Source organism: Hylobates moloch, unplaced genomic scaffold, assembly GCF_009828535.3.
Source record: "Hylobates moloch isolate HMO894 unplaced genomic scaffold, HMol_V3 SCAFFOLD_12, whole genome shotgun sequence".
Lineage (NCBI taxonomy): Eukaryota > Metazoa > Chordata > Mammalia > Primates > Hylobatidae > Hylobates > Hylobates moloch.
This window is the reverse complement of record NW_026652287.1, coordinates 45,205,007-45,486,865: the sequence shown is the minus strand read 5'-3', so window position 1 is coordinate 45,486,865 and position 281,859 is coordinate 45,205,007. Positions and strand designations below refer to the sequence as shown.

The 281,859-nt window shown below is 43.9% G+C and overlaps 7 protein-coding genes, 1 long non-coding RNA gene and 3 pseudogenes across 13 annotated transcripts in view; 6 read left to right on the top strand and 5 right to left on the bottom strand.

Annotated features, from left to right (window-relative positions):
- Nucleotides 1-24,340: 24,340 nt before the first annotated feature.
- Nucleotides 24,341-35,341, top strand: LOC116478500 (zinc finger protein 443). Of its 2 annotated transcripts, XM_032169775.2 has the most exons (4): nucleotides 24,341-24,860; nucleotides 31,032-31,158; nucleotides 31,788-31,848; nucleotides 33,165-35,341. In XM_032169775.2, exons 1-4 carry the CDS (start codon nucleotides 24,858-24,860, stop codon nucleotides 34,888-34,890), a joined length of 1,917 nt encoding a protein of 638 aa, XP_032025666.1. In that variant the 5' UTR covers nucleotides 24,341-24,857; the 3' UTR covers nucleotides 34,891-35,341. The 2 variants fall into 2 exon arrangements, with proteins under 2 accessions (XP_032025666.1, XP_032025665.1); XM_032169774.2 differs by lacking the exon at nucleotides 24,341-24,860 and having other exon boundaries at nucleotides 29,668-31,158.
- A 6,495-nt stretch (nucleotides 35,342-41,836) lies between these two features.
- LOC116478507 (zinc finger protein 799-like) lies at nucleotides 41,837-46,049 on the top strand (annotated as a pseudogene).
- Nucleotides 46,050-61,584: 15,535 nt separating this feature from the next.
- On the top strand, nucleotides 61,585-74,838 carry LOC116478502 (zinc finger protein 442). Its single transcript, XM_058425198.1, is given in 5 exon segments — nucleotides 61,585-61,694; nucleotides 72,463-72,589; nucleotides 73,504-73,564; nucleotides 74,255-74,625; nucleotides 74,744-74,838. Coding segments are annotated over 5 exon segments (738 nt in total). The 5' UTR covers nucleotides 61,585-61,610.
- On the top strand, nucleotides 74,757-170,974 carry LOC116478503 (zinc finger protein 44). Of its 3 annotated transcripts, XM_058425195.1 has the most exons (5): nucleotides 144,641-144,796; nucleotides 146,115-146,228; nucleotides 163,817-163,943; nucleotides 164,867-164,927; nucleotides 166,149-170,974. In XM_058425195.1, exons 1-5 carry the CDS (start codon nucleotides 144,794-144,796, stop codon nucleotides 167,803-167,805), a joined length of 1,962 nt encoding a protein of 653 aa, XP_058281178.1. In that variant the 5' UTR covers nucleotides 144,641-144,793; the 3' UTR covers nucleotides 167,806-170,974. The 3 variants fall into 3 exon arrangements, with proteins under 3 accessions (XP_032025669.2, XP_032025670.1, XP_058281178.1); XM_032169778.2 differs by lacking the exons at nucleotides 144,641-144,796; nucleotides 146,115-146,228 and adding an exon at nucleotides 74,757-74,961; XM_032169779.2 differs by lacking the exon at nucleotides 146,115-146,228 and having other exon boundaries at nucleotides 144,605-144,796.
- On the top strand, nucleotides 75,681-108,427 carry LOC116478512 (zinc finger protein 563). The gene is given in 5 exon segments (XM_058425197.1): nucleotides 75,681-75,798; nucleotides 104,158-104,284; nucleotides 105,531-105,591; nucleotides 107,029-107,552; nucleotides 107,555-108,427. Coding segments are annotated over 5 exon segments (1,518 nt in total). The 5' UTR covers nucleotides 75,681-75,708; the 3' UTR covers nucleotides 108,271-108,427.
- LOC116478518 (calcineurin B homologous protein 1-like) lies at nucleotides 119,038-142,135 on the bottom strand. Its single transcript, XM_032762038.2, has 4 exons — nucleotides 141,924-142,135; nucleotides 132,417-132,530; nucleotides 131,976-132,094; nucleotides 119,038-120,752 (listed from the first exon to the last, which is right to left on the bottom strand). The coding sequence occupies exons 1-4, from the start codon at nucleotides 142,133-142,135 to the stop codon at nucleotides 120,157-120,159; spliced, it is 1,041 nt and encodes a 346-aa protein (XP_032617929.2). The 3' UTR covers nucleotides 119,038-120,156.
- LOC116478513 (small ribosomal subunit protein uS5-like) lies at nucleotides 154,309-155,302 on the bottom strand (annotated as a pseudogene).
- Nucleotides 170,975-174,075: 3,101 nt separating the features above from the next.
- On the top strand, nucleotides 174,076-203,289 carry LOC116478510 (zinc finger protein 709-like). Its single transcript, XM_058425196.1, has 4 exons — nucleotides 174,076-174,225; nucleotides 196,164-196,290; nucleotides 196,492-196,552; nucleotides 198,120-203,289. Exons 1-4 carry the CDS (start codon nucleotides 174,196-174,198, stop codon nucleotides 199,519-199,521), a joined length of 1,620 nt encoding a protein of 539 aa, XP_058281179.1. The 5' UTR covers nucleotides 174,076-174,195; the 3' UTR covers nucleotides 199,522-203,289.
- On the bottom strand, nucleotides 174,597-181,373 carry LOC116478514 (large ribosomal subunit protein eL28-like; annotated as a pseudogene).
- A 149-nt stretch (nucleotides 203,290-203,438) lies between the features above and the next one.
- Nucleotides 203,439-245,060, bottom strand: LOC131380770 (uncharacterized). Of its 2 annotated transcripts, XR_009208949.1 has the most exons (5): nucleotides 244,942-245,060; nucleotides 224,656-224,737; nucleotides 212,233-212,344; nucleotides 209,654-209,980; nucleotides 203,439-208,950 (listed from the first exon to the last, which is right to left on the bottom strand). It is a non-coding gene; the product is annotated as an uncharacterized LOC131380770 (long non-coding RNA). The 2 variants fall into 2 exon arrangements; XR_009208948.1 differs by having other exon boundaries at nucleotides 203,439-209,980.
- Nucleotides 245,061-248,480: 3,420 nt separating this feature from the next.
- Nucleotides 248,481-281,859, bottom strand: part of LOC116478506 (zinc finger protein 136) — a 370,760-nt gene continuing 337,381 nt past the window's right edge. The window contains exons 1-4 of one of the 2 annotated variants that reach the window (XM_032169785.2): nucleotides 279,475-279,599; nucleotides 254,597-254,723; nucleotides 254,336-254,396; nucleotides 248,481-253,944 (exon numbers count right to left, since the gene is read on the bottom strand). In XM_032169785.2, the coding sequence (XP_032025676.1) occupies nucleotides 252,513-253,944; nucleotides 254,336-254,396; nucleotides 254,597-254,723; nucleotides 279,475-279,477 (1,623 nt within the window). In that variant the 5' untranslated portion in view covers nucleotides 279,478-279,599 and the 3' untranslated portion in view covers nucleotides 248,481-252,512. Of the gene's footprint in view, nucleotides 253,945-254,335; nucleotides 254,397-254,596; nucleotides 254,724-279,474; nucleotides 279,600-281,859 lie in introns of those variants that run through there. The other variant, XM_058425459.1, reaches the window with a different exon arrangement.

Below are 281,859 nucleotides of genomic sequence, written 5' to 3'. Positions count from 1 at the left end.
AAAGAAAAATTTAGCTAGGCTTGGTGGTATATGCCTGTAGTCATAGCTACTAGGGAGGCTGAGGTCACCAGATCACTTGAGCCTAGGAGTTCGAGGCTGCAGTGATCTAGGTCATGCCACTGCACTCCAGCCTGGGCTGGAGACAGAGCGAGACCCTGTCTCTGAAACAAACTAAAATATATGTAAAAAGAGAATTGAGGTTAATGTTATTACAGAATGGAGAAAAGTCGATTCTTCTTATAAAGTGGCAGAGAACTTGGTGTATCGTGGTCCTGTGCTAGTTTTGTGGAAAGTAGAACTAGGAAGTGATGAAATTGGATATTGAGTTGACAACATTTCTAAGAAGTGTTGAAAAAGGCAGCTTGGTTCTTCTTGACTGCATATACTAATGTGAGGAAGGACTTGACTGGAGATGGAATTATTAAGACGGAACTGAAACAAAAAGATTTGGAAAATTCTCAGTCTATCCACATTACAAAGATGAAAAATCATCTTGGGAAGAGAAAACTCTAAGGGTGTGTCCAAGGACCATTTGATAGGAATAGTAGTTTAGAGGACTTAGCCACCCCAGTAGTAAAACAGCCAGTTTGGTTTTTGTTTGTTTGGTTTTTATTTTGTTTTGCTTTGTTTTTGAGATGGAATCTCATTCTCTCACCCAGGCTGGAGTACAATGGCATGATCTCGTGGCTCACTGCTTCCTCCACCTCCTGGGTTCAAGTGATTCCCCTGCCTCAGCGTCCCGAATAGCTAGGATTACAGGCACCCGCCACCACACCCAGCTAATTTTTGTATGTTTAGTAGAGATGGGATCTCACCATGTTTGTCAGGCTGGTCTCGAACTCCCAACTTCAGGTGATCTGCCTGCTTCGACCTCCCAAAGTGCTGGGATTACAGGAGTGAGCCACACACCCAGCACATTTTTCTTTTTTTACGGATTCAGTGATCTGGACAGGCACATGCTACCATGCCATTTTAATTTTTTTGTAGAGATGGAGTCTTGCTGTGTTGCTCAGGCTGGTCTTGAACTCCTGGACTCAAGCAATTCTCCCGCCTCGGCCTCCCAAAGTGTTGCGATTACAGGCGTGAGCCACTGCACCCAGCTGGACCTTTATTTTTTTGAGATGGAGTCTCACTCTGTCGCCAAGGCTGGAGTGCAGTGGCATGATCTTGGCTCACTGCATCCTCCGCCTCCTGAATTCAAGTGATTCTTCTGCCTCAGCCTCCTGAGTAGCTGGGACTACAGGTATGCGCCACCACGCCTAGATAATTTTTGTGATTATAGTAGAGGTGGGGTTTCACCGTGTTGGCCAGACTGGTCTTGAAATCCTGACCTCAGGTGATCAACCCACCTCAGCCTATCAAAATGCTCAGGTTACAGGCATGAGCCACCACACTCGGCTGTACCTTTCTTAATGAGCCAATATGCTGATTGCAAACACATTTATTATGACTAAATAAAGTATTTTCCATTCATTTGGAAAGATATTATTTGCTCAGTATAAGATTCTTTGTTGATACCCTTGTTCTTTTAGTTCTTTAAGGATGTTACTCCATTGTCTTCCGGTTTGCATTGTTTCTGATAATCAGAATGTAATCAATGTTACACATTTGGTTGTCTGTTAAGGTGTCTATTTTCTCTGGTTTCTTTAAAGAATTTTTTATTATACCTGGTTTTCAGCAATTTGATGCTGTGTCTTGGTGTAGATTTGTTGATCTATATGTGCCTGTGGTTTGTTGAGCATTTTGCATCTCTAGGTTCATAATTTTTATCTGTTTTGGAAAATATGTGACAAATATTTGTTTTGAGACAGGGTCTCACTCTCTTACCCAGGCTGGAGTACAGTGGCACGAACATGGCTCAGTGCAGCCTCGTCCTCCAAGGCTCAAGTGATCCTTCCACCTCAGCCTCCTGAGTAGATGGGACTACTGGTGTGAGCCACCATGCCTGGCTAATTTTTTTTCTTTTTTTTTTTTTTTTGCAACGCAGTCTTGCTCTGTCGCCCAGGCTGGAGTGCAGTGGCGCGATCTCGGCTCAATGCAAGCTCCACCTCCCGGGTTCTCACCATTCTCCTGCCTCAGCCTCCTGAGTAGCTGGGACTACAGGGGCCTGCCACCAAGCCCAGCTCATTTTTTCATATTTTTAGTAGAGATGGGGTTTCACCGTGTTAGCCAGGATGGTCTCGATTTCCTGACCTCGTGATCTGCCCGCCTCAGCCTCCCAAAGTGCTGGGATTACAGGCGTGAGCCACTGCGCCCGGCAACCTGGCTAATTTTTAATTTTTTTTTGTAGAGATGGGGTCTCACCATGTTGCCCAGGCGGGTCTCAAACTCCTGTGTAAAACATATTGTTACTGCTAGTTTTGTTGTTGTTGTTGTTTTGTTGTTTTTTTGTTCGAGATGGAGTCTTGCTCTGTTGCCAGGCTGGAGTGCAGTGGCACAATCTTGTCTCACTGAAACCTCCACCTCCCAGGTTCAAATGATTCTTCTGCCTCAGCCTCCTGAGTAGCTGGGACTACAGGCGCATGCCACCACGCCCAGCTAATTTTTGTATTTTTAGTAGAGACAGGGTTTCACCATGTTGGCCAGGATGGTCTCAATCTCTTGACCTCATGATCTGCCTGTCTCAGCCTTTTAAAGTGCTGGGATTACAGCAAATATTTTCCAAATTAGATAAAAACTATAAACCTAGAGATCCAAAAAGCTCAACAAACCCCTGAGCCATTGTGCTCGGCCTGAAATATTTATGGAAATATTTTTTGTTTGTTCTGTTTTTACTCCTGGCTTTCAAGGAGTCCTTGTACAATTGTCCCATTACACAGCTCACTGAGGTTCTGTTCATTTTTTTGTCATTTTTTTTCCTGAGTGCTATAGTTTAAATTGGTTATACTCCTAGTTTTTGAGGTTCACTTATCTTGATTTCAGCAATATCTCCTCTGCTGTTTTTTCGGTTTAGTGCATTATTATTATTATTATTATCATTATTATTATTTTTTAAGAGACAGGGTCTCACTAGTTGCCCCTGTTGGGCTTGAATTCCTGAGTTCAAGCGATCCTTCCACCTCAGGCTCTGAGTAGCTGGGACTAGAGGCATATGCCACCACACCAACCTCCATCCAGCACTTCTATATATATATTTTTTTTTATTAATTTTTTTTTGCACACAAAACAAACATTTTCTAAAAATACATACAAACAAAAAGATGCATATCAAACATATTAGGAAGGTTGCACATGGGAAGTTGGGGAATAAAAATGGGGGGTGGGAATTAAAATAAATGAGAGAGGGACTTTATATGGATCAGTGATAATAGCTCAATCCTCTATTTGACAAAGAAGAAGGAGAAGGAAGAGGAAGAAAAAGAAAGTGGGATAAAGGATCAGAAAGGGAGGAAAATAGAAAAACTTAGAGTATGACTCCAGGGTAGACCTGTTCTATTGTCACTGAGTTGGTTGGTTGGTTTGTCTGTTGTATTTTTCATATGTTTCATATGTTTCGCCATGTTGGCCAGGCTGGTCTCGAACTCCCAGCCTGAAGTGATCAACCCGCCTCAGCCCCCCAGAGTGCTGGGACCACAGGCGTGAGCCACCACGTCCAGCCCCAACATTGCTTCTGGCCTCCGTGGTTGACCTCGCAGACGGGGCGGTTGGGCAGAGGCGCTCCCCACATCCCAGACGGGGCGGTCGGGCAGAGGCGCTCCTCACTTCCCAGACGGGGCGGCCGGGCAGAGGCGATCCTCACCTCTTCCCGGACGGGGCGGCCGGGCATAGGTGCTCCTCACTTCCCAGACGATGAGTCGCCAGGCAGAGGCGCTCCTCACCTCCCAGACGATGGGTGGCCGGGCAGAGGCTCTCCTCACTTCCCAGATTGGGAGGCTGGGCAGAGGGGCGGCCGAGCAGAGACGCTCCCCACCTCCCAGACGGGGCGGCGGCCCGGCAGGGGCTGCAATCCCAGCACCCTGGTAGGCCAAGGCAGGCGGCTGGGAGGCAGAGGCTGCCGCGAGCCAAGACCACGCCACCTCACTCAGCCCGGGCAACAGCGAGCACCGAGCGAGCGAGACTCCGTCTGCAGTCCCAGCACCCTCGGAGGCCGTGGCGGGCAGAGCACTCGGGGCTAGGAGCTGGAGAGCAGCGTGGCCAACATGGCGAAACGGCGCCTGCAGCCAATGGCGAAAAGGCAGGCAGCGGCGGTGGCGCGCGCCGGCAGTCCCAGGCAACGCGCGGTGCGGGGTAGCAGCAGTGAGCCGAGTAGATTGCAGGTCGGGCCAGAGAGGGGAAAGAAAGAAAGAGAGAGGGAGGGAGGGAGGGAGGAAGGAAGGAAGGAAGGACAGCACTTCTAGATATTGTTGTGTTCATGTATAGTAGCTTGAATTGTGTCTTTTCTTTTGTTCATAAATTGTCTTGAAGTAACATGTACTAACATAAGATTTCCACTTTAATGATTTTTAAGTGTGTCATTCAGGAGCATTAAATACATTTACAGTGTGTTATAGCCATTACAGCTAGTTATCTCTAGATTTTCATCACTCCACACAGAAACTCAGTAGCCATTAAAAAACAACTTCCCTTCTCTACACTCAATGCCTGATCATGTCTAGTCTACTCTCTTGCTCTGTGAATTTGATTAAGTGGAGCATCTAGGTCTGGGCGTGGTGGCTTATGCCTGTAATCCCAGCACTTTGGGAGGCTGAGGCAGGTGGATCACAAGGTCGGGAGTTTGAGACCAGCATGGCCAATATGGTGAAACCCCGTCTCTACTGAAAATACAAAAATTAACCTGGTGTGGTGGTGCACGCCTGTAGTCCCAGCTACTCAGGAGGCTGAGGCAGAAGAATCGCTTGAACCAGGGAAGCAGAGGTTGCAGTGAGCTGAGATCGCACCACTGCATTCCAGCCTGGGTGACAGAGTGAGACTGTCTCAAAAAAACGAACCAAAAAAAATACATAAATAAGTGGAGCATATAATATTTGTCCTTCTGTGTCTGGCTTATTTCACTTAGCATGTTTTCAAGTTTCCAACATGTGGTAGCATATGTCAGTAATTCATTGCTTTTTTTGTGCCTGAATAATATTCTTTTGTTGTTGTTGTTGTTTTCTGAAGACACAGTTTCACTCTGTCGCTCAGGCTGGAGAGGAGTGGTGCAATCTCGGCTCACTCAACCTCTGCTTCCCAGGTTCAAGTGGTTCTCATGTCTCAGACTCCCGAGTAGCTGGGATTATAGGTGTCCGCCACCACGCCCAGCTAATATTTGTATTTTTAAGTAGAGATGGGGTTTAATGTTGGCCAGGCTGGTCTCAAACTCCCAACCTTGAATGATCCACCTGCCTCAGCCTCCCAATGTGTTGGGATTACAGGCGCGAGCCACTGTGCCTGGCCTATTTTTATTTTTTTATAGACAAGGTCTCAGTCTGTTGCCCAGGCTGCATTGCACTGGCATGATCAGCTCCCTGCAGCCTTGAAACTCTGGGATCATGTGATACTCCTGCCTCTGTCTCCTGAGTAGCTAGGTCTACTGAGACATACCTCCACATTCAGCTAATTTTTCTTTCTTTTTTTTAACAGAGACAGGGCCTTGCTATGTTGCCCATACTGGTCTCGAACCCCTGGACTGAAGTTATCCTCCCACCTTGGCCTCCCAAATGGCTGGGAGTACAGGCCTGAGCCACCACGCCTGGAAATACCTCATCTTTTGGTCAAAAGTGATGACAAGGCTTGTCAGTCAGCAGTGGGCATTTTTTTTTTAACCTGTTGATGACATGCTCCAAATATACTAGTTAGTTGTTTTTTTTCTTTTTTTTTTTTTTTGATAGAGTCTTACTGTGTCGCCCAGGCTGGAGTGCAGTGGCATGATCTCAGCTCACTGCATCCTCCTGCCTCCCGGGTTCAAGCGATTCTCCTGCCTCAGCCTCCCGAGTATTTGGGATTACAGGCGCCCACCACCATGCCTGGCCAACTTTTTCATATTTTTAGTAGAGACAGGGTTTCACCATGTTGGCCAGACTGGTTTTGAACTCCTAACCTCAAGCGATCCGCCTGCCTTGGCCTCCCAAAGTGCTAGGATTACAGGCATGAGCCACCATGCCTGGCCACTAGTTAGTTCTTATATGTAGCTAGTCATAGCATCATATTGTTCACTTCATTCCCAAGAATATTTACTCAATCCAGGAATATAAAGTTTAGATATACCAGTAGCTACAGTGCAACCAAAACCCAAAAACTACAGAAAAGGAGGTAATCCATGTCTACTGTTGGTAGTATTTCAGATTTTTATAAGGGCCAGGGCTAATGCTTCTGGCCATTGAAGTCCAGTGTTTTGACAGCTATTTCTGTAAAGTCCTTTTTATGTTTAGATTTTTGTATTCCCTTTGCTCTGATGGTTAAGGATGTTATGTATTTTAATACGTCTTCTGTAGTTTTTGCAAGAATGTGGTTTATATCAGCTATAAAATTACCTCCTTGGTTGTGCTCGCTTCAGCAGCACATATAAAATTAACTCCTCGGTTTTGTTCTGTCCACAAAAGAATACTAAAACCAGGAATAATTTCAATGATTAATTACTTTACCACTCATGGCATCATCATGTCTAGCTGTACAGCATTGCGCCCATCCACTAAACATGGAGACAATCACTAAACAATGAGAATTGACTAAAGTTGTAGATAAACCATCCATTTGGAGTGCTGGGAGGGTCAGTGTGGGTGTTGGAGGATTCTGTGAAATTTGTGAGCTTCATTCAGAAATTGGGTGAGTTACAAGTAATGCACTGAGAAATAATTGGATCAGTAATTTTGTAGATGCCAGGCCAGAGTCAGTTGTGTTTTGTTTTCTTAACTCTTTTCCATCTGCCTCTATGTCCAACTTGGTGAGAGATTTGTGTAAGGGAAAAGATTGAAGGAAAGTATTAATAGCACAGGAAGTGTGACTGGCCTAATGTATAATCTCTACAATACTATTTTTCCCTTTTGTATCTATAGATCTTCTCAGATTATGGGACATTTACTTGATAATATCAGTAAAGGCAGTTTTGCAAACTGGATTGGGAAAGAACAAGGTACCATTTCTGGCTTCCTATTTAGCAATCTTTTGAGCCCTATCATTCCCTAGAGATATAGTATAAATCTCCGTAGTATGGACTAGATAGTGAACAGTGGCCATTTTAATAGGGAGGCAAATCATCTGTAATAGTACGCCAGTTATGGGCTGGGCACGGTGGCTCACCTCTGTAATCCCAGCACTTTGGGAGGCCGAGGTGGGCGAATCACGAGGTCAGGAGTTCGAGACCAGCCTGGCCCACATGGTGAAACCCCGTCTCTACTAAAAATACAAAAATAAATTAGCTGATCGTAGTGGTGGGCACCTGTAATCCCAGCTACTCGGGAGGCTGAGGCAGGAGAATCACTTGAACCTGGAAGGCAGAGGTTGCAGTGAGCCAAGATCGCACCACTGCACTCCAGCCCCAGCGACAGAGTAAGACTCCATTTCAAAAAAAAAAAAAAAAAAAAAAAATAGCCCAGTTATGTGTCTATCGGCAGTGGGTATACCAGAACAAGTTGTGAATCCACAGATTTTTCAAATTGTGCCAGTTGCATAAGGAATTCCAAAAGCATATCTGGAGTCTGTGTCAGTAGAGGCAGTTTACCTGTTTGTCAGCGTGCAAGATGTAGTAAGAGCTATGAGCTCTAGGCTCATACTGATTTTACAGTGAGTGAAGAGTATGCCTCAAGTGTTTCATGTAGAGAAAATATTGCCTAGGGCAGGCGTGATGGCTCATGCCTGTAATCCCAACACTTTGGGATATCGAGGTAGGAGAATCACTTGAGGCCAGGAATTTGAGACCAGCCTGGGCAATAGCGTGAGACCTTGTTGCTATCAAAAGTTAAAAAATTAGCTGAGTGTGGTGGTGCATGCCTGTCGTCCCAATTACTCGGAAGCCTGAAGTGAGAGGATTGCTTGAGTAGGGGGACAGAGGCTGTAGTGAGCCAATATCACACCACTGTACTCCAGCCTGGGCGACAGAGTGAGACACTGTCTCAAAAAACAAAGAAAGAAAATATTGCGTAACCCATTGTTATGTTTTCCTTAACAATTCATTTACAGGAGCTATCCCAAAATAGAAGTAAGTCTATGTTGTCTAAGGGCATGTCAAGGAGATCTTCTGGCGGCTTTAGGACCATTTCTATCCTTTCGTGACAATCATGTGGAATGGAGTGGGGCTCTCCATCATCAGGTCAAGGACTATAGCAGCCAGACCTACTGGAAAAATGTCTGATACACATCAATAGGACAGAACTGAGAGTCCAGAAATCATCCCCTTTGCCGTGGTTTGAATGCTTATTTCCCCTCCAAAATTCGTAAGTTAGAATTTAATCCCCAGTGAAACAGTTTTGGGAGGCAGGCCTTTGGCCTTTTGGCAAAGCCCTCATGAATAAACTAATGCCACTACAAGGGCTTGCCCTCTCTTGCCCTTCTGTCTTCTGCCCTGTGAGGATGCAGGCATTTCTTCCCTCCAGAAGATCCAAGAGGAAGGCCCTCACCAGATGCTAGTACCTTTATCTTGGAATTCCCAGTATCCAGGACTGTGAAAAATAAATTTCTGTTCCTTTCTTTTTTTTTTTTTTTTGAGACGGAGTTTCGCTCTTGTCCAGGCTGGACTGTAATGGCGCAATGTTGGCTCACCACATACTCTGCCTCCTGGGTTCAAGTGATTCTCCTGCCTCAGCCTTCTGAGTAGCTGGGATTACAGGCATGCGCCACGACGCCCGGCTAATTTTGTATTTTTAGTAGAGACAGGGTTTCTCAATGTTGGTCAGGCTGGTCTCGAACTCCTGACCTCAGGTGATCCACCTACCTCAGCCTCCCAAAGTGCTGGGATTACAGGCATGAGTCACTGCACCCGGCCAATTTCTGTTCCTTATAAGTTACCCCGTCTATAGTATTTCATTATATCAGCAGAAACAGACAAAGATACCCTTTATTGACAGTTAACAGATTTGCAGCAAATAGGCCAAGATACATGAATGGGGAAAGTCTTTTACAAGGTGCTAGGAAAATTGGATATTTATTGGGGGAACCAGCCCCCAATATTTCAATGTAGGTTCTTTTCTATTTTCCCTAAATGTCAGCCAGTCTGAGAAATAAAGAGAAAGAGTACAAAGAGAGGAATTTTACAGCTGGGCCTCCAAGGGTGACATCACATATTGGTAGGACTGTGATGATGACCCTGGGCCACAAAACCAGCAAGTTTTTGTTAGGGATTTTAAAAGGGGAGGGGGTGTATGAACAGGGAGTAAGTCACAAAGATCACATGCTCCAAAGGGCAATAAAGATCACGAGCAAAGGCAAAATTAGAATTACTGATGAGGGTCTATGTCCCACTGTGCTGATGAGGGTCTCTGTCCCACTGTGCACATATTGTCTTGATAAACATCTTAACAGGAAACAGGGTTTGAGAGCAGAGAACCGGTCTGATCAAAATTTACCAGGCTGGAATTTCTCAATCCTAGTAAGCCTAGGGGTACTGCAGGAGACCAGGGTGTATTTCAGTCTTTATCTCAACCGCGTAAGACAGACACTCCCAGGGTGGCTGTTTATAGACCTCCCCCCAGGAAAGCATTCCTTACCCAGGGTATTGCTTGCTGGGAAAATAATTCAGTGATATCTCTCCTACCCACACATCTGTTTATAGGCTCCCTGCAAGAAGAAAAATATGGCTCTATTCTGCCCGACCCCGCAGGCAGTCAGACCATATGGTTATCTTCCCTTGTTCCCTGAAAATTGCTGTTATTCTGTTCTTTTTTAAGGTGCACTGATTTCATGTTTTATAATCAATTTGTATAATAGTGATCCTGAGGTGACGTACATTCTCAGCTTATGAAGATAATGGGATTAAGAGATTCAAGTAAAGACAGGCATAAGAAATTATAAGAGGCCAGGCGCGGTGGCTCACGCTTGTAATCCCAGCACTTGGGGAGGCCGAGGCGGGCAGATCACGAGGTCAGGAGATCGAGACCATCCTGGCTAACACAGTGAAACCCCGTCTCTACTAAAAATACAAAAAAAAATTAGCCGGGCGAGGTGGCGGGCGCCTGTACTCCCAGCTACTGGGGAGGCTGAGGCAGGAGAATGGCGTGAACCCCGGGGGGCGGAGCCTGCAGTGAGCCGAGATCGCGCCACTGCACTCCAGCCTGGGCGACAGCGAGACTCTGTCTCAAAAAAAAAAAAAAAAAAAAAAAAGAAATTATAAGAATATCATTTGGGAAGTGATAAATGTCCATGAAATCTTCACAATTTATGTTCAGACATTGCAGTGAAGACAGGTGTAAGAAATTATAAAAGTATTAATTTTGGGAACTGATGAATGTCCATGAAATCTTCACAATTTATGTTCTTCTGTCACGGTTCCAGCCGGTCCCTCCATTCGGTGTCCCTGACTTCCCACAACAGATATTGACCTGCAGAGAAGAGCAACTGAGACCCTTATAACAGCATGCATTAAAATGAAGTCACACTGAAATGGTGAAAATATAAATATGTTTAGTAGCACATTTAGGAAGATATCTCTATGAATGAGAAAGATTTACAGTTGTGGGGAAAGATTTATAGTTTTCTTTTCTTTTCTTTTTTTTTTTTTTTTGACGTGGAGTCTCGCTCTGTTGCCCAGGCTGGAGTGCAGTGGCGCAATCTCAGCTCACTGCAAGCTCTGCCTCCTGGGTTCATGCCATTCTCTTGCCTCAGCCTCCCAAGTATGGGACTACAGGTGCCCACCACCACAACCAGCTAATTTTTTGTATTTTTAGTAGAGATGGGGTTTCACCATGTTAGCCAGGATGGTCTCTATCTCCTGACCTCGTGATCCGCCCAACTCGGCCTCCCAAAGTGCTGGGATTACAGGCGTGAGCCACTACGCCCAGCCTACAGTTTTCTTTTTTAAAAGAAAACCAAAAAGAAACACCCTACCTAAAAAAAAAACCATCGTGTTGCCACAGAGGTAACTGAAGAATGTAACTGCAGTGTTTCCTGTAGTATATTTAAACTGCTACATATAAATTTTGGTATTTTCCATGAGTGACCTTTTCTACCAAAATGTGTTCTCTCAGGGATCACCTCCAGCCATTTACTATAGACTTCCTAGCTTCTCTTAGGATAAAAAAAAATTGTTTTTCAGAGGAATCGAGGAGTAACCATTCCTGAGTTTTTCATCATGGTAACGTGAACATTTATTTTTGTCCTAGAGCTTTTGTAAGAATCAACACAGTAGGCTGGGCATGGTGGCTCATGCCTGTAATCTCAGTACTTTGGGAGGCCAAGGCAGGTGGATCACTTGAGGTCAGGAGTTAGAGACCAGCCTGGCCAATGTGGCGAAACCCCGTCTTTACTAAAAACAAAAAACAATTAGCCGGGAGTGGTGATGCATGCCTGTAACCCCAGCTACTTGGGAGACTGAAGCAGGGGAATTGCTTGAACCTGGGAGGCGGAGGTTGCAGTGAACTGAAATTGCACCACTGCACTCTAGCCTGGGCAACAGAGTGAGACTCTGTCTAAAAACAAACAAAAAACAAAAACAACATAAATCAACTACTTAATTGGTGCAGTTTGTAAAAATATACAAAATCTGTACATAAACCCCTAACAATCATGTAGTTTGACACACTGAACCCTCTTTTTATACCTGTTTTGGAACAAATAAATATAATATGCTAGCAGCAGTTAATGTGAGGAGTGAAGGGTGGAGCATCTTGCAGAGCAGTAGTTTATCCTTCAAGGAGGGAACAGAATCCTGTGATAATAGACTGTGTGTGTGTATGTCTGTCATTTTTTAAGACATGAAAATTATTTGTTGATGAGTTATAATCAGACATCATTTATTTCTTATTTGCCAAACGTGCCCATTTTCCCTGTAGGAAAAGCTACAGTTTTTAAAAATAGAAGATTTCATTTAATCTGATGACACCTCATGTTTGGTTCCCTTCTTTTAGCAATGGGTTCCAGCTTCCAGTTGATGATGCTTTTTTTTTTTTTTTTTTTTTTTTTTGAGGTGGAGTCTCGCTTTGTCACCAGGCTGGAGTGCAATGGCACAGTCTCGGCTCACTTTAGCCTCCACCTCCCAGATTCCAGCAATTCTCCTGCCTCAGCCTCCCCGGAAGCTGGGATTACAGGTACGTGCCACCACACCCGGCTAATTTTTATATTTTTAGTAGAGACAGGGTTTCACCATGTTGGCTAGGCTGGTCTCGAACTCCTGACTTCAGCTGATCCACCTGTCTCAGCCTCCCATAGTGCTAGGTAGGATTACAGGCATGAGCCACTGCGCCCACCCTCACAATGCTTTTATGTCTGGTACTTAAAAACATGGCAAAACTCATGTTTTCAGATTCGAAGTCTAATGTCTCAGGTTTTGATTGGAGCGTTTAATTCGTTAATATTTAAAGTGTTGAAGAAAGGAGCGTTTCCACAGTGTGCAAGCAGGATAGGAGGGCGAGTTGAGTGCCAAAAGTTAAATCCTTCCATGTCCCTGCCTCATCACTGGATTGTTTCAGAAGTCAGAGTTTGGCTCCTAAGCTTGGGAATCTGTTTGACCTCCTGAAAGGGAGTTTGCTTGTGAACTGTGGGTTCAGCAGGCTGCTTCTTTGAGCTAGTTCATGTGTTTTCCTTTCTTCTCTTTTCATTCCTTTATAGAAGACTGTTGCCTTATAATTCCAGTTTTTCCATGCATGTAACTGTTTTATTTCATTGTTGATGTGCTTTTATTTTTTGAGCTGAAAATGAGTAGATTGAGAGATAAGGTGGGAGAAAGGCTTGGCCGTATCGCCAGCAGCCTCATCCCAAATTCCTGATCCCTGGAGAATATCAGGCCCTCCCTCCTGCTGCAGTGTGGCCTGTGTGGCCTGGGCTCCCCTCCTGCTCTGAGGCTAGGGGATGGCTCCACTGGACAGTGGTCTGGGATTCCTAGCACAGACTTGTGATCTGTCCAGGGGAAGAGGTAATAACAGCTCATTGAGTACAGGCAGGAAATTCTGCCTACATGCAAATGTCCCCTGGGGCAGGATAAGGTCACAGCACTGGGAAACACTGGGCAAGAAGATCGCTCTGTGAGAGTCTGGGTCTGGAACCTGTTTTTCCGCCTCCATTCAGCACCAAGAGATATCTTCTTCTGTCACTGAGTTCCCCAGGGGGCAGGACATGGTACAATACTCAATCAGGGACCTGGGGTGGGGTCGTGAGAACCGTGAATAAGGGAGCTGCCGTGAGGAGGGTGCGAGGTTCCAAGAGCCCAGGGCATCTTCTCCACTCCTTGCGCTTGGTTCCCGGCTCTGTTGCTAAGAGACGCCCTGAAAGTTCTGTGGCAGCCTCTGGCACACTGGGACCCACACAGGCCGCAGGAGCCGTAGAGAGGACCCCGGAACACCGTGGAAGCCAGGAAATGGTGCGTGTGCGGGGCCTGGGGGTCCGGAGACGGGAGGAGGGGTTGGTTGGAACCAGCCGTTACCAGCTGGGGCGGGACCCAGACTTCCCTGCGGGCAACTACTGGGTCTGCGGACGCTTCCCCTGGACAGCAGAGTCTGAAGTCCACCATCCTGTAATCCACCGTCCTGTCTCCTCAGCCTAACTCTTTATAGGGGTCACAGTAAGTCCCTTGGTTTCCAGAGCCTTCCCCAGGGGGTAACTTTCTCTCCTCAATATTCCCACTACTGGTCGTAGATTATGGATGAATTTAAGTTTTCTAGGAAATGGCATGTGTACATTACCTGTCTGACCGTGTACGCATGTGTGTTTTATTCCTTACAAAGATTTATCTTTTATTTATCTCCATATGAGTATATATTGGTTTTTACTGATTAGCATTGGTGCGGAACATTTTTCCCTTGTGGGCTTTCATTTTCTGAAATTGTGCCTCTCTGAGAGCCTTCTGTTGATCTAAATTAAGGCTATTGAGGTAGAAATCATTTTATGTAGGTTTACTGGCCAAATTTGAGGATTGACTCAGGAAGACACACCAACAAACTTGGATGTGTTCCAACCTCCATTACAAATCGGACACTTTCCTAAGAACCTTTAGGAGAAGGGAGGGGGACTCCTTATTGGTGAATTGTCGTTTTCATTGGAGGGTACAATTCAGAGGTTATAAACATTGGTTACACATGACAACATACAGGCTAAAAGGTTCTACATGGAAGACAATCAGCAAAACTTCATGATTTGGAAACAAGTCAGGATCCTTTTTGATGTCAGTAGCTTACATATTAATGAGAATATCAGCAGTTTGAAGAACTCGCAATATGATTTGAGGGACTCGGGATAAGATTTTTTTTTTTTTGAGACGGAGTCTCGCTCTGTGGCCCATGCTGGAGTGCAATGGTGTAATCTCAGCTCACCATAACCTCCGCTCACCGTCACCTCTGCCTCCCGGGTTCAAGCAATTCTCCTGCCTCAGCCTCCCGAGTAGGCAGGCACACACCACCACGCCTGGCTAATTTTGTATTTTTAGTAGAGATAGGGTTTCTCCATGTCGGTCAGGCTGGTCTCAAACTCCCGGCCTCAGGTGATCCGCCTGCCTCGGCCTCCCAAAGTGCTGGGATTACAGGCGTGAACCACCACCCCCGGCCCAGGATAAGATTGTTTACTCAGGGACAGGATGTGGGCCGTGGATCAGAAGACCTCCCCCAGGTGGATTAATTTGGAAGCCAACCAAATGTGACCCTTTAGGTTTTTCTTTTTCCTGGTTGGGGCCTAATAATGCCTAAATGTCAGACTAGTGACCAAGTGTTCCTCTTCAAGAACACTTGTTTTTGCTGACATTTTGTAGGTTTTTTTTTTTTCTGACCAATTTTTATTTTATTTCTACCAAGACAGCCACAGCCAAGACAATCCTACCAAGAGCGCTTTGACCTGGGTAGAACTTAGGTTCAGATGTGTTGGTCAGGTGCGACATAGAAGAGGCAACTCAACAAAATACAGGAAATAATAGAAACAGTGCATTTACGTAGACATCCTAGAGAGAAGAGATTAGCATGCCTCGAAGACCAAGAGTTACTGGTCTTGAGTTACATGGACACGACCAGTATGTGCGGAACAAGAGAGGGAGGGGGACTCATGAGCTGAAGCCTTTATTGGGGCCCAGGGGTTACCCAACCAGGTTTCTCTTGGGGAGTTCTAATTGGTGTGTTTAAAAGGAAGTATGCACAAGTTCCCCAGAGTCAGGCTTTGACTGAGAGGTGGTCACTGCTACACATGTCTGCAGTCCATGTGGGCTGTGGGGGGTGAGTTGGGCAAGTTGTATTTAGCTGTCCCATGGGGACATGGTGACAGAAAGATGGTTATGTAAGGGAGATATCTGGATCAACCACATTGAGGAAGGAGGAGGAGGTAGAGGACAAGAAAGTGTATCTGAGATTACAAACCCATTTTCTGCTTGGAGAGTGTTCAAAGCAAATTCAAAATGGAAGCTGGGCCGGGCACAGTGGCTCACACCTGTAATCTTAGCACTTTGGGAGGCCGAGGCTGGCAGATCACTTGAGGCCAGGAGTTCGATACCAGCCTGACCAACATGGTAAAACCCTGTCTCTACTAAAAATACAAAAATTAGCTGGGTGTGGTGGTGCACTTCTGTAGTCCCAGCTACTCAGGAGGCTGAGGCAGGAAAATTGCTTGAACCTGGGAGGTGGAGTTTGCAGTGAGCTGAGATTGAGCCACTGCACTCCAGCCTGGACAACAGAGTGAGTGAGACTCTGTCTCAAGAAAAAAAAAACAAAAATGAAAAACCAAAATGGATACTGGGGCAATATCAAGTGAATAAGAATTCACAAAACAGGCAGGTGTATAGTTAGTTGATTATTATATGTGAAGATGATGAGCAGAAAATGGATTTTTTTCTTGAAGATAACCATTTGTCCCTGTCTTTTGTGTTGAAGTGTCTCCCATTTATATCATTGCCTGCTAATACCTGCGTGTCATAGGTTCTTGTGTCTTAAATTGGTGATCTTGTTTTAGAATTGGCTATTTTCCATTGGTTTCTCTTTTAGTCATTCTGGTTAATACCATACACTCCTCATTACTATAGACTTCAAAGCCTTGATGTATGGTCACTTCAAGCTGTTATAACAGATTACCATGGGCTGCATACCATAAACAACAAACATTTCTCAAAGATGTAGAGGCTGGGTTTCCAAGTTCAAGCAAATGAAGTCTCTAGTAAGGGCCTGCTTCTTGGTTTGCAGATAGCAGTCTTCCTTTTATATTCTTACATGGCGGAGATATGTCTGTAACATCTATCTAGTTGCAGTGTAAGGGCAATGTTTGCCTTATAATATGATTTTCCTCTGCTTCTGTTTTTCAGAAAAGATTGTAGAAAATTGATGTCATTTCTTCCATAAGTGTTTGCCAGAGTTCACCAGTGAAACCATCCTGGTCTGGTTCCTTTTTCTTGGGACATTTGTTATTTAGTGATTCAAATTTTTAAATAGATTATGCCTGTTTGTGTTACATGGGTCTAGTTTTGTGAGTTTTAGTAGATTTTGTCTTTCAGGGAATTGGCCCATTCATGTAATTAAACAAATCTGTAGACATGCAATTGCTCTGAATAGTCCCTTATGGTCACTTTAATATGCATAGGAATAGTAGTGATGGCCCCCTTTTTTTTCTGAGTTGGCTTGGCTGTGGGTTTAGCAATGTTCTTGGTCTTTTTAAAGAACTAGCTCTTGATTTTATTGATGTTTTTAATTGATATCTTATTTGCAATTTCATTAATATATTCTCATTGTAATTTTCCTCTAAGTGATTTATCTTGGAGTTCTTTCTTTAGTTTCTCAAAATTGAACTTAGAGCACTGATTTTAGATCTTTATTTTCCAGAGTTTGCATTCAGTTCTTTGAATTTCCCTCTAAACACTGCCTTTGCTACATTTGAAACATTTTGCTAAGGCTGGGCATTATGGTTCATGCTTGTAATCCCAACACTTTGGGAGGCCAAGGTGGTAGGATCACTTGAGCCCAGGAATTTGAGACCAACCTGGGGAATATAGATCTCATCTCTATGAAAAGTGTTTTTTACTAAAATACATATATATACACACACACTGATATATGCACAGACACATATATATATGTACGTGTATATATATGTATGTATGTATGTATGTATGTGTATATATATTTGTTTGTTTTTTGAGACACAGTCTCACTCTGTTGCCCAGGGTGGAGTGCAGTGACATGATTTCAGCTCACTGCAACTTCCACCTCCCGGGTTTAAGCAATTCTCCTGCCTCAGCTTCCCGAGTATCTAGGACTACAGGTGTGCACCACCATGCCCAGCTAATTTTTTGTGTTTTTAGTAGAGACGGGGTTTTGCTATGTTGGCCAGGCTGGTCTCCAACTCCTGACCTCAAGTGATTCACCCACCTTGGCCTTCTAAAGTGCTGGGATTATAGGCGTGAGCCACTGTGCCTGGCCCTAAGATATAGTTTTCTCATCAACTTCAGAATATTTAAATTTCTCTTGACAGTTTGGTTTGACCTTCATGTATTTTGGATGTTTGTTGTTCAGATGTTGACTTTCTGGAAGATTTTCAACTGTGTTTCTATTACTGGTTTCTAGATTAATTCTAATACGGTTAGATTGCATACTTTATAGAATATCTATGTTAAATTTGTTAAGGTAGGTTTTATGGCTCAGAATATAGTCCATCCTGGTGAATATATTATGTAGTTTGGAGAAGAATGTGTACTCTGGTGTTGAGTGAAGTATTCTATAAATACATATGAATTAAATCCAGTTGATTAATGATGCTGTTGAGTTCAGCTATGTCCTTAGTGATTCTTCTACTGAATTGATCAATTATTGATAGAGGGGAATTGTTCTCCTTCAACTATAATTACGGATTTGTGTATTTGCCTTGCAGTTTTATAAATTTATGCCTTATGCCAGGAGTTGCCAACCTCCAGGCTGTGGACGACTGCTGGTCTGTAGCTGGTTGGGAACCGGGTGGCACAGCAGGAGATGAGCGGCAGGCAGTAAGCATTACTGCCTGTGCATCCTGTCAAACCAGAGGTGGTATCAGATTCTCATAGGAGCACGAACCCTATTGTGAACTGCACATGCAAGGAATCTAGGTTGCGCGCTCCTTATGAGAATCTAATGCCTGATGATGTGAGGTGAAACAGTTTCATCAGAAACCATTCCCCTACAGCGCAATTCCATGGGAAAATTGTCTTCCACAAAACCGGTCCCTGGCACTAAAAAGGTTGGGGACCGCTGCCTTATGCATTTTTTTTTTTTTTTTGAGGTGGAGTTTTGCAATTATTGCCCAGGCTGGAGGGCAATGGCGTGATCTCGGCTCACTGCAACCTCTGCCTCCTGAGTGCAAGTGATTCTCCTGCCTCAGCCTCCCGAGTAGCTGGGATTACAGGTACCTGCCACCACGCCCGGCTACTTTTTTGTATTTTTAGTAGAGATGGGGTTTCACTATGTTGGCCATGCTGGTCTCGAACTCCTGACCTCAGGTGATCCACCCACCTCGGCCTCCCATAGTGCTGGGATGACAGGCATGAGCCACCGCACCCAGCCACCTTTGCATTTTGATGCTCTATTTTCTGGACATACATATCAAGGATTATTATGTCTTTAGTATTGAGCACTTTATCATTATGAAATATCTCTATCTCTTGTAATTTTCCTTGATCTACAACCTGATTTATCTGAATCTAATGTAGCCTGTTCCATATTCCTTTTGATTAGGGCTAAAATGGCATATATTTCTTTATACCATTGTATTTAATGTATCTGTGTCTTTCTATTTAAAATAGTTTTCTTTATATATTCATGGGTCTTGTTTTTTCCTTCTACTCTATCAATCTTTGTTTTATATTGATATCTATAGATAATACATGTTTAAATGGCAATTGATATAGTTGGATTACTACATACATATGTAATTGTGTTATGTTTGTCTGTTTTTTCAACTTCTTTTTTTCTGCCTCCTTTTCTTCCAACTGAGCATTTAATGATTCCATTTTCTTTCTTTCTTCTATTAGTATAGTAAGTCTATTACTATGTCAAATGAAATTTTATGAAAATGGAAGTAGAGTAAGTAGACTTACTATACTATACTACTTGTTTCATTTTCTTTTCTTTTTTTTTGAGACAGAGTCTTTTTGTTTTTGAGACAGGGTCTATCATACATGCTGGAGTGCAGTGGCACAATCATAGCTGACTGTGATCTCAAACTCCTGGGCTCAAGATCCCACTGCCTCAGCCTCCTGGTACAGTATGTGCCACCATGCCCAAGATATTTTTAAATTTTTTATAGAGACAGGGTTTCACTATGTTGCTGATGCTGGTCTTGAACTCCTGGGCTCAACTCCCACCTTGGCCTCCTAAAAGTCCTGGGATTACAGACATGAGCTACCCAACTAGCTATTGTTTCTTAAATTTTATCAGTAAATTCCCTAGAGTTTGAGTATTCCATTCACAATGAACGGACCTTTGGTTTTACATAACACCATACTGGCTTCTGGTATAGTGCCTGTATAACAGAGTGTTCCAGATTCTTCCCTCGTATCCCAGATAACATCACTGTCATTCATTGGCCCAATACATTGTTGATATTATTAGTTTGAACAAACATCTATTACATCAGATAGGAACTAGAAAAGGAAAGAGTTTTCTTGTGCCTTCATTTAATTTTTTTCATATATTTTATGTAGTTCGCATATGTATGTTTGTATGTATTGTGTATATATGTTTGTATGTGTGTGACCAGAATTTGTTCTAGTTCTGTTTTTTCTTTCTCTCTTTTTTTTTTAGATAGGGTCTTGCTTTGTTACTCAGGCTGGAGTACAGTGACGAGAATACAGCTAACTGCAGCCTCCATCTCCTGGGCTGAAGTTAACCTCCTGTCTTAGCCTTCCAAGTAGCCTGTATCACAGATGTGCGCCACCATGCCTGGCTAATTTTTTATTTTTTATAGAGTTGGAGTGTCACCATGTTGCCCAGGCTGGCCTTGAACTCCTGGGCTCCAGTGATCCTACCATTTGGGTCTTCCAAAGTGCTGGAATTATAGGCATGAGCCACTGAGCCAGCCCAAATTTCTAACTTGTATCCTTTTTCTTCACTCTGATGAACTTCTTTTGACATTACTGGCAAGGCAGGTATACCAGTCACACATTCTCTCATCCTTGTTCCTTTTTTCCCCTCTCAGACTGGGTAATTTCAGTTGTTTTGTCTTCATTTTAGATGATGTTTTTCTTTGGTCAGTCACAACTGTTGAACACCTGTAGTGATGTTTTCATTTCAGTTGTCGTACCTTGCACCTGCATAAATGCTATATGGCTCAATTTCTACTTTTTTTTTTTTTTTTTTTTGAGACAGAGTCCAACTCTGTCACCAGACATTAGTGCAGTGGCGTAATCTTGGCTCACTGCAACCTCTGCTTCCCGGGTTCAAGCGATTCTCCTGCCTCAGCCTCCCAAGTGGCTGGGTCTACAGGCGCATGCCACTACACCCAGCTAATTTTTGTATTTTTAGTAGAAAAGGGGTTTCACCGTGTTGGCCAGGATGATCTCAATCGCTTGACCTTGTGATCTGCCCCCCTCGGCCTCCCAAAGTGCTGGGATTACAGGCATGAGCCATCGCACCCGGCCCTAAAGTTTTAATTCAGTAAGTCCAGTGTCAGGTTTCTCAGAGATGACCTATCTCAATTAAACTTTTTCCATCAGTGAGCCACATTTTCATGTTTCTCTGGATTCTTCACAATTTTGTTTGTATCGAAACAAAATTATGCTTACTGTTTACTATTTATGTTTGTTGAAGGCTGTAATTTGTTTAGTAACATTTTCAAACTGTGTTTGAAGAGACTGTAGTCCCTATTCATTGTAGACACTGACGTCTCTTCCTCTGTGTTCATTCAGTGTTCTGAGAGATTTCTGGAATGTTAGAAGCTAAAAGTAAAAAAGAAGATGAAACAAACAAAAACCTTACCTCTTTCAGTCTTTTTCGATGGCTCTGTGTTGGGGCATTCCTTGAAAACCCAGTCAGGCTGTTTAAAACCCTACTTTAGCATTTATTTTCTGTTTAATTAAACCTAGGGATCAGCTAGAGCTGAAAATGAGGGTTTTATCATGTGTTTTGTGAAAATGTGTTCTTTCCTGTGCATGCATGGGGCTTTCTCAATTCCCCAGTATACCTGAGTGCTTTTGAATACCCTAGGTTCTAGAGGAAATTTTCTCTCCAACTTTTTTCCCCCAGGATTTAGATGGTGTATTAGTCAGGGTTCTCTGGAGGGACAGAACTAACAGGATAAATATATATATGTATATATATATATATATAAAGGGGAGTTTATGAAGTATTAACTTAGATGATCACAAGGTCCCACAATAAGCTGTCTGCAAGCTGAGGAGCAAGGAGAGCCAGTCCAAGTCCCAAAACTGAAGAACTTGGAGTCTGATGTTCGAGGGCAGGAAGCATCCAGCACGGGAGAAAGATGTAGGCTGAGAGGCTAGGCCAGTCTCTCCTTTTCATGTTTTTCTGCCTGCTTTATATTCGCTGGCAGCTGATTAGATTGTGCCCACTAGATTAAGGGTGGATCTGCCTTCCCCAGCCCAGGGACTCAAATGTTAATCTCTTTTGGCAGCACCCTCACAGAGGCACCCAGGATCAGTACTTTGTATCCTTCAATCCAATCAAGTTGACACTCAGTATTAACCATCAGAGATGGTATGTCATAATCATAATCTGTTTTACCAGGTGGTTGCAGGCTTTTGGTGTATTTTGCAACAGTTTTAGGCAATTCCTGCCAAATTTGACCGGGACTGAGTTATTGTAGATGATATAGAACAGAGAGCCTTGTTTCAGACCTTTGGAAACTCCCCATACCAATTGGAAAATATAAAGGTGATAACTGAGTGAGTAGGATTTTATACTGGGATCTCAGGCTGCTGTCTTTAAGACTGGCACTGAGGGCCGGGCATGGTGGCTCACGCCTGTAATCCTAGCAGGCAGGAGAACTGCTTGAACCTGGGAGGTGGAGGAGGCTGCAGTAAGCCAAGATTGCAACATTGCACTCCAGCATGGGCAGCAAGAGCGAAACTCTGCCTCAAAAAAAAAAAAATAAATAAAAATAAAAATAAAAATAAAAAATAGAGAGACCAATACAATAATAGCTGGAGATTTTAACACCCCACTTTCAGCACAGGACAGATCTTCCAGACAGTAAATCGACAAAGATTATCTCAATATATATTGAAAAATCAGACAAAAGAAAGATTAAATGGGATTTAATCTACACTATAGATCAAATGGATCTAATAGATATTTACAGAATATTTTATCCAACAGCTACAGAATACACATATTTTTCCTGAGCACATGCATCATTCTCAAGGATAGACCATATGTTAGGTCAAAAAGCATGTCTTAAAACACTCCAAAAAAATTGAAATAATTTAAATTGTGTCAGACAGTACATGGAATAAACTAGAAATCAATGACAAGAGGAATTCTGGAAACCATACAAACATATGGAAATTAAACAATATGCTTCTGAATGACCAGTGGGTCAGTGAAGAAATTAAGAAGGAAATTGTAAAGTTGTTTGAAACAAATGATAATGAAAATGCAACATACCAAAACCTATGGAATACAGCAAAAGCAGTACTAAGAGGGAAGTTTATAGATATAAGCACCTACATCAAAAAAGAAGAAGACCTTCAGGCTGGGTGCGGTGGCTCACACCTGTAATGCTAGCACTTTGGGAGGCTGAGGTGAGTGGATCACCTGAGGTTAGGAGTTCAAGACCACCCTGGCCAACATGGTGGAACCCTGTCTACTAAAAAATACAAAAAATTAGCCAGACATGGTGGTGGGTGCCTGTAATCCCAGCTACTTGGGAGGCTGAGGCAGGAGAATTGCTTGAACCCAGAACCCAGTGGCTTCAGTGCTGAATTCTACCAACATTTAAAAAAGAACTAATACCGATCCTACTCAAACTATTCCAAAACACAGAGGAGAAGGCAATACGTCCAAACTTATTTTACAAAGCCAATATTACTTTGACACCAAAACCAGACAAAGACGTGAGCAAAAGAAAACTATAGGCCAGTGTCACTGATGAATATTGATGCAAAAATCCTCAACTCAATACTAGCAAACTGAATTTAACAATACACCAAAAAGATCATTCACCATGACCAAGTGGGATTTATCCCTGGGATGCAAGGATGGTTCAATATATGCAAATCAATCAATGTGGTGTATCATTTCAACAGAATAAAAAGCAAACACCATATAATCATTTCAATATGTACTGAAAAATCTTGTGATAATATTTAACGTCCCTTCATGATAAAAACCCTAAAAAAAAACTGTGTATAGAAGGAGCATACCTTAACATAATAAAAGCCATATATGGCAGACCAAAGCTAGTACGATAATGAATGGGGAAAAACTGAAAGCCTTTCCTGTAAGATCTGGAACACAATAAGAATGCCCACTTTCACCACTATCGTTCAACACAGTACTTGAAGTCCCAGCTACAGCAATAAGACAAAAATAAATAAATAAATAAATAAATAAAGGGCATCCATATTGGGAAGGAAGAAGTCAAATTATCCTTGTTTGCATATAATATGATCTTATATCTGGAAATACATAAAGACTCCACCAAAAAAGTATTAAAACTGAGAAATAAATTTAGTGAAGTTGCAGGATACAATATCAACATACAAAAATCAATAACATTTTTCTATGCCAACAGTGAACAATCTGAAGCTACTTGAGAGGCTGAGGCGGGAGGATTGCTTGAGCTTGGGAGGTAGAGGTTGCAGTGAGCCATGATGGCCCCACTGCACTCCAGCCTAGGCAACAGAGCAAGACTCGTCTCAAACAACCAAAAACGTGTAGAAGGATGGTTACCAGAGGCTGGGAGAAGTAGTAGTGAGGAGAAGGTATGGGGGAAGTGGGGATGGTTAATAGGTATAAAAAGTAGTTACAAAGAATGAATAAGACCTAGTATTTGGTAGCACAACAGAGTGACTATAGTAAAAAATAATTTAATTGTACATTGAAAAATCTTGAAACATTTCATTGAAAAAGAGTATAATTGGAGCCAGGCGCAGTCGCTCAGGCCTCTAATCCCAGAACTTTGGGAGGCCAAGGCGGGCGGATCACGAGGTCAGGAGTTTGAGACCAGGCTGGCCAACATGGTGAAACCCAGCCTCTACTAAAATATACAAAAATTAGCCCGGTGTGGTGGCGCGTGCCTGTAATCCTAGCTACTCAGGAGGCTGAGGCAGGAGAATTGCTTGAACCCACCCAGAAGGCGGAGGTTGCAGTGAGCCTCGAACCATTGCACTCCAGCCGGGGCGACAGAGCAAGACTCCCTCTCGAGAAAAAAAAAAAAAAAGTATAATTGGTTTGTCAGTCCGTGTCCAGGAGGAAGAAGCAGGAGGTCCTATTGAGTACAGGCAGGAAATTCCGCTTAAGTGCAGATATCCCCCGGGAGGATTCAGATCAAAGTGCAGGGAGGAAGCCCGCCCTGCCAAGGGCTGTGTCAGGAACTTGCTCATCCGGCTCCACTCAGCTGTGCAAGATCGCTTCTTCTGTCAATCAGTCCCCAGGGGGCGGGACCTGACGCCCTATCGAATCAGGGCCGTGGGGCGGGTTCGTGGGAACTGTCAATCAGGAGCGCTGCCCAGAGAAGTGTGTGTGGTTGGAAAAAGCCCGCGGCGTCTTCTCCACCCACCTGCGCTCGGCGCTCGGCTCTGTAGCTGAGAGACGACCTGGAAGTTCTGTGGCAGGCTTTGTCCGGCTGGAACCCGCATTGGCAGCGGGAGCCGTCGGGAGGACCCGGGACACCGCGGAAGTCGGGAAATGGTGCGTGTGCGGGGCCGGCGTCCCGAGGCGGGGGAGGGGCTGGGAGGAACCGGCCGTGATCGGCTGTGGCTGGACCCGGGCCTCCCCGCGGGCGACTCCGGGATCTACAGACCCGGGTCCCTCTGTCGTAGGTTGGCCCTCGGCCGCAGGGTGGGGCTGGGCCTGCAGCCGGGACCCCCGGCGTCCTGACCTGTTCCTGCGCGGCGACTGCGGCCCCGGCGCCCTCTCTGGGCAGCTCCGCGCCCGCAGCCCCGCGTCTCCCCAGATTGTGAGGCTGTAACCAACACAGGTTCGCGGCCCTAGTCACTGTATCGAGACGCTGAGGGCTGCAGCAGAAACAGTTTAATAGGAGGAGAGGGAAGGACACCCCAGATCCGCCTCCCTGAGGGATTTGGGGTCTGGACAGGGGCGGCCGGGTGTGGGGTCATTGGTTGGTGGGGAAGTGAGGGGTGAATCCTGGGACAGGAGGTGAAGAAACTGCATTCTGCTGAGTGGGCTCCCTCGTGGCGACTTCAACCTGGTTGGCGCCAGCCTTTCCGCTGGGATTCGGGATCTGAGACAGAACTCCGGCGACTCTTGAGCAGCTCTCAGAGATCTTATCCCCAGGCACAATGGGGAAGCCGGCGGTCAGCGTCTGCTGTGACCTGACTCTCAGGGAGGCGGCCCCGTGAGGCAGCGGGGCTGAGGGCACCTGGTTAATATCTAACTGCAATCTCGCCTCCAGCCTGGCTCGCAGTTCCTGTGAACACGGTAAGGAGGCTGCATGGTGACGACGAGTCACCAGGCGGAATCCAGACTTGTGTGGGGTTTGTGTGTGGGAGGAGCTGTGGTCTCTGTGGTCCTCAGTCCCTTCTTTCTTTCCAAAGGCGACTGTTTCCCCTCTGAGTCTTCCAAAGATGTGGGCAGCAGGGTCTCAAATCCACCACCGTGTTGTCTCATCCTAACTCCTAGGGCTGGCAGCAAATCTCTTGGTTTCCAGAGATTTCCGCAGGCTAACTTTCTGTCCTTAATTCACAGCAACAGTATGAACTCTTTGGCCCCCAGGCGATATTTCACTAGTTTGTCACCTTGTTTTCAGCTAGCAATGTATGGCTTTTTCTCGAAAGAATTGTTTTGCGTTCCTGAACACGGTGGGTCATTCCTGTAATTCCAGCACCTTGGGAGGCTAAGGCAGAGGTGTTACTTGATCCCAGTAGTTCCAGACCAGCCTGGGCAACATGGCAAGACCTTGTCTCTAGTATAAATTATAATAATAAAATTAGCTGGGCTTGGTAGCTGGCACCTGTAGTCGCAGCTACTGAGGCTGAGGTGGGATGATGGCTTGAGCCCAGGAGTTTGAAGTTGCAGTGAGCTGTGATCGTGCCTCTGCATCCCAGCCTGGGCAACAGAGGCCGACCCTGTCTCAAAAAAAATGCACGTCCACAGCTGCCAAGTGTCTTGGAGGGTCCAGTGAATATTATCCCCTGGGTCATTCCTCCCAGGGGACAGCCTGAGATGGAGGATGGGGCCCCCTGGGGAGCAACTGGATCCACTGGGATGGGAGGAATCTTGTGGTGTATAATTCCTGTAAAAAGCTAACCCTTGGGACACTCACCTTTTCTTCCCAACTCTAGTTTCCATTCCTTGGAGACACATGACTGAACAGCCAATTTCATGGTCATATTCCACAGGAAAAAAACCAGAAATGATTTCTGCCTTCTGGACTCTCTCAGACTTAAAAGGTAGAAAGTTATATCTAAGGACTGGAGAACCTGCCCGTTGAGGTAGTCAAGATCCTGAAAAGCACACAAGGCAGTGTCTCCTGGGAGGGTGGTGACCAGAATAGGGTTAAGGGATGTCCCAGGTGATAGGATGACCCGCCCTGATTCTTGCATCTGTTGAACACTTGTGATGATGTCTTCATTTTAGTTGTACCTTGCAGCTGCATAAATTCTATATGGCTAAATTTCTACCCCTTTTTTTTTTGAGACAGAGGTTTGCTCTTGTTGCCCAGGCTGAAGTGCAGTGGCACGATCTCGGCTCACTGCAACCTCCACCTCCTGGGTTCAAGCGATTCTTCTGCCTCAGCCTCCCAAGTAGCTGGGATTACAGGTGTGCACCACCATGCCCAGCTACGTTTGTATTTTTAGTAGAGATAGGGTTTCACCACATTGGCCAGGCTGGTCTCAAACTCCTGACCTCAGGTGATCCACACACCTCAGCCTCCCAAAGTGCTGGGATTACAGGCGTGAGCCACCATGCCCAGTTTATTTTTACTTTTTTTTGTTGTTGTTTTTTATTTTTTATTTTTTTATTTTTATTTTTGCACACAAAACAATAAACATTTTCTAAAAGTACATACAAACAAAAAGATGCATATCAAACATATTAGGAAGGTTGCACATGGGAAGATGGGGAATAGAAATGGGGGATGGGGATTAAAGAAAATAAATGAGAGAGGGACTTTTTATGGATCAATGATAATAACTCAATCCTCTATTTGACAAAGAAGAAGGAGAAGGAAGAGGAAGAAAAAGAAAGTGGGATAAAGGATCAGAAAGGGAGGAAAATAGAAAAAATTAGAGTATGACTCCAGGGTAGACCTGTTTTGTTGTCGCTTGGTTGGTTGGTTGGTTTTTCAGTTGTATTTTTCATATGTTTCGCCATGTTGGCCAGGCTGGTCTCGAACTCCTAGCCTCAAGTGATCAACCCGCCTTGGCCTCCCAGAGTACTGGGGCTACAGGCGTGAGCAACCACGTCCAGCCCCCACATTGTTTCTGGCCTCTGTGGTAGACCTCCCAGACGGGGCGGCCGGGCAGAGGCGCTCCCCACATCCCAGATGGGGCGGCCAGGTAGAGATGCTCCTCACTTCCCAGACGGGGCGGCCGGGCAGAGACGCTCCTCACTTCCTAGACGGGTTGCCGGCCGGGCAGAGGGGCTCCTCACTTCCCGGACGGGGCGGCCGGGCAGAGGTGCTCCTCACATCCCAGACAATGGGTGGCCGGGCAGAGGCGCTCCTCACTTCCCAGACGGGGCGGCCGGGCAGAGGCGCTCCTCACTTCTTCCCAGACGGGGCGGCCCAGCAGAGACGCTCCTCACCTCCCGGATGGGGTGGCAGCCGGGCAGAGGCGCTCCTCACTTCTTCCCAGACGGGGCGGCCGGGCAGAGACACTCCTCACTTCCCGGATGGGGTGGCGGCCGGGCAGAGGGGCTCCTCACTTCCCGGACTATTTTACTTTTTAATAGATATTATTTTATCTCTACATCTATATTCTGTTTTTCTTTTAGTTATTTGTTCATCATTGCCTTTACTTCATTGAACATATTTAAGATAGTTGCTTTAACGTTTTTATTCAGTGAGTGGTGTCTGAGGTTTCTCAGAGATGGCTTATCTCAATTATATTTTTTCCAGTTGATGAAGCATATTTTCATGTTTTTCTGTATTCATAATTTTGTGTTGAAAAGTAGACATCTGAATGTTATAATGGGATAATTCTGAAAATTGGATTCTTCTTTCCTCACTGTTTTCTATTTATGTTTGTTGAAGACTGTAATTGTTCATTTGTTTAATAACATTTTCAAAATATGTTTGCACAGACTGTATTCCTTATTTGTTGTAGAAACTGACATCTCTGTTCTTTAGTGTGTGTTCATCCAGTGTTCTGGCAGAGATTTCCTGAATGCTAGAAGCTAGTAAAAAAGATAAAGCATATAAAAGCCTGACCTCTTCCAGTCTTTGTGGATGGCTCTGTGCCTGGGGCATCCCTTGAACTCTTAGCCAGGCTGTTTAATACTCTACTTTAGCCTTTATGTTCTGCTTACCTAAACCTACAGATCGGCCAGAAGCGAAAATGAGGGTTTCTTCTCAGGTGTCTTTTGTGAAAATGTGTTCTTTCCTGTGCATGCATGGGGCTTTCTCAATTCCCCAGGATACCTGGGTGCTTTTGAGTACCCTGATATCTGGAGGACATTTTCTCTTCAGCTCTTTTTCTCCATGACTCAGGTGGTCTACTGTATGTCTTAATCATAGTCTGTTCTTCCAGTTGGTTACAGGCTTTTTGTGTATTTTGCAACATTTTCATGCAGTTCCTGCCAAATTTGACCCTGATTGTGTTGTACTGTAGATAAAGTAGAAGAGAGAGCCTTGGCTGGGCGCGGTGGCTCACACCTGTAATCCTAGGACTTTAGGAGGCTAAGGCAGGCGGATCATTTGAGGTCAGGAGTTTGAGACCAGTCTGGCCAACAGGGTGAAACCCCGTCTCTAGTAAAAATACAAATTGTCCAAATGTGTTGGAGCACGCCTGTACTCCCAGCTACTTGGGAGGCTGAGGCAGGAGAATTGCTTGAACCCGGGAGTCAGAGGTTGTAGTGAGCCGAGGTTGTGTGGCTGTACTCCAGTCTGGGTGACAGAGCAAGACTCTGTCTCAAAAAAAAAAAGACAGCCATGTTTCAGACCTTTGTATAGTGCTTAATACAGATTGGAAAATACAAGGCAATGATTTGCAAATAAGATCTGATCTGCTGTCTCTAGAATTAGTGTCCAGGGTTCTATACTGGGAACTCGGGCTGCTGTGTTCAAGAGTGGCATTGATAAGGGGAGAGATTGGGCCAAGGACAAATAAAAACTCTACGAGACTTTTCTACCAGTTTTCATTTTTCTTCATATATATATATATATGTGTATGTATATATTTATCTCTCTGTTAATAGTATGGGGAGCCAAATATTATAGTTTCAAAATTCTTTGTCTGTTTTTGGAAAGCTGCACTTTCTTGGTGAGAAAGTTTTCAGCATTTTTTAGATACTGTGAGTTCTGTTAGACTTGGTAATGTAATTTTTGTTGACTACTAAAAGATCTGTTTTAGTTATTTAGGAAGTATTATAAATATTCATGAGAGATGACATTGAGTTCTTTCCAAGAATATATGCAGTCTTTCCCCTTCTTTCCTTCTCCTTTTGGCATTACTCAAGAAAATGTTTAAAATCTTTCCATTGAGATGGTGAAATATCTTTTATCAGTCTCTTGTCATACTTCATTACATTTGATCTAAAGGAAACTAGTTGCCAGCTTCCAAATATTCTCCATAAGTATAATCACATAGGATGGGCTAAATCCCCCAAATAACAAGTTGCAACAAAACATGTGAAATGTTATCTACCCAGAAAGTTCATTATAGACCCAATGCCCAGAGTGTTTCTTTGTAGTTGTCTTAGCCTGTTTCTTGTTATTCATAACAGAATTACTGAACCTCAGTAATTTATAAGAAACCGTATTTAATTTTTACATTTCTGGAGGCCGAGAAGTCCAAGGTTAAGGCTGGGCATCTGGTGAGAAACCTTCTTGCTGGTCGGGACTCTGCAGAGTCCCTAGGTGGCATAGAGTATCACATGGTGAGAGAGCTGAGTGTCTAGCTCAGACCACTTTCTCTTCTCAGAAGGACATGAGATAGCTCATTTATTCATTCACCCATTATGGATTAATCTATTCATGAGGTCCAAACCCTCAGGACTAAATCACCTCCTAAAGCCCCACCTTTTTTTTTCTTTTTTTTTTTCTGCCAGTTTGGAGATTAACATTCAGTGTGCATTTTGGAGGGGACAACCATTCAAACCTAGCAGTGGCTGATCAGTGCACTCCCTCTGCTGAGTATGTAACAAAATTCCAAACTCTCAGAAGGAAGATGGGAATTAATAAAATACTATATTTTTTTCATGAACAATTTAGGCACACTCTACCCCTGTTATTATGCTCATAGGGCCCTCCCCTAAATACATTGTCTAGACACCATGAAAGGCCCAACTTGGTGAACAAGCATTTGTAAGGACACGCAGTCTGAGCACTGCTAATGGTAACTCCCTTTTGCACAATAAGTAGTAGGACTTTATTGTGCCAAGGACTGCAGACCCACCGTGGAAATAGACATTGGGGTGATCCAGGCTATGTGATTCACTCACCTAGTTCGCCAACAAGTGGCATGTTTCTATTCCACTGTTAATTTACCAAACATGTTTAACTGTAGCTTCAGAGTTACTGTGTAGGAGAAAGTGAGTGTAGACAGAGAATAAGAGTGGGTTTACCATGTTATTGAATAAAATGGTTGGAAACCACAGCATCATGTGAAATTTATGGAGTATAGATTCTCAGTACTGTGATTTTCACCCTTCCTCCTCTGTACATGTGGGATGGATCAGTCCTCAGTGGCTTTAGAGGACGTGGCTGTGAACTTCACCCGAGAAGAGTGGGCTTTGCTGGGTCCTTGTCAGAAGAATCTCTACAAAGATGTGATGCAGGAAACCATCAGGAACTTGGATTGTGTAGGTAAGGATGACGTCGCATTTCCACTTATTTAATTGGAGACATTTGTTTCTTGGTCATTCATGCTGTTCAAAGATTTGAAATATGGAAAGGGGATATGGTTGGCCCTGGAAAAAAAAAAACAGAGTTTAGGGGTGCCAGCTCCTGTAGCAGTTGTACATCTTCATATAAGTTTTTGTCCACATCTTAGCCTACTATTGATGGGCAGCATTATCAGTCACATAAGCAGTGATTAATACATATATTTTATATCGTATTATTACATCCTTTATTCTCACAGTAAAGTAAGCTAGAAACAGAAAATGTTAAAAAAAATCATAAGGAAGAGAAACTATATTTACTGTTCATTAAGTGGAAGGGCATCCTTAGAAAGGTTTTCATCCTCGTTGTCTTCACATTGAGTAGGCTGAGTAAGAGGAGGGGCTGGTCCTAGTGTCTTGGGTAGCAGAGACTGAAGAACATTCATATATATATGTATATACAAATGGACTTGTGCAGTTCAAACCTGTTTTCCAAGAGTCAGCTGTACTTCAGTGAATGCATTTTTCATGATTGCAGTGTACATCAAAATCTTACTGTTTGTCTATAATTTTGTAAACATTTATAATGATTTTTCTGGGTATACCTTTTAGGAATGAAATGGAAAGACCAGAACATTGAAGATCAATACAGATATCCCAGGAAAAATCTAAGGTAATTTGCACTCACAAGAGAAAGATATGTCCCTGGAGCCGTCCTGAGAATGACATGAAAATTTAAAAACAAGCAAAGAAAATGAACAAGCCTAGCTTAAATTTATTTATTCTTAGAAAATTTTCTCTAAAACATATACTTAAATGTTTCATAGCTGTTCAGTGTTTGTAAAATAGTTCCCATGGCAACAATATTATGAATCCACATATGAACGTGATTGTCTTGAGAACACCTGGGGTCGAGTTACTTTGCACAGCATTCCATCCATTCACGTTCAAGCAGGACACAAAGCCTACACTTTGCATGATAGTGTTAAAAGTGTACATCCAGGAGGAGCGCCTCTGCCCGGCCGCCCCATCTGGGAAGTGAGGAGCACCTCTGCCCGACCACCCACCGTCTGGGAAGTGAGGAGCGCCTCTGCCCGACCACCCACCGTCTGGGAGGTGAGGAGCGCCTCTGCCCGGCCACCCATTGTCTGGGAGGTGAGGAGCGCCTCTGCCCGGCCACCCATTGTCTGGGAGGTGAGGAGCGCCTCTGCCCGGCCACCCATCGTCTGGGAAGTGAGGAGCACCTCTGCCCGGCCACCCATCGTCTGGGAAGTGAGGAGCGCCTCTGCCCGGCCACCCATCGTCTGGGAAGTGAGGAGCGCCTCTGCCCAGCCACCTATCGTCTGGGAAGAAGTGAGGAGCGTCTCTGCCTGGCCACCCCGTCTGGGAAGTGAGGAGCGCCTCTGCCCGGCCGCTCCATCTCGGAGGTCTACCACGGAGGCCAGAAGCAATGTGGGGGCTGGACGTGGTGGCTCACGCCTGTGGTCCCGGCACTCTGGGGGGTGAGGCGGGTTGATCACTTCGGGCTAGGAGTTCGAGACCAGTCTGGCCAACATGGCGAAACATGAAAAATACAACAGACAAACTAACCAACCAACTCAGTGACAACAAAACAGGTCTACCCTGGAGTCATACTCTAATTTTTCCTATTTTCCTCCCTTTCTGATCCTTTATCCCACTTTCTTTTTCTTCCTCTTCCTTCTCCCTCTTCTTTGTCAAATAGAGGATTGAGTTATTATCACTGATCCATATAAAGTCCCTCTCTCATTTATTTTAACTCCCACCCCCCATTTCTATTCCCCGACTTCCCATGTGCAACCTTCCTAATATGTTTGATACACATCTTTTTGTTTGTATGTATTATTAGAAAATGTTTATTGTTTTTGTGTGCAAAAAAAATTAATAAAAAAAAGTACATCCAATACTTATTAATACCTATAAAATGATTTATAGACTGACCTTTAGTGATATATTTCCCATTTTTTACAGATGTCATATGTTAGAGAGATTTGTTGAAAGTAAAGATGGAAGTCAATGTGGAGAAACATCTAGCCAGATTCAAGATAGTATTGTGACCAAGAACATTCTTCCTGGAGTAGGCCCATGTGAAAGCAGTATGAGTGGAGAAATCATCATGGGTCATTCATCCCTTAATTGTTACATCAGAGTTGGTGCTGGGCACAAACCACATGAGTATCATGAATGTGGAGAGAAGCCAGATACGTATAAACAATGTGGGAAAGCCTTCAGTTACCACAACTCATTTCAAACACATGAAAGGCTTCACACTGGAAAGAAACCATATGATTGTAAAGAATGTGGGAAGTCCTTCAGTTCTTTGGGAAACCTTCGAAGACACATGGCGGTGCAGCGTGGAGATGGACCTTATAAATGTAAGTTGTGTGGGAAAGCGTTTTTTTGGCCCAGTTTATTACAGATGCATGAAAGAACGCACACTGGAGAGAAACCATATGAATGTAAGCAGTGTTCTAAAGCCTTTTCTTTTTACAGTTCCTATCTAAGACATGAAAGAACACATACGGGGGAGAAACCGTATGAATGTAAGCAGTGTTCTAAAGCCTTTCGTTTTTACAGTTCCTATCTAAGACATGAAAGAACACATACTGGGGAGAAACCGTATGAATGTAAGCAGTGTTCTAAAGCCTTCCCTGATTACAGTTCTTGTCTAAGACATGAAAGAACTCACACTGGAGAGAAACCCTATACATGTAAACAATGTGGGAAAGCCTTCAGTGATTCCGCTTCCGTTCGAAGACATGAAACAACTCACACTGAAGAGAAACCCTATGCATGTCAGCAGTGTGGGAAAGCGTTTCATCATCTGGGAAGCTTTCAAAGACACATGATAAGGCACACTGGAAATGGATCTCATAAATGTAAGATATGTGGGAAAGGCTTTGATTGTCCTAGTTCACTGCAAAGTCATGAAAGAACTCACACTGGAGAGAAACCCTATGAATGCAAGCAGTGTGGGAAAGCGTTATCTCATCGCTCAAGCTTTCGAAGTCATATGATAATGCACACTGGAGATGGACCTCACAAATGCAAGATATGTGGGAAAGCCTTCGTTTATCCCAGTGTATTTCAAAGACATGAAAGGACTCACACTGCAGAGAAACCCTATAAATGTAAACAGTGTGGCAAAGCCTACCGTATTTCCAGTTCCCTTCGAAGGCATGAAACAACTCATACTGGAGAGAAACCCTATAAATGCAAACGTGGAAAAGCCTTTATTGATTTCTATTCCTTTCAAAATCACAAAACAAATCACACTGGAGAGAAGCCATATGAGTGTCAGGAATGTGGGAAAGCATTCAGTCGTTTCAAATACCTTTCTCGACATAAAAGGACCCACACAGGAGAGAAACCTTATGAGTGTAAAACATGTAGGAAAGCCTTCGGTCATTATGATAACTTAAAGGTACATGAAAGAATTCACTCTGGAGAGAAGCCCTATGAATGTAAGGAATGTGGGAAAGCGTTCTCTTGGCTCACTTGTTTTCTACGACATGAAAGAATTCACAGGAGAGCGAAATCCTATGAATGTCAACAATGTGGTAAAGCCTTCACTCATTCCCGTTTCCTTCAAGGACATGAAAAAACTCATACCGGAGAGAACCCGTATGAGTGTAAGGAATGTGGGAAAGCATTTGCTTCTCTCAGTTCCTTGCATAGACATAAAAAGACTCACTAGAATTCTCTCTCAATGTATGGAATGTGGGAAAGCATTTATTAATTTTATTTCATTTCAGAAACTTGTAAGAAACATATTGGAGATAAACTCTGTGAATGTAAGCACTTGGTAAAGCCTTAAATAATTTCAGTTTCTTTCCAGTACAGTCATCTCTTGATACATGCTGGGTATTGGTTCCAGCACTCTGTGAGCCATGTCAAGTCCCTTTTATAAAATGACATATTTGTATGTAACTTACCCACATGCTCTTGTGTAGTCTCAGTTATGTCTAGATTACTTAAAATACCTCCTACATTGTAAAAGCTATGCAAATAGTTGTTCTATTGTATCATTTAGGGAATCATGATAAGGAAAAGAGTCTATGTATTTTCAGTATAGATGCAGTAATTGTGAGCCTATCAACATAGTATATGTCAGCCAGAACATTAAAGTTTCTTTGTTTCAGCTGTCACATACTGCTTTTGTTTAATATGTTAACACTTACCAAAACCCTGGGTCGTCTTCTCTCTTGATAACCCAAGTATAGTGATTATAACAATGATGATGATTCTGTGGCACCCAATGTTTTGATGTGTTGAGATGACTAGATATATGGCATTGTGGGTAAGTATTGAGACTTCAGGTTAACTTGAATCTTGACAGGCCATCAAGACTATCATCTATGTTGGAAGAACCAACTTGTGATTATAGATGTGGACTCATTTGAGGAGGCTGTGTGATACTAATGTTAGGATCTGTTTGGCTTGAAGGCTGAAGATCTGTAACCATTGAATGTTCCATCTTCTTTGCAGATGCTTAGTTGCAGGAAGCTAGTTCTTCTTTTCCTTTGCTTCATTAAAAAAAAAATCTTGCAGTGCTTATAGGCATGTTGTTGTTTCTTGGGTGGAGTGAAAGCTTTGTTCCATCATAGGATCTTTGAGGATTATCCCTCTTTTTCACCTTTGCCTGCTGAAAAACTGTGGCAAACTTTTCAAGTGTCCAAATCAATGGCTTTGTGTCTTCAAAATTTTCTAGCTCATCATCATCATCTGTAGTGGATTTCAGCAGACTTGGAAGTTCCTAGTTGGTAAGGATTTCTCTTTAACGTCATACTCAGTCATTTCAGACAGCGTTGCCCACCAACTTTTTTTTGCAACATTTCACTATTCTTAATAACTGCATTAATAGTGGGGAAGCCCTTGAAATCATTGACTCCCTTACTCCATGATGGCTTGTAACATGCATTGGCTGTCCTGGGCTTTAGGGCATCTGTAGCCTTCCCAATAAGTGCAATTATATTTGTAATTGTGAAGCTCTTCAATAAAACCACTGTGGTACATTCAAGGTTAGCATCAAGACTCCGTGAATTCACCCAAGGTCAGTTGGATGTAAGTCACTTGAATGCACTTGATGATGCCTTGATCTAGTGATGCAGCAGTGATATAGTTTTAGGAGGCAGAAATATCACTTGCATGTTCTTTTAGGCAAAACAAAGGGATTGGAGAGATGGCCTGGAGTGTTGTCAGTTCTGAGGAAGACCTTGAGTGGCAGTCCCTTCTCTTTGAGGTATTCCATCACATCAGGTGTGAAGCATTGGTAGAAGAAAGCCTTCTTATGTTCTTGCCAGGACACAGGCCAGCAAATTTTGCTTTTGTCCTAAAGAAGCTGGTGATTGCTCAGTAGACGAAGCCTTGCTTGTTCTCATGAACTGATGCATGGCCTGACAGCACCAGAATAAGGTGGTCTTTCCAGGCCTCGGACCCAGTACCTGCACTCATGATGGAAGGTACCATTCGGCATCTTCTAGAACATGCCTGATTCATGACAATAGAAGATTTACTCTGGAAGGTAGTGTCTTTTTTCTGTTTTATGAGCTCTTCTAGGAATGCTGTTGTACCCCTGGCATCAGCCGATGCCAATTCTCCTGTGGTCTTTAAGTTCTTGGGCTGCACTGTGTTGCATAGTTAGCCTAGCCAGAACTTACTGGCTTCAAACTCCTTCCTCTTGCTCTCCTCAACCCCCTCACAGTGATGCTCATAGAGGCTAAGTGTTTTTTCTTTTCTTTTCTTTCTTTCTTTTTTTTTTTTGAGACGGAGTGTTGCTCTATCGCCCAGGCTGGAGTACTCTGACATGATCTTGGCTCACTGCAACCCCCACCTCCCGGGTTCAAGTGATTCTCCTGCCTCAGCCTTCTGAGTAGCTGGGACTACATGTGCACGCCACCACGCCCAGCTATATTTTGAGTAGGGACTGGGTTTCATCATGTTGGTCAGGCTGATCTCAAATTCCTGACCTCGTGATCCACCCACCTTGGCCTCCCAAAGTGCTGGGATTACAGGAGTGAGCCACTGTGCTTGGCCTGCTAAGTGTTTTTTCAAGTATGGTGTTACCATCAGCAGGGCTGTGGTTCTGTAACGTGTCCTCTAGCCACACACTTAATGCTTATCCTTAGTTTATCATGAACCAGAGGGATCATTTTTGCCACTGTAGGGGCCGCTCTAACACTTTGAGGAACTTCAGCTTCTCTCTGCTTTAGTGTGTGATTTCTTGGTTTGTTCTTTTTTTTTTTTTCTTTTTTTTTTTTTTTTTGAGACAGAGTCTCACTCTGTCGCCCAGGCTGGAGTGCAGTGGCGTGATCTTGGCTCACTGCAAGCTCTGCCTCCCGGGTTCCTGCCATTCTCCTGCCTTAGCCTCTCCAAGTAGCTGGGACTACAGGCGCCCGCCACCACGCCCGGCTAATTTTTTGTATTTTTAGTAGAGATGGGGTTTCACCGTGTTAGCCAGGATGGCCTCAATCTCCTGACCTCATGATCCGCCCACCTCGGCCTCCCAAAGTGCTGGGATTACAGGCATGAGCCACCGCGCCCGGCCAGGTTTGTTCTTACCTTATGACGAACTTTCCAAGGTGATAATGCCACTTTTCAAAACATCTTAGGTTTGTATTTTCTTATTGGGAGACACCACTTTTTGTCCCCTGCTAGCCTTTTAGGGATAGGTTTGACCACTCGATTCCTTCTTAGGAGCCATTTTTTAACATGTTTTAGTTTTTTATATATGACATCTCAAGGGTCTCTGAATGAACAAAACAGTCTTCAAAAGCCAGAACAGTGGCCAGATGTGGTGGCTCACGTCTGTAATCCCAGCACTTTGGGAGGCTGAGGCAGGTGGATCACGAGGTCAGGAGTTGGAGACTAGCCTGACCAACATGGTGAAATCACATCTCTACTAAAAATACAAAAATTAGTCGGGCGTGGTGGTGCCTACCTGTAATCCCAGCTACTCAGGAGGCTGAGGCAGGGGAATCACTTGAGCTTGAGAGGTGGAGGTTTCAGTGAGCTGAGATCCTGCCAGTGCACTCCAGCCTGGGCAACAGAGCGAGACTCTGTCTCAAAAAAAAAAAAAAAAAAGCCAGAACAAAGTTGGTGAACTCACACTTCCTGATTTCAAAACTTATTACAAATCCATACTAATAAAAACTGTTTGGTACTAGCGTAATAACGCAGAAATAGACAACGCAACAAGATAGCACAGAAAGTCTAATAAAGTCTAATGATTTACATAAAGTCTAACAATTTCTGAAAAGTCTCCTCTGACTATTCAATGGGGGATAGCTTAGTGTTTCTGTAGCATGATGCTGTTGGGCAATGCACATCCACATGCAACAGGATGACGTTGTACCCATACCTAACATGTACAGAAATTAAAATAAATGAAATACCTGAGTGTCCATCTTAGATCTATAACTATGAGATGAAAATACATGGCAAAAGCTGTATTACAGTGAATTTGGCAACGATTTCCTAGATTTGGCACCAAAAGCATGACCCACAAGGGAAAAAATAATTTGGACTTTGTGGACCTTTGGCATCAAAAGGCAATATTAACAGAGTAAATGGGTAACCCATAGAATGGGAGAAACCATTTCCAAATTATATATCTGATAAGGGATTAACATGAAGAGTATTCAGAAAATGATAAAAAGCTACTAATAAATCACATTATGGAATAAATGTTTGTGTCCTTATAAAATTTTATTTTTCCACTTCCCTGATGTGGCAGTATTAGGCAATGGTTTCTTTGAGATATGATAAGGATTAGGTTAGATTATGAGAGTGGAGCCTCAAAAATGAAAGTGAGCTGTGCATGGTCACTCATGCCTGTTATGGCAGCACTTTGAATGGCGAAGGTGGGAGGATCGCTTGAGGCTTGGATTTTCCCCCTTCCCCTTCCCCTTCCTTTTCCCCTTCCCCTTCCCCTTCCCCTTTCCCTTCCCTTCTCTTCTCTTCCTCCCCTCCCCTCCTCTCCTTTCCCTTCCTTCCTGGAAATGGGGGTCTCAATTTGTTGCCCAGGCTGGAGTGCAGTGGCGTGATTATCGCTCATTGCCACCTCCGACTCCTAAGCTCAACAGATCCTCCTGCCTCAGCCTCCCAAGTAGCTGGGACTTCAGGTGTGTGCCACCATGCCCAACCGAGGCCTGGATTTCAAGACCAGTCTGGCAACATGGTGAGACCTCATCTATGCAAAAAAAAAAGAAAACAGGAAAATTTAGCTAGGCTTGGTGGTATATGCCTGTAGTCATAGCTACTAGGGAGGCTGAGATCACCAGATTACTTGAGCCCAGGAGTTCGAGGCTGTAGTGAGCTAGGTCATGCCACTGCACTCCAGCCTGGGCTGGAGACAGAGCGAGACCCTGTCTCTGAAACAAACTAAAATATATGTAAATAAAGAATTGAGGTTAATGGCTGGGCGCAGTGAGTCATGCCTGTAATCCCAGCACTTTGGGAGGCCAAGGCAGTCGGATCACAAGGTCAGGAGATTGAGACCATCCTGGCTAATACAGTGAAACCCCATCTCTACTAAAAATACAAAAAATTAGCCAGGGGTGGTGGCGGGCGCCTGTAGTCCCAGCTACTGGGGAGGCTGAGGCAGGAGAATTGCGTGAACCTGGGAGACAGAGCTTGCAGTGAGTCGAGATTGTGCCACTGCACTCCAGTCTGGGCAACAGAGCAAGACTCTGTCTCCAAAAAATATATATATATAATATATATATGTGTATATATATATATACACATATATATATATGTATATATATATAGGCTGGCACTGAGGTGGGGAGGGATTGGGCCTAGGACAAACAGAAACTCTACAAGGCTTTCCTTCCGTTTTCACTTTTATTTTTATTTATCTTTCTGTTAATCGTATGGGGTGCTGAATATGATAACTTAAGAATCCTTTATCTGTTTTTATAATGCTGTCACTTTCTTAATGAGGAAGTTTAAAGCATTTTTAGACATTTTTGGCTTTTGGATTTGGTAATGTCATTTTTGTTGACTACTAAAGGTCTACTTTAGGGATTTATGGAATATTATACATATTCATAAGAGATGACTTTGAGTTATTTCTAAGAACCTGTGCAATCCACCCTTTCTTTCCTTCTCTTTTGACATTACCTAATAATAAGTTTAAGATTTTTTCCTTGGGATTGTGAAGTATATTTTATTAGTCTTTTGTCATACTTCACTGCATTTGATCTAGTGGAAGCCAGTTGCCAGCTTCCAAATATTCTCTTATTGTAATCGCACATAGGCTGGGCCAGATCCCCCTAATCACAAGTTGCAACAAAGAACATGAAATGTAATCCAGCAGGGTTGTTCATTAGACTCAGTGCCCAGAGTGTTTCCTCATGGCTGTCTTTCTCTTGTTTTTTGTTGCTTATAACAGAATAAGTGAACCTGGGCAATTGATAGGAAATCATACTTAGTTTTTACAGTTCTGGAGACTGTGAAGTCTCAGGTCAAGGCTGGGAATCTGGTGAGAACCTTCCTGCTGGTGGAGACTGTACAGAGTCCCTAGGTAGCACAGAGTATCACACAGTTAGGGGATTGAGCGTCTAGCTCAGATCTTTTCTTCCTCTCATGACATAACCACAGTGTCACTCCTGAGATAACCCATTTATTCACTCAGCCATTATGGATTAATCAATTTGTGAAGTCCAAACCCTCAGGACCCAATCACCTCTTAAAGCCCCACCTTTTATTACTTTCACATTGGAGATTAACTTTCAACATGTGTTTTGGAGGGAGGGGACAGACATTCAAACCTAGCAGTGGCTGATCAGGTGCACTTCCTCTGCTGAGCATGAAACAGAATTCCAATTCTCAGAGGAATATAGGAACTAAGCAAATGCCTTATTATTTTGCATAAATAGTTTAGGTACACTCAGTCCCTTTTACTAGCCACGTTGGTGGGGACCCTCCCTAAATCCAGTGCGTAGACACCATAAAAGGTCCAACATTGTAAACAAGCATTTGTAAGGATATGTAGTCTCAGGACTGCTAATGTTAACTCTTTTGCACAATAAAGAGTAGGACTTTGTCGTGATAAGAACTGCAGATCCACTGTAGAAATAGCCGTTAAGGTCCATGCAATAATACTGACTTCACTTACCAACAGGAGACCTGTTCCAATTCAACTGTTACCTTAGCAAACACATTCAATTCTAGCATCAGAATTGCCATGTGGGAGACAAGTGAGTGCAGACAGAAAATGAAAGTGGATTTACCATGTCATGCTTAGAAACCACACACCCTGGCCGGGTGCGGTGGCTCACACCTGTAATCCCAGCACTTTGGGAGGCCGAGGTAGGTGGATCATGAAGTCAGGAGATCGAGACCATCCTGGCTAACATGGTGAAACCCTGTCTCTACTAAAAATACAAAAAATTAGCTGGGCGTGGTGGCAGGCCCTGTAGTCCCAGCTACTTGAAAGGCTGAGGCAGGAGAATGGCATGAACCCGGGAGGCAGAGCTTGCAGTGAGCCGAGATAGCACCACTGCACTCCAGCCTGGGCGACAGAGTGAGACTCCGCCTAAAAAAAAAAAAAAGAAACCACGCATTCTGGAAATTTAAGAGGTAAGTATAGATTCTCAGTATTGTCAGTCTCTGCTTTCCTCATCTACATATGTGGGATGTTTCAGGACTCAGTTGCCTTTGAGGATGTGGCTGTGAACTTCATCCAGGAAGAGTGGGCTTTGCTGGGTCCTTGCCAGAAGAATCTCTACAAAGATGTGATGCAGGAAACCATCAGGAACCTGGACTGTGTAGGTAAGGATGATATCGTATCTCCACTTAGTCAATTAGAGACATTTGCTTCTTGATCTGCAGTGCTGTTCAAAGATTTGGAATATGGAAAGGGGGTATGGTTGACCATGGAATAACAAAGAGTTTAGGGGTGCCAGCCTCCCAAGCAATTGTACATCCTGATATAACTTTTTTCTGCCACAGCTTAACCTAATGTTCACTGGCACCCTTATCGGTCACATAAGCAGTTGATTAATACATATATTGTATGTCATACATGTTATATATTTCTCACAATGACATAAGCTAAAGAAAGAAAATGGCAATATGGGCCAGGCGTGGTGGCTTATGCCTGTAATCCCAGCACTTTGGGAGGCTGAGGTGGGTGGATCACTTGAGGCCAGGAGTTCAAGACCAGCCCAGCCAGCATGGCGAAACCCTGTCTCTACTAAAAATACAAAAAAATAAGCCGGGCGTGGTGGCACATGCCTGTAATCTCAGCTACTTGGGAGGCTGAGGCACAATAATTTGTTTAACCTGGTAGGTGGAGTTTGCAGTGAGCCAAGATCGCACCACTGCACTCCAGCCTGGGTGACAGAGTGAGACTCCATCTCAAAAAAAAAAAAAAAAAGGATAAATAATAAAAAAAAAATAAAATGGTGATATTAAAATCATAAGGAAGAGAAACTATAGTTACTATTCATTAAGTGGAAGTAGATGCTCATAAAGGTTCTCATCCTTATTGTCTTCACATTGAGTAGGCTGAGTAAGAGGAGAGATTGGTCTTGCTATCTCAGGGATAGCAGAAACTGAAGAAATTTTGTATCTAAATGGACTTGAGCAATTCAAAACAATTTTCAAGAGTCCACTGTAGTTTGGTAAATGAATCCTGCATGATTGCACTATGTATAATATCTTACAGTTTTTCTATAATTATGTAAAAATTTTGTCTGGGTCTACCTTTTAGGAATGAAATGAGAAGACCAGATCATTGAAGATCAATATGAAAGTCCCAGGATAAATGTAAGGTAATTTGCAATCAAGAGAAAGATATGCCTCTAGAGTCATTCTTCAAATGATAAGAAATTTTATAAAGAAGCAAAGAAAACGAACAAACCCAGCTTAAATTTATTTATTCTTAGAAAATTTTCTCCAAAAGCATATACTTAACTGTTTCATAGCTATTCAAGTGTTTGTATAATAATTTCCATGGAAGCAATGTTAAGAATCCCCATATGAATATCATCATTGGGAAAGTACCTGGCGTTGAGTTATCTTGCACAATATTCAGTCCATTCACGTTCAAGCAGGCTTCATGTGAAGCCTATGCTTTGCATGATAATGTTAAAAATGTACATCTAATACCTATTCATACATGTAAAATCATTTGTAAATAAACCTTTAGGCCAGGCACGGTGGCTCATGCCTGTAATTCCAGCACTTTGGGAGGCTGAGGTGGGCAGATCACGAGGTCAAGAGATTGAGACCAGCCTGGCCAACATGGTGAAACCCTGTTTCTGCTAAAAACACAAAAAATAGCTGGGTGTGGTGGCATGCACCTGTAGTCGCAGCTACTTGGGAGGCTGAGGCAGGAGAATCGTTTGAACCTGGGAGGCAGAGGTAGCCATGAGCAGAGATGGCGCCACTGCACTCCAGCCTGGGCGATACAGCGAGACTCCGTCTCAAAAAAAAAGAATCCCCATATGAATATGGTCATTGAGAAAGCACCTGGAGTCAAGTTATCTTGCACAACATTCAGTGCATTCACATTTAAGCAGGCATCACATGAAGCCTGTGCTTCGCATGATAATGTTAAAAATGTACATCTAGGCTGGGCATGGTGGCTCACGCCTATAATCCCAGCACTCTGGGAGGCCGAGGTGGGCAGATCACCTGAGGTCAGGAGTTCGAGACCAGCCTGACCAACATGGAGAAACCCCATCTTTACTAAAAATACAAAATTAGCCTGGCATGATGGCACATAACTGTAATCCCATCTACTTGGGAGTCTGAGGCAGGACAATTGCTTGAACCTGGGAGGCGGAGGTTGCGGTGAGCCAAGATTGCACCATTGCACTCCAGTCAGGGCAACAAGAGTGAAACTCCGTCTCAAAAAAAAAAAAAAAAAGTACATCTAATACCTATTAATACATATAAAATCATTTATAAACAAATCTTTAGTAATATACTTCCCGTTTTTTACAGATGTGATATGGTAGAGCGCTTCGGTGAAAGTAAAGACAGTAGTCGTTGTGGAGAAACATCTAACCAGATTGGAGATACTGCTGTGAACAAGCACACTCCTCCTGGAGTAGGTCCATGTGAAAACAGAATGAGTGGAGAAGTCGTCACAGGTCTTTCATCCCTTCATTGCCACATCAGAGTTGATGCTGGGCACAAACCACATGAGTATCAGGAATATGGAGAGAAGCATAATACACGTAAACAATTTGGGAAAGCCTTCAGTTATCACCACTCGTTTCAAATACATAAAATTTCTCACACGGGACACAAACCATATGATTGTAAGGAATGTGGGAAGTCCTTCAGTTCTTTGGGAAACCTTCAAAGACACATGGCAGTGCAGCGTGGAGATGGACCTTATAAATGTAAGTTGTGTGGGAAAGCCTTTTTCTGGCCCAGTTTATTTCGTATGCATGAAATAACTCACTCTGGAGAGAAACCACATGAATGTAAGCAGTGTTCTAAAGCCTTTCGTTTTTACAGTTCCTATCTAAGACATGAAAGAACACATATTGGGGAGAAACCGTATGAATGTAAGCAGTGTTCTAAAGCCTTCCCTGATTAGAGTTCTTGACTAAGACACGAAAGAACTCACACTGGAGAGAAACCCTATACATGTAAACAATGTGGGAAAGCCTTCAGTGCTTCCACTTCCCTTCAAAGACATGAAACCACTCACAGTGCAGAGAAACCCCATGAATATAAGCAATGTGGGAAAGCATTTCATCATCTGGGAAGCTTTCAAAGACACATGATAAGGCACACTAGAGATGGACCTCATAAATGTAAGATATGTGGGAAAGGCTTTGATTGTCCCAGTACACTGCAAAGTCATGAAAGAACTCACACTGGGGAGAAACTCTATGAATACAAGCAGTGTGGGAAAGCGTTATCTCATAGCTCAAGCTTTCGAAGACACATGATAACGCACACTGGAGATGGACCTCACAAATGCAAGGTATGTGGGAAAGCCTTTATTTCAGTGGATTTGAAAGACATGGAAGGACTCACACTGGGGAGAAAATCTATAAATGTAAATGTGGGAAAGCCTTTAGTGATCTTTATTCCCTCCAAAATCATGAGACAACTCACATGGGAGAGAAGCCATATGAATGTAAAAAATGTGGGAAAGCATTTGGTTGTTTCCAGTACCTTTCTCTTCATAAAAAAATCACACAGCAGAAAAAACTTATGAGTGTCAAACATGTAGAAAAGCCTTCAGTCATTTTGGTCACTTAAAGCAACATGAAAGGATTCACACTGGAGAGAAGCCATATGAATGAAAGGAATGCAGGAAAGCGTTCTCTTGGCTCACTTGCCTTCTACGACATGAAAGAATTCACACTCGAGAGAAACCTTATGAAGGTAAACAATGTGGTAAAGCCTTCACTCATTCCCGTTTCCTTCAAGGACATGAAAGAACTCATACCGCAAAGAAGCTATGTGAATGTAAGGAATGTGGAAAAGCATTGAGTTCTCTCAGCTCCTTGCACAGACACAAAAGGACTCATTGGAAAGATACTCTATAAATGTATGGAATGTGGGAAAGCATTCATTAATTTTATTTTACCTGAGAAAATTAAACAAATCACATTAGAAATAAACTCTATGGCTCGGGCGCGGTGGCTCATGCCTGTAATCCCTAACACTTTGGGAGGCCAAGGTGGGCAGATCACGAGGTCAGGAGATCGAGACAATCCTGGCCAACATGGCGAAACCCTGTCTCTACTAAAATACAAAAACTTAGCCAGGCATGGTGGTGCGCACCTGTAGTCCCAGCTACTCTGGAGGCTGAGGCAGGGGAATGGCTCGAACACAGGAGACAGAGATTGCGTGAGCTGAGATTGTGCCACTGCACTCCGGCCTGGCAAAAGAGTGAGACTCCATTTCAAAAAAAAAAAAAAAAAAGAAAAAGAAGTAAACTCTATGAATGTAAACCATGTGGTGAAGCCTTAAGTGATTTCAGTTTATTTCAAATACAGTTTTCCCCTGACATATGCAGGGGATTAATTCCAGCACTCCCTGAGCATACCTAAATCCACACATGCCAAGTTTCTTTTATAAAACTACATATTTGCATGTTATCTACCCACATCTCCCTGTATACTCTAAGTCATCTCTGGATTAAATACCTTATGCATTGTAAAAACTATGTAAATAGTTGTTTTATTGTATTATTTAGGGAATCATGATAGAAGTCTATACATGTTCTGGATAGACCCAACCATTGTAGGCCTACCTGCATAGTATATGTCACCTATAACATTACAGTTTGTTGTTGTTGTTGTTTAGCACTGGCAGATTGCTTTTGTTTGATTTTCTTCAAGAGCATGTTAATACTCACCAAAATTCTAATCCTTCTTGATTACCCAAGTATAATGATTATGATAATGCTGATTGCTGTATGGTGACTAATATTACGTGGAGAGGTGACTAGATGTGTGGCATAATAGATAAGCAGTGAGTCATCAGGCTAACTTGAATCTTGACAGGATGTCTGGACAATCATTTGTGTTGGAAGAACCAGGTTCTGATTGCAGATGTTGACGCTTGGAGGAGGCTAAATAATACTAATGTCAGGATCTGTTCAATTGGAGGGCCAAAGATCTGTAAGCATGGAAGGGTCTGTGTTCATATTTGCAGATATTTAGTTAGAAACAGTGTTGTAGAAAGCCGGTTCTTCTTTTCCTTTAAATCATCAAAAAATCCTTGCAGTGTTTGTTGGCATATTATCCCTCAGGTGAAATGGAGGCTTTCTTCCATGGAAGGATCTGACTTGAGGATGGTAATCTTTAATACTTGCACCTTGCAGAGGCTGTAGATGCCCCAAAAACTGCTGCAAACTTTTCAAGTGTCCACATCTCTGGACAGCCTCTTCTAAATCTTCTGCATCATCATCATCCGTATCTGTAGAGGATTTCAGCATATCTTTGAGTTCCTTGTTAGTAAGGATTTCTGTATGCTCTTCTATGCTTTCCTGAACATTGTCTTCAGTCCAGTCAGAGATAATCTTCCCCACCAACTTGCCTTGTAACATTTGGGATATTCCTGACTACCATATCAATACTCGAGAAGACCCTGAAATCGTTGACCCCCACACTCCATAATGGCTTCCAGCATGCTTTGGCTGTCTTGACCTTTAGGACATCTACACCCTCTGTCATATGCACAATGGCATCTGCAGTTGTGAAGCTCTTCCATAAATCCACTGTGATACAGTCATGGGTAGCATCAGGACAACATGAGTTTGGGCCAGGCACAGTGGCTTGCCCCTGTAATCCCAGTGCTTTGGGAGGCCAAGGCAGGAGAATCTCTTGAGCCCAGGAGTTTGAGACCAGCCTGAGCAACATAGATTCCATCTCTAAAAAAATAAAAAAACAACATGAATCCTCCTACAGATGAGAAAGGTGAAAGTCACCTTAATCTTCCTGATGCCTTGATTAAGTGGTTGTAGCAGTGATGTAGTTTTAGGAGGCAGGAACATCACTTCCACATTTTTTATCAGCATAAAGAGATGGCCAGGAGCATTGTCAATTATGAGGAGGTTCTTGAGTGGCATCCCCTTTTCTTCAAGGTAGTTTTCCACTTCAGGAATGAAGCATTGGTAGATTCAAGCCTTCTTGTGTTCTTGCTGGCACACAGGCAACAAAGTTTTGCTTTTGTTTTAGAGAATCTAGTGATTGTTTGCTCAGTAGATAAGGCTAGCTTATTCTTGTGACCCCATCCATTGCCACATAGCACCAGAGTAAGGTGATCTTTCTTGGTCTTGAACCCAAGGGATTGCTTGACACTGTTCGTTTGTTTTTTGAGACGGAGTCTTGCTCTGTCACCCAGGCTGGAGTGCAATGGTACAATCTCGGCTCACTGCAACTTCCACCTCCCGGGTTCAAGGGATTCTTCCACCTCAGCCTACCGAGTAGCTGGGATTACAGGCACCTGCCACCATGCCTGGCTAATTTTTGTATTTTTGTAGAGATGGAGTTTCACCATGTTGGCCAGGCTGGTCTTGAACTCCTGACCTCAGGTGATCTACCCACCTCGGCCTCCCAAAGTGCTGAGATTATAGCATGAGCCACCACACCCTGGTTGACACTCTTTTGGATGAAGGGACTATTGGGCATCGTCTTTCAGAACATGCCTGATTCATCATGATGGAGGACTTGCTCTGGAAGGTAATCTGTTTTTTATGAGTTTCATGAACTCTTGTGGGATTTTTTTTTTTTTTTTTGAGATAGAGTCTTGCTCTGTCGCCCAGGCTGCAGTGCAGTGGCGCGATCTCGGCTTACTGCAACCTCCGCCTCCTGGGTTCGCGCCATTCTCCTGCCTCAGCCTCCCGAGTAGCTGGGACTACAGGCTCCCGCCACCATGCCCGGCTAATTTTTTTTTGTATTTTTAGTAGAGACGGGGTTTCACCGTGTTAGGCAGGATGGTCTCGATCTCCTGACCTCATGATCCACCCGCCTTGGCCTCCCAAAGTGCTGGGATTACAGGTGTGAGCCACCGTACCCCGCCTTGGGATTTTTTTTTTTTTTTTAAAGAGACATGATCCCGCTCTGTTGCCAAGGCTGGAGTGTAGTGGCATGATCATGGCTCACTGCAGCCTCAACTCTTCAGGTCAAGCAGTCCTCCTACCTCAATCTCCTGAGTAGCTAGGACTACAGGTGCATATCACCACACCCAGCCAATTTTTAAATTTTTTGTAGAGATGGAGTCTTGCTGTTACCCAGGCTGGTCTTGAACTCTTGGGCTCAAGAGATCCTCCCACCTTGTCACCCCCCAGCATCGATTCTCCTGTGGTCCTTAAGTTCTTGTGTCTGTAGTGCTTTACCTAGCTGACCCAGCTAGACTTCACGGGCCTGAAACTCCTTCCTCTCGCTCTTCTCAACTGTCTCACAGTGGTGCTTATAGAAGCTAATTTTTTTCATGTATCATTTTACTATCAATAGAGATGTGGTTCTGTGACATGTCCTCTAGCCACGCTCTTAATGCTTTCTCATTCCTTATACTCAGTTTATCATGATCCAGAAGGGTCATTTTCACCATTATAGGGGCAGCTCTAACACTTCCAGGAAGTTCATTTTCTTTCTGTTTTTCTGTTTTTGTGTGTGAATGCTTAGTTTGTTCTTACTGAGCCTACTTTCCAAAGTTAAATGCCCCTTTTCTAAGAATCTAAGATTTTCACTTCTCATTGAATAATAGCACTTTTTATGCTCTGCTATCCTTTTAGTTATAGTTTTGACCTCTTGATTTATTTCTAGGAACCATTTTTCCCCATTTTTTCATTTTTTACATTTGGCATCTCAAGGGCCTCTGAATAGACAAAACAGTCTTGAAAAACAAGAACTAGGTTAGTAGGCTCTAACTTCTGGATTTCAAAACATAACTGCAAATCTATGCTAATAAAAAGTTTGGGCCAGGCACGGTGGCTCATGCCTGTAATCCCAGCATTTTGGGAAACTGAGGCGGGTGAATCATGAGGTCAGGAGATCGAGACCATCCTGGCCAACATGGTGAAACCCTGTCTCTACTAAAAATACAAAAATTAGCTGGACATGGTGGCACATGCCTACAATCCCAGCTACTCAGGAGGCTGAGGCAAGAGAATCACTTGAACCCGGGAGGTGGAGGTTGCAGTGAGCCGAGATTGTGCCACTGTACTCCAGGTGACAAAGCGAGACTCGGTCTCAAAAAAAAAAAAAAAAAGTTTGGTACTAACATAATGACACAGAAGTAGAACAGTGCAGCAAAATAAACAGCACAGAAATGTGTCTTTGCAATTCAAGTCCAGTAATTTTTGACAAGTGTGCTAGGGCCATTCAATGGGGGTCTAGATTAATATTTATATTAGTATTTTGTTTTAGTAGCCCAAGCTGTGTAAAACACAACCCCATTAAAAGATAGTCGAGGACTTACTCTAATGAGCATATACAAATAGACAATAGTTACATAAAGATCTTTAGCATCACTCATCATGAGGGACATGCAAATCAAAACCACAATGACAGCCAGGCGCAGTGGCTCACGCCTGTAATCCCAGCACTTTGGGAGGCAGAGGCAGGTGGATCACGAGGTCAAGAGATTGAGACCATCCTGGCCAACATGGTGAAACACCATCTCTACTAAAAATACAAAAGTTAGCTGGGTGTGGTGGCGCACGCCTGTAGTCCCAGCTACTCAGGAGGCTGAGGCAGAAGAATCACTTGAACTTGGGAGGCAGAGGTTGCGGTGAGCTGAGATTACGCCACTGCACTCCAGCCTGGTGACAGAGTGAGACTCGGTCTCAAAACAAACAAAAAAACCCACAATGACACACTCATTAGATTGTACACTGTGGGAATGCAAAATAGTACAACCGCTGTTGAAAACTGTATGATAGAACATCAAGAAATCCAAAATTGAAACAGCATATGATCCGGCATTTCTGCTTTCTGGAATCTACCCAAAATTATTAAAAGAAGGGTCTCAAAGAGGTAGGACGGGTTTTATGTGCCAGGTGTGCGTAGGGCTCTTTCTTTCTGGCCTTCCCTGAAGCCTGGTGGGCCCTAATCAGAGAGGGTTGGTGGCAGGCAGAAGATCTCAAATGTTTTTCCAAGCGGGACAAACGGACTGAGCCATGTAAAGAAATACTTTTACAAGAAGGGTCTCGAAGGTAAGCCCATATTTATAGTAGCATAATTTGCTAACAGGTAAACTGTGAAAGCAACCGTCATGTTTATTGACAGATGGTACTATATGCAAACAATGGAACACTGGTCAGTCTTCAAGGAAGGAAAATGTGACGTATGCTACAGTGTGGGTGAACCTTGCAGATATTGTGCTAAGTGAAATGGGCCATTCATATAAAGAAAAATATAAAGTCAGCTCACCTAATTCCTCCCACTTTCTTCCAGATATGGACTCTTTGAAATATAGAAAATTGAGAAAATACAATGAAAAATTAGAGATGATTGACTTCTAATTCTGTTCCTGGGCTGCAAGTTCAAGAAATGGATGGAAAGAGATCATGACCTGTACAAGAAATAATTTTCTGATTTTAATAGCAGAGTCAGTGTTGAAAAAGAGATATGTGGCTGGGCGCGGTAGCTCATGCCTGTAATCCCAGCACTTTGGGAGGCTGAGGTGGGCAGATCACCTGAAGTCAGGAGTTCAAGACCAGCCTGGCCAACATGGTGAAACCTCATCTCTACTAAAAATTCAGAAATTAACCGGGCGTGGTGGCAGATGTCTGTAATCTCAGCTACTTGGGAGGCTGAGGCAGGAGAATCGCTTGAACCTGGGAGGCAGAGGTTGCAGTGAGCCGAGATCACACCATTGCACTCCAGCCTGGGCGACAAGAGCAAGACTTCGTCTCAAAAAAGAAAAAAAAGAAAAGAAAATAAATAAGTGATACAACATGGAAATTTCCAAGTTGGATGAATGCAGGAAACCTTGAGGCTATAATCTTATGGAATGGATGTAGAGTCAATGTTTAATTAAGGAAGGACAGTAAATTCTGGTTTCACCTAATATGTCTTTGCAGTGTAGGGGATGATCTATTTTTTGTTATACTTGTTTTGAGATTTTGTAGTGATTATTCGAGTGTTTATCATGTAAATGGTAATATCACAATCAGGGGCAATTTGCCAGTGATTTATGGATAAATTCCATTGATGTAAAAAACATATTTATCCACTGGACACGGTGGCTCATGCCTGTAATCCCAGCACTTTGGGAGGCTGAGGTGGGTGGATCATCTGAGGTCAGAAGTTCGAGACCAGCCTGACCAACATGGTAAAACCCCATCTCTACTAAAAATACAAAAATTAGCTGGGTGTGGTGGTGCATGCCTGTAATCCCAGCTACTTGGGAGGCTGAGGCAGGAGAATTGCTTGAACCCAGGAGGCAGAGGTTACAGTGAGCTGAGATCGCACCATTGCACTCCAGCCTGAGAAACGAGCGAAACTCCATCTCAAAGAAAAGAAAAACAAAAACATATTTATCCTGTATAGCTCTATCATATTTTTGCCTTTCTGGGGTGTTTCGTTTCATGTGTAACAACTCTTAGGGTTGCACATCCAACAGTACTTTCTTATAATTATTGCTTTCCCCTTGGTAGTCATTTAGTTAGCTCAGGTTTTTACAGTGTTATTTGTAAATATAAAACATACATTACATTTTATGTGTTTTAGGCCCAAGAATTCACCAACTAGTTATTATTTTACACAGTTGCTTTGTAAATCCATGAGGAGAAGAAAGGTGAGGAAATATACATTTAGTCTGGATTTTATATTCATATAATCATCTTTAATGGTGCTCTCTCTTTTCTTGCGGATTTTGCCATCCTTTGGTTTCAGACATAAGGACTTTCTTTCATCTTTCTTGTAGGTCTGCTGTGGTAGGAACAAATTGTCTCAATGTATGTTTTTATTCTTGAAAAAGTCTTTGTTTTGTCTTTCATTTTAAACCTGAGCTTTGCTTGATGTAAGATTCTTGGTTAAGGAATGTTTCAGAGCACAGCATGATGAGAAACTGTTGTGTGACAGGCTTCCCACTGAAAGGAGGATCATAAGCTAACAAAAGCAAACATAGCCAGGCACAGTGGCTCATGCCTGTAATCCCAGCACCTTGGAAGGCCAAAGCAGGGTGATGACTTGAGCCCAGGAATTCAAGACCAGCCTAGGCAACATAGTGACACCCCGTCTCTAGAAAAAAATTTAAAATTAACTAGACATGGTGTTTTTAACCTGTAATCCCAACTACCCGGGTGGCTGAGGCGGGAGGATTACTTGAGCCCAGGAGGTCAAGGCTATAGTGAGTCATGATTGCAACACTTTACTACAACCTGGGCAACAGAGTGAGACCATGTCTCAAAATAAATAAATAAATAAATAAAATGGTTCTATTTCATTCCTCTCACCATTACAGTAGTCTCTAAAACTTATTGTCAAAAATCAATAAACAATATAAAAACTAGGATGGAAAAAAAATTATTGTGTTTAGAGATGTGATAGCCATATTTGGTTGGGAAACTAAAAACAAAACATTTAAAAGTATTAGAAAACTATTAAAACTTGGGAAGGAGTGAATTTCCTACTTATGGAGTAAACATACTGCATTTACAATAACATGTACTGTATGCTGTTGAATTAAAATCACATTTCTTGCAAAAATATATAAATTTCTGAGGAATAGGGCTAATGTTTTTTTTAAAGGTTTTTAAAAAATGTTTATTTTATATACAAAGAACTATCTTGGTTTTTCGTTGGGTAGATGCCTTGGATAATCCTTTGAAGGAAGGTCATTTAGTCCAACTTAATGAAGCCTTATATCCTTCGCATACTTACAGAAACACTGGCGGCACATATTGAGACCATATTTCCGGATCAGACCATGCTGGTTTGAACAGACGTGACAAGAGAACCCTTGTTCAGTACAGCTGGTGACCCATCTTGTGCTCTTTCTTTTATTTTTAAAGACAGAGTCTTACTCTGTCACCCAGGCTGGAGTGTAATTGGGGGATCACAGCTCACTGCAACCTCCGCCTCCCAGGCTCAAGCGATCCTCCCACCTCAGCCTCCCAAGTGGCCGGGACTATAGGTGTGCACCACCATGCCTGGCTAATTTTTTTTTGTTTTTGGTAAAGGCAGGGTTTTGCCATGTTGCCCAGGCTGGTTTCCAACTCCTTAACTCAAGCAATCCACCCACTGTGACCTCCCAAAGTGCTGGGATTACAGGCGTGAGCCACTCACTGCGTCCAGCCTAGGGCTAATTTCATGTGCAGCATCTGTCTATGTTTCCTGATGAAATGATGTAAGTGTCGATTGACGTAAGTGTCACCTCCATGGATATATATATTAATACAACTTTGGTAGATTGACGATTCCTTATCATAACTCACACTGGCTAGATATGCTATAAATGTAATTTAGAAAACTCAGATCCATCCGGGTGCGGTGGCTGACGCCTGTAATCCCAGCACTTTGGGAGGCCAAGGTGGGCAGATCACGAGGTCAGGAGATCAAGACCATCCTGGCCAACATGGTGAAACCCTGTCTCTACTAAAAATACAAAAATTAGCTGGGCATGGTGGCATGTGCCTATAGTCCCAGCTACTCAGGAGGCTGAGGCAGAAGAATTGCTTGAACCCCGGAGGCAGAGGTTGCACCACTGCACTCTATCCTAGGCAACAGAGCGAGACTCCATCTCCAAAAAAAAAAAAAAAAAGAAAAGAAAACTCAGATCCAAATTCACTCATGCAAAATGTGCCAGAAAATTTGGAACATCAAAGAATTGTCGTAAAAGATATAACTCTATTGTCTTTATCAGTGCCTCCTGCTTAAAGTGGGTCTGGACTATGGATTCCTACATCTTACTTTCAGAAAAAAGCACATCGAGATGAGATAATTCTGTAAATAAGTTCTCTTGACACATAAATTCATGAGTTGAATAGGTAGTGTTTTTTGATGAAATCAGTTAATAAAAATTTGTCTTTTATTTTATATTCCTCTAGATAATTGCATTGATTGAAGTGTATTTCTTTTTTCTCTCTTTTTTTGAGATAGAGTCTCGCTCTTGTCACCTAGGCTGGAGTGCAGTGGCGCTATCTGGGCTCACTGCAACCTCCACCTCCTAGGTTCAAGCGATTCTCCTGCCTCAGCCTCCCAAGTAGCTGGGATTACAGGTGCCCGCCATCATGCCTGGCTAATTTTTTTGTATTTTTAGTAGAGATGGGGTTTCACCATGTTGGCCAGGCTGGTCTCAAACTCCTGACCTCAGGTGATCCGCCCACCTTGGCCTCCCAAAGTGCTGGGATTACAGGTGTGAGCCTCCACCCCCGGCCTCTGCATGTATGTCTTCTTTGGAAAAATGTCTATTCATGTCCTTTGACTATTTTTTAATGGTGTTGTTTGTTTTTCTCTTGTAAATTTGTTTCTTATAGGTGGTAGATATTAGACCTTTGTCAGATGCATAGTTTGAAGATGTTTTCTCCCATTTTGTAGGTTGTCTGTTTACTCTGTTGATAGTTCCTGTTGCTGTGCAGAAGCTCTTAAATTTAATTAGATCCCACTTGTCAAGTTTTTCTTTTGTTGCAATTGCTTTTGTTGTCTTTGCCATGAAATCTTTGCCTGTTCCTGTGTACAGGATGGTATTGCCTAGGTTTTCTTCCAGGGTGTTTATAGTTTGAGGTTTTACATTGAAGTCTTTATCCATCCTAAGTTGATTTTTTGTATATGGTGTAAGGAAGGGATCCAGCTTCAGTCTTCTGCCTATGGCTAGCCAGTTAACCCAGAACCATTTATTGAATAGGGAGTCTTTTCCCCATTGCTTGTTTTTGTCAGCTTTGTCCAAGATCAGGTGGTCATAGGTGTGTGGCCTTATTTCTGGACTCTATTCTATTCTGAATTTTTTCCTCATGGTTATGTGAGTGTTTATTTTTGTCTGGAAGCTTTTGTAAGAATTTAAATCAACACAGTAAAGAACTAGTTAACTGCCGCAATTTGTAAAAATATGCACAATCTGTACATAAACCCCTGACACCACCTTTGACCCACTGCACCCTGTTTTCACAACTGTCTAGGAAAAAGTAAGTATATAATATTACTCCAAAGGCAGTTAATGTGAAAGGTTGATGAAGCATCTTACAGAAAGATAGTTGATCCTTCAGAGAGAGAACAGAGTCTTGTGATAATAGATTGTGAGTGTGTGTGTGCATGTGTGTGTAATTTTTAAAGGCATGAATATCATTTATTCATTAGTTATAATCAGACATCATTTTTTTTCTTGTTTTTCAAACTTGCCCATTTGTCTTGTCAGGAAACACCACAATTTTCACAAGTTGATTCAAGATTTTGTTTCATTGAATTACACTTGATGTTTGGCTTCTTTCTTTTTAGCCGTGGGTTCCAGCTTCCAGTTCATGATGCTTTTATATCTGGTACTTTTGTTACTGGGCCAGTCCTGGAAAAATAGCTGAGAAAGCAAAACAGCTGAAATGGCTAATTATTTTCTTTTTCTTTTCTTTCCTTCTTTTTTTTTTTTTTTGAGACGGAGTCTCACTCCGTTGCCCAGGCTGGAGTGCAATGGTGCGGTCTTAGCTCACTGCAACCTCTGCCTTCCGGGTTCAAGTGATTCTCCTGCCTCAGCCTCCCGAGTAGCTGGGATTACAGGCGCCCACCACCACACCCAGATAATTTTTGTATTTTTAGTAGAGACGGGGTCTCACCGTGTTGGCCAGGCTGATCTCGAACTCCTGACCTTGTGATTCACCCGCCTCGGCCTCCCAAGGTGCTGGGATTACAGGCGTGAGCCACCATGCCCAGCTGCTAATTATTTTCTGAAAAAGTGGATAACATTTTTTTTTCCTAGTCTGTTTATCTTTAGGTATGCTAGCTTACTAGGACTCTAGATGGCCTGGGAGCTTCAGGACCCTTTGCCAATTATCAGAATAAGATAATTATTATAATAAGATAATCTTAATAATAAGATAAATAAGATATTAACTCTGCTCAAAACCAGAGTAAACCAGAACCAGTGACCCCTTGTTGCCTTTAGATCAGGGATCCCCAATCCCTGGGCCGTGGATCGGTACCAGACTGTGGCCTGTTAGGAGCTAGGCCACACAGCAGAAGGTGAGCAGCGGGTAAGTGAGCAAAACTTTACCTGTATTTACAGCCTCTTCACATTACTACCTGAGCTCTGCCTTCTGTCAGATCAGAGGCAACATTAGATTCTCATAGGAGCACGAACCCTATTGTGAGCTGCGCACATGAGGGATCCAGGTTGCATGCACCTTGTGAGATTCTGGAAGATCTGTCACTGTCTCCCATCACCCCCAGATGGGACCATCTAGTTGCAGGAAAACAAGCTCAGGGCTCCCACTGATTCTATATTATGGCGAGCTGTACAATTACGTCATTATATATTACAATGTAATAATATTTAAGTGCACAATAAATGTAATGTACTTGAATCACCCCAAAACCATCCCCACTCCAGTACATGGAAAAATTATCTTCTAAGAAACTAGTCCCTGTGCCAAAAAGGTTAGGAACTGCTGGTTTAGATCATTGATACCTTATTGTAAGATGAAAATCCCCACCCATAGAAGAAAGTCACGGCAGCTTTCTCATTGCGTTTTTTTTTTTTTTTTTTTTTTTTAGATGGCGTCTAGCTTTGTCGCTAGGCTGGAGTGCAGTGACACGATCTCAGCTCACTACAACTTCTGCCTCCTGGGTTCAAGCGATTCTTCTGCCTCAGCCTCCCGAGTAGCTGGGATTACAGGCATGTGCCACCACGCCCAGCTAATTTGTATTTTATTTTATTTTTTTAGTAGAGACAGGGTTTCACTATTACCCAGAATGGTCTCGATCTCCTGACCTCATGATCTGCCCACCTCAGCCTCCCAACGCGCTGGGACTACAGGTGTAAGCCACCGTGCCTGGCCCGTTGTTTGGTTTTGAGATGGAGTTTCGCTCTTGTTGTCCAGGCTGGAGTGCTCACTGCAACCCCTGCCTCCCGGGTTCAAGTGATTCTCTTGCCTCAGCCTCCCGAGTAGCTGGGATTATAGGCATGCGCCACCACGCCTGGCTAATTTCGTATTTTTAGTAGAGATGGGGTTTCTCCATGTTGGTCAGGCTGGTTTCAAACTCCCGACCTCAGGTGATCCACCCGCCTTGGCCTCCCAAAGTCCTAGGATTACAGGCGTGAGCCACTGCACCCGGCTGGCCTTTTGAACATGTGTGGTATAAAGAGACATGTTTATGATTTGTGCCTACACATCTGAAGTTCCTTTCTGCCCATATTACAGATGTCCCCATCCCATATCTAGCTGCTTAAAATTCCCCAGCTTCCCACAGCTCTAGGAGGAGGAAGTGTCTTCGGAGCAAGAGCTGACTCTGACCCCTTCTCCTTCTCTGGCCAGAAAATAAATCCTGCTTGCCTTTTTTTTGTTCCATTAGGTATTCTTTCTTTGTGACTCATACAAACTAGAGAAAGAACTCAGTTTATCAGTGACACTTGTATTTCATATAAATATGGGAAATCTTTATATTTTCAAATTCTAATACCTTGGCTTTTGATTGGAGCATTTCATTCATTAATATTTAAAGTCTTGAAGGAGAGAGCAGAAACACTGTGCAGAGGACACAGGAGGGCAAGTTGAGCTCCCTCATCCCTAAATCCTTCAGTGCCCCTGCCCCATCACCAGGTGCTGATCCCACTTGTAACTGGCAAAAGGGTCTGGCTTCTCGCCGCTTGTGGAAAGAAGTCAAAATAATAACGAGTTGTGATAAGAGGCAATGAGATTTCTTTATTATCTGTCCTAGCAGAGGAAGAGCAGAAAGCAATTCCACTGTTCAACTTGTGGAGAGAACCCAGGGATTTTTAAAGAAAGGTTTTGGAATGCAGAAGAGGCAAGCGGGGCTAGAGGTACCAGGTGGCGTGACTTGCTCTGGTTGCCCCTCTTGAATTATTGTCCCATTTGGTGAAGGGACTACTCCTTCATGGATCCTGCCAAGTTATAAATTAGTCGCAGTCAATCTTGTAGTCTGTTGTGGGAAGTAAGGGACCCTGAACGGAGGGACCGGCTGAAGCCACGGCAGAAGAACATAAATTGTGAAGATTTCATGGCCATTTATCAGTTCCCAAAATTAATACTTTTATAATTTCTTATGCCTGTCTTTACTGCAGTCTCTGAACATAAATTGTGAAGATTTCATGGACATTTATCAGTTCCCAAAATTAATAGTTTTATAATTTCTTATGCCTGTCTTACTTTAATCTCTTAATCCTGTCATCTTTGTAAGCTAAGGATGTATGTCACCTCAGGACCCCGTGATGATTGCATTAACTGTACAAATTTTTTGTAAAACATGTGTATTTGAATGATATGAAATCAGTGCACCCTGAAAAAGATGAGAATAACAGCGATTTTCTGGGAACAAGGAAAGATAACCATAAGGTCTGACTGCCTGTGGGGTCGGGCAGAATAAAGCCATATTTTTCTTCTTCAGAGAGCCTGTAGATGGACGTATGAGTAGGAGAGATATCGTTGAATTCTTTTCCCAGCAAGGAATATTAATAATTGAGACCCTGCCAGGCGCGGTGGCTCACGCCTGTAATCCCAGCACTTTGGGAGGCCGAGGCAGGTGGATCACAATGTCAGGAGATCAAGACTCTCCTGGCTAACATGATGAAACCCCGTCTCTACTAAAAATACAAAAAATTAGCCGGATGTGGTGGCACGTGCCTATAGTCCCAGCTACTTGGGAGACTGAGGCAGGAGAATAGCGTGAACCCAGGAGGCAGAGGTTGCAGTGGGCCGAGATCGTGCCACTGCACTCTAGCCTGGGGGACACAGCATGAGACGCTGTCTCAAAAAAAAAAAAAAATAATAATAATTGAGACCCTGGGGAAGGAATGCATTCCTGGGGGTAGGTCTATAGACAGCCACTCTGGGAGTATCTGTCTTAATGCAGTTGAGATAAGGACTGAAATACGCCCTGGTCTCCTGCAGTGCCCTCAGGCTTACTAGGATTGGGAAGTTCCAGCCTGGTAAATTCTAGTCAGACTGGTTGTCTGCTCTCGAACCCTGTTTCCTGTTAAGATGTTTATCAAGACAATGCGTGCACAGCAGGACACAGACCCTCATCAGTAATTCTAATTTTGCCTTTGCCTTGTGATCTTTTGTTGCCCTTTGAGGCATGTGATCTTTGTGACTTACTCCCTGTTCGTACACCCCCTCCCCTTTTAGAATCCCTAATAAAAACTTGCTGGTTTTGCGGCCCAGGTGGGCATCATGGAACCTGCCGATATGTGATGTCACCCCCGGAGGCCCAGCTGTAAAATTCTTCTCTTTGTACTCTTTCTCTTTATTTCTCAGATGGGCCGACACTTTGGGAAAATAGAACCTACGTTGAAGTATTGGGGGCTGGTTCCCCCGATAGTAGTCACTCTTCAGCTGGGTGTGGTTTCCGTCTTTGAAGTAATCTTTTGTTGGAGAGAGAATTCCAGAGGTGCCTGGTACCTATCAAGATCCAACCCCTGAAGCTTCTAAGGAAATATATGACCAAATAAGAGAGCATGGTGTGTGCTTAATACGTATTTAGGTCAATAAATGTGCATAGGCCAGGCGTAGTGGCTCACGCCTGTAATCCTAACACTTTGGGAGGCCAAGGCGGGTGGATTGCCTGAGCTCAGGAGTTCACGACCAGCCTGGGCAACATGGTGAAACCCTATCTCTACTAAAATACAAAAAAATTACCTGGGCATGGCAGCGTGCACCTGTAGTCCAGCGTGCTACTCGGGAGGCTGAGGCAGGAGAATTGCTTCAACTTGGGAGGCGGAGGTTGCAGTGAGCCGAGATTGTGCCACTACAGTCTGTCCTGGGTGACAGAGTGAGACTCTGTCTCCAAAAAAATAAAATAAAAATAAATGTGCATAAGGCATAGCAGTGTAGTATGGGAAAGGAAAGGGAGTGGAGGTTCACAGCACATTCTGAGGCTGTATTTTAAGATGAGAGTTAACATCTATGCAGTTTATCTCGAAGTTATTATCTTGAGATCAAGAGGGGAAAGAGGAAAAGGGAAAGAAGAAGAAAAAAGGTTTAAAACGTGGTTTGAGACTCAGCTGCTAAGCTGCTGGTTACACACTCTGGGACTCAATTTCAGGAGTCAGAATCTGCCTTCTAAGCTTGAAAGTATGTTTAACCTCCTGAAAGGGGGTTTCCTGCTGAACTGTGGCTGAAATTTCTCTGAACTAATTCAGGTTTTTTCTTTTCCCTTCTTTTGATTCCTTTATAGAAGATTACTGCCATATACTTCCAGATTTTCCATGCATTTAACAATTTTATTTCATTGTTGATGTGTTTTTATTTTCTGGTCTGAGAATGAGTAGATTGAGAGATAAGGTGGGAGAAAGGCTTGACCATGGAGCCAGCAGCCTCATCCTAAATTCCTGATCCCTGGAGGACACCAGGCCTTCCCTCCTGCTTCAGTGTGGTTTGTGTGGCCTCGGGCTCCCCTGCCGCTCTGAGGCCAGGGGATGGCTCCACTGGGCAGTGAGTCTCGAATTCCCAGCACACACTTGTGGGTCCCCGTCCAGGAAGAAGGAGCAGGAAGAGCCCACTGAGTACAGGCAGGAAATTCCGCTTAAATGCAAATGTCCCCTGGGAGGGGTCAGGTCACAGCGAAGGGAGGAAGCCCACCCTATCAAGGGCTGTGTCTGGAACCGCTTTATCTCGCTCCACTCAGCTGTGTAAGATCCTTCTTTTGTCAATCAGTTCCCTGGGGGGGCGGAACTTGGAGCTCTACCCAATCAGTGTTGGGGGCGAGATCTTGGGAACTGCCAATCAGGCGCGCTGCCGGGAGGAGGGTGGAGCTTTCTACACCCCTCTGAGCTCCCGCTCCTGGCTCTGTAGCTGAGAGAAGCCCTGGGAGGTCAATGGGAGGCACTGTCACACTGAGTCCTATGCTGGCAGCAGGGAGCCTTGGGGAGAACCCGGGACACCGCGGAAGCCGGGAAATGGTGAGTGTGCGGGGCCTGGCGTCCTGAGGCAGGGCGAAGGACTGGTTGGAACCGGCCAGAACCGGCTGTGGCGGAACCCGGGCGTCCCCGCGGCGACTGCGGGGTCTGCGGACCTAAGTTCCCCTGGTCCAGCCGGCCCTCAGTCCCCTCAGCCGCAGGGTGGGAGGTGGGGGCCAGGCCAGCAGCCGGGACCCCGGGCGTCCTGTCCCGTTTCTGCGCAGCAACTGCGGCCCCGGCTCCGACGCCCTCTCTGGGGCAGCTCCACGCCCGCAGCTCCGCGTCTCCCCAGATTGTGCGGCTGTAACCGGCACAGGTTCGCGGCCCGAGTCACTGCACCGAGACTCCAAGGCCTGCAGCAGAAACAGTTTAATAGGGGGAGGGGGTAGAATACCCCAGTCCCGCCTCCATGAGAGGTTTGGGGATGAGAGTGTTTAGGGGTCTGGACAGGGGCGGCTGAGGTGTGGGGTCGCTGGTTGGCGGGGAAGTGACGGGCGAATCCTGGGACGGGAGGTGAAGAAACCACATTCTCCTGCTGAGTGGGTTCCCTCGTAGGGTTTTCAGCCTGCTTGGCGCCAGCCTTTCCGTTGAAATTCAAGATCTGAGAAAGAACTTGGGCAACTCGAGCAGCTCTCCGAGATCTTATCCCTAGGCACAATGGGGAAGCCGGCGGTCAGCGTCTTCTGTGACCTGACTCTCAGGGAGGCGGCCCCCGAGAGGCAGTGGGGCTCAGGGTACCTGGTTAATATCTAACTGCAATCAGAATCCAGATTCTTGCGTGGGGTTTGTGCACGGGAGGAGCTGTGGTCTGCGGGGTCCCCAGTCCCTTCTTCCCAGGGTGACTGATTCCTCTTCGAGTTTTTCAGAGATGAGGGTAGCAGGGCCTCAAATCCACTACCCTATTCCCTCATTCTAACTCCTCCTAGGGGTGGTAGTAACTCCCTTGGTTTCCAGAGCCTTATGCAGGCTAACTTTCCCTCCTCAATTCACAGCAACATCATGAACTCCTCCCTCCACCGCCCCACCGGTGCTAAATTTCAGTCCCAGTATTTTAATTTTCATTTTGTTTTCAGAGAGCAATGGATGGCTTCTTTTTTTCTTTCTTTCTTTCTTTTTTTTTTTTTTGAGATGGAATTTTGCTCTTGTTGCCCAGGCTGGAGTGCAATGGTGCGATGTCAGCTCACCATAACCTCTGCCTCTCGGGTTCAAGAGGTTCTCCTGTCTCACCCTCCCGAGTAGCTGGAATTACAGGCACCCACCACCACACCCGGCTAATTTTTTGTATTTTTAGTAGAGACGAAGTTTCACCATGTTGGCCAGGCTCGTCTCGAACTCTTGACCTCAGGTGATCCGCCCGACTCGGCCTCCCAAAGTGCTGGGAATACAGGTGTGACCACCGCGCCCAGCCGGCTTCTTAAAAGATTTGTGTTCCTGAACATTTCACATGTGAGGAAGCAGAGAATAACCTGACATTCCACTGTAAAAAACAAACAAACAAACAAAAAAACCTTTGAGCCTCTCCTTCTTTTCTTTCCCCTGGGTACGGATACCTTCTCAACATTGAGAGTCCCCTTTGGAAACTTTACGGGGTGATGTGTTCTCAGCCCACTCTCTGTCTTTTCCTGGTTCTGTTTCAGAACTGCCTGGGGTTGACCCAAGATACACACAGCTGCTCTGTCTCTGGGAGGGTCTAGTGAATATCAGCCCCTGAGTCATTTCTCCCAGTGAGCAGCCTGAGGTGTTGGGGTGAGGCCTCACAGAGAACAGCTGGACGCCCTTGGTAGGATGGGAGGAATCTTCTGGTATATCATTTTTGTAAAAAGCTAACCCTTGGGACAGTCACCTTTTTCCTCCCCAACCCCAGTTTCCATTCCTTGGGGACACAAGGCTGGTCAGCCAATTGAATGATCCTATTTGGGGGAGAAGACAGAAATGATTTCTTCCTTCCTGACTCTCAGACTAGTGAAGAGAGAAAACAATATGTAAGCACTGGAGAACCCACTCATTCCAGTTGTGCAAGAACCTCCCATTCAGGTCAGGTGTGCACGAGCCTGAAAAGCACACAGTGCAGTATCTCCTGGGGCAGTGGGGGGTGGTCACTGAGCACTTTACTGAGCAGATGGGGGGACTAATGTCCCAGGAGATAGGATGACCTGACACCTGAGTTAGACTTGTTTGTGTTCCAGTCAGCACTGCCCATCCCTGAGGCTGTCACATTGAAAAGAGGTATTCACTCTTTTCAGCTTCAACGTTTTATTAACTATAAGATGCATCCTATCATTAGAGATTGATAGAGAAAGTATTTCCAGAGGCCAGAAATAGTTAGATTTCAGAAAACAGGTCATATATGTAGCTATCTATTCCTTTTTTTTTTTTTTTTTTTTTTTTTTGAGATGGAGCCTCGCACTGTCGCCCAGGCTGGAATGCAGTGTCGCGATCTCGGCTCACTGCAACCTCTGCCTTCTGGGTTCAAACGATCCTCCCACCTCAGCCTCCTGAGTAGCTGGGATTACAGGCCTGCACCACCACGCCTGGCTAATTTTTTTTTTTTTGTATTTTTAGTAGAGACGGGGTTTCACTATGTTGGCCACGCTCGTCTTGAACTCCTGACCTCAAGTGATCTGCCGCCTCCGCCTCCAATTTTTGTGAAAAACAAAACAAAACAAAACAAAACAAAAAAAATCCCTTCATTTACTTTTTTTTCCCCCAGAGCCTGTCAGGTAAGTTTCTCTGATTGTTCAAATGGAATTTCAGGGCTTAGCAGTGACAGTATGACTAAGGAAAAATGTTTGGTTGTACTTTCTTTATGGCTGCAGAAAAAGTGAACACATAATAACAGAAAATGTGGTAGTTATTTGATTGAATTATAAAGATTTACCAAAACTTTAGTTTCTTTCCTTTTTAGGGTGGGGAATTTAGGACAGTGGATAACTGTTCTATTCCTGTTATGTATACTTGACAGATTAATGCTAAATTCTGTGGCACAGGACTTTCCAACAGCTAAAGAACTCAAATATTATTAATTTACTAAATGCTTTATTATTATGAAAGTAGTAATTAAATGGTATTTGCTGTCTGAAATGGATAGATACTTGTGCTTTTCCTATTTAGCTTTATTTTTTATTTTTTTGAGACAGAGTTTCACTCTTGTTGCCCAGGCTGGAGTGCAATGGCGCAATCTCGGCTCACTGCAACCTCTGCCTCCCAGTTTCAAATGATTCTCCTGCCTCAGCCTCCCGAGTAGGTGGGATTATAGGCATGCACCACCATGCCCGGGTAATTTTGTATTTTTAGTAGAGATGGGGTTTCTCCATGTTGATCAGGCTGGTCTTGAACTCCCAACCTCAAATGATCCTCCCACCTCGGCCTCCCAAAGTGCTGGGATTACAGGCTTGAACCACCGCTCCCAGCCTACCTTTATTTTTTATTTATTTATTTTTTTGAGATGGAACCTCTCTCTGTTGCCTAGACTGGAGTGCAATGGCACAATCTTGGCTTACTGCAAGCATCACCTCTCAGGTTTAAGTGATTCTCATGCCTCAGTCTCCTGATTAACTGAGATTACAGGTGCCCACCACCACCATGGGCATGGTGGCCCACACCTGTAGTCCCAGCTACTTGGGAGGCTGAGGCAGGAGAACCACTTGAACCTGGAAAGTGTGGGTTGCAGTGAGCCGAGATCGCACCATTGCACTCCAGTCTGGGTGACAGCGTGAGACTTCATCTCTAAATAAATAAATACTAACTAAACTAACTAATAAATAAATACTAACTAAACCAAGTAACTATCCATGTAAGGCATGGGAGGGAAGTGAGTGGGGTGGAGAGGCCTGAGGCTGGTGACTCCCAGTTGAGGCCAATCTTGAGCCTGCAAAGGGAGGTTATTGAAGGCCTCCTTAAACTGGTTCTTCCTGGGAGCCTCCTGATCACTCCAGCCATGGGAGAAGCCTTTTATACTTAGAGACGCTGCAGAGCATTAGAAAGCAGAGGCTGTTGGGGTGATTCCCTGTTTGAGATTGTATTTGTTACTGTTGTGGGGCTGTCGCTAGACATTCTCAAGTAAAATAAATCTGGATTTAGCTAAGTGACTTCATTCTAAAGGAGTACTGCAAAAGGGGAAAGCATCAAGTATAAGATCTGAGGCATCCCATCCCAGCCGGGCGCGGTGGCTTACAAGAGTGAAACGCGGTCTCAAAAAAAAAAAAAAAAAAAAGATCTGAGGCATCTCTAAGGTTGGGCAGAAAAGTTTTTTTCTTGCTAAGGGTAGAGCAACCAAGATTAGAAGGAAGATGCGAAGGGGAGGGCAAGGATAGAGGGTGAGAATCAGATTCTTTTTTTTTTTTTTTTTTTTTTTTTTTTTGAGATGAAGTCTCGAGAGCTCTGTTGCCCATGCTGGAGTGCGGTGGCGTGATCTCAGCTCACTGCAACCTCTGCCTCCTGGGTTTAAGTGATTCTACTGCCTCAGCCTCCTGAGTAGCTGAGACTACAGGCGTGTGCCACTACGCCCGGCTAAGTTTTTGTATTTTTGTAGAGGTGAGGTTTCACCATGTTAGCCAGGATGGTCTTGATCTCCTGACCTCATGATCCGCCTGCCTCGGCCTCCCAAAGTGCTGGGATTACAGGCGTGAGCCACCATGCCCGGCCGAGAATCAGATTCTAGATCAGAGGCTGTTTTACTCTGACCTAAGTCTGTTCTTAAGATGGGTTATGAAAGAGGGGTTTTGTGCTGACTCAGGCTGAGGATGGGTGAAAGTTCACGGTCCTGGATCAAGGAGAGAAACTTAAGCAAAGTTTTCTTTAGATGTATTTTGTTCAGTATGATCAGTGAAGACAAAACTGCTCAGCTAATCATAAGATAAAAAATGGGAATTTGGAGGTTCTTTTTTTTTTTTTTTTTTTTTTTTTGAGACGGAGTCTGGCTCTGTCGCCCAGGCTAGAGTGCAGTGGCGCAATCTCGGCTCACTGCAAGCTCCGCCTCCCGGGTTCACGCCATTCTCCTGCCTCAGCCTCTCCGAGTAGCTGGGACTACAGGCAATTTGGAGGTTCTTTATCTGGCCGAGTTATAGTTTAGAAAACGGGGGAGGGGCATAATCTATGTAAGCAAAGGGTGCTTTTATTTTGTTTTGTTTTACGGCTGCTTGTCCAGAACACAAAGAACTGGGCTTGGGGAGTTGAGGTGATTTTCTGTCATCTTACTTATTTACTAGAATTACAGGGCTTGGGTAAAATTCAACATTATCAGCAGCCTGGTTTTGCATTCACTCAGTTGGTATAATCAGAGTACAAATTAAAAAGTCTGTCACAGCTGATTTAGAGAAAGACACCATTTGATTCTGCCTGATGGAAAAAGGGTTTATGAATCTGAGAATTTATCTGGGTCTGTGATATAATAAAAAATGTATTTGGATGTGCTGGGTGGATAATGTCAGCCCAGAGGGGAAGGTTTGCCAATCCCTCCCCTTCCTTTGCTGTGCCTCTCTCTTTTTGGCTATTCTTGAGATATCCTTTGTAACAAACTGATAACCTTAAGCAGAGTGACTTGCTGAGTTCTGTGGGTTGGCTTTGCACATTATTGACCCTGAGGAGGGAGTCATTGGTTTTATACACATTTGATTAAAAGGATGGTCTCTGGGGCTTGCCACTGGCATCTGCCTGGCAGCTGATGGGTTGTGATACTCAACCCTCAACTTGTGGGGTCTGTACTAATGTTGAGTGGATACCAGTTTTTGTTGGAGAATTGGTGTTCAGCAAATGCCATACGTTTGTTGTCAGAAATTGTGTGAGGTAAGACACTACAGGTCAGAAGCATAACTGACCTAGAGTTTGTATTTTGTTTTTCATTATAAATTCAGTGTGTGTTTATCTAGAAGCATAGTTTTGCCTCTTTTCAGTTAGTTAATATTACCATTAATATACCCTCAGTATTATGCTGAAAAGGCAATCCTGCTACTGGGTATCTATCCAAAGGAAAAGAAATCAATACATCAAAAAGATACCTGCACTCGTCTGCATATTGCAGCACTATTTACGAAGCAAAGATACGGAATCGACCTAAGTGGAGGATTGGATAAATAAAATGTGGTGTGTATACTCATTAGGATACTATTCAGCCATGAAAAAGAATGAAATCACGTCCTTTGTGACAACAAGGATGGATTGGGAGGCAGTTATCTTAAGCAAAACAATTCAGACACAGAAAGACAAATACCACATGTATTCACTTAAAAGTGGGCGAATAGGCTGGGTGGGTGGCTCACGCCTGTAATCCCAGCACTTTGAGAGGCCGAGGCGGGTGGATCATGAGGTCAGGAGTTCAAGACCAGCCTGACCAAGATGGTGAAACCCCATCTCTACTAAAAATACAAAAATATTTAGCCGGGCATGGTGGTGGGTGCCTGTAATTCCAGCTACTTGGTAGGCTGAAGCAGAGAATTGCTTAAACCCGGGAGGCGGAAGATGCAGTGAGCCTAGATTGCACCACTGCACTCCAGCCTGGGCGACAGAGCGAAACTCCTTCTCAAAACAAAAAAACAAAAAAACAAAAAAAAAGTGGGCAAATATACCTCCCACGTGTAAATAATGTGTACACGTGGAAGCAGATTGTGGAATGATGGTCAGTGGAGACTCTAGGAGGGTGGAGGATGGTGGATGATAGGCGGTTGCTTCGTGGGTACATGTGCCTTGCTGCAGTGATGGATGCACCGAAGGCTCTGACTTCATTCACCACAATGCACTATATCATTGTGGCAACATTACATCTGTACCCCGTGAATATGTACAAACAACATCAAAATTTAAAACAGAATGCACATTTCAGGATTGTACTCTAGTCCTACTGAATTAGAAATTCTGGGGGTAGGGCCAGGTGTGGTGGCTCACACCTGTAATGCCAGCACTTTGGGAGGCCAAGGCGGGTAGATCACCTGAAGTCAGGAGTTCGAGGCCAGCCTGGCCAACATGGCAAAACCCCATCTCTACTAAAAATACACAAAATTAGCTGGGCATGGTGATGGGCACCTGTAATCCCAGCTACGTGGGAGGCTGAGGCAAGAGAATTGCTTGAACCCGGGAGGTGGAGGTTGCAGTGAGCCAAGATTGCGCCATTGCACTCCAGCCTGGGCGACAGAGCGAGACTCTGTCAAAAAAAAAAAAAAAGACTAAAAAGAAATTCTGGGGATAGGATCCAATAATCTGTGTTAAGTCCTCCAGATGCTTGTAATGCAAATAAAGTATGAGAACCGCTTCCCGGGAGCAGCTTGTTAAAATGTAATGCAAAAAAATAGAACTAAAATGCAAAGAAAATAAACAAATTGGAATAATGAAAAATATTTAATTGACTCCAAAGACATGAAGAGATGAAAGGAGAGGGGAGAAAATACGATGAAAAGATTTTTGATTTGTTTATTTGCTTCAATCTGTTTGACATATGCTGTTGTCTGAGGCTGTGGGTCACCAAGTCCTCACACATTTCACTGTTCGTGGGACTTGAGTTCTTTCAGGTTAACCTTATGATGTTGTTGAAAATATTCTTTTTTTGTCCCTAAGTGCTAACACTTCGTGAATTTTTAACTCATTGGGATACTATTCATTGGGAAAAAAATTGTATTGTAGATTATGGATAGTTTAAATTTATGAGGAAATCCTAATAGCAGGTGTAGATCAACTCTCAGACCATGTATGTGTGGGTGTTTATGCCTTGTAAAGATTTATGTTTTATGTATCTCCATTGGTTTTTGCTGATTAGCATTGGTATTGAGCATTTTTTTCTTTGTGATCTTTCATCTTCTGTGAAATAATTTTCAGTCTTTTTTCATGTTTAATTTATTTGGATATTATTGCCTTGTTTCTCTTTTTTTTTTTTTTTTTTTTTGAGATGGAGTTTCACTCTTGTTGCCCAGGCTGGAGTGCAATGGAGCGATCTCAGCTCACTACAACCTCTGCCTCCTGGGCTCAAGCGATTCTCCTGCCTCAGCCTCCTGAGTAGCTGGGATTACAGGCATCCGCCACCATGCCCAGCTAATTTTGTATTTTTAGTAGAGACAGGGTTTTGCCATGTTGCTCAGGCTGTTTTTGAACTCCCAACCTCAAGTGATCTGCCCTCCTCAGCCTCCCAAAGTGCTACAATTACAGGCATGAGCCACTGTGCCTGGCCTTTCTTTTTGTTTTTAGGCATACTGTACATACTAACCAGTTTTCACATGGAGGGATTGCTAGTATTTCTTTCCAGATGGCAGTTTATCTTTTTATTTCATTCTACAGTTTGATGGACTTTTTCTTTGAGACAGAATCTTGCTCCGTGACCCCAGGCTAGAGTGCAGTGGCGCCATCACAGCTCACTGCAGCCCCAAACTCCTGGGCTCAAGGGATCCTCCCACCTCAGCCTCTCAAAATGCTGGAATTTAAGGTGTGAGCCACTATGCCTAATTTTAATAGAGTTGAATTTGGAAGACTCCTCATTTGGGACCAACTTTCTTTTCTTCGTTTTGGGAGGTTGAGGGGAGACAGGGTTTCATTCTGTTGCCCAGGCTAGAGTACAGTGGTGTCATCCAGACTCTCTGCAGCCTCTACTTCCCTGGGTTCAGGTGATCCTCCCACCTCAGCCTCCCAGGTAGCTGGGACTACAGGCATGCACCCCGACACCTGGACTAATTTTTGTATTTTTTGTAGTGATCACGTTTCACCATATTGCCCGGGCTGGTCTTGAACTGCTGGGCTCAAGAGATCCACTTGCCTTGGCCTCTCAAAATGCTGGAAATATAGGTGTGAGCCACTGTGCTCAGCCTTTATTTTCTTACTTAAGAAAATTCTCATCTCATTAAATCTGAAAAAGACCTTGTTACTGTTTAAAAGACTAATTTTGTCTTTCATACAATTTTTTTTCTCATTTAATCTTGAGGTCTGTACATATTCATATAACTTTTTGTTCACCACAACTAACCTTCAGTTGACTGGCAGCCTTATAGGTCACAAAAACAATTGGTTAATACATATATTGTCTGTCACATGTATTGCATACTATATTCTCACAGTAAAGTAAGCTAGACAAAATAAATGTTAATAAAATCATAAAGAAGAGAAACTATATTTACTGTGCATTAAGTTGAAATGAATCATCATAAATGTTTTAGCTGGGTGTGCTGGCACACCCCTGTAATCCCAGCTACTCGGGAGGCTGAGGCAGGAGAATTGCTTGAGCCTGGGAGACAGAGACTGCAGTGAGCTGAGATCATGCCACTGCACTCCAGCCTGGGCAACAGAGCAAGACTCTGTCTCCAAAAAAAAAAAAAAAAAAAAAAAAAAAAAAAAAAAAAAAAAAAATTCTTTATCTGTTCTTGTAAAGCTGTCACTTTGTTGGTGAGAAAGTTTTTAGCATTTTTATACATTTGTGACTTCTATTAGTTTTGGGGATATCTTTTTTTGTTGACTACTAAAGGTCTGATTTAGCTATTTAGGGAATATTATCGATATTCATGAGAGGTAATGTTGAGTTCTTTCTAAGAACATGTGCAATCTGTCCCCATTGTTCTCCTTTGACATTACCTAATAAAAAGTTTAAAATTCTTGCATTGGGATGGTGAAGTATATTTTATTAGTCTTTTGTCTTGCTTTGCTACATTTGATCTAGAGGAAACCTATTGCCAGCTTCTAAATGTTCTGTCTTAGCGTAATCACATAGGATGGGCTGCATCCCCAAGTAACATGTTGCAATAAACATTTTGAACAGTTATTTATGGATGTCATTCATTAGAGACTCAGTGCCCAGAGTGTTTCCTTGTGTCTACCTTAGTGTGTTTTTTGTTGCTTATGACAGAACACCTGAAGCTAGATGATTTAAATGAAACAATATATGTATTTTGTAGTTCTGGAGGCTGGGAAGTCCAAGGTCAAGGCTGGACATCTGGTGAGAACCTCCTTGCTGGTGGAGACTGTTGAGTCCCTATGTGACACAGGGCATCACGTGATGAGGGAGCTGAGTGTCTAGCTCAGGTCTCTTTCTCTTCTCACAGGGACATAAGTCCAACTCCGTCACTACCCATTTATTCTTCAAGCCATTAATCCAAGAATAGATTAATCTTGATTTTCTTGAGATCCAAATCCTCAAGACCCAATAACCTCTTCAAGCCCCACCTTTCATTACTGTCGCATTGGGGATTAAGTTTCAGCATGCATTTTGGTGGGGACAAACATTCAAACCTAGCATTGGCTGATCAGCTATGCTCCCACTGCTGAGCATGTAACAAAATTCCAAGCTCCCCAAGAGAAGATAAGAGTTAAGCAAATACTATACTTTCTCCATAAACAGTTTATGCACACTCAGCGCCTGTTATTAGTTATGTTGGTGGAGACCCTCTATAAACCCAGCGCCTAGAGTACACGAAGGATCCAATTTTGTTAACCAGCGTTTGTAAATATATACAATCTCAGGACTCCTATTCTTGCACAGTAAGTAGTAGGACTTTGTCACGACAGGAATTACAGACCCACTATAAAGTAGACATTAGGAATGATCCTGGCAATAAAATTCACTCGCTTAAGTAATCAAAAAGAGACTTGTTCCTATTTGACTATTATTTGTACAACAGCATTCAATTCTAGCATCAGAATTGCTGTGTTGGAGAAAGTGAGTGTAGATAGAGAATAAGGGTGGATTTACCATGTCATTGAATCATTGCTTAGAAACAATAGTATCATGCAGAGTTTATGAAGTGGGTGTACATTTTTGGTACTATCAGTCTCAACTTTCCCCCTTTGTACATATGGGATGTTTCAGGATTCAGTAGCCTTTGAGGATGTGGCCGTGAACTTCACCCGGGAAGAGTGGGCTTTGCTGGGTCCATCACAGAAGAGTCTGTACAGAGATGTGATGTGGGAAACCATTAGGAACCTGGACTGTATAGGTAAAAATGACATTATGTCTTCACTTAGTCAATTAGAGACATTTTTTTCTTGGTCATCAATGCTGTGGAATGATTTGAAATATGGAAAGGGGATATAGTTGACCCTTCAACAACACAGGGTTAAAGGGTGCCGAGTCCCCAACCAGTTGTACATATTCATATAACTTTTTGTTCACTACAACTTAACCTTCAGTTGACTGGCAGCCTTATTGGTCACAAAAACAATTGATTAACACATATATTGTCTGTCATATATATTGCATACTATATTCTCACAATAATGTAAGCTAGAGAAAATAAATGTTAAGAAAATCTTAAAGGAGATAAACTTTATTTACTCTGCATTAAGTTGAAATGGATCATCATAAAGGTTTTCATCCTCATTGTCTTCTCATTGAGTAGGCTGAGTAAGAGGAGGAATTGGTCTTGGTGTCCCAGGGGTAGCAGAGACTGAAGAAAATTCATATATAAGTGGACTTGTGAGCCAGGTGGGTGGCTCACGCCTGTAATCCCAGCACTTTGGGAGGCCAAGGCGGGCAGATCACTTGAGGTCTGGAGTTCGAAACCTGCCTGACACCCCATCTCTACTAAAAATCCAGAAATTATCTGGGTGTGGTGGTGCACACCTGTAGTCCCAGCTACTTGGGAGGCTGAGGCAGGAGAATGGCTTGAACCTGGGAGGCGGAGGTTGTAGTGAGCCAAGATTGCACCATTGCACTCCAGCCTGGGTGACAGAGTGAGACTCCATCTTAAAAAAAATAAAATAAGTGGACTTGTGAGGTACAAACCTATGTTGTTCAAGAGTCAACTATAATTCAGTGAATGAATCACGCATGATTCCATTGTACATAAAATCTTGTAGATTTTAGAATTTTATAATAATCTACAGTGTTTTTTCTGTGTCCACCTTTTAGGAATGAAATGGGAAGACACAAACATTGAAGATCAGCACAAAAATCCCAGGAGGAGCCTAAGGTAATTTGCACTTATAAGAGAAAGACATATCTGTGGAGTAGTTCTTAGGATGACAGGAAATTATACAACTAGGCAAAGAAAATGAACAAGCCCAGTATAAACTTATTTATTCCTATAAAATTTTCTCCAGAAACATATACTTAAATGTGACATAACTATTCAGTGTTTGCAAAAATAGTTCCCTTAGAAACAATATTAAGAATTCGGCCAGGCGCGATGGCTCATGACTGTAATCCCAGCACTTTGGAAGGCCAAGGCAAGCGATCACAAGGTCAAGAGATCAAGACCATCCTGGCCAACATGGTGAAACCCCATTTCTACTAAAAATACAAAAATTAGCTGGGCGTGGTGGCACATGCCTGTAGTCCCAGTTACTCGGGAGGCTGAGGCAGGAGAAACACTTGAACCTGGGAGGCAGAGGTTGCAGTGAGCTGAGATCATGCCACTGCACTCCAGCCTGGCAACAGAGCGAGACTCTGTCTCAAAAAAAAAGAATTCCATGTGTTTATCATTGTCAAGAAAACAGCTGGGGTCAAGTTATCTTGTACAACATTCAGTCCTTTCGCGTTCGAGCAGTGCATGAAGCCTACACGTTGCATGATGATGTAAAAATGTAAATCCAGTACCTACTAATAAATATAAAGTCATTTATAAATAAACCTTTATTAATATACTTCTCATGTTTTACAGATGTCATATCATAGAGAGATTCAGTGAAAGTAGCCAGATTCCAGATAATACTGTGAATGAAAAAACTCCTGGAGTAGATCCATGTAAAAGTAGTATGCATGGAGAAGTCATCATGGGTTGTTCATTCCTTAATTGCTATATCACATTTGATGCTGGACACAAACCAGATGAGCATCAGGAATATGGAGAGAAGCCACATACACATAAACAATGTGGGACAGCCTTCAATTATCACCACTCCTTTCAAACACAGGAAAGACCTCACACTGGAAAGAAACGCTATGATTGTAAGGAGTGTGGGAAAACCTTCAGTTCTTCGGGAAACCTTCGAAGACACATAATAGTACAACGTGGAGGTGGACCTTATATATGTAAGTTGTGTGGGAAATCCTTTTTTTGGCCTAGTTTATTTCGTATGCATGAAAGAACTCACACTGGTGAGAAACCGTATGAATGTAAGCAGTGTTCTAAAGCCTTCCCTATTTACAGTTCCTATCTAAGACATGAAAGAACACATACAGGGGAGAAACCATATGAATGCAAGCAGTGTTCTAAAGCCTTCCCTGATTATAGTTCCTATGTAAGACATGAAAGAACTCACACTGGAGAAAAACCCTATAAATGTAAACAATGTGGAAGAGCCTTCACTGTTTCCAGTTCCCTTCGAATACATGAAAGAACTCACACTGGAGAGAAGCCCTATGAATGTAAGCAATGTGGGAAAGCGTTTCATCATCTGGGAAGCTTTCAAAGACACATGATAGTGCACACTGGAGATGGACCTCATAAATGTAAGATATGTGGGAAAGGCTTCGATTGTCCTAGTTCACTGCAAAGTCATGAAAGAACTCACACTGGAGAGAAACCCTATGAATGCAAGCAGTGTGGGAAGGCGTTATCTCATCGCTCAAGCTTTCGAAGTCATATGATAATGCACACTGGAGATGGACCTCATAAATGCAAGGTATGTGGGAAAGCCTTCATTTATCCCAGTGTATTTCAAAGACATGAAAGGACTCATACTGGTGAGAAACCTTATGAATGTAAAGAATGTGGTAAAGCCTTCCGTATTTCTAGTTCCCTTCGAAGACATGAAACAACCCATACTGGAGAGAAACCCTACAAATGTAAATGTGGGAAAGCCTTTATTGATTTCTATTCCTTTCAAAATCACGAAACAACTCACACTGGAGAGAAGCCATATGAGTGTAAGGAATGTGGGAAAGCATTCAGTTGTTTCACATACCTTTCTCAACATAAAAGGACTCACACAGCTGAAAAACCTTACGAGTGTAAAACATGTAAGAAAGCCTTCAGTCATTTTGGTAACTTAAAAGTCCATGAAAGGATTCACACTGGAGAGAAGCCGTATGAATGTAAGGAATGCAGGAAAGCATTCTCTTGGCTCACTTGTCTTCTACGACATGAAAGAATTCACACTGGAAAGAAATCTTATGAATGTCAACAGTGTGGTAAAGCCTTCACTCGTTCTCGTTTCCTTCGAGGACATGAAAGGATTCACACTGGAGAGAAGATGCATGAATGTAAGGAATGTGGGAAGGCACTGAGTTCTCTCAGTTCCTTGCATAGACATGAAAGGACTCACTGGAGAGACACTCTATAAATGTGGGAAAGCATTCATTAATTTTATTTCATTTCAAAAACGTGAAAGAAATCACATAGGAGATAAGCCTCATGAATGCAAACACATGGTAAAGCCTTAAGATGTTTCTTTTGAATATGGTTATCCCCTAACCATATGCAGGGGATTGGTTCCAGACCCCGTAAGCATACCTACATCCACAGATGCTGTGTCCCTTTTATAAAATGACATTTGCATGTAACCTATCCACATCCTCCTGCATCCCGTAAATCATGCCTAGATTACTTAATTTTTCACCAACCCAAAGCTTTTGTAAAAGTAAAAATAAAAAGTAGGTTACTAAAATACCTCATGTGTTGTAAAAGCTATGTAAATAGTCATTTTATTGTATTTTTTTTAGAGAATCATGATATGAAAATAATCCTATAATGTTGAGAACAGACCCAACTATCACAGGCCTGCTTACATAGTACATGTCACCTAGAATGTTACAGTTTCTTTTTCTTTTTTTTTTTCTTAAGACAGAGTTTCACTCTTGTTGCCCAGGCTGGAGTGCAATGGCACGATCTCAGCTCACTGCATCCTCTGCCTCCCTGGTTCAAGCAATTCTCCTGTCTCAGCCTCCCGAGTAGCTGGGATTACAGGTGCATGCCACCACGCCCAGCTAATTTTTTTTTTGTATTTTTAGTAGAGACGGGGTTTCATCATATTGGTCAGGCTGGTCTTGAACTCCTGACCTCAGATGATCTGCCTGCCTTGGTCTCCCAAAGTGCTGGGATTACAGGCATGAGCCTGTAATCTACAGTTTCTTTTTTTTCCAACAATCGTAGATCGCTTTTATTTAATGACCTGGAATCGTGTGTTAACACTTAACGAAAATCCTGTTCCTTCTTGCTTGATAACCCAAGGATGATGATGATTACAGTATGGTGCCTAATATGATTCACTGAGGTGACTAGATGGGTGGCACTGTAGATAAGCAGTGAGACATCAGGCTCACATGAATCTTGACAGGATGTCAGGATGATCATCTGTGTTGGATGAACCAGGTTCTGATTGCAGATGCTGAGTTTGGAAGAGACTAAATAATACTAATGTCAGGATCTGTTCAGCATGAGGGCTGAAGATGTGTACACACTGAAGGATCTTGTCTTCATACTTGCAGATATTTAGTTAGAAACATTGTTGTAGGAAGCTGGTTCTTTTTCTTTAAATATCCTTGCAGTGTGTGTTGGCATGTTATCCCTCGGGTGACACACAGGTTTTGTTCCATTGAAGGATCTTACTTGAGGATGGCAATCTTTATTTTATTTTTATTTTTATTTATTTATTTATTTATTTATTATTTGAGACTGAGTTTCGTTCTTACTGCCCAGTCTGGAATGCAGTGGCGCGATCTCGACTTACTGCAACCTCCACCTCCCAGGTTCAAGCGATTCTCCTGCCTCAGCCTCCAGAGTAGCTGGGATTACAGGCACCCACCACCATGCCTGGCTAATTTTTATTTATTTATTTTTTTTGAGACGGAGTCTCGCTCTGTCGCCCAGGCTGGAGTGCGGTGGCGCAATCTCGGCTCACTGCAAGCTCCGCCTCCCGGGTTCACGCCATTCTCCTGCCTCAGCCTCTCCAAGTAGCTGGGACTACAGGCACCCGCCGCCACGCCCGGCTAATTTTTTGTATTTTTAGTAGAGACGGGGTTTCACCGTGGTCTCGATCTCCTGACCTCGTGATCCGCCCGCCTCGGCCTCCCAAAGTGCTGGGATTACAAGCGTGAGCCACCGCGCCCAGCCTAATTTTTATTTTTAGTAGAGACAGGGTTTCACCATGTTGGTCAGGTTGGTCTCGAACTCCTGACCTCAGGTGATCCACCTACCTCGGCCTCCCAAAGTGCTGAGATTATAGGCATGAGCCACAGCGCCCTGCAAGGATTGTAATCTTTAATACTTTCACCTTGCAAAGGCTGTAGATGCCCCAAAAACTGCTGCAAATTTTTCAAGTGTCACATCTTTGATATTACCTCTTCTAAGTCTTCTGCATCATCATTATCATCATTATCTGTAGAGAATTTCAGTATATCTTCGAGTTCCTTGTTAGTAAGTATTTATGCTCTCTTATATGTGTTGGGATAGAAAGATTAAGGAAAGGAGAGATGAGAAGGTGGCTCAACAGTTGAGACAGGTTTATTGAGAGTAAACCTGAGAAGGGCTTCCAGCGGCAGGGCCAGGTGCAAACTTCTCTTACAGCCTGAGGCTTTTTTAAAGGGCCCAGTGGAGAAGTGTGCTTTGAAACAAAATTCTATTAGGGAGGGGTTGGGGAAGTTCTGGCTGTTCTGTTACAGTTAGGGCCGTTATGCTCTGTTGAAGTTATGGGCGGGGCTGACATTTTCAGTTTTGGCCAGGTGGCCAAATAGAAATTTAAAGCTTAGGATGGCAGGGTGTTATAAAGGTGGCGGTGCTCTTGTCCTGTCAATGTGTTCCTCAATAAAGTCTTCAAGCATGTCATAGATTGTCTTCCCCACCAAGGCTCCCTTGCAGCATTTGAGGTATTCCTGATACTGCATCAATAGTGGAGAAGCTCCTGAAATCATTGACTTCCTCACTCCATAATGGTTTCCAACACCCAGTGAAGTAGTAGGAGGAAAACATGGGTGTCCTCTCCTGGAAGCCTCCAGAAGAAGGTATTTCAATATGGGGACAGTGGTCAGCTGTGTCACAGGTCACTGAGAATTTGAATAAGGCAAGGAAAAAGGGTTGACTGTAGATTTTGGCAAGTATTTGGTCACTGGGGGCCTTGATAAGAGCTGTTTCGTTGGAGTATTCATGGGAATAACTTGTAGTGAAATATATCTCAAATAGACCTCCACGACGTTGCCTAGAGGGCAGTGTTACCCTTTGAACTACCAACATTAACCACTGGAACTGCCCATCTGGAAGTCTCTTTTACAGTGCTGGTACAAACTAGACTATACACAGGAAGGGATCATTTTATACATGTTACTGTGCTACTTGCTATATCTACTTAGTGTTCCATATATATAATTACCTATTCCATCCTACCCCAAAGTACTGATAATCTCCATTCTACTTTCTCTGTCTGTGAATTTGACTATTCATAGAGAGAGATATATGTGGAAGTATGCGTGTGTCCTTCGATGTCTGGCTTATTTCACTTAGCAGAATGTTTTCAAGGTTTATCCATGTGGTAGCATGTATCAGGAACTCATTGGCTTTGTGTCTGAATAAATTTCCACTGTATGGTTAAAGCATACCTTGTTTATCCATTTTTATGTTGATAAATGTGAGTTGTTTCCACAGTAATAATTTGGCTGCTGACAATAAGGCCACTGTGGATATGGTATGTACATGTCTGTGTGAGTCCCTGCTTTCAGTTCTTTTGGATATATCCCTAGGAGTGGAATTGCTGGTTCACAGAATAATTGGTGTAAACCTTTTTCAGGAACAGGTATATTGCTTTACAAAGTGGCTACAATGTTTTACATTCTCTCCAGCAATGCATAAGGGTTTCTGTTTTCCACATTGTCACATCTACTGGTTATGTCGTATTTTTTTTCATAATAGCCAATTAATGGTTCTGTACTGGTTTTTCATTGTGGTTTTGATTTGCATTTCCCTAATGACCAATAATAATGAACATTGGTTTTTGTTTTTGTTGGTTGTTTATATATTTTTTGAACCAGTTTGTTTTAAAATCCTTTGCTCATATTAAAATTTAGTCATTTGTGTTTTGTTGTTGAGTTATCGAAATTCTTATTTAAAATTTTAAATTTATAATATTTAGAAAATTTCTTTTTTTTTTCAGCTCCCAAGTGCTTGGAAGAGAGTTGTAGGAATTCTTTATGCACTGTAGATATTAAGCCCTTATTTGATATGTGATATGCAGATGTGTTCTCCCTTTCTGTAGGTTTTCTTTTCATCTTGAGATTGTCCTTTGGTGCACAAAAGTTTTTAATTTCAATGTAGTCCAGTTTATCTTTTATTGGTTGCCTGTGCCTTAGATGTCATATCCAATAAATCATTGCCAAATTTAACGAAATTTCCCCCTATGTTTTCTGCTAAGTAATTTCCCTCTGTCACCCAGGCTGGAGTGTAGGGGCATGATCTTGGCTCACTGCAACTTCCACCTCCCAGGTTCAAGCGATTCTCGTGCCTCAGCCTCCCAAGTAGCCAAGTAGCTGGGATTACAGGCACCCACCACCATTCCTGTCTAAATTTTGTATTTTTAGTAGAGACAAGGTTTCACCATGTTGGCCAGGCTGGTCTCCAACTCCTGTCCTCAAGTGATCTGCTCGGCCTCCCAGAGTGCTGGGATTACAGCCATGAGCCACTGCACCCAGCCTCTTCTAAGTATTTTATAGTTTAAGCTTTTAAGTATAGGTCTTTGATTAAATATAAGTTAGTGTTTATACATGATGTAATGTGATGGTTTACTTTTATTATTTGCATGTAGATATCCAGTTTTCCCAACACCATTTTTTGAAAGATTGTCCTTCTACCAAAGAATGATCTTGGCACTGTTGTCAAAAATCATTTCACCATGTAGATGAGCATTTATTTCTAGGCTGTGTATTCTATTCCATTGGCCTATTTGTTTGTCCTTATGCCAGTACCATACTGTTTTGATCACTGTAGCTTTGTAGTAAGTTTTGAAATAAGGCAGTGTGAATTACTCAACATTTTTTTTTCAAGATTATTTTGCTATTAGAGATCCCTAGAGATTTGAAATGAATTTTAGAATAGGCTTTTCTATTTCTGTATAAAAGGCTGTTAGGATTTTGACAGGGATCACATTGACTTTGTAGATTGATTTTGGTAGTATTTTAACTTAACATATAATGTTGGAACATGAAAGTGCAGTGGCACGATCTCGGCTCACTGCAAGCTCTGCCTCCCAGGTTCACGCCATTCTCCTGCCTCAGCCTCCCGCATAGCTGGGACTACAGGCGCCCACCATCACGCCTGGCTAATTTTTTTTGAATTTTTTTTAGTAGAGATGGGGTTTCACCATGTTAGCCAGGATGGTCTCGATCTCCTGACCTTGTGATCCGCCCGCTTCGGCCTCCCAAAGTGCGGGGATTACAGGCTTGAGCCACCGCGCCTGGCCTTCTTGGTTTCATTTATTTTTAAGTGTTTTACTTTTTTTGATGCTTTTATAACTAAAATTATTTTCTTAATTTTATTTCTTTTTTTTTTTTTGAGACGGAGTCTTGCTGTCGCCCAGGCTGGAGTGCAGTGGCGCGATCTCGGCTCACTGCAGGCCCCGCCCCCCAGGTTCACGCCATTCTCCTGCCTCAGCCTCCCGAGTAGCTGGAACTACAGGTGCCCGCCACCTCGCCCGGCTAATTTTTTGTATTTTTAGTAGAGATGGGGTTTCACCGTGTTAGCCAAGATGGTCTTGATCTCCTGACCTCATGATCCACCCGCCTCGGCCTCCCGAAGTGCTGGGATTACAGGCATGAGCCACTGCGCCTGGCCTTATTTTCTTAATTTTCTTTTTGGATTGTTTATTCATTGTTAGTCTACAGAAAGGCAGCTGATTTTTGTGTATTGATTTTATATTCTGCAACATTGCTGCATTTGTTTTATAAGCTCTAAAATTTTATTTTTCCCTTCTGGAGTCTTCAGTGTTTTCTCCATATAGAATCATGTAATCTGTAAACACAGATAATTTTACTTCTTTCTCTCCAATTTGGATTCCTTTTATTTCTTTTTCTTACCTTATTTCTCTAGCTATAACTTCCATTAGTATATTGGATAGAGCTGTTGAAAGTGGGCATCCTGTCTTCTTGATATTAGAGGGAAGGCTTTCAGTCTTTCAAATTGACCATGTTACCTATAGGTTTTTCATATATGACTTTTTTCCTATTAAGGAAGTTTCTTTCCATTTCTGGTTTATCAAATGTATTTTTTAAAAGGAACATAAGGTATTTAATTTTGTCAAATTATTTTTCTGTATCATTTGAGATGATAAATTTTTTTTTTTGCCTTTTCTTCATAATGTGGTACATTACATTGATTGCTATATATTGAGCCACTTTTGCATTCTGGGAATAAATCTCACTTTTTTTTTTTTTTTTTTTTTTGAGACAATGTCTCACTCTGTTGCCCAGGCTGGAATGAAGTGGTGCAGGCTCAGGTGATACTCCTGCCTCAGCCTCCCAGGTAGCTGGGACCACAGGCACATGCTGCCACACCCAACTAATTTTTGTATTTTTTGTAGAGACAGGGTTTTGCCATGTTGCCTAGGCTGGTCTCAAATTCCTGGGCTCAAGCACTCCACCCACCTCAGCCTCTGAAAGTGCTGGGATTACAGGCATGAGCCATTGTTGCTGGCCAACAGATTCCATATTTGTAATCCTTTAAATATGCTGCTGAAGTTCATTTGCCAGTATTTTGTTAAGAATTTATGCCTCAATAGGCCGGGCGCCGTGGCTCACACCTGTCATTCTAGCACTTTGGGAGGCCGAGATGGGCGGATCATGAGATCAGGAGATCGAGACCATCCTGGCTAACACGGTGAAACCCCGTCTCTACTAAAAATACAAAAAATTAGCCGGGCTTAGTGGCGGGTGCCTGTAGTCCTAGATACACGGGAGGCTGAGGCAGGAGAATGGCATGAACCCGGGAGGCGGAGCTTGCAGTGAGCCGAGATCGCGTCACTGTACTCCAGCCTGGGTGACAGAGCAAGACTGCGTCTCAAAAAAAAAAAAGAATTTATGCTTCAATATTCATAAAAGATATTCTGTAGTCTTTTTCTGTTCTTGTAATGTCTTGGCTTTCATCTCAAAGTGAGGCTGGCCTCACAAAATGAATTAGAACTTGTTTCTTCTTCCATTTTGTTTCTACAAACCAACTTTTGGTGTCAGTAATATTGTCTGTTGTTTTTATATTCTCTATTTGATTTATCTCTGCTCTAATCTTTATTATTTACTGCTTTGTAGTGCCTTTTAAAAAATATTAAAGACAGGGTCCTGCTATGTTGCTTAGGCTAGAGTGTAGTGGCTATTCACAGGCATGATTATGGTGCACTATAGCCTAGAATTCCTGGGTTCAAGCAATGCTCCTCCCTCAGCCTCCTGAGCAGCTGGGACTATAGGAATGTACCACCACACCCAGTTGTCTACTACCTTTTTAAAGAAGTTTGCTCTTCCTTTTCTAGTTCCTTAAACTGAAGAATTAGAATACTTATTGGAGTTCTTTCTTCATTTTCAGTGAATGCTTTTTTTTTTCCTTTTTTTTTTTTTTTTTTTTTTTTTGAGACGGAGTCTCGCTCTGTCGCCCAGGCTGGAGTGCAGTGGCGCAATCTCGGCTCACTGCAAGCTCCGCCTCCCAGGTTCGCGCCATTCTCCTGCCTCAGCCTCTCCGAGTAGCTGGGACTACAGGCGCCCGCCACCACGCCTGGCTAATTTTTTGTATTTTTAGTAGAGACGGAGTTTCACCGTGGTCTCGATCTCCTGACCTCGTGATCCGCCCGCCTCGGCCTCCCAAAGTGCTGGGATTACAAGCGCGAGGCACCGCACCTGGCCTTTTTTTTCCTTTTGAGACGGAGTCTCGCTCTGTCACTCAGGCTGGAGGGCAGTGACGCGATCTCAGCTCACTGCAACCTCCGCCTCCTCGGTTCAAGCGATTCTCCTGCCTCAGCCTCTCAAGTAGCTGAGATTACAGGTGCCTGCCACCACACCTGGATAAGTTTTTGTATTTTTAGTAGAGACAGGGTTTCACCATGTTGGCCAGGCTGGTCTTGCACTCCTGACCTCGTGATCCACCCGCCTCAGCCTCCCAAAGTGCTAGGATTACAGGTGTAAGCCACCATGCCCAGGCAATGAATGCATTTAAAGCTATAAAATTTTCTCTTAGCACTGCCATTGCTGCATCTCGTAAGTTCTGATATGTTAGATTTTTGTTTTCAGTGGTCTCAAGGTATTTTCTCTTTTTCTTTTCTTTTTTTTTTTTTTTTTTTAATTTTTGAGACATGATCTCACTCTGTCATTCAGGCTGAAGTGCAGTGGCCTAATCAGGGCTTACTGCAGCCTCCAACTCCTGGGCTCAAGTGACCCTCTTGCCACAGCCTCCCAAGTAATTGGGGCTATAGGTGCATGTGCATGTCTGGCTAATTTTTATTTCTATTTTTTGTAGAGATAGAGTCTTACTATGTTGCCCAGGCTGGTGTCAAACTCCTGGTCTCAAGCAATCCTCCCATCTTGGCCTCTCAAACTTTTGGGATTACAAGTTTGAGGCACCACCCCCAACCTTTTTTTTTTTTTTTTTTTGAGACAGAGTCTCATGGTCTTAAGATATTTTCTATTGCAATTTCTCATTTGACCCATTGGTTGTTGAAGAGTGAATTAATTTACACTTATTTGTGTATTTTTTTTCCAATGATCTGTAGGTTTATTTCACTGTATTTGAAAAATATACATTTGAGACCAGATAGGGTGGCTCACGCCAGTAATCCCAACACTTTGGGACGCCAAGGTAGGAGGATTGCTTGAGCCCAGGAGGTCAAGACCAGCCTGGGCAACATAGTAAGACCTCATCTCTACAAAATTTGAAAAAATTAGCCAGGTGTGATGGCATGCACTCCAGCCTGTGGTCCCAAATACTTAGGAGGCTGAGGTGGGAGGATTATTTAAGCCTGGGAAATCAAGGCTGCAGTGAACTGTGGTCATGCCACTGTACTCCAACTTAGGCGACAGAGCAAGACCCTGTCTCAAAAAGAAAAAGATACATCTTATTATCTCAGTTTTTAGAATTGTATGAAGTGCTTTCGTGTTTTATGTACTAATTATGGTCTGTCTAGAGAGCGTTCCATGTGCACTTGACCAGAATGTGTATTCTACTGTCATTGGGTGGAGTATGCTTTATATGTCATTATGTCTCTCTGTTTTGTTTATTGTGTTGTTGAAGTTATTTATTTATTGATCTTCTATCTGATTGTTCTATCCATTCTTGAAAATGTAGTGTGAAGTCTCAAACTCTTACTGTGGAACTCTCCATTTCTTCTTCATTTCTGTTAATGTTTACTTCATTTATTTTGGGCCTCTGTTGTTTAGTGCAAGTATGTTAATAATTGTTGTATATTCTATATGTATTGACTCTTTTATAAATAGTGTTCTTCTTTGTCTCCTTTAACAGTTTTTGGCTTAAATTCTATTTTGTATGATAGTGGTGTAGCCACCCCTGTTCTATTTGGATTACATTTGCATGGAATATTTTTCTGCATGCCCTCCCTTTCAACCTATTTGTGTCTTGAGATCTAAAATGAGTTTCTAGTAGGCAGAATACAGTTGGATCATATTTTTCACCCATTCTGCCTATCTCTGCCTTTTTATTGGTGAGTTTAATTCATTTTCATATAAAGTAATCAATGATAAGAAAGCCCTTAAGGCTGGGCACAGTGGCTTATGCCTGTAATCCAAGCACTTTGGGAGGCTGAGGCAGGTGGATCATTTGAGGTCAGGAGTTTAAGACCAGCCTGGGCAACATGGCAAAACCGCAGATCTACTAAAAATACAAAAAATTAGCTAGGCCTGGTGGCATGCACCTGTAATCCCAGCTACTCAGGAGGCTGAAGTGGGAGAATCACCTGAACCCAGGAGGTTGAGGCTATGGTGAGCCAAAATTGTGCCACTGCACTGCATCTTGGGCAATGGAAGTGAGACCTTATCCCAAATAAATAAATAAAAATACTAGCTTTTATAATTGTCCATGTATTTCTTTTTACCAAGATCTTTATTTCCACCTGCACCTTCCAGATACCGTCCAGTGTTCCTTTTTTTTTTTCCCAGTGTTCTTTTATTTCAAACTGCAAAATACTCTGCATTTCTCACAGAGCACATCTAATAATAATTTTTAAAACTACCTCAGTTTTTTCATGTGGGCATGTCTTAATTATTTTCTCACTTTTGAAAAACAGTATTGACAGATATTGGATTCTTAGTTGACTTTTTTTTTTTTGAGATGGAGTCTTACTCTGTCGCCCAGACTGGAGTTCAGTGGTGCAATCTTGGCTCACTGCAACCTCCTCCTCTCAGATTCCAGTGATTCTCTTGTCTCAGCCTCCCGAGTAGCTGGGACTACAGGCTTGCCCACCACGCCTGGCTAATTTTTGTATTTTTTTCAGTAGAGACAGGGTTTCACCACGTTGGCCAGGATGGTCTTGAACTCCTGACCTCAAAAGATCTGCCTGCCTTGTCCTCCCAAAGTGCTGGGATTACAGGCATGAGCCACCATGTCCAGCTGACTGTTTTTGTTTTTATGTTTGACATAGGGTCTCACTATATTGCCCAAGCTGATCTTGAACTCCTAAGCCGAAGTGATCCTACCTCATTCTCCTGAGTAGCTGTGACTATATGCCTGGTTACATTTTCTTATCTTTTCTTCTTCTTTTTTTCTTTTTGAGACAGAGTCTCACTCTGTTGCCCAGGCTGGAATGCAGTAGCATGATCTCGGCTCACTGCAACCTCCGCCTCATGGGTTCAAGCGATCCTTCTGCCTCAGCTTCCTGGATAGCTAGGATTACAGGCATATGCCACCATTCCTGGCTAATTTTTGTATTTTCTGTAGAGACGGGTTTTGCCATGTTGGCCTGGCTGACCTGAAACTCCTTACCTCAAGGTATCTGCCCGTGTCGGCCTCCCAAAGTGCTGGGATTACAGATGTGAGCCACCACACCTGGCCACATTTTTTTTTTTTTTTTTTGAGACAGAATCTCACTCTTTTGCTCAGGCCGGAGTGCAGTGGCGCTATCTCGGCTCACTGCAAGCTCCGCCTCCCGGGTTCACGCCATTTTCCTGCCTCAGCCTCCCGAGTAGCTGGGACTACAGGCGCCCGCCACCATGCCCGGCTAATTTTTTGTATTTTTTTAGTAGAGACGGAGTTTCACCATGTTAGCCAGGATGGTCTCGATCTCCTGACCTCATGACCTGCCCGCCTCGGCCTTCCAAAGTGCTGGGATTACAGGTGTGAGCCACTGCGCCCGGCCAATTTTTTTTTTTTTTTCTTTTAGCACTTTGATTAACATCTGCCCACTATTTTCTGGTCTCCAACATTTCTCATGAGAAATCTACTGATCTTATGGAGGATCATTTATATGTGATGAATCACTTCTTTTTTGCTGCTTTCAAGATTCTCTTTGTGTCCTTGGCTTTTGACAGCTTTAGTATAATGTGCATTTACACATGTTTCTCTTTGCATTCATCCTACTTAGAGTTCGTTGAGCTTCGTGGATGTCTACATCCATGGCTTTCACTTAATTTAGAATGTGTTCTTCCATTATTTCTCAAAATATTCTCCCTTCACCTTCTCTCTCTCCTCCTTCTGAAACTCCTACAATGCATATATTGGCCTGCTCAATGCCCTCCTACATGTCTCACCTGACTGCTACACTTAATTCCAACTTATTTCCAGGTCAAGGCTCTGTATAGAGTGGCTATTTTGATAGAAATTAACTAGATGCTGGCCAGGCACGGTGGCTCATGCCTGTAATCCCAGCAATTTGGGAGGCCGAGGCGGGTGGATCACCTGAGGTCAGGAGTTTGAGACCAGCCTGACTAACATGGTAAAACCCTGCCTCTACTAAAAATACAAAAATTAGCTAGGCGTAGTGGCGGGTGCCTGTAATCCCAGCTACTTGGGAGGCTGAGGCAGGAGAATCGCTTGAACCCAGGAGACAGAGGTTGCAGTGAGCTGAGATCACGCCATTGCACTCCAGCCAGGGTGACAGAGTGAGACTCCATCTCAAAAAAGAAAAATTAACTGGATGCAGGGCAGGCAAGAGCCACAAGGACATCGACCAGTATAACCAAGTTTCCTGTGAGGGACACCTGGTCACTGATTGACATTTAAACATTAGGCCCTTCACCAGAATGAAGTGTCCCATGGAAAGCACACTGCAAACATCACAACGAGATGTCCTGGAGCCCCATCATGGCAGCACTAGAGTTCATAGCCACACTCCTGAGAGACCCCAGTGCCACATTGGAGGAAAATACATGTGCATGGCTGCCTGCAACAGAGGTAGTGGGGAGAAGGCCAGCTGGTCCTATGCTGAATGTTGAAATGGTCACAATTAACCACAGTTTACCATTCAAATCATTGTCTGGAATTTTCAAGGCTTCAATAGACTGTAGTGTGTTGTGTTGTTTTGTTTGAGATGGAGTCTCACTCTTGTTGCCCAGGCTGGAGTGCAATGGCGTGATCTCGGCTCACCGCAACCTCCACCTCCCAGGTTCAAGCGATTCTCCTGACTCAGCCTCCCGAGTAGCTGGGATTACAGGCATGCACCACCACGCCTGGCTAATTTTGTATTTTTATAGAGACAGGGTTTCTCCATGTTGGTCAGGCTGGTCTCAAACTCCTGACCTCAGGTGATCCTCCCACCTCAGCCTCCCAAAGTGCTGGGATTACAGGCATGAGCCACTGCACTCAGCCGACTGTAGTGTTTTAAAATAGCTCCATCAAGCCGGGCATGGTGCCTCACACCTGCGATCCCAGCTCTTTCCGAGGCAGGTAGATCGCTTGAGTTCAGGAGTCCAAGACCAGCCTGGCCAACATAACGAAACCCCATCTCTACTAAAAATGCAAAAAATTAACTGGGTATGGTGGCACACACCTGTAATCCCAGCTACTCAGGAGGCTGAGGCACAAGAATCACTTGAGCCCAGGAGGTGGAGGTTGCAGTGAGCTGAGATCGTGCCACTGCTCTCCAGCCTGGGCGTCAGAGCAAGACTCTGTCTCAAAAAATAAAAATAAATAAAATAGCTCCATCAGACAGATTCTGCCAGTAAAACTGTTGTCTAGGTGGGGAGACAGCTCCTTTATGCTTGGTACCCTGCCATCTACCCTGAATCCTCTGCCCTGAGGGGATTTTTTTGTTTGTTTTCTTTCCTTTCTTTCTTTTTCAGACAGTGTCTCACTCTGTTGCCGAAGCTGGAGTGCAGCGGTGTGATCATAGCTCACTCCAGTCTTGACCTCCTAGACTCAAGTGATCCTCCTGCCTCAGCCTCCTGAATAGCTAGGAATACAGGTCTATGCCACCATGCTCAGCTCATTTTTATTTATTTATTTATTTATTGGTAGACGTGGTGGTTTTACTCTGTTCCCCAGGCTGGTCTTGAACTTCTAGCCTTGGCCTCTCAAAGGGCAGAGCTAACAGGCATGAACCACTGCACCTGGCTTTGCCCTAAGTTTTTACACTAATATATTATTTCATGTCTCACATTAAATGTCACCTTCTCAGGGTTCTTCATACCACCTCAGTGACTCTTACATGTTTTTATTTATAGAATTTTTTTCCTTGCACTTTTTAGATTCAGGGAGATCCAATTAAGGTTGACAGAATGTTTTGATTTCTTAACTGTTGAAAAGTTAAAACATAAATGAAACCAAATTGAATGGTGTTATGTTTACTTATATAATCTGTATTGCTATATATGAAAGTACCCCAGAAAACCGGAAAACCATTTTTAAAGGCCTTTTTCCAGAAAGGAAAATAAAATGGCCAGACAGCGTGGCTCACACCTGTAATCCCAGCAGTCTGGGAGGTCAAGGTGGGTGGGTCATCTGAGTCTAAGAGTTTAGACCAGCCTGGCCAACATGGTGAAACCCTATCTTTACAAAAAAATACAAAAATTAGCCAGGCGTGGTGGGACATGCCTGCAGTCCCAGCCTCTTGAGAGGCTGAGGTAGGAGGATTGCTTGAGCCCAGGAGGTTGAGGCTGCAGTGAGCCATGATGGCGCTACTGCATTCCAGTGTAGGTGATAGAACGAGAGCCTGTCTCAAAAAAAAAAAAAAAAAAAAATAAGAAAAAGAAAAATAAGCTAACTGTTGTGGTAAGGGGTGGCATTAATATTCACACATCCCTTCTCTGGTGCGGATTTCTCAGGGTTGTGCTGAGACCTCCAGTATTTACAGCAGTATTCTAATAGTCACTTAGAATATTCTGTCTGTGCCCTCACTGAGCAGATAGTGACATAGGTTAAGAAGAACAGAAGCAAATAAAATGGATGTGTCCTCACCCAAGACATTACTATCTGGGAAGACTGTTTCAAATGAATAAATGAAACTGTGGGCATGAGAACCACAGGTGAATTCAACCTGGGCCAGTTTGCTTGAAAGGAAAAAGTATTTATACAATGCTTAGGATTTAGATACAGATATGATTGTGTGGGTCAATGGTGTGGGCTGGGGTTGAGAGGGGGTTTCAGATGGATACATGGGACGTGTCCATCCCCAGGCACAGAGCACATGATGTCAACCCTGAACTGTGAAGGTCAGGGAGTGACTGAAGCCAAGGAGAGAGGAGAGCTCACATTTAATTAGTTGTTTTACACCACAGTTTGCTAAGGTAAAAATAATGTTTGTTAGCATGTTTGTTTCTCAAAGGAATAATTATTTACCATTTGGTTTTGTTTATTTGTTTGTTTTTGAGATGGAGCCTCGCTCTGTTGCCCAAGCTGGAGTGCAATGGTGCAATCTTGGCTCACCGCAACCTCCACCTCCCAGGTTCAAGCAATTCTCCTGCCTCAGCCTCCTGAGTAGCTGGGATTACAGGCACGCACCACCATGCCCAGCTAATTTTTAGTATTTTTAGTAGAGACAGGGTTTCACCGTGTTGGTCAGGCTGGTCTTGAACTCCTGATGTTGTGATCTGCCCGCCTTGGCCTCCCAAAGTGTTGGGATTGCAGGTGTGAGCCACCGCACCCAGCCTTGTTTTGTTTTTGAGGAAACAGGATCTCCCTGTGTTGCCCAGACTGGTCTCCAATTCCTGGGCTCAAGCAATCCTCCTGCCCCTGCCTCCCAAAGTGCTGGGATTGCAGGCCCAAGGCAACATGCCCAGTCTATTTACCAGTTTCCAAATCCCTATTAAATATCTTATATATATATTTGCCTCTAGTTTATATATAAACACAGGAAGAAACCCAAGACTCTGCCAATTTTTTATTCAAACAGAGGAATTGAGGGTCTTTGTCTCAGTTAACTCATCAGTGCTGGTGAGAAGCAAGTGAAGACTCTTACAGAGACCATGGGGAACATTCCCTTTTGCCCTCTGATGTTTTGCTGAATTAATTGGAGAGAATGCAGATTAATTGGAGGAAAAGCATACAAATTTTATTTAACGCGTATATCCGGGAAGCTTCAGAATGAAGACCCAGAGATACAAAGGAAATTGTTCATTTTTATGCTTAGGCTTAATGTATGGACAGCTGTGTAGAAATGTGATTAGATTGAAAGAGTATAATCCAATGGTAACAGACTGAGTGGGGAAACCCAACAAGGCCTGTGTCTAGATTGTTCTTGGCCTTTCTGAGCATGCATTCCTTCCTTCTGGGTATGAGCAGGACCCACTCTGAAATGGAGGGTCTTATGACCTATAGCAAGCTTGTCCAACCCATGGCCCAGGAAGGCTTTGGATGCAGCCCAACACAAATTCATGATCTTTCTTAAAACATTAGGAATTTTTGTTTTTCCTATATTTTTTTAAGCTCATCAGCTATTGTTAGTGTATTTTATATGTGGCCCAAGATGATTCATCTTCTTCCAATGTGGCCCAGGGAAGCCCCAGGGCCACCCCGACCTGCAATCAAACAAAGTTGGACAGTTAATTTGCTTATGGCCAGTTTTTACACAGAAAGGACAATGGAAAGTTAGAGTAATATGTTTTGATTTTATGCTGGATTTAGAGGAAAAGGGTTCTGGACTCTATGACCCACTTTGGAGAAGAGAGATTCTAGTTTCTAAGGCTAGCCTTGGATAGAAGAATAAGACTTGGATAGAGTAAGAGTAAGCCTTGGATAGAAGAGTCCCAAGAATGGGACTAAGTTTTTCCTCTGCCCTCTGTGGAGAAAAAACTTTTGCTTCTGAGGCTTCTTCCAAGGTCTTCTTTTTGGGGTATTGTTTTCTGAGCCCCAGCCACCTGGAGTGGGCAGCAGAGTTTGAACCAGTGACTACACCGAGCCCATTCTGAAGGCTGCAAAGGGAGGGAAATGGAGCCCCCTTTGGTTCTTCCTCAGCAGCCTGCGCTCACCTGCATGTAGCACGAAGCTGCACATAGAATCAGAATTTACCATTTATGTGTTAGGAAAATCTGGGTAAAGGGTTTATGAATTTGACAGTTTATGTAGGTCAGTACCTTAAAGTAACCTTTTTTTTTTTTTTTGAGACCAGGTCTCACTCTGTCACCCAGGCTGGAATGCTGTGGCGCGATCTCGGCTCACTGCAACCTCTGCTTCCCAGGTTCAAGTGATTCTCCTGCCTCAGCCTCCTGAGTAGCTGGGACTACAGGCGCCCGCCACCACGCCCAGCTAATTTTTGTATTTTTAGTAGAGATGGGGTTTCACCATGTTGGCCAGGCTGGTCTCCAACTGGTGACCTCAGGTGATTCACCCGCCTCGGCCTCCCAAAGTGCTGGGATTACAGGCGTGAGCCACCGCCCCGGGCCCTTAAACTAACTTGACATGAAACTTTCCTGTTGGTGAAAATGCACGTCTTGACGGTGGGGGCATTTCCACACTCTGCAGAGGGCACAGGGAAGTATGTTGAGCTCCCAGAGTCAAATCCTTCAGTGTCCCAGTCTCATCACCAGGTTTTGGTTCACTCTGGGGTTCCATTTCAACAGTTAAGAGTCTGGCTGCCAAGTCTGGGCATATGTTTAGCCTCCTGAATGGGACGTTTGCTTGTGAAGTATGAGGGCAGCAGGCTGCTTATCTGCACTAGTTCAAGTTTTTGCTTTTTTTTTTTTTCTGTTTTGATTCATTTTTGTTTTGATTCATGCATTCATTTGTTGCTGCCGTGTGATTTCAGTTCTTCCACACATTTGATATTTTAATACCGTTCTTAACTTGTTTTTATTTCCTTGGCTGAAAATGAGTAGATTGAGAGGCAAGGTGAGAGAGGAAGGCTTGACCTTGCCGCCAAGAGTCTCATCCTCAAATCCTGATGCCACACTCCTGCTGCAGTGTGGCCTGTGTGGCCTTGGGCTCCCCTCTGCTCTGAGGCCAGCGGAATGGCTCCACTGGACCGTGGGTCTGGGATTCCCTGCAAAACACTTGTGACTCCTCCAGGAGGAAAAGGCAGTAAGGGCCTGCTGAGTACGGGCAGGTAATTCTGCATAAATGCAGATGTTCCCTGGGAGGGATCAGGACAGCCCAGGGAGGAAGCTTGCCCTGTCAAGGGCTGTGCCTGGAACTCTTTCATCCCGCTCTACGCAGCACTGCGTGATCGCTTCTTCTGTCACTCAGTGCCCAGGGGGCGGGACCTGGAGCCCTATCCAATCAGAGCTATGGGGCGGGGTCGTGGGAACTGTCAATCAGGCGCGCGGCTGGGAGTAGGGTGCGAGGTTCAAAGAGCCCGCGGCGTCTTCATGCCCCTGCGCTCAACTCTAGCCTCAGTCGCTGAGAGACGCCTTGGAACGTCTGTGTAGCCTTAGTCGCTGAGAGACGCCCTGGAACGTCTGTGGCAGCCTCTGTCACAGTGGGACCTGCACTGGCAGCGGGAGGCAGAGGGAGGACCCTGGAACATCCCGGAAGCTGGGAAATGGTGCGTGTGCAGGGTCAGGCGTCCCAAAAGTGGGAAAGGGCTGGTTGGAACTGTCCAGAACCGGCCGCGACGAACGTGGGCCTCCCCCGCCGTCAGCTCCGGGGTCTGGGACCCGAGTTCCCCTGGCGCAGCTCGGCCCTCGGTCCCCTCAGCCGCAGAGTGAGGCTGGGCTGACAGCCGGGACCCCGGGCGTCCTGTCCGGTCCCTGCGCGGCGACTGCGGTCCCGGCCTCGGAGCCCTCTCAGGACAGCTCCGCGCCCGCAGCCCCGCGTCTCCCCAGGATTGAGGGAGGGTCACGGAAGGGTCATGGGGGGAATCCCCACTCGTGTGTGGGGTTCGTGTGCGGGGGGAGCTGTGATCTGTGGGATCCTCAGTCTCTGTTTTCTTCCCAAAGGGGACCGGTGTCCCTCTGAGTCTTCAAAGGTTTGGGAAGGCAGGTGTCTAGTGCCTTATCTTGTCCCCTCACCCTAACTCCTGGGGCTGGCAGTAAATCCCTAGATTTCCAGATTTTGCCCTGCATTTCATAAAGCTGACTTCCTCTCTGTCACAGGGGAACGACTGCTATCTGGGCCGGTAACGCCGGGGTAAAAGAATTTTTACTAAGACAGTTGTAGGTAAAGTTACTAGCAAAAGTAGGAAAATCTGTCACAAGGGAGGCCATGGGAAGCCTGCAGGAGAGAAGCAGAGGCTTGCGGGCGATTTTATAGAATGGAACTTGGGCTGATTGATAGTGCCAAGGCAGCACGGTGCCAAGGCAGCAAGGAGCTTAACTTGCATTCCTCTGTCAGCCCCGGTGTTTGATAAATTGATAAATTGAGGCGTTTGATGGTGAGCAGGAAGTCTGTGAATTAAGTGCGTTATCTGGGCAAGAAGGCCATGTCTTGGGCCATAAAGAAAGTTAGACACGTACAGGAGTTCCAGACCAGCCTGGCCAAGATGGCGAAACCCCTTCTCTACTAAAAATACAAAAATTAGCCAGACGTAGTGTCACATGCCTGTAATCTCAGCTACTCAAGAGGCTGAGGCAGGAAAATCGCTTGAACCCATGAGGCGGAGGTTGCAGTGAACTGAGATCGCGCCACTGCACTCCAGTCTGGGCGACAGAGCGAGACTCTGTCTCAAAAAAAAAAAAAAAAGAAAAAAAGAAAAAAAGAAAAAAAACAAAGTTAGACCCGTAACTTACCTGCATTCTCTTTTGTTTAAATTCTCTGTACATGAAGATAGGCAGATTTGTTGCTTTTTTGCTTTATCTTTCTGCTTTCCCCTGTTCCCTTTAGCCTTTCCCTAATTAAGACTTTAATTTAACAGCTTTTTCCCCTGTTCCCCTTAGCCTTTTCCCTAATTAAGACTCCACACAGTCCTCAGTTCGCAGCAACATAATGAACTCTTTGTCCCCCAGGCTGTATTTCAAACAAATGCAGTATTTTAACTGTCATTTTTTTCCCCAGGTAGCAATATATGATTCTTTTTTTGGAAGATATGATTTTTGTTTGTGAATATTTAATATGTGAGGATGCAGAGAATAACCACCTGTCAGGTGGTTTAACCTCTCTGCTGCAAAAACCAACAAGAAAAATGTCTGCACCTCTTCTCCTTTTATCTTCCCTGGGCACAGGCACCTTATCTGAAAGTGTTTGGGTTGAGGTTCCCCTTTGGAAACCACCGGCTGATGAATCCTGAGCCCACACTATCTTTTCCTGCTGCTGGCTTTGATAACTGCCTGGGACTGGCACCAAGTGGATACAGCAGCCTTGTCTTGGAGGGTAGTGAATATCAGCCCCTGGGCCACTCCTCCCAGAGGACAGCCTGAGAGGCAGGGCTGGGGCCTCCCAGGGGAAGAGCTGGATACCCTGTGGTGGGAGGATTCCTCTGGTATCCTCTCGTAAAAAGTTAAGCCCTGGGATACTCGGTTTTCTCACCCCAAGCCCAGTTTTCATTTCTTGGAGACATGGCTGGTCAGCCACTCAGGTGCCGGTATTAAGGGGGTAAAATAGAAGTGATTCCCATCCTTTGAATTCTGTTAGACTAGTGAAGCAAGAAAAACTATCTGAAAGGTCAAAGATAACTTACCCCAGTGAGGTGGTGCAAGAGCCTGAAAGTACACAGTGCGGTATCTGGTGGTTGGGAGTGGGGAGTGGTTACTGAGCACTTCAGTGAGCAGCATGGGGGTGGGGGATGTCCCAGGTGACAGGAGGACCTGACCTGACCCTTGAATGAGACTTGTCTGTGTTCCAGTCAGCACTGCCCCTCCCTGGGGTTGTCAACCTTGAAAAGATTTGTTCACTCATTTCTGTTCAGTTTTTTCTTAGCCGTAAAATGCATTCTATCATTAGAGATTGATAGAGAAGATAAGATGTTTCTAAAGGGACAAGAAAGAGTTGGATTTCAGAAAACAAATTATATATATCTAGTCCTATATGCCTTTAAAAAATTCTTGTTTACTTTTCTTTTCTGTCGTACTACACAGAGCCTGTGTAGTAAGTTTTCCAGGTCTGTTTTTTTGTTGTTGCTGTTGTTTTGTTTTTAATTGGATTATCTCAATAGAATTTCAGGGCTTAGCAGAGAAAATGCCATCAGGGAAAATAAATTGGAAAAAACTTTCTTCCATGATGACTACAGAAAAATGAATACTGTCTCAAGGCTCTTAAAATACTTTCTCTGGTATGAGAAAGGTAGAACCACATTCAAAATGGAAGCTGAGGTAATAGAGTGAATAAAAATTCATGAAAACAGGCAGGTCTGTAATTAGTTGATTATTGTATAAGGAGGTGTTAGGCAGAAGATTGATTATTCTCCTGGAGATAACAGTTTGTCCCTGTTCTTTGGGTTGAAGTGGCTGTCATTTGTATCACTGCCTGGCAATACTTGCTGTGCCATAGTTTCTCATACCTTAAATAGATGCTTTTGTTCCAGAATTTACTGTTTTCCATTGGACTTTGTACCCATCACTTTGTTAACACCATACTCTCCTGATTACTGTAGACTTCAAAGCCTTGATGTGTGGTAGAGAAAGAGCTTCCCTGTCTTAATTATGTAGGATTGCTATACCAGATTGCCATAAACTACATGCCTTAAACAACATTTGTTCATTTCTCAGTAGAGGCTGGGAATCCAAGTTCAAGTAGGTCAGATCTCTGGTAAGGGCCTGCTTCCAGATTTAAAGATGGCAGTCTTCCCCTTATGTCCTCAATGGTGGAGATATGTTTGCAATGTCTGTCTATTTTTGGTACTAGGGCAATGTTGGCCTATAACATCAATTAGAAAGTATTACCTCTGCACCAGGTGCAGTGGCTCACGCCTGTTATCCTAGCACTTTGGGAGGCTGAGGTGTGTGGATCGCCTGAGGTCAGGAGTTCAAGACCAGCCTGGCCAACATGGGGAAGCCCTTCCCTACCAAGAATACAAAAATTAGCTGGGCATAGCGACAGGCGCCTGTAATCCCAGCTAATTGGGAGGCTGAGGCAGGAGAATTGCTTGAACCTGGGAGGCAGAGGTTGCAGTGAGCCAAGATTGTGCCATTGCACTCCAGCCTGGGCAACAAGAGCAAAACTCCATCTCAAAAAAAAAAAAAAAAAAGAAAAGAAAGTATTACCTACCTACCTACTTCTGTTTTCTGGAAGATATTGTAGAGAATTGGTATCATTTCTTCCATAAGTATTTGCCATAAATCACCAGTGAAATCATCCTTGTCTGTTCCTTTTTCTTGGGATATTTATCATTTATTGATTCAATTTATTCGATAGATATAAGGCCTATTCATATAACTTGGTGTTACTTTTATGAGTTTTGGTAGACTGTGTCTTTTATGAAATTGGTCCATCCCATGTAATTTATCAAATATGTGGGCATTCAGTTGTTCCTAATATTCTTTCATGGCACTCTTAATGTCCATAGGGTTAGTAGTGATGGCCTCTCTTTTTTCTGTGTTAACTATGCTGTGGGCTTAATCAGTTTTACAGATCTTTGCAGAGAATCATCTGTTGGTTTGTTGATGTTTTCTTTTATTTATTTTTTTTTTTGAGATGGAGTCTTGCTCTGTCGCCCAGGCTGGAGTGCAGTGGCGTGATCTTGGCTCACTGCAACCTGCACTTCCCAGGTTCAAGTGATTCTCCTGCCTCAGGCTCCCAAGTAGCTGGGATTACAGGCACGTGCCAGCACACTCAGCTAATTTTTGTATTTTTAGTAGAGGCGGGGTCTCACCATGTTGGCCAAGCTGGTCTCCAACTCCTGATCTCGTGATCCGCCCGCCTTGGCCTTCCAAAGTGCTGGGATTACAGGCGTGAGCCAACACGCCCAGCCTGTTGATGTTTTCTATTGATGTCTTGATTGCTATTTCATTAATATCTCTTCCCATTGTTATTTTCCTCTGCTTGATTTACATTAATCTTGCTATTCTTTCTCTAGTTTCCTAAGATGGAAAGTTAGGGCACTGATTTTAGAATTTTACTTTCTAGAGAATGCATTCAATTCTTTAAGTTTCCCTCAGAGCACTGCCTTTTCTGCATTCCAGAGATTTTGCTAAAATACATCCTTTTTCATCAACACCACAATATTTGCATTTCATGTGACAAGTTTCTTTGATGTCTGTGTAGTTGAGAAGTTTGTGGCTTAAATCTCCACTTTTTTGAGACTTTTCAACTATATTTAAGTTATTGGTTTATAATCTGATTACGTATTTTATATAATTTATTTATTTATTTATTATTTATTTTGGGACGGAGTTTCACTCTTGTTGCCCAGTCTGGAGTGCAGTGGCACAATCTCGGCTCACCGCAACCTCTGCCTCCTGGGTTCAAGTGATTCTCCTGCCTCAGCCTCCTGAGTAGCTGGGATTACAGGCATGTGCCACCATGCCCGGCTATTTGTATTTTTAGTAGACACGGGGTTTCTCCATGTTGGTCAGGCTGGTCTCGAACTCCCGACCTCAGGTGATCTGCCCTCCTTGGCCTCCCAAAGTGCTGGGATTACAGGCATGAGCCACCGCACCCAGCTCTTTTCTCTGTTTTAAGAGACAGGGTGGTGGTCTGTCACACAGGCTGGAGTGTGGAGTGCCATGATCATAGCTCAATGCAGCCTCCAACTCCTAGGCTCAAGCAATCTTCTTGCCTCAGGTTTCAGATTATCTGGGTGCATGCCACCACTCTTGGCTAATGTTTAAACTCTTATAGAGACAAGGTCTCACTATGTTGCTCAGTCTGGCCTCAAGCAATCCTTCCACTTTGGCCTCCCAAAGTGGTGGGATTACAGGTGTGAGCCACCATGCCTGGCCTAGAATTTCTTTTAAAACATTTTTTCTAGTGTGTGTTATGGCTCAGAGTTTTGTGCATCTTGGTGAATATTTCATGTGGGCTTGAGAAGAATATATACCCTGCTGGTGTTGAATGAAGGATTCTATAAACACGTGTCAATGAAATCCAGCTGATTAATAGTGCTATTGATTTCAGCTATATCATTAGTGATTTTCTGACAAACTGATCTGTGAATATTGATAGAGATGAGTTGTTTCCCTCCAACTATAATTGTAGATGTGTGTATTTTGCTTTGTGGTTTTTGTAATTTTTTGCTTTATGTATTTTGATCCTATATTTTATGGGCATAAATATTAAGGATTATTATGTCTTCTTGTAGGATTGACTTTCCTTATCATTCTGAAATCACTATCCATGCCTTATAATTTTCCTTAATCTAAAACCCGATTTGTCTGAATGTAATAGAGCTGTCTCATATTTCTTTTGATTAGGGCTAGAATGGCATGTATTTCTCTACTTAATATATCTCTGTCTTTCTGTTTAAAATCGTTTTTATGTACACATTGCTAGGCTTTGTATTTTTATTCTACTCTGCCACTCCTTGTCTTTTTTGCTGGTAAATATAGATAATACACGTTTAATGTAGTAATTGACATAATTGAATTAATATGTATATGTATATTACTGTTTTCTATTTGTTGCACTTGTCTGTTTTTTCAACTATCTCTTTTTTTCTTTTTCTTTCTTTTTTTTTGAGATGGAGTCTCACTCTGTCGCCCAGGCTGGAATACAGTGGTACGATCTTGGCTTACTGCAATCTCCGTCTCCTGGGTTCAAGCGATTCTCCTGCCTCAGCCTCCTGAGTAGCTGGGACTACAGATGCCTGCCACCATGCCCAGCTAATTTTTATATTTTTAGTAAAGACGAGGTTTCACCATGTTGGCCAGGCTGGTCTTGAACCCCAGACCTTGTGATCCTCCTGCCTCAGCCTCCCAAAGTACTGGGATTACAGGCGTGAGCTACCACACCTGGCTCAACTACCTCTCTATTTCCGTCTTTCATTTTAGTTGAGCAGAATATGATTTTCTTATCCTATTAGTGTAGTATGTCTACTTGGTTCTTAATTTTTTTAGTGAATTCCATAGGGTACATATTACACCATTCACAACTAATGGACCTGCAGTTTCAATAAACACTATACTGGCTTCAGGGGTAGTGCTGGTATAATAAACTGTTTGAAACTTCTTCCTTTCATTCCATAAATCATCACTGTCATTCATTTGCACAATTGTGACCTATAACACCCAATACATTGTTGATACTATTATTTTGAGCAAACCTATATCTATTAGATCAAGTAAGTATAAGAAAAGTAAATCTTTTTTATGTCTTCATTTAATGTGATGTGAATTTCTAACCTGTATCATTTCTCTTTTCTCTAATAAACTCCTTTTAACGTTACTGGCAAGGCAGGTATACCAGTCACACATTTTTTCCATTTCATCCCCTGACCTTTCCTGCGTCTCTGAATGGGTAGATTCAATTGTTTTATCTTGATTTTAGCTGATTTTTTTTTTTTTTTGAGACAGAGTCTCACTCAGTCGCCCATGCTGGAGTGCAGTGGCACAATCTTGGCTCACTGCAACCTCCACCTCCCAGGTTCAAGCGATTCTCCTGCCTCAGCCTCCTGAGTAGCTGGGATTACAGGCATGCACCACCACACCTAGCTAATTTGTGTATGTTTAGTAGAGACGAGGTTTCACCATGTTGGCCAGGCTGGTCTCGAACTCCCGACCTCAAGTGATCCGCTCCCCTCGGCCTCCCAAAGTGCTGGGATTACAGGTGTGAGCTGCTGCACCTGGCGTCTGATTTTTTCTTTGGTTGTTCACATCTGTGGAACATCTATAGTGAAGTCTTCCTTTTGGTTGTTGTACTTTGCAGCTGCATTAGTTCTATATGCTCAATTTCTAATTTTTATTGATTTTTTTAAATTTATTTTCTGGTTTTCTTTTAGTTTTTTCTTCATTATTGCCTCATCTCATTGAACATATTTAAGACAGTTGCTTTAAAGTTTGTATTCATTCAAGAAGTCCAGTGTTTGAGGTTTCTTAGAGATGGTTTATCTCAGTTCAGGTTTTTCCATTGATGACCCATATTTTCATGTTTCTCTCTATTTTTCCTAATTTGGTGTGCATTGAAAAGTAGACATTTGCATCTGGAAATCAGATTCTGTCCCCTTCATTGTTTGCTGTTCTTGTTTGATGAAGGCTGTAACTATTCATTTGTTTAGAAACATTTTCAAAGTGTGTTTGCAGAGACTCTATTCCCTATCTGATGTACACACTGAAGTCTCTGTTCTTTAGCTTGTGTTTATTTGTATTCTGATAGAGATTTCCTGAATGCTACAAGCTAAAAGTAAAAAGGAAGATGAAACATACAAAAACCTGACCTCTTCCAGTCTTTGTGGATGGCTCTTGTGGAACAATTCCTTGAACACTTAGCAAGGCTGTTTAAAACTCTGCTGTAGCATTTACTTTCTGTTTTACTAAACCTAGATGCATGCCAGAGCTGAAAATAAGGGTCTCCTCACATCTTCTATGAAAATATGTTCTTTCCTGTGAGTGCATGGGGCTCTCTCAGTTCCCCAATATAATGGGTGCTTTTGAATACCCTAATTCCTGAAGGAAATTTTCTCTCCAGTTTTTTCCTTTTAGACTTAGGTGGGCTAATATATGTCTTTTTTTTTTTTTTTTGAGACGGAGTCTTGCTCTGTTGCCCAGGCTGGAGTGCAGTGGCACAATCTCGACTCACCACAACCTCTGCCTCCCAGGTTCAAGCGATTCTCCTGCCTCAGCTACTCGGTTACAGGCATGTGTCACCAAGCGTGGCTAATTTTTATATTTTTAGTAGAGACGGGGTTTCACTATGTTGGCCAGACTGGTCTCAAACTCCTGACCTCATGATCTGCCCGCCTTGGCCTCCCAAAGTGCTGGGATTACAGGCATGAGCCACCGCGCCTGGCCTTAATGTATGTCTTAACTACAATCTGTTGTCCCAAGTAGTTGCAGGCTATTTGTATATTTTGCACCATTTTTCAGCATTTCTTATGTTTGACCCTAACTGGATTCCATTGTAGATGAAATAGAAAAGAGAGCCTTGTTTCACACCTTCCGATCATCCCCAGAATGATTGGAAAATACAAAGGCAATAATTTGTGAATAACATCTGATCTGCTTTCTCTCGAATTAGTGACCAGAGTTCCACACTGGGATCTCAGGCTGCTGTCTTCAAGACTGGCACAGAGGTGGGGTGTGATTGGGCCAAGGACAAATAAAAGCTCCACAAGGGTTTTCTACCATTTTTTCACTTTTATTTATCTATTTGTTTATCTCTTTATTAATGGTATGGGGTGCTGAATATTATAATTTCAATATCCTTTATCTGTTTTTGCAAAGCTGTCACTTTGTTGGTGAGAGGGTTTTTTGGTTTTTTTTTGAGATGGAGTTTCACTCTTGTCAACCAAGCTGGAGTGCGATAGCGCAATCTCGGCTCACCGCAACCTCTGCCTCCTGGGTTCAAGCAATTCTCCCGCCTCAGCCTCCCGAGTAGCTGGGATTACAGGCATGCGCCATCACGCCTGGATAATTTTGTATTTTTAGTAAAGATGGGGTTTAGTAAAGATGTTGGTCAGGCTGGTCTTGAACTCCCGAGTTCAGGTGATCCGCCCACCTTGGCCACCCAAAATGCTGGGATTACAGGTGTGAGCCACCGCGCCCATCCAGTGAGAAGGTTTTTTAGCATTTTTAGACATTTGTGACTTCTATTAGATTTGATAATTTAATTTTATTTATTTTTTTGAGACAGAGTCTCACAATATCGCCCATGCTGGAATGCAGTGGCTCAATAATGGTTCACTACGGTCTTCACGTCCTGGGCTCAGGTGATCCTCCCACCTCAGCCTCCCCATTAGCTGGGACTACAGGCACACTACCATGCCCAGCTAATTTTTTTGTATTTTTTGCGGAGAGAGGGTTTCGCCATTTTGCCCAGGCTGGTCTCAAACTCCTGGGCTCAAATGGTCCATCTGCCCTGGCCTCTCAAAGTACTGAGATTACAGGCATGAGCCATGGTGCCCAGCTGGCAGTGTAATTTTTGGTTATTTAAGTCTATTTTAGTTATTTAGGGAATTTTATAAATATTCATAAGAGATAACATTGAGTTCTTTTCTAATAATACATTATCTCATTGCTCTTCTTTCCTTCTCCTTTGACATTACCCAATAAGATGTTCAAAAATTTTCCATTGGGATGGTGAAATATCTTTTATTATTTATTTGTCATGCTTAACTACATTTGATCTAGAGGAAACCAGTTACCAGCTTCCAGATTTTCTGTTAGCGTAATCCCAGAGGATGTGCCGAATCCTCCAACTAATGAGTTGCAAAAAAACATGTGAAATTTTTATCTACCAGGCTCTCTCATTAAAGACCCAGTGCCTATAGTGTTTTTTGGTGGCTGGCTTGGTCTGTTTTTTGTTGCTTAAGAATAATCTGAACCTGGATAATTTATAAGGAACAATATTTGTTTTTTACTGTTCTGGAGGCTGGGAAGTCCAAGGTTAAGGCTGGGCATCTGATGAGAACCTTCTTGCTGGTGGGGACTCTTAAGATGGCAAAAAGCATTACATGGCAAGGGCCGGAGTGCCTAACTCGGGTCTCTTCCATCTTATAAGGACACCAGTCCCCTTCCTGAGATAACTTATGTATTCATTAAGCCATTGATCCATGAATACATTAATCTATTCATGAGGTCTGAACCTTCAAGACTCAATCACCTTTTCAATCCCCACCTTTTATTACTCCCACTTTGCAGATTTACTTTCAACATGTGTTTTGGAGGGGACAACCATCAAACTCAGCAGTGGCTGATCACATACACTCCCTCTGCTGAGTTTGTAAGATTCTAAACTCTCAGAACATAGGAGTTAAGAAAAATAATATACTTTTTGCACAAACAGTTTAGATACAATCAAGCTCTGTTATTAGTTACGTTGGTGGGGCACTCCCTAAATCCAGTTCCTGGACACCATAAAAGGTCCAACTTTCAGAATAAGAATCTGTAAGGACATGTAGTCTCAGGACTGCTAATGGTAGCTCTCTTCTGCACAATAGGTAGTAGGACTTTGTCAGTAGGACTTTGACAAGAACTACAACCCACTGCAGAGGTAGACATTAGGGTGATGCAGGCAATAAGACTCATTTAACTCACCAAGAAGAGACCTGTTCCTATTCAACTGTAACTTTACCAAACATGTTGAATTCTACCATCAAAATGGCTGTGTGAGAGAAACTAAGTGTAGAGAGAATACGAGAGAGTTTACTATGTCATTGAATAAATGCTTGGAAAGCACAGCATCATATGAAGTTTATGAATTGAGTATAGGTTTTTCAGTACTGTCATTCAACCTTTCTCCTCTCTCTATGTGGAATGTTTCAGGATGCAGTGGACTTCGAGGATGTAGCTGTGAACTTCACCCAGGAGGAATGGGCTTTGCTGGGTCCATCACAGAAGAATTTGTATAGATATGTGATGCAAGAAACCATCAGGAACCTGGACTGTATAAGTAAGGATGATATTATGTCTTCACTTAATCAATTACAGACATTTGTTTCATGGTCATCAGTGCTGTTCAATGATTCGAAATATGGAAAGGGCATATGATGGACTCTTGAACAACACAGAATTCAGAGGTGACAGCCCTGAAAGAAGTTGTACATCCTCATCTAACTTTTTGTCCACCATAGCTTAAGCAGCCATTGACCAGCAGCCTTACTGGTAACATAAACAGTTGATTGGCTGGGTATGGTGGCTCACACCTGTAATCCCAGCACGTTGGGAGGCCAAGGTGGGCGGGATCATGAGGTCAGGAGTTCGAGACCAGCCTGACCAACGTGGTGAAAGCCTGTCTCTACTAAAAATACAAAAATTAGCCAGGCGTGGTGGCACATGCCTGCAATCCCAGCTACTCAGGAGGCTGAGGCAGCGGAATCACTTGAGCCCAGGAGGCAGAGGTCGCAGTGAGCTGAGATCACGCCACTGCAGTCCAGCCTGGGTGACAGAGCGAGAATCCATCTCAAAAAAATAAAATAATAAAATAAAAATAATAAAAAGTTGATTAATCCATATATTGTAAGTCATGTATTACATACTATATTCTCACAATAAAGTGAGCTAGAGAAAGAAAATATTGATAAGAAAATCATAAAGAAGAGAAACTATATTTACTATTCATTAAGTGGAGGTGGATGATTAAAAGGTCTTTATCCTCGTCTTTACATTGAGAAGGCTAAGAGGAGGGATTGATCTTGGCGTCTTAGGGGTAGCAGAGACTGAAGAAAATTCATATATAGGTGGAGCTGTGCAGTTCAAACATGTGTTGTTCAAGAATCAACTGTAAGGCTGGGTATGGTGGCTCATGCCTGTAATCCCAACATTTTGGGAGGCCAAGGTGGGCAGATCACTTGAGGTCAGGAGTTCGAGACCAGCCTGGCCAACATGGTGAAACCCCATCTCCAATAAAAATACAAAAATTAGCTGGTTGTGGTGGCACACATCTGTAGTCCCAGCTACTCAGGAGGCTGAGGCAGGAGAGTTGCTTGAACCCGGGAAGTGGAGGTTGCTGTGAGCCGAGATCATGCCACTGCACTCCAGCCTGGGCAACAGAGTGAGACTCTGCCTCCACCCCCAAACTGTACAGAATTAACTGTAGTTTGATGAATGAATCATGTATGATTGCAGTATACATAAAATCTTACTGTTTTATATAATTTTCTAATAATTTATAGTGATTTTCTGGGTCTACCTTTTAGGAATGATATGGGAAGACCAGAATACTGAAGATCAATACAAAAATCCTAGGAGAAATCTAAGGTAATTTGCACTCACAGGAGAAAGTTATGTTTCTGAAGTGATTCTCAGAATAAAAGGAAATTTTAAAAACAAACAATATGAACAAGCCCAGCTTAAATTTATTTTTTCATATTTTAAATTATCATTTTTTTTTTTTTTAGTCAGGGCCTTGCTCTGTTGCCCAGGCTGGAGTGCAGTGGCATGATCTTGGCTTACTGCAGCCTCGACCTCCCAGGTTCATGCGACCCTCACACCAGAGCCTCCTGAGTAGCCAGAACTACACGTGCACGCCACCACACCTGGTTAATTTTTGTATTTTTTGTAGAGACAGGGTTTTGACATGTTTCCCAGGCTGGTCTTGAATTCCTGGGCTCAAGCAATCTGCCTGCCTTGGCCTTCCCAAATGCTGGGATTACAGGTGTGAGTCACTGCACCAGCCTAAATTTATTTATTCTTAAAAAATTTCCTCCTAAAACATATTCTAAGAATTTACATATGAGGCTGGACGTGGTGGCCCACACCTGTAATCCCAGCACTTTGGGAGGCCAAGGCGGGGGGATTACTTGAGGTCAGGAGTTTGAGAACAGCCTGGCCAACAGAGTGAAACCCTGTCTCTACAAAAGTACAAAAGTTAGCTGGGCATGGGGGTGTGCACCTGTAACCCCAACTGCTTGGGAGGCCGAGGCAGGAGAATTGCATGAACCCAGGAGGCGAAGGTTGCAGTGAGCCAAGATCATGCTACTGCACTCCAGCCTGGCAACAGAGCAAGACTCCATCTCAAAAAAAAAAAAAAAAAATTAACCAAGTGTGTTGGTGCACACCTATAGTTCCAGCTACTCATGAGGCTGAAGTAGGTAGATCACTTGAGTTCAGGAGGTCAAGGTTGCATGAACCATCATTCTGCTACTGCAGTCCGGCCTGGGTGACAGATCAAAATCCTGTTTCAAAAAATTAATTAATTAAAAATAAAAGAAAAAAACCCCCAAAACCCAGCTGGTGTTGGGTTGTCTTGCATAGCATTCAGTTAATTCATGTTCAAACAGGGCATGAAGCCTACACTTTGCATGGTAATGTTAAAAAGGTATATCTGGCCAGGTGCAGTGACTCACATCTGTAATCCCAGCACTTTGGGAGGCCAAAGGGGGTGGATCATGAGGTCAGGAGTTCGAGAACAGCCTGGCCAACATGGCGAAACCCTGTCTCTACTAAAAGTACAAAATTAGCTGGGCATGGTGGTGTGTGCCTCTAATCCCGGCTACTTGGGAGGCTGAGGCAGGACAATCGCTTGAACCCCGGAGGGAGAGATTGCAGTGAGCCCAGACTGTGCCACTGCACTCTAGCCTGGGTGACAGAGCAAGATTCCATCTCAGGAAAAAAAAAAAAGTACATCCGATACTTATTAATACCCATAAGAAATCATTTAGAAACAACTAGTAACATACTTCTCACTTTTTATAGATGTCATATGGTAGAGAGATTCAGTGAAAGTAAAGACAGTAGTCAATGTGGAGAAACATTTAGCCTCATTCGAGATGGTATTATGAACAACAGCATTTGTCCTGGAGAAGATCCATGTCAAAGCGCCGAGTGTGAAGAAGTCATAATGGGTCATTTATCCCTTAATAGCCACATCAGAGTTGATTCTGGACACAAACCACGTGAGTATCAGGAATATGGAGAGAAGCCACATACACATAAACAACGTGGGAAGGCCTTCAGTTACCATCACTCCTTGCAGTCGCGTGGAAGGCCTCACACTGGAAAGAAACGCTATGAGTGTAAGGAATGTGGAAAAACCTTCAGTTCTCGTAGAAACCTTCGAAGACACATGGTAGTGCAAGGTGGAAATAGACCTTATAAATGTAAGTTGTGTGAGAAAGCTTTTTTTTGGCCCAGTTTATTATGTATGCATGAAAGAACTCACACTGGAGAGAAACCATATGAATGTAAGCACTGTTCTAAAGCCTTTTGTTTTTACAGTTCCTAAGACATGAGAGAATGCACACTGGGGAGAAACCGTATGAATGTAAGCAGTGTTCTAAAGCCTTGCCTGATTCCAGTTCCTATATAAGACATGAAAGAACTCATACTGGAGAGAAACCCTATACATGTAAACAGTGTGAGAAAGCCTTCAGTGTTTCCAGTTCCCTTCGAAGACATGAAACCACTCACAGTGCAGAGAAACCCTATGAGTGTAAGCAATGCGGGAAAACATTTCATCATCTTGGAAGCTTTCAGATACACATGAAAAGGCACACTGGAGATCGACCTCATAAATGTAAGATATGTGGGAAAGGCTTTGATCGTCCCAGTTTAGTTCGATATCATGAACGAATTCACACTGGAGAGAAACCCTATGAATGCAAGCAGTGTGGGAAAGCGTTATCTCGTAGCTCAAGCTTTCGAAGACACATGATAATGCACACTGGAGGTGGACCTCATAAATGCAAGATATGTGGGAAAGCTTTTGTTTATCCCAGTGTATGTCAAAGACACGAAAAGTCTCACAGTGGAGAGAAGCCCTATGAATGCAAGCAGTGTGGGAAAGCGTTATCTCATAGCTCAAGCTTTTGAAGACATATGGTAATGCATACGGGAGATGGGCCGAATAAATGCAAGGTATGTGGGAAAGCCTTTGTTTATCCCAGTGTATGTCAAAGACATGAAAAGACTCACTGGAGAGAAACAATATGGATGTAAACAATTATAAAGCCTTCTATATTTCCAGTTCCCTTTGATATCATGAATAAACTTACACGGGACAGAAACCCTATAAATGTAAATGTGGGAAAGCCTTTCATAATTTTTATTCCTTTCAAAATCATGAAATAACTCACACTGGAGAGATGCTATAGAATGTAAGGAATGTGGGAAAGCGATCAATTTTTTTTTAAATACCATTGTCAACATAAAACAACTCACAGAGCAGAAAAACTCTGTGAGTGTAAAATATGTAGGGAAGCCTTCAGTCATTTTGGTAACTTAAAAGTACATGAGGCTGGGCACAGTGGCTCACGCCTGTAATCCCAGCACTTAGGGTGGGCAGATCGTGACCTCAGGAATTTGAGGCCTGCCTGGGCAAAATGGTGAAACCATGTCTCTACAAAAAATAGAAAAATTAGCAGGTGTGGTGGTATGCCCCTGTAGTCCCAGCTACTTGGGAGGCTGAGGTGGGAAGATCTCTTGAGCCCAAGGGGTGGGGGTTGCAGTGAGCCAAGATGCACTGTACTCCAGCCTGGGCGACAGAGCCAGACCCTGTCAAAAAAAAAAAAAAAAAAGGACATGAAAGGATTCACTCTGGAGAGAAGTCATATGAATGTAAGAAATGTAGAAAAGCATTGAGTTCTCTCAGGTCCTTGCATAGACATAAAAGGACTATACTCTATAAATGTGTGAAGTGTAGGGAAATATTCTTTAATGTTATTTCATTTCAGATAGAAATAATTATCATTGGAGATAAACCCTATGAATGTAAACACATAGTAAAGCCTTAATCAGCCTCAGTTTCTTTCAAATACAGTTATCCTCTAATATGTGCAGGAGATTGGTTCCACCACCCCCCGGGCATACATAAATCGACACATGCCAAGTCCTTTTTTAAAAATGACATATTTGGCACAAAATTACCCTGGCGTGATGGCACATGCCTGTAATCCCAGCTACTCAGGAGGCTGAGGCAGGATAATCACTTAAATCTGGGAGGCGGAGGTTATGGTGAGCAGAGATCGCGCCACTGCACTCCAGCCTGGGCAACAAGAACAAAACCTCTGTCACACACCCTCCCCCCCCCAAAAAAAAAAGAAAAAGAAAGAAAGAAAAGACATATTTGGGTTAGACACAGTTGCTCACGTCTGTAATCCTAGCACCTTAGGAGCCCAAGACAGGTGGATCACTTGAGCCCAGGAGTTAGAAGCCAGCCTGGGTAATGTGGCAAAACTCTGTCTCTACAGAAGATATACAAATTAGCCAGGTGTGGTGACATGTACCTGTAGTCCCAGCTACTAGGGAAGCTGAGGTGGGAGGATTGCTTGAGCCTGGGAGGTTGAGGTTGCGGTGAGTCAAAATCACATCACTGCACTCTAGCATGGGCAACAGAATGAGACCCTGTCTCAAAAAAAAAAACAAAAAAAACAAAAGATATTTGCATGTAACCTACCCACATCCTCCTGTATACTCTAAATCATCTGTAGATTAGTTAAAATACATCGTGCATCATAGAAGCTATGTAAATAGTTGTTTTATTATATTGTTTAGTGAATCATGATATGAGAAAGACCCTACACATACTCAGTACAGACCCACCCACATAATACATGTCACCTAGAGCATTATAAATCCTTTCTTTCAACACTCATAGATTGCTTTTGTTTAATGACCTGAAAGTGTGTTAACATTCACCCAACAAAAGTATAATGATGATTATTGCAATGTCGTGCCTAATGTTGTGATGTGTTGAGTCAGCTAGATGTGTGACACCATAGATAAGCAGTGAGACCTCAGGCTAACTTGAATCTTGACAGGATGTCAACATGATCAACTACATTGGAAGAACCAGATTCTGACTGCAGATACTGACTTTTTGGAGCAGTCTAAATAATACTAATGTCAGAATCTGTTCAGCTTGAGGACTGAAGATCTTTAAGCATTGAAGGGTCTGTCTTCATATTTGCAGATATTTAATTAGAAACATTGTAGGAAGCTAGTTTTTTTTTTTTTTTTTTTAAACTTTGCAATGTTTGTGAGCATGTAATCTCTGGGGTGACATGGAGGCTTTGTTCCATGGAAGGATCTTAACTGAGTATGATAATCTTTAACACTTGCACCTTGCAGAAGCTGTAGGTGCCCTAAAACTGCTTCCAATTTTTCTTTTTCTTTTTCTTTTTTTTTGAGACAAGGTCTCACTGTGTCACCTAGAGTGCATGGCTCACTGCAGCCTCAACTTCCTGAGCTCAAGTGATCTTCCTACCTCAGCCTCCCAAGTAGCTGGGATTACAGGCACACATCACCATGCCTGGCTACTTTTTGTGTTTTTTGTGGAGACAAGGTTTCACCATGTTTCCCAGGCAGGTCTTGAACTCCTGGACTCAAGAGATCTGCTTGCCTTGGCCTCCCAAATTACTAGGATTACAGGCATGAGCCACCACACCCAGCCTTCAGATTTTTCAAGTATCAAAATCTATAGCACTGCTGCTTCTTTTTTTTTTTTTTTTTTTCTGTCGGCGAGGCTGAAGAGCAGTGGTGCAATCTCAGCTCACTGCAGCCTCCACCTCCCAGGTTTAAGTGATCCTCCTGCCTCAGCCACCCAAGTAGCTGGAATTACAGGCGTGCACCACCACGCCCAGCTAATTTTTGTATTTTTAGTAGAGACAGGGTTTCGCCATGTTTGCCAAGCTGGTTTTGAACTCCCTGTGACTTCAAGTGCTCCACCTGCCTTGGCCTCTCAGAATGATGGGATTACAGGCATGAGTCACCACTTATGGCACTGCCTCTTCTATTTATTTATTTATTGAGACTGAGTCTCACTGCGGCCCAGGCTGGAGTGCAGTCGCATGATCTCGGCTCACTGCAAACTCTGCCTCCTGGGTTCAAGCGATTCTCGTGCCTCAGCCTCCCAAGTAGCTGGGATTACAGGTGCCCGCCACCACACCCAGCTAATTTTTGTATTTTTAGTAGAGACAGGGTTTCACCATGTTGGCCAGGCTGGTCTCGAACTACTGACCTCAGATGATCCACCTGCTTTGGCCTCCCAAAGTGTTAGAATTACAGGGGTGAGCCACCGCGCCTGGCGGCACTGCCTCTTGTAAATCTATATCATCATCATCATCATCATCATCATCATCATCATCATCATCATCATCATCATCATCATCATCTATAGAGGATTTCAGCATATCTTCTAGTTCCTTGTTAGTAAGGGTTTCTTCTTTGCTCTTCTGTGTGTTCCTCAACATTGTCTTCACTCATGTCAGAGATAGCCTTCCCCACCAACTTCCCTTACAACATTTAAGATATTTCTGACTATCATATCAATAGTGGAGAAGTGCCTGAAATCATTGACTTTCTCACTCCATAATGGCTTCCAACACACTTTGGCTGTCTTGAGCTGTAGGGCATCTACAGCCTCCGCAATAAACACAATCGTGTCTGCAGTTGGGAAGCTCTTCCATAAATCCTGTGTGATATGGTGAGGGTTATTATCAAGACAGCATATATCCTTCCAAAAGTCCAGTGGGTGTAAGATGCCTTGAGGCACTTGATGATGCTTTAACTTAGTTGTAGCAGTGATGTAGTTTTAGGGGGCAGGAACATCACCTCCCCATTTTTGTCAGCATAACAGAGAGATGAGAGATGCCAGGAGTGTTGTCAATTAGGAGGAGGGCCTTGAGTGGCAGCCCCTTCTTTTCAAGGTATTCATTCACATCACGAATGAAGCAGTGGTAGAACCAAGTCTTCATGTGTTTTTGTCAGGACACGGGCAGGCAAGTTGTGCTTTTGTTTTCAAAGACCCAGGGATTGTTTACTTAGTAGAGGAGTTTTGTTTGATCTTATGACCTGCTGCATTGCCACGTAGCACCACAGTAAGGCAATCTTTCCAAGTCATGAACCCCAAGGCTTTCTTTATACGCTTATGATGAAGGTACCATTGGGCATCCTCTTCCAGAACATGCCTGATTCATTACAATGGAGGATTTGCTCTGGAAGTTAGCCCCCTTTTTTTTTTATGAGTTTCATGAGCTTTTCTAGGAATGCTGATATTTCCTTTGCATCAGCCATGGCCAGTTCCCCCATGTTCTTCAAGTTCTTGAAGCTCTAATGCATCGTGTAGCTAGCTAAGCCAGACCTTGCTGGCCTGAAACTCCTTCCTGTAAATTTTTTTTTTTTTTGAGATGGAGTTTCACTCTTGTTGCCCAGGCTGGAGTGCAATGGCGCTATCTTGGCTCACCGCAATCTCTGCCTCCCAGGTTCAAGTGATTTCTCCTTCCTCAGCCTCCCAAGTAGCCGGGATTACAAGCATGTGCCACCACGCCCGGCTAATTTTGTATTTTTAGTAGAGACAGGGTTTCTCCACATTGGTCAGGTTGGTCTCGAACCCCAGTGATCCTCCTGCCTTGGCCTCCCAAAGTGCTGGGATTACAGGTGTGAGCCACCATGCCCAGCTAAGGTAAATTCTATCTTATGTGAATTTTGGCACCATGAGAAAATGGGGGAAAGCCACAGAAGTGGGCTGGGCACGGTGGCTCATGCCTGTAATTCCAGCACTTTGAGAGGCCGAGGCGGGCGGATCACGAGGTCAGGAGATCGAGACCATCCTGGCTAACACGGTGAAACCCGTCTCTACTAAAAGAATACAAAAAATTAGCTGGGTGTGGTGGTTGGTGCCTGTAATCCCAGCTACTTGGGAGGCTGAGGCAGGAGAATGGTGTGAACCCAGGAGGTGGAGTTTGCAGTGAGCCGAGATCCTGCCACTGCACTCCAGCCTGGGCAACAGGAGCGAGACTCCATCTCAAAAAAAGCCACAGAAGTGCAAAGACTCCCTTGGACCATGAACTTACCAAGCAGCGCTGGGTCACATTCCTCCTTGTCTGCAGCATTAAGTTTGTTCATTTTCCTGTGTTCATGGAAGACCTGTTCCTACGCAGTCCCTGTTTCTCTCAGGCAACCTTTAGATTTGATCCCAGGCTTAGGTCAGCTACTGCCACACAGCTTTGTTCCCAATCTGAACCTTACTCACTTTGGACCCATGTGGTACACTAACACCTTCCTGTTTATTTGAAGGGGTAATATTAATTTCCACTTCACAACATTCATAAACATAATTGAGGCCAGGCGTGGTGGCCCACGCCTGTAATCCCAGCACTTTGGGAGGCCAAGCCAGGTGGATCGCTTGAGTTCATGAATTCAACACCAGCCTGGGCAACATGGTGAAAACCTGTCTCTACCAAAAAAAAAAAAAAATGGCTAGGCACAGTGGCTCACACCTGTAATCCCAGCACTTTGGGAAGCTGAGGCAGGCAGATCACGAGGTCAGGAGTTCGAGACCAGCCTGGCCAACATGGCGAAACCCTGTCTCTACTAAAAATCCAAAAATTAGCCAGGTGTGGTGGCGGGTGCCTGTAATCCCAGCTACTCAGGAGGCTGAGGCAGGAGAATCCCTTGAACCCGGGAGGTGGAGCTTGCAGTGAGCTGAGATCGCGCCACTGCACTCCACTCTGGGTGACAGAGCGAGACTCTGTCTCAAAAAAAAAAAAAAAAGGCCGGGTGTGGTGTCTCACGCCTGTAATCCCAGCACTTTGGGAGGCCGAGGTGGGCAGATCACGAGGTCAGGAGATCGAGACCATCCTGGCCAACACGGTGAAACCCCGTCTCTACTAAAAAAAATACAAAAAGTTAGCCGGGCATGGTGGTGGGCACCTGTAGTCCCAGCTACTCAGGAGGCTGAGGCAAGAGAATGGCGTGAACCTGGGAGGCAGAGCTTGCAGTGAGCTGAGATCGTGCCACTGCACTCCAGCCTGGGCGACAGAGTGAGACTCTGTCTCAAACAAACAAACAAAAAAAGCGGGGTGTGGTGGCGCATGCCTGTGGTCCCAGCTGCTCAGGAGGCTAAGGCATGAGAATCGTTTGAGCCCAGGGGGCGGAGGCTGCAGTGAGCTGAGATTGTTTCACTGCACTCCAGCCTGGGTGAGAGAGTGAGACCCTGTTTCAAAAACAAACAAACAAAAACAAAACCAACACATAATTGAGCCACTAAAAAGTTTTGTTCCTGACTAAATCTTCCAAAATATGAGAAAGTTAAGTAGCACAAACTAAAAATAATAAAGTGGAAAAGATCTCCCTAATAATGGAAAATTGAGAAAACGCAATGCAGAAAAAGAGATGATTAACCTGTAATTCTGTACCTGTGTTAGAGGTTGAAGAAATGGATAGAAAGAGATCATGACATGCACAATAATTTCCTGATTTTAGTAGTAGAGTCAAGGTTGAAGTGGAAATGTATGATATAACATGGAAATTTCCACATTAGATGAATGAGGGAAATCTTCTCCCCATATGTTATGGAATGAATGTACCTGTGTTGGAGGTTTTACCTGTGTTAGAGTTTAGAAGGAATGAATGTAGAGTCAATTTTTTGTTTGTTTGTTTTTGAAATGGAGTTTAACTCTCGTTGCCCAGGCTGGAGTGCAGTGGCGTGATCTCGACTCACTGCAACCTCTGCCTCTTGGGTTCAAGCATTTCTCCTGCCTCAGCCTCCTGAGTAGCTGGGATTACAGGCGCGTGCCACCACGCCCAGCTAATTTTTGTATTTTTTTAGTAGAGACAGGGTTTCACCATGTTGGCTAAGCTGGTCTCAAACTCCTGACCTGAGATGATCCGCCCACCTTGGCCTCCCAAAGTGCTGGGATTACAGGCGTGAGCCACTGCGCCTGGCCCAAGTCAATTTTTAATTAAGGAAGCACAGTAAATTCTGCCTTCACCCAGTATATCTTTCCAAAGTAGGATGATTTATTTTTCATTACATTTGTTCTAAGATTTTGTAGTGATTACTCTAGTGTTTGTCATGCAAATGTTAGTTATCAAAATCAGGCTCAGTTCTCCAGTAATATGTGGTTAAATTTCAGTGATGTACACACATATTTATCCTCTATAGCTCTATTTTTGCCTTTCTGGGGTACTTTGTTGCATATGTAACAACTCAGTGTTCCACATTCAACAATATATTCTTATAATTATTACTTTTCCATCAGTAGTCATTTAGTTGAGTTTCTATGGTGTTATTTATAACTATAATACATGTATGTTATATTTGTCTATGTTGTAGGCCTAACAATCCATTACTACTTACTGTTTTACACAATTGCCTTGTAAATCCATAACAAGGAGAAAGGTGAAGAAACACATATTGTTTGTCTTTTCCACTTATATAGTCTTGCATGGTGCTCTCTGCTTTTTCCTGTGGATTTTGACAGACTCAGTAATTTTTTTTTTTTTTTTTTTGAGATGGAGTCTTCCTCTATTGTCCCAGGCTGGAGTGCAGTGGCTTGATCTCGACCCACTGCAACCTCCACCTCCCGGGTTCAAATGATTGTCCTGTCTCAGCCCCCCAAGTATCTGGGACTACAGGCGTGTGCCACCACACCCAGCTAATTTTTGTATTTTTTTTTTTTTGCCATGTTTGCCAGGCTGCTCTCAAACTCCTGACCTCTGGTGATCCGCCAGCCTTGGCCTCCCAAAGTGCTGAGATTACAGACGTGAGCCACTGCACCTGGCAACTTTGGTCTTGTAGGGCTGGTGTGCCAGGAAAAATTCTCTCAATGTTCATATTTTTAAGCTAGGAAAATATTTGTTTTGTCTTTCATTTTGAACATGAACATTGTTGGATTCTGGTTAAGGTGTGTTTTGGAGCAGAGCATGATGAGGGACGGGGTGAGGGGCTTCCCAGTGAAAGCAGGAACAGAACCTAGCAAAAGCAAATATGTCTGTTTCACTCCAATCACTTATTACAATAGCCTCTATTACTTAATATCAAAAAAAAAGCAATGATCAATATGTTGAAAGGGATAGAAGAAGCAAATATGGTGTTTGACCGTGATAGCATTCATTGCCTGGGAAACTAAAGACAAAACAACTGGAAAACTATTAACACTGTTGGCCAGGTGTGGTGGCTCATGCCTGTCATCCCAGCACTTTGGGAGGCTGAGGTGGATGGATTGCTTGAGCCCAGGAGTTCGAGACCAGCCTGGGCAACATGGCAAAACCGCATCTCTACAAAAAATACAAAAAATTACCCAGGCTTGGTGGTGTGTTCCTGTAGTCCCAGCTACTCAGGAGGCTGACATGGGAGGATTGCTTGAGCCTGGGAAGTCGATGCTGCAGTGAGCCAAGATTGCACCACTGCACTCTAGCCTGAGTGACAGAGTGAGACCCTGTCTGAAAAAAAAAAAACAGAAACAAAAACACAAAACTCCAAAACTATTAACACTGTTAGTGGATTCTATTTCCTGCCTAGAGATGAAACATATACTGTATTCACAGTAATATGCACTATTGAATTAAAATCATATAACTTTCCAAGGACTAGGGCTAATTCCGTGTGCAGTATCTATCTGCAGACAACTTTAAGAGTTTCCTAATGGGCCAGGCACGGTGGCTAACGCCTGTAATCTCAACACTTTGGGAGGCCGAGGTGGGTAGATCATGAAGTCAGGAGTTTGAGTCCAGCCTGGCCAACATGGTGAAACCCCATCTCTACTAAAAATACAAAAATTAGCTGGGGGGAGTAGTGGGTGCCTGTACTCGGGAGGTTACTCGGGAGGCTGAGGCAGGAGAATTGCTTGAACCCGGGAGGTGGAGGTTGTGGTGAGCCGAGATAGTGCCACTGCACTCTAGCGGGGGGGAAAAAAACAAGTCCCTTTAAAAAAAAAAAAAAAAAAAAAAAAGAGTTTCCTAATGAAATGACTTAAATGTCACCTCCACGAATGTATATATACAAACTTTGGTGGATTGAAGTTTCTTCGACCCAACCCCTGCTGTCTACAAATGCTATAAATATAAGTAATTTAGGAAAATTTGATTAAAATTAAGACATGTATAATGCTCCAGAGAATTTGCAATAGGAAAGAAATGAAAACGTATAACTCTATTCTCTTTCTCTTTACCAGTGCCTCATTCTTAACATGAATCTACACTATGAATTCCTACTTCTTACTTTCATACAAAAATTGATGTGAGATATTTTTGCAAGTTTGCTTCACATAAAGGTTCATAAGTTGAATAGTGTTTTTTTTTGTTTCAACCACAAGTATTTATTGATGGATCGAAGATACAATTTTAATGGAACAATAAGGCACAACCATGGATTAAAACACTTTGCTATACAGCCAAAAGGGGGGAAAAGCCATAACCTTACGAACTCTATGCCAATCAATAAGCCTCTAAAGTATCTCTCTAATAGATCAGTATCAGACATTCTTCCCTTTTACATAATTCCTGTATTACATCACTTAATCATAAAGTCTGACTGATACTTCATAAAGAATTCCTCATTCATGGCCGGGCACGGTGGCTCACGCCTGTAATCCTAGCACTTTGGGAGGTCAGGAGTTCAAGACCATCCTGGCTAACACAGTGAAACCTCATCTCTACTAAAAATACAAAAAATTAGCCAGGCATGGTGGTGGGTGCCTGTAGTCCCAGCTACTCGGGAGGCTGAGGCAGGAGAACAGCGTGAACCCGGGAGGTAGAGCTTGCAGTGAGCTGAGATTGCGCCACTGCACTCCAGCCTGGGCGACAGGAGCGAGACTCCATCTCAAAAAAAAAAAAGGAATTCCTCATTCATTTATATTTGAGCCATCCGGCCTGTCTACTCCCCTGTTCTCTACCCCTTTCTACCACTTTGCAGTGGTATTTTTTAGCAATCCCCTTCCTAAAGAATTACCTACACACATCTTTAATAGTTTTCCAAAGCAAGCAAACAAGCAAGCAAGCAATGAGTCAGAAAGTCAGCCAAAGGCAGATGTGTGGATAAATACACTCACAGAGACATACATTAGGATAGCAATAGCCTGATTCACTGAAGTCTAAACTAAGCTGACTTGGCAGAAAAGTTGCTGTGGCTTGCTCAAAGACCTGTAATGCCACCTTAGGTTGTGCTCCTAGTGCCAGACCTCTTGTTTTTAAGGGATTAGCAGTGGTCTAAACGAGGAGCCAGGGAGCTAATATAACCAGGCAGCTAATGATACAACAGTCAATGCTTTGGACGTGTATTAGGAGCAGACTATGGCTTCCATCATGAACATTTGCCAAGTGTAAAATTCATAAAGAATTTTGTGGCTGAGCACGGTGGCTCGTGCCTGTAATCCCAGCACTCTGGGAGGCCGAGACAAGAGGATCACCTGAGGTCAGGAGTTCAAGACCAACCTGGCCAACATGGTGAAACTCCCTGTCTACTAAAAATGCAAAAATTACCCGGTTATGGTGGCACATGTCTGTAATCCCAGCTACTTGGGATGCTGAGATGGGAGAATTGCTTGAACCCAGGAGGCAGAGGTTGCAGTGAGCCAAGATCACACCACTGCACTCCAGCCTGGGCGACAGAGTGAGACTCTGTCTCAAAAAAAGGAATTTTGTGCAAAACTTCAAGACACTAAGGAAACAAACAATCTTTAAATATTTTGGACTGGGGCCAGCCGTGGTGGCTCATACCTGTAATCCCAGCACTTTGGGAGGCTGAGGTGGGCGGATCACGAGGTCAGGAGTTCGAGACCAGCCTGGCCAACGTGGTGAAACCCTGTTTCCACTAAAAATACAAAAAATTAGCCGGGCATGGTGGTGCGCACCTGTAATCCCAGCTACTTGGGAGGCTGAGGCAGGAGAATCGCTTAAACCCAGGAGGCTGAGGTTGCAGTGAGCAATTGCACCATTGGACTCCAGCCTGGGTGACAGAGCAAGACTCCGTCTCAAAAAAAAAAAAAAATTTGGACTGGGATATTAGGCACTTCTGTAACACTAATCTTTCTACTTGGAAATGTGAAGTGGAAAACATTCCAGTGCACATAACACTGAGGCATAAACCATGCTGCAAAGGTGTGAATGCACGAGGCTTTATAGGGTGCCAAGCCTCCTTGTTAAAAAAAGCCATGAGAAAGTCCCTAGGCATATTGTCAGAGCAGCCATTCTGGTGGTAACGGTGTCCCCAAACTAAGCAAACCTGTAAGCATACTGCTGTTTTTTGAACAGTCAACATTGCTCTAACAAGAGGAGCCACATAGGTACAAAGTTGAGAATCAGAGGCCAGAGGTAGAGTGATGTGGGCAAGCAACCTAGAAGACTTGACTCCATACCTCTCACCAAGGCCACCTTTCAAAAAGGGTATCTCCACTCAGCAGCCTTTGATGACAGAGCAGAGTGCAGAGGATGGTCTCATACTTCTGAGAGAAGTGTTGGTTACCAAAAAGCTCCTGGAGAGGCAACATCCCAGAGGCCCATTTAATAATGAAGGTAAATAAAAACTGTCAGACCCCTGAACTATCCTGCCAAGTCAGAAATACATATATAGGGCATAGCTTGTGGTGCCAAGTAGAACAGAGGAGATTTTGAGGCTTAATGAAAAGCAGAAAGACTGCCAGAGTAAGTGAACAGTATGTTGGATGACAGGGAAGTAGGAAGCAAAGAACATATAAAAAGGATGAAGAAGCATGCTGGCAGACTCGCTGGAGGGAAGGCAGCAGGGCTACAGTCTACATCTGGTGAAAGAGCTTTGCTGGCTTGTTCTTGGCATGATTGCCTCTCTCACTTTCTCAGACTGGATGGATGTGTGGCATTCAGCAGCAGAATGGGGAAGATGATATTTATAAATGAAGAACTAGTGAATGGATACTGAATAGAAATACATAGGGTGTACCATTCTGTAATGCCCTGTTTATACACCAAAGGCAGGTTTGTGTTGACAGAACATATTTGGGGTTGTCATGCAACAGCAGTAGTACTTTGGGAGAAGGGGAATGAGGGGGTGGAGGTGGAGTTGGTGGAAGGAGGACTTTCAAGTTCCAGTTCTTAAATACTAGACCGCAAGGAACAGTTTGGTTTCCTTTAGTGAAGAAATCGGATGCTCATTTTCTGTTCTACATCCACCTTCTCCAAAACCTTAACAAATTCTGTGAAAGATATGGCACTGTCCCCATCCTGATCAGCCTCCTGAATGGTCCTGTCTGTGATGCTGCCCAGCTGCTCATCTGAGATATTTACTCCGACCATCATGCGTAGCACCTGTAATAGCTCATCACGGGAGATCTTTTCATCTGTATCCAAATCATATAGTCGAAAAGCAAAGTGCAGTTTGTTGCTTCGGCTGTTGAGTGGTTCAGGTCCATTCACTTCTTTGCTCTTTTCATTATCCTCAATGGGGCGGAAATGAGCCAAAGTTCGCATGAATCCACGGAAGTTTACCTGGTTCTCTCCCTCTGGAAAGAAGGCATTGATCCGGTCCCCCAGTGGGTTGATGGCAAGTTCTGGAATCCTCTGGAAATCTTCCCAGCTGAGAGTCCCATTCTCTCCTTTGTCCAGGCTGGTGAACCGGCTGTAGAGGTGAGTGATTTGACTGTGGGAAAAGCCGGTCTCCTTCTTGATCTCCTCGAGCTCTTCGTCCCTCACTCTGTCGCCCAGGCTGGAGTGCAGTGGCGCAATCTCAGCTCACTGTAACCTCTGCCTCCCGGGTTCAAGCGATTCTCCTGCCTCAGCCTACCTGGGATTACAGGTACCCGCCACCATGCCCAGCTAATTTTTGTATTTTTAGTAGAGATAAGATTTCACCATGTTGGCCAGGCTGGTCTTAAACTCGTGACCTCAGGTGATCCACCTGCCTCGGCCTCCCAAACTGTTGGGATTACAGGCGTGAGCCACTGTGCCCAGCATTAAAGTGTATTTCTAATAGACACGTACGTTTAATTGCCTCTTCGTTTATTTTTCTGTTTAGAGATAGGGTCTCATTTTGTCTCACCAGGATGAGTACAGTGGCATGATCATAGCTCACTGTAACCTCGAACCTGGGCTCAGGGCATCCTCTTGCCTCCCACGTAACTGGAACTAGAGGCACACCCTGCCATGCCTTGCTAATATATATATATATATATATATATATATTTTTTTTTTTTTTTTTTTTTTAGAGATGAGGGTCTCACTTTGTTGCCCAGGCTGGCCTCTAGCTCCTGGCCTCAAGTGATCCTCCAACCTAAGCCTCTGAAAGTGCTGGGATTGCAAGCGTAGGCCACTGTGCCCAAAAATATGTTTAATTCTTAGATGGTTTTAAAATTGCTGTATAACTAAAGAGCTTATGAAACATGACATTTTGGTATTTGTTGTGACTTTTCCACTGGCCTCTTGGAGCAACGAAAACTCTTCTTCTGCATCACTTTCAGCCCATCCCTGAGCAGTATGGGTTGGCTGACAAGGAGGACCCACATATTTTTGCTGCCTGCTGGTGCACACGCTTCCCTGAATCCTAGACTGAGCACATCGGTTGCCATGTGCAAGTGCTGCAGACTCAGCACAGTGCTGACCACACATGCATCCTCCTGATCAGTTCCCGTGAGTGGCCATTCCTGCACTTCAAGAGCAATGCGCCAGGACATAGCAGTGCTGGGAAGGCGGCCTCGCCCTCACCACATCATCTTCTTAAGGATATCTCACTCGTCTCCTCTCCCAGTTCCAGCCCCAGCCCCTTGCTGCCCCCACCTGAGATGTTCTGTTAATTCAAATACCCCAGTGGTGAGGAATATGCAATACCCTTATGGCTGGGTCAGGTTAAGGGGGAAACTTGTAAGACGCACTTCTGAAATTTCACAGGGAACTATGGATCTTCAAATTCAGCTTCTGGTTCAGCAGGTTAGGGACAGAGTGTGAGAGTCCACATTTCTAACTCACTCCCACGTGTCATCGTGTTGGTCCATGGAACATAGAGTGCTCAGGTAATAAAAGACGTGGTTAGATAGGCAGTAAAGTTACACTTTTATAGGATAAGTTACGCTTTTAAAGATAGGTTACACTTTTGTAGTTTTTTTGTTTTGTTTTGTTTTTTGGGACAGAGTCTTGCTCTGTGGTCCAGGCTGGAGTACAATGGCACGATCTCGGCTCACTGCAACCTCCGCCTCTCGGGTTCAAGTGATTGTCCTGCTTCAGCTTCCCGAGTAGCTGGGACTACAGGTGCCTGCCACCATGCCCGGCTAATTTTTGTATTTTTAGTAGAGACGGGGTTTTACCATATTGGCCAGGCTGGTCTCAAACTCCTGACCTTGTGATCCACCCACCTCGGCCTCCTAAAGTGCTGGGATTATAGGCGTGAGCCATCGCGCCCGGTCTTTTATAGGATTTTGAGCAGAGAAGTGATGTTTGGTTTGTGTTTGAAGAAGCTTACTCCTGCTGGTGGGCAGAGAATAGATGGTAGAGGGGACCTGGGAGACCAGCTTAAAAGCCATAGCTGTAGTTTGAAGAGAGGTTGTGCTGGCGTGGGTTTGGGTAATGTTAGTGGATATCGACAGAAGGTTATGTATTGAGAAGTCTAGTTATGAACCCAAGCTGTGTTTTTGGAGCCGGGTTCCAGGATGGGGAAAGGCCCCATCAATCCCACTGTTTAGCAGTTCTGGACATAAACAAAGGATCAGTGGTGATCATCTTCAGTGCAGTAGAAAAGAGTGTGTGGCTCTAAAATATGATGGTAGAGAGGGTTCTCACACTAGTCTGAGAGGTTAAGGGAGGCTTCCCCAGTGACACTAATTCTCAAAGCCTGAAGGTGGCTGGGTGCAGTGGCTCACGCCTGTAATTCCAACACTTCTGGAGGCTGAGGTGGGCTGATCACTTGAGGTCAGGAATTCCAGACCAACCTGGCCAACGTGGTGAAACCCTGTCTTTACTAAAAAATACAAAAATTAGCCAGGTGTGCTGGCACATGCTTGTAATCCCATCTACATGGGAGGCTGAGGCAGGAGAATGGCGTGAACACGGAGGTCAGAGCTTGCAGTGAGCGGAGATCGCTCCACTGCACTCCAGCCTGGGCAACAGAGCGAGACTAGTCTCAAAAAAAAAAAAAAAAAAATCCTGAAGGTTGACTAGGAGTTACACAGGCAGGGGCAGCTCCCGTAGGGTTTCTGATGGAGTGAAGGAGAGAAGAGAGGCAAGGATGAGTCCTATTTTCAGAGCCCCTGGGTGCTGCCCCTCACTCAGAGGAGCAAGGCCAGGGGAGATGATTGGACAAGAAATGAAGGGTTATGTTTTGTAATCACTCATGGCATGTTTGAGTCAAACAAGCGAAGTGTTGACCAGGGTATTGGATCTGGAGCCTGAGAGAAAGATCTAAATGAAATTTGGAGAACATTATCATATGGATGCTATTTGATGCCCTGGGTCCAGCAGAGGCCACCTTGTTTCGGGGTAAGGGGCAAAGTATAGCAGAAGACAAGTGCTCAGGGGGAGACCAATGGCTGTTCACCTCTGAGGTTAGCAGGAGGAGCAGTCTGCAAGAGACTGGGCAGGCCAGTGACTTAGGAGGAGAATGAATTGGGTGTCCCTTCCTGGAATCCTCCAGGAGAAGGTATTTAAAGATGGGAGAGTGGTCACCTATGTCACAGGCCACAGAGAGTTTGAATGAAACAAAACTGGATTGCCGGGCGCAGTGGCTCACGCCTGTAATCCCGGCACTTTGTGAGGCCGAGGCGGGCGGATCACTTGTGGTCAGGAGTTCGAAACCAGCCTGGCCAACATGGTGAAACCCCATCTCTACTAAAATATACAAAAATTAGCCAGGCGTGGTGGCAGGCGACTTAATCCCAGTTACTTGGGAGGCAGAGGCAGGAGAATCGTTTGAACCCAGGAGACAGAGGTTGCAGTGAGCCAAGATCGAGCTATTGCACTCAAACCTGCGGGGGATAAGAGTGAGACTTCTCTCAAAAAAAAAGAAAAAAGGAAAAAAAAACCAGATGAATGGTAGCTTTTGGCAAGCATTTGTTCACTTTAGGCCTTGATAAGAGCTGACTCTTTATTCAGGGGAATAACTTGTATTGAAATGTATTTCAGGCTGGGCACGGTGCCTCACACCTGTAGTCCCAGCACTTTGGGAGGCTGAGGTGGGCAGATCACTTGAGGCCAGGAGTTTGAGACCAGCCTGGCCAACGTGGCAAAACCTCATCTCTTCTAAAAATGCAAAAAATTAGCCGGTGTGGTGGCACGTGCCTGTAATCCCAGCTACTCAAGAGGCTGAGGTGGGAGAATCTCTTGAACCCAGGAGGCAGAGGGTGCAATGAGCTGAGATCCCACCACTACACTCCAGCCTGGGCAACACAGCAAGACTCTGTCTCAAAAAGAAAAAAGACAAGAAGTGTATTTCAAATAGATCTTCAAGATGTTGCCTAGGGCAGGGGTCCCTAACCCCTGGGCAACGGATTGGTAAAAGGTCCATGGCCTGTTAGGAACTGGGCCACTCACGTTACTGCCTGAACTCTGCCTCCTGTCAGATCAGCAGTAGCATTAGATTCTCATAGGAGCATGAACCCTGTTGTGAACTGTGCATGTGAGGGATTTAGGTTGCATGCCCCTTATGAGAATCTAATGCCTAATGATCTGTCAGTGTCTCCTGTCACCTCCAGATGAGACCATCTAGTTGTAGGAAAACAAGCTCAGGGCTCTCACTGATTCTACATTATGGTGAGTTGTATAATTATTTCGTTATATATTACAATATAATAATAATAGAAATAAAGTGCACAATAGATTTAATGCACCTGAATCCTCCCAAAACCGCACCCCTCCCCCACAGTCCATGGAAAAGTTGTCTTCCATGAAACCGGTCCCTGGTACCAAAAAGGTTGGGGACCACTATCCTAGGGGGCAATGATACCCTTGGAGCTGCCAAGTTTAAGCACTGGATTTCTTTTCTAGTTTCACAGAGGAATCACTATTACTGACTTTTTTTCATCATGGTAATGTGAACGTCTATTTTTGTCTGAAAGTTTTTATATGTATTTAAATCAACACAGTAATTGATGACTTAATTGCTGCAGTTTGTAAAAATATACAAAGTCTGTAAGTGAACCCCTGACACCCACTTAGTTCGGCACACTGCACCCCCTTCTTTTTCTTTTTTCTTTTTGAGACAGAGTCTTGCTCTGTCGCTCAGGCTTGAGTGCCATGGTGCGATCTCGGCTCACTGCAACCTCCGCCCCTTGGGTTCAAGCGATTCTCCTGCCTCAGCCTCCCGAGTAGCTGGGATTACAGGTATGCACCACTGCGCCCAGCAAATTTTTGTCTTTTTAGTAGAGATGGGGTTTCTCCATGTTGGCCAGGCTGGTCTTGAACTCCTAACCTCGTGATCTGCCTGCCTTGGCCTCCCAAAGTGCTGGGATTATAGGCATGAGCCACCACACCCGGCCTGAGACGGAGTCTCACTCTGTCACCAGGCTGGAGTGCAATGGCACAATCTCGGCTCACTGCAGCCTCTGCCTCCCAGGTTCAAGCAATTCTCCTGCCTTAGCCTTCTGAGTAGCTGGGACTACAGGCATGCCCCACCACGCCCAGGTAATTTTTGTATTTTTAGTAGAGATGGGGTTTCACCATGTCTCGATCTCTTGATCTTGTGATCCACCCACCTTGGCCTCCCAAAGTGCTGGGATTACAGGGGTGAGCCACTGCGCCCGGCCCTACACCCTCCTTTTTTTTTTTTTTTTTTTTTGAGATGGAGTCTCGCTCTGTTGCCCAGGCTAGAGTGCAGTGGTGCCATCCTGGCTCACTGCACGCTCCACTTCCTGGGTTCATGCCATTCTCCTGCCTCAGCCTCCCGAGTAGCTGGGACTACAGGTGCCCCCGCCACCACGCCCGGCTAATTTTTTGTAATTTTAGTAGAGACAGAGTTTCACCATGTTAGCCAGGATGGTCTCGATCTCCTGACCTCGTGATCTGCCCGCCTCGGCCTCCCAAAGTGCTTGGATTACAGGCATGAGCCACCGCGCCCGGCCCCCTACACCCTCTTTTAATGCCTATCTGCAAACAACAAAATATGACATTGTTCCAGGAGCAGTTAATGTGAGGAGTGAGGAGTGGAGCATCTTACAGAGCAGTAGTTTATTTTTCAGGGAAGGAATAACGCCCTGTGATCTTAGACTCTGCGTGTGTGTGTGTGTGTGTGTGTGTGTGTGTGTGTGTGTGTGTGTGTCTGCGTGTAGTTCCCTAAGGAAATAGTATCATTTATTCATTAGTTATACTCAGACATCATTTTTTTTTTCTTATTTTCCTAACATGCCCACATGTCGCGGCAGAAAACATTACAGTTTTTACAAGTTGACTAAAGATTTTGTTTCATCTAATGACATCTGATGTTTGGCTCCTTTCTTCTTAGCCTTGGGTTCCGGCTTCCAGTTCATAATGCTTTTATATCTGGTACTTCTACTTTATAAAAATATGGGGAAATCCTCATGTTTTCAAATTAAAAGTCAGATGTCTTATCTTTTGATTGAAGAGTTTAACGCATTAACATTTAAAGTAATTTCTGATAAGGAGGATCTTCCGGCATTCTGCTGTTTGTTTTCTGTATTCCTTATACCTTTTTTGTCCCTCATTTCCTGTATTACTGTGTTCTTTTGCTTTTAGTTGCTTTTTGTAGTGAAACATTTAAATTTCCTTCTCATTTTGTTTTGTGTGTATGCTCTTGTTCTATTGTTTATAATTGCCATGGAGATTACATTTACTATCCTAAAGTTACAACACTCTAAACTGATGCCAATTTAACTTCAATAACATACCAAAATGCTACACCATTATAGGTTCATTCACACCTCTTTTAAGTTGATGTCATAAATTTGCATCCTTCTACTTTGTGTGTCAAAAAAAGGATATTTTTAATGCATTCGTCTCTTTTTTCTTTTTTTGGGATGGAGTCCTGCTCTGTCACCCAGACTGGAGTGCAGTGGTGCGATCTTGGCTCACTGCCACCTCTGCCTCCTGGGTTCAAGCAATTCTTCTGCCTCAGCCTCCCAAGTAGCTGGGATTACAGGCACCTACCACCACGCCCAGCTAATTTTTGTATTTTTAATACAGACAGGGTTTCACCATATTGGTCAGGCTGGTCTCGAATTTGTGACCTCAGGTGATCCACCTGCCTCAGTCTCCCAAAGTGCTAGGATTACAGGCATGAGCTACCACGCCCGGCCATGTCTCTTGAACTATATAAAAAATATGGAGTTCCAAGTCCAACTTACAATAATACTCGCTTTTAGACAAATATATTTTATATACATTAGGCTCTTAAATTACATAGAAAACAAAACCTGAAGTTCAAAATTATTGTACAATAATACTAGCTTTTATCATTGTCCATGTATTTGTTTTTAGTGAGATCTTTATTTTCACATAAGGCCTCCCAATACTGTCTAGTGTACTTCAATTTCAACCTCCAGGGCACCCTTTGCATTTCATGCAGAACACCTCTAATGATTGAAAAAACAAAACAAAACAAAACAAAAAAACAAAAAAAAAACTACTTCAGTTTTTGTTTATGTGAAAATTTCTTAATTTCTTCCTCACTGGTGTTTTTTTTTTTTTTTTCCCTGAAATGGAGTCTCCCTTTGTCACCCAGGCTGAAGTACAGTGGCGTGATCTCAGCTCACAGAAACCCCTGCCTTCCGGGTTCAAGCGATTTTCTTGCCTCAGCCCCCTGAGTAGCTGAGAATACAGGTGTGCGCCACCATGCCTGCCTAATTTTTGTATTTTTAGTAGAGATGGGGTTTCACCATGGTGGCCATGCTGGTTTCAAACTCCTGAACTCAGGTGATCCGCCAGCCTCGGCCTCCCAAAGTGTTGGGATTACAGCTGCCTCTTCCTCACTTTTGAAAGACACTGTTGCCAGATATCGAGTTCTTGGTTGACTATTTTTGTTTTTGTTTTGAGACCGTTTCTGGCTCTGTTGCCCAGGATGGAGTGCAGTGGCCTGATGATGGTTCACTGCAGCCTTGACTTTCTGGGTGCAAACATTCTAACCACCTTAGCCTCCTGATCTGTGACTATCATGCCCAGGCTTGTGTTGCTTTGCCTAGCTAATTTTTTCATTATTTTGTAGAGAAGTGGTCTTGCTATGTTACCCAGGGTGGTTTCAAACTCCTGGCCTCCAGTGATCCTCCTGTCTCAGCATCTCAAAGTGCTGGGATTACAGGTGTGAGCCACCCTCCCCGGCTGTGCCCTGAGTTTTTACACTAATATACATTTCAGGTCTCACATTAAATGTCACCTTCTCAAGGAGACTTCTTCGTACCACTTAAATTACTCCTACGTCTTTCCATTTGTAGAATTTATTTCTTGCACTTTTCATATTCAGGGAAATCCATTTAAGGTTTACAGAGTTTATTGCTTTCTTAACCTAGGAAAAGTTAAATTATATAAATGAAACCAAACTGAGTTTCCTTTACTTCTATCTATATTCTTCTGTATAAAAGTCCTCCAGCTGTTTGGGAGGCTGAGTTGGGAAAAATCACTTGAGCCCAGGAGTTTCAGGTTACGGTAAGCTATGATCACACCACTGCACTCCAGCCTGGGCCACAGAGTGAGACCCCAACTCTTTAAAAATAAAAAAAAGTCCTCCAATAAACTGTTTTTAGCCATTTTCCAGTAAGAAAAATAAAAAGTTCCATGTTGTGGTAAGGGTGGCATTAACATTCACACATTCTTTCTAGGGTGTGGATTTCTCAGGGTTGTGCTGAGACCTCCAGTATTTTATTTTATTTTATTTTATTTTATTTTATTTTATTTTATTGTATTTATTTTATTTTACTCGGGAGGCTGAGGCAGGAGAATGGCGTGAACCCGGGAGGCGGAGCTTGCAGTGAGCTGAGATCGTGCCACTGCACTCCAGCCTGGGCGACAGAGTGAGAGTCTGTCTCAGAAAAAAAAAGAAAAGAAAAGAAACCATCTTCCAGGCTGGGCGTGGTGGTTCACGCCTGTAATCCCAGCGCTTTGGGAGGCTGAGATAGGTGGATCCCTTGAGTCCAGGAGTTCGAGACCAGCCTGGGTAACATGGCGAAATCCCGGCTCTACAAAAAATATAAAAAGTAGCTGGGTGTGGTGACAGGCACCTGTAGTCCCAGCTACTCAGGAAGCTGAAGTGGGAGGATCACCTGTGCTCCAGAGGTCAAGGCTGCAGTGAGCCAGGATCATACCACTGCACTCCAGCCTAGGTGTGGGAATGAGACCCTGTCTCAAAAAAAAAAAAAGAGAAAAAAAGAAACCACCATTTTCCAGCATAAGGCTGTGATATCATGGGTAAGTTCCGCATCCACTTTTATTTTTTTCTGTCCTCCCTAACCTGTCACACTACCTGCTTATTGAGAATATAGACAGATTTTTTTTTTTTTTTTTGAGACAGAGTTTCGCTCTTGTTGCCCAGGCTGGAGTGCAATGGTGCAATCTTAGTTCACCGCAACCTCCGCCTCCCAGGTTCAAGCGATTCTCCTGCCTCAGCCTCCTGAGTATCTGGGATTACAGGCATGTGCCACCACAACTGGCTAATTTTGTATTTTTAGTAGAGATGAGGTTTCTCCATGTTGGTCAGCCTGGTCTCAAACTCCTAATCTCAGGTGATCCGCCAGCCTAGACCTTCCAAAGTGCTAGGATTACAGGCATGAGCCACCACATCTGGCCAGACAGAATATTTTTCTTTTTTGAGACGGAGTCTTGCTCTGTCACCCAGGCTGCAGTGCAGTGGCATGATCTCGGCTCACTGCAAGCTCCACCTCCTGGGTTCACACCATTCTCCTGCCTCAGCCTCCCGAGTAGTTAGAACTACAGGTGCCCACCACAATGCCCGGCTAATTTTTTGTATTTTTAGTAGAGACAGGGTTTCACCATGTTAGCCAGGATGGTCTTGATCTCCTGACCTTGTGATCCGTCTGCCTCGGCCTCCCAAAGTGCTGGGATTACAGGTGTGAGCCACCGCGCCCGGCCCAGACAGAATATTTTAACCTGACCATATTTTGTAAATACGGGAGGTCTCAGCATGCTCAGGTGTGTTGGTTTGGGCATGCACAGAGTCACTGGAGTCAGACTGTAATTTGTACATATCAGGAAAATCTGTGAAGGTCAGACTTTGACAAAGACCCATTGGATTGCCTCGTGAAGAAAGAGGTTATGAATTTGACAGTTTATGTAGGTCAGTATCTTAAACTGACTTTAGGTGAGTTTCCTGCTGGTGGAAATGAAGATCTTGAAGGAGAGAGTGTTTCCACACCCTGGAAGAGAAAACAGGAGGGCATGGTGAGCTCCCAGCATTAAACCTTTAAGTGCCCCTGTCTCATCAGCAGGTTCTGATCCACTCGGAGTCTCCATTACAGTAGTCAGAGTCTGACTTTCTGTGAAAGGAAAACAGAGTCTCAGGACCCAAACATCATTATGCCAAAGGGAAAGTTAAGCTTGGGAAATGAGTTACACAGAAACTACCTTTCTTCTTCCCAGATAGATATAATTTCACATGCTGACTTTAATCTTATGTAAAAAGTAAATGTGAGCATGTGATGAATGCAAAAGTGACTCCTCCTCCATCTCTTTCTTTCCACATGTACAATGTAGATCCACAGAGCACCCTACAGAGCTTCAGAAGAATGTGACCAATTGCCTACCCCCACCTTTTTTTTTTTTTTGAGACGGAGTCTTGCTCTGTTGCAAGACTGGAGTGCAGTGGTGCGATCTCGGTTCACTGCAACCTCTGCCTCCTGGGTTCAAGCAATTCTCGTGCCTCAGCCTCCCGAGCAACTGGGACTATAAGCGCGTGCCAGCACGCCTAGCTAATTTTTGTATTTTTGGTAGAGATGGGGTTTCACCATGTTGGTCAGGATGGTCTTGATCTCTTGACCTCTTGATCCTCCTGCCTCAGCCTCCTACAGTGCTGAGATTACAGGCATGAGCCGTAACGCCTGGCCTACTCCCACCTATTTTTTCCTGTTCTCCTTCCCCTCCTGCCCTCTCTTTCCTCTTTAAATATTGAAGTCCCAAAACCGTCTTTGGAAAAAGCACAGGACCCAGATCTGCTGTGACTGTGACTTGTATTTTTCTTTTCCTGAGGCATCCTCAGCCTTGTCAAAAGAAACCTCTAAATTGATTGAGATCTGCCTCAGTCACTTTTCCATTTATACTCCCAAGCTTGGGAATATATTTATCCTCCTAAATGGGGATTTGCCTGTGAAACGTAAGTGCTGCAGGCTACTTATCTGAGCTAGTTCATGTTTTGTTTTTTTTTTCTGTTCTTTTTTGATTCTTTATAGGAAATTGCTGCCATATAATTCCAGTTTTTCTGTACATTTAACAATTTTGTTGTTGGTGTGTTTTTATTTTCAGAGCTGAAAATTAGCAGATTGAGAAATAAGGTGGGAGAAAGACCTGGCTGTGTTGCCAGCAGCCTCATCCCACATTTCTGATGCCTGGAGGACATCAGCCCTCCCTGTCACTGGTGGTGAATATCTGGGGCCAGTGCCACACAGGCAGTAAAAAGAATTTACCCAAACAGTTGTAGGTAAAGAAAGGCAGGTTTATTAGTGAAAGGAGAAAAATATTTTGCAAGGATGCAACAGGCAAGTCAGCAAGAGAGGAGTTGACTGCCAGGAAACAAAGGCTTGCTGGGGATTTTACAGAATGGTGCTTGTGCTGTGAGCTGAAGAGGGCTTTGTGCAGTACTGATAATGCCAAGGTTGCAGTGAGCTAACTTGCAATTTTCTGTCAGCCGAGGTGTCTGGTGATAGCTGGGCGCAGGAAGATTGTGAGTCGTCTGCACAGGCAGGTTATGTGTCCTGGACCATGAAGAAAGGCAAACTTAGAGCTTATCTACTTTCTCTTTTTGCTTTCCCTACTTCTGTCAGCCGGGCTCCCCGTCTCTAATTAGGACTCCACACTCCCTCCTGCTGCAGTGTGGCCTGTGTGGCCTGGGCTCCCACTGGACAATGGGTCTGGAATTCCCTGCACGCATTTGTGAGTACCTGTCCAGGAGGAAGAAGCGGAAAGGGACCATTGCCTACAGAAAGGAAATTAGGCTTCAATACAAAGGTGCCCTGGGAGGGGTCAGGTCACAGAGCAGGGAGAAAGCCGCATCCCTGCACTCCAGTTCCCAGGTCTAGCTGAGATCCGCCCGTTAGTTGTATAGCAGCCTCTGTCCCGCTGGGACCTGGCTGTGGGAGGCGGAGAGAGGGCTCGGGACACCGCGGAACCCTGGAAATGAGTGTGCCTGGCCGAGCGTCCCTAGGCTGGGGAGAGGGGCTGGCCGGAACCGGCTGTGACGGGACCCGAGTCTCCCATAGGCGACTCCCGGGTCTGCGGACCTGAGTGCCCCTGCTCACCTCTCTGCGAGGCGACCGCGGCCCCAGCGCCCTCTCTGAGCAGCTCCGCGCCCGCAGCCCCGCGTCACCCCAGATTGTGCGGCTGTAACCCACACAGGTCCGCGGCCCGAGTCACTGCAGCAGAAACAGTTTAATAGGAGGAGAGGGGAGGACACCCCAAATCTGCCCTCCCGAGAGGTTTGGGGATGGGGTGTTTAGGGGTCTGGACAGGGGCGGCTGGGTGTGGGGTCGCTGGTTGGTGGGGAAGTGACGGGAGAATCCTGGGACTGGAGGTGAAGAAACCGCATTCTTCTGAGTGGGTTCCCTCGTGGGGACTTCAGCCTGGTCGTCGCCAGCCTTTCTGCTGGAATTCAGGATCCTAGAAAGAACTCAGGAGACTCTTGAGCAGCTCTCAGAGATCTTATCCCCAGGCACAATGGGGAAGCCGGCGGTCAGCGTCTGCTGTGACCTGACTCTCAGGGAGGCGGCCCCGTGAGGCAGCGGGGCTGAGGGCACCTGGTTAATATCTAACTGCAATCTCGCCTCCAGCCTGGCTCGCAGTTCCTGTGGGCCCGGTGAGGAGGCTGCACGGTGACAACGGGAGGGTCACCAGGCACAATCTAGACTCGTGTGTGGGGTTTGTGCTTGGGAGGAGCTGTGGTCTCTGTGGTCCTCAGTCCCTTCTTTCTTTTCAAGGGCGACCCTTTCCCCTTGCCATTTTGTTTTCAGTTAACGATGTATGGCTCTTTTTAAAAGTGTTGTTTGTGCTCATGAATATTTCACATGTGAAGGGAGCAGACAATAATCTGCTGACACTCTGCGGTGAAATAAAATCTGTGTCTCTCCTTCATCTTCCCTAGGTACAGACACCTTCTGAGAATGTATTTGGGTTGAGGTTTCCCTTTGGAAACGTTGCAGGTGATGTGACCTCAGCCCACCCTCTATCTTTTCCTGGTCCTGGGTTTCAGAACAGCCTAGGACTGTCCCAAGATGCCCACAGAGTCCAAGTCTCTTGGAGGGTCTAGTGAATATCAGATCCTGGGTCACTCCTCCTAGAGGACAGCCTGAGATGTGGGGGTGGGGCCTCTCAAGGGAGCAGCTGGATGCCCTGTGGTGGAAGGATTCCCCTGGTATCCTCTTCTAAAAAGAAGCTAAGCCCTGGCCAGGATTGGTGGCTCACGCCTGTAATCCCAATACTTTGGGAGACCGAGGCAGGCAGATCTTGAGGTCAAGAGATCAAGACCGTCCTGGCCAACATGGTGAAACCCTGTCTCTACTAAAAATACAAAAATTAGCCGGGCATGGTGGCATGCGCCCGTCGTCCCAGCTACTCGGGAGGCTGAGGTAGGAGAATCGCTGGAACCCGGGAGGTGGAGGTTGCAGTGAGCCGAGATAGCGCCACTGCACTCCAGCCTGGCGACAGAGCGAGACTCTGTCTCTACAAAAAATAATAATAATTAAAAAAAAAAAAAAGCTAAGCCCTGGCCAGGCTCGGTGGCTCACACCTGTAATCCTAGCGCACTTTGGGAGGTCAAGGAGGGCAGATCACCTGTGGTCAAAAGTTCAAGACCAGCCTGGCTAAGATGGTGAAACCCCATCTCTACTAAAAATACAAAAATTAGCTGGGTGTGGTGGCATGCACCTGTAATCCCAGCTACTCGGGAGGCTGAGGCAGGAGAATTGCTTGAATCCAGGTTGCAGTGAGCCGATGCACCACTACTACACTCCAACCTGGACGACAGAGTGAGACTCCACCTCAAATAAATAAATAATAAAAAATAAAAAGCTAAGCCTTAGGATGCTCAGCTTTCTCACCTCAAGCCCAGTTTTCATTTCTTGGAGCTATTTGGATGGTCAGCCACTCAGGTGCTGGTATTGAGAGAATAAAAATAGAAATGATTCCCATCCTCTGAATTGTGTTAGACTAGTGAAGAGAGAAAGACTATCCCAAAGGACAAGGAAAACTCACCCCCAGTGAGGTGGTGCAAGAACCTGAAAAGCGTACAGTGCAGTATCTCCTGGGAGGGTGGTCACTGAGCACTGCAGTGAGCAGCATGGGGGTGGGGGGTGTCCCAGGTGACAGGAGGACGTGACCTGACTCTTGAGTGAGATTTATCTGTGTTCCAGTCAGCACTGCCTCTCCATGGATTTATCACCTTGAAAAGATTTGTTCACTCTTTTCAGCTTCAATTATTTATTTATTTATTTTTGAGACAGAGTCTTGCTCTGTCGCCCAGGCTGGAGTGCAGTGGTGTGATCTCGGCCCACTGCAATCTCCACCTCCCAGGTTCAGGCAATTCTCCTGCCTCAGCCTCCCAAGTAGCTGAGATTACAGGTGCATGCCATCATACCTGGCTGATTTTTGTATTTTTAGTAGAGACAGGGTTTCGCCATGTTCGCCAGGCTGCTCTTGAACTCCTGACCTCAGTTGATCCTCCCACTTCAGATTACAGGAGTGAGCCACCATGTCTGGCCTCAATTATTTATTAAATGTACAATGCATCCTTCATTAGAGATTATTAAGAAGATACAATATTTCCAAAGGGTCAAAAAAAAGTTGGATTTCATAAAACAAATTTAAAATCTAGTTGTGTATTTCATTTTGAAAAATGCTTATTTACTTTTCTTTGTCCCCAAAGCATGTGTAGAAAGTGTCTCAGGTCTGGGCTGGGCACAGTGGCTCATGCCTGTAATACCAGCACTTTGGGAGGCTGAGGTGAGCGGATCACCTGAGGTCAGGAGTTAGAGACCAGCCTGGCCAACATGGTGAAAGCCCTTCTCTACTAAAAATATAAAAAAATTAGCTGGGCGTGGTGGTGGGCACCTGTAATCCCAACTACTTGGGAGGCTGAGGCAGGAGAATCTCTTGAACCCGGGAGGCAGAGGTTGCAGTGAGCCAAGACTGTGCCATTGCACTCCAGCCTGGGCAACAAGAACGAAACTCCGTCTCCAAAAAAAAAAAGAAAAGAAAAAAAGAAAAAAAAGAAAAAAAAAGAAAAAGAAAGTATCTCAGGTCTGTTTTCTCATTGGATAATTTCAAATGGAATATCAGGGTTTAGCAGTGAAAACACTACCTGGGAAAAGAAATTGGGAAAAACCTCTTCTACTTTGGCTGCAGAAAAATGAATACATTCTCTTAAGAAAGTGTGATGGATATATTGGTGAATGACGAAGATTTACCAAAACTTCAGTTCCTCTGCTTTGTAGGGTAGAAAATTTGGGACACTGGATAACTCTATTCTGTTTCTTGTTATGTAGATTTAGCAGATTAATGCTAAATTCGGTGGGATAAGACTTGACAACAGCTAAAAGTACTCAAATATAATTGTTTACTACAAAATGTTTTCTGATCAGCCAGGCGCGCGATGACTCATGCCTGTAATGCCAACACTTTGGGAGGCCGAGGCGGGCAGATCATGAGGTCAAGAGTTCGACTCCAGCCTGGCCAACATGGTGAAACCCCATCTCTACTAAAAATACAAAAATTAGCCAGGCATGGTGGCACACGCCTGTAATCCCAGCCTAGGTGACAGAGCGAGACTCCATCTCAAAAAAGAAAAAAAAGAATCTCCATATGAATAACACTGTTTTGATAGTAGCTGCTGTGGAGTTATCTTGCACAGTATTGAGTCCATTGTCACTCAAATGGAATAATGCCTACACTTTGTATAATATTGTTAAAAACATAAATCCAGGGACTGGACATGGTGGCTCACACCTATAATCTCACACTTTTCGAGGCCAAGGCGGGATAATCACTTGAGCTCAGCAGTTCAAGGCCCACCTGGGCAATATAGAGTGACCCCATCTCTAAAAAAAAAAAAAAAAAAGTTTCAAATTAGCCAGGCATGGTGGATGCACCTGTGGTCCCAGCTACTTGGCAGGCTGAGGCAGAAGAATTGCTGCTCAAAAAAAAAAAAAAAAATAAACTATATATATATATATATATTTTTTTTTTTTTTGAAAGGATCTCACCTGTCACCAGGCTCACTGCACCTCTGCCTCCGGTTCAAAATCTCTTGCCTCACCACCTGATACTGGGATTACAGGTCTGCCACCACACCACTAATTTTGTATTTTGGTAGAATGGGGTTTCACCATGTTGGTCAGGCTGGTCTCGAATCTGACCTCATGATCCACCCCCGGCCTCCAAATCACCGCATCCGGCCTATTCTTATAATTATTACTTTGCCATTGGTAGTTCTTTAGTTAGCTCAGTTTTTATGGTGGTGTTTCTACATACAATACACACGTTACACTTATGTATGTTGTAGGCCCAAGAATTCATCAACGATTTATAATTTTACAGATACCTTATAAATCCATAATGAGAAGAATGGTAAATAAATATACATTCAGTCTGGTTTTTATACTTATATAATAACCTTTAATGAGCTTTCTGTTTTTTCTTGTGGATTTTGACATCCTTTGGTTTCAGACTTAACAACTTTCTTTAATTTTTCTTGTAGGGCTGGTGTGCTAGGAACCAGCTGTCTCAATATGTATATTTCTTTTTGAGACAGAATCTCTCTCTGTCGTCCAGGCAGGAGTGTAGTGGGATGATCATAGCTCATTGCAGCCTCAGCCCCCTGGGCTCAAGCAATCCTCCCACCTAAGCCTCCAGAGTAGCTGGCTAGGACTATAGGCATGCACCACCAGGCTCCGCCTCAACATGTATATTTCTAAACCTAGAAAAGCCTTTGTTTTGCCTTTCATTTTGAATGTGAGTTTTGCTGTATATAGGATTCTTGGTTAAAGTATGTTTTGGAGTGCACTATGATGAGGAACTGGTGCATGAGAGGCTTCTACTGAAAGGAAGACAATTATCTAAGTAAAAGCGGATATTCCAGCCTATGCAACATGGCAGAACCCTGTCTCTAAAAAAAGGAAAAAAAAATGTAGCTGGGCATTGTGGCATGTGCCTGTAGTCCCAGCTACTCGAGAAACTGAGGTGGGAGGAATGCTTGAGCCCAGGAGGCAGAGGTTGTGGTGAGCCCTCATTATCCACTGCACTCAGCCTGGGTAATAGAGGAAGGCCCTGTCTCAAAAAAAAAAAAAAAAAAAAAAAAAAAAAGTCTATTTCCCTTCAATTATTTTATCATTATGGTAGTCTGTATAACTTAATGTCAAAAAAAAAAAAAAAGAAAGAAACCAGTGTGGTGGCTCATGCCTGTAATTCCAGCATTTTGGAAAAGTCGAGGTCGGAAGATCACTTGAGGCCAGTAGTTGGAGAACAGCCTGGGCAGCATAGCAAGAACCAGCCCTACCAAAAAAGAAGAAAATGAGCTGAGCATGATGGCATGCACCTATAGTCCCAGCTATTTGGGAGGCTCAGGTGGGAGGATTGCTTGAGCCCAGGAGTAGGAGGTTGTAGTGAGCTATGATTGGGCCAATGCACTCCAGCCTGGGTGACAGAGCAAGACCCTGTCTCAAAAAAAAAAGGCCAGGCATGGTGGCTCACGCCTGTAATCCCAGCACTTTGGGAGGCCGAGGTGGGCGGATCACGAGGTCAGGAGATCGAGACCATCCTAGCTAACACGGTGAAACCCTGTCCCTACTAAAAATACAAAAAATTACCCAGATGTGGTGGCACATGTCCGTAGTCCCAGCTACTTGGGAGGCTGAAGCAGGAGAATCGCTTGAACCTGGGAGGCGGAGGTTGCAGTGAGCCAAGATGGCATCACTGCACTCCAGCTTGGGCGACAGAACGAGACTCTGTCTCAAATAAATAAATAAATAATATAAAGAATAGGATGGAAGAAACAAATATTGTGATTGGAGATGGTAGCTGTGTTTACTTGGGAAACTAAAGGAAAAATAATTTAAACTATTAGAAAACTATTAAAACTTGGGAAGGAGTCAATTTGCTGCTTATGGAGTGAGCGTATATACACGACATATACCATATAATACCAAATTAAAATTACATCTTACAAATATATAAACATTTCAGAGGAATGAGACTAATTTCATGTACCTCATCTATCTGCATACAAGTATGAATGTTTCCTGATAAAATGACCTAAGCATCTCTTCCATTGCTGTATATACAATTTTGATAGATTGAAGCTTTCTCATCTCAACTCCCACTGGCTAGAAATGCTATAAAGGTGAGTAATTAGGAAAATCTGATTCAAATTCAGTCATGTAAAATATGCCAGAAAATTTAAACCAGAAAAGAAATGTTATAAAATGTATCACTCTATTTATTGTCTTTATTGGTGCTCCATGCATAGAGTGGATCTAGATTATGGATTCATATATCTTACTTTCAAGAAAAAAGCACACTGAGGTAAGAAATTTCTGCAAATTTTCTTTACATAAAGGTTCATGAGTTGAACAGGTAGTGTTTTTTGGTGAAATCAGTTAATAAAACTTTTCCTTTTATTTTGCATTCTTTTGGTTCATTACATTGGTTGAAGTGTACTTCTATTTATTTATTTAGAGACGGAGTTTTGCTCTTGTTGCCCAGGCTGGAGTGCAATGGCGCGATCTCTGCTCACTGCAACCTCTGCCTCCCAGGTTCAAGAGATTCTCCTGTCTCTGCCTCCCGAGTGCTGGGATTACAGGCATGTGCCGCCAGGCCTAGCTAATTTTTGTATTTTTAGTAGAGATGGGTTTTCTCCATGTTAATGAGGCTGGTCTCGAACTGCCGAACTCAGGTGATCTGCCCACTTCGGCCTCCCAAAGTGCTGGGATTACAGGCGTGAGCCACCATGCCCAGCCTGACTGAACTATACTTCTAATCGGCAACTATGTTTAGTTTAGTTTTTTGTGTTTTTTTGTGTTTTTTTTTGTTTTTTTTTTTTGAGATGGAGTCTTGCTGTATCACCAGGCTGGAGTGCAGTGGCACCATCTTGGCTCACTGCAAGCTCCGCCTCCCAGGTTCAAGCAATTCTCCTGCCTCAGCTTCCCGAGTAGCTGGGATTATAGGCTCACACCACCACACCCAGTTAATTTTTGTATTTTTAGTAGAGACAGGGTTTTGGCCTGTTGGCCAGGATGGTCTCCATCTCCTGAACTCCTGATCTGCCCACCTCGACCTCCCAAAGTGCTGGTATTACAGGCATGAGCCACTGTGCCCGGCCAGGTTTAGTTTTCCTACGGGTGTTTTGTTTTGTTTTGTTTTGTTTTGTTTTGTTTTTGAGACAGAGTCTCTCTTTATCACCCAGGCTGGTGTGCAGTGGCATGATCTCGGCTCACTGCAACCTCCGCCTCCCAGGTTCAAGCGACTCTCCTGCCTCAGCCTCCTGAGTAGCTGGGACTTCAGGCGTGTGCCACCACGCCCAGCTAATTTTTGTACTTTTAGTAGAGACTGGGTTTCACCACGCTGGCCAGGCTGTCTGGAGCTCCTGACCTCAGATGATCCACCCAACTCAGCCTCCCAAAGTGCTGGGATTACAGGCGTGAGCCACCACCCCTGGCCTGGTTTTAAAATTGTGCAAGCAAGGATCCTTTGAAAGATGACATTTTGGTATTTGTTGTGACTTTCCACTGACAGTATGGCAGGTACTGAATATCCCTGCCAAACTGAACAGTGTGGCCCATCTCTGTCTCACATGGCCTATAATGTCTTTTGGTCCTCAAGGGAAGCAGAAACATTTCACCTCCATCATATCCCATCCATCCCCAGCTCAACAAACAGGCCCTCCATTTCCTCACTTCTCTATGTGCCTATTTTCTCTCATTCCAGGTTGTGAGGATTGGTTGGAGTGTGCATGCTCTGGGGCCTGAGCGCGGTGATCAATGGCCTACAGACACTCCTGGTCAGTTCTCATGAGTGGTCATTCCCATAACGAGGATCAGTGAGCCAGGCCATACCAGTGTTGGTAAAGTGGCCTCGCTTTCATCCACATTGTCTTCTTTTTTTTTTTTGAGATGGAGTCTCGCTCTGTCACCCAGGCTGGAGTGCAACCTCCACCTCCCAGGTTCAAGAGATTCTCCTGCCTCAGCCTCCCGAGTAGCAGGGACTACAGGCGCAAACCACCATGCCCAGCTAATTTTTGTGTTTTTAGTAGAGACAGGGTTTCACCATGTTGGCCAGCCTGGTCTCAAACTCCTGACCTCGTGATCCACCCACCTCAGCCTCCCGAAGTGCTGGGATTACAGGTGTGAGCCACCGCACCTGGCCCACATTGTCTTCTTGGGGATGTCTCACCAGTCTTCGTTTTCAGTTCCAGCCCCAGGCCCTCGCAGCCCACTGGATCTCCCCCACCTCAGGTACTCTGTGGATTCAAATATCTCACTGGTGAGGAGTATGAAATACCCTTCGGGCTGAATCACTAATCACTGTCAGATGTACTTCTCAAACTTTCACAGGAAACTATAGACCTTCAAATTCAGCTTCTGATTAAGCAGGTCATGGATAAGACCTGATCCTCTGCATTTTTTTTTTTTTTTTGAGACGGAGTCTCACTCTCTCATCCAGGCTGGAGTGCAGTGGCGTGATCTCGGCTCACTGCAAGCTGTGCTTCCCGTGTTCACGCCATTCTCCTGCCTCAGCGTCCCGAGTAGCTGGGACTACAGGCACCCGCCACCATGCCCAGCTAATTTTTTTGTATTTTTAATAGAGACGGGGTTTCCCTGTGTTGGCCAGGATGGTCTTGATCTCCTGACCTCATGATCCGCCCACCTCAGCCTCCCAAAGTGCTGGGATTACAGGCGTGAGCCACCGCGCCCCGCCACGCCCAGCTAATTTTTGTATTTTTTTTTTTTTTTTTTTTTAGACAGAGTCTAGCTCTGTTGCCCAGGCTGGAGTGCAGTGGCACGATCTCACTCCCTGCAACTCCACCTCTGGTGCTCAAGAGATTCTCCTGCCTCAGCCTCCCGAGTAGCTGGGATTACAGGTGCCCACCACCATGCCTGGCTAATTTTTGTATTTTTATTAGAGACAGGGTTTCACCAGGTTGGCCAAGCTGGTCTCAAACTCGTGACCTCAGATGATCCGCCCACCTCAACCTTCCAAAGTGCTGGGATTATAGGCGTGAGCCACCGTGCCCAGTCATTTTTGTATTTTTAGTAGAGATGGAGTTTCGCCATACTGGCCAAGCTGATCTCCGACTCCTGAACTTGTGATCCGCCTGCCTCGGCCTCCCAAAGTGCTAGGTGATAGAATATCTCTCTTTCTCTCCCTCCGTGTGTGTGTGTGTGTGTGCGTGTGTGTGTGTGAGATTTTTGAAGGCAAGAGTATCATTTATTTGTTAGTTATAATCAGATATCATTTCTTTTCCTTATTTTCCAAACATGCCCATTTTTCCTGTCTGGAAACACTACCATTTTTACAAAGTGAATAAAGATTTTATTTCATCGAATGACACCTGATGTTTGACTCCTTTCCTTTTTAGCCATTAGTTCTAGCTTCCAGTTCATGGTGGTTTTACGTTTCCTACTTTTGCTTCATAGAAATATGGGGAAACCCTCATGTTTTCAAATTCATTCCCTAATGTTTCAGCTTCTGATTGGAGCTTTTAAGTCATTAATGTTTAAAGTCTTGAAGGAAAGAGTGTTTCTACACTGTGCAGAGGGTACAGGAGGGCAAGTTGAGCTCCCAGAGTTAAATCCTTCAGTGTCTCTCCCTCATCATCAGGTGCTGATCCACTCTGGGGCTCCATTTCAGGAGTCAGAGTCTGGCTCTCAAGCTTGGGAATCTGTTTAACTTCCTGAAAGGGGGTTTCCTGCTTACTTCCCTGAATGAGATATTTTTTCTTTTCTTCTCTTCTGATTCCTTTAATAGAATACATGCTGCCAGGCCAGGTGTGGTGGCTCATGCCTGGAATCTCAGCACTTTGGGAGGCAGAGGCAAGCAAATAACCTGAGGTAAGGAGTTCAACACCAGCCAGGCCAACATGGTGAAACACTGTCTCTACTAAAAAAACAAAAATTAGCTGGGCATGGTGGTGTGCACCTGTAGTCTCTGCTACTCGGGAGGCTGAGGCAGGAGAATCACTTGAACCTGGGAGTTGGAGGTTGCAGTGAGCCCAGATCGCACCACTACACTCTAGCCTGGGCAACAGAGTGAGACTCTATCTCAAAAACAACAACAACAACAACAAAATAAAACAAACAAAAAACCATGCTGCCCTATAATTCCAGTTTTTTCACACATTTAACAATTTTATTTCATTGTTGATGTGCTTTTATTTTCTGGGATGAAAATGAATAGATTGCAAAAAAATTATATCAGTGAGAAAATTATGGCAGTGGAAGAGATCTGAACTAACACCCGTTCTGCCCCACCCCGCCCCCGACCCCTGCCAACCCTCTATCTTCTCTTTCCCTTAATCCTGGGTTCTTAGGCCCAGCTAACTTTGGAAGTCAGCTTAAATGATAATAAGCCTTCCCCAAAACTCAACTGCCTTTGTAAAACGAATGAATGGCCATCAGGCTGAGGGATGTCCCATTGGAATTCTTCTGAAGTGTAGACATAGATTGCCAGCTATTTCTGCAGATAACACCACTATTGTAGATTAGCATTTTTAGATGTATTTTCAGTTTTTTTTTTTTTTTTTTTTTTTTTCATGTCTGACACCACCTGCACCTGCCAACTCTGCTCCTGTGGCCCCAACCAGAAGTGATTCAGTACAACAGGACAGTTTTGTGTTTTTTTTTTGAGACGGAGTTTCGCTCTTGTTGCCCAGGCTGGAGTGCAAAGGCACGATCTCGGCTTGGCGCGATTTCAGCTCACCGCAACCTCCGCCTCCTGGGTTCAAGCGATTCTCCCGCCTCAGCCTCCCAGGTAGCTGGGATTACAGACATGCGCCACCGCGCCCAGCTGATTTTGTATTTTTAGTAGAGACGAGCTTTCTCCATGTTGGTCAGGCTGGTCTCAAACTCCCGACCTCAGGTTATCCGCCCGCCCGGGCCTCCCAAAGTTCTCGGATTACAGGTGTGAGCCACCGCGCCCGGCCTCTTTTTTTCTTTTTAAAATATGTAGCAGGACGAGCCGCAGACCAGAACCCCTCAGACACGGAATTGTGGAAGGAAGGGGCTTTATTCAGCTGGGAGCATCGGCGGACTCACGTCTTCAAAAACCAAGCTCCCCGAGTGAGCAATTCCTGTCCCTTTTAAGGGCTTACAACTCTAAGGGGGTCCGCGTGAGAGGGTCGTGATTGATGGAGCAAACAGTGGGTACGTGACTGGGGGCTGCATGCACCGGTAACCAGAACAGAACAGAACAGGACAGGGATTTTCACAGTGCTTTTCCATACAATGTCTGGAATCTATAGATAACACAGTTAGGTCAGGGGTTGATTTTTAACCACCTGGCCCAGGGCACAAGCCAGGATATCTGCCTGTGGATTTCATTTCTGCCTTTTAGTTTTTACTTCTTCTTTGGAGGCAGAAATTGGGCATAAGACAATATGAGGGGTGGTCTCCTCCCTTAAATATAGTATAGAGTCAGTTTCACTCTATGCCCAGTCTGGTCTTGAACTACTGGCCTCAAGTGATCCTCCCACCTAGGCCTCCCAAAGTATTGGGATTACAGCGGTGAGCCACCACGCCCGGCCAAGAGGACAGATTCCATCCCCAATGATTTCCATCCCCACCCCAACCAGTCAGTAGCAAGCCTAGCTACCTCCACCCTTTCCCCCAAACTGCCCTTGAAAAACCCCTACCTACGGACCTTGGATGAGAATAATTTGAGTAGTAACTCCGTCTCCCACGTATCGTAGCTGGCCTAGTGTTTATTAAACTTTTTTTTTTAACTGCAATACCGTGGTCTTTATTTGCATAGCGCGTAGAAAGAACCCATCCAGCGCTTATAGTGGGAGAAAGGCTTGACCTTATAGGCGACAGCCTCATCCCAAATTCCTGGTCCCTGGAAGACATCAGCACCCCCCCCCGCGCCCACCCCCGGTCCCCCGCTGCTGCAGTGTGGCCTGTGTGGCCTCGGCTGCCCTCCTGCTCTGAGGCCAGGGGATGGCTCCAGTGGACAGTGAGTCTGGGATTCCTTGCACACAATTGTTCAGGAGGAAGAAGCAAAAAGGGCCCACTGCATACAGGTAGGAAATTCCGCTTTAAGGCAAACGTTTCCCGGGACTGGTCGGGTCGTAGCGCAGGGAGGAAGCCCGCCCTCCCAGGGGCCGGGTCTGGAACCTGTTCATCCGGCTGCACTCAGCACTGTGAGATCGCTTCTTCTGTCACTCAGTGCCAGGAGGCGGGACCTGGAGCGCTATCCAATCAGAGTCATGGGCGGGTTCCTGAGAACTGTCAATCAGGCGCGCGGCAGAGAGGAGGGTGTGACGTTCCAGGAGCTAGTGGCCTCTTCACCCTGGTGACCTTTGTGCCGTATTCTGTCACTGAGAGACGCCCTGGGACATCTGTGGTGGCTTCTGTCGCGCTGGGACCTACCCTGGCTACGGGAGTTGGGAGGACCCGGGACACCGCACAGCCGGGAAATGGTGAGTGTGCGGGGCCCGGCGTCCTGAGGCAGGGCGAAGGGCTGGTCGGAACCAGTCGGAACCGGCTGTGGCGGGACCCGGGCCTCGCCTCAGCGTCTTTGGGGTCTGGGACCTGAGCCCCCCTTCGCACCTCGGTCCTCGGTCCCTTTGGCTGCAGGGTGGGGCCGGGCCGGCAGCCGGGACTCCGGGCGTCCTGTCCGGTCCCTGAGCGGCGACTGCGGCCCCGGCCCTGGCGCCTCTCTCTGGGCAGCTCCGCGCCCGCAGCCCCGCGTCTCCCCAGATTGTGCGGCGGAACCAGTACAGATTCGCAGCCCGAGTCACTGCACCCGGACGCCGAGGGCTGCAGCAGAAACAGTTTAATAGGAGAGGACACCCTAGATCCGCCTCGTGAGAGGTTTGGGGATGGGGTGTTTAGGGGTCTGGACGGGGGTCGTTGGGATGTGGGGTCGCTGGTTGGTGGGGAAGTGAGGGGTGACTCCTGGGACTGGAGGTGAAGAAACCGCATTCTCCTGCTGAGTGGGCTCCCTTGTGGGGTCTTCAGCCTGCTTGGCGCCAGCCTTTCCGCTGGAATTCAAGATCTGAGAAAGAACTTAGACGACTCTTGAGCAACTCTCAGAGATCTTATCCCCAGGCACGGTGGGGAAGCCGGCGGTCAGCGTCTGCTGTGACCTGACTCTCAGGGAGGCGGCTTCCTGTGAAGCAGCGGGGCTGAGGGCACCTGGTTAATATCTAACTGCAATCTCGCCTCCAGCCTGGCTCGCAGTTCCTGTGAGCCTGGTGAGGAGGCTGCACGGTGACGATGGGAGGGTCACTAGACACAAACCAGACTCGTGTGTGGGGTTTGTGTGTGGGAGGAGCTGTGGTCTCTGTGGTCTTCAGTCCTTTCTTTCCAAGGGCGACCATTTCCCCTCCGAGGCTTTCAAAGATACGGGCATCAGGGTGTTTGAGACCTGTCCCTTCATCCTAACTCCTCTTGGGGCTAACAGTAAATCTTTTGGTTTCCAGAGCCTTCCATATGCTAACTTCACTCCTCAATTCCCAGTAACATTATGAACCCTTTGTCACCAAGACTATATTTCAGATAGACACAGAATTTTGTCGTTTGTTTTCAGATAGCAATGTATGGCTCTTTTTAAAATGATTTATTTTGTTTTCCTTAACATTTCACATGTGAGGAAGAAGAGAATAACCACCTGACACTGCTGTAAAAAAAAAAACCAAACCTTTGTGCCTCTTTTATCTCCCCTAGGCACAGATGCCTTCTCAGAATGTCCTTTACAGGGTGATGTGACCTCAGCCCACCCTGTGTCTTTTCCAGGCCCTGTGTTATGGAACTTTCTGGGGCTACCCTAAGATGCTGGAAGCTGCCAATCTCATGGAGGGCCTGGTGGATGTCTGCCCTTGGGTCACTCTTCCCAGAGGACAGCCTGAGGTGTTGGGGTGGGGCCTCCCAAAGGACCAGGTGGATGCTCTGGGGTGGGAGGAACCTTCTGGTATATCATTCATGTAAAAAGCTAACCCCTGGGCTGGGCGCGGTGGCTCACGCCTGTAATCCCAGCACTTAGGGAGGCCGAGGCGGGCAGATCAGCTGAGGTCGAAGTTCAAGACCACCCTGGCCAACATGGTGAAACCCCATCTCTACTGAAAATACAAAAATTAGCCGGGCATGGTGGCAGGTGCCTGTAATCCCAGCTACATGGGAGGCTGAGGCAGGAGAATCACTTGAACCCGGGAGGCGGAGGTTGCAGTGAGCCAAAATCACGCCATTGCACTCCAGCCTGGGCGACAAGAAGGAAACTCTGTCTCAAAAAAAAAAAAAAAAAAAAAACAACAAAAAAACCAACACCTGGGACATTGACATTTTTTCCCCCAAGCCTAGTTTCCATTCCTTGGTGACACATGGCTTATCAGCAAATTGGATAGTGTTATTCAGGGGACAAGACAAATGATTTCTGCCTTCTGGACTCTCTCCGACTGTGAAGCTAGAAAACTGTATTTGAAAACTGGAAAACCCACCCAGTGGGGTTTTGCAAGAGCCTGAAAAAGACATAAGGTAGTGTCTCCTAGGAGTGTGGTTGCTGAGCACTTCAATGAACACCGTGGGGCTGGGGGTGTGCCAGGTGATAGAACGACCTGACCTGACAGTTGAGTGAGACTTGTCTGTGTTCCAGTCCGTTCTGCTCCACCTTGGGTTAGTTACCCTGAAAAGATTTGTTCAGTTATTTCAAATTTAATTTTTTATTAACTGTAAAGTGCATACTATCATTAGAGATTAATAGAGAAGATAAAGTGTTTCTAAAGAGGCCAGAAAGAGTTGGAATTCAGAAAACAAATTATATATATGTAGTTTTCTATTCCTTTTTTTTTCATTTTTAATTTTTTTATTTTTTATGAGACAGGGTCTCCTTCTGTCGCTCAGGCTGGAGTGTAGTGGCACCATCATGGCTCACTGCAGCTTAGGTAGCCTAGACTGCCTGGGCTCAGCCTCCAGAGTAGCTGGGAGTATGCCCACCATGCCATACTAATTTTTGAGTATTTTGTAGTGATGAGGTTTCCTCATGTTGCCAGGCTGGTCTTGAAGTCCCAGGCTCAAGCGATCCTCCTGCCTTGGCCTCCCAAAGTGCTGGGATTACAGGCATGAGCCACTGGACCCAGGCCCTATTCCATTTTTAAAAAACTTTTTTTCTTTTCTTTCTTTCTTTTTTTTTTTTTTTTGAGATGGAGTTTCACTATGTTGCCCAGGCTGGAGTGCAATGGTACTATCTTGGTTCACTGCAACCTCTGTCTGCCAGGTTCAAGCAATTCTCCTTCCTCAGCTTCCCGAATAGCTGGGATTACAGGAACGTGCCACCATGCCTGGCTAATTTTGTATTTTTAAGTAGAGACAGGGTTTCACCATGTTGGCCCGGCTGGTCTTGAACTCCTGACCTCAGGTGATCCCCCCGCCTTGGCCTCTGAAAGTTCTGGGATTACAGGTGTGAGCCACCGCACCCAGCTTTTTTCTTTTTTTTTTTGAAACAGGGTCTCCCTCTATCACTCAGGAGTGCTGTGGTACGATCTCAGCTCACTGCAACCTCTGCCTCCAGGGCTCAAGCGATCCTCCCACCTCAGCCTCCCAAGTAGCTGGGACTACAGGCGTGCGCCACCACACCTGGCTAATTTTTGTATTTTTGGTAGAGACGAGGTTTCACCGTGTTGCCCAGGCTGAAGCATTTTTAAAAAACTTTTATTTACTTTTATTACCCCAGAGACCATGTAATAGGTTTCTCAGGTCTTTTATTGGATGATTTCAAATGGAATGTCAGGGCTTAGCAGTGTAAATACTACCAAGGGAAAAATTTGGGAAAACTCTTCCATTTTGGCTGCAAAAAAATGAATACATTTTCACAAGAATGTGTGGTAGGTATTTGATTGAATTATAAAGCTTTACCAAAACTTTAGTTTCTCTTCTTTTTAGGCTGGAGAACTTGGGACAGTGGATAAGTCTAGTCTGTTCCTGGACTTGGCAGATTAATGCAACATTCTGTGGGACTTTGCAATAGCTAAAGAACTTAAATATCCTTTGTTTACTAAAGGCTTCATTATTATGGAAGTAGTAACTGATTTTATTATCTGAGATGGATAGATACTTGTGCTTTTCTTGTTAAGCTATAAAATAGAAGTGACTTACAATTTCCTTCCCTCCTGTAAACACTGAATTTGAGTGATTTTGATAGATTCATCACACATGGAGTTTTGTTTGTTTGTTTTATTTTTTAAATCCATGTAAGGCATGGAAGGGTAAGCAAATAGCCTTGACTGGGGTGGAGAGGCTTGAGGCCAATGACTCCAAGTGGAGGCCAATTTTGAGCCTGCAAAGGGAGGTCATTGTGGGCCCAGTTTAGTTGGTTCTTCCTGGGGAGCCTCCCCTGCAGGTGTCCCAGCCTAATCACTCCAGCAGTGGGAGGAGCTTTTTTTAAAATTTATTTTTATATTTATTTATTTACTTATTTTTGAGATAGAGTCTCACTCTGTTGCCCAGGCTGGAGTGAAATGCTGTGATCTCAGCTCATTGCAACCTCTGCCTTCAGGGTTCAAGCGATTCTCCTGCCTCAGCCTCTTCAGTAGCTGGGATTACAGGTGGGTGCCACCATGCCCAGCTAATTTTTGTATTTTTAGTAGCGATGGGGTTTCACCATGTTGGTCAGGCTGGTCTCAACTCCTGACCTTGTGATCCGCCGGCCTTGGCCTCCCAAAGTGCTGGGATTACAGGTGTGAGCCACTGTGCCTGGCCTGGGAGGAGGCTTTTTTTTTTTTTTTTTTTTTGAGATGGAGTTTCACTCTTGTTGCCCAGGCTGGAGTGCAACCACAATGGCATGATCTTGGCTCACCACAACCTCTACCTCCCAGTTTCAAGCGATTCTCCTGCCTCAGACTCCTGAGTAGCTAGGATTATAGGCATGCGCCACCATGCCCGGCTAATTTTGTATTTTTTAGTAAAGGCGGGGTTTCTCCATGTTGGTCAGGCTGGTCTCGAACTCCCGACTTCAGGTGATCTGCCCGCCTTGGCCTCCTAAAGTGCTGGGATTACAGGAGTGAGCCACCGCGCCCAGCCAAAGAACCTTTTATACTAAGAGAAGCTACAGAGCACTGGAAATCTGGGGATCCACAGGCAGAGGCAGTTGGGGTGATGCCATGTCTGAGGTTGTGTTTGTTATTGTAGGGCTGTCACTAGACAGTCATCAGGTAAGATAAATCTGGATTTAGCTAAGAAATGAGTTTATTCTAGGCCAGGCACAGTGGCTCACGCCTGTAATCCCACCACTTTGGGAGGCCAAGGCAGGTGGATCGTGAGGTCAGGAGATTATGACCATCTTGGCTAACCTGGTGAAACCCCGTCTCTACTAAAAATACAAAAAATTAGCCGGGCATGCTGGCGGGCGCTACTCAGGAGGCTGAGGCAGGAGAATGGCGTGAACTGGGGAGGCGGAGCTTGCAGTGAGCCAAGATCACGCCACTGCACTCCAGCCTGGGCGACAGAGCAAGACTCCATCTCAAAAAAAAAAAAAAAAAAAAAAGGAGTTTATTCTAAAAGAGCGCTACATAACGGGGAAGAGCACTAAGTATAAGATCTGAAAGCATCTTAAAGCTTAGGTGGAAAGTTGCTTTCAAGGTGAAGAGCAACCAACATTACAAAGGAAATGAGAGGGAGAGGGCAGGATGGAGGGTGAAAATCAGATTCTAGATCACAGAGTGTTTTACCCTGACTTAAGCCTGTTCATGGGATGAGTCATGAAGGAAGGGTTGTATTTTGGCTTAGGCTGAGGGTGTGTCAAAAATCAGTGGCCTAGAAGAATGAGAGAAACTTAAATAGTTTCCTTTCTTTTCTGTTTTTTTTTTTTTTTTTTTTTTTTTGAGATACAATTTCACTCTTGCTCGGGCTGGAGTACAGTGGCGCCATCACAGCTCACTGCAGCCTTGACCTCCCCAGGCTGAGGGGATTGTCCCATCTCAGCCTTCATGGTAGCTGAGACTACAGGTATACACCCCCATGTCCAGCTAATTTTTTTGTATTTTTTGTAGAGACAGGGTTTCACCATGTTGCCCAGGCTGGTCTTGAACTCCTGGGCTCAAGCGATCCACCCACTTCAGCCTCCCAAAGTGCTGGAATTAGAGATGTGAGCCATCAGGCCTGGCCGCAAGTTTCTTCTGGAAGCATTTTGTTCAGAGTAATCAGTAGAGGCAAAACTGTTCAGCTAGTTATTTATAAGACAAAGAATGGGAATTTGGAGGGCCTTATTATAGGTTAAAAAGGCGGGAGCCAGAATTGATGTCAGTGAAGGATGTTTCTTTGCACTGGGCTACTTGTCCAGAACAGAAAGAACTGGGCATGGTGGTGGGGGTCAGGTGATTTCTTATATATTTTTAGTTAGTTAGTTAGTTAGTTAGTTAGTTAGTTTTTGAGATGGAGTTTCGCTCTTGTCTCCCAGGCTGGAGTACAATGGTGTGATCTTGGCTCACTGCAACCTCCACCTCCCTGCAACCTCCGCCTCCTAGGTTCAAGCTATTCTCCTGCCTCAGCCTCCTGAGTAGCTGGGATTACAGGCATGTGCAACCATGCCTGGCTAATTTTTCTATTTTTAGTAGGGATGGGGTTTCATCATGTCGGCCAGGCTGGTCTCAAACTTCTGACCTCATAATCTGCCTACCTCAGCCCCCCAAAGTGCTGGGATTATAGGTGTGAGCCACTGTGCCTGGCCTCTGAAATCATGTTTATTACCAGGATTACAGGGCTTTTGTAAAATTGAACCCTGTCAGCTGCTTGGTTTTGTATTCAGTGAGTTGGTTTAATCAGAGTGAAATTGCACAAATTAAAATGTCTTGGAGGGCTGACATATGTCTTCCATTTAGGTATTCTCGACATATACTTTATAACAAACTGATAACCTTAAGCAACTTGTTTAACTGAGTTCTTCAACTTGTTGTAGCAAATCATTAAATCTGATAGTAGAGTTGGTGGTTTTATACACATTTGGTTAAAAGGGTGGTCCCTAGGGCTTGCAGTTGGCATCTGCAGTAGGGTCCCTGTTGTGGAACTGAGCCCTTAATTTGTGGGGTCTGTGGAAATGTTAGGTGGTGTCAACATTGAATTATTGAACACCAGTTTTTCTTGGAGAATCGGCTCGTGTTCAGCAAATGCTACATATTTGCTGTCAGAAGTAATGTTAGATAAAAGACACCATGGGTCAGAACCATAACTCTGAATTTGTCATTGTTACTTATTATAGGTTCAGTATGTATTCATTCATAAGCATAGTTTTGCCTCTTCAGTTTCCAGTTAGTTAATACTACCATTAATATACCATCCATATAATGCTGAAAAGGCATTCCTACTACAGGGTATCTGCCCAAAGGAGTGGAAATCATTACATCAAAAAGTTCCCTGCACTCATGTGTTTATTGCAGACTATTCACAATAGCAGACATACAAAATTAGCCTAAGTGTCCATCAACAGAAGATTGAATAATGAAAATGTGGTATATTTACACAGTGGAATACTATTCAGACATTAAAAAGAATTAAATTGTGTCTTTTGCAACAATATGGATGGAATGGGAAGCCATGATCTTAAGTGAAACAACTCAGACACAGAAAGACAAATACTGCCTGTTCTCATTTATAAGTGGGAGTTAAAAAATGTGTATAGGGCCAGGCGCGGTGGCTCACCCTTGTAATCCCAGCACTTTGGGAGGCCGAGGCAGGTGGATCACGAGGTCAGGAGATCGAGACCATCCTGGCTAATGCGGTGAAACCCCATCTCTACTAAAAATACAAAAAATTAGCCAGGTGTGGTGGCACGCGCCTGTAGTCCCAGCTACTCGGGAGGCTGAGGCAGGAGAATCCCTTGAACCCGGGAGGCGGAGGCTGCAGTGAGCCAAGATCACGTCACTGCACTCCAGCCTGGGTGACAGAGCGAGAGTCTGTCTCAAAAAAAAAAAAAAAAAAAAGAACGTGTATATATGTGGACAGTGAAGACTCATGGGGATGAGGGAGGTTATTTGGTGGATAATGGGGGTTGCTCCAGGGATGGATGCACTGAAAGGCCTGACTTTACAAGGCAATATATCAATGTAGTAAAATTGCACTTGTACTCCATGAATATATATATATAATTTATACATATATGTGTATATATATATATATATATAAAAAATACGTGTGTGTGTGTGTATATATATATATACACAAGGAATGCACATTTTAGGGTATTACCCAAGACTACTGAATTAGTAATTCTTGGAATGGGGCCCAATGATTTTTTTGTTTGTTTGTTTAAGACAGAGTCTTACTCTATTGCCCAGGCTGGAGTGCAGTGGCGCGATCTTGGCTCACTGCAACCTCTGCCTCAGCCTCCCGAGTAGCTGGGACTACAGGTGTGCACCACCACACCTGGCTAATTTTTGTATTTTTAGTAGAGACGGGGTTTCACCATGTTGGCCAGGCTGGTCTCGAACTCCTGACCTCAAGAGATCCACCTGCCTCAGCCTCCCAAAGTGCTGGGATGTGAGCCACTGCAACCAGCCCCAATGATCTGTTTTTTTTTTTTTTTTGGTTTTGTTTTTGAGACCAAGTCTCGCTCTTTCGCCCAGGCTGGAGTGCAGTGGCACGATCTCAGCTCACTGCAACCTCTGCCTGCTGGGTTCAAGCAGTTCTCTGCCTCAGCCTCCCGAGCAGCTGGGATTACAGGCTCCCGCCACCACGCCTGGCTAATTTTTGTATTTTTAGTAGAGACGGGATTTCACCATCTTGGCCATGCTGGTCTCGAACTCCTGACTTCATGATCCACCCGCCTCGGTCTCCCAAAGTGCTGGGATTACAGGCATGAGCCACCACACCTGGCCTCCAATGATCTGTTTTTTAACAAGCCCTTCAGATGATTCTCATGCATGAGAACTAGTTCATCAGAGCAACCTGTTAAAATATAATGCAAAAAGATGTAACTAAAATGTAAATATAATTAGTAACTAAATTGGAACACTCGAGAATATTGATTTGATTCAAAGACATCAAGAAAGGATGAACAGAAGGGGGAAAAACACAAAAATTGCTGAAAAGGTTTTTGTTTTATTTGCCTCAATCTGTTTGACACATGCTAAAATTTGAGGCTATGGGTTATGCAGTTTACTCACATTGCAGTGCTCATAGGACTTGACTTTTTTTTTTTTTTTTGAGATCTTTTTTGAGATGGAGTCTCGCTCTGTCACCCAGGCTAGAGTGCAGTGGAGTGATCTCCGCTCACTGCAAGCTCTGACCTCCGTGTTCACGCCATTCTCCTGCCTCAGCCTCCCGAGTAGCTGGGACTACAGGCGCCCGCCACCACGCCTGGCTAATTTTTTTGTATTTTTAGTAGAGATGGGGTTTCACTGTGTTCGCTAGGATGGTCTCCATCTCCTGACCTCGTGATCCGCCCGCCTCGGCCTCCCAAAGTGTTAGGATTACAGGTGTGAGCCACCATGCCCGGCCAGGACTTGACTTTTAAGTTAATTTTTTGATGTTGTTGACAATGTTATTTTTGGTTTTGTCTCTACATGCTAACAGTTCATGAATTTTTCAACACATGGGGGAACATTGCTGGGTTATAGATTATAGACAAACTTCAGTTTACTAGGAAATCATAATAGCATGTGTGGATTAACTGTCTGACAAGGCTGGGTGCTGTGGCTCACGCCTGTTATCCCAGCACTTTGGGAAGCCTTGGCGGGTGGATCACCTGAGGTCAGGAGTTTGAGATTAGCCTGGCCAACATGGTGAAACCCTATTTCTGCTAAAAGCACAAAATATTATCCGGACGTGGTGGCGGGCACCTGTAATCCCAGCTACTGAGGAGGCTGAGCCAGGAGAATTGCTTGGACCCAGGAGGTGGAGGTTGCAGTGAGCCAAGATCGCGTCTTTGCACTCCAGCCTGGGCAACAAGAGTGAAAATCTGTCTCAAAAAACAAACAACAAACTGACTATGTATGCATGTCTGTTTATACATTTTTTTTTCAGGCTGAATTTATTTTTCTTGTACAAAAGCCCTATGTTGTAGCCACAGCTGGAGCCTGGGTCCTCTGCACAGAGACTCTGGTGTGGGTCTTAACGAAGTGGTCAGTGAATTCCTGATAGGGAGACTTGGTGAATACAGTCTCCTTTGAGAGGTCGGGGGTCAGGTAGCTGTAGGTCTTAGAGATGGCATCAAAGGTGGCCTTGGCGAAGTTGCCCAGGGTGGCAGTGCAGCCCTGGGCTGAGGTGTAGCAGTCACTGATACCAGCCATCATGAGCAGCTTCTTGGGCACAGGCACCGAGACGATGCCAGTGTCCCTGGGTGCGGGGATGAGGCGCACCAGCACAGAGCCGCAGTGGCCTGTCACCTTGCAAGGGTTGGTGTGGGGCTTGCCGATCTTGTTCCCCCAGTAGCCTCTGCGCACGGGGACAGTGGAGAGCTTGGCCAGGATGATGGCCCCGTGGATGGCAGTGGCTGCCTCCTTGGAGCACTTAACTCCCAGAGTGACACGGCCATTGTAGTCCCCGATGGCAACAAACGCCTTGAACCTGGTGCGCTGGCCGGCACGGGTCTGCTTCTGCACTGGTGTAATCAAAACCTCATCCTTGAGAGAGGCCCCCAGGAACAAGTCAATGATCTCAGATTCCTTGATGGGCAGGGAGAAGAGATAGATCTCCTCCAGGGACTAGACTTCATGTCCTTGACCAGGCAGCCCAGCCTGGTAACGGGCATCCACTCCTTATCCTCAGCCTTGCCTCTCAGAGCTCCGTGGCCCCGGCCCCGGATGCCACTGCAGAAATCTCCGAGGAAGCCACCGTGGTTCCCCATCCCAGGGTCCCCAGGGCCTCTGGACCCCCGCGCTGCACCTGCGTCATCAGCCATTTGGTGTTTTCTCAGAGAAGAAGCTGTACCTTTTAATATTTATCTTTTAGTTATCTCCATGTGATTATGTATTATCTCCATATGATTATATATTGTGTTTTTACTGGATTAGCATTCATGTTGAACATACCTCCTTTGTGGGCTTTCATCTGTGAAATAATTCTCAGTCATTTAATTCATTTGCATAGTAAATGCAAATGTTTGCTTTGTTTCTCTCTTTTTGTTTTAGGCATACTTTATACACATCCTTTTTTACATGGGGGGATTGGTAATATTTCCTTTCAGATGGTGGTTTATCTTTTAAATGTATTCTGTTTAGATGAACTCTTCCTAAATTTTTAATTTTTTTAGATAATGTCCAGCTCTGTCACCCAGGCTGGACTGCAGTGGCATAATCAGCTCACTGCAGCCTCAAACTCCTGGGCTTCCAAGTAGCTGGGACTATAGGCATGTGCCACCACACTTGGCTAATTTTTTAATTTTGTGTAGCGAGAGAGTCTGCCATGTTGCCGGGCTGGGTTCAAATTCCTGGCCTCAAGAGTTCCTATTGCCTTGGCCTCCCACAGTACTGGGGTTATAGATGTGAGTCACTATGCCTGCCTTTTCTTAATGTAATTAGAGTTCAATTTGCCAGACTTCTCCTTTGGAAGCTACTTTATTTTCTTATATAAGAAGACTCTTGTTAAATAAGAAAAACATTTTTCTGGCTGGGCGCGGTGGCTTATGCCTGTAATCCCAGCACTTTGGGAGGCCGAGGAGGGCGGATCACGAGGTCAGGAGATCGCGACCATCCTGGCTAACACGGAAAAACCCCGTCTTTACTAAAAATACAAAAAAGTGGCCGGGCGCGGTGGCTCACGCTTGTAATCCCAGCACTTTGGGAGGCCGAGGCGGGCGGATCACAAGGTCAGGAGATCGAGACCACAGTGAAACCCCGTCTCTACTAAAAATACAAAAAAATTAGCCGGGCGTGGTAGCGGGCGCCTGTAGTCCCAGCTACTCGGAGAGGCTGAGGCAGGAGAATGGCGTGAACCCGGGAGGCGGAGCTTGCAGTTAGCCGAGATTGCGCCACTGCACTCCAGCCTGGGCGACAGAGCGAGACTCCGTCTCAAAAAAAAAAAAAAAAAAAAAAAATTAGCCGGGCGTGGCAGCGGGTGCCTATAATCCCAGCTACTCGGGAGGCTGAGGCAGGAGAATGGCATGAACCCGGGAGGCAGAGCTTGCAGTGAGCCGAGATCATGCCACTGCACTCAAGCCTGGGTGACAGTGCGAGATTCTGTCTCAAAAAAAAAAAATTTTTTTTTTCTGTAATTTCTAAAAGTGTGCTGCTTTCGTCTTTCATAGGTGTTGTATATTCTTCTAATTTAATCTTTAGGTCTGTCTCTTGAAACTGGCTATAAACTTTATCTCTGCTCTGGTGTATCTCCAGGAATTTGGTTGGGGATGGTTACATTGCGCCTTTTCGTGGGATACTTTTGTTTACCAAAAATAAGGCCATTGAGGCAGATATAATTTGATAAAGTTTTATTATAAGCCAAATTTGAAGATCAACTTGAGAAGACACACCAACAAATTTGGATATGTTCTAAAATCGATTACCAGTTGGTAATCTTTATGAGAAAGTTTAGGAGAAGCTGGAGGACTACTCATACCGGAATTGTCACTCTCCTTGAAGGGTACAATATAGACGTTACAATCATTGCCTATAGATGACAGCCGACAGGCTAAAATGTTCTAAGTGGAAGACAATCAGCAAAACATGATTCAGAAATAAATCAGTGTCTTTTTTGGTGTTAGTAGATCACGTTAATCATATCAACAGTTTGAAGAACTCACCATAAGATTTGAGGGACTCAAGATCCTTTACTCACAGACAGAATGTAATCCATTTAATTAGAAGACTTCTTGCCAGGCATGGTGTCTCATGCCTGTAATCCCAGCACTTTGGGAGGCCTAGGTGGGCGGATCACCAGAGGTCAGAAGTTCGAGACCAGCCTGACCAACATGGTGAAACCCCGTCTCTACTAAAAAATACAAAAATTAGCCGGGCATGGTGGCGGACACCTATAATCCCAGCTGCTCGGGAGGCTGAGGCAGGAGAATTGTTTGAACCTGGGAGGCGGAGATTGCAGTGAGCTGAGATCACGCTATTGCACTCCAGCCTGGGTGACAGAGCAAGACTCCGTCTCAAAAAAAAAAAAAAAAAAAAAAAGACTTCTCCAAGTGGGTTGATTTGGAAACCTGCCAAATGTGACCTGTAGGTTATCACTTCTTTATCTTGGCAGGGAGCTTAATGCCTATATGTGAGACCAGTGACCTGATTCCTGTAGACTTCAAAGCCTAATGTGTGTAGAGAAAGAGTCTACCTCTCTCAGTCACTTAGGACTGCTATACCAGATTGCCATACACTGCATGCCTTAGACAACAAACATTCATTTCTCAAAGGTGTAGAGGCTGGAAGTCCAATGTCAAGCAGACGAGGCCTCTGGTAAGGGCCTGCTACCTGGTTTGAAGATGGCAGTCTAACCCTTATATCCTCACATGGTGGAGATATGTCTGTAATGTCTGTCTAGTTTTGGTATTAGGGCAATGTTGGCCTTATAAAATGGAATAGAAAGTGTTTCCTTAGCTTCTGTTTTCTGGAAGAGGTTGTAGAGAATTGGTATCATTTCCTCCATAAATGCTTGCCAGAACTCAGCAGTGAAATCGTTCTGACCTGTTGCTTATTTTTTCTGGGACATTTATTATTTATTAATATCTTCAGTAGATACAGGCCTATTCATATTACGTAGGTCTCTTTTTGTGAGTTTTGGTAGATAGTATCTTTCAAGGAATTGGTCCATTCCATGTAATTTTATCAAATATATGGGCACTTAGTTGTTCCTAATAGTCTTTTATGGTCGTTTTACTGTCCATGGGAGTAGTAGTGATGGCTTCTCTTTTTTCTGAGTTAACTTGGCTATGGGCTTATGAATTTTAATGATGTTTCCAAAGAACCATCTGTTGGTTTGTTGATGTTTTCTACTGATTTCTTCATTGCTATTTCATTAATATCTCTTCCCATCGTTACTTTCCTCTGTTTGATTTACATTAATCTTGTCATTTTTCTCTAGTTTCCTAAAATGGAAGGTTAGGGTGTTGATTGTAAACCTTTACTTTCTAGGAAATGCATTTAATTCTTTAAATTTCTCTCAAAGCACTGCCTTTACTCCATTCCAAAGATTTTGCTAAGATATATTATTTTTCATCAACATGGCAATATTTACATTTTGCTTGACAATTCTCCTTGAAGTTTGTGTAGTTGAGAAGTTTGTGGCTTCAATCTCCACTTTGTTGAGGTTTTTCAACTATGCTTCTATTACTAATTTTTACATTAATTCTAATATGATTTGATTGCATACTTTAAAAAAATTTGTTCAAGTGTGTTTTATGGCTGAGAATATTGTTCATCTTGGTGAATATTTCATGTAGGCTTGAGAAGAATATGTATGCTGTTGTTGAATGAATGATTCTATAAATATGTTTCAATTAAATCCAGTTGATTGATAGTGCTGTTGAGTTCAGCTATATCATTAGTGATTTTCTGCAGAACTGATCTGTCAATTATTGATAGAGGTGAGTTGTTTTCCCTCAACTATAATCCTAGATTTGTGTATTTTGCCTTGTGGTTTTATATGTTTTTGCATTATGTATTTTGATGCTCTGTTTTATGGGCATAGATGTTAAGGATTATTATGTCGTATAGGATTGACTTCTTGATCATTATGAAATCTCTCTATCCCTTGTAATTTTTAAAAAATCTAAAGCCTGATTTGTCTGAATGTAATATAGGTCTTCCAAATTTCTTTTGATCAGGGTTAGAATGGCGTGTATTTCTTCATACTTGTATATTTAATGTATCTGTGTCTTTCTGTTTAAAATGCTTTTTTAAAATATAGTTTGGGGCCTTGTTTTTTATTTCACTCTGCCAGTCCCTTTCTTTTTTACTGGTGAATATATAGATAATACACATTTAAGTGACAGTTGGCATAATTGGATTCAGATAAACATATATATTATTGTTTTCTATTTGTTGTTGTTCTCTGTTTTTTTAACTTCTCTTTTTCTGCCCTTTTTCCTTTTAGCTGAGCATTCTATATGATTTTATTTTCTATATTATATATCTATATAGTCTACTTTTTCTTAGATTCTATTAGTGAATTTCCCAGAGTTTGTGGTATAGCATTCACAACCAATGGGCCTTCAATTTCAAATAATACTATCCTGGCTTCAGGAATAGTGCCGTATAATAGTTCTGAAGTGTGATAGACTGTTCTTCCTCCCATCACATATAACATTACTTTCATTCATTAGTTCAACTGGGAGCTATAAACTACTGAATACATCGTTGATATTATTATTTTTTCTTTTGAGACAGAATCTTGCTCTGTTGCCCAGGCTGGAGTGCAATGGCATGATCTCGGCTCACTGCAACCTCCGCCTCCTGGGTTCAAGCAATTCTCCTGCCTCAGCCTTCCTAGTAGCTGGGATTACAGGTGTGCACCACCACACCCAGCTAATTTGATATTATTATTTTGAAAAAACCTATATCTATTAGATCAGATAGGTATAAGAATAGTAAAGAATTTTTTGTGCCTTCAATTAATTGTTTCCTAACACTGTTCATATATATGTGTATGTATACACACACACACACACACACACGCACACACACAATCTGAATTTCTAACCCATATCATTTTTTTCTCTCTGATGAACTTCTTTTAACATTACTGGCAAGGCAGGTATACCAGTCACACATTCTTTCCATTTCATTCCCCCTCTATTTTTTTTTTTTTTTCCTCAGACCAGGTAATTTCAATTGTTTTACCTACATTTTAGTTTTTTTTTTCCCCACTGGTTGCTCACATCTGTTGAATACCTTTAGTGATGTTTTCATTTAAGTTGTTGTATCTTGCAGCTGCAGAAATTCTATATGGCTCAATTTTTAACATATTTTGGTATTATTTTATCCCTACATCAATTTTCTGGTTTTCTTTTAGTTCTTTGTTTATTATTGTCTTTACCAAGTTAAATATATTTAAGACAGTTGCTTTACAGTTTTTATTCAGTAAATCCAGTGTCTGAGGTTTCTCAGAGATGATTTATCTCAAATTGTTTCCATTAATGAGTCATATTTTCATGTTTCTGTTTTATTTATTTCTCTTGGGTTTTTTTGGGGGGGGGTTATTGAAAAGGAGACATTTGAATGTTATAATTGGCTAACTCTGGAAATCAGATTTTTGCCCCTTAATTGTTTGGTATTCTTGCTTGAAGGCTGAAATTATTCATTTCTTTTTCTTTTTTTAAATAGAGACAAAGTCTCACTATGTTGCCCAGGCTGGTCTTGAACTCCTGGCCTCAAGTGATCCTCCTGCCTCAGCCTCCCAAAGTTCTGGGATCTTTGTAATGTGGATCATCATTACAGGCTTGAGCCACTGCACCTGGCCTATTCATTTGTTTAGTAACATTTCCAAATTAGTTTGCAGAGGCTGTATTTCCTACTGGGTATAGACACTGAAGCCTCTGTTCTTTAGCTTGTGTTCATGCCGTGTTCTGACAGAGATTTCCTGACTTTAGCTTGTGTTCATCCAGCATTCTGACAGAGATTTCCTGAATGTTAGAAGCTAAAAGTAAAAAAGATGAAACAAAAACCTGACCTCTTCCAGTCTTCATGGATGGCTCTCTGCTGGGGCATTCTTTGAGCACTTAGCCACAGTATTTACTACTTTAGCCTTCTCTTGCTGTTTAAATCTGGATGTTAGCCAGAGCTGAAAAAGAGGATCCCCACCCGTCTTTTATGAAAATATATTGTTTCCTGTGCCTGCATGGGGCTTTCTCCATTCCCCAGTATATCTGGGTGCTTTCGAATATGCTGATTTGTAAAGAAAAATTATACTCTAGCCTTTTCTCCTGGGACTTAGATGGTCTAATATATGTCTTTTTTTTTTTTCCTTGAAATAGTGTCACTCTTTCACTGAGACTTGAGTGCAGTGGCACAATCGTGGCTCACTGCAGCCTCAACCTCCCAGGCTCAAGCAATCCTCCTACTTTCCTGAGTAGCTGGGACTACAGGCATGCACCACCATACCCACCTAATTTTGTTTATTTTTTGTAGAGATGAGGTCTCCCTACGTTGCCCAGGCTGGTCTTGAACTCCTTGCCTTTAAGCAATCTGACCCCCTTGGTGCTGAGACCAGCTCAGTTGTGGAGACCCTAACCCAGCAGCACTAGAGGAATTAGAGACACACACACACAGAAATTTAGAGTGTGGAGTGGGAAATCAGGGGGCTGACAGCCTTCAGAGCTGAGAGCCACGAACAGAGTTTTACCCACATATTTATTGACAGTAAGCCAGTGATAAGCATTGTGTCTATAGATTATAGATTAACTAAAAGCCTTCCTTACGGGAAACAAAGGGATGGGCTCTGGCTAGTTATCTGCAGCAGGAACATGTCCTTAAGGCACAGATGGCCTATGCTATTGTTTGTGGTTCAGGAACGCCTTAAGCAGTTTTCCACTCTGGGTGGGCCAGGTGTTCCTTGCCCTCATTCTGGTAAACCAACAACCTTCAGCATGTGCATCATAGCCATCACGAGCGTGTCACAGTGCTGCAGAGATTTTGTTTATGGCCAGATTTGGGGGCCTGTTCCCAACACCTTGGCCTCCCAAAGTACTGGAATTACAGGTGTGAGCCACCATACCTGGCCTTCTAATGTATGTCTTAGTCATCTTGTGTTGTCCTAGGTGGTTGCACACTTTTTGTGTATTTTGCAACATTTTAAAGTAGTTCCTGCCCAGTTTGACTCTAACTGGATTCCATTGTAGATGAAATAGAAAAGAGAGCCTTGTTTCAGACCTTTGGTTAGTCCCCAGACTGATTCGAAAATACAAAGGCAATAATTTGGAAACAAAATGTGATCTGTACTCTCTGTAGTGATCAGAGTTCTATACTGAGAACTCTGCTGTCTTCAAGACTGGCAATGAGATGGGCAGAGATGGACCAAAGAAAAAACAATACAAGGCTTTTCTATCATTTTTCACTTTCCTATGTATATATCTTTTTCTCTCTGTTAATAATATGGGATGTGAAAAATTGCAGTTTTAAATCTTCTGTTTGTTTTTGTAAAGCTGTCTGCTTTCTTGATGAGAAGGTTTTTTTTAAGCATCTTATTGGTTTATGTAATGTTATTGATTATTAAATGTCTGCTGTTGAGATTTATGGAATATAATCGATATTCATGAAAGCTGACACTGAATTCTAAGAACATTTGCAGTCTGTCCCCTTCTTTTCTTTCTCCTTTGACATTACCCAATAAAAAGTTACAATTTTTTCTATTTAGTTGGTAAAATCTCTTTTATTAGTCTTTTGTCATACTTAACTACATTTGATCTACAGGGAACCAGTCACCAGCTTCCAAATATTCCCTCTGTGTAATCACATAGAATAGGCTAAATCTCCCAAGTAAGAAATTGAAAAAACAAAACAACAACAACAACAACAAAAATATGAAATATCATCTACCAGAGTTGCTCATTAGGGACCCCGTGCCTAGAGTGTTTCTTTGTGTCCATCTTAGTCTATAAGACTGTTTTTTTGTTACTTATAACAGGATACCAGAACTGGGGTAATCTATAAGAAATGATATTTATTTTTTGCAGTTCTGGAAGCTGGGAAGATCAAGTAAGGTCAAAGTGGACATCTGGTGGGAACCTTCTTGCTGATGGGGACTCTGTAGAGTCCCTGGGTGGCACAGGGCATTACATGATGAGGGGGCTGTCTAGCTGAAGTATCTTCCTCTTCTCATAAGGACACCAGAACCTCATCTGTAATAACCCGTTTATTAATTAAGCCTTTCATACATGAGTGGATTAATCCATCCATGTGTTCCAAACCCTCAAGACCCACTCACCCCTTAAACCACTACCTTTCATTACTTCCACATTGGAGATTCAGTTTCAGCATGCATTTTGGAGGGGAAGACATTCAAACCTAGCAGTGGCTGATTGGGTATGCTTCCTCTGCTGAGGATATAATACAATTCCAAACTCTCAGAGGGAAGTTAGGAGTTAAGCAAATACCATAATTTTTACACAAACAGTATAGGCACACTCCACCCCCGTTATTAGTTATGCTCACGGGGCCCTCCCCTAAATACATTGTCTAGACACCACGAAAGGTTCAACATTGTGAACAAGCAGTTGTAAGGATATGCCATCTCAGGACTGCTAATTGTAACTCTCTTTTGCACAGTAGGTGGTAGGACTTTTTCATGACAAGTACTACAGACCCACTGTAGAAAGACATTAGGAGTAATCCAGGCAATAAGATTCACTTGCATAATTCACCAATAAGAGATATGTTCCTACTCAACTGTTATTTTAGCAAGCCCAATTCCAGCATCAGAATTCCAGCATCAGACAGTGAGTGTAGACACAGAATAAGAGTGGATTTACCATGTCATTGAATAAATGCTTGGAAACCACAGCATCATGGGAAGTTTATGAAGGTGAGTATGGGTTCTCAGTACTGTGAGTTTCAACCTTCCTTTTCTGGACATATGGGATGTTTCAGGACTCAGTGGCTTTTGAGGATGTGGCTGTGAACTTCACCCATGAGGAGTGGGCTTTGCTGGGTCCATCACAGAAGAATCTCTACAGAGATGTGATGCGAGAAACCATTAGGAACCTGAACTGTATAGGTATGGATGACATCATGTCTTCATTTAGTCAATTAGAGACATTTGTTTTGTGGTCATCAGTGCTGTTCAGTGATTTGAAATATGGAAAAGGGATACAGTTCACTCTTGAACAGCACAGGGTGAAGTGCCAGGCCCCAACCAGTTGTATGTCCTCATATAATTTTTTGTCTGCCACAGCTTAACCTACTGTTGACCGGCAGCGTTATCAGTCATATAAACAAGTGACGAGCACATATATGTCATATGTATTGCATACTGTATTCTCAGAATAAAGTAAGTTAGAGAAAGTAAATTTTTTTCTTTATTTTGGAGATGGAGTCTCGCTCTGTCACTCATGCTGGGGTGCAGTGGCGCCATCTTGGCTCACTGCAAGCTCCGCCTCCTGGGTTCACGCCATTCTCCTGCCTCAGCCTCCTGAGTAGCTGGGACTACAGGCGCCCGCCACCATGCCCGGCTAATTTTTTGTATTTTTAGTAGAGACAGGGTTTCAACATGTTAGCCAGGATGGTCTCTATCTCATGACGTTGTGATCCGCCCGCCTCAGCCTCCCAAAGTGCTGGGATTACAGGCATGAGCCACCACGCCTGGCCTAGAGAAAGTAAATATTAATAAGAAAATCTTAAGGAAGAAAAACTATATTTACTCTGCATTAAGTTGAAGTGGATCATCATGAAGGTTTTCATCCTCATCTTCACATTGAGTAGGCTAACTAAGAAGAGGGGTTGATATTGCTGTCTCAGGGGTAGCAGAGACTGAAGAACATTTATATATAAATGGACTTGTGCAGTTCAAACCTGTGTTGTTCAGGAGTCAACTGTAGTTCAATGAATGAATCATACATGATTGTAGTGTACATAAAATCTTAACAGTTTTTGTATCATTTTGTAATAATTTATAGTGAATTTTCTGGATCTCTCTTTTAGGAATGAAATGGGAAACCCAGAACATTGATGATCAGTACCAAAATCTCAGGAGAAATCCAAGGTAATTTGTACTTATAAGAGACAGGTGATGTCCGTGTAATGTTTCAGAGAATGACAAGAACTTTTAAAAAGAAGCAAAGATTATGAACAAGCCCAGCTTAAATTTATTTATTCTTAGAAAAATTTCTCTGTAAAAATATATTATTAAATGTGACATATATATATATATATATATATATTTTTTTTTTTTTTTTTTAGACAGAGTCTCGCTCTGTTGCCCAGGCTGGAGTGCAGTGGCGCGATCTCGGCTCACTGCAAGCTCTGCCTCCTGGGTTCATGCCATTCTCCTGCCTCAGCCTCCCGAGTAGCTGGGACTACAGGCACCCGCCACTGCGCCCAGCTAATTTTTTTTTTATTTTTAGTAGAGATGAGGTTTCACTGTGGTCTCGATCTCCTGACCTCATGATCCTCCCACCTCGGCCTCCCAAAGTGCTGGGATCACAGGCGTGAGCCACCGCGCCCAGCCGCGACATAAATATATTATTAAATGTGACATAGCTATTTAGTGTTTACAAAGTAGTTCCCATGGAAACAATATTAAGATTTCCCATATGAGGCTGGGTGTGGTAGCTCATGCCCACAATCCCAGCACTTTGGGAGGCTGAGACAGGAGGATCACTTGAGCCTGGGAGTTCGAGGCTGCAGTGATCTGTGATGGCACTGGTGCACTCTAACCTAAGTGACAGAGCAAGACCCTGTCTTAAAAAAAAAAAAAAAGAAAGAAAGGCTGGGCGCAGTGGCTCATGCCTGTAATCCCAGCACTTTGGGAGGCCAAGGCGGGTGGATCACGAGGTCAGGAGATCGAGACCAACCTGGCCAACATGGTGAAACCCCATCTCTACTAAAAATACACAAAAATTAGCTGGGTGTGGTAGTGCACGCCTGTAGTCCCAGCTACTTGGGAGGCTGAGGCAGGAGAATCACTTGAACCCGGGAGGCGGAGGTTGCAGCGAGCCGAGATAGCACCAACTGCACTCCAGCCTGACGACAGAGGGAGACTCCATCTCAAAAAAAAAAAAAAAAAAAAGAATCCCCATGTGCATATCATTGTCTTGAAAATAGCTGGGATTAAGTTATCTTGCACAACATTCAGTCCATTCACATTCAAGCAGGGCATGAAGCTTATAGCTCACCTGATAACATTAAAAATGTAAATCTAATACCTATTGATAAATATAATTCAATAATAAACCTTTAGTAATGTACTTTTCATTTTTTACAGATGTGATATGGTAGAGAGATTTGGTAAAAGTAAAGATGGTAGTCAGTGTGGAGAAACCTTAAGCCAGATTCGAAATAGTATTGTAAACAAGAACACTCCTGCCAGAGTAGATGCATGTGGAAGCAGTGTGAATGGAGAAGTCATAATGGGTCATTCATCCCTGAATTGCTACATCAGAGTTGACACTGGACACAAACACCGGGAGTGTCACGAATATGCAGAGAAGCCATATACACATAAGCAGTGTGGGAAAGGCTTAAGTTATCGCCACTCCTTTCCAACACGTGAAAGGCCTCACACTGGAAAGAAACCCTATGATTGTAAGGAATGTGGAAAAACCTTCAGTTCTCCTGGAAACCTTCGAAGACATATGGTAGTAAAAGGTGGAGATGGACCTTATAAATGTGAATTGTGTGGGAAAGCCTTTTTTTGGCCCAGTTTATTACGCATGCATGAAAGAGCTCACACTGGAGAGAAACCGTATGAATGTAAGCACTGTTCTAAAGCCTTCCCTGTTTACAGTTCCTATCTAAGACATGAAAAAATACACACTGGAGAGAAACCGTATGAATGTAAGCAGTGTTCCAAAGCCTTCCCTGATTATAGTTCCTATCTAAGACATGAAAGAACTCACACTGGAGAGAAACCCTACAAATGTAAACAATGTGGGAAAGCCTTCAGTGTTTCCGGTTCCCTTCGAGTACATGAAAGAATTCACACTGGAGAGAAACCCTATACATGTAAACAGTGTGGGAAAGCGTTTTGTCATCTTGGAAGCTTTCAAAGACACATGATAACGCACAGTGGAGATGGACCTCATAAATGTAAGATATGTGGGAAAGGCTTTGATTTTCCTGGTTCAGCACGAATTCATGAAGGAACTCACACTCTAGAGAAACCCTATGAATGTAAGCAATGTGGGAAATTGTTATCTCATCGCTCAAGCTTTCGAAGACACATGATGGCACACACTGGAGATGGCCCTCATAAATGCACGGTATGTGGGAAAGCCTTTGATTCTCCCAGTGTATTTCAAAGACATGAAAGGACTCACACTGGAGAGAAACCCTATGAATGCAAGCAATGTGGGAAAGCCTTCCGTACTTCCAGTTCCCTTCGAAAACATGAAACAACACACACTGGAGAGCAACCCTATAAATGTAAATGTGGAAAAGCTTTTAGTGATTTCTTTTCCTTTCAAAGTCATGAAACAACACACAGTGAAGAGGAGCCTTACGAATGTAAGGAGTGTGGGAAAGCATTTAGTTCTTTTAAATACTTTTGTCGCCATGAAAGGACTCACAGTGAAGAAAAATCTTATGAGTGTCAAACTTGTGGGAAAGCCTTCAGTCGTTTCAGTTACTTAAAAACTCATGAAAGGACTCACACGGCAGAGAAACCATATGAATGTAAGCAATGCAGGAAAGCATTCTTTTGGCCCTCTTTCCTTCTAAGACATGAAAGGACTCACACTGGAGAAAGACCCTATGAATGTAAACACTGTGGTAAAGCCTTCAGTCGTTCCAGTTTCTGTCGAGAACATGAAAGAACTCACACTGGAGAGAAGCCCTATGAATGTAAGGAATGTGGGAAAGCCTTCAGTTCTCTCAGTTCCTTTAATAGACATAAAAGGACGCACTGGAAGGATATTCTATAAGTGTATGGAATGTGGGAAAGCATTCATTAGTTTTGTCACATTCAGATACTTGAAAGAAATAAATCCTGTGAATGTAAACGTGGTAAAGCCTTAAGAAGTTTCCAGGCTGGGCGCAGTGGCTCATGCCTGTAATCCCAGCACTTTGGGAGGCCGAGGAGGGCAGATCACGAGGCCAGGAGATCAAGACCAGCCTGGCTAACATGGGAAACCCTGTCTCTACTACAAATATGAAAAAAAAAATAGCCGGGCATAGTTGCTCGCACCTGTAGTCCCAGCTACTCAGGAGGCTGAGGCAGGAGAATCCCTTGAACCCGGGAGGTGGAGGTTGCAGTGAGCTGAGATTGCACTACTGCACTCCAGCTTGGGTGATAGAGTGAGACTCCATCTCAAAAAAAAAAAAAAAAAAAAAGTTTCCATTTCTTTCAAATAGAGTTGCTGCCTCCTATATGCAAGAAGATTGGTTCCAGTACACGCTGTGTATACCTAAATCCACAGATGCCAGCTCTTTTATAAAATGGAATATTTGCATGTACCTACCCACATTCTCCTGTATACTCTATATCATGTCTAGATTAATTAAAATATGCATTGTAAAAGCTGTGTACATAGTTGTATTTAGGGAATCATGAGAAAAAAAAAATATATGTGTTCAGTACAGACCCAACTATTGCAGGCCTATCTACATAGTATATATCACTTATAATGTTACAGTTTCTTATTTCAATACTCAGATTACTTTTGTTTAATGACCTGAAAGAATGTGTTAACACCAACCACAATTCTGGTTTTTCTTTCTTGATAACCCAAGTATTATGATGGTTATGACAATGATGATTGCTGTATAGTGCCTAATGTGATGTGTAGAGGTGACTAGATGTGTGGCATCATAGATAAACAGTGAGACCTCAGGCTAACTTGAATCTTGACAGGACATCAAGACCTTCATCTATGTTGGAAGACCCAGGTTCTGATTGAAGATGTTGACTCTTTGCAGGAGGCTAATACTAATGTCGGCATCTGTTCAGCTTGAGGGCTGAAGATGTTTGTGTTGAAGGGTATGTCTTCATATTTGCAGATATTTAGTTAGAAGCATTGTTTTAGGAAGCTAGTTCTTTTTCTTTGAATCCCTAAAAAAAACCTTAGTGTTTGTTTGCATATTTTCCCTTATATGACACAGAAGCTTTTTTCAATCAAAGGATCTTAGCTGAGGTTGATAATCTTTAACACTTGCACCTTTCAGAGGCTATAGATGCCCCAAGATCTGCTGCAAATTTTTTGTGTGTCCAAATCAGTGCCACTGCTCCTCTTCTTAATCTTCTGCATCATCATCATCATCATCACTTGTAGAGGATTTTAGTATATCTTCAGTTTCCTTATTAGTAAGGATTTCTCTGTCCTCTTCTATGTTCCTCAGTGTTGTCTTTATTCCTGTCAGAGATAGCCTTTTCCACCAACTTTCTTTGCAACATTTAAGATATTCCTGACTGCTGTATCAGTCTTGGGGAAACCTCTGAAATCACTTACTCCCTCACTCCAATGGCTTCCAATATGCTTTGGGTGTCCTGGGCTTTAGGGCATCTACAGCTTCTGCAGTAAGCACAGTTGCATCTGCAATTGTGAAGCTGTTCCATAAGTACACTGTGGTACAGTCAGGGTTAGAATCAAGGCAACAAATTGTATAAATGTTGAGGTGGGGCTGGGTGCACTGGTTCACACCTGTAATCCTAGCACTTTAGGAGGCTGAGGCAGATGGATCACTTGAGGTCAAAAGTTCGGTACCAGCCTGGTCAACATGGTGAAACCCCATCTCTACTAAAAATACAAAAATTAGCCGGGCCTGGTATCATGCGCATGTAGTCCCAGCTACTTGGAAGGCTGAGGCAAGAGAATCACTTGAACCCAGGAGGCAGAGGTTGCAGTGAGCCAAGATCCTACCACTGCACTCCAGTCTGGGTGACAGAGTGAGACTTGGTCTCAAGAAGAAAAAAAAAAAGTTGAAGTGGGTGTAAATTGCTTTAATCTGCTTGATGATGCCTTGATCAAGTGGCTGTGGCAGTGATAACAGTGTTAGAAGGCAAGAACATCACACTTTTTCATCAGCATAACAGAAAAATTAAATTTTTGTTTCTGTATTGAACATGAGCTTTGCTGGATATAGGATTCTTGGTTAAGCTGTGTTTCATAGCAGAGCATGATGAGAGTGTGTGAGAGGCTTCCCACTGAAAGGAGGAATGGAACCTAAGAAAGAGCAAATATATGTATTTTACCCTAGTTATTATTACAGTAGTCAACTAATGTCACAAAACAATGATCAATATGAAGAATGGGATGGAAGAAGCAAATAATGTGGTTGGAGATTATAGCATTGTCTTCTTAGGAAACTGAAGACAAAACAACTGGAAATCTATTAAAACTGTGAAGGAGTCGGCCGGGCGCCGTGGCTCACACCTGTAATCCCAGCACTTTGGGAGGCCGAGGTGGGCGGATCACGAGGTCAGGAGATCGGGACCATGGTGAAACCCCGTCTCTACTAAAAATACAACAACAACGAAAAATTAGCTGGGCGTGGTGGCGGGCGCCTATAGTCCCAGATACTCGGAGAGGCTGAGGCAGGAGAATGGCGGGAACCCAGGAGGCGGAGCTTGCAGTGAGCCGAGATGGCGCCACTGCACTCCAGCCTGGGCGACAGAGCGAGACTCCATCTCAAAAAAAAAAAACAAAAAACTGTGAAGGAGTCAATTTGCTGCTTATGGAGTAAGCATACCCTGTATTCATGATAGCATATACTATTGACTTAAATAATATTTCTTGCAAATATATATAAATTTCTGAGGATGGTACTATATTTGTGGACAAGTATAAGTGTTTTCTGATGAGATGACCTAAGTATCACCTCCATGGATATATATATATACACAACTGATGGATTGAAGTCTCATCATCCCAGTGCTCATTGGGGAGAAATCCCGTAATGTAAGTAATTTGGGAAAATCCAATCCAAATTAACTCATGTATAGTGCTCCAGAAGATTTGCATCATCGAAGAAATGTTATAACATTTATAACCATTGGCCAGGTGTGGTGACACACATCTATAATTCCAGCACTTTGGGAGGCTGAGGTGGGAGGATCGCTTGAGGCCAGGAGTTCAAGACCAGCCTGGGGAACATAGTGAGACTCCGTCTATTTTATTTTATTTTATGTTGTTATGTTATTTACTTTTTGAGACAGAGTTTCACTCTTGTTGCCCAGGCTGGAGTGCAATGGCGCTATCTCGGCTCACTGCAACCTCTGCCTCCCGGGTTCAAGCGATTCTCCTGCCTCAGCCTCCCGAGTAGCTGGGATTACAGGCACCCGCCACTATGCTGCGCTAATTTTGTATTTTTAGTAGAGACAGGGTTTCTCCATGTTAGCCAGGATGGTCTCAATCTCCTGACCTTGTGATCCACCCGCTGTGGCCTCCCAAAGTGCTGGGATTACAGGCGTGAGCCACCATGTCCGGCCTTCTTTTTTAGAATGTGTAAATTAGACACAATTTTTTTCATGTCACGCACATAAAAGCAGTATTTTCCAGCAGTGGTCGCTCACTCTCCTCCTTGCTGGGCAGACAGTCAGTGTATCCAGGGTGCAGTGATTTTGGAGCATCCAGGTGTGGATGAACTATTTACTTGTGGTTGGAGCTTCCCAGATTCTCATAGCCGGGGGCCCAGGCATGGTGGCTCAAGCCTGTAATCCCAACACTTTGGGAGGCTAAGGCAGGAGGATCACTTGAGTCTAGGAATTTGAGACTAGTCTCAGCAACATAGGGAGACCCTGTGTCTACAAATGATTTTAAAAATTAGTTGGGTGTAGTGGTGCACGCCTGTAGTCTCAGCTATTTGGGAAGCTGAGGTGGAAGGATTGCTTGAGCTTGGCAGGGTGAGATTGGAGTGGGCCATGATTGTGCCATTGCACGCCAGCCTAGGCAACAGAGCAAGACCCTGTCTCAGAAAAAAAAAAATTAGCCAGGCATGCTGACATGTGCTTGTAGTCCCAGTTACTAGGTGGGAGGATAACTTGAACCCAGGAGTTTGAGGCTGTGGTGAGCTATGATCATGCCTCTGTACTCCAGCCTAGGTGACAGAGTGAGACCCTGTCTCAAAATAAATAACAGTGTAAGTTAAATAATAATAAGAAAGAGATTTTCTCCTGGCTCTGAAACCATTTCTGGACCTGCAAGGCAATCATGTGGAATGAAATGGGGCCATCCATCAACAGGGCAGGTAGTAGATTAGCCAGATTTACTGGTATAATGTTAGACATAGACCAATAGAACAGAATAGAAGAGACCAGAAATAATCTTCATTTATGGTCTGTTGATTTTCTACGAATGCCCCAAGATAATGGGGAAAGTGTTTTCAACATGGTGCTGGGACAATTGGATATTAACCTGCAGAAAGATGAACTGAGACCTTTATCTCATATCTTATATGAAAATTAACACACTAAATGATGAAAAGCAAAAATACAAAGTTAGCATCAGATGTAGGAGAGTATCTTTGTGACTGGGGTGGGGAAGGAGCTGTGTGTGTGTATGTGTGTTTAAGAACACCAAAGGCGCCTGTAATCCCAGCACTTTGGGAGGCTGAGGCAGGCGGATCACCTGAGGTCAGGAGTTTGAGACCAGCCTGGCCAACATGGTGAAACCCTGTCTCTGTTAAAAATACAAAAATTAGCCGGGTGTGGTCACGCTCGCCTGTAATCCCAGCTTCTTGGGAGGCTGGAGAATCGCTTGAACCTGGGAGGCAGAGGTTGCAGTGAACGGAGATCACACCACTGTACTCCAGCCTGGGCGACAGAGCAAGACTTTGTCTCAAAAATTAAAAAAAAAAAAAAGACAATCTGTCAAGATGAGACTTACAGAAGTCTCATTTGGGTTGTCTCCTAGAGGAAGGGTTTATAAAGTTGACAGTTTAGGGCAGAACCTTAAACTGACTCCAGGTGAGAGTTTCTTGATTTTGAAAATAAAGATCTTGAAGGCAAGATTGTTCCCACATGAGGTGGGAACAGGAGGGCATGTTGAGCTCCCAGAGTTAAGTCCTTAGGTTTCTCTCCCCCATCACCAGGGACTGATAGACTCTTGGGCCCCTTTCAACAGAGTCTGACTCCCAAGCTTGGGAATATGTTTGTCACTTGGCGTTTTCCTTGTAAATAGTAGTGCAGTAGACTGCTTACATGAACCAATTCAGATGTTTCCTTTTCTTCCGTTTTTATTCCTTTATAGAATATTGCTGTCATATAACTCCCCTTTTTGCCATATATTAAATAACTGTATTCCCTTGTTGGTGTGTTTTAATTTTTTGGCTGAAAATGAGTAGGCAGGCTAGGCACGGTGGCTCACTCCTGTAATCCCAGCACTTTGCAAGGCCAAGGCAGGTGGATCATTTGAGGTCAGGAGTTTGAGACCAGGCTGACCAATAAGGTGAAACTCCGTCTTTACTAAAATACAAAAATTAGCCGGGTGTGGTGGTGGGTACCTATAATCTCAGCTACTCGGGAGGCTGAGGCAGCAGAATTGCTTGAACCCAGGAGGCAGAGGTTGCAGTGACACGAGATCACACCACGCCACTACACTCCAGCCTGGGCGACAGAGTGAGACTCTGTCTCAAAAAAAAAAAGAAAAAAGAAAAAATGAGTAGACTGAGGGATAAGGTGTGAGGAACCCTTCGCCATGCCACCAACAGCCTTTCTTTCCAAATTCCTGACCACTGCAGGACGTCAAGCCCTCTCCGTGTTCCAGTATGGCCTGGTCCAGTCACCCCTCCTGCTCTGAGGCACGAGGATTGTTCCTTTGGCCACTGAGAATGCAATTCCCTTTTGTCCAAGAGGAAGAAGAAAGAAAGGCCCATTAGTACAGGGAGACGCCAGTGCCAGCTCTGGAAAGCCAGGAGCAAGTTCTTCTTAAATTCCAATGTCCTCTGACGAGGGCATGTCCTGCTGGTTTCTTATTTAAACAATAGGTTTGCGGATCTTTGACTCATTTAACTTACTGATAGGGGAAAATGGATCAGGGAGGATGCCGAAGCTGGCCAGGGCAATGGCCAAGAATCTGTCATTCTGGCCCCTCTCAGGCGCTTGCCTTACCTCTCCTCTCTGCACTACGTCCCCCCAGGGGGAGGGGCCTAGGGCACTATCCAATCGGGTTCTGAGGGCGGGGCCATGCCAACAGTCCAATCAGGCGTGCTGTAGGGCAGCGGGCGGGGCGACGCGCCGAAGCCCGTGGGTTTGGTTTTTTTTCCCCCTCGCCTTGGCGCCCTCGGGTTGTTCTCGGCTTCTCTGAGAGTGCTGAGGGTGTGTCAGCTCAGGTTGTGTCGCGATTTGCCCTGCTCTGGCCAGGAGAGCCACAAGGAGGATGCCGGGACACCCTGGAGTCCAGGAAATGGTGAGTGTGCCGGGCAGGGGTCCCGACACGCGGGAGGAGGGACTGGCTGGAACCAGCTGGGACCGGCTGTGGCGGGACCCGGGCCTTCCCGCGGGCGACTCCGGGGTCTGGGGCCCTAGTCCCCATGGCACAGCTCGGCCCTCGGTCCCCTCGGCCGCAGGGTGGCCCTGGTCCGGCCGGCAGTCGGGACCCCGGGCGTCCTGTCCCGTCCCCGCGTGGCGACTTCGGCCCCAGCCCCAGAGCCCTCTCTGGGCAGCTCCGCGCCCGCAGGCCCGCGTCTCCCCCAGATTGTGCGGGGACCACGGGAGGGTCATGGGGAGAATTCCCGCCTCGGGTGTGACTTTAGCGAAACGACGTGTACCAGGTTCTAGAATGTTCCTTACATCGTTGATAAGGAAACAAATAGGTTTTGTTATACCATAAAGTCGCAGTTTCTAAGACCCTCTCGACGACTTTTAGGGAAAACTTACTGTGTTTAATAATCTATTTTCCACAGAGCAAAGGATAAGTCTTTTAGATTTAATTTTGTTGTTTGTGGATATTTTACGAGAGGAAAGCAGAGATAGCAGCTTGGAAGTTAGTTGTGTGAAATGGTTGTGCCTCACCTCCCAGTATCTTTCCTTGGCACAGACATCTTATGTGTTGAAGATCCTCTTTGGAAATTTTTCTGGGTGATCTGTCCTCGAGCATAGTTGCAGATCAGCGCTGAGCCTCCCCGGCTTTATCACCTTGAAAACGTCGACTCAATTGTGTGTTAGTATTTAAGTAAATGTAAGGTGTATTCAATCACTAGAGCGTGAAGGATGGTACAAAATATTTCCAAAAAGGCAAGAAAGGTGAATTTCTGGAAAAAAGAAATCCAGTATTACATCCTGCTTTTTTTTTTTTTTTTTTTGGAGACAGAGTCTCACTCTCGCTGAGGCTTGAATGCAGTGGGGAGATCAAGGCTCACTGCAGCCTCGACCTCCCCAGCTCAAGCGATCTTCCCACTTCACCCTCCCCAGTAGCTGGGACTACCACACCCAGCTAATTTTTTTTAGAGAGGCTGCCTCTTTATGTTGCCCAGGCTGGTCTCAAACTCCTGAGCTCAAGTGATCCTCCCAAAACGTTGGGATTACAGGCGTGAGCCACTGTGCCTAGCCTAAATATTATTTTAACCCCTTTTTCTTCTAAGTTTCTGAGGCTCGTTTTTTTCTTTTGGTTGATTTCAAAAGGAATTCCAGGGCTTAGACTTACAATTCCTAGGTGTGTTAAAATATGATTGTTTAGAAAACCACTTCTGACTGGGCACAGTGACTCATGCCTGTAACCCAAGCATTTTGGGAGGCCAAGGTGGGTGGATCTCCTGAGCTCCGGAGCTCCAGACCAGCCTGGGCAACATGGCGAAACCCTGTCTCCAACAAAAAATACAAAAAATTAGTCAGGCATAGTGGTGCGTGCCTGTGGTCCCACCTATTTTGGAGGCTGAGGTGGGAGGATCGCTTGAGCCCACGAGGTGGAGGTTGCAGTGAGCCAAGATCGTGCCACTGCACTCCAACCTGGGTGACAGAGTGAGACCCCACCTAAAAAAAATTATAATAATTAACTATTGATTACCTTATTAGTTTGACTAATGATTATAGTTTGTCATGATTAATAGTTTGACTAGTGATTAAATAATCATTTATAATTAACTTCACTTTCCAAAAGGAATAGATATTTGTGGGTTTTGTTTTGAAACTAGATAATGTTTTACAGTTTACTTCCATGCTTTATACATAAATACTTGGTTTGAGTGATTTTACTGAATTCTTGAAACACTGGGTTTTTCTCATTTAAAATATCAAAAGTGTTCTAAAGCCACATGACTGGTGAGCAGAGGCCTGAGGCAGTGACTAGACGGTAAGACCACCTTTGACTCTGCCAAAGGAAGTAATTAAGACCCAGGTGGTTCTCCTCAGGGTGCTTCCCCTGCAGGTGTCCTACGTACTCTTATCAAGGAGAGCAGGTGTCCTACATACTCACACCTATCAAAGACCCCTTTGGTACTGACAGAAACTGAGCATTGGAAAACTGGGGATCCACATGTATGTGGTGGGGAGGGGAACAGCATGATACTTTCTGGGGTTGTAATTGTAATTTCCTTGGGCCTGCTTTTAGACAGTGGATTTGAGGGGTAGTTGTTGTTGTTTTGTTTGAGACAGGGTCTTACTCTGTCACCCAGGCTGGGGTGCAGTGGCACAGTCTTGGCTCACTGCAGCCTCCTGGGCTCAAGTGATCCTCCCGCCTCAGCCTCCCAAGTAGCTAAGACTACAGGCACATGCTACCATGCTTGGCTAATTTTTTTTTTTTTTTTTTTGAGATGGAGTCTCACTCTGTCGCCCAGGCTGGAGTGCAGTGGTGCCATCTCGACTCACTGGAAGCTCCGCCTCCCGGGTTCACGCCATTCTCCTGCCTCAGCCTCCCAAGTAGCTGGGACTACAGGCACCTGCCACCACGTCCAGCTAATTTTTTGTATTTTTAGTAGAGACGGGGTTTCACCATGTTAGCCAGGATGGTCTTGATCTCCTGACCTCATGATCCACCCACCTCGGCCTCCCAAAGTGCTGGGATTACAGGCGTGAGCCACTGTGCCCAGCGCTAATTTTTTTGTTTTTTGTAGAGACAGGGTCTTGATACATTGTCCAAGCTGGTCTCAAACTTGTAGCCTCAGGGAATCCCATCTTGGCCTCCCAGGTGTTGGGATCACAGACGTGAGCCGCCACTCCTGGCTTTCAGTTTTGCATCCCCAGTGTTGCTGCATTCCGAGTATAATATTTACATGTTGAGAAAGTCTGTGAAGTTAGGACTTTTGTCTCTTGGATCTAAGATTGATGAATTTGAAGCCGGGCACGGTGGCTCATGCCTGTAATCCCAGCACTTTGGGAGGTCGAGGCAGGTGGATCACCTGAGGTTGGGAGTTTGAGACCACCCTGACCAACATGGAGAAACCCCGTCTCTACTAAAAATACAAAATTAGTTGGGTGTGGTGGCACATGCCTGTAATCCCAGCTGCTCGGGAGGCTGAGGCAGGAGAATTGCTTGAACCCATGAGGTGGAGGTTGCGGTGAGCTAGAGATCGCGTCATTGCACTCCAGCCTGGGCAACAAGAGTGAAACTCCGTCTCCAAAAAAAAAAAAAGAAGACTGATGAATTTGAGAGTTCATTTGGGTCAGAACCTTAAACTGAATCTGGGACTGAACGACTCTAGGTGTTATGCCTTAATGGTGAGAGTCTGAACCCCAAGCTTGTTAAGGTGTTTGACCGTCTGTGTGTGGGTTTGACAATTCTGAATTGTGGGGAAGCAGGCTGCTAAGCTGATTAGAATATTTGTGTTTCTTTCCTTTGGATTCCTTTTTCTGTTTATTATGGTGCTTCAACTGTAGTTTCCCTTAGCATTTTGTAATTTATACATGTGAGTGTGTAGGATTTTCGTTTCTTTGGCTTTGAAAATGAAAGTTGATAAATATGATGTAAGGCAAGACAATTCTGGAACCAAACAGAATTGTGTTCCTTTTGTGCAAAAGAATCTCAAGATGCAAGATGAGTGCATTGAAGTTCTCAGGTACATTTTTCATTTTTAAGTCAGTTTTGTATGTGTATATCCCTAGAGGATGTGACATTTAAAAGGCTCTCTACTCTTTAAGAAAAATGAATTTTGGGTCGGACACAGTGGCTCACGCCTGTAATCCCAACACCTTGGGAGGCTGAGGCGGGCAGATCATGAGGTCAGGAGATCAAAACCGTCCTGGCTAACATGGTGAAACCCTGTCTCTACTAAAAATACAAAAATTAGCCTGGCGTGGTGGTGTGCGCCTGTAATCTCAGCTACTCAGGAGGCTGAGGCAGGAGAATCGCTTGAACCTGGGAGGCGGAGATTGCAGTGAGCCAAGATCGCGCCATTGCACTCCAGCCTGGGCATCAAAGTGAGACTCTGCCAGAAAAGAGAAAAAAGAAAAAGAAAAATGAATTTTTATTTTAATTGATAAGATGAAAATTCAGTTGAGTTCCTATTTTAATGATACGAGGGAAACTACTCAAAACTTATGTAATCTTTGAGACTTTTTTACATTTAGAGAGTTAGGTTTAAATCCATCATGCATTAAATAGGCTACTCATTCCTGAAAGCACTGCCCTCTGGGATACAGTAGAAAGACAAACTATGATGCAATTTGTCATTTAGTTAGAGATTTTTTTCTTAGTTTACACTTTTATACCCATTATTATTTAAAGGATGAAATCTTACAATGGTTTCCTATGTTTAAAAAAAGTGAAAATTCAATAAATTTTAGAAACAAGTTAAAAATAATGGCTAATAGTAAAGTATGGTTTATATAATTTTTTTCAATCATTTAAAATACACACAAAGGTTTAAAAAAATCTAAAAGAAAGTGTGGGTTGAGAAAACTTACTGCCAGAATATTCTGGTTTACCCTAGTGCTCTTGCTCCAGCCACCCCCAGATAACCAGTTTTGATAATAACTTGTGCATCCGTTAGTGTTTCTTTATATAAAAACAAGCAATTGCAAATGCATATTTTTCCTATTCACTATTGGTGAATGCGTTGTCTTTTTTGTTGTTGTTAGAGACAGAGGACAGGTTCTTGCTCTGTCACCCAGGCTGGTGTGCAGTAGTGCAATCATAGCTCTCTGTAACCTTGAACTGGGCTCAAGTGATTCTGCCATCTCAGCCTCCTGAGTAGCTAGGACTACAGTCACATGCCAGCACACCCAGCTACTTCATTTTTTATATAGAGATGGGGTCTGTCTATGTTGCTCAGGCTGATCTTGAACTCCTGGGCTCAAGCGATCCTCCACTTTGGCCTTCCAAAGCATGGGGATTGCAAGCGTGAGCCACCAGAGCCACCATGCCTGGCCCTGTTCACCATTGTTCTTGTAATTAGTGGTTGGACTCTACATTTTTAATGTTTCACAATTGACCACTTCATCCTCTTCCCTTAATGCCCCACTTCTGGACAAGCTGAGAAGGCCTGGGCATCCTTCCTCTGTCATGGGCAGGAGACTCAAACCATATAACCAGCTGCCCATGCAGAGGAACTTGCGCCCAGCCCCACTTCCAACCACAGTAAACACCCCGGGCAAGTCCCCTTCCTTGCTCTTTTAAGCCATTTCCCACCTGCTTGAGAGGCCTGCCCTGTTCTCCCTAGAGGCCTCAGTCATGGGAGTAATAAGCCTTTTCATACCCTCTCAGTGTGTGTGAGACCCACTGTCATCAGTGTCATCATTGCAGCCTCGCCCTTCTAGGTGACTAGCAGTTGGTGCTGTGAACAAGATGTCTAGATATTGACCACCACTCATGGGTCTATCTTCTCTTGTTCTGAATTGCTGACCCGCTCTATGGCCCATTTAGAGTTTGAGCTGCTGCTTACTGGGAGCACATGCTTTGTGCTGTGCTGCTCTGTGTTTCTTCCATTGTTGAGCCCTACCAAGTCTGGTTCTAGATTCAGCTGACCTTAGTTGACAGTTTGATAATTCCTTGGAATTGGGGAGCTGGAGTATGGGAGTAGGGCCTTCCTTAAAGTGGTCCTGGGTTTACATCCTGGGCAAGGACCTACCTGTGTTTTTGTTTTGTTTTTTGTTTTTGTTTTTGTTGTGGGCCTGGGGGGCTGGTGGTGAGAAAGCCAGCTGACTACTTATTGCTTTGGGGGCAGGGGGCTCAGGAGCTCTTGGTGGGGCGGGTCCGCTTCTGCTTCACCATCACAGGCTTCTGGCTGCACAGGATGGCGCTGGCTCTGCAGATGGCTGCCATGCGCAGGTCGGGGAGGTACTTGTTCTTGAGGATCATGTGTCTGATGCTGCTGAGAGTGGCGCGAGCATTCTTGTTGCTGGTGGTCTGCGCGTAGGAGGTGGCAGGCTTTGGCTGGCCGGATCTCCGCTTCATGACCACCACCACACCTTTGCCCTTGGCTGCCGGCTCCACGCCCACAGTCTTGTGGTCAATCAGCCCGTTGTAGCGGAAGGAGTTGGGGCCTTCAAGTTACAGGGCTCGGTGCTGTAGGTCGGCTTATTCCTCTTGATCAGAAACTGGAGCAGTTCTGCATGACCGTCCATTGCAGATGCACGGACATGGTGGCGGCTCCTCTCACAGTGGCAGCCTGAGACCTGTGTATTTATAGTGAAGTTGTGACTGATGCCTGGGTTGCCCCAAATGTAAAGAGTGGGAGTAGAGGGGGGACTATATATACTGTGTCAGAGGTTGGTCATTATATGGCTGCCCCTGGAAGAGCAGTCCTTCAAAAAGAGGACAGGGAGGGAAGGTGGGGAACAGCAGCCATTAGATGATGGGCTGAGTCCACACTCTTAAACAGCAGAAGGTTCCCCAAGACCCTAAAGTGCTATTGCTGCTGCTTCATGCGTCTCTCCCACAACAGAGAGCTTGACCTTTGCGTTTAGTGGGAGATAACACCCATGGCATAGCTGTGGCATAGCAAAGAAGTTAGTTCAAACCTGACTTAAACCTGGGGTTCTTAAACCTTCTAGAGCAACCATTGCCGTAGGGGAGGTGCTTCACCCTGATGACAGTGATGACACCCTGATGACACAGGCTCTCTGGTGGGGAAAAAACACTATTAGTACCCAGGTTAGAGAGGACACACCCTCCCCCAAAGTACATCCAGTAACCAAAAAACAAAACAGGGAAGGGGAGGAACAAAAGAAAAAAACACTGATGAAACAGAAGTCCACAGTTTGACCCACTTGGAAATGTATTAAAGGAATTTGCATAACAAAAATCATAAAAGGGCACTCCTTGGGTTTTTGGCCTCTATAATGTAGGTTCTGAATTTTAACATCTGTATCAGTTGATAAACCTTCATAGGATTAATACTAGGGCTCATGTTATAGTTATACCTGGGTATCCCATCAAATTTAATGAAGGTATCCTGATAATCATAGAGGAGTTACTGAATATAAAATAAATAGAGCAGAAATCCCTGTGCCTCTCCTTAGCCATCATAACTATTGCGTTGACTAAGTCATTCTTGTTTGTATTATAGAACAAATTGTCTTAAAATATCACATAGGGCCAGGTGTGGTGGCTCATGCCTGTAATCCCAGCACTTTGGGAGGCCAAGGTGGGTGGATTGCTTGAGCCCACGAGTTCAAGGTCAGCCTGGGCAACATGGTGGGACCCTGTGTCTACAAAAAATACAAAATTAGCCGGGTGTAGTGGCACGAACCTGTAGTCCTGGCTGCTTGGGAGGCTGAGGTGAGAGGGTAGCTTGAGTCTGGGAGGTTGAGGCTGCAGTAAGCTGTGACTGTGCCACTGCACTCCAGCCTAGGTGACAGGGCGAGACAACAGCCCTTAAAAAAATCCCACAGTGACCAAGGAAGCTCTGAACCAGTGAGTTATTTATTTATTGAGACAGAGTCTCGCTCTGTCACCCAGGCTGGAGTGCAGTGGCACGATCTCAGCTCACTGCAACCTCCGCCTCCCTCGTTTGAGCAATTTTCTTGCCTCAGCCTCCCCAGTAGTTGGGATTACAGGCGCTCGCCACCACTCCCAGCTAATTCTTGTGTTTTTCGTAGAGATGGGGTTTTGCTATGTTGGCCAGGCTGGTCTCAAACTCTTGGCCTCAAGTGATTCATTCACCTGCTTCGGCCTCCCAGTGTGCTGGAATTAGAGGCATGAGCCACTGCACCTGGCCATAAATTTAAATTAAGTCTTTGGCAGTTATAAATTAGATTGACAAAATGGGACCCCATGGAATTTACTCCCCAATTAAATTAGTTAATATGACTCAATGTAAATTGAGCTGGGCCTGGAAGGATTGACAGCCATTATACAAAACCATTAATACAAAATGGTTGTATGGTTGTAGTCAAGGGGCAATTATCCCCAGTGCTGTGCTGCTTTTTGCTTTTTTTTTTTTTTTTTTTTTTTGAGACAAGATCTCACTCTGTTGCCCAGGCTGGAATCCAGTGATGCAATCACAGCTCACTGCAGCCTCCAATACCTGGACTGAAGCATCCTCCTGCATCAGCTTCCTGAGAAGCTGAGACCACAGGTGCGCCACCATGCTTCAGCTAATTTTTTTTTATTATTTTTTTGTAGAGATGAGATCTCACTATGTTGTCCAGGCTGGTCTTGAACTCCTGGGCTCAAGCAGTCCTCCTACCTCAGCATCCCAAAGTGCTGGGATTACAGACGTGAGCCACTGCACTTGGCTGAGTATTTCTCCTTTTAACAGCCTAATTTGGCCTGGCCTGTTTTTGTTTTTTTGTTTTGAGATAGAGTCTCGCTCTGTCACCCAGGCTAGAGTGCAGTGGCGCAATCTTGGCTCACTGTAACCTCCACCAGCCGTGTTCAAGTGATTCTTCTGCCTTGGCCTCCCGAGGAGTTGGGATTACAGGCGTGCACCACAACGCTCAGTTGAATTTTTTTTTTTTTTTGAGACAGAGTTTTGCTGTTGTTGCCGGGGCTGGAGTGCAGTGGCACGACCTCAGCTCACTGCAACCTCACCTTCCAGTTTCAAATGATTCTCCCCCCTCAGCCTCCCAAGTAGCTGGGATTATAGGCACCCACCACCATGCCTGGTTAATTTTTGTATTTTTAGTAGAGACGGAGTTTCACCATGTTGGCCAGGATGCTCTTGAACTCCTGGCCTCATGATCCACCTGCCTTGGCCTCCCAAAGTGCTGGGATTACAGGCATGAGCCACCACGCCTGGCCAATTTTTGTATTTTTTTAAGTAAAGACGGTTTCACCATGTTGGCCAGGCTGGTCTCAAACTCCTGATCTCAGGTGATCCACCCTCCTCAGCCTCCCAAAGTGCTGGGATTATAGGTGTGAGCCACCATACCCAGCCTAATTTGGCTTGTTCTTAAATCTGGGTGCCTCAAAGTGGATTATTGCAATTTACTGCTGTGATCCCAACCTATTGAGCCCCTACACCCAATATCCAACATTATGGAAATTACTGACTCCATCCAATGAACAAGTGGTAGATATTCTGGAGTCACAGATTTGTATAGGTTTTGTTCAGTCTCTATTTCAACAGACTCTTAGCTGCAGTTTACCTTCACCGTTGAAGGGATTTAGTCCACCTTTATCTGGTTTCTATTCAGGGAACCTCAGTAGCCTTGCTATTGCAGTCTTTGCAGGCAAGATCTAAATTTTATCTACCTTTCTCCAGGAGCACAGGCATGGCATTACATTAGAGTCATTGCTGGCCAGGCGCAGCGGCTCATGCCTGTAATCCCACACGGGTGGGAGGCTGAGGCGAGAAGATCACTCGAGGTCAGGAATTTGAGATCAGCCTGGCCAACATGGCAAAAACCTGTCTCTACTTTAAAAAAAAAGCAAAGATTAGCCAGGTGTGGTGAGCGCCTGTAATCCTAGCTACTTAGGAGGCTGAGGCACAAGAATCACTTGAACCTGGGAGGTGGAGGTTGCAGTGAGGCAAGATTGTGCCACTGCACTCCAGCCTGGGTGACAGAGCAAGACTCCGTCTCAAAAAAAAAAAAAAAAAGTCATTGCTCTCTGGGGACAGTCATTTGACATTCATTCAGGACATACAAATATTGAAAGAAAAGAGCTTACAAAAAGTGGAAGGGCTATTGCCCCATCTAGAATGTAAGAGGCACTGACACCTTGGCTAAATTCCTGGAAATTATGTGGTAAGCAGAGGACTGCATCCTCCCTGACATAGTGAAGAAATAGCGTACTTTTGTTTTTGTTTTTGTATTTTGAGACAGTGTCTCTCTGTCACCCAGGCTGGAGTGCAGTGGATCTCGGTTCACTGCAATCTCTGCCTCCCAGGTTCCAGCGGTTCCCATGCCTCAGCCTCCTGAGTAGCTGATATTACAGGTATGCACCACCATGTCTGGCTAATTTTTTTGTAGTTTTAGTAGAGACGAGGTTTCACCATGTTGGCCAGGCTAAGAAATAGCTATTGACTTTCTCACCATCACAATATCTTTTAGATTCTTTTGTTCTTTGTTCTGGAGGCAACATAATCCTTGTGCGCAAATTTTAATTAAATTCAGTTATGCTGTGACTTGCAGGTTGGCCCACCTTGAATGGGTATTTCTACCACAGAGGCTTCTAGACTGTTCAAATTGCCATGTAATTAATGCCCTCAGACTCCTTTACTATGTAGGCTTCTTTTTTTGAGATGGAGTTTCGCTCTTGTTGCCCAAGCTGGAGTGCAATGGCGTGATTTCGGCTCACTGCAACCTCCGCCTCCTAGGTTCAAGCAATTCTCCTGCCTCAGCCTCCCCAGTAGCTGGGATTACAGGCATGCACCACCACGCCCGGCTAATTTTGTATTTTTAGTAGAGACGGGGTTTCTCCATGTTGAGGTTGGTCTCGAACTCCTGACCTCAGGTGATCTGCCCACCTTGGACTCCCAAAGTGCTGGGATTACAGGCGTGAGCCACCATGCCCAGCCAGACTATGTAGGCTTTAGCAACCCCTTCTTGTGTCCCCTGTAGGTAGCCAGATGGTCATAAGTTGTTCACAGGCTTCTCTGATGCAACCCCACACTATGTGCCAGTACCACATTGAACAGAAATGCTGTGTGAGGGGACTCCCTTGCCTTGTTCTTCATCTTACTGGGAAAGCTTCTTGTTTTTCACTATTAAGTATGATGTTAGCTGTAAGTTTCTTGTAGATGTTCTTTCTTAAGCAGTAGCTTCTCTCTATTGCTAGTTTGCTGTCATAAATGGAAGTTGTACTTTGCCAAATGCTTTCTCATTTTCATTATCCTTTTCATTTGTGATATTAGTAATTTCTGTCCTCTTTGTTATCCTCAGTTAGCTTGACTAGATTTTTTTTTATCAATTTTATTCATCTTTTCAAAGAGATGGCTTTTGGTTTTGATTTTTTTTATTTCTTGCAGTTTCACTATTTGAAAAAATTTCCTTTCTTTTGCTTACTATGGTTTTAATTTGCTTTTTCTAATTTCCTAAAGCACATGCTTAGATAATTGATTATATATTTTTCTTCCTTTCTAGTGTATATGTTCAGTCGCATACTTGTCCTCTATGTATATACTTTTGCTGTGTCCCACAAAAGTGTGTGTGTGTGTGTGTGTGTGTTTTGAGACGGAGTCTCACTCTGTCACCCAGGCTGGAGTGCAGTGGCACGATCTTGGTTCACCGCAACCTCTGCCTCCCAGGTTCAAGCGATTCTCGTGTCTCAGCCTCCCAAGTAGCTGGGATTACAGGCATGCGCCACCATGCCTGGCTAATTTTTTTGTATTTTTAGTAGAGACAGGGTTTTGCCAGGTTGCCCCAGGCTGGTCTCGAACTCCTGACCTCAAGTGATCCACCCACCTGAGCCTCCCAAAGTGCTGAGATTATAGGCGTGAGCCACCACGCCCAGCCCCTACAAAGTTTAATAAGCTGTATTTTCATTCATTTATTTTTTATTTTATTATTATTATTTTTTTTTGAGATGGAGTCTTGCTCTGTCGCCCAGGCTGGAGTGCAGGCTGGAGTGCAGTGGTGCGATTGCGGCTCACTGCAACCTCCACTTCCCTGGTTCAAGCAATTCCCCTTCCTCAGCCTCCCAAGTAGCTGAGATTACAGGTGCATGCCACCATTCTCATCTGATATTTTTGTATTTTTAGTAGAGACAGGGTTTCACCATGTTGGCCAGAGTGGTCTCGAACTCCTGACCTCAGGCAGTCCGCCCACCTTGGCCTCCAAAGTGCTGGGATTGCAGGCGTGAGCCACCAGGCCCAGACTTTCATTCATTTAGGTAAAAATGGTTTTATGAGATTTTGAGGGCTGCTTTTTAACACAAAAGGAAAATTTTTTTTTTTATACTTTAGGTTTTAGGGTACATGTGCACAATGTGCAGGTTTGTAACATATGTATCCATGTGCCCTGTTGGTTTGCTGCACCCATTAACTCATCATTTAGCATTAGGTATATCTCCTGATGCTGTCCCTCCCCCCTCCACCCAACCCACAACAGTCCCCGGAGTGTGATGTTCCCCTTCCTGTGTCCATGAGTTCTCATTGTTCAATTCCCACCTATGAGTGAGAACATGCGGTGTTTGGTTTTTTGTCCTTGCGATAGTTTACTGAGAATGATGTTTTCCAGTTTCATCCATGTCCCTACAAAGGACATGAACTCATCATTTTTTATGGCTGCATAGTATTCCATGGTGTATATGTGCCACATTTTCTTAATCCAGTCTATCGTTGTTGGACATTTGGGTTGGTTCCAAGTCTTTGCTATTGTGAATAGTGCCGCAACAAACATACATGTGCATGTGTCTTTATAGCAGCATGATTTATAGTCTTTTGGGTATATACCCAGTAATGGGATGGCTGGTTCAAATGGTATTTCTAGTTCTAGATCCCTGAGGAATCGCCACACTGACTTCCACAATGGTTGAACTAGTTTACAGTCCCACCAACAGTGTAAAAGTGTTCCTATTTCTCCACATCCTCTCCAGCATCTGTTGTTTCCTGACTTTTTAATGATGGCCATTCTAACTGGTGTGAGATGGTATCTCATTGTGGTTTTGATTTGCATTTCTCTGATGACCAATGATGATGAGCATTTTTTCATGTGTTTTTTGGCTGCATAAATGTCTTCTTTTGAGAAGTGTCTGTTCATGTCCTTCGCCCACTTTTTGATGGGGTTGTTTGTTTTTTTCTTGTAAATTTGTTTGAGTTCATTGTAGATTCTGGATATTAGCCCTTTGTCAGATGAGTAGGTTGCAAAAATTTTCTCCCATTCTGTAGGTTGCCTGTTCACTCTGATGGTAGTTTCTTTTGCTGTGCAGAAGCTCTTTAGTTTAATTAGATCCCATTTGTCAATTTTGGCTTTCGTTGCCGTTGCTTTTGGTGTTTTAGACATGAAGTCCTTGCCCATGCCTATGTCCTGAATGGTATTGCCTAGGCTTTCTTCTAGGGTTTTTATGGTTTTAGGTCTAACATGTAAGTCTTTAATCCATCTTGAATTAATTTTTGTATAAGGTGTAAGGAAGGGATCCAGTTTCAGCTTTCTACATATGGCTAGCCAGTTTTCCCAGCACCATTTATTAAATAGGGAATCCTTTCCCCATTGCTTGTTTTTGTCAGGTTTGTCAAAGATGAGATAGTTGTAGATATGCGGCATTATTTCTGAGGGCTCTGTTCTGTTCCATTGGTCTATGTCTCTATTGTGGTACCAGTACCATGCTGTTTTGGTTACTGTAGCCTTGTAGTATAGTTTGAAGTCAGGTAGCGTGATGCCTCCAGCTTTGTTCTTTTGGCTTAGGATTGACTTGGCGATATGGGCTCTTTTTTGGTTCCATATGAACTTTAAAGTAGTTTTTTCCAATTCTGTGAAGAAAGTCATTGGTAGCTTGATGGGGATGGCATTGAATCTATAAATTACCTTGGGCAGTATGGCCATTTTCACGATATTGATTCTTCCAACCCATGAGCATGGAATGTTCTTCCATTTGTTTGTATCCTCTTTTATTTCATTGAGCAGTGGTTTGTAGTTCTCCTTGAAGAGGTCCTTCATATCCCTTGTAAGTTGGATTCCTAGGTATTTTATTCTCTTTGAAGCAATTGTGAATGGGAGTTCACTCATGATTTGGCTCTCTGTTTGTCTGTGATTGGTGTACAAGAATGCTTGTGATTTTTGTACATTGATTTTGTATCCTGAGACTTTGCTGAAGTTGCTAATCAGCTTAAGGAGATTTTGGGCTGAGACAATGGGGTTTTCTAGATATACAATCATGTCATCTGCAAACAGGGACAATTTGACTTCCTCTTTTCCTAAATGAATGCCCTTTATTTCCTTCTCCTGCCTGATTGCCCTGGCCAGAACTTCCAGCAATATGTTGAATAGGAGTGGTGAGAGAGGGCATCCCTGTCTTGTGCCAGTTTTCAAAGGGAATGCTTCCAGTTTTTGCCCATTCAGTATGATATTGGCTGTGGGTTTGTCATAGATAGCTCTTATTATTTTGAGATATGTCCCACCAATACCTAATTTATTGAGAGTTTTTAGCATGAAGCGTTGTTGAATTTTGTCACAGGCCTTTTCTGCATCTATTGAGATAATCATGTGGTTTTTGTCTTTGGTTCTGTTTATATGCTGGATTACATTTATTGATTTGCATATGTTGAACCAGCCTTGCATCCCAGGGATGAAGCCCACTTGATCATGGTGTATAAGCTTTTTGATGTGCTGCTGGATTTGGTTTGCCAGTATTTTATTGAGGATTTTTGCATCAATGTTCATCAAGGATATTGATCTGAAATTCTCTTTTTTGGTTATGTCTCTGCCAGGCTTTGGTATTAGGACAATGCTGGCCTCATAAAATGTGTTAGGGAGGATCTCCTCTTTTTCTATCAATTGGAATAGTTTCAGAAGGAATGGTACCAGTTCCTCCTTATAGCTCTGGTAGAATTCGGCTGTGAATCCATCAGGTCCTGGACTCTTTTTGGTTGGTAAGCTATTTATTATTGCCACAATTTCAGAGCCTGTTATTGGTCTATTCAGAGATTCAACTTCTTCCTGGTTTAGTCTTGGGAAGGTGTATTTGTCGAGGAATTTATCCATTTCTTCTAAATTTTCTAGTTTATTTGCATAGAGGTGTTTGTAGTATTCTCTGATGGTAGATTGTATTTCTTTGGGATTGGTAGTGATAACCGCTTTTTCATTTTTTATTGCATCTATTTGATTCTTCTCTCTTTCCTTCTTTATTAGTCTTGCTAGCGGTCTATCAATTTTGTTGATCTTTTCAAAAAACCAGCTCCTGGATTCATTAATTTTTTGAAGGGTTTTGTGGGTCTCTATTTCCTTCAGTTCTGCTCTGATTTTAGTTATTTCTAGCCTTCTGCTAGCTTTTGAATGTGTTTGCTCTTGCTTTTCTAGTTCTTTTAATTGTGATGTTAGGGTGTCAATTTTGGATCTTTCCTGCTTTCTCTTGTGGGCATTTAGTGCTATAAATTTCCCTCTACACATTGCTTTGAATGTGTCCCAGAGATTCTGGTATGTTGTGTCTTTGTTCTCGTTGGTTTCAAAGAACATCTTTATTTCTACCTTCATTTCATTATGTACCCAGTAGTCATTCAGGAGCAGGTTGTTCAGTTTCCATGTAGTTGAGCGGTTCTGAGTGAGTTTCTTAATCCTGAGTTCTAGTTTGATTGCACTGTGGTCTGAGAGACAGTTATAATTTCTGTTCTTTGACATTTGCTGAGGAAAGCTTTACTTCCAACTATGTGGTCAATTTTGGAATAGGTGTGGTGTGGTGCTGAAAAAAATGTATATTCTGTTGATTTGGGGTGGAGAGTTCTGTAGATGTCTATTAGGTCCACTTTGTGCAGAGCTGAGTTCAATTCCTGGATATCCTTATGAACTTTCTGTCTCATTGATCTGTCTAATGTTGACAGTGGGGTGTTAAAATCTCCCATTATTATTGTGTGGGAGTTTAAGTCCCTTTGTAGGTCACTCAGGACTTGCTTTATGAATCTGGGTGCTCCTGTGTTGGGTGCATATATATTTAGGATAGTTAGCTCTTCTTGTTGAATTGATCCCTTTACCATTATGTAATGGCCTTGTCTCTTTTGATCTTTGTTGGTTTAAAGTCTATTTTATCAGAGACCAGGATTGCAACCCCTGCCTTTTTTCGTTTTCCATTTGCTTGACAGATCTTCCTCCATCCCTTTATTTTGAGTCTATGTGTGTCTCTGCACGTGAGATGGGTTTCCTGAATACAGCACACTGATGGGTCTTGACTCCTTATCCAGTTTGCCAGTCTGTGTCTTTTAATTGGAGCATTTAGCCCATTTACATTTAAAGTTAATATTGTTATGTGTGAATTTGATCCTGTCATTATGATGTTAGTTGGTTATTTTGCTCCTTAGTTGATGCAGTTTCTTCCTAGCCTCGATGGTCTTTACAATTTGGCATGTTTTTGCAGTGGCTGGTACCGGTTGTTCCTTTCCATGTTTAGGGCTTCCTTCAGGAGCTCTTTTAGGGCAGGCCTTGTGGTGACAAAATCACTCAGCATTTGCTTCTCTGTAAAGTATTTTATTTCTCCTTCACTTATGAAGCTTAGTTTGGCTGGATATGAAATTCTGGGTTGAAAATTCTTTTCTTTAAGAATGTTGAATATCGGCCCCCACTCTCTTCTGACTTGTAGAGTTTTTGCCGAGAGATCAGCTGTTAGTCTGATGGGCTTCCCTTTGTGGGTAACCCGACCTTTCTCTCTGGCTGCCCTTAACATTTTTTCCTTCATTTCAACTTTGGTGAATCTGACAATTATGTGTCTTGGAGTTGCTCTTCTCGAGGAGTATCTTTGTGGCATTCTCTGTATTTCCTGAATCTGAATGTTGGCCTGCCTTGCTAGATTGGGGAAGTTCTCCTGGATAATATCTTGCAGAGTGTTTTCCAACTTGGTTCCATTCTCCCCGTCATTTTCAGGTACACCAATCAGACATAGATTTGGTCTTCTCACATAGTCCCAAATTTCTTGGAGGCTTTGTTCGTTTCTTTTTATTCTTTTTTCTCTAAACTTCCCTTCTCGCTTCATTTCATTCATTTCATCTTCCATCACTGATACCCCTTCTTCCAGTTGATCGCATCGGCTCCTGTGGCTTCTGCAATCTTCGCGTAGTTCTCGATACTTGGCTTTCAGCTCCATCAGCTCCTTTAAGCCCTTCTCTCCGTTGGTTATTCTAGTTATCCATTCATCTAATTTTTTTTCAAAGTTTTTAACTTCTTTGCTATTGTTTTGAATTTCCTCCCGTAGCTCGGAGTAGTTTGAACGTCTGAAGCCTTCTTCTCTCAACTCGTCAAAGTCATTCTCCATCCAGCTTTGTTCCGTTGCTGGTAAGGAACTGTGTTCCTTTGGAGGAGGAGAGGTGCTCTGCTTTTTAGAGTTTCCAGTTTTTCTGCTCTGTTTTTTCCCCATCTTTGTGGTTTTATCTACTTTTGGTCTTTGATGATGGTGATGTACAGATGGGTTTTTGGTGTGGATGTCCTTTCTGTTTGTTAGTTTTCCTTCTACCAGACAGGACCCTCAGCTGCAGGTCTGTTGGAGTTTGCTAGAGGTCCACTCCAGACCCTGTTTGGCTGAGTGTCAGCAGCGGTGGCTGCAGAATAGTGGATTTTCTTGAGACCACAAATTCAGCTGTCTGATAGTTCCTCTGGAAGTTTTGTCTCAGAGGAGTACCTGGCCGAGTGAGGTGTCAGTCTGTCCCTACTGGGGGGTGCCTCCCAGTTAGGCTGCTCGGGGGTCAGGGACCCACTTTAGGAGGCAGTCTGTCCATTCTCAGATATCCAGCTGCGTGCTGGGAGAACCACTACTCTCTTCAAAGCTGTCAGACAGGGACATTTAAGTCTGCAGAGGTTCCTGCTGAATTTTTGTTTGTCTGTGTCCTGCCCCTAGAGGTGGAGCCTACAGAGGCAGGCAGGCCTCCTTGAGCTGTGGTGGGCTCCACCCAGTTCGAGCTTCCTGGCTGCTTTGTTTACCTAAGCAAGCCTGGGCAATGGCGGGCGCCCCTCCCCCAGCCTCACTGCCGCCTTGCAGTTTAATCTCAGACTGCTGTGCTAGCAATCAGTGAGATTCCATGGGCATAGGACCCTCCGAGCCAGGTGCGGGACACAATCTCTTGGTGTGCCGTTTTCCAAGCCCATTGGAAAAGCACAGTATTAGGGTGGGACTGACCCGATTTTCCAGGTGCCATCTGTTACCCCTTACTTTGATTAGGAAAGGGAACTCCCTGACCCCTTGTGCTTCCCGAGTGAGGCAATGCCTCGCCCTGCTTTGGCTTGCGCACAGTGCACCAGACCAACTGTCCTGCACCCACTGTTTGGCACTCCCTAGTGAGATGAACCTGGTACCTCAAACGGAAATGCAGAAATCACCCGTCTTCTGTGCCGCTCACACTGGGAGCTGTAGACCAGAGCTGTTCCTATTTGGCCATCTTGGCTCCACCCCCAGAAAAAATTTTAAAAAAGGAAAAAACTAGTTTTTAATTGCCCTTAAAACTACTACTTTCATCCATGGGTCATTTAGAAGTGTGTGGTTTAATCTCCAAGTATTTTGAGGTTTTTCAACTGTTTTTTTGTTATTGATTTTTATATTGTCATTGTAGTCTGCAAGCATATTTTATATAATTTTTCTTTCAAGTTTGTTAAAGTTTTTTTTTTTTTTTTTTTGATCTGCTGTGATCTTCTGGATAAGGTTTGTTTTATGTCCCACAATGTAGTCTATCTTATCTTGGTGACTGTTCCATGTGAACTTGAGAAGTATGGGTATACTGCTGTAGTTGGATGAAGTATTCCATGTATTTCAGAAGAATCTATTGTTTGGTGCTATTCAATTCACCTGTGTCCTTCTTATTTTTTCCTTTTTGAGACAGAGTCTTGCTGTGTCACCCAGGCTGGAGTGCAGTGGTGCAATCTGGGCCCAATGTAACCCCTGCCTCCCGGGTTCAAGTGATTGATTCTCCTGCATCAGCCTCCCGAGTAGCTGGAATTACAGGCACCTGCCACCACGCCTGGCTAATTTTTGTATTTTAAGTAGAGATGGGTTTTGCTATGTCGGCCATGCTGGTCTCAAACTCCTGGCTTCAAGCAATCCCCCTACCTCTCAGCATCCCCAAAGTGCTGGGATTACAGGCGTGAGCCACTGTACTCGGCCTGTCCTTCCTGTTTTTTTTTCTGCCTACTGGATCTCTTAATTACTGGTAGGAAGGTGTTGAAATCTCAACCATAGTCATCGATTCATGTATCTCTCCTTGTAGTCCTATCACATTTTGCCTTGTGCATTTTGCAGTTCTTTTGTTATGCACGTGTATGCTAAAGATTACACATAGATTCTCTATGTCCTCTTAGAGAATCAACCCCTTGGGCAGGCACAGTGGCTCACGCCTGTAATCTCAGCACTTTGGGAGGCCAAGGCGGGTGGATCACCTGAGGTCAGGAGTTTGAGACCAGCCTGGCCAACATGACAAAACCCTCTCTCTACTAAAAATACAAAAATTAGCCAGGTGTGGTGGCATATGCCTGTAATCCCAGCTACTCAGGAGGCTGAGACAGGAGAATCACTTGAACCCAAGAGGCAGAGGTTGCAGTGAGCTGAGACCACACTTCTGCACTCCAGCCTGGGCAACAGAGCACCATTCTGTCTCAAAAAAAAAAAAAATAAAAGCCAGGTGCAGTGGCTTAAGCCTGTAATCCCAGCACTTTGGGAGGCCGAGGTGGGCACATCACCCGAGACCAGCTGGCCAACGTAAACTGAAACCCTGTCTCTACTAAAAAATAAAAAATTAGCTGGTTGTGGTGGCACACGCCCATAGTCCCAGCTACTTGAGAAGCCGAGGCAGGAGAATCGCTTAAACCCTGGAGGCGGAGGTTGCAGTGAGCCAAGATTGTGCCAGTGCATTCTAGCCTGGGAGACAGAGTGAGACTCTGTCTCTCAAAAAAAAAAAAAAAAAAAAAAGTTTCTTGTAGACAACATATAATTAGGTAGTTTGCTTGTAGATTACATACTTTTTAATTTTCTTTGTGACTTCAGTGTTTGACTATTTACCTTACCTGATTTCATTTTTTCCCTCTCTTAACATATTGATTATACTTTTTTTTTTACACTATTTTAACAGTTGCCCTTGAGTTTTCAGTATACAGCTATCCTAAGCCCTCTTTCTAGCAATCTTAGGCCACTTCACTGGTTGCCCAAGTAACTCATAATAGAGTATTCCCAATTCCTCCCTCCTAACAATGCTGTTACTCATTTCACTTATCCATAAACTGTACTTATATGTTGTAGCTATTGTTACTTTGAACAACCTGTTATCTGTCACATTAATCAAGAATGAGAAAATGATTATATTTTACTTCCACTTATGCCTTCTCTATTACAGTACCTTTCTTTGTCATTTACCTTCTTTCTGGTGAATTTAACATTTCTTGCAAAGCAGGTGTACTGGTGACAGATTCCCTCAATTTTTGTCTCAGAAAGTACTACAGACTCATTTGAAGGATAATTTTGCTTGATACAGATTTTTTTCTTTCAGAACTTTAAATATTTCACTCTACTTTCTCCTTGTATGGTTTCTGAAAAGAAGTTCAATTTAACTCTTATCCCTCTTCTCTAGAGTGGCTGGGGAATCACTTCCTTCTTGAATTGGAGAAAGGGCATTTTATGTTCTTTTGGAGGAAACCTCTGCTGAGAACCTTTTATACATTTTATAATCATGTGAAAATTCATCATATCATTGTGGACTTTAATGCACTTTATTGTAAATTGCAAATCTTTTTTTTTTTTTTTTTTTTTTTGATGGAGTTTCACTCTTACTGCCCAGGCTGGAGTGCAATGGTGCGATCTCGGCTCACCGCAACCTCTGCCTCCCAGGTTCACGCAATTATCCTGCCTCAGCCTCCTGAGTAGCTGGGATTACAGGCATGCGCCATCACGCCCAGCTAATTTTGTATTATTAGTAGAGACAGGGTTTCTCCATGTCGGTCAGGCTGGTCTCAAACTCCCGACCTCAGGTGATCTGCCTGCCTCAGCCTCCCAAAGTGCTGGGATTACAGGCATGAGCCACCGTGCCTGGCCTGTAAACTGCAAATCTTAACCTGTTCCTCAAGGTCAGCAAGGCCCAAGGTTAACTGGAATGGTTCTGCTGGAAAGAGCTCTTTTGGCATTTGCCATCTCAGGATGGCAACTATTTGCTAAAAGTTGGTGGGAAGTATCCCTGAGGCTCAGAAGTATAGAGATTTTATCTAAAGTTGTCATGCTTTATTCCTCATGCCTGAGCTCTAACTCCCCAGTAACTTAATAGCTCCATGAAATGGGACAGAAAGAAATAAGTCTCTGATAAATATTAACACAAATAAGTGAAAATAAACACTTCTCTGGGGTGAAGAGAAGTGGTGCGATCTCAGCTCACTGCAACCTCTGCCTCCCAGGCTCAAGCGATTCTCATGCCTCAGCCTCCTGAGTAGCTGGGATTAGAGATGCGCACCACTACACCCAGCTAATTTTTTTTTTTGAGACAGAGTCTTGCTCTGTTGCCCATGCTGGAGTGCAATGGCGTGATCTCGGCTCATTGTACCCTCTGCCTCCCAGGTTCAAGTGATTCTCCTGCCTCAGCCTCCTAAGTAGCTGGAATTATAGGAATGCACCACCACACCCAGCTAATTTTGTATTTTTAGTAGAGATGGGGTTTCACCATTTTAGCTAGGCTGATCTCGAACCCCCGACCTCAGGTGATCCACCCTCCTCGGCCTCCCAAAGTGTTGGGATTACAGGTGTGAGCCACCGAGATGGGGTTTCACCATGTTGCCCAGGCCGGTCTCAAACTCCTAAGCTCAATCTGCCCACCTTGGCTTCCCAAAGTGCTAGGATTACAGGTGTGAGCCATTGTGCCCAGCCAACTTCTCCAAAAGAAATATTCTGATGGAATTGGCTGGATCTGACTACCTCGAATATCCTGGAGTACCTCAGGACAATATGGTCAGGTAAATATTGTTACAAGTTTGATTTCCACATGCCGCTTGTTCTCATGCTTAGTGATGGGAATAGTAGAAAAAGCTTCTAGTTCTTCAGTGTGCTTTTATTCATTCACATATTATCCATATTTGACCCTGTGTCTCATAGAATGTTGAGTGATGTGCTGTATAATAATAAGATGAGTTTTTCTCACAAAGAATTGATGGCCTTAAAATGGAATTTTTTTGTACAGCATTTCTCGCACTTTTCCAGAGTGCCCTGGATCCTGCCATTGGAAAGTAATATGATTGCGATCACAGTGAAAGTGTAGAAATAATTTTCGACTACTGAGGGAGTGTGGCCAAAGAGAGTTCTGACAACAAATTCATAGAATAAATCTCTGGAGATCACAGAATCATCGTGAACATCTTATGACTTGAGTATAGATGTCCAGTGCTGTCAGTCTCACCCATTTTCCTTTACCCACATTTGGAATGTTTTAGGACTCAGTGACCTTTGAAGATGTGGCTGTGAACTTCACCCAGGAAGAATGGGCTTTGCTGGATCCTTCACAGAAAAAACTCTACAGAGATGTGATGTGGGAAACCTTCAGGAACCTGGCCGCTATAGGTAAAAATGAAATCATTCTATCATGTTCTTGAATGAATTAGAGAATACCTTTTTCTTGGATATCAATGCTATTCCAAGATGTGGAATGTGAAAAGGCAAAATTCTTTTGTAAATCAGGCATGGTCACATATGGACCTAGAATCTAATAATTTTTCTGTAATTTCTAATAATTTGATAGTTTTTTCTGGGTCTCCATTTCAGGAACAAAACAAAAAGAATGGAACATTGAAGAGCAGTACAAAAACCAGGGGAGAAATCTCAGGTGAGTCACCCTCAGAAAAGAAAGCAGTATTCTAGGAGAAAATCTTAGTATGTCATTAAATTTGATAATTAAAGAAACAAAACAGGCCGGGCGCAGTGGCTCACGCTTGTAATCCCAGCACTTTGGGAGGCCAAGGCGGGCGGATCACGAGGTCAGGAGATCGAGACCAGGGTGAAACCCCGTCTCTACTAAAAATACAAAAAATTAGCCGGGCGTGGTGGCGGGCGCCTGTAGTCCCAGCTACTCGGAGAGGCTGAGGCAGGAGAATGGCGTGAACCCGGGAGGCGGAGCTTGCAGTGAGCCGAGATTGCGCCACTGCACTCCAGCCTGGGCGACCGAGCGAGACTCTGTCTCAAAAAAAAAAAAAAGAAACAAAACAAATAAGCCGAGCCTCAAATGTATCTGTTCTTAGAAAATATTAACCCAGCTAGCGCAGTGGCTCATGCCTGTAATCCCAGCACTTTGGGAAGCTGAGGTGGCCGGATCACCTGAGGTCGGGAGTTCAAGACCAGCCTGACCAACATGGAGAAATCCCATCTCTACTAAAAATACAAAATTAGCCGGGCATGGTGGCACATGCCTGTAATCCTAGCTACTCAGGAGGCTGAGGCAGGAGAATCGCTTTAACCCGGGAGGCGGAGGCTGCAGTGAGCCAAGATTGTGCCATTGCACTCCAGCCTGGGCAACAAGAGTGAAGCTCCATCTCGGGAAAAATAAATAAAAAAAAATAACCCAAAGTGCTTTTTTGTTTTGTTTTGTTTTTTGAGACGGAATCTCGCTATCACTCAGGCTGGAGTGCAGTGGTGTGATTTCGGCTCATTGCAGGCCCTGCCTCGTGGGGTTCACGCCATTCTCCTGCCTCAGCCTCCCGAGTAGCTGGGACTACAGGTGCCTGCCACCTTGCCTGGCTAATTTTTTGTATTTTTAGTAGAGACGGGGTTTCACCGTGTTAGCCAGGATGGTCTCAATCTCCTGACCTCATGATCCACCCACCTCAGCCTCCCAAAGTGCTAGGATTACAGGCGTGAGCCACCGCGCCTGGCCCCAAAGTGCTTTCTTAAATATGGCATAGATGTTCATGGTCCGGGCGTGGTGGCTCATGCCTATAATCCCAGCACTTTGGGAGGCCGAGATGGGTGGATCATGAGGTCAGGAGTTCAAGACCAGCCTGGGCAACATAGTAAAAAAGTAGCCGGGCGCAATGGCAGGTGCCTATAATCCCTGCTACTCAGGAGGCTGAGGCAGGAGAATCACTTGAACCTGGGCGGCAGAGGTTGCAGTGAGCCAAGATTGCACCACTGCACTCCAGCCTGGGCTACAGAGTGAGACTCCATCTCAAAAAAAAAAAAAAAAAAACCCCATATATGAAAATCACTGTTTTTATAACAGCTATGTTTGAGCCTTCTTGCAGAGCCACAGCATTCAATACATTCACCTCACAAGCAATTTAGACAGGACAAAAAAATCTATACTTTCCCTGAAAGTGGAAAAAATAGTTATTCTAATATCAGTTAATAAAGAAAATCTTTAATAAATGAACTATTAATGTGCTGCTCATTTTTTACAGAAATCATATGGTAGAGAGACTCTGTGAAAGTAAAGAAGGTAGTCATGGTGGAGAAGGTTTCAGCCAGATTCCAAATCTCAGTCTGAACAAGAAAACTCCTTCTGGAGGAAAGCTTTGGGAAAGCAGTGTATGTGGAAAAGTCTTGAGCCATCATTCATCCCTTAACTGGCACATCAGATCTTACACCAGACACAAACTGTATAAGTGTCAGGAATATGGAGAGAAGCCGTATAAATGTAAGAAATGTGGGAAACCCTTCAGTTATCTGCAGTCTTTTAAAAAACATAAAAGAACACACAGTGCAGGGATAGTCTACAAATGTAAGGCCTGTGGGAAAGCCTTCAGTTGTCAACGTTCTTTCCAAATACATGGAAGGACTCACACTGGAGATAAACCCTTTAAGTGTAAAGAATGTGGAAAAGCATTCCGATATCACCAGTCTGCTCAAAGACATGAAAAGGCTCATACTGGAGAGAAACCCTACAAATGTAAGGAATGTGGGAAACCCTTCATTTATCGCCATTCTGCTCGAGCACATGAAAGGAATCACACTGTACAGAAATGCTATGAATGTAAACAATGTGGAAAAACCTACATATCTTCTGTAGGTTTTCAAGCACATGAAAGAACTCACACTGGAGAAAAACCCTATGAATGTAAAAAATGTGGAAAAGTGTTTGTATATCACAACTCTGCTCAAAGACATGAAAAGACTCATACTGGAGAGAAACCCTACAAATGCAAGGAATGTGGGAAAGCCTTCAGTTATCACTGTACTGCTCAAAAACATGAAAGGAATCACACTGCACAAAAACACTATGAATGTAAACTGTGTGGGAAAACTTACTTGTCTCCTTTAGGTTTTCAAGCACATGAAAGTACTCACACTGGAGATAAACCCTTTGAATGTAAAAAATGTGGAAAAGCATTTAGATACTACTACTCAGCTCAAAGACATGAAAGGACTCATACTGGAGAGAAACCCTACAAATGTAAGGAATGTGGGAAAGCCTTTTATTGTTGCAGTTCTGCCCGAAGACATGAAAGGATGCACACTGCAAAGAAACAGTATGAATGTAAAAAATGTGGGAAAACATACATTACTCTTGCAGGTTTCCAGATACATGAAAGAACCCACACCGGAGAGAAACCTTATGAATGTAAACAGTGTGGTAAAGCCTTCAGTAGTTCCAGTTATATTCATATACATGAAAGAATTCATACTGGAGAGAAACCCTATGAATGTAAAGAATGTGGAAAACCCTTCAGTTTCCTTACAGGCTTTCGTGTACACATGAGAATACACACTGGAGAGAAACCTTATAAATGTAAGGATTGTGGCAACGCCTTCATTTGGCGTGCATCCTTACAATACCATGTGAAGAAAGTGCATGCTGAATAGAAACTATAAATGTAAAATATCGAAAGTTTTTCAATTTTAACGATTTTCAAAGTTGATATGAAAGTCCATACTGGAGAGTAGTTGCATGAATGTAAGTAATACAAGAAAGCCTGATACAACTTAATTCAGGTATAATGCTCTAGAAAATTCATGCCATGAAAAAATATTATAAATGTATTATCTTTATCAGTGCCACATCCCTTTTTGATTCTTCCTAGTTTTTAATATATTTTTATTTTAAAATATTTTTATATATGTGTATATATATGTATATATTTGTAGAGACAGGCAACATTATCTTGCCCAGGCTGATCGCCAACTCCCCTGACCTCAAGTAATCCTCCCCACCTCAGCCCCGCAAAGTGCTGGGATTATAGGCATGAGCCACCACACTGGGCTAGTTTTTGTTTTTGTTTGTTTGTTTTTTGAGATGGGTCTTGCCATGTTGCCCACGCTGTCCTTGGACTTCTAGGCTCATGAGATCCTCCCACCTCAGCTTCCTGAGCAGCTGGGACTACAGGTGTGTGCTGCCTTGCCTGGCTTAGTGCCACATTCTTAAAGTGGATATCTGGACTCGGTTCCTACTTACTTTCATAAATGAACATTGAGGTGAGATTATTCTGTAAATACTCTTTAAGAAATAGTGCAGAAGTATAATTGGTAGTGTTTTTTCCTAAGTCAGTTAATAAAACTTTTTAATAAAATTCGTTAAGTCAGTTAATAAAATTTTTTCTAATAGTTCTGGGCCATTGAAAAATGACAGTTTGGTACTGGGAGTTTTCTACTGGCATCCTGTGGCAGGTATTGGCTTTCCCTTATCCATTATGTATATATTCCACCTTCCTCAGGAGAAAACCTTTCTTCTTTTTCGTTAGAAGAGCCTTATTTTATTTCCCTTGCTAATGAATAGTGGGCCAAGGTTATACAATATAGTCTTATATAAATTATTTCCATATTTTGCTCTTTTTCTTTCTGGCCAAGATATGGATGATAGACTTTGAATTAAGAAGTAGAATCTGTGATAGGACAACACAATCTAGGTTGGAGGTGTGCCTCTTAGATTGTGCTATGTCATTATGGGTAACGTGAACTAAATTTTCTAGAATCTATTCCCTTTTGGATTCCATGTTGGAATTCAGCAGTAGCCTAACTGACATGGAAGTTGGAAGGCAGAACTGAAGAAGGCATTAGTCAGGTTTTGGACCCATCTACATGGAGACAGACAGATGCATAGGGACAAATGAGGGCTTGCAGGAAAATCCAAACTGCAAATATATCTTTGATGTGAAGATTGTGGAGGCATCTGTGGAACCCTACCCGTCTGAGAAAATAGACAGTGGTGTTTTAAAGAAACTCCTGATTGTCAGGACAAAGCATCAGGAAAACAGGCAGGAGGCCGGTGTCCACGCAGTCCCCTTGCAGCCTTCTTAAGTTCTGCCTCCCAATTTTCATGTCATTAGGCTATTGGTGAATTCTAACATGGAAAAAAAAAAAGATTCTAGAAAATTTAGTTAACATTACCCATATCAACATAATCCACCAGGCAACTAATTAAAACTGTCATGGTTGAGAGTATTTTCTGTTGTTCTGACTCCCCTCATCTCTAGATTATATTCAAACAAGATCTAATTTGCATAGTAAACACTTCATTCTGTTAATACTGGTAATAACTGTGTTCCTGATTCCCCTGTGACAGCTACAATGATACAGTCACATAGAACAACATGGGGGCTTGTTCGTCTGTTGCATTATGCAGTAACTGTTGTGACACAGTCTATGTGAAAACAAATGTCTTAGGCAGATCGTGAGAATTTCCAGTTACAGCCAAATGTGATCATGTGCACATTCTCAATTATGTTTGTATGTGATAAAAACAATGCATTTTTATCAACTTCTGCAGGTATTTCTTAGAAATATTTTATTAACTCTTTTAAAACAATTTGTGTACTAACAACTATTGTATTAATATTTTCCATTACCTGAGAATATATATTAAAATATCCCATTGCAATTATGCATTTTCAGGTCAACTTTGTAATTTTGTCAGGTTATTCATTATACATTCTAAATAATGAGTCAGTATTACCATTTGCATAAAAGTCCAAGTACTTTTTTTCTTTAAAAAATGTTAAAGAAAATGTAAAGGAAAAAATTTTTTTTAATTCTTACATGGTCACAATTTTTCTCATGAATCTAATTTCTCACTTAGAATACCACAGGAAAAACGCATGCTTTTGTCTGTGCCATCTTGCCAAAGACCACTAGAATCACACCTATAGTCACAGAGTGGCGTGTAAAGAGTTGTAATAAGGATGAACACAAAGCATCAGTGATGGAGGGTTATCAATAAGAGGGTGCTCAAGAGGACTTCTTACAGGATTTGTTTCTTTTAGGTGATTTCATTGCCATTCAACAAAGTGAGGTGTTTGTATTGGATGCTGTTAGGTGAACTCAATTCCATCCTTGGAAATTCTAATAGTTCTTATCTAGGAGGCAGAAAGAATAGAGTGGCACTAACCCTAATTCATAAGAAGCACAAGTCATATTAGGAGATTTCTGGTCATTTTTAAGGTTTGGAGTCTGTTTTCTTTTAGGTTATCGGAGACATGATTACAGAATTTCATTTTGATCCATTATGGTCACCTGGTAGCTTTGTCTGATGGAGGTTCGTTACGGTTTTCAACAGGGTAAGACTTCGCCTTGTGGTGAGTTGGGGAGCAGCTGTCATTGGGAACAGCTTTTGCTTTTCTCATTATCTCAACACAAGTATTTGCTGTGCTATAATGGACACTGTACCTCAGTTAAATTGTTGACCAAAATTAAGTCTGTTGAGGCAGAAATAATTTGATAAAGGCTAATCAAAGCCAAATGTGAGGATCGGCCTGGGAAGCACCAACAAGTTGTATATGTTTCAAAGTCTATTACAAGTTGGAACGCTCTTATAAGTTTAGGAGGCCAGGTGCCATGGCTCATGCCTATAATTCCATGTACTTGGGAGGATTGCTTGAGGCTAGGAATTTGGGACCAACCTGGGCAACATAGGGAGACTTCATGTCTAAAAAAATAAATTATTAGCTGGGCATAATGGTGCCCAATTATAGTCCCAGTACTCAGAAGTGTGAGTCAGGAAGATCGTTTGAATCCAAGAGTTCAACACCAACCTGGGTAACATAATGAGACCCCTCTCATCTCAAAGAACTAACAAATTAAGAAAAATAGACTGGTTTCTGCATTTTTTCAAAGACATACAAATGGCCTGAAAGCATATGAAAAGGGACTTAATATCACTAATCATTAGAGAAATTCAAATCAAAACCACAATTACATGTTACCTCATACATGCAAGGATGGGTACTATCAAGAGGGATTAGTGTTAGAGTACAGAGAAAAAGGAAGCTTTGTATACTGTTGGTGGAAATGTACATTGGTACAGCCATTGTGAAAAACAATATGGAGGTTCCGCAAAAAAAAAAAAAAAAAAAAAAAACCATATGATCCAACAGTCTCGCTCCTGGGTATATGCATATATGCCCAAAGGCAGTGATCAGTATTTCAAAGAGATACTGCCACCCGCATATGTTCATTACAGCATTATTCACAATAGTCGACATATGGAAACAAACTTAGCATCCATTAATGGATGAATAAAGAAAATGTGATGTATATTTAAACAGAATATTACTCAGCCATAAAAAGGAAATCCTGACATTTGTCACATGAATAAACCTGGTGGACACTATAAAATAAGGCAGACATAGGCAAATACTTCATGATCCCACTTAATTGTGGAATCTTAAAAACTCAAACTCAGGCAGAGGGAGGAACGGTGGTTACTAGAGTCCAGAAGGTACGGAAAATGGAGAAATGTTGGTCAAAGGTTAAAAACCAAGTTGTAAGGTGAACAAGTTCTGGAGATTTAATGTACAGCATGGGTGGTCATCAATGTGTTAATTTGACTGTGGTAACCATTACAGAATGTATATATATACATCAAAACATAACTGTATATCATAAACATATACAATCTTTGTGAAGTATTTTAAAATAAAAAAGGAATGTTTACTGAATCTGTGCCTGGTAGATCTTTGTATTACTGAGAAGCGTTGAAGTCTTCAGTTAACTGAATTTTTCTGTCTCACCTTGCAGTTCCATGTGTTCTTACATGACGTATTTTGACAGTCTGTTAATTGCATGTATTTAAAATTATGTCATTTCTATTACTGGGTCTTAATTTCTTCCTGAAATATCTGATCTGGTTATTCAATCCAGTGTATATTTTATACCAGGCATTGTTGTTTTCCTTTCTAGTAGCTCAAATTGTGTCTTTAGTTTTTAATTTTTTTTCTTTCAGACAGGGTCTCTCCCTGTCACCCAGGCTGGAGTTCAGTAGTGTTATCTTGGCTCACTGAAACTGCTGCCTCCCAAGCAAATGATCCTCCCACCTCAGCCTCCTGAATAGCTGGGACTACAGGTGCACACTACCATGCCCGGGTAATTTTTTAAACCCCCCCTTTTTTTTTTTTTGGAGAGACAAGGTCTTAGTATATTGCCCAGGCAGGTTCCCTGGGCTCAAGGGATCTTCCTGCCTTGGCCTCTCAAAGTGCTGGGATTACAGGTGTGAGCCATGCGCCAATGTGCCTGGCCAGTTTTTAATTAATTAATTTATTTATTTATTATTTTTTTCGAGCTGGAGTCTTGCTCTGTCACCCAGGCTGGAGTGCAGTAGCGCAGTCTTGGCTCACTGCAAGCTCCGCCTCCCAGGTTCACGCTATTCTCCTGCCTCAGCCTCCTGAGTAGCTGGGACTACAGGTGCCCGCCACCACGCCCGGCTAATTTTTTGTATTTTTAGTAGAGACGGGGTTTCACTGTGTTAGCCAGGATGGTCCTCAAACTCCTGACCTCATGTGATCTGTCCACCTCGGCCTCCCAAACAGGCATGAGCCACTGCACCCGGCCTTTAATTTTTTTTAAGGTCAAATATAGTAACATAAAATTTACCATTTTAAGTATGCCATTCAGTAGCATTAAATACATTAACAGTGCTTTAGAACCACCACAGCTAGCTAGCTAGCTCCAGAATTTTTTCATTAGTCCAAAAAAAAATTGGTACCCATTAAACAACCATTCCCTATTCCTCCCATCCCCATCCCTTGGTAATTTCTATTTTCCTTTCTTGCTCTATGAATTTGCTGATTCTAGGTGCATCATGTAAGTAGAAGCATGCAGTATTTGTCCTTATGTGTCTGGCTTATTTCACTTAGCATGATGTTTTCAAGGTTCACATGTTAGCATGTACCAGTAATTCAGTTTTTGTGCCTGAATAATATTCACAAGTGTGGTATATTGGATACACCACACTTTGTTTATCCATCCATATGTTGAGCACTTGGGTTGTTTCCACAAAACTATTTTGACTACTGTGAATACTGCTCTAAAATTGGTGCATATGTGTCCGAGTCCCTGCTTTCCATGGTTGATTGAAACGGAGTCTTGCTCTGCCGCCCAGGCTAGAGTGCAATGGTGCAATCTTGGCTCACTGAAACCTCCACCTCCTGGGTTCAAGTGATTCTCCTGTCTCAGCCTCCTGAGTGGCTGTGATTACAGGTGTCTGCCACCATGCCCAGCTAACTTTTTGTATTTTCAGTAGAGATGGTGTTTCACCATGTTGGCCAGGCAGGCTGGTCTTGGACTCCTGACCTTTGGTGATCCACCACCTTGGCCTCCCAGAGTACTGGGATTACAGGTGTGAGCCACCGTGCCTGGCCTCTATTCTTTTAGATACATACCTAGGAGTGGAATTGCTGGGTCACAGAGTTTTCTGTGTTCATTTATAGCCATACTGTTTTTCACAGTGGCTGTTTTACATTCCCCCCAGCAATACACAAGGACTGCAATTTCTCTGCATGCTCACCAACCCTGGTTATATTCTACTTTTTGTTTTAAATGGCAGCCATTCCAACAGTTGTGAACTATCTCACTGGTGTTTTTACATTTCCCTAATTACCAGTGGTAATGAGCATTATTCCATGTGGTTGTTGGCCATTTATATATCTTCTTTGTACAAATGTTTTCAAGTCCCTCACTCATTTTTGAATTGGGTCATTGGTTTGTTTTCTTGAGTTGTAGGAGTTGCCATGTATTTTGGGTATTAATCTCTTCCGAGATATGTGATTTGCAAATATGTTCTCTCATTCTGTATGTTGTCTTTTGTCTTGAGAGTGTCCTTTGGTGCACAGAAGTTTAAAATTTTCATGTAGTTCAGTTTATTTTTTGTTTGCCTGTGCTTTAGATTTCATATCCAAGAAATGATTGTTAAATCCAATGTCATGAAAATTTCCCCTATATTTTCTTCTAAGTCTTCTATGGTTTTGGCTTTTAAGTTTAGATCTTTGACTCCAAGTTAATTTTTGTATATAAGGTAAGGGTCCAACTTTATTCTTTGGAATGTAGATATCCAGTTTTCCCAACAACATATGTTTAAAGACTGTCCTTTTTTTTTTTGAGACAGAGTCTCGCTCTGTCGCTGTCACCCAGGCTGGAGTGCAGTGGCGTGATCTCGGCTCACTGCAAACTCCGCCTCCCGGGTTCACGCCATTCTCCTGCCTCAGTCTCCTGAGTAGCTGGGGCTACAGGCGCCTGCCACCACGCCTGGCTATTTTTTTGTATTTTTAGTAGAGACGGGGTTTCACCATGTTGTCCAGGATGATCTCGATCTCATGACCTCATGATCCACCCGCCTCAGCCTCCCAAAGTGCTGGGATTACAGGCACGAGCTACCATGCCCGGCCCTAAAGACTGTCCTTTCTCCATTGAATGATCATGGCACTGTTGTCAAAAAATCATTTGACCACATATGCAAGCATTTTCTTTCTAGACTCTCTGTTCTGTTCCATTGGGCTGTATGTCTGTCCCTGTGCAGTACCATGTGGTTTTGATGATGGTAGTTTTATAGCCAGTTTGAAATCAGGAAGTGTGAGTCTTTGAACTTTTTTTCAAGATTGTTTTGGTATTAGGGGAGATTCCAAATGAACGTTAGGGTTGATTTTTTCTGTTTTTTTTTTGTTTTTGTTTTTGTTTTTAAAGGCCATGAGGATTTTTTTTTTTTTGAGATGGAATCTCACTCTGTCTCCCAGGCTGGAGTGTAGTGGCACAATCTCAGTGCACTGCACCCTCCATCTCCTGGGTTCAAGTAATTCTCCCTGCCTCAGCCTCCTGAGTAGCTGGAATTACAGGCACGAGCCACCACACCCGGCTAATTTTTTGTATTTTTAGTAGAGACAGGGTTTCACTGTGTTGGCCAAGCTGGTCTTGAACACCTGACCTCAAGTGATCCGCCTGCCTCAGCCTCCCAAAGTGCTGGGATTACAGGTGTGAGCCATTGTGCCTGGCCTAAAAAGAAGGCCATAAGGATTTTGATAGGGGTTGCATTGTATCTGTAGATTAATTTGGGTAGTATGCTCATCCTAACAATAGGAAGTCTTAACAATCCATGAACATGGGATTACTTGCCATTTATTTGTCTGTTCTTTAATTTGTTTCAGCAATCTTTTGTAGTGTTCAGTGTACAAGATACAGGCCTCTTGGCTGAATTTTTACTGTTTTTGATGCTTTTGTAAATAGAGTTGTTTCATTAATTTTCTTTCAGACCGTTTGTTGTTAATATATAAAAATGCAACTCGGAGCTGGGCACGGTAGCTCACACCTATGATCCCAGCACTTTGGGAAGCCAAGGCAGGTGGAGTACGAGGTCAGGAGTTCAGGATCAGCTTGGCCAACATAGTGAAACCCCATCTCTATTAAAAATACAAAAATTAGCTGGGTGTGGTGGCATGCCCCTGTAGTCCCAGCTACTTGGGAGGCTGAGGCAGGAGAATCACTCCAACAGGGAGGTGGAGGTTGCAGTGAGCGACACCATGCCACTGCACTCCAGCCTGGATGACAGAGTTAGACTCTATCTCAAAAAAAAAAAAAAAATGTAACTTGGGCTGGGCTTGCTTGGTGGCTCACACCTATAAGCCCAGCATTTTGGGAGACTGAGGCAGGAGGATCACTTGAGGGCAGGACTTTGAGACCAGCCTCAGCAACATAATGAGACCCCATCTCGTTTAAAAAAAAAAAAAAAAAAAAAGGCCAGGTGCAGTGGCTCACACCTGTAATCCCAGCACTTTGTGAGGCCAAGGCAGGTAGACCACCTGAGGTCAGGAGTTCAAGACCAGCCTGGTCAACATGGTGAAACCCCATTTCTACTAAAAATACAGAATTAGCTGGGCATGGTGGTGCGCACCTGTAGTCACAGCTGCTCAGGGAGGCTGAGGAAGGAGAACTGCTTGAACCCAGGAGGTGGAGGCTGCAGTGAGCCGAGATCGCACCACTGCACTCCAGCCTGGGCAACAGAGCTAGACTCCCTCTAAAAAAAGTCTGTTTAGTTCAGGTTTAGAGAAAGACTTGTTTGGGTTGTCTTCTGGAGAATGGGTTTATGATTTTGACAGTTTATTTAGATCAGAACCTTAAGCTGATTCCAGGTGAGAGTTTCCTGCTGGTGAAAGTTAAGGTCCTGAAGGAGGGAGCATTTCCACACTGAGGGGACAGGAACTCACAGACTGATCCCCTCTGGGGCTGCATTACAGCAGTCAGAACCTGGCTCTTAAGGTTGGGAATGTGATTCATTTTCTGAATGCGGCTTTTCCTTGTGAAGGAGGATGCTTATCTGAGCTAGTTCAAATGTTTGCTGTTCTTCCCTTTTCATTTTTTGAGATGAAGTCTCACTCTGCTGCCCAGGCTGGAGTGCAGTGGCACGATCTTGGCTCACTGCAACCTCCGCCTGCCGAGTTCAAGTGATTCTCTGGCCTCGACCTCCCCAGTAGCTTGGATTACAGGCACGTGCCACCATGCCCAGCTATTTTTCTTTTTTTTTTTTTTTGAGACAGAGTCTGTGTTGCCAGGCTGGAGTGCAGTGGCGTGATCTTGGCTCACTGCAACCTCTGCCTCCCAGGTTCAGGCAATTCTCCTGCCTCAACCTCCCGAGTAGCTGGGACTACAGGCACGTGCTACCACGCCCAGCTAATTTTTTTGGTAGTTTTAGTAGAGACAGGGTTTCACCATGTTGGCCAGGATGGTCTTGATCTCCTGACCTTGTGATCCACCCGCCTTGGCCTCCCAAAGTGCTGGGATTACAGGCGTGAGCTACCGTGCCTGGCCTAGTTTTTGTATTTTTAGTAGAGAATGGGGTTTCATCATGTTGGCCAGAGTGGTCTCAAACTCCTGACCTCAGGTGATCCTCCTACCTTGGCCTCCTGAAGTGCTGGGATTATAGGCGTAAGTCATCGCGCCTGGCCCCTTTTGATTTCTTTACAGAATATTGCTGTAGTATAACTCTTTTTTCCACGCACTTAATTTTTGTTCCCTTGTTGGCATATTTCATTTTCTTCCCTGAAAAGGGGTAAACTGAGGTAAGGTATGAGGAAGGCTTGGCCATGCCACCAGCCGCTTATCCCAAATTCCTGATCCCTGGAAGACATCTGGGCCCTCCCTCCTGTTCCAGCCCAGTAGCTTCCAGCAAAGGTACTGGCTCAATTGGACACGGAGTGTGGAACTGCCTGCTCACACTTCTGAACCCCTGTCCAGGAGGAAGAAACAGAAAGGGCCCAGTGAGTATAGGAAGATGCCAGTGCCCACTGTGGAAAGTCCGGAGCCAAGTTTTTCTTAAATGCAAATGTCCCCAGTGTGGGGTCACATCCAAGCTCCAGAAGGAAGCCTGGCCTGGCGGGGTGGGAGGGCTGTTGCTAGAACCTGTCAGTCCTGCTCCACACTTCCACGCTTTCCGTGGCTTCTCCTGAAACCCGGGCCTAAGGGGTGGGGCTTGATTCCTATCCTAGGGGTACTGGGCGGGGTCGTGTAAATCATCCAATCAGGTGCTCCGCCAGGAGGGTGGGGCCAAGCTCCGCAAGTCTAAGGGGCTCTTGTTCCCCTAACCCACTGAAATCAGCGTTCCAGAGGGCAAGGTGGCTCCACCACAGCTTCTGTCCGGTGGTGACTAGCACTGATCCCCGGAGCCAAGGGAGGACCCGGGACACCTGGGAGCCGGGAAATGGTGAGTGTGCAAGGCCGGGTGGGAGGAGGGGCTGGTTGGGACCTGCTGTGGTGGGACCCGGGCCTCTCAGCAGTGATTCCGGGGTCTGCGGACCCGAGTCTCCCTGGCGCAGCTCGGCCCTAGGTCCCTTCGGCCACAGGGTGGGGCTGGGCCGGCAGCCGGGACCCCGGGCATCGTGTCCCGTCCCTGCGTGGCAACTGCAGCCCCGGTCCAGAGCCCTCTCGGCAGCACAGCGCCCGCAGTGCCCGCGGCCCCGCATCTCCCCAGATTGTGTGGGGGCCATGGGAGGATCGTGGTGAGGATCCAGACTCGTGTGGGGTTCTCCTGCGAGGAGCTGTGGTCTGTGGGGTTCCCAATCCCGCCTTTCACCTGTAAAAATTAAAATGCAGCACCGTTAAATATTTATTTAGCCAAGAGCAATTCATGAATAATGCAACCATGGCTTGTTCTTTGGGGTCCCGTCAGGGGGGCTTGAAGGAAAGGCTTTTATAAGGTGTATGAGGAAGCAAGCCAAATTAAATCTTTGGTTATAAGTCGCCTTATTTGGTCTGTCAACCAAAGGTTAAAAAAACAGGCGTTTTATTCTGAGCCAAGTTTAAGGACGATAGCCTGGGAATGCAGACCCAGCACAAACAATGTGTCCTGGAGTGGGCTACGTGAAGTGTTATACCTTGTGTTACACAGAAAATGGAAGAGGTGGGCAGTGACCTTACACATAAGATAAAGCAAGTATGTGGTGAAAGTATATGAAAGGTTAACCAGTAAACAGGCAACTTAGGATTAGACAGGGATGATTGAATCTGTCCTACCTGTGCTTCATCTGATACGCAAGGTTGTCATCAGTACAGGTCAGTGAAATTGGACTTGCAGGCTGAGAGTTCAGCTTTATTTCATGGGCCTGGTTTCTATTACCTGTATGTCCAACCTGCAGCCATCTTAGGCCACTTTTTAAAAAATTTCTTTCAGTTCTTCCTATTTCTGACAGGTCTATCCAGGTAGAAATGTTCTGGTTATGTAGTCGGAGGCTAAATTTCATTTTCCTCTAAATTGGTAATTTACAAGCTACATTTGTGTTCGATTTTGGTGTCCTTGGGAAAGCAACTCAGGGCACTATAGCCACTCCAGTCTGATTGCCTCTTACTTCTTTTAACACTCCCCAGGGGTACCGATTTTCCCGTGTATTTGTTTGCCCTTGCGTTTTCCAAAAGTGTGGGACGCAGGTCTCAAATCCACAATTCTGTTTGCCGAACTTAACCCTTCTAGGGTTTGTATGAATTCCTAAATTTCCAATTCCTTCCCCACATTCCCAAGTGCCAACTTTGCTTCATCAATTCAAAATATTATCAACTATTTGTCCTTTATTGTACATTTCAAACAGATGCAGTACTTTATCATTTTTTTCACAGAGCAATAGATAGCTCTTTTAAAAATATTTTTCTGTTTGTGAACATTTCACATGAGGAAAACAGAGTAAGTGCATGAAACTCTGCTGCAAAAAATCTTTGTGCCTCTCCTCCTTTTATCTTCCCTAGGCACAGACACCTTGCCAGAATGTCTTTGGATTGAGGTTCCCTTTTGGAAATTTTATAGGGTGATCTGTCCCTGTTCCTGGGTTTCAGAACTTCCTGGGGTTGACCCGGGATGCTCACAGTTGCCAGGTCTCTTGGAGGATCTAGTGAATATCAGCCTCTGGTTCACTCCCAGAGGACAACCTCTGCCTGCTGGGCTCAAGCAATCTTCTCAGCCTTTCAAAGTGCTGGGATTACAGGCATGAGCCACTGCACCCGGCAATTTCTGAATTTTGAATCAGCCTTGTACACCTGTAATGATTCCCACTTGACTGTGGTGTATAATTCTTTTTATACATTTTTAGATTCAATCTGTGAATATTTGTTGAGAACTTTTAGGATCTGTGATCATGAGAGTTACTGGTCTAGAGTTTTCTACCTTTGTAATGTATCTATCTAGTTTCGGCAGTAGGATTCTGTTGGCCTCCTAACATGTATTAGGAAGTGTTTACTCTTGTATTTTATAGAAAGATTGTAGTGAACTGGTGTCATGTTTTTTTTTTTTTTTGAGACGAGACAGAGTCTCACTCTTTCACCCAGGTTGGACTGCAGTGGCGCTATCTCGGCTCACTGCAAGCTCCGCCTCCCAGGTTCAAGCCATTCTCTTGCCTCTGCCTCCAGAGTAGCTGGGACTACAGGCGCCTGCCACCACGCCTGGCTAATTTTTTGTATTTTTAGTAGAGACAGGGTTTCACTGTGCTAGCCAGGATGGTCTCAATCGCCTGACCTCGTGATCCGTCTGCCTCGGCCTCCCAAAGTGCTGGGATTATAGGCATGAGCTACCACGCCTGGCCCCAACCAATCTTTTGTACCCTATGTAAATCAGACACTGCCTCCTCAAGCTCATCTATAAAACTGCATTTCACGTGGGAACAGCAACCCACTTCTCTGAGACCCTTCTCTCTGCAGCAGAGAAAGCTCATGTCTTTCTTTCGCCTATTAAACTTCTGCTCAGAACCTCTGTTTGTCCATGTCCTAGTTTTCCATGGCTCTGAGACAATGACACCGCTTCAGTGTGAATTGAGTCTAGACCCCCAGTGCTGTCCGTCTCACCTGTTCTCCTCTACACATATCTGGGATATGTCATGGCTTGGTGGTCTTTGAAGATGTGGCTGTGAACTTCATCCAGAAGGAGTGGGCTTTGCTGGATTTTTCTGTGAAGAATCTGTAGAGATGTGATGAGGGAAGCCATCAGCACCTGGCTTCTATAGGTGAGGATAGTATTTTTTTTCCTTTAGTCAATTAGAGAACAAGTGCCTTTTAGCCATCAGCGCTGTTCCAAAATTTGGAATGTGGAAAGGAGGTATTTTGATGAATTGATCAAGCATGGCTGCAGTGCACAATGAACCTACAATCCAGTAATTTTTCCATACTTTCTAAATGATAATGATTTTTCTCTGTCTACATTTTAGGAAACAAATGGGAAAACCAGAACATTAAAGATGAATAGAAAAAGCCTGGGCGAAATCTAAGGTGATTTGCCCTCACAGGAGGAAAAAAAATGTCCCTTGAGGGGATCTTTGCATGTTATCAATTTTTAAAACAAAATTTTCAACAAAAATATATACTTACTGTAACATAGATGTTGAAGTATTTATAAAATACGTCACAGGGAAACAGAACTAAGAAACTTCATACATGGATATTATTATTTTTGTAATAGCTATGGGGGAGCCTTGTTGCAGAGTAATCAGTGCATTTACTTTCAAACAATTCATACATGGCAGAAAACCTGCACTTTCTGTGATACTGGTAGCAATGTATGTTCAAAACCTATTAATGAACCACTAATAATGGGCTTGTCATTTTTTTTTTTAAGACAGAGTCTCGCTCTGTCACCCAGGCTGGAGCGCAGTGGCGCGATCTCAGCTCACTGCAACCTCCGCCTCCTGGGTTCAGGCAATTCTCCTGCCTCAGCCTCCTGAGCAGCTGGGATTACAGGTGCCCACCACCATGCCTGGCTAATTTTCGTATTTTTAGTAGAGACAGGGTTTTATCATGTTGGTCAGGCTGGTCTCGAACTCCTGACCTCATGATCCACCCGCCTCAGCCTCCCAAAGTGCTGGGATTACAGGTGTGAGCCACTGCGCCCAGCCAGGCTTGTCATTTTTTACAGAAGTCATTACATTAGAAAGATTGTGAAAGTAGGGTAGTTGGTGTGGAGAAACCTTCAGCTAGATTCCAAATCTCAATGTGTTTAAGTCATGCTCTCCTTTGGTTCTGTGAACATATTTATAATGTACACTTTGAAGTATTTTTCGATTATATCTGCTATCTGTTCTCACAGGCAGTTTCTATTGTCAGCTTTTTTTTTGGATGTATGGGTTGTACTTGTTGCAAATTGGACATTTTTGATAACATACTGAACCTTCTCAGAGTATATTCAATTTCTCCAGGCCTTGTTATTGTTATTTGCTTTATTTTGTTTAGTGACCGATTGGACTATTTTGGTGAAGTCTATTTCTGTAAGAGTTAAAGAGGAAAGAAATACAGCTTGATGGTTAAAGACAGGTTTATTTTAGAAACAATCTGAGGGGCTTCTGGCCGATTTTGGTCAGGAGCACTTTTTCTTACAGACTAAGAGTATGTATTGGGTTTAGGGTGAGGGGCTTATTACAAGCTTGGAATGTCTCTGGTCAGGGAGGAGTCTGGAATGTTTTTGGTCAGAGATGTTATTTGTGGTTTATGGTCATGCTGACCTTAGCCATTAGGCTGATGCCCTTTGGATTTAGACAGTTTTTGATTAAGGTGAATTTTAAAATGAGGTGCTTGTCCACGAGAGCGATGCTCTTGCTCTGTCAATTTCTTCTTCATAACTTTAAGTCTCTGATATTGCTCTTGAGGGGAGGGGAAGTGGCTCAGCTTTGTTTCTGCCTGCAGTCAACCTGGCATGACAATGGTATGGTGGGAATCTCCTCCTCTCTTGGACAGCCCTCAGATGTTAAACTGCACTAATTGCTGGCTGATGGCTCTCTTGTTCTCAAAAAAAGTCCAGGGACAAATTTGCCCTGTAAATCCAAATATGTTTTCTCTCCTTTCTAAGAATACTATCTGAGATCAGCGTTTAATAGTTGTTTGTTTAGATGCTTAATGGACTCCTCCTAACAGTGTTTTATCCTGGTTTTGTCCACAAATTAGCTGGCCTACAGTGCAGGCAGTATCTTCATTAAATCCACGAATCTCCTGTGAATTGTTTTTCACCTCCATTTCCACTGCATCAAGGATTGAGTGCCCTTTGACTTAAATGTCTCATGATCTGTTGCAATTGAAGTTAATTCTTATGCAAGAGGTTAGGAGCTATGTGTTTCACAGCTTGCTTCTCTTCCACCTCAAGGCAGAATCTGACGGGGCTCTGAAGCTTGGGTAGGAGCGTTGGCAAGCTGCTTTCTGAGTAATCCTCTCTTTTTGGGAACTGAGTGTTCAGTGGTGGGGAGGGACAGCAGCCTCATGTCCTCTTGGCCTATGTCCTGGCATGGATCCACCACCTCTACGAGCTGAGGTAAAGTTGATCAGTGTCCTAGTAGTCTGAGTGCACCATGCTCACAAACCATGTCCCCACTTTTCAAATATACCCACACAAGGTGTAACCTCAGTAACGGGCAGGTGGAGGTAAGATCAGAAAAGTTGAAGTTCTGCCCTTCCTGGAAAAAAGCCTTCTGACTAGAGGCTGGGTGACCGAGCAGAAGCATCGCCATCGTGGACAAGCATCTCATTTTAAAAGTCACCTTAATCAAAAACTGCCTAAATCCAAAGGGCATCAGCCTAATGGCTAAGTCAGCATGATCATAAACCACAAATAACATCTCCAACCAGAAACATTCCAAACTCCTCCCAGACCAGAGACATGCTAGCCCCAAAATAATCCACCTCCACCCAGAGACATTCCAACCCCCCCATAAACTTCTCCCCTACACAGAAACATTCAAAGCTTGTAATAAGCCCCCTCACCCTAAAACCAATATACACTCTTAGTCTGTAAGAGAAAGCACTTCTGACGGAAGTCAGCCAGAAGCCCCCTCAGGTTTTTTCTAAAATAAACCTGTCTTTGACTGTCAAGCCGCATTTCATGTTTCTTTCCTCTAACTCTTACATTTGGTGCCAAAACCCAGGATGGGTGCTGGGGGCAGAGGCTCTCCTGCAATCCAGGAAGCAGTGGGCAACAGCAGTTCGTCCTAATTCCTGGATCCTGAAGGTCTCTGGCCACCACTCTGTCTTTTCATTCAGTTCACTTTTCTCTCATCCTCCCTTTTCTCTCTGTCTCTCTCTCTTGTGCAGCTGCAGTCCAAGAGGCCAACCGGAACATCAACATCAGACACTAATCCAGCTGACTGGTAAGATCTGCCCTCCCCTGGCTGTCTCACGGTACCCAGGAAAAGTCAGGTCTGCTGTCTCGGTCCTCAGAGGACCAGCGGGACTAAGCTAGAGGAAATCTTGGGGATGCCCAGTTTCTTCCCAGCTTGACCATCCTCTTTAGAGAGAGGACTCCGGGTCTCTGTCTTTTGTCTGGGGACGCCTAGAACAAAAACAGACACCCTCGGCTTCTTGCCAGTCCATGTGCGTGCCAAACAATCCCACATTCCCACACCCTCTCCACTGTGCTGTCTCCTTCACAACCTCGCCAAACCTGGCTTAAGCATGTAGTCTTTTATTGTAACATGGCCTGGCCCCAATACACATTAGATAATGACAGCTGATGGCCCAAAAATGGCACCTTTAACTTGCAAATTCTCAGGAACCTTAACAACTTTATAACCAAGAACAGCAAATGGCAAGAGGTTCTCTATATTCAGGCTTTCTTCTGCTTCTACTTTTTTTTTTTTTTTTTTTTTTTTTTTGAGACAGAGTGCAGTGGCGCAATCTCAGCTCACTGCAAGCTCTGCCTCCTGGGTTCATGCCATTCTCCTGCCTCAGCCTCTCCGAGTAGCTGGGACTACAGGCGCCTGCCACCATGCCCAGCTAATTTTTTTAAAAATATTTTTAGTAAAGATGGGGTTTCACTGTGGTCTCGATCTCCTGACCTTGTGATCCGCCTGCCTCGGCCTCCCAAAGTGCTGGGATTACAAGCGTGAGCCACCGCGCCCGGCCTTCTGCTTCTACCTTAAATCCCGACCCTCCCTATGTCAAGCTTGCACCTCTCATAAAATCTTTCTTCCTGGCTGGGCATGGTGGCTCATGTCTGTAATCCCAGCACGTTGGGAGGTCGAGGCGGGCTGATCACGATGTCAGGAGATTGAGACCATCCTGGCTAACATGGTGAAACCCCATCTCTACTAAAAATACAAAGAATTAGCCGGGCGTGCTGGCGGGCACCTGTAGTCCCACCTACTCGGGAGGCTGAGGCAGGAGAATGGCGTGATCCTGGGAGGCAGAGCTTGCAGTGAGCCGAGATCATGCCACTGCACTCCAGCCTGGGCGACAGAGCAACACAATGTCTCAAAAAAAAAAAAAAAAAAAAAAAAAAAAAAAACTTTCGTCCTAATGAAAACCCTCTCCAGGTCTCTCCCTCCTCCAAGCTATGCGTATATTCAAAAGGCTTCTCTTCATAGATCTTGTTTTCCTGGAAAAGGTTTTTTTTTCCCAGTTAACTGAATTACTTTTTTCTACTCTGTCTTGCCACTCTTGGTGCATGTATAAAAGACCCTAAAATGGTTTCTGGTGGCCTGGGACCCCTTGGGAAAACAGAAAAGGCGCTACAAACCCCATTTTGGGAAAAATCTGTTTTCCTTATGGAACCCTTGGAATTAAAGGTGAATAAGTACCTCTCAAAATCTTTGTCTTCCAGCTCTACTTGTTTATTAGGTGCTGGAAACTGTTTTCCTAGCCCTGTTCTTAAAGGGCACCACCCAAAGGCCAATAAGCCAATTGGGAAATTAGGAGAAAAAAAATATCGTAACTACTGAATCTTCTTCTGGTTGTGTGGCTATATATGTGTTATGTGTGCAATGTCTATTAAAAGAACTCTAATTATAATTGGCAAAAAAAAAATAAGTGCTTAAATCAAATATTTTTAAGGGAAAAGTAAAAGCTGTGGGATCTTTTGGTTCACATGACTTTAATCTTTAAAACTTACTGGTACAGTAAAGTTAGAAGGGTCTTAAGAGTTGCCAGCATATGTTTTTGTTTGCATTTATTAATCAAGCAATTTCATTCTTATCTCTGCCAAATACTATAAGGTATCAAAACAAAACTATGACTCAGCCCAAACAAAATAATCTTGGTATAATTTTTTTTTTTTTTTTTTTTTTGAGACGGAATCTCGCTCTGTCGCCCAGGCTGGAGTGCAGTGGCGCAATCTCGGCTCACTGCAAGCTCCGCCTCCCGGGTTCACGCCATTCTCCTGCCTCAGCCTCTCCGAGTAGCTGGGACTACAGGCGCCCGCCACCACGCCCGGCTAATTTTTTGTATTTTTAGTAGAGACGGGGTTTCACCGTGGTCTCGATCTCCTGACGTCGTGATCCGCCTGCCTCGGCCTCCCAAAGTGCTGGGATTACAAGCGTGAGCCACCGTGCCCGGCCGGTATAATTTTTTAATAAGTGAAACATTAATATTGGTTTAATGAAAAGAGCTACATCCTAAGCCGTTTAATATCCTAACTTCTAATCTTATCTTATGGACTTAGGCAGTCTAGTCCACAGGCGTGAAGGAAGTTTGTTTTGGGAAAGGACTGTTATCTTTGATATTAAAAGATAATTTATATTTAAAAATTTTTATATGGTAAATTTTTGTACTGAAATAAATTAACTGGTTGTTTAAAGAGAGATGTTTACAACAAGTCAGAAAGTTGAGGCATGTCAGATTGTCTGTGAAAGGCATGAAAAATTTTATAAATGGAATTTATGCAAGAAATGTACAATTTAAAAGTGATTAGGCCTCCTGACTGCTTTATAAAATGCCCCTATAACTCTTACCTGTACAACTTGCCTGCTTTGCAGCTAGGTAAAACCTAGGACACACGGAATTAAATGCTGGACTAAGCCAGACCTTATCTGCACAGAAGTCTAGGTCCTAGGCTCTACACCTAGTACATAATTAAAATCCCAAACTTACCAAGGTTTTCAACAAAAGTAAAGTTTACTGAAAGTTAATTATGTGGAAAGTGTGTAAGGAAAGTAAAATATACTTTTGGTAAAAAGATTACGAGGAGGCATAAGAACGTGGATTTTTACCTACATTAAAAAGTTAAAGAATTGTTTTGAAGGTTTAAGCAAGTTTTGGCAGGTTAATTGTAAAGGAAATTCTGTGTAAAAATATTGGCTAAAGTTGAAGGGGTAGCATCTAGTTTTTCTGTAAATTGAGCATTAAAATAAAAGCACAACGGGTTTCTCTTAAAGCACTAACCTGCTCTTTAACAAAAATTATAAAGGGTTAAAAAGGGTCTATAAAAATCTTACCTTATGGTCAAACATTAAAATTGAGTAAATGTGTCTACAAGATTTTATTAAAAATGGAGTTTAATATTCATGGCACACTAATATAAAGGTAAAATTTGGCATATTTGGTATAAAATCATACAGGAAGCGTTGTCAAATACAAAATGGTGTTTGGCTTTCTTTGGGCTATATTTGTATGTTATTGGTATGTGTTCCAAATTTATGGGAGATTCCTATAATTCTGACATATCTTAGTGTACCTTATAAGTAATAATTATAATTGTTAGGTTAAAATTATTGTGTGCCACAGAGGTAACAGATATCCTTGTCAATTGCGTCTTTAACTATGGCTATTCTAAAACTTTTTTTCTGAGACAGATTTTCACTCGTTGCCCAGGCTGGAGTGCAATGGCACGATCTTGGCTCACTGCAACCTCCGCCTCCTGGGTTCAAGCGATTCTCCTGCCTCAGCCTCCAGAGTAGCTGGGATTACAGGTGCACACCACCACACCTGGCTAATTTTTGTATTTTTAGTAGAGACGAAGTTTCACCATGTTGGCCAGGCTGGTCTGAAACTCCTGACCTCAAGGTGATCCGCCTGCCTTGGCCTCCCAAACTGCTGGGATTACAGTCATGAGCCACTGCGCCTGACCTATCCTAAAACTTTTGTCATCCATAAACAATTGTTGTCTTGTTTTGGTCCTCTTTAAAAAGGTGGTTTTATAATCAGCTATAAAGGTCTAACAGGTGCCCTTGAATGCAATTTTCTGAAAACTTTGAAAATTGTGATACCACAATAGAGGAAAAACGTTCAGAACTTTTAAAAAGCTAAAATGTTAATATGAATCAGGACAGGAATTAACTGCATGAACTAAACTGTAGGAGACTGTAGTGATCTTTTTATTTTTATTTTTTTTGCACACAAAACATTTTCTAAAAATACATACAAACAAAAAGATGCATATCAAACATATTAGGAAGGTTGCACATGGGAAGATGGGGAATAGAAATGGGGGGTGGGAATTAAAGAAAATAAATGAGAGAGGGACTTTGTATGGATCAATGATAATAACTCAATCCTCTATTTGACAAGGAGAAGGAAGAGGAAGAAAAAGAAAGTGGGATAAAGGATCAGAAAGGGAGGAAAATAGAAAAAATTAGAGTATGACTCCAGGGTAGACCTGTTTTGTTGATGCTGGGTTGGTTGGTCTGTTGTATTTTTCATATGTTTCGCCATGTTGGCCAGGCTGGTGTCGAACTCCTAGCCTCAAGTGATCAACCCGCCTCGGCCCCCCAGAGAGCTGGGACTACAGGCGTGAGCCACCACGTCCAGCCCCCACATTGCGTCTGGCCTCTGTGGTAGACCTCCCAGACAGGGTGGCCGGGCAGAGGTGCTCCTCACTTCCCTGATGATGGGCAGCCGGGCAGAGGCGCTCCTCACTTCCCAGATGGGGCGGCCGGGCAGAGGCGCTCCTCACTTCCCAGATGGGGCGGCCGGGCAGAGGCGCTCCTCACTTCTTCCCAGATGGGGCAGCCGGGCAGAGGCGCTCCTCACTTCCCAGACGGGGCGGCCGGGCAGAGGCGCTCCTCACCTCCTAGACGGGGTGGCGGCCGGGCAGAGGCGCTCCTCAATTCCCAGACGGGGCGGCCGGGCAGAGGCGCTCCTCACTTCCCAGACGGGGTGGCCGGGCAGAGGCGCTCCTCACTTCCTAGACAGGGTGGCGGCCAGGCAGAGGCGCTCCTCACATCTCAGACGATGGGCGGCCAGGCAGAGACGCTCCCCACCTCCCAGACGGGGCGGCGGCCGGGCAGAGGCTGCAATCCCAGCACCCTGGGAGGCCAAGGCAGGCGGCTGGGAGGTGAAGGCTGCAGCGAGCCAAGACCATGCCACCGCGCTCCAGCCCTGGCAACACCGAGCACCGAGTGAGCGAGACTCCGTCTGCAGTCCCAGCACCTCGGGAGGCCGAGGCGGGCAGACCACTCGAGGTCAGGAGCTGGAGACCAGTGTGGCCAACATGGCGAAACCACGCCTCCAGCCAAAGGACAAAAACCAGGCAGGGGTGGTGGCGCGTGCCCGCAATCCCAGGCAGCCCGCAGGCCGAGGCAGGAGAATCACGGGAGCCTGCAGCAAGCCAACTATACTCCAGCCTGGGCCACAGAGGGAAGGAAAAAAAAAGGGGGGAGGAAGGGAGGGAGGGAGGGAGGGTTTGTTTGTTTTTAAGACAGAGTCTTGCTCTGTAGCCCAGGCTGGAATGCAGTGGCACGATCTTGGCTCACTGCAGCCTCCTCCTACATTCAAGCGATTCTCCTGTGTCAGCCTCCCAAGTAGCTGGAATTACAGGTGTGCGCCACCACACCTGGCTAATTTTGTATTTTTAGTAGAGACGGGGTTTCACCATGTTACCCAGCTGGTCTTTAACTCCTGACCTCAGGTGATCCACCCACCTCAGCCTCCCAAAGTGCTGAGATTATAGATGTGACCCACCACGACGCCCAGCCTGGAGTGATCTTTTTAACATATTGCTTAAAATATTGCTAATCCTTTGTTTTGCTTTTCAAAGTCCAAGAATCTTTTCTTTTGAGCTATTGACACCTTTTAACAATTTAGTATGCTTCCATGAACAAAATTTGGAGCATTCTTGTTTCTCTCTACCTGATTTTCTCCAGAATTTGGAAACTATCTGTATGTATTCTTAAGTTATGGTAATATGGTTATTTGCATAAATGCAACAAGAATTTGTTTTCTTTTGTAACAGGACACAATTGGGAAAACTGGTTATTTTACCAAGGCTTTGACTGGAATGGTTTGCCTTCCTTTAAGGAATCAAATTTGACTTATGGAGCCAATAAAGCCCTTGGAAAGCTGGCCTCAGATTTCGTGTACAGTCCTTGTACAGGGTTTCTGATGTGTGGTAAGTAAAGAATGTCACTTTCTGACAGGCCAGGAGTCCCAAGTTATCTTGGAACCTCAAGAAGAGAGGAATTCTCCCAACTCATAGGTATTCAATGGTACAAATCCATGGCTGGGCTTGCCTTTAAAAAGGTCTTATCTCAGATTCCTTCTACAAAACAAAGTTCCATCAAAGCCAATTTAAAGGACCTATGTAACAAATAATTATTCTTGCTCCACTGTATGCAAATAACTAAGCCAAATATAATACAGAAAATCAGTCCTACTAGCATGATTTGTCTTTTAATGAAAATGGTAAACTTGAGAGAGAAAATTATGTTTCAAAAACAATAGCACGCCTGTTGTTAAATTCTGGTGTTGCCTAATGTTTTCCAATTCTTACTATTTTCTGTTTAAATTAAATTCTAATTTTTCTGGCTACAAGTTTCCAAAATAGCTGTGCTTTCTAAAAGCCCTATAAACTGAAAACTTGATGTTTCAGCAGGTGCTGCCTCTAAGCCCCCTGACTCTCACAGGAGGAAATTATAGGAAATATTAAGCTAAAAATCATAAAAAATAAGTAACCAAGAGAGAATTACTCATCCTATTCAGCCTCACCCCTACCTCATCGAATACTTTTATCGTTCCTACCTCTCCTTTTAAGCCAAATATTAAAATGTTTTAATGGGAATTATTTACTATGCCAACCTTGTGGGAACTGCTTTACTCACTCTACTATTTGCAGTAGGACTATCTACTGTAGCACCCTCAGGGTAAAATATCAGACACACAATCTCAATTACTATAGCATTTTGCTTAATTATTATTCTCATAGCAGGAATAATGGTTACTAACAGAAAATAACACATGGGCCTTTCCAAACCAGCACCTCTGCCTCTCACTAGGTAAGGAATGTTGTTTCTATATCAGCCAATCAGACCTAGTAAAAAGTGCTATTAAAAACAAAAGCTAAGGAGTACCAAAACAGATTCTTGGTTTGGGAACAAAATCATAGCCTGGGTCATCCCATTCCTGGGCCCTCTCCTAATAATATACCTAATTATGGGACTAATGTTCTTACCCTGCCTAATTAACCTTTTTCAAATATTTTTTTAACTGACAGGATCATGACCATTTCACAGACAACTACCCAAAAACATCTACAGACGGCACTGCTCCTACAGTCAACCCGATACCAGAGAACTCTCCATCCCCTCGTCAGCAGGAAGTAGCCAGAAAGAACATGCCACCCCTCGTCATTTTTATAACTAACTATAAGGTCTGGATTGACAGAGCAGAAGCATCACCATCGTGGATAAGCACCTCATTTTAAAATTCACCTTAATCAAAAACTGCCTAAATCCAAAGGGCATCAGCCTAATGGCTAAGGTCAGCATGATCATAAACCACAAATAACATCTCCAACCAAAAACATTCCAGACACCTCCCACAGAGACATGCTAGCCTGGGGATAACCCCTCTCCTGCTGGAAAGATGTCACCCCCAAGATAACTGCCCCTCCGCCCAGAACATTCCAACCCCACCATAAACTTCTCCCCCACACAGAGACATTCCAAGCTTGTAATAAGCTCCCTCACCCTAAAACCAATGTACACTCTTAGTCTGCAAGGAAAAGTGCTCCTGACTGACATCAGCCAGAAGCCTCTCTCAGGTCTTTTCTATAATAAACCTGTCTTTGACTGTCAAGCAGTGTTTGGTGTTTCTTTCCTCTTTTTATTTTTTTAAGATGGAGTCTTGCTCTGTTGCCCAAGCTGGAGTGCAGTGGCGCAATCTCAGCTCACTGCAACCTCCACCTCCTGGGTTCAAGTGATTCTCCTGTCTCAGCCTTCTGAGTAGCTGGGATTACAGGCACACGCTGCCATGCCTGGCTAATTTTTGTATTTTAGTAGAAACGGGGTATCACCGTGTTGCCCAGGCAGGTCTCAATCTCCTGAGCTCAGGCAGTCCGCCTGCCTCGGCCTCCCAAAGTGCTGGGATTACAGGTGTGAGCCACCGCGCCCAGCCTCTTTCCTCTTTAACTCTTACACTGGGGAAACAGAGAACCTTGTATCCTTGGCTACACAGTCTAGAGTGCAGTGTTCACCTCACTGGGGTGAGGATGTGGGGTGCAGGATCAGGGAACAGTAACGGTTTAAATACCACAGACTCACATTTCTCACAGAATTTTCACAGATTCTCTTGAATAGTTTTCCTCACTGGCTGTCTGCCTTTAGGATGACTCCAGGGGCTTTAAATGGTTGTTTTAAAGTAACTGTCACAAGTGTCTCTGGGGAGTGGGTTAGTGAAGCTCCTCATACTGTTATGCTATCCTAATGCCTTAAGGTTCTGCCCATATCAAAAAATGCCCTGCAGTTTGATATGTGATGGCAGTACAACCTGTAATATCACTTCTAATTTAAGAACCAAATGTTTAAAATTATCTTTTTTCATTTTTGAGACATGTCTCATGCTATTGCCCAAGTTGGAGTGCAGTGGCACGATCTCAGCTCACTGCAACCTCTGCCTCCCGGGCTCTAAGCCATCCTCCCACCTCAGCCTCCCAAGTAGCTGGGACTACAGGCACATGCCACCACGCCTGGCTAATTTTAAAATTTTTTTATAGAGATGGGGTTTTGCTATGTTGCCCTGACTGGTCTCGAACTACTGAGCTCAAGTGATAAAAAAAATGTTTTGTTAACGTTTATTTTTTAAAGATTCCTGGGATGGAATACACAAACCCACATCTCAGGAACATCAGGAACCGTATCACAAAAAATACACATTTCAATTTATTTACCTTCTTAATAATTTCAACTTTTAGATTCAGGGGGTACATGTGCAGGTCTGTCACATGGGAACACTGTGACACTGAGGTCTGGGCTATGGGTGAGCCTGTCATCCTGGCAGTGAGCACAGCAACCAACAGGCAGTCCCTCAGCCCTCACTCTCCACCATCCCTCCCCCTTCCAGCAGTCCCCAGCGTCCATTGCTCCCATCTTTATGTGCATAACAATTTTTCCTGGTTTACAAAAATATACTGCTCACTTCATAAAACTTCTTTAGAGGACTATAACACAGAGAACTGGTTTCCTGTTAAAAATTAGTCATTTGATTTATGAACTATTAAAATATAGTTAATGTAAATTTTCTTAATCATTGTTTATAGTCAATGTTAAGATTCAAAAATTCAGCCTGAGGCTGGGCACAGTGACTCACATCTGTTTGGGAGGCTGAGGCCAAAGGATCACTTGAGGCCAGTTGAAGACCAACCTGGAAAACATGGCAAGAACTTCTCTCTCTAAAAAACAAAACAAAACAAAAAAAACCTTGTGTGTACACACACACACACATACACACACACACACACACACACCCAAAACCCAGCCTGAGATTTGGAAGCAGTCTACCTGAAGGCTGACTCTTAGCATGTCCTCTAGCATTTGTGTCTAGTGGCCTCAGGTTCCCCAAGATAACAATTTTATTACTTTCTTGTCTGTTCAGCATTTACACAAAAAGCAATTTAAATTACATATTTTTCTTTCTTCACTATAAAAGGCAACATGGTTTACACACTTTGCTTTTTTGTTCTTTTGAAAATAAATCCTGCAGCTTTTTTCATATCCACTGGTGTCTTCTCTAATTTTTATAAAGGTTCACAAGATGATAGAAGTTGAGCCAGTTGTGGTGGCTCACATGCCTGTAGTCCCAGCGACTTGGGAGGCTGAGGTGGGAGGATCACTTGAACCCAGGACTTTGAGGCTGCAGTGAACTATGTGCCACTATACTTCCAACGTGGGCAACAGAGTGAGACCCTGTCTCCCCCCAAAAATTTTTTTAATATATTTTTTTAAAAGATGGAAGTTTATATAGCCAGTTCTCTATTAAACACTGAATATGTTCCCATTCTTTTGCTAGTCATTTCTTGCTGAAATCAAGGTGAATAGCAATAGGTACAGTCTAAGAGACTTAGAAATCTGTACTGAACTAAGGCAGTGAAATGAGAACTGGGAAGGTAGTTAGAAAACATGGCAAAATAAATATTTGAAAGTTATTTTTCAAACAAAGAATTATATTTTTTTTTGGTAGAGATGGAGGTCTCACTATGTTGCCCAGACTGGTCTTGAACTCCTGGCCTCAAATGATCCTCCTGCCTTGGCCTCCCAAAGTGCTGGGATTACAGGTGTGAGCCACCACGCCCAGCTGAATTATATTTTTGTAGTGAAATATAGCATACTTCTGATAGAATGCATAGAGTGTTTTATGTTTAATCATAACTGTAAACTTCCGTAGACTGGGCACTCGGAATGAACAGGCCCTGGGCATGTCACAGCTCCCAGTGCGGCTCCACCTTGACTTTCTTTCCCTCTTGTCCCCAGAGGTGACCGCTGACCCTAATTTTGTGGATATTCTTTATGGCTATACCATTATTTTATCACCAGCAGTGCTCTGCTTAAGTTTGCCTCTTAGCACTTTCTGTGGAAGGAAATCACGGACGGGCATTTCCTTGGTTTTTGCCCCAGTTGTTTCACACATGCTGGTGTCTGAGGCTTGGGCTACTCAATTTGCTCATCCATTCCAGTATCTATAGGATTCATGTTGCTTCAATTTTGTGTTTTGTTCTTATGGAAAATGCTGCTCTAATCATACTTTAAGTCCCCATGTGCCTGTGCACAGTAAATTATACATTAGAGAAAACTTGCTGGGTTGTAGATTCTGAGCAACTTTAAGATTGCCACCAAGTCCCAATGGAGTATATGAATGGACCCTCCCACCGCTCTTCATGTATATTTAGATAATTCCAGTGTTGCCAGTCATGTGGAATAATGTATTTTTGCCTATCTAGTTTGTAGTTTGTGTGAAATGGGATCACTTTGTGATTTTTTTTTTTTTTTTTTTTGAGACAGCGTCTTGCTCTGTTACCCAGGCTGCAGTGCAGTGGCGCAATCTCGGCTCACTGCAACCTCCGCTATTTGAATTACCACAGAAATGAATGTTCCTTTGTTTGCATCTTTGGAAGCATTTGGTGTTGTATTTTGGAATTTAGCCATTCTGAGGTGTGTAGTGATACATATTCACCAAATGTTATAGGAATAATGAACAAAAACAATTTTGCTTTCTGAAAAACAAGATGAGAACTTCCCTAACGTACCTCAAATATTTTAAACTATAGAGAGGGAGCAGAGCAAGATGGCGGAATAGAAAGCTCCCCTGATCATCCCCCTGCAAGGACACCAAATTAACAACTATCACACAGAAAAAACACCTTCATGAGAACCAAAAATCAGGTAAGCACTTATAGTACCTGGTTTTAACTTTGTATCACTGAAAGAGGAAATGAAGCGACTTAAAAAACAGTCCTGAATCGGGAACAGCACCCCTCTCCCACCCTCTCCCACCCTCTCCCACCCCCAGCAACAGCAGCAGCATGCAGAGAGCAACTCTAGGTGCTGTGGGAGGGAGAACACAGCAATCGTGAGGCACTGAACTCAGTGCTGTCCTGTTAGAGCAGAAAGGAAAACCAGACCAAATTCAGCTGATACCTGCCCACGGAGGGGGCATTTAACCAGTCTCAGCCAGGGAGGAATTGCTGATCCCAGTGGTCTGAACTTAAGTGCCTGCAAAACTCATTGCTGAGGGCTGCAGCACTCTCTCTCTCCAAGTAAAGTTGAAAGGCAGTCTAGCCCATAAGGACTGCAACTCTTAGGCAAGTCCTAGTGCTGAATTAGGCCCAGAGACAGTGAACTGACAGAGGGCAGGGAGGGGTGGTGACATATGGGATCACCCCTCCTTTAACCCCAGGCTGCACAGCTCTCAGCTAAAAAAGAGACCCCTTCTACTTGAGGGAGGAGACAGTATTGGGGGGACTGTGTCTTACATCTCGGATACCAGCCCAGCCACAGTAGGACAGGGCACTGGTCAGAATCAGGAGGCCCCTGTTCCAGAGCCTAGCTCCCGGACATTTCTAGACACACCTTGGGCCAGAAGGGAACTACTGCCTTGAAGGGAAGGACCTAGTCCTGCCAGCATTCATCACCTGTTAACTGAAGAGCCCTTGGACCCTGAATAACCAGCAACGATACCCAGGCACTACATCAAGGGCCTTTGGTGAGCCTCTTTGAGACTTGCTGGCTTCAGGTGAGACTCAGCGCATAACCAGCTGTGGTGGCTACAGAGGAAAACTTCTGCTTGAGAAAAGCAGAGGGAAAAGTAAGGGGACCTTGTCTTGCACCTTAGGCACCAGCATGGCCACAGAGGGGCAGAGCACCAAGCAGGCTCTTGGGGCCCCTGATTCTAGAACTTGACTCTTTGATAGTATTTCTGGACCCGTCCTGGGCTAGAGGGGAGCCCACTGCCCTGAAGAGGCAGCATTCATGACAAGCTGACTTCAGAGACCTTTGGCCCTAAGGGAACATGAGCAGTAGCAGTACTCTGACAGAACTCCTTGTGGCTTGGGGCGGTGGCTGTGGGGTGAGGTTCCTCTGCCTTTCGAGGGAAGGACTTGTGTAGTTTGAGTGCCAGCTCAGCCAAGCCACAATACAACAGGACATAAGGTAGACTTCTAAGGTTTTTTTCACTCTAATCCCTGACTACTGGATAGCACTTCTGGACTCACCTGGGGCTTGGGGGACCTCCCCACTCTGAAAGGAAGGACACAGGCCTGGCTGGTTTTGCCATCTGCTGATTGTAGACCCCAGGGGCCTTGAGTGAACACAGGCAGTAGCCAGGGAGTGGTTACAGCAGGCCTTGGGCAAGACGCAGCGCTGGCTTCAGGTGTGACCCAGTGCAGTCACAGTGGTGGTGGCCACAGGGATGCTGGTGTCATTCCACCCTCAGCCTTGGGTGGCTTAGAACAGAGAGAGAAAGAAACTATGTTTGGGAGATCATAAGGAAAGAGAACAAGAGTCTCTGCCTGGTAATCCAGAGAATTCTTCCAGATTTTGTCCAAGACCATCAAGGCAGCACCTCTATGAGTATGCAAGAACCACAGCATACTGGGTTTGGGGTGCCCCTTAAAGCAGATATAACTTAGATATCTAGAAAGCCTTCCCTAAGAAGGACAGCTACAAATAAGCCCAGACAGTGAAGACTAAAATAAATACCTAACCCCTCAATGCCCAGACACCAAAGAACATCTACTAACATTAACACCATCCAGGAAAACATAACCTCACCAAATGAACTAAATAAGGCACCAGGGGACCAATCCTGGAGAAATAGGTGTGTGACCTTTCAGACAGAATTCAAAATAGCTGTGTTGAGGAAACTTAAAGAAATTCAAGGGAACACAGAAAAGGAATTCAGAATTCTATTAGATAAATTTAACATAAACATTGAAATAATTAAAAATCGAGCAGAAATTCTGGAGCTGAGAAATGCAGCTGGCTTACTAAAGAATGTATCAGACTCCTTTAATAGCAGAATTGATCAAACAAGAAAGAATTAGCTTGAAGACAGGCTATTTGGAAATACACAGGAGACAAAAGAAAAAAGAGTAAGAAACAAGCACATCTACAGGATCTAGAAGATAGTCTCAAAAGGGCAAATCTAAGAGTTTATTAAAGAGGAAGTAGAAAAAAGGTTGTAGAAAGTTTATTCGAAGTGGTAACAGAGAACTTCCCAAACTAGAGATATATATCAGTATCCAAGTACAAGAAGGTTATAGACCACCAAGCAGATTTAACCCAAAGAAGACTACCTCAAGGCATTTCATAATCAAACTCCCAAAGTTCAAGGATAAAGAAAGGATCCTAAAAAGGAACAAGAGAAAAGAAACAAATAACATACGATGGAGCTCCAATACATCTGGCAGCAGACTTTTCAGTGGAAACCTTACAGGCCAGGAGAGAGTGGCAATACATATTTAAAGGGCTGAAGGAAAAAACTTTTACCCTAGAATAGTATATCTGGTGAAAATATCCTTCAAGCATGAAGAAGAAATAAAGACTTTCCCAGATAAAAGCTGAGGGATTTCATCAATACCAGACCAGTCCTACAAGAAATGCTAAAGGGAGCACTTCAATCAGAAAGAAAAGGACATTAATGAGCAATAAATAATCACTGAAGGTTCAAAACTCACTAGTAATAGTAAACAGGAAAATACAGAATATTGTAACATTGTAACTGTGCTATGTAAACTACTTTTTTTTTTTTTTTTTATTTTTAGACAGAGTCTCACTGTTGCCAGGATGGAGTGCAGTGGTACAATCTCAGCTTACTGCAACCTCCGACTCCCTGGTTTAAGTGATTCTCCTGCCTCAGCCTCCCGAGTAGCTGAGATTACAGGCACACACCACCATGCCCAGAAAATTTTTGTATGTTTAGTAGAGATGGGGTTTCACCATGTTGGCCAGGATGGTATCGATCTCCTGACTTCATGATCCACCCACCTCGGCCTCCCAAAGTGCCGGGATTACAGGCATGAGCCACCGTACCCAGCCTGTAAACTACTCCTATCCTAAGTAGAAAGACTTAAACAGTGAACAACTCAAAAATAATAAACATAATTTTTCAAGACATAGTACAATTAGATATAAATAGAAACAACTAAAAGTTAAAAAGGGGGTGAACCAGGTGGTAGAGTTTTTATTTTCTTTTTGCTTGTTTATGCAAATGGTGTTATCAGTTCAAAACAATGGGTTAAAAGATAGTATTTACAAGCTTCATGGTAACCTTAAACCAAAAAAACAATGGATACACAAAAAATAAAAAGACACTGAATCTTATCATCAGAGAAAATCACCTTCACTAGAGGAAGACAGGAAGAAAGGAAAAGAGGAAGAGAAGACCACTAAACAACCAGAAAACAAATAGCAAAATGGCAGGAGTAAGTCCTTATTTATCAATAATAATATAAATGGACTAAACTGTGCAATCCAAAGACACAAACTGGCTGAATGGATGAAAAACCAAAACCTACTGATCTGCTGCCTACAAGAAATACACTTCACCTATAAAGACACACACAGACTGAAAATAAAGGGATGGAAAAAGATATTCCATGCTAATGGAAACCAAAAAAGAGCAGTAGTTGCTATATTTATATCAGACAAAATAGATTTCAAGACAAAAACTGTAAGAAGAAACAAAGAAGGTCACTATATAATAATAAAGGGGTCAGTTCAGCAAGAGGATATAACAGTTGTAAATATATATGCACCCAACACTGGAGCACACAGATATAAAAAGGAAATATTATTAGAGCTAAAGAGAGAGGCCCTGATACAATAAGAGCTGGATACTTCAACACCCCGCTTTCAGACTTAGATCTTCCAGACAAAAAATCAATGAAGAAACATCAGACTTAATCTGCACTATAGATCAAACGGATCTAATAGATATTTACAGAACATTTCATCCAAAAGCTGCAGAATATACATTCTTTTCCTCAGCACATGGATCATTCTCAAGGATAGGCCATATATAGGTCACAAAATGAGTTTTAAAACATTCAAAAAGGCCAGGCACAGTGGTTCACACCTGTAATCCCAGCACTTTGGGAGGCCGAGGTGGGCAGATCACGAGGTCAAGAGATTGAGACCATCCTGGCCAACATGGTGCAACCCTGTCTCTACTAAAAATACAAAAATTAGCTAGGCATGGTGGCATGCACCTGTAGTCCCAGCTACTCAGGAGGTTGAGGCAGGAGAATCACTTGAACCCAGAAGGTGGAGTTTGCAGTGAGCCGAGATTGCACCACTGCACTCCAGAGCAAGACTCTGTCTAAAAATAAATAAATAAAAATTTAAAAACTTAAAAAAATATTGAAATAATATCAAGCATCTTCTCTAACCACAATGGAATAAAACTAGAAATAAATAACGAGGAATTTTGGAAACTATACAGATACATGGAAATTAAACAATATGCTCCTGAATGACCAGTGGGTCAATGAAGAAATTAAGAAAATGGAACAACTTCTTGAAACAAATGATAATGGCAACACAACATGCCAAAACCTATGGGATACAGCAAAAGCAGTACTCAGAGGGAAGTTTATAGCTACTACATGCCTACATAAAAAAGGAGGAAGAGGCCAGGCATGGTGGCTCACGCCTGTAACCCCAGCACTTTGGGAGGCCGAGGTGGGTGGATCACGAGGTCAGGAGATTCAGACCATCCTGGCTAACACGGTGAAACGCTGTCTCTACTAAAAATACAAAAAATTAGCCAGGCGTGATGGTGGGCGCCTGTAGTCCTAGCTACTCGGGAGGCTGAGGCAGGAGAATGGCATGAACCCGGGAGGCGGAGCTTGCAGCGAGCCAAGATCATGCCACTGCACTCCAGCCTGGTGACAGAGTGAGACTCTGTCTCAAAAAAAAAAAAAAGGAGGAAGAACTTGAAACAATCTAACAATGCATCTTAAAAATCTAGAAAACAAAAGCAAACCAAACCCAAAATTGGTAGAAGAAAAGAAATAATAAAGATTAGAGCAGAAGTAAATGAAAATACAAAAGACAAATTTTTATTTTTATTTTTTTTGAGACTGACTCTCACTCTGTAGCCCAGGCTGGAGTGCAGTGGTGTGATCTCAGCTCACTGCAATCTCTGCATCCCAGGTCCCAGTTCAAGCAATTCTCCTGCCTCAGTCTCCCTAGTAGCTGGGATTACAGGAATGCGCCACCACACCCAGCTAATTTTTGTATTTTCAGTAGAGCCAGGGTTTCACCATGTTAGCCAGGCTAGTCTTGAACTCCTGACCTCGTGATCCGCCCACCTCAGCCTCCTAAAGTGCTGGGATTGTAGGCATGAGCTACCGCGCCTGGCCAAAGCATCAATTTTTTAAGTTAAACAAAATTGACAAATGTTTAGCCAGACTAAATAAGAAAAAAAGAGGATCCAGATAAATTAGAAATGGAAAAGAAGACAAATGATATTACAAAAATTCAAAGCATTAGCGGCTACTATGAGTAACTATATGCCAATAAATTGGAAAAAATAGAAAAAATGTAAAAAATTCCTAGATACATACAACCTACTGAGATTGAATCAGGAAGAAATCCAAAACCTGAACAGACCAGTAACAAGTAACAAGATTGAAGCCATAATAGTCTCCCAGTAAAGAAAAACTCAGAACCCAATGGCTTCACTGCTGAATTCCACCAAACATTTAAAGAACTAATACCAATCCTACTCAAACTATTCCAAAAAACAGAGTAGGGAGTATTTCCAAACTCAATCCACAAGGCCACTATTACCTTGATACCAAAACCAAAGGCACATCAAAAAAACCAAAACTCTAGGCCAATATCACTGATGAATATTGATGTAAAAATCCTCAACAAAATACTAACCAAATTCAACAACACATCAGAAAGAGCATTCATCATGACCAAGTGGGATTTATCTCTGGGATGCAAGGATCAACCTATGCAGATGAACCAATGTGATACATTGCATGACCAGAATGATGGATAAAAACCATATGATCATTTCAACTGATCCTGAAAAAGCATTTGATAAAATTCAACATCCCTTCATAATAAAAACCCTCAAAAAAGTGGGTACAGAAGGAACATACCTCAACATAATCACAACCATATATGACAGACCCATAGCTAGTATCATACTGAATGGGGGAAAACTGAAAGTGTTTTCTCGAAGATCTGGAACACAAAAAGGATGCCCCCTGTCACACTGTCATTGAACATGGTACCAGAAGTCCCAGCTAGAGCAATCAGATGAAGAAAATACAAAGGGCATCCAAATTGGAAAGGAAGAAGTCAAATTATCTCTGTTTGCTGATTATATGATATTATATTTGGAAAAACCTAAAGAATTCACAAGAAAACAATTAGAATGAACAAATTCAGTAAAGTTGCAAGATACAAAGTCAACATACAAAACTAGTAGCATTTCTATGCAACAGTGAACAATGTGAAAAAGAAATAAGAAATTAATCCCATTTACAACAGCCACATGTAAAATTAAATTTTACTGAGAAACCAACTTAACCAAAGAAGTGAAAGATCTCTATAATGAAAACTGTAAAACACTGAGGAAAGAAATTGAAGAGGATACCAAAAAATGGAAAGATATTCCATGTTCATGGATTACAAGAATCAAGTGTTAAAATGTCCATACTACCTAAAGCAATCTACAGATTCAGTGCAATCCCTGTCAAAATACCAAGGACATTCTTCACAGAAATAGAAAAAAAAAAAACCTAAAATTTATATGGTACCATAAAAGACACAGAATAGCCAAAACTATCCTAAACCAAAAGAACAAAACTGGAAGAATCACATTACCTGACTTCAAATTACACTACAGAGCTATAGTAACCACAGCAGCATGGTACCGGCATGAAAGGAGACACATAGACCAATGGAACAGAAGAGAACCCAAAAATAAATCCATACACCCACAGTGAACTCATTTTTGACAAAGGTGCCAAGAACATACACTGGGGAAAGGCAGTCTTTTCAACAAATGGTGCTGGGAAAACTGGATATCCATGTACAGAAGAATGAAGCTAGATCCCTATCTCTCACCATATACAAAAACTGAAATGGATTAAAGACTTAGATATAAGACCTCAAACTATAAAACTACTACAAGAACACTGGGCAAAATCTCCAGGACATTGGTCTAGGCAAAGATTTATTGGGCATACCCCACAAGCACAGGCAACCAAAGCAAAAATGGACAAATGGTATCACATCAAGTTACAAAAGCTTCTGCACAGCAAAAGATACAATCAGTAAAGTGAAAGTACAACCCACTGAGTGGGAGAAAATATTTATTTCCAAACTACCTCTCTGACAAGGGGTTAATAACCAGAATATATACAGAGCTCAAACAACTCTACAGGAAAAAAATCTAATAATCTGGTCAAAAAATGGGCAAAAGATTTGAATAGACATTTCTCAAAAGAAGATATACAAATGGCAAACAGGCATATGAAAAGCAACATAGCAAGACCCTATGTCTACAAAATACATAAAAATTAGCCAGGTGTGGTGGCATGCACCTGTAGTCCCAGTTACTTGGGAAGCTGAGGTGGGAGGATTACTTGAGCCCAGGACTTTGGAGACTACAGTGAGTTATGATCATGCCACTGCACTCCAGCCTGGGCAACAGAGCAAGACTCCATCTGTATTTTTTAAAAACTTCTAAACCATGATCAAGTGAGATGTATCTCCAGAATGCAAACAGTGCATCCTATGAAAATCAGTCAATATACCACATTAGCCAAATGATGGAAAAATCACAGTAATCTCAATTGATATAGAAAAGGCATCTGACAAAATTCAAGACCTGTTGATGATAAACAACAAACTAGGAATGGGAGGAAACTAGGTCAATATAATAGGCCATACATGAAGAATCTACAAGACTATCATACTTCATGGTGAAATACAAAAATGGTGATCTTTTCCCCTAAGATCAGAAACAAGATAGGATAACTGCTTTCACCACTTCCATTCAACATAGTACTGGAAGAGCTAGTCAGAGTAATTAGGTAAGAAAAAGAAAAGGCATCCAGCTGGGCACAGTGGCTGATGCCTATAATCCTAGCACTTCAGGAGGCCGAGGCGGGTGGATCACCTGAGGCCAGGAGTTCAAGATCGGCCTGTCCAACAAGATGAAAACCTGTCTCTACTAAAATACAAAAATTACCCGGGCATGATGGTGAGTGCCTGTAATCCCAGGTACTCGGGAGGCTGAGACGGGAGAATTGCTTGAACCCAGGTGACGGTGGTTACAGTGAGCCAAGATTGCGCCACTGCACTCCAGCCTGGGTGGCTCAGTGAGACTCTGTCTCAGAAAAAAAGAAAAAGAAAAAGAAAAGGCATCCAAATGGGCAAGGAAGAAATAAAATTATGTTGGCAGATGACATAATCTTATGTGTAGAAAATCCTAAAGATTACATACACATATATGTACACAAAAACTGAACTCATAAATGAATTCAGCAAAGTTGCAGCATACAAAATTAACATTTAAAATTACATTTTTTTTTTTTTTTTGGGACGGAGTCTCGCTCTGTTTCCCGGGCTGGAGTGCAATGATGCGATCTTGGCTCACTGCAACCTCCACCTCCCAGGTTCAAGCAATTCTCCTGCCTCAGCCTCCTGAGTAGCTGGGATTATAGCCGCCCACCACCAGGCCCAGATAATTTTTGTATTTTTTAGTAGAGACAGGGTTTCACCATGTTGGTCAGGCTGGTCTCAAACCCCTGACCTCATGATCCACCCGCCTCGGCCTCCCAAAGTGCTGGAATTACAGGTGTGAGCTACCGTGCCCAGCCTAAAATTACATTTCAATACACTAACAGTGAATAATCTGAAAAGGAAATTAAGAAAACAATTACATTAGTAATAACATCAAAAAGAATAAAACAGGCCAAGCACGGTGGCTCACGCCTGCAAAATCAGCACTTTGGAAGGCCAAGGTGGGAGGATCACTTGAGCCCAGAAGTTCAAGACAAGCCTGAGCAACAAAGTGAGACCTCATACTACAAAAAAAAAATCAAAAAATTGGCTGGATGTGCTGGCCTGCGCCTGTACTCCCAGCTACTGGGAGGCTGAGATGGGAGGACCACTTAAGCCCAGGAGGTTGAGACTGCAGTGAGCCATGATTGCACCACTGCACTACCACCTGGAGACAGAATGAGACCCTGTCTCAAAAACAAAAACAAAAACAAAAAAACAGCTAGCTATGGTGACATAGACATGTGGTACCAGCTACTGAAGATCCTAAGATGGGAGAACAGCTTGAGCCCAGGAGTTTGAGACCAATCTGGACAACACAGCAAAACGCCATGACAAAAAATTAACCAAAAAAGCAAAAGACTTGAATACTGAAAACTATAAAACGTTACTGAAAGAAATTAAAGCTATAAATAAATGGAAAGACATTCTGTGTTCATAGTTTAAAAGACTTAATTTTGTTAAGGTGTCAATATATTACTGCAAATGCTCTACAGATTCAAAGCAATCATTATCAAAATGCCCATGACATTTTTTCTGGAAACAGAAACACTCATCCTAAAATTCACAGGGAACCTCAAAGGACCCCAAATAGCCAAAACAATCTTGAAAAAGAACAACAGGCTGGACATGGTGGCTCACACCTGTAATCTCTGGACTTTGGGAGGCCAAGGTGGGTGGATCACCTGAGGTCAGGAGTTTGAGACCAGCCTGGCCAACATGAAGCAACCCTGTCTCTACTAAAAACACAAAAAATTAGCTGGGTGTGGTGGCACATGCCTGTAATCCCAGCTTCTCGGGAGGCTGAGGCAGGAGAATCGATTGAACCTGGGAGGCGGAGGTTGCAGTGACCCGAGATCACACCACTGCACTCCAGCCTGTGCAACAAGAGCAAAACTCCATCTCAAAAAAAAAACAAAAAAACAAAAAAAAAAACAACAACAACAAAGCTGGAAGCCTCACTCTTCCTAGTTTCAAAACTTACTCTCAGTTTTGTTTGGGCGCGGAGGCTCATGCCTGTAATCCCAGCACTTTGGGAGGCTGAGGCAGGCGGATCACCTGAGGTTGGGAGCTCGAGACCATCCTGGCTAACACGTTGAAACTCCGTCTCTACTAAATATACAAAAAATTAGCCGGTTGCAGTGGCGGGTGCCTGTAGTCCCAGCTACTCGGGAGACTGAGGCAGGAGAATGGCATGAACCTGGGAGGCGGAGCTTGCAGTGAGCCGAGATTGCGCCACTGCACTCCAGCCTGGGCGACAGAGCAAGACTCCGTCTCAAAAAAAAAAAAAAAAAAAAAAAGAGAGAGAGAGAGAGAGACATGGGGTCACACTAGGTTCCACAGGCTAAGAGTTTGAGGTCAAGAGATCCCTCCCTCCCTCCCTTCCTTCTATGTTTTTTTTTTTCTTTCTTTCTTTCTTTTTGGTCAGTGGACATACTTCAAGGAAAAGGGGTATTTTCTCTAATGGGACAGTTACAATTTTTTTTTCCTCCAGAGAGGCTCAGTTCACTGTCATCAGAGTTAGAGGCCTCCTCCATGGCAATGGTTCCTTCATGGGGTTTAAGAATCCCTAGCCTATGTCAGGTGTAAACTAACCCCTTTGTTATGCCACTGGGGAATCATGGATATTGTCCTGTCTATGCCTCAGGGTCAGGATATTTGTTGTGATAAAGGCACCTGAAGCAGAAGCAGCAGCAGCAGAGGTCCTTAAGGTCCTGGTGAGCCCTTTGCCTTTTGGGGTGTGGACTCAGTGTGCCACCTGATGGCTGCCTTTCCTCCCTCCCTCCCTCTCTCTCTCTCTCTCTCTCTCTCCTCTTTAAATGACTACTGTTTCAGGAGCACCTCCTGTACAGGGTGTATATAGTCCACCCTCCCGCCGCACCCTGCACACCGGGCCAACCCAGCATCAGGCACAGCTTCACTCTAAACACACAGATAGATCCAGCATCAATTGAAGGAGGGTTCCAATAGCATATTCCTACTCTTAAATGCCAAAGAATTATTTTTAAAAAGGCAGATTTAATCAGCTGAATATAGAACCCATACTTGGTAGGGCTCAACATGCAACACAGAGCAGCACACTCGAAGCACCAGCTTTCTAGCCAGCAGCAGCTCGCCGGACATGTTGGCCATCAGGCAGGACAGTAGGTTAGCAAGTCAGAGCAAGAGAAGATCAAAAATAACTTGGGCGTGGTGATGCACACCTGTAATCCCAGCTACTCAGGAGGCTGAGGCAGGAGAATTGCTTGAACCTGGGAGGCAGAGGTTGCAGTGAGCTGAGATCACGCCACTGCACTCCAGCCGGGGTGACACAGCAAGACTCTGTCTCAAAAAATAATAATAACAATAATAATTAAAAAAATAAAGGCCAGGTGCGGTGGCTCATGCCTGTAATCCCAGCACTTTGGGAGGCCAAGGCAGACAGATCACGAGGTCAGGAAATTGAGACCATCTTGGCTAACATAGTGAAACCCCATCTCTACTAAAAATACAAAAAATTAGCTGGGCGTGGTGGCACATGCCTGTAGTCCCAGCTACTCAGGAAGCTGAGGCAGGAGAATCGCTTGAACCCGGGAGGCAGAGGTTGCAGTGAGCCGAGATCGCACCACTGCAATCCAGCCTGGGCAACACAGCGAGACTCCATCTCAAAAAATGCTAATAAAAATAAAGAGACGAAGGACCCACAAGTGGCGATCAGTGTCTGGACAACATGCTCATGGCACCAATCATTGTGGTCACCTTCAGAGACATAGTTCTGACAAAACTGATGACGGTCTGGCACTCACAGAGGGGGTATTAAAAGGCTTATTGCTCACATTGTTGAGATCTTGGGGAGAGCAGGGCAGACCCATCAAGCGTAACTGAAATGGCCTGAGAGAGCAAAGAAAGGAGCCTAGCCTGGTTGTTTACCGTGGTTGGGGTAGGGTTGGGCACAAGATCCCCTGTATGGGCGGGTGGTTACGTGGTTTAAATCTCTTGCCTATGACAGAGAAGAGAGCCCTTAGACTCATCAGCTTGTCCAGGTGTGGGTCACAAGGGAAAAAGGGAAGGGTGAGTCTTAGGTTGTTAGCAAACATTAAATAGGGATTCCGGGCCAGGTGTGGTGGTTCACGCCTGTAATCCCAGCACCTTGGGAGGCCATGGTGGGAAGATCATTTGAGGTGAGGAGTTTGAGACCAGCCTGGCCAACATGGTGAAACCCTGTCTTTACTAAAAATACAAAAATTAGCTGGGTGTGGTGGCACATGGCTGTAATCCCAGCTACTGGGGAGGCTGAGGCAGGAGAGTCACTTGAACCTGGGAGGTTGCAGTGAGCCAAGATTGTGCCACTACACTCCAGCCTGGGTGACAGAGTGAGACTCTGTCTCAATAAATAAATAAATAAAATAAAATGCATTATGGATTTGGGCCTAATCCCTTAAATATAGCAGGAGTTTCAAAGATTACATAAACTTTCGTAGTTTTCCTCACATCAGTTAAAACAAGAATTCAACTGTTTTCCTCTTACTAATGGAATCAGGAATTCATTTGTCTTAGTAACTATACCCTTTTAAATTTCAAAGTTCTTTATGGACATTCACATACAAAAACTGATCTAAAAATGAAAAAAGTACCTGAGAACTTAAATATACCCATCTCGTATCTTGAGGTTCTCTGGCCTCAAGAAACAAACATTTTGTTTAGTTCCAGAATTTTCTTGCCTTACTCCCACCATATCTAACAACCGTCATTTTCAAAGTGAAAGAAACGAAAACCTTACACACTGACACAGGCAATAAAATTATAAAATAAGGGAAACCAGAGTTGAAGGGCCACAATACTCAACAGGTAAAATAATCCAAAGGAAACATAAATGTTCTAATTAGCTCAGATAAGCAGGCTGCTTCCCCACAATTCACAAGGAAAACCCACATTCAAGAGGTTAAACACCTTAACATGGTTGAGGTCCATGCTCTCCCTTTGACATATAACTTCTAGAGTGGAACAGTCCCTGGTGATGAAGGGAAGAGACACTTGAGTAGCCACAGGAATGAACTCTAGGAGCTCCGTACACCCTAATTGGCCCCTGGCAGTGTGAAAATACTTCCTCTCCCAGGCTTCAATTCTCGGGCAGAAGAAACTCTCAGCTGGATTTACTTTAAGGTTCTGGCCCAAAAATAACCTCCGAAATTCATTAACCCTGTGTCCTGGAGACAGCACTTCTGAACTTCACACACTTTCTCAATATGTAAGAATTATACTCTGAATGTGGCAACATTATGAATGCAAAACAAACCTCATGTCTAAAAAACACGCCCAAGAAAACCACAATTACAACCTCAGAAAGCAACCCCTCCACCCAAAACATGTGCATGTGGATCCCCAGCTTTTCAGTGCTCTGTAGCTTCTCTCGGTATAAAGGGCTTAGTGGTATGAACAGGGAGGCTCCCCAAGAAGAACCAACAGGGCCTTTAATTACTGCTCTTGGCAGGCTCAAGGGTGGCCTTAGCTTGGGCAGTGATGTTAGTTTGGACCACCAGTGATATTGTATTTTTATTTTGTTGTAAAGAGGATTTTGCCATGTTGCCCAAGCTGATTTTGAACTCTTGGACTCAAGCAATCCTCCTGCCTCATGAGCCACCCAAAGTTCTGGGATTAGACATGAGCCAACACAGGCAGCCTAAACAGATACTTTAAATGAGACAAACCCAATGTTTGAAGAATTCTGCAAAATCTCTCAAATTAAGTATTGATGTGTAAAGTGTTAAGAAAATTGTAAGGCACCTTAGCAAAGCAGCCCTAGTCCCTGAAATCCACAAGTGTCTATTGTTTTCAGAAAATGAAATGTCAGTTATTGAGCCGGGTGCGGTGGCTCATGCCTGTAATCCCAGCACTTTGGGAGGCCAAGGCAGGCAGATCACGAGGTCAAGAGATGGAGACCATCCCGGCCAACATGGTGAAACCCCGACTCTACTAAAAATACAAAAATTAGCCAGGCATGGTGGTGGCGCCTGTGTCCCAGCTACTCAGGAGGCTGAGGCAGGAGAATCACTTGAACCCAGGAGGCGGAAGTTGCAGTGAGCCGAGATTGCACCACTGCACTCCAGCCTGGTGACAGAGCGAGACTCCTTCTCAAAAAAAAAAAAAGAAAGAAAAAAAAGAAATTTCAGTTATTATTTCTATGGCAATGAATGGTCTCATAATCATATTTGAATACTTCTAGGTGTTGTATGGCTATGCTCTGAAATTCCATTTGAAATCACCACAAAAAAAAAGAACAGACCTCAGAAACTTACTACACAACCTAAGGGGAAGAAAAAAAGAAAAAAATGTTCACCAATTTCAATGTAATACTGAAGTGTTTTATTTTTTATGAAATTCACCTCTTTCTTGCCTCTTTAAAATTTTTTATACTTTTGATGACATAATCTTATATTTGTAAAAACCTAAAGACTCTACAGGAAAACCGTAAGAATAAACGAGTTCAGTAAAGTTGCAGGATACAAAATCAACATACAAAAATCAGTAGCATTTCTATATGCCAACTGTGAACAACGTGAAAAATACATTTAAAAAGTAATCCCATTTATAATAGCCACACATAAAATTAAATACCTAGGAATTAACCAAAGAAATGAGAGATCTTTATAATGAAAACTATAAAACACTGATGGAAGAAATTGAAGAGGATACCAAAAAAATGGAAAAACATTCCATGTTTATGGATTGTAAGAATCAATATTGTTAAAATGTCCATTTACCCAAAGCAATCTACAGATTCAAAGCAATCCCTATCAAAATACCAAGGATATTCTTCACAGAAATACAAAAAAAATCCTAAAATTGATATGGAACCCCAAAAGACACAGAATAGCCAAAGCTATCCTAAACAAAAAGAACAAAACTGGAAGAATCACATTACTAGACTTCAAATTATACTACAGAGCTATAGTAACCAAAACAGCATGGTACTGGCACAAAGACATACACATAGAGCAACAGAACAGAAGGGAGAACCCAGAAACAAATCCACACACCTAGGGTGAACTCATTTTCGACAAAGGTGCAAAGAATACACACTGGGGAAAAGATAGTTTCTTCAATAAATGGTACTGGGAACTGGATATCCATATGCAAAAGAATGAAACTAGATCTTTATCTCTTGCCAAATAAAAAACCAAATCAAAATGGATTAAAGACTTAAATTGAAGACCTCAAATCAGGAAACTACTACAAGAAAATATTGTGGAAAATCTCCAGGACACTGGTCCGGGCAAAAATTTCTTGAGCAATACCCCACAAGCACAGGCAAGCAAAGCAAAAATGGACAAATGGGATCACATAAAATTAAAAAGCTTCCGCACAGCAAAGAATACAATCAACAAAGTGGACACAACGCAAAGAATGGGAGAAAATATTTGCAAACTACCCATCTGTCAAGGGATTAATATAACCAGAATATATAAGGAGCTCAAACTCTACAGGAAAAAAAGTCTAATAATCCAATCAAAAAATGCACGAAAGATTTGAATAGACAGTTCTCAAAACAAGACATATGAATGGCGAACAGGCATATAGAAAGGTGTTTATATGAAAAAGTGATCATCAGAGAAATGCAAATCAAAACTACAGTGAGATATCATCTCACCCCAGTTAAAATGGCTTATGTCAAAAAGGCAGGCAATAACAAAAGCTGGAGAGGATGTGGAGAAAAGGGAACCTCTGTATACTGTTGATAGGAATGTAAATTAGTACAACCACTATGGAGAATGGTTTGGAGGTTCCTCAAAAAACTAAAAATTGAGCTATCATATGCCATGCAGCAATCCCACTGCTGGGAATATACCCAAAAGAAAGGAAATCAGTGTATCGAAGGGATAGCTGCACTCCAATATCTGTAGCAGCACTGTTTCAATAGCTAAGATTTGGAAGCAACGTAAGTGTCCCTCAACAGATGAATGGATTTTTAAAATGTGATACAACTTTGGGAGGCCGAGGCAGGTGATCACCTGAGATCAGGGGTTCGAGACCGGCCTGGCCAATATGGCGAAACCCGGTCTCTACTAAAAATACAAAAATTAGCCCCGTGTGGAGGCACATGTCTGTAATCCCAGTGACTCGGGAGGCTGAGGCACAAGAATCACCTGAACCCTGTAGGCGGAGGTCGCAGTGAGCCAAGATCACACCAGTGCACAGAGTGAGACTCTGCCAAAAAAAAAAAAAAAAAAAAGTGGTACGTATACACAATGGAGTACTATTCAGCCATAAAAAACGAATGAAATCCAGTCATTTGTAACATGGATGGAATTGGAGATCATTATGTTAAGTGAAATCAGCCAGGCACAGAAAGATAAACACCACATCTTCTCACTTATTTGTGGGATCTATTACAAAAATCAAACAAGCCGGCCATGGTGGCTCACGCCTGTAATCTCAAAACTTTGGGAGGCCAAGGCAGGTGGATCACGAGGTCAGGAGATCGAGACCATCCTGGCTAACATGGTGAAACCCCGTCTCTACTAAAAGTACAAAAAAAAGTTAGCCAGGCATGGTGGCGGGGGCCTGTAGTCCCAGCTACTCGGGAGGCTGAGGCAGGAGAATGGCTTGAACTCGGGAGGCGGAGCTTGCAGTGGGCCGAGATCGCGCCACTGGACTCCAGCCTGGGCGACAGAGCAAGATGCCAAGAAAGAAAGAAAGAAAGAAAGAAAAAGAAAGAAAGAAAGAAAGAAAGAAAGAAAGAAAGAAAGAAAGAAAGAAAAGAAAGAAAAGAAAGAAAGAAAAGAAAGAAAGAAAGAAAGAAAGAAAGAAAGAAAGAAAGAAAGAAAGAGAAAGAAAGAGAAAATCAAACAATTGAACTCATGGACTTAGAGAGCAGGGTGGTTATTAGAAGCTGGGAAAGGTAGTGGGAGCCTGAGAGAAAGGAGAGGACAATTAGTGGGTGGAAAAAAAAAACCAGAACTGTACATTTTAAAATAACTTATGGAGTGTAACTGGATTGTTTGCAACTCAGATGCTTGAGGGGATATCCCTTTCTTCACGATGTGCTTATTTCACGTTGCATGCCTGCATCGAAACATCTCGTGTACTCCATAAATATATACACCTACTATGTACCCACAAAAATTAGAAATAAAAAATTATAATACTTTTAATAGCTATTGATAATATACATTTTAGATACATGAAGAAAATGACACACAAATAAGTGGTCAAATCTTTTCAAGAATACAAAGTCAAGGACGGGCAGTGCCGACCCGAAACTGCTAAAAAGACAGGTCACCCAGGGAAGTTTCCAAAGAGGAGCCTCAACCCGAGTTCCTGCAGGGTGTCTGTGCTTAGGAGAGATACTGGAAGGAGAGTCATAAGGATTTATACAACAATTCCAGGTGGGTATTCTTTGCCTTCCTCGCATGTAAAATATCCGCAAACAAAAAATAAATCCATTAAAACGAGTCATCCCTGGTTCTTTGGAAAAATGAGAAACACGGCGTCCGTGTGAAATGCACCAGAGGCCAAACAATTGACAACGACGCCGTGAACTGGAGAGGGGACGTTAGACTTTGGGAATGCGGGAAGGGATCCGCAAACTTAGGAATTTGCTGCCAGCCCCAGGAAGAGGTAGTCTGGAGACAGGTTTATGGATTTGACACCCTGACTTCCATATATTTGGAAACCTCAAGGGAAGACGGGTGACCTTTATGGAGAAAGGAGGGACTGAGGACCACACAGACCACTGCTCCTCCCACGCACGAACCCCACACACGAGTCGGAATCCTCCCCATGACCCTCCCGGGGCTCCCGCGCAAGCTGGGGAGACACGGGGCTGCGGGCGTGCAGCTGCCCAGAGAGGGCGCCGAGGCTGAGCCGGGCCGCAGGCGTCGCGCAGGAACGGGACAGGATGCCCGGGGTCCCGGATGCCAGCCCAGCCCCACTCTGCGGCCGAGGGCACCGAGGGCCCAGCTGCGCCAGAGGGACCCGGGTCCCAGACCCCAAAGTCGCCGAGGGGAGCCCCGGGTCCCGCCACAGCCGGTTCCGGCCGGTTCCAACCTGTCCCTCCTCAAGTCTCGGGACACCGGCCCCGCACACTCACCATTTTCCGGCTTCCAGGTGTCTGGCCGTCCTCCGTCATCTCCTCTATGCAGCACTGGTCACAACGCACGTAGCAGGGGCTATTACGGTCAGGCGATAGTGGAGGTGCCCAGCAACCTCGCTGCGTAACGGCGTACGACGCCCACCTCTTTTGTGACGCGTTGCCCCACCCACCTCCCACGTGGCGCCTCTGATTGGACAGTTCACGAAGCCCCGCCCCCTTCCCTTGGAGTGACAGCTGCGAAAGGTCATGTCGCTGGGGCAACCCTGCTTCAGTCCCGGCGGAAACCAGTCCCAGCGAGGGGCAGTTGCCTAGAAGCCGAACTTGTTCCCAGCCTCTCGATGGACTCTGGCATCCTGTCGCAGCTGTCTCTGAAGGCGGGGACACAAGTGTGCGCGGCGAATTCCAGCCTCAGTTGCCAGATGTAGTGACCCTTTAAGGAACAAGTCCACAGCAAGAGGGTCACCCAGGCAAGTCCAGATTGAAACAAGAGGGTCTGACTCCTCCGGGGGCCAGGGTCTTGGCCTGAGTCTAGAGGGCACTCGTGGAACTGTGAGCTCCGTTCACAAACACAGACACTTAAAAGTGACTTCACCGTGTGTAATAAGAGTCTAGCTCCATTCTGATATAGACGGCTAACGGCACTGAGACCTCCACCCCTCCCTTCCCCAATTCCCACACATTTACTTTAAATAAAGAATCCCTTGGCCTCCAGAGCCTTTTACACACAATCTCTTTGAACCCCACATCCCTAGCATGGATGCAAGGACGCCTATCAGATTAACCACAGCTGTGAGATATGTTCAATTAAACTCTGAAGTGTACATTTCACACTAAAGGAAAATTTATTTTAGATAGGTTACAGATTGTGTTCGCAAAGAACTTTGAAATGTAAACGACTATGATATACCTAAGGTAATTGAATTCCTATTTTCACTGATACAAAAATGAACAATAAAAAGTGATGTAAATTAGGGTATATCTGGAAACTCAGTATGCTTAACAGATTAGATAAAAAATCTGAAGTCATATGTATTTATTTGAAAAGGTATATCAGAATAAAACACACTACACAATGCATCCTTTTTAAGTGTACAATTCAGTAAAGTATATTCAAAGATGCAAACAGATAATCACCACAGTCAATTATAGAACTTTTTTTTTTTTTTTTTTGAGATACAGTCTCACTCTGTCGCCCAGGCTGGAGTGCAGAATGCAATGGCGCGATCTCGGGTCACTACAACCTCCGATTCCCAGGTTCAAGCGATTCTCCTGCCTCAGCCTCCAGAGTAGCTGGGATTACAGGCGCGCGCCAGCATGCCCGGCTGATTTTTGTATTTTTAGTGGAGACGGGGTTTCACCATTTTGGCCAGGCTGGTCTTGAACTCCTGACTTCAAGTGATCCACCTGCCTCAGTCTCCCAAAGTGCTGGGATTACAGGCATGAGCCACCGCACCTGGCCTAGAACATTTTTTTTTTTTTTTTGAGACGGAGTCTCACTCTGTCGCCCAGGCTGGAGTGCAGTGGCACGATCTCGGCTCACTGCAAGCTCCGCCTCCCGGGTTCACGCCATTCTCCTGCCTCAGCCTCTCCAAGTAGCTGGGACTACAGGCGCCTGCCACCACGCCCGGCTAATTTTTTGTATTTTTAGTAGAGACAGGGTTTCACCGTGGTCTCGATCTCCTGACCTCGTGATCCGCCCGCCTCGGCCTCCCAAAGTGCTGGGATTACAAGCGTGAGCCACCGCGCCTGGCAAATTTTTTGTATTTTTAGTAGAGACAGGTTTCACCGTGTTAGCCAGGATGGTCTCTATCTCCCGACCTCGTGATCCGCCCGCCTCAGCCTCCCAAAGTGCTAGGATTACAGGCATGAGCCACCGCGCCTGGCCTAGAACATTTTCATTACCTCAAAAAAGAAACTCCTGGCAGGGCACGGTGGCTCATGCCTGTAATCCCAGCATTTTGGGAGGCCAAGGCAGGAGGATAGCTTGAACCCAGAAGTTCATGACCAGCCCTGACAAAAGAGGCAAAACCCCATCTCTAAAAAAAAAAAAAAAAAAAAAATAATTGGGCATGGTGGTGCACACCTGTGTTCTCAGCTACTCAGGAGGCTGAGATGGGAGGATTTCTTGAATCCAGAAGTTTGAGAGTGCAGTGAGTCTTGACAGCCTGGGCTACAGAGCAAAACCCCATCTCTTAAAAAAGAAAAAATAAAAAAACAAACAAAAAAGCAAAGCGGCTGCTCTATTTTCCATTCTCACCAGCAGTGTATGAGGGTTCCAAGTTCTCCATATCCTTGACATGCATTATTATCTCACTTTTTCATTCTACCCATCCTAGTGGGTTTGAAGTGGTATTTCCTTGCCTTTTTGCCTTTTTGTTTAGCATTTACTTAATGATGTCCAGCATCTTTTCAGGTCCCCTTGCTCAGTTGTTTATCTTCCTTAGAAAAATGTATATTCAGCTGGGTGCTGTGGCTCACACCTGTAATCCCAGCACTTTGGAAGGCCGAGGTGGGCCGATCACTTTAGCCTAGGAATTTGAGACCAGCCTGGCCAACATGGCAAAACCCGTCTCGACACAAAATACAAAAATTAGCCAGGTGTCGTGGCACATACCTGTAATCCAAGCTACTCCAGAGCAAGACCATGTCCCCTCCGCTTCCAGAAAAAAAGTTAGCTGTAAAGCAGGCTCTGGCAGATCCTTCAGGAAGTATTCTGAAAGGTTTTTGTCTTTTTGTTTTCTGGGATTTTTTTGAGACGAAGTCTCGCACTGTGGCTGGAGGCTGCGGCAGGAGAATCACTTGAACCAGGGAAGTGGAGGCTGCAGTGAGCCAAGATCGCACCACTGCACTCCAGCCTGGGCGACAGAGCGAGACTGTCTCAAAAAAGAAAAAAAAAGGCCGGGCGCGGTGGCTCACGCCTGTAATCCCAGCACTTTGGGAGGCTGAGGCGGGTGGATCACGAGGTCAGGAGATCGAGATCATCTTGGCTAACATGGTGAAACCCCGTCTCTACTAGAAATACAAAAAAATTAGCCAGGCATGGTGGCGGGCGCCTGTAGTCCCAGCTACTTGGGAAGCTGAGGCAGGAGAATGGCGTGAACCCGGGAGGCGGAGCATGCAGTGAGCCGAGATTGCGCCACTGCACTCCAGCCTGGGAGACAGAGCGAGACTCCGTCTCAAAAAATAAAAAAAAGAAAGAAAAAAAATAATTACTAGGGCCGGGTGCGGTGGCTCATGCCTGTAATCCCAGCACTTTGGGAGGCCAAGGTGGGTGGATCACGAGGTCAGGAGATCGAGACCATCCTGGCTAACGCGGCGAAACCCGTCTCTACTAAAAATACAAAAAATTAGCCGGGCATAGTGGCGGGTGCCTATAGTCCCAGCTATTCGGGAGGCTGAGGCAGGAGAATGGTGTGAACCCGGGAGGCGGGGCTTGCAGTGAGATTGCGCCACTGCACTCCAGCCGGGGAGACAAAAAAAACCCCAAAAAAAAAAAAAAAAAAAAAAAAAAAAAAAAGGAATTACCATGGGTAGAATTTAAGTTCACCTCTTCACTACATCAAATACAGAGAAATTTTTTGCTTCCTTAAATAGGAATCAAGCAACCTAAAAGCAGCATAAATCTGCAATAAATTCTTTTAAATACCCTCTTACTGATACACCTTACAGTCATTACTGGTTTGTGGTGGTATTTATTAGTTTTTTATTTTTTGAGACAGTCTCACTCTGTTGCCCAGGCTGGAGTGCAGTGGCATGCTTGGCTCACTGCAACCTCCACTCCCAAGTAGCTGGGATTACAGATGTGCACCACCACACCAGGCTAATTTCTGTATTTTTAGTAGAGACAGGGTGTCGCTATGTTGTCCAGGCTGGTCTCCAGTTCCTGGCCTCAAGTGATCTGCCCGCATTGGCCGCCCAAAATGCTGGGATTACAGGGTGAGCCACTGCACCCGGCCTGTGGTAGTATTTATCACCACAATTTATTACACCCTGTTTGACAACAGGAATGTTCCCGATAGTCCTTGGAAAGAAATCACTCACAACATGATTTGACTTTTGGTATTATGCGTATGAAAAACTACTATCATCATAAAAGTTGTAATCAAATAAGCATGAAAACTAAAATTTATGAAGAAAAAAAGGCCTGAAGTTGTAAGCTCACAGTAATATTGACTCACAATGTTGGACAAATAGCTTAAAGTTTATCTGATCCATGATTGGAATGGGATATTTTAATATATATTCTCAATAAATACAAAACTCACTAGACAGTATGCAAGTTGCTTGCATACTTTTCATATTTCTAAGAAATGTGTAGAGAACTTTTGTTTGAGGAAGACATGTATATTGTAATCATATATAATCAAACATAATTCAAAATAAACTGAGGGACTGCATTCAGCTATGAGTAACAGGAAACACCCACAATGTTTCTGTAATGAATAAGGTGCTTATTCTCACATGAAAGAACGGGGTGAGACCCATCTCTGCATAATGCAGCAGAGGAACAAGCTCCATGTAGGGTTTTTCATTTTGTTTTTGGATAGTGCCATTGTAGCTCTCAACCTGCATCAGTAACACTCACTATCCCTATGGACAAAAATGTTTATGTACAAACTGGACCATATAGGAACCAGTCAGATCATCAGACTATTCCCAACAATGACAATATGAACTGATTACTTGGCAGATATATTAGGGCTTTCAGGAATATCCAAATGGCAGCTGAATCTTTGATATGAAGCTTTTAAGAACATCTATGGAAATCTGTAACTTTGAGAACATGGAAGTGAAGTAGCTAGTGGTGGATTAGAGGATACTCTTTTTTTTTTTTTTTTTGAGACAGGGTCTTACTCTGTACTCTGTCACCCAGGCTGGAGTGCAGTGGCATGATCTTGGCTCACTGCAACCTTCACCTCCCCGGCTCAAGCGATTCTCCTGCCTCAGCTGGGACTATAAGCACACGACACCACACCCAGCTAATTTTTGTATTTTTAGTAGAGATGGGGTTTCACCATATTGACCATGCTGGTCTTGAACTCCTGACCTCAGGTGATCCACCTGCCTTGGCCTCCCAAAGTGCTAGAATTACAGGTGTGAGCCACTACACCCAGCTGAGGATACTCTTGATTGGCAGGGCAAAGAATCAGGAAAATGGGCTAGATGACCATGTCCAAACAGCCAATATGAATCTGTCTATCCGTATGATGCCTCCAAAATCTGACTAATTTCACTTCTGCATTCTAACCTTCCGGGAATTTAGGCTATTGATGCAGTCTACATGTAACCATGAAAGAAATAAATTCTGGGCCAGGCACAGTGGCTTATGCCTGTAATCCTAGTGCTTTAAGAGGCTGAGGCTAGAGGGTGACTTGAGGCCAGGAATTTGAGACCAGTCTGGGCAACATAGCAAGACACCGTTTCTACAAAAAAAAAAAAAAAAAGATGAAAAACCAAAAGTAAAAACATTAGCTGGGCTTGGTGGCACATACTTATAGTTCCAGTCATCTGGGAGGCTGAGGTCAGAAGGCCACCTGAGCTCGAGAGTTTAAGGTTACAGTGAGCCACAGTCGTGCCACTGCATTCCAGCCTGAGTGACAGAGTGAGACCCTATTTCAGAAAGAAAGAAAAAAAGAAAGAAATTAAGTCTGAAAAGTTTAGTTCCCATTACCCAGATTGACATGACACAATCCATGAAAGGCATCTCCCATTTTAGAGATTTTATTATTCTATCATAGCTGTCTCCTTATCCCAAAATCAATTATACAAAGAGCAGCCAGAATAAATAACAAGGAGTAAAGAACAACAGGTTAAAATAATAATTCATGAGACTACAGTCTATGATAAACTTTACATACTTAGAATTAATAACAACTCTTTAATAGGAAGGAAAATGAAATTCTTTGAGCCAAGAAAAAAAAAATGGGCTAGCTGTGATGGCTCACACATGTAATCCCAGACTTTAGGAGGCTGAGGCGGGTAGATCACTTGAGGTCAGGAGTTCTACCAGCCTGGCCGACATGGTGAAACCCCATCTCTACTAAAAATACAAAAAATTAGCCAGGTGTGGTGGCACATGCCTGTAGTCCCAGCTTCTTAAGAGGCTAAGGTGGGAGAATCACTTGCACCCATAAGGCAGAGGTTGCAATGAGCCAAGATTGCACCACTGTACTCCAGCTTGGGCAACAGAGCACAGAGCGAGACCCTGTCTCAAAAAGAAAAAAGAAGAAAGAAAAAAGAAAAAAGGAAAAAAAAGGAGTTGTTCCAATAAATATGATGGAATATATATAATGTGGAAAGGGAATCAAGAACCTGCTAAATGAAGCAAGTAGGTTCATACCAACATTTATTAAGACTTATTTTTCAGTGGTCCTCAATCACAGAACAATTAAGCAACCATATACAATTTAACATACCTGAATATGAGAAACACATTTAAATTCATCGTTGGATTAAACACATTTCAAAATGGAAAGACAAATATTTACTGACCTAAAACAACACTACCTATGAAATTCATGCACTATTGCTTTCAGATTACTTACAGGATTATATCAATTTAACATTTCTTTGTGAGATTAAGCATTTGAAATCCATAGTCAGAGAACTATTTTAAATATGAGCCACTAATTAACAAAATATACATATAGCTTCTACATTTCCATCAGGTTATGTATTTTCTAGAGACTACATGACCTGCTATGCATGAGGCTTTTTGAAGTACTTACATTTATAGGATTTTGCTATATTAGAAGTTTTCAAATGACTTTTTTTTTTTTCTGAGATGAGGTCTTGCTATGTTTTGCACACTGGTCTCAAACTCCTGACCTCAAGTGATCCTCCTGCCTCAGCCTCCCAAAGTGCTGGGATTACAGGTGTGAGCCACCACACCCAGCCAGAGCCAAAACATCTGTTTCAAATTCAATACCTCAACTAGTGAGGACCTGCTGGGATTGAAATCCAGCATCTCCTGTTTGCCAGATAAGTACTTTAACCCACAAAGCCACAGAGCCCTCAAATGACTTTAAAAGTATAATGGAAAACCTTCCTTGTGGTTTTCACATTTATAGTGTTTTGATCCAGGGAACGTTCTTACACGTTGTTGAAAGCATATGGGCTGGCTAAAAACGTTTGGACATTGCTTATATTCAAGAGCTTTCTCTCTTTTGTGTGTTCTTTCATGGCTTCAAGTGGAACTAAAATGACTAAAGGCTCTCCCATACTCTTTACATTTACTAGGGTTCTCTCCACTACATATTCATGTGTGACAGGGTTGTGTGATGACAAAACCTTTCCTACACTCTTTACCCAGGGTTTCTCCCAAATATGGGTTCCTTTCCAAAAAGCATTTGTTTGGTTTTCTCCATGATGAGTTCTTTCATGTTTTTGAAAGGAACTAAAATGATTGAAAGCTTTCCCATGTTACTTACATTTATATGGCTTCTCTCTAGAATTCTTTCATGTATTAAAAAAGGCACCAACAGAATTTCATGCTTTCCCACGTTACTTACATTCATAGGGCTTCTCTTCAGTGAGTATTTTAATGTATCTGACATGAACCCAGAGCATTAAAGGCTTTCCCACATGCATTTATAAGGTAGTCCATCTTCAGCGTGTGTTAACATGTGTCTCTGAAAGCTGGCACGGCAAGAATAGGCTTTCCCACATTCCTTACAATGATAGGGTTTCTGTCCAGTGTGAGTCCTTTCATGTAGTCGAAAGGAACTAGAAGATCTAAAGGCTTTACCACATCGCTTACATTCAAAGGGTTTCTCACCAGTGTGAATCATTTCATGTGTTCGAAAGGAGTTGAGATAACTGAAGGCTTTCCCACATTGCTTACACTCATAGGGTTTCTCTCCAGTATGAGTTCTTTCATGTATTCGAATTGATGTTGAAGAAACGAAAGCTTTACCACAATGTTTACATACATAAGGTTTCTCTCCAGTGTGAGTTCTTTCATGTATTCGAAATGGACTCAGAGAATGAAAGGGTTTCCCACATACCTTACATTTATAAGGTCCTTCTCCAGTATGCTTTATCATGTGTCTTCGCATGCTTGGGATACAACTGAATGCTTCCCCACATTCCTTACATTCATAGGGTTTTTCTCCGGTGTGAGTCCTTTCATGTATTTGAAAGGTACTGGCAGATCTAAAGGCTTTACCACATTGTTTACATACGAAGGGTTTCTCACCAGTGTGAATTCTTTCATGTAGTCGAAGGGAGGGGAGATAACTAAAGGCCTTCCCACACTGCTTGCATTCATAAGGTTTCTCTCCAGTATGGGTTCTTTCATGTATTCGTAAGGTTGGAGAACAACTGAAGGCTTTACCACACTGCTTACATTTAAAGGGTTTCTCTCCAGTGTGAATTCTTTCATGTACTTGAAATGAACTCAGAGAATGAAAGGGTTTCCCACATACCTTACATTTATAAGGTCCATCTCCAGTGTGCTTTATCATGTGTCTTCGAACACTTGTGATACAAGTGAAGGCTTTTCCACATTCCTTACATTCATAGGGTTTCTCTCCAGTGTGACTTCTTTCATGTGTTCGAAATCTACTGGGATAATCAAAAGCTTTCCCACACACCTTACATTTATATGGTGTATATCCACTGTGTGTGATAATGTGTCTTCTAATTCTTTTGAGAGAAAAGAAGGTTTTTCCACATTCCTTACAATCATAGAGTTTCTCTCCAGTGTGAATTATCTCATGTGTTCGAAAGGAGTGGTGAGAACTGAAGGGTTTCCAACACTGGTTACGTGTATCTGGCTTCTCTCCATATTCCTGATATTCCTTTGGTTCACGTCGACTGTGATCTTTGATGTGTCTATTAAGGGATGACTGACCCATGCTGACTTCTCCATATACAATGCTTTCACAGAGTTTCACTCCAGGAATTTTCTTGCCCAGATTCTGATTTGCAAACTGGCTAAAAATTCCTCCACGCTGACTACCATCCTTAGTTTGATAGAGTCTTTCTAACATATGACTTCTGTAAAAAATGAGAAGGACATTACTAAGGATTTGTTAATCGTTTTATATTAATAGCTATTAAACTTGCATTTTCAATATTATCAGGTAAAGCGTAGACTCGATGCCAAGTCTGATTCGTTTGAGTATGAATGAATTCAATGCTCTGCAATGGGCTTGACTGCAACTATCACTCAAACAGTGATATTCTTAGTTTCTTAATTCTCTTGCCAAATGAACGTTTTTATAAAAACTGAACATCTGTTTACACTGAAGAATATGTATTTGGGGAAAATATTCAAAAAATAAATCAATTTGAAGCTTGGCTTATCAGTTATGTTTGCCTGTTTTTAAAATTTCATGACATGCTAAGATACTTTCAAGTGAATTTGCTTTCTCTGAGTACAAATTACCTCAGATTTCTCCCTCGGTGTTTGTAGTGATCTTTAATGTTCTGGTCCTTCCATTTTTTCCCTAAAACAGAGACCCAGAAAAATTCTGAATTAGTGCAAAATTATAGAAAAATTATTAGATTCTAGGTTTATGTTACCCTGTGACTATGCCTGTTTTAGCCCCCCAAGTATTCTCCCTCCATGATGCAAACCATGGAACAGCATCACTGCACAAGAAACACTTCTTTAATTGACTAAGTGATGGAAGTATACAATCCTTACCTATAGAGGCCAGATTCCTCATGGTTTCCCACATCACATCTCTGTAGAGATTCTTCTGGGAAGGATCCAGCAAAGCCCACTCCTCCTGGGTGAAGTTCACATCTACATCCTCAAAAGCCACCGAGTCCTGAAACATCCCACATATGTGGAGAGGAGACTGGGTGAGACAGACAGGGCTGGGGAACTATACTCAATTCACAAGAAGTTCACATGTTTCAGGGGTCTCCAAACATTTACTGCACTGTTTGGTCATCATACTCACTTCCTTCCACACAGCAACTCTCATACTAGAATTGAACTACTGGGTAGAGCAATAGCAGTGTCTGATCATCTTTCTTGGTGGTGGTTCCAAGGAGTAATACGTGCTGCCTGAGTCACAGCTAATGTCTGCTCATACAGTGGACCTGTAGAACCTGTCATAATGAAGTCCTACCACCTACTGTGCAAAAGAGTTTATATTAACAGTCCTAAGACGACTTACCCTTAAAAAAAGGCTCCTCACTCCTCACAACATTCATCTGAGGTAGGAGACCAACAGGACTTGTATTCTGATCACAACCCTACTGGCCAAAACAAGATCTGGCACAGACAGGACAAAGTAAAGAAAGGGGCCAAAACCAGCAGATGACAAGAACGGCGATCTCTAGATGCTGTCACTGCTCATTAGCATAAAACACTCCCACCAATGCTATGACAGCTTACAAATGCCATGGCAATGATCTGAAAGTTATCACTCCTTCCTTAGAAAGTTTTAAATAACCCACCACTTAATTTGCATATAATTGAAAGTGGGTATAAATATAGTTGCCCAAGAGCCCATATGTTGCTGACTTTGGGTGTACTGCCTATGAGTTACCACTGATCCACAAAGACCAGTACTGTTAAATAAAAGACTGCTATCTAACACCACCGGCCTGCCCTTGAATTCTTCCCTGGGCAAAGCCAGAAACCACTGGGATAAGCCCCAATTTTAGGGCGCGCCTGTCCTGCATCACATCCATTCCTGGTATCTGGGAAATGGATTTGGGGAAGGAGACCAATGATCTATGTAAGAGTAGCTTGGTGCCTAAACTCTTTATGGAAAAAATATGAAAATTTCTGGTCTCCCACCTTCTGAGAGTTTGGAAATTTGTTACACATGCAACACATAGTGCCCACCTGATGAGCCCCAGAAACACTCCAGGAAGCATTTCACATGTGTTCTCACAATTGGTTACTGGGAAAATTAAGCCCATCTTCTGTTATTATACTGAGAGAGAATACTCGCAAGCTCGTACCTATCCTGCAGATCAAATATAATTAAGTACTAAATGAGACTAATGAAGGATTTTTTACCTTTTTTTTTTTTGAGACGGAGTCTGGCTCTCTGTCGCCCAGGCTGGAGCGGCGTGATCTCAGCTCACTGCAAGCTCTGCCTCCCGGGTTCCCGCCGTTCTCCTGCCTCAGCCTCCCGAGTAGCTGGGACTACAGGCACCTGTCACCACGCCTGGCTAATTTTTTGTATTTTTTAGTACAGACAGGGTTTCACCGTGTTAGCCAGGATGGTCTCAATCTCCTGACCTCGTGATCCGCCCGCCTCGGCCTCCCAAAGTACTGGGATTACAAGCATGAGCCACCACGCCCAGCCCTTTTTTTTTTTTGGATGGAGTCTTGCTCTGTCACCCAGGCTGGAGTGCAGTGGCACGGTCTTGGGTCACTGCAACCTCTGCCTCCCAGGCTCAAGCGATTATCCCGCCTCAACCTCCTGAGGAGGTGGGAGTACAGGCACGTGCCATCACACCCAGCTAATTTTTGTATTTTTAATAGAGATGGGGTTTCACCATGTTGGCCAGGCTGGTCCCAAACTCCTGACCTCAAGTATCTGCCAGGCTTGGCCTCCCAAAGTGCTGGGATTACAGGCGTGAGCCACCACACCCAGCTTGGTGAATCTTCACTAAATTGGTGAAAATAAATTGGTGAATTCACCAATTTATCTACCTACTTTCCCATCAAAATGTGTCAGTGGCCGGGTGAACTGGCTCACACCTGTAATTCCAACACATAGGGAGGTTGAGGCAGAAGGATTGTTTGAGCCTAGGAGTTCAAGATCAGTTTGGGCAATGCAGTGAGAACCTCCATCTCTACAAAAAAATTTTTAAATTAGCCAGCAGTGGTGGTGCACACCTGTAGTCCCAGCTACTCAGGAGGCTGAGGTGAGAGGATTGCTTGAGCCCAGGAGTATGAGAATGCAGCAAGCTATGATGGGTGCCACTGCACTCCAACTTGGGCAAAAGAGGAAGACCCTGTCTCAAGATCAATAGATAGATAGATAGATAGATAGATAGATAGATAGATAGATAGATAATAGATAGATAGATAGATAGATAGATAGATAGATAGATAGATAGATAGATAGATTCAGTTATGTGAAGCCATAATGAAGAGTGATTCTCCCTATTTCTCTGAGCTTTTTCTCCCTGTAGCCTTCTCAAGGCTAAACTCTAGGATTCTATTTGAAATCACAAAAAAAGAGCTGGGAGCGGTGGCTCACGCCTAAAATCCCAGCACTTTGGGAGGCTAAGGTAGGAGGATCACTTGAGCTCAGGAGTTTGAGACCAGCCTGGGCAACATGGTGAAACTCTATCTCTACAAAAAATTAGCCAGTCGTGTAGCCTGCACCTATGGTCCTAGCTACTCAGGAGGCTGAGGTGGGAGGGTTGCTTGAACCGGGGAGGTGGAGGTTGCAGTGAGCCATGATTGTGCCACTGAACTCCAGCCTGGAGACAGACTGTGTCTCAAACAAACCAAACCAAAACAAAACAACAACAACAACAACAATAAAATCACAAAAAAGAACAGACCTGAGAAACTTACTGCATATATGTTCTGGGGGGAAAAATTAAATACAAATTTTTAACAAATATAAGGGTAGATATTTATTTTTCTGAGATCACCTCTTATCTCTTTGGAAATATTTTAGCCTATCTTTCAAGCTTTAATGGTAAAATACATTTTACATGATGAAGTAGGTAAACAAATCTTCTTAAGGTGACAAAATCAGGGAAGGCCACTGCTAACCCGGAACACAGAGAAATCTGACTTAACTGCCCAGTCAGGTCATCCTATCACATGGGACATTCCCCCCAACCCCCATCCTGTCACTAAAGTGCTGCTCACCAATCCTTCCCAGAGACAGCGGACTGTACCCCCCCCCCACCCCCATGCCTAAGTGCACTTTGCTTTTCAAGTTCTTGCATAACCTGGCAGAGGTGGGTTTTCCTTGTCTTTTGGGATCATTTTTCTGCCTTCAAGTACCCTGAGAGAATCCAGAGGGCAAGAATCATTTTCTGTCTTTCCCCTCAATGCCACCATCCAATTAGCTGACCAGTAACATGTCTCCAAAGAATGAAAACTGGGGCTGGAGAAAAACAAGCTGAGTGTCCCAAGGGGTGAGCTTTTCAGAGGGAGTAAACCATGTCACTGCTTCTAGGTCCAAGGCATCCAGCGGCACCCCTGAGGGGCCACATGAGCTGACACTCACTAGACCCTCCAAGAGACATGGAAGCTATGGGCTTCTTGGGGCAGCCCCAGTCAGTTCTGAACCCCAGGACCAGGAAAAGAGAGGACAGGCTGAGGACAATCAACCCTGCAAAGTTTCCAAAGGGGAACCTCAACACAAAGGTATTCTGATAAGGGTTTGCACTTAGGGAAGATAAAGGACAGACACAAAGCTTTTTCACAATGGAGTTTCAGGTAGTTATTCTCTGCTTACCTCTCAGGCAAAAAGGTCACAAACATAAAAGAAATCTTTATAAAACAGTCATCCACTGCTTTCTGCAAAATGATAAAATATGACATATTTCTCTAATGGAGAATGAAGGACAAATAGTCAGCTGGGCATGATGGCTCACGCCTGTAATTCCAGCACTTTGGGAGGCCGAGGTGGGTAGATCACTTGAGGTCAGGAGTTCGAGACCAGCCTGGCCAACACGGTGAGACCCCATCTCTACTAAAAAATACAAAAAAATGGCCGGGCACGGTGGCTCACGCCTGTAATCCCAGTACTTTGGGAGGCAGAGACAGGCAGATTGCGAGTTCAAGAGATCAAAACCATCCTGGCTAACACAGTGAAACCCTGTCTCTACTAAAAATACAAAAAAATTAGCCAGGCGTAGTGGCAGGTGCCTGTAGTCCCAGCTACTCAGGAGGCTGAAGCAGGAGAATGGCGTGAACCTGTGAGGCGGAGCTTGCAGTGAGCCAAGATCGCACCAATGCCCTCCAGCCTGGGCGACTCAGTGAGGCTCCGTCTCAAAAAAAAAAAAAAAAATTGCTGGGCGTGGTGGCAGGCGCCTGTAATCCCAGCTACTCGGGAGGCTGAGGCAGGAAAATCGCTTGAACCCAGGAGGCGGACATTGCAGTGAGCGGAGATTGCGCCACTGCATTCCAGCCTCGGCGACAGAGTGAGGCTCCATCAAAACAAAAACAAAAACAAAAACACAAAACAAAACAACAAAAAAAACCAAATAGTTGATAACACTGTGCATTCGAGAACAGAAGTTGGTGTTGGGGACTGCAGAAATTATACCTATAATTTAGCAGTTTGCTGCCAGATCAAGGAGAGTTATGCTGGGGGTGGATTTGATACCCTGCTTCCCACACATTTGAGCAACTCAGATGAAACAGAATCGGATGCTGATGGTGAGGAGGCCTGGGCCCCTCCAGCCATGTCAGACCCCGGGCCCCTGCACATTTGCCATTTCCCACACTCGCCATTTCCCATCTTCGGGGTCTCCTGGGTCCTCCCTCCGGCTGCCACGGCCAGCATAGAGCACAGAGCCAGGGCAGTGGAGCCAGGAGCCAGAAGAAAAGTAATGCAGCCGGCTCAAGAAAAGAAAATTCACCACAATATCATACGGGGTGGGGTGAGGTTGGGGGCAGACAGGGTTCTGAGGCGCGCCTGATTGGACAATAAGTAGGATGCCATCCTGGCACTCCTAACTGGATATAACTTCAGGCTCTGCCCCCTGTGGCTTTAGGGGCAGAACACGTAAGATGTTCCAACAGGGATCCAGCATGGTTCTAGCACACACTGTATGCAGTGGTGTGCCTTCCTCCAGGTTCCAGATACCCATGTCCAAAGTCAAGATCACATATTACACACATTAAAACTTTTAACCAATGCAAAAATGACAATAAGCCATACCTGTATCTTTACGGGGAATCATTATTGTTAACCTCAAAAAGGCAGGACTGTCTATATTGCTATGCACTATCTACATCCACACTTAAGTAGTTCCTGAAATGGTGCTGAAGATGTATTAGAGGTGGAAATATAAATGACCGATGGTGACATTTCTTCACTCACTGATGTTGCCACCCTCCAGAGAACATATACAGACAACTTCAGCTTCTGTATTATCTCACACCATCATTTACTTTCCTTCAAAGTGCTTATTTCCTTCTTATAAACCAGTCTTACCATTTTTTCAACCCCTCTCCTTTCTCACAAAAATATAAGCACCAGGATTTCAAGAATTTATTCACTTCGTGTTCCCATATCAGAGCCTTGAGTGCCTCCATCATTTGTGCTTAATTCTGGATGTTCTGAGTCTACAGCTCTGGCATATGAGGCATACGGAAAAATTAGCATCAAGAGCATATTATCTGAGCAAGAGAGGCTTGATTAGAATAGTGATCATGTCTCTGTCCCTCGCTAGGTTTAATATTCTGACAACTTTCCTAGAGGCATTAGCCTAATTTGACTAATAAGGGAGACTTTTAAAAATTATCAGTAGTTGGCCGGGAGCAGTGGCTCACGCCTGTAATCCCAGCACTTTGGGAGGCCGAGGCAGGCGGATCATGAGGTCAGGAGATCAAGACCATCCTGGCTAACATGGTGAAACCCCGTCTCTACTAAAATTATAAAAAAATTAGCCGGGGCCGGGCGGGGTGGCTCACGCCTGTAATCCCAGCACTTTGGGAGGCCGAGGTGGGTGGATCACGAGGTCAGGAGATCGAGACCATCCTGGTTAACATGGTGAAACCCCGTCTCTACTAAAAAATACAAAAAATTAGCCAGGCGTGGTGGCACGCGCCTATAATCCCAGCTACTCGGGAGGCTGAGGCAGGAGAATGGTGTGAACCCGGGAGGCGGAGCTTGCAGTGAGCCGAGATGTCGCCACTGGGCGACAGAGCAAGACTCCATCTCAAAAAAAAAAAAAAAATTAGCCAGGTGTGGTGGCGGGCACCTGTAGTCCCAGCTACTCAGGAGGCTGAGGCAGGAGAATGGTGTGAACCCAGGAAGTGGAGCTTGCAGTGAGCCAAGATCGCGCCACTGCACTCCAGAGCCTGGGCGACAGAGCCAGACTCTGTCTCAAAAAAAAAAAAAAAAAAAAATCAATAGTTAGAATGTATATATTTCAACTGAAGTCTCTTATGGGAAGCCATGTCTAATTCATCATAAGAAATATTTCAGTGTTTAGGTAATAAATTTAGCACCACTCCATCTTTTTTACTTCTAGGTAAGAACTATCACAATAACCAAGGCCAGAAACAACCTTGCTTCTTCATAGTGTACAATCCAGAGAAGTTTCTTGCTTTGAATAGCAATCGATACACCTAAAGCAAGCACACGTCCTATAAGAAATTCTTTTGGGCCGGGTGTGGTGGCTCACGCCTGTAATCCCAGGACTTTGGGAGGCCGAGGCTGGCAGATCACCTGAGGTCAGGAGATCGAGACCACCCTGGCCAACGTGGAGGAACCCTGTCTCTATAAAAAATACAAAAATTACCCAGGCATGGTGATCTGTGCCTATAATCCCAGCTACTCAGGAGGCTGAGGCAGGAGAATCACTTGAACCTAGAAGGCAGAGGTTGCAGGGAGCCCAGACTGTGTGCCACTTGCACTCCAGCCTGGGCAACAGAGTGAGACTCTGTCTCAAAAAAAAAAAAAAAAGAAAAAAAAAAGAAATTCTTTTGAGCGCTCTCCTATTGATACACCACACAGTCACGTATGGTTTACTATCATATTTATGATGACTTTTTTTTAATACCTTCTTTGACAAGAGCTGTGGTCCTGATGATCTTTGGAAAAAGGTTAAAAGCTTGATTTAACTTTTGGTATCATAAGTGAATGAGAAATAATTCTTGTGATAAAAACTGTGACTACATGAGCATGAAAATGAAAATTTATGTGAAAAAAACACACCTAAAATTGTATGCACAGAATATTGATTCACAATTTTTCTTTTTTTCTTTTTTTTTTTTGTGTGTGAGACAGTCTCGTTCTGTCGCCCAGGCTGGAGTGCAGTGGCGTGATCTTGGCTCACTGCAAGCTCCGCCTCCCGGGTTCACGCCATTCTCCTGCCTCAGCCTCCCGAGTAGCAGGGACTACAGGTACCCGCCACCACGCCCGGCTAATTTTTGTATTTTTAGTAGAGACAGGGTTTCACCGTGTTAGCCAGGATGGTCTCGATCTCCTGACCTCATGATCCACCCTCCTCGGCCTCCCAAAGTACTGGGATTACAGGCGTGAGCCACCGCTCCCGGCCCGATTCACAATATTTAACAAATAACACCGCAAAATCATAAAGTTTATTATAAAGTTGATCTGATCCATGATTGCAATGGAATATTTTTATATAACTTAGCAGCAAACGAAAAAGACATTAACATTTGTTAGCATACATGCTGTTCGAAACCAGTTAGTAAACTATTTCTAAGAAACATGTCCAAAAATGTTGCTTGACGAAATAATACATACTATGTTTGATCACATACAATTAAACCTAACTCAGGGATTTAGCTCTGAATAATAGGAAAGACCCACAATCTTCCTGATATGAGGAAGGTGCTTAATCTCACAAAAGAGTTTTGGGTGAAACCAGACACTGCAGGAAGAGTACATAAACAAGTTCCCATGTAGCTGTTTTTGACAGCACCATTGTGGATGTGGATGTCAAACTAAAAAGCTTTTTAGCAATAGCAAAGGAAACAATTAACGGAGTGGAAAGGCAGGCAACACACGGAGTGGGAGAAAATACTTGCAAACCATATATCTGATAAGGTGTTAAAATCCAAAATATATAAAGAATTCAAACAGCTCAACAGCAAGAAAACAACCCAATTTTAAACTTTTATTATTTACTTATTTATTTATTTTTGAGATTGAGTCTCACTCTGACACCCACGTAGGAGTGCAGTGGCGCAATCTTGGCTCACTGCAACCTCTGCCTCCCGGGCTCAAGCCATCCTCCCACCTCAGCTGGGAGTAGCTGGGACCACAGGTACGTGCCACCATGCTCAGCTAATTTTTTGTATATTTGGTAGAGATGAGGTTTTGCCATGTTGCCTGGGCTGGTCTCAAACTCCCGAGATCAGGCAATCCACCTGCCTCAGACTCCCAAAGTGCTGAGATTATAGGCATGAGCCACTGGGCCTGGCCTCCAATTTTTTAAATGGGCAAAGGATCTAAACAGACATTTCTGAAAAGAACACATATAAATGACAAAGACATTCATGAAAAAATGTTTAACATCCCGAATCATTAGGGAAATGCAAACTAAAACCTCAATGAGACATCACACCTACTAGAATGACTGTTACCAACAAGATTTTTCAAAAGGCTGGGTGCGGTGGTTCATGCCTGTAATCCCAGCATTTTGGGAGCCCAAGACAGGTGGATCACGAGGTCAGGAGTTCAAGACCAGCCTAGCCAATATGGTGAAACCCCATCTCCACTAAAAATACAAAAATTAGCTGGGCATGGTGGCATGTGCCTGTAGTCCCAGCTACTCAGGAGGCTGAGGCAGGAGAATTGCTTGAACTGGGACCCGGGAGGTAGAGGTTGCAGTGAGCCGAGATCACACCACTGCACTTTAGCCTGGGCTACAGAGTGAGACTCCGTCCCAAAAAGAAAAAAAAAAACGAACAAAAAATACTTCCATACTCAAGTGGGACGTAGCCCAGAAAAGCAACACTGTTTTCACATTTGAAAATCACAATATTAATAGAATCAGTATCAAAAATATTTGACAAAGGTCAATATCCTTTCAATACCTCTTCCACTATGAAAACATTCAGTAAACTGGAAATGGAAGGAAACTTCCTTAACCTGAAATAAGGTATTCATGAAAACCCCACTATAACATCATACCAATGGTGACACTGAATGTTTCCCCCTAAGATCAAATACAAGACAAGGATGTCTGTTTTCGACACAGCTATTCAACATGCTAAAAGATGCTACCAGGGCAATCAGGCAAGAAGATGAAATTAAAGCATTCAAGATTTTAAAGGGCAACAAACACAGCCTCTGTCTCCCCATCAGACATACAAAATCACTCACATTTTGTCACTGCACATATAGGTGGACATACCCAGGCAGACACACAAAACCTCAGAGATAACACCTCAGAGACATAAACAGGTGCTTGCAGAGACAAACACAGCACAGGCCTCTCCACTCCTCCCCAGCTTTCTCTCTCTCTCCTTAGGACTAAGCACCATCTGACACACTGCATATTCTACTTATATCTTATTTCTTGTCTCTTACCCTGCTTCAAGCAGATAGGGTTATTTGTTCAGCTCTGTTTAATGCAGCACCCACTAGGAGATCTGTTACAAAAAAGGAGATTAATACTCATGGAAAGGCTGGGCGCAGTGGCTCACGTCTTTAATCCCAGCACTTTGGGAGGCTGAAGCAGGTGGATCACCTGAGGTCAGGAGTTTGAGACCAGCCTGGCCAACATGGTGAAACCCCATCTCTACTAAAAATACAAAAATTAGCTGGGTGTGGTGGCAGGCACCTGTAATCCTAGCTATTTGGGAGGCTGAAGCAGGAGAATCGCTTGAATCAGGGAGGTGGAGGTTGCAGTAAGCCGAGATCCCACCACTGCAGTCCCACCTGAGCAACAAGAGCGAAACTCTGCCTCCAAAAAAAAAAAGTACTCGTTGAATCAGGAGATCATACACACACAGGGGTTTCACACAAACCTCATCATAGGCTCACATTCACTTGATTTTCAGAGTGAATTCTTTAAAACCCATCCCATGTGGCAGAGGGGTGTCTCTTAACCTCCAGACCAAAGGTAGGTTTATCCAAATGAGCTGAAAATTTAGGTCCAGGCAAACAATTGTACACAGATGTTTATAGCAGCATTATTCATAATTTTCAAAATTTGGAAGCAACTAAGATGCCTTACAGTAGACAGATGGATACATAACAGCTACCTCCAGACAATGGAGGTACTAAAAATAAATGAGCTAAAAGGTAATGGAAGAACCTTAAATGCGTATTACTTTTTTAAAAAAATTTCATGATCACATGCCCGCAAATGCTTATTACTAAGTGGAAGAAACAACTCTGAAAAGACTACATACTGTATGATTAAAACTATATAACACTGCAGAAAAGACAGAATCATAAAACAGTACAAAAATCAGTGGTTGCCAGAAGTCAGGGGGAGAGAGGGATAAATAGGTGGACGAGAGGGTTTTTAGGACAATGAAACTACTCTGTATTATACCATGATAGAAATGTCACTGTATAGTTGCCGAAACTCATAGAATGTACAACTGCAAGAATAAATTCTAATGTAGGCTAGACTTTGGATGACAATAATGTCTCAAAATAGGTTCAATTGTAACAAATGTACAACTTTGGCGCCGAATGTTGATAGCTGGAGGGGTTGTGACTGAGTGGGAATAGGGGGCATAAGGGAACTCTGTACTATGTGCTCAATTTTGCTGTGAACCTAAAACTACTCTAAAAAGTAAAGTATAAGGCCAAGCGCGGTGGCTCACACCTGTAATCCCAGCACTTTGGGAGGCTGAGGCAGGCAGATCACCTGAGGTCAGGAGTTTGAGACCAGCCTGGCCAACATGGCGAAACCCTGTCTCTACTAAAAATATAAAAATTAGCCAGGCGTGGTGACGCAGGCCTGTAATCCCAGCTACTCAGGAAGCTGAGGCAGGAGAATCGCTTCAGCCCAGGAGGTGGAGGTTGCAGTGAGCCAAGATAGCATCACTGCACTCCAGCCTGGGCGACAAAGTAAGATTCTGTCCCCCCCCAAAAAAAAAAAAAAAAAAGGAAAGAAAACAGAATCTCTCTCTCTGCCCTTAGGCTGACCTCCTTTCACTTGCTCTTTTTTCTCTGCAAGGCAGACCATATAAACCAAAAATACACTCTAACCTACGCTGCCTTTCTGTCTTGGGGCTAGTCAACATGGTGAAACACTGTCTCTATTAAAAATACGAAAAATTAGCTGGGCGTGGTGGCACAAGCCTGTAGTCCCAGCTACTCGGGAGGCTGAGGCAGGAGAACAGCTTGAACCAGGAGGCAGAGGGTGCAGTGAGCTGAGATCACACCATTGTACTCCAGCCTGGGCAACAGAGCAAGATTCCATCTCAAAAAAAAAAAGAAAGCCATCCTGACTAACATGGTGAAACCCTATCTCTACTAAAAATACAAAAAATTAGCTGGGGGTGTTGGTGGGCGCCTATAGTCCCAGCTACTCGGGAGGCTGAGGCAGGAGAATGGCATGGACCCGGGACGCACAGCTTGCAGTGAGCCGAGATGGTGCCACTGCACTCCAGCCTGGGCAACAGAGCGAGACTCTGTCTCAAAAAAGAAAGAAAGAAAGAAAGAAATTAATGCTTGTTGTTTCAGGCATCCAATCTGTGGTTATTTACTACAGCAGCCAAAAATGACTAAGATAGGGAGGTTCTTTCTCTAACATACATCAAAGATTTGAAATCTATAGTAATCAGGAGAGTATGGTATTACCAGAGACACAGACAGACCAATGAAAAAATAGCAAAATCTGAAACAAGGGCATCTATTTAAGGCCCAAGAACCTGTGACAGAGCAGGCATTGTCAGGCAGGGATAGAGATGACAGACACTTCAACACAGGGGCAGGGACAAATGGTTATTTACAAGAGAATATTCAACCCTCTGCATATCATCTAAGTGAAGAAAACACACCTTGCTATTCCCCTCACACGACAACAATCAACACAAAAGGCTTCTGTGACCAACTGTGTGGGGATTTCTCCACATCAAAAAGCAAGTAATTGGCCAAACGTGGTGGCTCACGCCTGTAATCTCAGCACTTTGGGAGGCCGAGGCAGGCAGATCACCTGAGGCCAGGAGATCGACACCAGCCTGACCAACATGGAGAAACCCCGCCTCTACTAAAAATAAAAAAGTAGCCAAGTGTGGTAGTACATCCCTGTAATCCCAGCTACTGGGGAGGCTGAGGCAGAAGAATCACTTGAACCTGAGAGGCAGAAGTTGCAGTGAGCCGAGATCATGCCATTGCACTCCAGCCTGGGCAACAACAGCAAAACTCTGTCTCAGAAAGAAAAAAAAAAGGCAAATAATCAATTGTGCAGCATATAGCCGCTGGGTGCCTGCCAAACCGATTCGATTATTAAGCTATCTACCTGGGGACAGCAGCAGATGCCACAAGTTGAGGACTCAGTCCTACGAGACTGACCCCACACATCCGACAGCAGTGGCAAGACCAGGCCTCTGGAACTTCTGACCAACAAGCTTCAAACTGAGGTTCCCATAACACCCTTTTTTGGCTCAATTAACTTGCCAACACAGCTCACAAAATTCGGGAAAACACGTTTACAAGTTTATTATAAAGGCTATTTTAAAGGCTACAAATATACAGCCAGGTGGAGATGTATAGGGCAAGGTGTACAAGGGTCCCAAGCACAGGAGCTTCCATTCCGGTAGTTAGGGCATGACTCGCTCCTGGCATGAGGATGAGTTCTTGATCACCTTCCTGTAACACAAGCCTCCCTGAGTTCAGCTGTCCAGAAGCTCCCCATACCCCATCCTCTTGGGCCTTTTATACAGACATCATTCAATAGGAATGATAAAAGCATGGCGTTTTATACAGACGTCACTCAATTGGAATGATAAAAGTATGGAACACCCCGTAGAACTGCAATTGGACAAAAAGGGTATGGACTAATACTAATAGATTGAGTGGGAAAACCAATAACGCCTGTCTGCTGACTCTTCTTAGCCTCTGTGTACATTCTTTCCTCCTGGGTAGAGGGTAGGATCCTTTCTGAAATGGGGGTCTTAAGACCTGCAAAGAGACAAGATATGTCAGAAAATTTCTTTACAGCCAGCTCCAAGACAGAAAGGCAGGGGAAGATCAGAGTATATTTTGGCCTGTCTTGGGGAGAAATCAAGGCTATGAAAGGACTGTGGATGAAAGCATATATATATACCATTATATATAGAAATCACAATCTCTCTATAATCAGTTAATTGTAGACTTGCCTGTTATCCTGAATTCGTATAATTTTATGTTACTTCAGTATCCAATTTATTAGGTTGGTGCAAAAGTAATTGGGGTTTTTGTCATTACTTTTTTTTTCTTTCTTTTTTTTTTTTTGAGATAGAGTCTCACTCTGTTGCCCAGGCTGGAGTACAGTGGTGCCATCTTGGCTCACTGCAACCTCCACCTCCTGCGTTCAAGCGATTCTCCTGCCTTAGCCTCCCAAATAGCTGGGATTACAGGCATGTGCCACCACACCCAGCTAATTTTTGTATTTTTTAGTAGAGACGGGGTTTCGCCATGTTGGCCAGGGTGGTCTCCAGTTCCTGACCCCAAATGATCCACCTGCCTCAGCCTCCCAACGTGCTGGGATTACAGGTGTGAGCCACCGTGCCCAGGCATTTGTCATTCCTTTTAATATAGACTTAACTTTCTCATACCAGAAGCAGGGCTCAATCACCCTTGGCACCATTTGCAGTTTTCTGCTTCCTCCCAGTTCCTCCATGTGGTTGATCCACTCATCTGCCTTACAGATCACCTCCCTAAGGAACACCTAGATACAATTTACTTGACTCTTCCACTGACACCCACACTCCTATGGACTGAACAGACACGCTGCAGTGACCACCTGGCAGTTACAGTGTGACTCCATATAACTTGTGCTTCCTTCTTCTAAACACACCAACTAAAACCTCCCGAAGAGAAACTGGGTTAGGTAACACCTTGGACCCCAATAAAGGATTTGGCCCACAATTCCCTCTCTTTCCCTTGCTCCCCACTGACAGGCTGAGGGTATGTGTCACAAATAGTTCCACCTACCTGCTGGCCTACAAGGCATGCTGCTCTCCTCTCTCCGGGATTTTTTTTTTTTTTTTTTGAGATGGAGTCTCGCTCTGTCGCCAGGCTGGAATGCAGTGGCGCAATCTCGGCTCACTGCAACCTCCGACTCCCTGGTTAAAGTGATTCTCCGGCCTCAGCCTCCCGAGTAGCTGGGATTACAGGCACGCACCATCACACCCAGCTAATTTTTGTATTTTTAGTAGAGACGGGGTTTCACCATGTTGGCCAGGATGGTCTCGATCTCCTGACCTCATGATCCGCCTGCCTCAGCCTCCCAAAGTACTGGGATTACAGGCGTCAGCCACCACGCCCGGCCTCTGGGATCTATAAGTAATAAACTCCTTCTGTTATTTCCTGTGTTTGTTGAATTGTCTCCTCTGAGTCTCACCTAATTGCCTAACTGACACACCTGACTACTATTTGAACCTAACTACTATCAATCCGGGCTCTCTTGGTAGGAACAGAGTGGTAGTGTTTATTAGCCACTAATAGATACCGGATTAGTGGCTACTCTAGTCTAGGATTAAACTGACAACGGTCAGACAAGATCTACAAAGTGCCTACTTGTACAGAGCAAGTATAAACAAGTGTGCTGTGAGAGGGACACCTGGTTATGGGTATAACATCTAGGCATCAGGCCCTCCAACAGAATGAAGAAATATCCCTTGAAAGGCACATTGTAAATATCCTCCAAGAAATCCCCCAGAGCCTCACCAGGACAGGGATAAAGTTTTAGCCAGTCTCCAGCTATAAACAAGATCAAATTAGAAAAACACAAACCTGTTAAAAACAAATGCAGGCCAGGCACAGTGGCTCACGTCTGTAATCCCAGCATGGTGGGAGGCAAGGCAAGTAGATCACTTGAGGTCAGGAACCCTGTCTCTACTAAAAATACAAAAATTAGCCGGGCGTGGTGGCTCACGCCTGTTATCCCAGCTACTCGGAAGCCTGAAGCACTGGAAACGCCTGACGCCAGGAGGCGAAGGCTGCAATGAGCCAACACCATGTCACTGCACTCCAGCCTGGGTGGCAGAGCGAGACTCTGTCTCCAAACAAAAAAAAAAAAAGAGAGAGAGAGAGAAAATAAAAAATAAAAAATTAAAAAATTTTAAAGAGTAGCAAACTTTCATAAGTTACAATTTTTTTTCCAGCTTCACAGTAGGGAGAGTGTTCTTTATTTAACCTGGGAGCACGGATTCAAGTTGCCCTAAATATACACTCCCTAGAGTGTTTTCTTACAAGAAAATTAAGTAGGCCTGAAAGGAAGAGCCAAAGTCAACTCAATTAAAATCAAGAAGAGTACCCTTCCCCACCCTTGATGATGCTGCATGCAGAAGGCGGCCAAAAAAGCAAACGAACAAAAAAATTTAAAAGAGTCCATCAAAATGTAGAATGGAGTGAAAAGATAAATCACTCCCTGGAACAATATATTAGCAATCCCTACAAATGAAAAAGAATTAGTCTACAGAGTACGTTAAAAAAAGAAAAAAGGGAAGAAATGAAGCAATAAATATACAAATGACTTTAATGTGACAAGATGACTGAAAACTATTTTACAGAAGATGAAAGGCCACACAGAAAAAATGCTCAGTCCTAGTGTAAAAAGCAACATGTAATCACAGAGAGAAAAATAAAGAGAACTACTTATAAAGAGTAAATACACATGCATACATGGTCAGATGGTTAATCCACATATTCCATTGGCATTCCCAAGTCAATCTGAATTTATCTATAAGCTACATCCCAGGGATTTTTTTTTCCAATGTATAAAAAATTTACAAAGCCGCCGCGTGCGGTGGCACACACCTGTAATCCCAGCACTTTGGGAGGCCGAGGCGGGCAGATCACCAAGTCAAGAGATCAAGACCATCCTGGCCAACATGGTGAAACCCCGTCTCTACTAAAAATAAAAAAAATTAGCTGGGTGGGGCCTGGCGCAGTGGCTCATGCCCGTAATCCCAGCACTTTGGGAGGCCGAGGTGAGCAGATCACCTGAGGTCAGGAGTTAGAGACCAGCCTGACCAACATGGAGAAACCCTGTCTCTACTAAAAAACAAAATTAGCCAGGCATGGTGGTGCATGCCTATAATCCCAGCTACTCTGGAGGCTGAGGCAGGAGAATTGCTTGAACCGGGGAAGTGGAGGTTGCAGTGAGCTGAGATTTTGCCATTGCACTCCAGACTGGGCAACGAGAGTGAAACTCCGTCTCAAAAAAAAAAAAAAATTAGCTGGGTGTGGTGGCATGTGACTGTAATCCCAGCTACTTGGGAGGCTGAGGCAAGAGAATCACTTGAACCCAGGAGGCAGAGGTTGCAGTGAGCTGAGATCGCACCACTGCACTCCAGCCTGGCCTGGGTCCTCAAAAAAAAAAAAATTTATGAAGCATGGCTGGGCACAGTGGCTCATGCCTTATAATCCCAGTACTGAGCCCAAGAGTTCGAGATTAGCCTGGGCAACATGGCAAGACACCATCTCTATAAAAAAATACAACGATTAGTGAGGCGTGTGGCGCACACCTGTAGTCCCAGCTACTTGGGAGGGTGAGATGGAAGGATTGCTTGAGCCTGGGAGGCCAAGGTTGCAGTGAGCTATGATCGCGCCACTGCACTTCAGTCTGGGCGACAGAAGACCTGCCTCAAAGGAAAAAAAAAAAAAAGAAGTTTATGAAGCATTAGCACTTGGAGACAAAAACAATTACATTGGCAACAGATAAAATACTAACAACTCAAATCAAGCAGTGGAATGGTTAGTAACCTGGGTGACCCACAGCCTCAGACAGCAGCATGTGTGCAATGGACTGAGGCAAAGAAACCACAAAAGGCCGGGCACGGTGGCTCACACCTGTAATCCTAGCACTTTGGGAGGCTGAGACGAGCGGATCACAAGGTCAGGAGATCGAGACCATCCTGGCTAAAATGGTGAAACCCCATCTCTACTAAAAATACAAAAAAATTAGCCGGGCGTGGTGGCAGGCACCTGTAGTCCCAGCTACTCAGGAGGCTGAGGCAGGAGAATGGCATGAACCCAGGAGGAGGAGCTTGCAGTGAGCCGAGATCTCGCCACTGCACTCCAGCCTGGGCGACAGAGTGAGACTCTGTCTCGGAAAAAAAAAAAAAAAAAAGAAACCACAAAAATACCTTTTCAGCATATTCATGTTAATATCAACTTACTGAAAACTTACAAGTGCCAAAACTCTGTGACAAATCAATAATAAAGCTATAAAAAATAAAAGATGCAGTGCACGGTGGCTCACACCTGTAAGCACTTTGGGAGGCCGAGGAGGGCAGATTGCTTGGGCTCAGGACTCAGAAACCAGCCTGGGCAACATGGCAAAACCCCATCCGTACAAAAAATACAAAAATAAGCCAGGCGTGGTGGTGCACGTCTATAGTCCCAGCTACTCAGGAGGCTGAGGTGGGAGGATGGCTTGAACCAGAAAGGTAGAGGTTGCAGTGAGCCAAGATTGTGCCACTGCACTCCAGCCTGGGCAATAGAGCCAGACCTTGTCTCATTCATCCATTCATAAATAAATAAATAACAAAAAAATCAGAATCAGGGCCCGGCACGGTGGCTCACCCATGTAATCCTAGCACTTTCGGAGGCTGAGGCTGGTGGATCATGTGAAGTCAGGAGTTCGAGACCAGCCTGACCAATATGGTGAAACCCTGTCTTTACTAAAAATACAAAAATTAGCTGGGTGTGCTAGCGTGCACCTGTAGTCCCAGATATTTGGAAGGCTGAGACAGGAGAATTGCTTGTACCCAGGAGGCAGAGGTTGCAGTGAGCTAAGATCATACTACTGCACTCTAGCCTCAGTGACAGAGTGAAACGCTATCTCAAAAAAAAAAAAAAAGAAAAAAGAAAAGGGCCAGGCACGGTGGCTCACGCCTGTAATCCCGGCACTTTGGGAGGCCGAGGTGGGCAGATCACGAGGTCAGGAGATCGAGACCATCCTGGCTAACATGGTGAAACTCCGTCTCTACTAAAAATACAAAAAATTAGCCAGGCGTGGTGGCGGGCGCCCGTAGTCCCAAGCTACTCGGGAGGCTGAGGCAGGAGAATGGCGTGAACCCGGGAGGCGGAGCTTGCAGTGAGCCGAGATTACGCCACTGCACTCCAGCCTGGGGGACAGAGAGAGACTCTGTCTCAAAAAAATAATAATAATAATAATAAAAATACAAAAAAATTAGCTGGACTTGGTGGCGGGCGCCTGTAAGTCCCAGCTACTCGGTAGGCTGAGGCAGGAGAATCGCATGAACCCGGGAGGCTGGGCTTGCAGTGAGCCAAGATCGTTCCATTGCACTCTAGCCTGGGCAACAGAGCGAGACTCCGTTTCAAAAAAAAAAAAAAAATCAGAATCAGTACTGTGGTCACCTCTGGGTACAGAGAAGAAGGGTGAAATTAGGGAGACACACCAGAAATGCCCAAGGCTTATTTGTTTACCTTTACCGACATTCAAAAGTTTACTACACTCTCACTGTGGAGATGTAGCTCAGAGTGGCTCCTCCTAGGCAATGAGTGAGGAATATTTGAGTAATTAGAAAATATAATCCTCAGAGCACTACTCACCCTACTGTCCCCTCCTCAGTGTGGAAATGCTCCCTCCTCCAGGGTCTTAATTCTCACCAGCAACCACTCACCCAGAGTCGATGTAAGGTTCTGACCTGTGATGTCATTTTTTCTGACAACAAATATGTGGAGACTGCTCAGTATCAACTAACTTTCCAACACCAGCTGGGGATCCAGTAATTCAATTCTGACATCACCTGGCATTAGCCCAGACCCCACAAGTCCAGGGCCCACCCCAGGACACAGCCCCCACTGCAGATGCCAGTCCCAGCCCTGGTGTGCTGGGAGGGTGGTACAGCAGGGGGGAGTGGAGGCACCCTTAATTCTAACCAACTGCATATAAATCCAACAAACGCTCCTCACTTTCAATAATTTGCTAGTACTACTAACAGAAGTCAGAAAAACACAAGTTTGCCAGTTTGTTATAAAGGATGACCCCTATAATCCTAGCACTTTGGGAGGCCAAGGCGGGTGGATCACCTGAGGTCAGGAGTTCGAGACCATCGTGGCCAACATGGTAAAACCCCATCTTTACTATAAATACAAAAAAAATTAGCCGGGCCTGGTGGCAGGCACTTGTAATTCCAGCTACTTGGGCAGCTGAGGCAGAAGAATCGCTTGAACCTGGGAGGTGGAGGTTGCAGCAAGCCGAGATCCTGCCATTGCATTCCAGCCTGGGCAACAAGAGTGAAACTCCAGCTCAAAAAAAAAAAAAAAAAAAAGATGACCCAAGAACAGCCAAATGGAAAAGATATATAGGACCAGGGAAGTGGGGGTCCCCTGGAAGGCCCCAGCCCTCTACTTCAACTGTCCTCTGGGAGGAGTCACACAAGGGCCAATATTCACCAGACCCTCCAGGGAAGGAAGTATAGGACCCCCTTCCCTACAGGACTTGAGACCACCCTCCTAGCACATCACTGTGTTCACCAACCAGGAAGCTCTCCGAATGTCTTCATTCCAGAATTTTTACATTAACAGAACTCAATATCCAGCCTCTCCCCCTTTACTGTGGTCAAAAATGGGGCTTGTCGGGGGCGCGGTGGCTCATGCCTGTAATCCCAGCACTTTGGGAGGCTGAGGTAGGCAGATCACCTGAGATCAGGAATTGGAGACCAGCCTGGCTAATATGGTGAAACCCTAATAAAAAATTAGTCGGGCGTGGTGGTGTGTGCCTATAATCCCAGCTACTTGGGAGGCTGAGGCAGGAGAATCGCTTGAACCCAGGAGGCGGAGATTAGAGTGAACCGAGATCGCGCCATTGCACTCCAGCTTGGGCAATGAGAGTGAAACTCCGTCTCACACACACACAAAAAAACAGAAAAAGAAAAAAAAATGGGCATTTGTAGTCAGTATCTGGCTTTGTTATTTTTTTTTAAAAAAAGGCCATAAAGTAATGGAAAAGGTATCTTTGCGTGAGTCTGCTTCTGCAAAACAGAAAGAACTGAGTGGTTAATGGGGCAGTGATTTCTATGACCCTATCTATTTAACTGGATTATAGGGCTTGAGTAAAACTCAACATTATTAGCAGTTTGGCTTTGCTTTCACAGAATTAGTTTAATTGTAGAATAAATTGTACAAATTGGGAAAGTCTCTGAGGGGCAGACTTAGATGCTTTTGTCTTTTGTAGAAAGGTTTTAGGTAGAGACGGGGTGTGGTGGCAGGCACCTGCATTTTTTTTTTAGTAGGGACGGGGTTTCTCCGTGTTGGTCAGGCTGGTCTTGAACTCCTGACCTCAGGTGATCCGCCTGTCTTGGCCTCCCAAAGTGCTGGGATTACAGGCGTGAGCCACCGCATCCGGTCTTTTCTTTTTTTTGAGACAAAGTCTGGCAATGTTGCCTAGGCTGGTCTCAAACTGCTGAGCTCAAGCTATCCTCTGGCCTCAGCCTCCCAAAGTGATGGGATTATAAGCGTGAGCCACGGCATCAGGCCTACAAATGCCCATTCTTTGCTTCATAAAACATTAGCTGAACGGTTTTGTCTTCACTGATCAGTGGGAACAAAACATTTGTTAACCAAACATTCCTTAAATTTGTGTCTCTGACACAGACCATCAAAGATTTGGCTTCATGACTCTTCAATGTACTAGAATGAGATTCTATTTCTTAGGTGAAAAGCCACAGGACCTACACATATCATGTAGATAATTACTCCAAAATATAGAGAAACACAGATGCAAGCCCTTGACTTGTAAATTTCCTCCAGACCCTTAACTTTGACCCACTCTCAGCCTGAACAAATAGGCAACACTTCCTAAGAACAGAATAACCTCAGAATAAAACATGCTCTGATCTAGGTCTGATTTTGCACCCTCCATCCTGCCTTCTTCCTCCTCATCTTCTTTCTAATCTTGCTTGCCCCTTCTTATGAAAGAAAACACTTTTCTGCCTAAACTTTCAGATCTTTGCAGATCTTATATTTGTTTGGTGCCTTCCTTTATGCAGTACTCCTTTGGATTGGCCTCAGTTTGGAGTCGCTGGCCTCAGGCCTCTGCACCCCAGTCAAGGCTACCCACTTCCCTTTACATACCTCATGTGGATATATAAAGAAAATACCCATGTTTGATGACTCATGTTTGATGAATCCAGCAAAATCAATCTCAATGTTTATGGGAGGGAAGAAAATTAAGGCACATTTACATCATAGCTGAACAGAAAAAGCATAGGAATCCACTCTTTTCAGACAAAGATGTCACTTAACTACTATTTCCATGATAACAAATCATTTGGTAAACAAAAATCCTATTAGAGGATTCCTAGTTGTTGCCAGGTCCTGTTCCCTAAGATTTAGAATTCATCTGCCAAGTTCCAATAACAGGAAACAGAACAGTTATTCACTGTCACAAATTCTCCACCTTGCAAGAGAAATTGTTGTTTTGGTGAATCTTTGTAATTCTCCAATTTATCTACTAACTTTCTTGGGAAACCATATTCATTTTTCTGAAGCCATAATAGAAGAGTTGGTTCTCCCCATCCCCATTTCTTTTCCCTGATAATATTCTCAAGGTTAAGCCCCGGAATTCCATTTCAAGTCACCCAACAGAACACAGATCTGACAAACATACTACACATATACTACACATGCTCTGGGAAAGAATAAAAGAAAATAAGAATTTGTTGTTGTTATTGTTGTTAGGCAGTTTAAATTTTTTTTTTTTTTTTTTTTGAGACGGAGTCTTGCTGTGTCACCCAGGCTGGAGAGCAATGGCACGATCTCAACTCACTGCAACTTCCACCTCCTGGGTTCAAGTGATTCTCCTGCCTCGGCCTCCTGAGTACCTGGAATTATAGGCGCCCACCACCACACCTGGCTAATTTTTGTATTTTTAGTAGAGACGAGGTTTCACCAGGTTGGCCAGGCTGGTCTCAAACTCCTGACCTCAGGTGATTCACCTGCCTCGGCCTCCCAAAGTGCTGGGATTACAGGCGTGAGCTACCGCACCCAGCCAGCAGTTTAAATTTTATTGACCTTCCAGTTTTTTTTTTTTTAAAGTTTAAGATCACACCGCTAAGTTTGACATGCTACATACAGATGGTGCAGAATATGACTATGAAGAGATACACATTGGTCCATGTCCCAAAAGATTACAGAATCATCTCCATAAATACACAAAGAATTATTGTGAAGACACAAGGGCACTGTCCAGGTTTTCTACGACACTTTTCTAAGTGACTTGAGGCATAAAATCCACACCACTGTGAACACACACATTGTAGACTTTGTGTCTCTGACACAGACCGTCAAAGATTTGGCTTCATGACTCTCAAATGTACTGGAATGAGATTCTGCTTCTTAGGTGAGAAGCCACAGCACCTACACATATCATGTAGATAATTACTCCAAAACATGGAGAAATACACATACAAGCCCTTGCAAATAAGAATTTTTAAAATGTGGAATATAAGACTAATTTCTTTCCCCCTGAAATCTACCTCCTCGGAAATACATTATCTTCTCTATGAAGCTCTACTGATAAAATGCACTTTCAACTAAATGAAATACTCAAGCTGAACTTGTTGTTAAGGCAACAATCCCAGGGAGAAGCAGTGCTGACCTGGAATACAGACATTCATCTGACTCCAGTGTCAGCAGAGCTCATCCTGTCTATCAGTTGGGACATCCCTCTAACCCCATCGTGCTCACTGAAATGCTCAGTGATCACCCACCCAAGAGACACTGCATTATGCCCCACTGTGTACCTGAAGTGCATTTTGTTTCTCAGGTTCTTCCACTACCTTGCTGAGATAGTTTTTCTCCCTTCACAAGGCTGAGAGAATTCAAACGACAGGAAACATTTCCATCTTTTCCCTAAAAAGTAGAGGCTGAAGCACAAAATATGACCCAAAGTGCCTGAAAAAGGGGGACAAGATGTGGGCTGATACAAAGTTCTTTGTCAGGAATTCTCACTGATTTACAGAAGTAACACTGATAAGCACGTGGCTATGCACTGTTAAGGTATAGGGTGTGGGTTCCAGTGTCCCGTGCTGCATTAGTAAGTTAGTTATACCTATTTGTGGCAATAGCTGTTTGAAAAGATGAATTCATAGCTTCAGGGAGTTAGAAGGTGATTGCTGTATCATTTGAATGTCTCTATGTGCCCGTTCATTTAAAAGGACCCACATTTATCAGACGAAAATTATTTTTTTGAGGCCGGGTGCAGTTAACGCCTGTAATCCCAGCACTTTGGGAGGCCAAGGCAGGGGGATCACGAGGTCAGGAGATCAAGACCATCCTGGCTAACACGGTGAAACTCCATCTCTACTAAAAATACAAAAAATTAGCCGGGCGTGGTGGCATATGCCTGTAGTCCCAGGTACTGGGGAGGCTGAGGCAGGAGAATCGCTTGAATCCGGGAGGCAGAGGTTGCAGTGAGCCGACATCACGCCACTGCACTCCAGCCTGGGCAACAGAGAGACTCCGTCTCAAAAAAAAAAAAAAAAAAAAGAAAAAAGAAAATTATCTGGGAGTGGTGGCGCAAAACTGTGGTCCCAGCTACAGGGGAGGCTGAGGCAGGAGAATCGCTTGAACCCAGGAGATGGAGGTTGCAGTGAGCCAAGACCACGTCACTGCACTCCAGCCTAGGCGACAGAGGGAGACTCTTTCAAAACACACAAAAAATGTTCTTTTCTCAATCCTCAATACCAGCATCTGATTGGCTGACCACTAATGTGTCTCCAAGGGATGGAAACTGGGGTTGGGGGAGGAAAAGCTGAGTGCCCCCAGGGGTTGGCTATTTAGAAGCAGGGTATGCTAGATTTATCCTAGTCCCAGGGCATTCTGCCAGCCTTCTATTTCAACTGTCCACTGGGAAGAGCCACCCAAGACCCAATATTCACTAGACCCTCCAAGAGACTTGGCAGCTGTGGGCAGCTTGAGTCAGCCCCAGACAGTTTTGAAACCCAGAACCAGGAAAAAATAGATAGGAGGGGGCGCTGAAGGCATATCACCCTGTAAAGATTCCAAAGGAGAACCTCAACTCAAAGACATTCTGATGAGGTATCCGTGCATAGAGAAGATAAAAGGACAAGCACAAAGGTTTTTTACAGCGGAGTGTCAAGGCTATGAACAGAAAACAAATCTTGATGAAAGAGTAATCCATGGCTTTGTTGAAAAATAAACAATGAAAACACAATGTTTGAAATGTAGAATACAGGAGAAGCGGTTGCTAATGTTGTCGTGAATAGAAGGGGAGAGGCTGACGTTTGCAAAAGCGAAAAAGAGAACCGGAAATTTGGGGATTTACTGCAAGCCCTGGAAGCAGCAGGCTGGGGGACGGAGTGAGGATTTGGGACCCTGCATCCCATACACTTAGAAAACTCAGGGAAAAATGGGTGTCCTCTGTGGAGAGAAAAGGAACTGGGAACCTCATAGACCACAGCTCCTTCCACGCACAAGTCAGGATTTCCCCCACTCCATGACCCTCGCGTGGCCTCCGCACAATCTGGAGAGTTGGGGCTCCGGGACCGGGGCCGCAATCGCGGCACAGAGCGGGACAAGGACGCCCGGGGTCCCGGCTGCCGGCCCAGCCCCACCCTGCGGCGGAGGGTACCAACGGCTGAGCTGCGCCAGAGGGACTCGGTACGCAGACCCAGAGTCGCCCACGGGAAGGCCCGGGCCCCGCCACAGCCAGTTCCGGTCGTCCACCCAGCCCCTCCTCCCTGTCTCGGGACGCAGGGCCCGATACACTCACCATTTCCTGACTCCCGGGTGTCCCGGCTTCCTCCCTCCGGATCCCAAGGCAGGTACAGGGAACGGCGCCACAGAGACTCCAGGAGAGCCACTCTGGGCCTCTGGGACCAGCGAAGCGAAACCAAGTACGGCAGACGCGAGAAATGAAAATCCCGCGAGAAGGTTGAACGTCTGCAGCTGCGTCCCCGACGGCGCGCCTGATTGGACCGATCGCAGAGCTCCGCCCCGGCGCCCCTGATTGGGTACAGCTTCGGGCTCTGCCCCCTGCATCTTGACAGATGTGAATGACAGGAGATGTGAAGCACAGATGAGTGAAGCGGGAATGAAGGGTCTTGGCCCCAGCCCTCAAACGCAGGGTGGACTTCTTCCCCTCGTCCCCTTCACTGTATTTGGTCTGCGGGGAATGGGGAGATGGGAGATACTTGCATTTTAGCAGAACTTTATCCGGGTTTACCAAAGGAGATACTTCCTGTACTCAGTGGGTCATTTCTTCATCTACCTCTTGCATGAGGAGTCACAGGTGTGCGCAGGGAGTTCCAGGCAGGACTAGAACAGAAGAAAGGGCGTGATATTCCCAGGGATCGGAAATTTGGGATGAGGATATGGGAAGCGTGCCCAAGGCTTTCTCGTACCATACCTCTTTCTGTCTCTCTCTCTCTCTCTTTTACTTTATTTACTTATTTATTTCTTACTTTATTTATTTATTTGAGACAGGGTCTAGCTCTGCCACCCAGGTTAGAGTGCAATGGCATGATCATAGCTCACTGCAGCCTCCATCTCCTGGGTTCAAGCGAACCTTCCGCTTCGGTCCCCTGAGTAGTAGCGACTACAGGTACATGCCACCAAGCCCGGCAAATTCTTTAATTTTTTTGTAGAGACAGGATTTCGTTTGTTGTCCAGGCTGGTCTTGAACTCCTAGCCTCAAGTGAACCTCCCACTTTCGCCTCCCAAATCAATCTATTCATTTTCACCCAAGAAAATAAAAAACTGCCAACAAGTGAATAAAATTATTAAATGCATGGAAAAACAAGTTCTATTTCCGTAATATTCTGTAAAGAAATCAAAAGGGAAGTAAAGCAAAAAATTTGAACTAGCTCAGATAAGCAGGGCACTTCAGAACATTTAAAAAGGAAAAAATGAATTCAGAAGGTAAAATGTATTCCCAAGCTTGAGAGTCAGTGACTGCTGAAGTGGAGCCACAGAGTACATTAGACCCTGGTGATGAGGCAGGAAACCTAAGGATTTAACTCTGGGAGCTCAACATGCCCTCCTGTCACAGCATCACAATGTGGGAACGCTCCCTCCTTCAATACCTTAATAATTTACACCAGCAGAAAACTCTCACCTGTGGTCAATTTAAGCCCCTTGAAATTCCGACCTCTCCAGCTCATAAACCATTTCTCTGGAACGCTACCTAAATGAGTCTCTAAATATGACTTTTACATATTTTCTTCACATATACAAATTACAACCTGACTGCAGCAACTCTATACATAGAAAAATCAAGGCTGGGCACAGTGGCTCATGCCTGTAATCCCCAACACTTTGAGAGATCGAGGCGGGCGGACCACTCGAGGTCAGGAGTTCAAAGTTCAAAACCAGCCTGGCCAACATGGCGAAACCCCGTCTCTACTAAAATTACAAAAATTAGCCGGGCGCCTATAATCCCAGCTTCTGGGGAGGCTGAGGCACAAGAATAGCTTGAACTCGGGAGGCAGAGGTTGCAGTGAGCCGAGATCGCGCCACTGCACTCCAGCCTGGGTGACAGAGCAAGACTCCGTCTCAAAAAAAAAAAAAAAAAAAAAAGTTTTCCAGAAAACTACCTTGAGAAACTAGAGGTACAACCTCAGAAAGGAGAGAAACCCGCACGTGCATTTGCCTGTGAAGTTCCTGCTTTCCAGGGCTCTGCAGCTTCTCAGAATCCACACTCCTGGAGCTGTTCTGAGCAGCTGGAGACTACCTACAGGGGAAGGCAGGCTGCCCAGGAAGCAATCAGGGGAGCCCCCTTTCCCTCCCTTTGCAGGCTCCAGATTGGACTTAGTGTGGATCACCGGCCTCAGGGTATGCTGCCCCCTGCAAGTTTTTCACCTGCTTTTCACCCACATTGTTCAGTTCCATGAGGCAAACACCCTCAATCCCAGTGTTCGAATGAGAATCCGGCAGAGCCCCTACTTTCCTCCTGTGTTTACCATAAAGTAGAAGAGAAAAATTTCAAGACGGTTTAAGTGGATTTTAAAACTGGCAAATAATTATTCCTTTGAGAAAATGAAGAAGCCAGCAAACTATTATTTCGACATTAACAAACTGTTATGTAAAACCACTAATGAAGGTCGGGTGCAGTGGCTCACGCCTGTAATCTCAGCACTTTGGGAGGAGGAGGCGGGCG

Excerpts from the sequence above, each read along its gene's own strand:
- LOC116478500 (XM_032169774.2), top strand. The coding sequence starts at position 31,023 with ATGGATCAGTCCTCAGTGGCTTTAGAGGACGTGGCTGTGAACTTCACC. Across the intron at positions 31,159-31,787 it reads CAGGAACTTGGATTGTGTAG|GAATGAAATGGAAAGACCAG; the intron begins GTAAGGATGACG and ends TATACCTTTTAG. Across the intron at positions 31,849-33,164 it reads TATCCCAGGAAAAATCTAAG|ATGTCATATGTTAGAGAGAT; the intron begins GTAATTTGCACT and ends CATTTTTTACAG.
- LOC116478503 (XM_032169778.2), top strand. The coding sequence starts at position 74,842 with ATGAAAGAACTCACACTGGAGAAAAACCCTATAAATGTAAACAATGTG. Across the intron at positions 74,962-163,816 it reads TGGAGAGAAGCCCTATGAAT|GACTCAGTGGCTTTTGAGGA; the intron begins GTAAGCAATGTG and ends GGGATGTTTCAG. Across the intron at positions 163,944-164,866 it reads TAGGAACCTGAACTGTATAG|GAATGAAATGGGAAACCCAG; the intron begins GTATGGATGACA and ends TCTCTCTTTTAG.
- LOC116478518 (XM_032762038.2), bottom strand. The coding sequence starts at position 142,135 with ATGTATTCTATTAAAGGAATCAGAAGAGAAGAAAAGAAAAAATATCTC. Across the intron at positions 132,531-141,923 it reads GGAGCTCAACTTGCCCTCCT|TGACTCGGGCCGCGGACCTG; the intron begins GTACCCTCTGCA and ends TTTCTGCTGCAG. Across the intron at positions 120,753-131,975 it reads CCACACTGCAGCAGGAGGGA|AGATTGCGCCACTGCACTCC; the intron begins GTGTGGAGTCCT and ends TACAGTGAGCTG.
- LOC116478510 (XM_058425196.1), top strand. The coding sequence starts at position 174,196 with ATGCCGGGACACCCTGGAGTCCAGGAAATG. Across the intron at positions 174,226-196,163 it reads ACCCTGGAGTCCAGGAAATG|GACTCAGTGACCTTTGAAGA; the intron begins GTGAGTGTGCCG and ends GGAATGTTTTAG. Across the intron at positions 196,553-198,119 it reads AACCAGGGGAGAAATCTCAG|AAATCATATGGTAGAGAGAC; the intron begins GTGAGTCACCCT and ends CATTTTTTACAG.